The sequence below is a fragment of the Anser brachyrhynchus genome, assembly GCF_964034855.1.
Source record: "Anser brachyrhynchus genome assembly, chromosome: 10".
Taxonomy (NCBI): Eukaryota; Metazoa; Chordata; class Aves; order Anseriformes; family Anatidae; genus Anser; species Anser brachyrhynchus.
Window position 1 is genome coordinate 11,877,691 of NC_137705.1, and position 287,534 is coordinate 12,165,224.

At 42.3% G+C, this 287,534-nt stretch overlaps 4 protein-coding genes across 17 annotated transcripts; 3 read left to right on the plus strand and 1 right to left on the minus strand.

The window, feature by feature from the left end:
- The first annotated feature begins 5,624 nt into the window (after positions 1-5,624).
- SEC61A1 (SEC61 translocon subunit alpha 1) lies at positions 5,625-17,411 on the plus strand. Its single transcript, XM_080606106.1, has 12 exons — positions 5,625-5,785; positions 7,447-7,514; positions 8,151-8,216; positions 8,320-8,398; positions 9,255-9,386; positions 10,175-10,284; positions 10,378-10,531; positions 10,976-11,136; positions 11,776-11,973; positions 12,373-12,564; positions 14,163-14,239; positions 15,075-17,411. The coding sequence occupies exons 1-12, from the start codon at positions 5,779-5,781 to the stop codon at positions 15,259-15,261; spliced, it is 1,431 nt and encodes a 476-aa protein (XP_080462232.1). The 5' UTR covers positions 5,625-5,778; the 3' UTR covers positions 15,262-17,411.
- A 3,307-nt stretch (positions 17,412-20,718) lies between these two features.
- On the plus strand, positions 20,719-184,687 carry EEFSEC (eukaryotic elongation factor, selenocysteine-tRNA specific). 13 transcript variants are annotated; one of them, XM_080606091.1, is made up of 8 exons: positions 20,719-20,770; positions 94,024-94,231; positions 98,046-98,142; positions 100,829-100,993; positions 129,502-130,140; positions 143,550-143,706; positions 145,041-145,166; positions 183,830-184,587. In XM_080606091.1, the coding sequence occupies exons 1-8, from the start codon at positions 20,734-20,736 to the stop codon at positions 184,012-184,014; spliced, it is 1,614 nt and encodes a 537-aa protein (XP_080462217.1). In that variant the 5' UTR covers positions 20,719-20,733; the 3' UTR covers positions 184,015-184,587. The 13 variants fall into 13 exon arrangements, with proteins under 13 accessions (XP_080462217.1, XP_080462208.1, XP_080462212.1 ...); XM_080606082.1 differs by lacking the exon at positions 20,719-20,770 and adding an exon at positions 54,488-54,632; XM_080606086.1 differs by lacking the exon at positions 20,719-20,770 and adding an exon at positions 54,726-55,258.
- Positions 37,158-54,272, minus strand: RUVBL1 (RuvB like AAA ATPase 1). Its single transcript, XM_080606111.1, has 11 exons — positions 54,076-54,272; positions 53,350-53,436; positions 52,588-52,720; positions 48,516-48,667; positions 47,112-47,201; positions 46,115-46,264; positions 44,781-44,844; positions 43,367-43,565; positions 41,292-41,394; positions 38,062-38,153; positions 37,158-37,734 (listed from the first exon to the last, which is right to left on the minus strand). The coding sequence occupies exons 1-11, from the start codon at positions 54,214-54,216 to the stop codon at positions 37,575-37,577; spliced, it is 1,371 nt and encodes a 456-aa protein (XP_080462237.1). The 5' UTR covers positions 54,217-54,272; the 3' UTR covers positions 37,158-37,574.
- A 41,180-nt stretch (positions 184,688-225,867) lies between the features above and the next one.
- Positions 225,868-258,740, plus strand: LOC308200401 (uncharacterized protein). 2 transcript variants are annotated; one of them, XM_080606115.1, is made up of 10 exons: positions 225,868-225,886; positions 234,893-235,080; positions 239,018-240,706; positions 241,088-241,166; positions 245,463-245,536; positions 246,277-246,355; positions 246,990-247,184; positions 247,336-247,396; positions 256,992-257,356; positions 258,492-258,740. In XM_080606115.1, the coding sequence occupies exons 7-10, from the start codon at positions 247,125-247,127 to the stop codon at positions 258,582-258,584; spliced, it is 579 nt and encodes a 192-aa protein (XP_080462241.1). In that variant the 5' UTR covers positions 225,868-225,886; positions 234,893-235,080; positions 239,018-240,706; positions 241,088-241,166; positions 245,463-245,536; positions 246,277-246,355; positions 246,990-247,124; the 3' UTR covers positions 258,585-258,740. The 2 variants fall into 2 exon arrangements, with proteins under 2 accessions (XP_080462241.1, XP_080462242.1); XM_080606116.1 differs by lacking the exons at positions 225,868-225,886; positions 246,990-247,184; positions 247,336-247,396.
- Positions 258,741-287,534: the final 28,794 nt, after the last annotated feature.

Genomic DNA, 287,534 nt, shown 5'->3' on the forward strand with positions numbered 1-287,534 from the left:
TAGATTTTTTTTACTACTGTCAGAACATACAAGCTGGAGTAAAGGGAGGGATCTAGTATAGCTTAAGGTTTGACTTGAAAACCAAAGAGCCTTCTCTTATGGGTATTCTCCAGTCCCAAATATAGGTCCAATGTGTTTTCAGCATGAAAGGTGTTTTTGCTAATGTCTTACAATATTCTAGAGAAAATTCATGCTCTGTGCCAAAATCTGTATCTTGCAAAGGTGTAAAGGGTCTCTCAGAGGGTTAATTGTGATGATTTCTAGTCCTGGCCAACTTGCTTATGGTGACTGTTACAATCAAGCTGGCAGTGATTTTTATGTAAATGAGTCAATTATCAGAACTATATGTATCCGGTTATTAGGCTATAGGCACTTGGGGGAAATTGGCATCAATATTTGCAAGACAAGCACTTTTTTTTCTTAATGTTCCAAACATTTCTTTTCTCTCTTTTTTTTTTTCCCTCTCTAAGTAATGATTCTAGGTCAACAGTTTGATTAAAAAACAGATCACAAAAATGAAAGCTCATTCTTAATCCCTAGAAATATGAACATGTTTGGGGTGATTAGCTGTATTATAATTTTTACAGAATCCAGTTAGAGAAGCCACAGTAAAACCAGTAGAACATGAAAAATAACTGTACTCTGTGTGTGTGTGTTTTTTTTTAAACATTAAAAAATATGGTGGAGACTTCAAAAACCTTAGAACAGACAGGAAGAGAAGATGTGGGAAGCACGTAGATGTTAAAAAGAGACTTTAACCTTGTATGAAGTAGCTCATTGAAATAATTGTGTTTGTACTATGCTGCCGGCCTTCCATTCTTGCTGAAATATCCACCTCGTGGTTCACCATCAACTGGCACAGTTTGGAGGCTGTCAGTGGAGAACCAGCCACTATCCGTCCAGTCTGGAGTTCTATGGCCAGCAGTCCCAATGCATGTCCCAGTGTCACATCCCTCAGTAAGGATGTTAAACTGCTTCTCACATATGTGTAAACTGCCCTTGCGGCGTGTACTGACAGTGGCAAGAATCTGCCTGACCTTGTTTGCTGATCTGCACATTTTTAGCATAATTTATCATAATTTGATTCCTTCGTGGCATGTTTTAGCAAATAGACAGTAGCTCTATTACAGAACTTTTTCTGAATTAATAGCACTGCTATCACTACAAAGCTGCATGTTATGTTTTGTTTCTACTTGAAATATAGAGGCTTCACTTGGAGATGGGACGAAATACTTGTCCCACTGAAGTTTTGTTATTGTTCTTTGACAAGATCAGGGTTTAGCCATTGTTTTTTTGTACTACACAAAGTGCATGTTATATAGAAGGTCTGGCTTGCCACAGCCAGAAATCAGGGTCCTGGTTATTGGGAAAGCATGGCTGTAATACTGCTAGCTAGGAGCGCAGGTGACTTAAATTCCAGTATTATAAAGTATTTTAGATACCTGATTAAGTGTTGCCATAAATGCAGGGAGTAAAGTGATGTTCTAAGAGTGCCTGGGTGAACAAATTGGAGAAATAAGGTTGTGAGTCATAACAGGAGTTCAGGATTCAAAACATTTCAAGAAAAGGAGTGCAAAGACATGCAAGTTAACCTCTCATGTCCTGATAATGATGTTGGAAATTATTTTGTGCATTGTGATATTGGACTTATGCCTGACGGGGAAGTATACTTGTACTTCTTTTGATGTATCTAGGGCAACTCTATTTAAACAGTGGTTTGGGTATCATATTTTTGATATCTAAATTGGATATTTTTTTTTTTCTAATAACCACAATTCTATGATCTTCAGGATAGGATCAGATTTTGCATTTCTTATCTTTCTACATTCAGGAGAGAATCTGAATTTCATCCCTTATAGAAATGCAGGTTTTATCTTTTAGAATGCATTTGTTTAACTGGAAATCAGCTCGGCTAGAAGGAGTTTACATTTTTATAGCCTTTTTTTAAGGAAGCAGAGGTTTTACTGGATAGAAAAAAAATAAGTTTACTAATTTCTTTGCTTCAGCTAGGCAGAAAGATCTCTTCGCACAGCATCCTCCATTGCCCTGTAACAAAGTGCAAGCTCAAATTTGTGTAAGAAAATATTATTCCACTATTCTTCAACCAGAAAAGTGGCTCTCAGCATCCAACCAAAGAAGATTCCTGTCCACCTTTTGGCATGCTGCTTCACAAGCAAGCTTGGGAAAAAAATCTGCTGAGTGAAGACTCCACGGGAAACTGTTCTGTTGAAATGAATGGAGTTTGGCAGTTGGCCTTAAAGGAGCAAGCAATTAACTCTCCTTTCAGTTAGTAGGATAGTAAACAATTTGTTTTAGAAGTCTTGTCTGCTCATGGTTCCCTGAAGGTCTCCCTTATGTCCACACTCACCTGCCACTCAGACCACGAATGCCACGTATGACCTGAATTGTTTCATGCATGCTACAGCCTCTGCAACCTGTAATGTATCTATTAAATAATGATAATAAAACTTGCCTACGGAGTTGTGCGTACTTCATGCAAGCTGAGGTGGCATCATAAGTAAAGCAGTTCTTCCACCTTGTGGTTAAATAGACTACTACTGGCAGCATTTGTACATCAAAAATCAGGGACTGCATATGTATATGGCTGTTAAACAGACCCTTGCACAAAGCTCTCCTATTACCACAGGATCCCTGTTGCAGACCAATGCTACGGATGTTAACTAGCCGTATTTTGTAAGGTGCACGTCCATATACGTGTGTGTGTATGCATATATATACATAAACACACACGAACAAATAGATTTGATTGCCCTCTAGTGATCTCAGCTCACAGACATTCTGAAACCTGGTGTAACAACAGATAGAGAGTGTCTCTTTTAGTTTGCTGGGTTAAAAAAATAAATAAAAAATAAAAAATAAAAAGCATATTCAATGTAACATGCAAGCTTTGTCACATTGATAACAAGTACTGACTTGGGAACAGAGGGCGAGCATGTCACAGATACAAAAAATTGGATCTCTTCAAATAGAGTTTGTGGCCAGTTTCTGTGAGCAATGTTGCTGGAACTAAAAGGAACTCTTTGGAGGCAGTGGAAAATTCATCTATGCTTCTTTCCTTATTTCTACTTTCCACACCTATTTTCTGCTTTTTACCTCTGGCTATTGAAGCAATCATGTAGTCTTTGTTGTTTGCATCAGGGTACAATTCAGCGTGATTGGGTCCAGCGTCCATAGTCAGTCAGCACAGAGTGCACACTGATTTCAAAAGCAGTAATTAAATGTCAATTTTGTACTAATGCAATAGAGATATATTGAGATATATAATTTTGCAATAAATGCTGAAGATTTGCACTGTGTGAAACAGTGGCACACACTGACTAACAAACTTCAAAGCCAGTAAGTGAATATTAATGTTTTTAATGGTCCTAAATCACACTATTTCCAAAGCAGGATTAGCTTGGTTATATAAGAGCGACTGATTTGGTTCAAAAAGGAATTGCAAAGCATGAAAAGAACAAACTGTTTAATATCTACGTCTGCTCCTCATATACTGCTGTTCTCTGAAGAGCTATTTATTAATTATATGCCATCCTCCTCCTCCTCGTTCCAGTTGTGCCAGCTGGCGCAATTCTAAACTGAGCCCTCTGTAGTAGTAGGTGCATTTCCAAAAGTGTAAAAATCAACCCTAGTGTACCAGATTTAAATTTTGTCACTCAGTCTGTGATTGGCTGCCAAAATAGTTACCAAGATAGACTGTCAAAGTCATATCAAGCTGAAATTTGACCCAGTGTCCCACATGGCATCACAGTAATCATTCTACAACAACTGCATCTTCAGTTTCTTTGGTTCTTCTGTTCTGCAGAATGACAGCTGATTATACAAAGAAGCTGACCTTATGTTCTCTCTATACATTTTTTGTTGTTATTTGGTTTTGCTTCAGTTGGCAAAAAAGGGGGCTTTTCAACGTAGAGTTCTAAGAAAACTACTTTCCATAAACTATTATACCCAGAATTGAACTGCAGTGGCCAATTTCAGCTGTAGGACTGTATCCTCATATCCCCACTGTGAAGTTGTTCAGATCCAGAATGGACAAAATACGGAGAGGTAAGCAAAAACTACTGAGTTTTCAGCTTCCACGTTCAAGTAGACAATTCTATATCTAATTACAAGGTTTATTTTCTTACAGTAGCAAACCAAATTACATTATTGACTAAAATTATTTTAAAAAATGACAGGAAATCCAGATGCCTGACTGATGGCCCATGCAAATAATCACATTAAAAAAAAAAAAAACCTACTATTTTAATGTTACAGATTAAAAAAAAAAAAAAAGGCATAAAGAAGAGGTGTGACTTTGTATCCTAAGAAGCCAATTTTTAAGTACAGACTTAACACCGTGGAGGGGAAATAGACTGAGACCCTAGAGTCTGACATTATCTATTTGTCAAAAGAGCAATTACAATAGAAGAAGTAGACTGACAAGCTTCCCCTCAGATTCTTTCAAAAATGCCCAAGCTTGATTCAGAGATAACACCATTGAGAAGACATCTTACACAGATGTGTAAGATAAGTGGAGTAAACATTTCTCCAAAAGTGCTCATCAGCATCTCTGTTGAGCATGGAGCCGAGACAACTACCCAGACACCTGACTTCTAAATGGCTAAAAGCAGATGAGCTGTTTAGATAAGGAAAAAGCCATGTTATCCTTTCTAATTTAACAGTGATCTGGCACGGTGATGCTATCAGCACCTCTCACAAGTTACCCTTATTTTAATAAATACCCTTATTTTAATAAATTTGGCAAAATTCTGGCATTTCACTGCTCGCTTCTACCATCAGTGCACTGGATCCCTCTTGCTGATTCCTTGCTTAGACTTCCACAAAATTACTGCTAATTCTTCCTTCTCTTCCAGCAGACTTTGGCGAATCAACTCAGTGCCCCTGTAGTAAGCCATAAAGATCTCATTAAATCAACTCTACATAGAATCATACAATCATTTAGGTTGGAAAAGACCTCTAAGCTGACAGAGTCCAGCCATTAACAGCAAAAACAATTGCTTTCTCATTAATTGGAAATTGGTGTGTTAAAACCAGCTTTTCACTTGTTGGCACTCCTGCGTGGCATAAAGGTGTGCTAATGTGCCAGGACTTCTTGGACACATTGTGTGGTGTTACACATTTTTGCCAGTGTTTTTATATTTTATTAGAGGCCCAGGTTGGCCTGGCTGTGTTAAATCCAACCTCATCCACCCAGCAACTGTGTGACACCACTGGCTGCCATTTTGTACGGGGGCGTGTGGGGAGTTTCTTAATGCAGGAAAAGGTCTAAAAAATTATTTTCTAAATATGTAAAAGTACAGAATGCATGAAAAGAGTTTATTCGTGTATTTATTTATCTCTTGGAATCTCTGAAACCAAAGCCAGGACTCCTGGCTGCTGAAACACGCTCTCTTCAACGCGACCTACGACCCCAACGCCTCGCCTCCTATGTGCCACTCTCACGCCTCATTAAGATGGCGGCCGGCAGACGCGAGACTACAACTCCCATCCAGCCGCGCGCCGGCCCTCCGCCACCCGATTGGTTGCGTTGGCTTGAAAGGACCCAATAAGCACCCGCGTTGGCTGGCGGGCGTGCTTCCCCCCGTGAGCGGTGCAGGCTGGGACTTGTAGTCTGCTCGCCGCAGGGTGTGCGGCGGCGCCGTGGGACGCGGCGCGTGGCAGGAAGCGGAAGGGGCAGGGGGCGGCCGGGCTCAGTCCTGACGTGTCCCTGCCGGGCCGCCGCCGCCGCCGCGCTCCTCGCTGCCGTCCGGGGCCGCCATGGGCAGTGAGTGCCGGGGGTGGGGGCTGAGGGGATGGGGGCTGAGGGATGAGGGGGTGGGGGCGGGGGCTCGGGGGATGAGGGCTGAGGGGGCGCAGCTCTGCCCCCGCCAGCCCCCGGGCCGCTGAGCCCGAGGCCAGGCCTCTTTGCCCCGCTCGGGGGGTGCCCTCCCTCTGGCTTGGCTGTTTTCCTCTCAGGGGGAAATCCCATGTTCATATTCCTCCGGAATGCCCCGTGCTGCCCAGCCCGGGCTGTGGCCGGCCCAGAGAGGCAGGGATGGGCTGTCAGGTGGGGGGCTGGTCCTAGTGCTGCGGCCAAGGAGCGGTGCTGTTGTCAGTACGCAGTCTGGAAGTAACCCCAGTGCATTAGTCTCTCCACCTCTCCGACGAAGAAAGGCTGAGAGATCTGGGGCTGTTCAGCCGATAGAAGGGAAGGCTCCAGGGGGACCTCGTTGTGGCCTTTCAGTACCTGAAGGGGGCTCATAAAAAAGATGGAGAGCGACCCTTTGCTCAATTGGATAATGACATGATGCGGGAGAATGGTTTTAAACTAAAAAAAGGGGAGGTTTAGATTACAGATAGGAGGAAATTCTTCGCTCAGGAGTGAGGCACTGGAACAGGTTGCTCAAGAGGTTGTGGATGCCCCATCCTTGGAGGTGTTCAAGACCAGGCTGGATGAGGCCCTGGGCAGTAGGAGGTATCCTGCGTATGGCGGGGGGTTGGAACTGGGTGATCTTTGAGGTCCCTTCCAACCCAGGCCATTCTATGAAAGTCTTTGCAGGTTTCCTACCATGAGGAGGAACATGTTAACCTCTTGAAAAGCGTCTTAGGCAATCTGAATATTATCTGAGGTGTAGGAGAGGCTCACAGCACGGTTAAGATTTAAAACCACAATCTGGTGTACGTTTTTCAGGCCAGTAATACTTTGAATTAAGAAATACTAAACTTGCCTTCCACAAAGAGTTAGAAGGTTATTGGTAGTTTCAGTTCTTCTGCATTGTCTTAAGCATTTCAATTCAGTCCAAAATGTATGTGCAGTCTTAGGTTTGCCTTGAGAAGCTTAGCATTAACTCTGTTCCAAATCAGATCTGATTGCTTGTAGGTGAATTTGTGACATTGCACATACTGTTCTTTTGTGGTTTTTTTTTCTAAGACTGAGGCAGACAGCTTTGACTCTTCTGATATAGGAATACGTCCTTTTAACTAGGAGGTCAGTGCATGAGAACTTCTGGAAAGTAACTTGAACTGTTGCACATGAACAGTATGTGGGAATTCTTCAGCTGTATGTCCCAAAAGTAAACCCTGACTTGTAACTATCTAGGGTATTGTATTTCTCAAATACCAGGGTAGTTGAGAAGCTAGTATGAAATGAAAGTTCAAGGCTATTGATAAACTTGTGTGAAACGGTAGCAGGTTTAACGTGCTGTCATGTCAGCCTACTCAACAAAAGGAGAAAACTTTTTTTTTCTCTTGTTTCCAATCCATATTGTACCTATACAGAGGCACAGTTAGTAAGGTATACATATAAAGAGATCATTTTAAAAAAAAAAAGCTTTGTCCTTAAGTGCAAGTTTTAACACGTAAAAAATCCAAATTCAATTTTATTTGAGCTTTTTCCCGTTCTTTTCTGTGTGTATTTATTTTGTCTTTTAACTAATTTCTTTACAGTAAAATTTCTGGAAGTAATCAAGCCCTTCTGTGTTATCCTCCCTGAAATCCAAAAGCCAGAACGGAAGGTAAGTTGGTAACATTTTATTTATAGGTTTATATTTGTGTAATATAAAATGTTTACAGCTTAGTTTGCCTTTTTTTTTTTTTCTTTACCTGTAGGAAGAATGGCAATTGTGTAGGCACCGTTATTCTTAGTGGAGTGCTTGTGCTTGTCATCCGGTACCATGGATGCTTTTGCACAGATTTGGTTTTGTCATAGCAGTGAGATGTTGAAAGCAGTGTGTATTGGAGTGTAAACTAAAGTCACCTAAAATAACAACCTGAAAATCTTTACTTCTTAAGTTCTAAGCTAAGATTATTTGATAGGATAAGTTTCTCTATATTGGTGTGTTACCCACCCCAGCCCCTCACTAGAAGCTCTTTCTTGTGAAAATGTAAGACTTGTTTCTCTGGAAGTACTAGAATTACCTTTCATTTGTATAAGCTTGTTTCTTTGGATTAAAACTTTAGTGAAGCTTTGGCTCTCTGTAGCATTAAAGGGATGAAGAATGAGTTATTTTGTTCAGAATGTCCTATACTTTGTCCCTTCACAAGAAAATCAAATGCACCTGAGTATATTGGTATGAAAGTTTACTGATCGACTAGATCTTGTTATATCAACAGCTTTATCATCTTTGGTTTTTTTCTTTTTTTTCCTTTAGATTCAATTTAAGGAAAAGGTACTATGGACAGCTATCACACTCTTCATCTTCTTAGTATGCTGTCAGGTATGCTTCTTTCCACTGTTTTTAAAAAAAGAGCCGAAATGTTTAATGGATGTTATGAAGTCTCTAATTTAATCCTGTTTTCTTCTGTTGGCTGGTTATTCAGATTCCTTTATTTGGCATCATGTCATCAGACTCAGCAGATCCCTTCTACTGGATGAGAGTGATTTTGGCTTCCAATAGAGGTACGGCCAGTCTTTCTGGAGGGCATTTTTGTAACGCAAACCAAAATGTTTTTGGACTTTTTCTTAATTTGTGGTCTGTTTTAATGAAGATGAAAAATGGAACAAAGAGGAAAAAGTTATTCTGTGTATTATTATACAAGATTATAAATCACTGTGGCATTGCACAAAGTTGTGCCTTTCCACAAAATGGGTTTATGGCTGGCTATATGCAATCTATTAAGTGCAAAAACTAAGGACCATTTTGTGGGGAGAAGGGATTAGCAGAGGGACAGTTCCTAATTACCTGCGTTGCTGCTGGTAATGTGTTCCATGTATCTTCCCAGCTTTGTGAATCATATTTCAAACTGTATTTGCTTGTGTTGTGGTTTTCTGGGTGACATCTTTGGGTCTGCCTCACAGAAGATTAAAATTCTTATCACTTCAGTTTATTGTAGAGGCCTTTTAATGTAGGTGTTAATTAAGCATCATAATGAAATGGGTGTATAAGTATGTAACTAGGAGCACTCCTGGAAAAAAAATCTTTTGTGTTTAAAGTTATAAATAATAAAGTGACGGATTGTCAAAGACTGAAAACAAATTCCTACCTTCTCCTATATACAGGAAAGCTGTTCCTGACAGCACAAGTCTTTTTGAGTGAATATAGATCTTAAGGTACTGAGAAGGACTGCATTACTTACCAATCTGACATTTAACCTGGTTCTGGTATCATTGAAACTGCTTATATTTATGGAGATTTGGAGTTCTATATTATCTCCATCATGATGCAAAGGGGTGGAAAGTCAAACTTTACAGGAAATATTGGGGTGCACCATCTCCAGGCATCTCTGAAGTTCATTGTGCTTCCTGTGTCTGGCAGGTACGTTGATGGAGCTGGGCATTTCACCTATTGTCACTTCTGGGCTCATCATGCAGCTCTTGGCAGGTGCCAAGATAATTGAAGTTGGTGACACTCCAAAGGACAGAGCTCTCTTCAATGGAGCACAGAAATGTAAGTAACAGCTGGTAGGCTAAGGCAGAATGTTTTAGAGTGTCTAACCCTAACAACAGGTACTGCAAACCTACCCTGTGGTGAGCGTTGGAGTCAGATGTATGGGCTGCTGTCATGCTGTGTGTTCACATTGTGCTACCGATTTCTTTATTTCAGCAGTCTCTTACTGGCTGCTGTTCGGCTCGCTAGCTGTTAGGCCTCAAATAAGTTTGTAAAGGAAATGTATCTGTGCAACTGACATTGGTACTGTAATCTCATCGGGTAAACTAAACAATATATGGACTGCGTGGACCTAAACTTTGAATCGTGTTGGTCAACATTAATAGATACCTAACTTTTTTAGGTTAAGATGCTAGCTGTAGTTGTTGTTACCTTGCAGTTTCAAGCGTGGCTCTTCTTTAGCAGTAAGAGATAGATGGCATTTAGATAAACACTCTAGCTATTTTGTGTGGCACCACATCTCCTACTGAGCTATGTACTGGAAAAAAGAATCATACATAGCTACAGTAATGTCTTAACGTTCTCAGAGTTCTCGATATCTAAAGCCACCTTCAGCAACCTGAAATACTTGCTTCTAAATGTATTTGCTTCTGAACTCTTTGCATATTTGTATTTTCAGATATATAGATTTCAGACAAGAAACTTAATTTGCCCTTGAATTTAAGTGTCCCGTGACTTATGTATTCTTTTCCAACTTCCACTACTAAGAATTGTTTTTATATTTCTCTAGTTGCCCAGGGACATAAATCTCCAGGACAAACGCATACTTTCTTTTTTGTGTTCTGCAGTGTTTGGAATGATCATTACCATCGGTCAGTCTATTGTCTATGTAATGACTGGAATGTATGGAGACCCGTCTGAGATGGGTGCTGGTATCTGCTTGCTTATCACAATTCAGGTAATTTCTAGTCCTCTTCCTCTAGTTCTTATTTTTTTAACAAACAAAAAGGGAATGTGAGTAATGCTGGTTTGTTGTTTTGTTTTACTGTAGCTTTTTGTTGCTGGATTGATAGTTCTGCTCTTGGATGAGCTCCTGCAGAAAGGATATGGTCTCGGTTCTGGCATTTCCCTCTTCATTGCTACCAATATCTGTGAGACTATTGTATGGAAGGCATTCAGCCCCACCACAGTGAACACAGGACGAGGTAATATGGCATAGTCTTTTCTTTATTTGCATTAGAGTTTAATTATTTTATTATATAAAACATAATAAACCAAGTTACCTGCCCCCTCTAGTCTTCTAAAAATAGTACAGTGAAAAAAAACTTTCTTTGAAACAAAAAAAAAAAACTTTTTTTGAAAGAACTTCATAAATGTCGATGCTTTTAGAGAGCTGTAAAGTTACCCCATTTGGTCTTTGGATAGCGATTAGTTTCCAGGCTGCTACCGGGGGATTTCCAAAAATTCTTGGAAAGAATACAACTGATGTGAAGAATGACAGTTGCAAAACTGTGTCCTCAAGGTGAAAAAGCTTGGGGAAATCCCCGTATGAATCCTGTATTTTGGAAGGATGCCTAATGGGACAAAGCACTGAAGTCTGGAGATAAACCAAGCATGCTTAACTTGACTTATTTCTTTTTCTTTCCAAGGCATGGAATTTGAGGGTGCCATCATTGCTCTGTTCCATCTTCTGGCTACTCGTACAGACAAAGTCAGAGCTCTCCGCGAGGCCTTTTACCGTCAGAATCTCCCCAACCTTATGAATCTGATCGCCACCATCTTTGTGTTTGCTATTGTAATTTACTTCCAGGTCAGTTGGAATAAAGAGGACCGTAAAACTATTTTTATGGAAAAAGATCTGTAATCTGTTGCTTCTTACAAGAAGTTATATTTTCACTTTCAGAAGATTCATTTTTATGCCTGCAGCATCTACATGTTTGTTTAATAGTAGCTTATTTTAATCAGTTTCTATGATTACTGTAGTCATTCAGAAGATTCAAGAGCTGCTGGGGAGGGTGGTAAATGTGTGTGTGTAATGTAGCCTAACAAAAGTGCTGTTGCTTTTTTGCTGGAAAATACTTTGAAGTCTTTAAGTCTGTGTATCACTTACTTGTTTGTTGCAGGGAGCTACTGGAGAACATCAGAAGTTTTGAGTAGTTTTATGTTTTTTTTTACTGGACACAATGTTCAGTCTTCTTGCAACTTTAGATCTCTTCTGACATCAAAGTGTTTCATATCTTGCATGAATTTAGACAATCCTGCAGGCTTTCAGGCCCCTTGTAAAAATGTTTTCACAGATAGTCCTGTGGATAGACTATGTGTACTTGCAAAAATTAATTGCATGTTGTTTTCTGTTGCTGTCAAAGCTTTGCACTTGCAATTCATCACCCGCGGAATAGGTTCATGTCATCAAGGTATAATGTGGGACTTTCCTTTGGAAACTTTTCAGGGCTTCAGAGTGGATCTTCCTATCAAATCTGCTCGTTACCGTGGCCAGTACAACACCTACCCTATCAAGTTGTTCTATACTTCCAACATTCCCATTATTCTTCAGTCTGCTCTGGTGTCAAACTTGTACGTCATCTCCCAGATGCTTTCTGCACGCTTCAGTGGCAACTTACTGGTTAGCCTGCTGGGCACTTGGTCTGTGAGTATTATTCCTTTTAATCTTGCATACAGCTCTGTAAGAGTGCTGTTAACGTGTAATTGAAGAGATGGTCTCTGTAAACACAAAGGCACATTTCTACAGGTGGTCATGTACACTGAAACTCCTAGATTAGTAATTTGTTTTAACTGGTGGAGTATGAGACTTGCTGTGATGAGTGTAGATGTTAAGTCCCCATTTAACTAGGGCGGGTATTTTTACTGTTCCTTATTGTTTTCTGTTTCCACATTAGAAACTGCTTATGATAGTAAAGCTTTATCTTTGTGTGCTGCTGTAAAGACAGTGATATACAGTGACATAAAGGTGATATATAACTCCAGTCTTAGCTTTATGGCTAAGAAATAGTGAGAAAATAGTTGACTGCTTGCTTCCTTCTTCTAGGACACGTCATCTGGCGGCCCTGCTCGTGCGTATCCTGTTGGTGGACTTTGTTATTATTTGTCACCTCCAGAGTCCTTTTCTTCAGTGTTAGAAGACCCCGTCCATGCAGTTGTTTATATTGTATTTATGTTGGGCTCCTGTGCTTTCTTCTCTAAAACATGGATCGAAGTCTCTGGCTCCTCTGCCAAAGATGTAAGTTTAAAATGACGAATGATGTAAGCTTACATGATGAAAACAGAGGGGCTGTTTTAATATAAATGCTGACTTTCTCCTGAAATAGCTGTTAGGCTGGTAATCACCTGAGTAATATTTGTCATTTATGTATATAGTGATTTTGATTCTGGATCACAAAGGGCTTTTTTTTAAGTGGGGAGGATAAAGGTAGAATGCAGGTATTTTTTGCCCTGTTTTCTTTGACTTTTTTTCAAAAGCAACAACAACAATAGACAAATAGTTGCTTTTATTGTCATTAGGAAACTTCTGACATTGCTACGTGAATCTGATCAGTGCGAGGGGAGGCCAGGTAACACACACAATGAAAACTCTTTAGTGCCAAATGACAGCTACGCTGTGTGCAAGGCAGCTGCCACTTATGGATATTTAAGTTTTACCTGCAAGTTCCTGTCTGGCATAAAAAGTTTTTCGTTCGTATTGGGGAAGGTTAACTACAAGCTGTTCTTTTTAACTAGAGAGACCTGATAACAGGCAATGTAGTGCAGTGTAGTAATGTACCTGTGACTAGCTTTTTAAATTTCCATTTGCTACAAGATATTCGATACCCAGCAACTATATCATTCTGAAATTGAAATTGGAAAACAAGATGGGAAATAGTTGTCATCGTGGTGTGCTTGTATTACGTGGTTTGGGGTAGGAAATCAAGTTTGACAGCCAGATAGAATGGTTTAATCTGTTCTTTAATAAATACGTGATAGTTGAATAGTTACTGTTAGCAGCACGAGCACTCTCTCAGCCTTGCATCCAGCTGCTTGTTATCAGAGGTGCAGGGAGGCACTCACAGCTAAGTATAGCTAGATTTTCTTTCAGTTTAAACCAACATGCAGCTTGTAACACTTCAGTATACTTTCTGGATACTGGAGAAAAGTTATAAACAAGGTCAAAAATGAAAATAGATAAATCACTACTTAAAAGTTCACAATATAGTGGAAAACTGGTAGCTTAATGATCAGAAAGTGTTTTCCCAGTACGTTTGACCGAGTGACAGGCAACTTCCTCTGCTAGAGTTCCAGTTCCCCTCAGTTGTTGGTAGATGTTTGCAGGGCTCTATTGTAATACCATACAATTGCAGAAATCCATTTAAAGATTAATGTGCCAAGAAGGGATTCTTTCTCAGTCACTTCATTTCTAATATGGTCCCACAAATAACTAGTTAGCTCAACTGATTGTGGGAAACTGAACTGTAAGAATGGACACTTCATGGGATGTTCTTACTGATGTCCACTAAACCCTAAGTAGGAGATGATAGGTAGCAAAACATGAACTGAATTACATGTAGGATAGCCTACCGATTTCTGCATTTTCCTATTTTCAACAGGACTTGAATTATCCAAAAAACTTTGCATAATTGACATCGTAGAGAAGTGCCTGTGACTGCAGTCTATCCAAAGCTAAAATACTGGATATTTTTAAATCACATGAACAATATACAGTAAAACAACAACAAAAACACTGTTTACTTGAAATGTCTTGCTTCTGTTTTCTCATAGTATTAGGTTCTGTGACCTTGGCAAATGGCACTAAAATAACTCGCTCTGTTCCTTGATTCAATACAGGTTGCCAAACAATTGAAAGAACAACAAATGGTAATGCGAGGCCACAGAGAAACTTCAATGGTACATGAACTAAACAGGTAAGCTACGCATTTCATTGGTTATTTATGCGGAGTGTTACAGGAAAGCACACTGCAAATTTTGCTTTGAGTTCCGTTTTCTGGACTCCAGAGCATGGCTATTCCTGAAGCTTTGTTGCATGCATGAGACACAGAATGCAGCCTCATTAATAGCTGGATTTGCACAACACAGCCTTGCAGTTAGAAACTATGCCTGAATAGTGACAGTTTGTCTATACTTTACTGCTTCAAACTGATGAATGGTATTTTTAATGTAATTGTTAATGTGTCTTAAGGGTACTGTTTTCAAAGTAATCGTTTCTCAAATTAATAGCTACTTAAATGCAGTAGGTGTAAAAGTAGGCAGCGGTTGATCCCTAGCTTTTCTGATTACAGGGTGGAACCTGTGCACCCTTCATGTTACACAAATGTTATTGCAACTTCATGTTTCAGTCATCTGCAAGTGACTTGAAGATCTAGTAGCCATAAATTTATGCTGAATTACATGGTAGATTGGAATACTTTCTTGTCTTAGCTTAGCATGTTTTTCCCTTCCAGTCAGGTTGAATTTTCCTGTTATGCTATTGCATGTGCCTTATCTTGGATTGGTGGACCTATAACAGTAAAGAATATCCTGCCATTGTTTTTTTTCCATTCATTTAATTTGTCTTTTTTTTAAGCACCTGATTTAGATTATCTATGCAGTCATTTCTCTGTGGGATTGGTTTTCTATGGGAAAAACTAGCCTCTGATTTAGATACCTCCCATAGGATTAGCAGTATATGGAAACTATTACATTTGAAATATCCTGAGCAAGCTCTAAGGGTACCTTTTCTATTCCCACCTTGTTTTACAGGTACATCCCTACAGCTGCTGCATTTGGTGGTCTCTGTATTGGCGCCCTCTCTGTGTTGGCAGACTTCCTTGGGGCAATTGGGTCTGGAACTGGAATCTTGCTCGCTGTCACTATCATTTATCAGTACTTTGAAATTTTTGTAAAGGAACAGAGTGAAGTTGGCAGTATGGGAGCTCTTCTTTTCTAAACCTAGCTTCTCATGGACCCAAGGAAAGAGGGGATAAACACTCTCAAAAGTGTTCAATCAGATGCAAAGAAGTAATGTAAAGTTGATAATGTCATTCTATAGGAACACATATTTTAATAATGTTTCCAAAGCGCATTCCCTTATGTTCAAACTTTTCTAGCATACTGTTTGCATTTTTATAGATTGCTGGGGGAAAATGTGCAAAAAATTTTTTTTTAAGAAAATTGTTTTTTAATTATGTGTTAAGAGAATCAGCTTTCTGAATTGGATTTAGTTCAGTGACTCTTGAATTTTTTCATCCCCTTTGAAAATTAGTATACCTGAAGCCTTTGCAGGTTTTAATAAATAATTGTGGGGAGGGTTGAATGTTTGGAAGGCATTTTTTTTCCCCCATTAAACATGTTTTTGTAGCTCCTTTGCAGTAGTGGTGAGAAATCTCTCCCCCTAATGCTTGAGTTCCATAATTATGGTTGTAAGCACAAACAGTGTTTAATATGTTCAGTTTTGTGGGGTCTTTTTTGTTCAAATATGGCAGATTTGGGAGGCAGTCATTTCTTTTCACTAAACATTATCTCTAATTCCAAATGTCTTGTCTCGTAATTACTGAGCTAGACCTTGACAGATGTTGAATACTGGCTTGAGATTGTTGTCAAGTTTTGGTAAGAGATAGGAATGTCATCTTTCCCATCACCCCTCCTCTATAAGCAGAAAACTCAGGTCAGTTGAGATTCTGCCAGAGTCTGTGCCTAGGAGTTGCACCTTCTGAAACTTGGTAATACCGGCAGCTTTGTAAAAACCTTTTAATTAGTTCTCCTTGCCATTAACTGTAGTCCTAGTTCTGATGCTAGCTGAAAGAAATGGATGTTACAGCTGATTAGATGCATATCTGCTTGTACCCTTTGCTAAAGGTAGTTTTCATTGATTTAAAAAAAAAAAAAATCTGGTCTCGTAGCAATCAGGACATTATCTGACTACTCATATCTAGTGAATTTTGAGTCTCACTCATATCATACAAGGAGTGTGAAAGAATGTTCATACCTGTCTCCTTTTTCTATAGTCATGTAGGAGGCTTTTCCATCTTATAATCTCATTGCCTTGAACGGTGCATAAAAAGAATACTTTTTCAGAAGGTATTGGGACTCCTTTTCCAGCATCATGCCTTCAAAATGGAGAACTTGCTATAAAAGGCTTCAATGGACCAGAATAATCCTTAAGTTATCCATTTTTTTAGATTGTTAATACTAATTAGGTGGCTAGGACCAAATGGAAATATTCATGTATGAGTGTTGTAAATATAATTTTTCTCCATCAGTATTGGACAACACAGAAACCAGAATAAGTTACAATGTTGGAATGTTTCTCAACACTGCATCAACATGCCTTCTGTGCGTTTTTGCATGTTGTGCTGACTGACAGTATATGAATTACTTTTTCTGCTCAGAGTGATGGGACTCGGCTATGTACCCAAGGGGCACAGATGACATCCAGAAACACTTGTTAATGCACTGAGCTCAGATACCAAATGCATGAGAATTCTGCAAATCCAGAATGAGATTCACTTTTATGGATAGGTGTAAGTCCTGGGGAAAAGATCACAATTGGAAAAGGAACAGAAGTATTGAGATAAAAATATCTGTGAAATGCTTACTACCAGCTGTTCATTATTAATTCACACTACGTTCTGTAATTCTCCTGTATTTTATAAAATACTGGCATGCCACAGCACAATTTTGATGTGAAGTCAGGGACAGTTCAAAAGTGACTTTAAAGGGAGAGGGAAGGAGTATGGTGTGGTTCTTTTTCTTTTTTTTTGTTGTTTTTTTCAGGAAGCCCAATGTGATTTTTTTATTTGTAATAAAAAGGACTCCACTTCTGGGTATGCAGTTCTGGCTGGGCTGGAGCTGTACTTACATTTTTGGTCATATCATCTGTTCGAACTGGTTGCAGTTTAGACCATCAGCTCGAGTGTCTAAGCAGCACTTGTTCTGTGCATCTGTATTTTTTGTTGTCTTGTGCTGGAGTCTTTGTCTATTATCAAGCAGCTATGTCCTCAAAGCAGGACCTGCTGATCATACAGTGGATGTTCACAAAAAGAAATAATGCCTAAACAATCTGCTTTATACTGAAATAAAGTACATCTTTGGAGCTAATGCTTGGCTTTTAGTGTTTTGAATACCGTTACAATTCTAGTAATTGTTGAATGCTGTTACCTGCCCAAAATACTGTGAAAGAGATCCCTCTCAAAACAGCTGTTTAGAGCGTCAGTGTAAAATAAAGTTTGTACTTGCTCCAAGACCTTCTCTTAACAATAGCTTGTCAGAATAACAAGGCCTTAGCCATTCCTCTGGGCTTTCCTGTTCCAGAAGAGACATTTCAAAAAGTGCTTCACAAGTAAATAGCAGGAGAGCAAAAAATGGTACGTCAGTTTAACAAACTTTTTTCGTATCACATATAGTACCAGTCTCTTTTTTGTATGACATTAATACTAGGGCATTAATTGCAACAAAACTCGAGGGCTGCTGATAGCCCAATATTGTTTTGCCCCGAGTTTTTGAACTGAAGTTGGAGTTAGTATTAAAAAACAATCGAAGAAACACAACAACTTCCTGAAGTAGATACCTAAGCTAATTTAAATACCATTTGCCAGAAATGCAGCCAAGATTTTGGTCACTTTTGAAGTCATTTTAAACAGTACATGGATTTCTCCCTTTTTTTCTATGAAATTTGCATTAATAACCTGCAGGAATATTACGTAATCACATCTATGATCACAGAAGTAAGTGAAGTTAGTGCAGAGGTGACGAGTTATCCACAAGAGACCTGTTTGAAATACTAACACTAAGGCAAAGTTTGAGATCCTCTTTCTGCTGGTAGGGTTTTAAGTGAAATTCTTTGTGTAGCTTTTTGTTCTTCACAGCAGATTTCATGTGAAAGCTCATAAAGCTTGTGCTGCTAGGTAAGTGATGGGTGCTTGATTTGTCACCCGTTATTCAGGAAGCTTTAAATACACTCTAGATTATTTAGCAGTTCACCTGTTCCTAAGGCCTATGTCCACGTAGTTTTGAGGCAGGAAAAGGTCCTGTTGTTTACCAAGCTCAACTATTTTGTTTGTTGTTGGATTTTTTTTTTTAAATCCTTTTGGCTGCAACTGTAAAGGTTGTTGCTTTACTTTATGAAAGGTTTCATGACTGCATTCCCTAGACTTCTTCCAAGGAGAGCCCTGTCCATACACTGTATACCTGTGATCATGTGTGAAATAGATTTAGCAAGAAGCTTTCAGTAAAGGAGGAAGCAGAGTGGCTTAGTAGCTGTTTTTCCTAATTGTTCTTCATTAGCAGCAAAGAATATCAAGCCTTAGGCTGCCTTGATTTTTTTTATTCTGAGTTTGGGGAGTTTCACACAAGTTTCTGTAAAGCTGCTACTTGCTTACTGACACTGTGTGACATCAGTGCTGCATCCTCACTGCCCCCAGTGCTAAAACTCACATATCCTTGTGTGCTGGCAGAGCTGCTGCGTCTTTCCCGCAGCTCGTGCGCATCTTTCCAAATGCGTGCTGGCTGCTGGGTGTTCTCCCCAACAAAGAAGGGGCTTTCAGAAGAAGTGGACGGGGAAGGAGACCAATGACATTTCTGAAACTTCTGTTCGGTATGTGGCTCGGGTAGCCTGCTGTCTCGGTTTCTCTCTCGCTGCTCCTTCTGCCAGCTTTCTGACATGAAACTCCAGCCTTCGCCTGCTTCCTGCCTGGAAAGGTCACGGTTTGAACCGCGGCCAGCAGCGAGCAGTGGTGCTGGCACCCTCCCAGCTGCACAGGGAGATGTGCAGGTGTTCAAACAATGCCTGCTTGTTAGGGGGGCTCGGGCCTGTGAAACCCAGGCCCTTCCAGCTTCATCAAGCCTCCCTGAAGGACGGGTGCTGGCACGATGAAGGAGAGCGTTTGCCCGCCTGGTGGCAATGTTACACTGCAATTCAAGGCACCGGGTTCTGCAATTTGGAAGAGAGCAGTAAAATAAGCATTAAATCTGTACTGAATGTGTGTTCTCTCTCTCTCTTTTTTTTTTTTTCTTTTTTCTTCACTTTGCTGCTACACTGATGGGTGTCATACAATGTAAAAAGTTTGGAAACAGAGTTTACCAATGTTTCTTTGTAGGTCCTAGAGTCAGGGCCAAGCTTGAGGTGGTTTTAATCTGAGATGCTAAAAACGATCTCTTCCTTTTACAGTGTTTATAAATACTTAGAACATTGTCTAATATTTTTCAAGCCTTCTAAGTGTCAAAGAGGCAGTGTGTTACAGCTACTTAGTCTGCTCAATATTGCTATACAATTTAAGCCTAGATTGAGACAGTCAATGGGATTGGAAAGAAGGCAAGAAAAGAAGCATTTAAAAACAAAATCAATATTCTAAGCTGGGGACCTAATTAGTCAGCTAGACTTTAAGCTGCTGTTTTGTAGCATACGACTGCATGGATCTGCTAAAATTGAAACTCTTCAGTGGGCCAGGTTCTAACAATCCTCTGGCTATTGCTAATGTGATGCTGGCCAAGCTGGCAGTGCTTGGCAGAAAGGAAATACCCTGACAATTGGCACCTCCTTTGGCAGTTGTATGAGAGGGGCTGGAGGCTGAATGAGCACAGACATGATATACTTTGTCATTGCAGAGCGGGCTGTCAGAGGTGGGATGCCTACTCAGATATTTCTTGTTGGAGAACAAGAAGACTGGGCCAGACAATCTTGCAGCAATATGAATACCTGAGAGCTTAAAATAGGAGCAAATAAAACAGAAGAACAGTTAGGATATAAATTTTTTAAAAGCTATGTTTCAGATCTTTTTGCATTGCCTTAGAGAAAATCAGGATACGCGGCACATGTATCAGCCCAGATTGCCCTTCTCATAGATTAAGGCTGAGGTGGATGGTTCCAAAAACAGTGTGAGCACTGCTGCAGGAGTATTAACCACCTGAGATGGCTCTTACCCACTTCAGTCCTCAGCATGCCTTTAGCCAGTTGATGTTCTTTCAGCTTTGGTGTGCCTCTTCTGTATACCTGTGGTGTGAAGGTGTATAAAAAAAAGGCAGCTCCAGGCATTCAGGAGCAGAAAACTTAGTGAGAAGAATATTTTGCGTGATTAACATCATGATGTAAGTGGGAATTGTGTTTTTGTTTAAATTGCTGTTTTTTTTTTTTTTGCCAGCAGAAGAACAAGGAATCGCAGCTGCTGCATTCCAAAGGGCCGCAGAACCGTTCCTAATGCAGCTAGTGCAAAGGCTCACCCTGGCCACAGGTGTAGTCATTTATATGATGGTTTGGGACTGCAGAGCTCAGCTGTGGAGAGCAGGTGGTGGGAGTGGGGTGAGAAGTGATAGCAATGTGAAGGAGCTGTGGGGAAAAGTAATGCTTAAGGCAGTGAGGAGAGGAAATGCGAAGCTGATCTGTGTTGGTACAGTGTGGCCATGCCTAAGATGAGAACCTCTAAGAATGTTCCTGAGCTCCAGGATTTTGCTGACAACAAATGGTGAGTGTATTATGGTGGCAGTATTTAAGGTCACAAAGGGGCGTCTGCCTACTGGATTTCCTCAGAAAGACAAAGCCATGAATACCTGTGTGCTGTAGAAATTGATGTTTTGTTTATTGTTGGTATCCCAGACTGGCCTGGTGTTCCCTTTCCCACGTACAAAGTCATCTTTGCTTTCTGTGGCTGTAGAACTTGTGAGGTATGGATATTTGTTTGTTGAAGATATTCAGAAAAGGAACTTAATTCTCTAAGGCTTCTTGAGGATGGAGTTTGAACTGGCAACTTTTTCCTTCTTAAAAAAAAAAAAAGGAATACAAATTTATCTTACAATTTAACCAGGCCCCTCTTGCTTTGCATAACCCTTGGCCAGAAGAGAGATTTAGAAAGGGAACATTTTAACTTTCTTAGGTAGGTAGAAAAGATCTGTTTTATTAGCTCAGTTTCTCCTATTGAGTAGTATGGGCTGGGGGAAGCAAGCCAATGTTTGGGTGAAGTCTTATTTAATGATGATACCCTAGCCTAACACAACTTTCTGCAAGTGATGCATTGCTGCTATTTTTATTTAGCTTTGAATGCTTGTATCTGTCCTTCTGTAGTGGATAGCTGGAAGTTTGCATGATCCTTTAAACTGTAATGGCGAAGGGTATCTCATTCCAGTTGTATGGCAAATATACCAAAGGGTTTCTGGTTTTATGAAGTGGATTCTCAGCTGTTATTTGCATTGAGTTGCTCGTTTTGCATGGGAGCACCCATTTTGGTGGATGGTGATTATAATTACAGCATGAGAGATATTTTGGCTCTGAAGATGTCAGTCTGAATTTAAAAAAAAAATAAATGAAAAAAATTGGGTGGAAAATAAAGCGGTGGTGCAGAGAATGAAGACCGGGACCTGTCTCTGGTCAGCCAGCTGGTCTCTGCGAGAGTCCTGCCTCAGATGCGTGTCTGTGCCGTGCCGTTCCTGTACTTGGCTTCCCTTTTCCACTGATGTTGTCTCTTCTTGAAGCATGTGGAAGAAATGCCAACTCTGTAGAAACGGAAACACAGATCCAAACTGCACACGTGTATGCATATAAAATAGGTGTCTTTTAACCATAACCATGAGCTTCTAATTAATGAAGTAGAAGTAGTGCACTTCATTGTGTCCTTAAGCCTAAAATCAGTGTGTCAGCAGTGAGCTCAAGCCTGTATTAAGAAGAGGGTCAGAGAGTTGAGCGGTCCGTGTGCCAGCGTGGTCATGCTTTTCTTTGTTCCCGTGGAATTGCTGAGAGATCACAGCCTCGATGCTATTTCATCTTTGTAGAATATCTGTACTTCTCCAGAGAGCGTTTCCGTTATGCATAGTTCATTAAGCAATGGTCAGAGCTTTGAGTGCCTGCAATTCATCAAGTTTAACACTTTACGTTTACTATAAGAGAAGGCAAGACTGTTTCTCTGTGTTCTCAGTTCTTAAAAGTACTTGCTATAAAGTCAGCTCAAATCTGTGTCATCTGACTAAGCAGAGGTGACAGATTGATGCTGGTGGGGTTCTCAAAGGTGTCATCAAAGAAATAATGAAATTGCCTGTTTTTTGACTCAATAAACGCAAAGGCTGTCACGTTGCTGCAGCCCAGGGAGCTTTGTACGAGTATAATGAAGTAAAAATGTCCTGTAGAAACAAGCAGGAGTTACGATCATTTAGCCTGGGCTTCAGCCTTTAAATTGAAAAAGCCAGGTAAAAGCCTCTGTCCTGCTTCAGGCTCTTTGTGTGACCACAGATGGATCTGTAGTGGGAGATGCTTGTGTGAAAGGAATTTGGTTTTGCATCTCTACACTAACAGGAAGATGCTGTTGCGAGGGGATTGGCACAGGGGAACTGGCAAGGGTGCGCTCTGTCTCTGTTACCCTGTGGCTGGCTGTCAGTTAACCTCCCTCTGGCTGCCTGTTAGACTTTATTTTTCTCATGGTGGAATGTGGGGATTTGTTTATGTTAATGCTCTGAAGCATTTGCGTGGGGAGAAATCTTTACAGAAGAGCGATGCAGTGTACGATGAATCAGTCCTATGGATTTTGCCCTTCCTTTTGCTGAGTGTTATTAATAACACCCCTAAAGCTGTCTGCTGCCTTGAGTGCTGGGTGGCTTTCTGCTGGCACATGGGTTTCCTGGGAAATGTTTCGCAAATACAGCGGGAAGACCCAACTGGATCCAAACTGCCTGTGCTGAGCACAGCCCCGGTGTGCTTATGGGAGGCTAAACTACAGCACGCAGCCTGCACCCTGCTTTCAAAACGCAACCTGCAGGCCTTTGAGAGTCGAGCATGAGGCTGCAAAAGGCTGGGGGCCTGCACAGAGCTGTCTCTTCGTGCTCTCCATCCACCAGTATGCAGTCGCAGGCAGGCACCCCAGGTCGGTAACGCCAGGCTCCAGGAGGATGCTGCCTCGTGCCTTTGCCCTGCAGCTCTGATAGGGCAGCTTTGCCTTTCTCTTGTAAAATCCTCTGGCAGGAGACTGGTGTGGTTCTTGCCAAATGCCTCTGTGAGTGGGAGGAGGGCCCAAGGGATTTGGGGAGTAGGATGGGGTGGTTCTGCTCTGCTTGTAGGTGAGGCAGGGTGTCCAGTATCCCTAAAAACTAGTAATATGTCTGAATACTGCTGGAAAGACCTTGCTTTCTGGATTAGACAAAGTAAATTTCATCCTCTGAAAAATCTATCCAGAAGGACAGGGCCCTTTAGGAATATACAGTTATCGGTCTCTCTAATCTTAGGTGCCTATCACCTGTATCCAAGTTAGTGCAATATAGATGTCCAGGCGGGCCGGAGCCGTTCAATAACTCTGCTGCTATGGTTCTTTACATTAATACTGAGCTTGAGCACATCACTCCTGCGGTCAGTGGTCGGAAACCCACGCGGAGCTCTCGGACTTGGCGAGCATTGGGGATGATAAAAGAAGAGAGAAGCTGAAGCAGGGCTCGGCGTTGCTGCTTGGGATGCACAGAAGGTGTCTCTGGTGCCGGGGGATCGTCCTGGGCCTCTGTGCAGTTAAATTCGTAGGTCTCAATGTCCAACTAAAAATATTCTGGGTTGTCCTATTGTTTGTGATAAAGGGTTGGGCAGAAGTCCATTGATCAGGCAGTGCTTGCTGTCTGTCTCTGTCTGCCCCTCGAGGCAGCCGGCTTGTGGCTGCAGCGACAGGGCAAAGCCGCTTCATACACCGCACTGGCGCTTGGTGGGAGGGAAAAAGGTGTGATAGCAGCGAGTGCGGGCCCTTTTTCAATTCTTGCCGCATGAATATGCGAATTGCTGTGTGGACGTGGAGAGGTGTGTGACGGACTCGGCTGCCTCCCTCTGCTCACGGAGCGGCCCGGCAGGCTTGACAGCACATGGTGTTCAAGCCCAGCATGGGACGTGGTCACAAGGAAGGTGTTGAATTTAAAAATAAATATAATAATAATAAGGGGAAAAAAGAAAAATAAGCCAGTGAAGAGTGAAGGGAATCTCGTTTTTAGAAGAAAGCTCCTGAGTTTCTCAGGAAAAGTGAAATATCTTCCAGAGCTGTTGCTTGAGCTAAACTGTCTTGGTTTTCTAATGATAAGAAACAGTGCTAGGTATAATTACAGAGCATAAGGAGAATTGTTATATTTATGAAATAATATTTCTTTTACTGTATCATTTTAAAAATATGGACTACATTAGAAGTGAAATTGCATTTCATGCGAAGAATCTTGTGCTACAGGAGAAAAGAAATACATTTATCCAGGAGGGAGTAAGATACTGAAAATAAGAAACATAAATATTGCTAACATGTATACAGAGAAGGTTATATCTTATGGCTCCGAAATAGAATTTAAATATAGACCTAATAGTGCAGATACACACAACTTTGCTTTAGGAGAACTAGCTGTGAAGAAAAAAAGGCAGTGAGATTTCGATATAGACTTATTGTAATGTTGTTAGCAGTGCAGTATTAAAGACTAAGTAAAATTGGCTGGCAATAAGCAGGAATTATAGCTGCCTAGTGTTTTAATGTAAATAATGCAGATTGGAATGTTTTAGGGAAAGCTTTTCTCAAATAATGGAATACAGAAGTAATGTGACTGCTTCAAAATTTAACGTGTAAAAGCATTTTAGTGCTTTCCTGAGTACTATGTTTTAGTTTGACTTTCCCAGCTTCTGGCACCGCCGTTCTCACTGCTGTGGGGTCTCCTGGCCGGGAGGAGCTGCGGCTGTGTTGGGTATGGGGAGCTCTGGGAAGAAGGGTGCGAGCGGTGCCCCAGGGCAGGGGCCGTGCCATGGGGATGGTCACAGGCAGGATGGGAGCAGGAGCCCAAGCCCGTGCCTCCCTGCGATCTCTGCAGGCTTTGGGCACGTCTGCCGCGCATATGCGAGACTCATCAGCCAGCCCGTTGCGTGTGGAAGTCATTAACTTCGCCCAGATGGAAAAGCTGCCTCGTGCTCCCGCTCCAAAGGGAGCCTCCGATGGCTTCCTCCTCATGACGAGCGCACGCGGCGGTGGCCCTACCTGCTGGCCTTCTGCCGCTTCCTCCCACGTCCGCTCGGCCCTGCCCCGCTGCTCCCCTCTGTCAGCTCCCATTTGCCATCCCTCACATCTGCGGGGGCCGGGCGCCGGCCCCGTCTGACGGCTCTCACCGTCCGGACGATCAAGGGGAGCTCCAACAATGGGGACGTTGTGGTGCCGAGGGCCCTCTGGCCCTCCTCCCCATAGCGGGGGTCCCGTCCCCGCTGCCTGGTGGTCTTGGGCCGGGCGATGAGGGTCCGGTGCCGTGGCTGAGGTGTAGGGGAGCCTGTGGTGGGCTGGGTTATGACGGCTCTTGGTTAGTGAGGTAAAGGAGGGAAATGCAGCTGCTTGAGGATACGACGGGATAAAAGGGGTGCAGGGTTTGAGGTCCCGTGTCCGTGCTGGTTCAGAAAGCGTGTGGCTGCGGAGGTGTCTCTAATACAAACTGAATGCATGATTTAATTCACAACGTGAAGCAAAACCTCTGTCTGGGGTTTTGATGGATTTGCTTCTGTACTCGGAACACTTTTTTCTTTTCTTTTTCTTCTTTTGCTGGCATCAGCTTCCTAGAAGAGCATTGCCGGGCAGCCTGCTGTGCCCTCTGGGAGTTGCTTGTCTGTCTGGTGCCTTTTCACCTTTCTTCTCTTCCTCTTCATCTCTCTCTGCCTCCTCTGTTCTCTCATAATACACAGCCTTCTGCTAAATGCCATGTCTCTCTTCTGGTTCTCCTCTTGCTTTCTTTGGGATTGCTTCCAGTATACACAGGGATTATTCTCCCTCTCTGGTTGTGCTTTCTGCTGCCTTTTGTTAGACTATTTCTGCCTTTCACTTCCCTGTTCTCTAGATTTTCCTTCCTTAAATCTTTTTTCTTTTTTCTTTTCTTTCTTTGGTGTGGATTTTCTCTTCTATTCCCTTCTTCCTCCTCTACATGAGATGTCTCTCCTTTATTCATTTAAATAGCATCAGCCTTGCCTTTGTGTAAGGTAAGGCTTGGGCTGCTGTTGCCCTCTGAGATGCTGGGTGCTTGGGCTGCAGGTAGGAATCAAGGGATTTGGGTAATACCCAAAGCAGTCTGTGTGGGTGGTATCTCAGCAGGCAGCTGGAGGTCCTGCCCAGCATGATGGGCAAATAGTGCAATGTCTGGCTTTGAGAGCTGGGCTGCTGACCTTGTATGCCCCAAAAGGCCAAATACAATACGTTGGGTTTCATGCCGTCCCTCCGAATGGACAGAATGAGTTATACGTGAGGTCACTGCAAACTAAGTCTGCTCTTCCAGCTCTCTCCTTGCACTGGTAGAGGTGGGATGGTATCTGCTGACAACCAATCTGCTGAACTGCCCTTCCAGTTCAGAAGAAGCAATGTTAAACTCTGATCACGCAGGTGTGGTGAAAGCAGAGGTGTGGTTTATTTTGCTGGGCAGTCTGGGGTATTTGTTTTTTTCCGTGACCCAGGCAGAGCTCAGCACGCAAGAAGTGCTGGCGTTCATCCGCCTGGAAGGAAAACTTGCTGCAGGTGCAGAGGTGCTGTAGCGACTTGACTGAGGGCAGTCTTCCTTCTCGTAAGAAGTGGGAAGTGCTCTGGTGTAGCAGTAAGTGTATTGCGTTGCAAGAGGTGTCATGGCTCTGCTGGATCCCAAATCGGGGCTCGCAGCCCCGCACATCGTGGTGCTGCTCGCTGCAGAGCGAGCCTCCTGAGGGAACACCGTTCTTGACCATTCAAGCCCTGCACTGGTGGTTCAGGAAGATCTCCACTTTCTGTTCCAGGCTATATTTTTTTCCGGCCTGTGGGGCATTGCTGTGCTCCACAGACAGCTGTGTGTCCCCCCAGAGGTGGCAGTGTCCCGGTGACAGCCGGAGCAGAACAGCTGAAGCACTACGAGGCTGGGCCGCTGTAAAATACTCTTTATCAAAAACAAGCGCTGTGAAGAGTGCTGTAATTCTTCTGACCCCCTCCCTTTTTGTTTTTCCTTTCCCCCTGCAGGAATATATCCGCTATTTAATTAATTTTTTTTAATATCTCTCTCTCCAGACTTTTTATTCCAGCCCCACTGCCTGCGATCCCCGCGGGGCGAGGGGGGGCTGAGTGACAGGCTAATAACCTGCTCCGGCTCGCGCTCCGAGCCCAGTGGCAGGTGTCCCGGCGCCCCTATTGAATGCCACCATCCAAAAAAAAAATTATCAACAATCTTCCTTCAACAATGATTTATTATTGCCATAATTTGCCTTGGTACAATGAGCCACGGAGCGTATTTCTGCACCCGGCTGACAGGGGTTTGATGGCTCCAGGTTCCTATTTTATTTAGTCTTGAGCCTAATATGATTTGGATACCCTCGCCCCCTCCCTCCCGTCCCTCTCCTCCCTCCCCACCCAACCTTTTCTCATTTTGTTTTGTTTTCTCCGAGTGTGTGTTTCGCATAACCCTGGGCCGGCTGACAGCGCTTGTAAAAACCAGAAGTCGATCTCGCGGTGGCTTTTCACCATTAATCAAGCTGCCTGGAATTGGAAAGTAACACTGACAGGCTTTTATCTTGGCGAGAAGGAGGATGGCAGATGTATTTTATGGTGGATGAGCCTTCACGGCTTCTATTAGACGGGGACTTCAGCGGTACAAGGTGGTGCTTTGGGGGAGGAGGAGAGGCTGGGGGAAGGAGGGGAGCGAGGGGGAGGAGAAGGCGAGGAGCAGCCTATAGATAAATAGATCCGTCAGTCAGGCGATGTGGGGGTCTCCAGGCGGCCAGCCATTGTAGGTGACAGAAAAGGCAATCAAAGACAAAACAAATCAAAAGGTACATCTTATCAGCAGCAGGCCAGCTGGACTTCCACCGCACTCGGAGGCCCCGCGGAGGGCAGGAGAAATTAATCGTGCTGTCGAGGCCAGAGAAATTGTCGCCGCGGAAGGTCCAAGTTCAGGCGAGCGGAGGTGGCCGGCGTGAAAGGGAGAGGGAGAGCGGGGGGAGAGGAGCGAGGACGCGAGTGCCGCCGTCCCGCCGCGCTCCCCCGGCCGCCGCCGCGGCTCCTGACAAGCGCATTCATCGTGCGATGATAGCTCGGCACCTATGATTGGTACCTTTAATAATATAGCCCTCGCTCAGCTGTCACCCTGAAAGAACAATTTTTTTTTTTCCCTCCCGCTCTCCCCGATGCAAAGATACATCCGTAATGAGAAGGGTGACGGAAAGTGGGAGCGCGGGGAGCTGGGGAAAGTTTGGAAGAACATTAATCACAAAGTGAAGCTGGAGGTGATGCCGGCCGTGCTGGCAGGAGAGGGGAGCGTGCTGCGGGTCTGGAGCTCCTTCGTGTTCCCCACCTTCTCCTGATTGTCTCAGGGGACGGGGAGCCTCCTCCCAGCCTGGAGAGGAGCAGCCCTGGGAGCCCTCTCCTCCTGTGCAGCAGGGCAGGGGGTGACGGGAGGCAGCCCCACACAGGAAGTCCTTGGTGTAAAGCCAGCACAGCTCTTGCGTGAGATGGATTTGCATCAGAGCGAGCGCAGAGGAGCAGCCTTTTTGCCTCCTCAGCCCACAGAAGGAAATGTGGTTACAAGTCCTGAGAGTTTCCTTGCAGCAGAGATCCTGCTCTGGGCAGTGTGACTCTGGCCTTTGGATCCAGCCAGCCCCATCCCTTTCCTCAGCAGCTCTGTGCAGCCTCGTTCCCCCAAAGGAGTTTTGCCTTCCTGGGCACGATGCCCTCCTCTCCAGTGTGCAGAGCTGCCCATCATGCACTTAAGGCTCCTTCTGTGTGGAAGGTGTGTGTGTGTTAGCCCAAAGCCCCAGGTATGGGCTCAGTGGCAGCATGGCGATGCTCCCACATGGGCACCTGCCCTGCATCAGGAGCAGGAGATGTCCAGGGGCTCCTGAACGCCCATGAAATCGTCCCATTGTTGGTCTCTTCCCCTTCCTCTGCAGTCCCCAGTGCCATCACTCAGGAATCAGCCCCTCCGGGCATTCACATCCATGCTGGGTCAGCCAGGGAAATGCAGGGAATGCAGCATCTCCCACCCTGGTGTGCAGATACCAGTGGCCCCGTGTCCATGAGACGGGGAGAGCAGCAGGCATGAGATCTGGGGGAGGCATGGAGGGGGCTCTGCTCCATCGCATTTAAGGAACACGTCTATTTTAATTGAAGGGATAAGCAGCGACGTCCTTGAGTGCAGTTTTCTCCTGTGGTTTCCAGCAGCTTTCCAGGCTGCCTGGCTCCGCGCTGCGGTTGTCTGTCCCTCCCTCAGACAAAGCCCTTGGGCTTGAATTCTTTAACATTAGCGTTTGGCAGTTGGTTCTCTTACTCTGTGTATTTGCTCCCTTGTACCTACAACTGATTTGCTAATCTGCATCTGTTTTTGTTTTTATCCTAATAAAAGCAGGGATTATGAGTAAATCTGGATCAAAGGGGTTTGTCTGTAAAAGCGGGGAGCGCCGGTCTCTGCGGCCCGTCATCCCAAGCCCCGTAGGATCAGGAGGAAAGCAGGGAGGGTTAGACAGTGTCTTGGTAAGAAGTACTTTGTTCTGGATGGCTTTCAAAAATTGAATGGTGATTGCTTTCTGCCTTCTCCACGAAAGCAGATAATTTCTGCAGACAGTAGTTGGCGGCGGCGCAAACCATGTGGCTGTGATAAACGTTGATAATAAGTGGTGGTGAGACCGGTCCTTGAGGAACAGTCCCCTCATCCTCCCAGATAAGTTGAGCCCAGCATGGATGAGGATGGCTCGGCAGGGGGACAGAGCCCTGTCTCCGTGCAGATCTTAGCGAGAAGGCACAGAGGAAGAAATGAGGGCTGGACGGCTGGCTTGGACCCAGGACATCCAGAGCCGTGCACTTAAAGGATGAACCTCTTGTGTATCCCCTGCAGAGATGGCACAGATGCGGTTTTCTGTGCTTAAATGATGAAAAAAAGCCTTTGTCTTGTAGCACTCTCTGAAGCCTTCAGGCTGGTGTCTCCATGGCCTGGAGCTGTAGGAACAGGGACCTCTGGAACTCCAACGCCTGTGTCCATTTTGAAAGCTAAACAGCCCCAGCCGGGGCTCCGTTGAGGCTTGGGCTCCTTCTAGGCGCTGTCTTGCTTCGGGAAAGCACATACCCAACATCTAAATTCCTTAATTTCTGCTAATCCTACCAACCTCAGCATGGGAATCTATACATCTGAGGCTTTGTTTTTGTAGTGGTATTGGATGCGTCTTCATTGTAAAGTGCCCGTGATCTCTAAAACATAGTTTCCTAGAATCCATTATTTTGCACAACTTTAACTTAATAACTTAACAGAGTGGTGTGAGGGAGACTGCAGCTCTTTCATGAATAAGCCTCAAAACTGAAGTTCTAGAACATGTGGTGCTGATGTGCGATGTAATCTAAATGCAAGGAAGGTGGGGTTTAACACTAACACACTACTTGCAGCTTGGGCAGGTGTAGTGGTGGGGATGCCCAGTGATCTGAGTCAAAAATGGACAAACTGAAGTTACACCAAGTCTGTCCTTCAATCTACGTAGATCTGCAGCAGCCTCATGACAAGTGAAGCCTGTGTTCACTTAGTAATGCAAATCTGGTCAGTTGTAAACCAAAACAGATTTCCAAGAGCTTTCTGGGACTGTGGCTGGTCTTTTGCTAATTCTGACTGAAGTACTGCACCGAGGAATTGGGCACGGCACCAAGTCCAAGCAGGGAGGTTGTCACCCTTGCCAAGACACTTTTAAACATGAGATGAGGTCATGTTTGCATCGTATTTATGGTTATGGCAGAGCACAGATATGTTGCAGTATTTTGATTGCTTTTGCAGATGGGATCAAATTGTCTCTTAATTGCATTAAAGAAATCAGGTTACGAGCTGGCTGCTGTAGCACCATTCCACTAAGATGATTATGAACAATTTGGTCCTGTCTGCAAACATCTTAATGAAATGGGGAAACTACTCAACACAGTTGATTTTTGCAACGTAGAAATGACTCAGTCTTTGCTCTTAGCACCAGACAACACCAATCTTCTGGCTCTTACAGCTTCTCAGAGCACTGAGGGTCAGAGTACAGCAAACCCCTTCCACCCGTGCCGTGTGCTGATGCACACAGGGCTCTTCCTCTGCTCACAGCAGAGCCCTCGAGCCCTGTCCCGGCTCCTGGGCATCGGTGGGGCTGAGGGATGCCAAGCGATGGTCCCTGCGCCTCCCTGGCTCTTCGCGTGGCAGGAACAGAAAGGCACACGGCGTTACTACCACTGCTGCAGGCACACTTGCCCCATGGGGTGTTTCCAATCCCACTCTCCCCGCTGGAGAGGGGCAGTAATTCCCTGTGACACAACAGGATATAATTTCACTGTGCTTGAGTTTTTCTTGGCCCAACCTGAAATACTTTGGGTGGCTGGAGCTCTCACCTGCCTTCCCTCTCCAGCACAGACCTGAGCTTTTGCTCTCTGTATTTGACACCTATATACTGTCTTTGTAAAGATTGGAAGCTTTCCAGGACAAAAACAATCTCTTGCAGCATTGGTGCAGAGATCCTAGTCTGTGGAGCCATGCGCCCACCTCGGACTTCCATCCATAACCATGAAACAAACCAAGGGAATGGCTGGGCTGGACACAAGGTTACTAGATGGCCTTTTTTTTTTTTTTCCCACATGCTTCATCTTTTCACAATGCTCTGAGGCTCAGATGAGTTTCCTAAACGTAGGTGATGAGGTTAGATATGTCACTGGGCCAAATAAAATCTGTTGTATGGTCTGAGATGACAACGTGCTCGATACCTGCTGGTTTCACCATTGCTTTCGAGGGGGAAAAATAACACAGGACAGAAGTAACATGACAGGCAGCCGGGGATAAATTACTGCCCCCAGGCACAGCCGTGATGGTCAGGAGCCTGCAGCACCCTGTCAGGAGGAGCTGGTGGTGCCCAGGGGAGGTCAGCGTGCTGCAGAATTAGCAAGTGCAGGGACAGTGCCTGGGTCTTCTCGCTGCGTGCAGAACTGGGGCTAAAATCTCAGCTTGTGCCGTTTGCTGCTTTTCATTGCAGGCTTAGGAACGTGAGTTTTTGTTTCCTTAAGAAAGAGAAGGCATGCGTTAGCTGCAGATGTGGAGGCAGATGTGAGCGTGCTGTTTGCTTCCTTGCCTGAATCCGAAACGTGCTGCAGTCACTCCTCTTTCTCCTCGTTGGCCTGGTGTCACACCAGAAATCTGTCGCGCTCTGTGCTGGCTGCTGGGGCTGGGCTGGGGCTGCTGGGCAGAGAAGGGGCAGGTCAGGCGAGCAGTGTTAGGGCCTCTGCTCTTGGAAATCTTCAGTTGGCACCCTAAAAACAAACACTTGCAAATAACATTTTTAACAACCTACAAGGAAAATAAATTGGTTCTTAATTTTTGTTGATTAAAGGGGGGAAAAAAAAAGCCTGCTTGTTCCCTCGCCTGCTCATTTGATCCATTTTTTTTTTCCAGTCAGTGAATTCTGCCATTGTAAACTTGTCTGCCCCCAGCTCTCTTTGCTGGGTGTTAGTGGCTTGCTTGGAAGTTAGAATACTCATGGTGATGCACGGGCTGTGGAGCCATCAATCAGCAGATGAGATAGCGAACAGAGAGCCCAGTTGGTGTTTATACCCAGCTCCCTAAACTAATGCGGAGCTGAGCACTTGCATTTGTTCTTTTTAAATACGTGAAATGTGAGGCAGGAAAAGCTTGCATTTGCTTCTGGGCTGTGAGGCTGGACAAGAACAGTGAACCCAAAGAGGTCTTTACTGCCCCGATTCAGGAGCTGGCCGGGCACAGCAGTCCTTTGTGGCTGCCTCGGTTTGCTCATGTGTGGACACCCGAGCAGCAAGCAGATCACATCGGGGGAGTCAGGACATGGAAGGACTGATATCTGCATGTCCCTTTCCCTTCCTCCTCCCGTTGGGAGTGCCTCCAGCTGCAGATGAGAGATGTGTGGTGCAGCTGGTTTGAAAGGGCGCGTGTGGTCTGGGTGCTGGGTAGGTGACGCTGGGCTCTAGTGGTCATGCTCTGCCCTTCCTGCAGACTTGGGCTTTGTTCTGTGGTCACAAACACAAGCAAACAATCCCCCGTAACAAAACCAAAGGAAATGCAAATTTAACTTAATTTTGAATTAAAATTTCAACTTTTCCATCGAGGCAGCTTGGACCAGTTTTTGAGGTGGAAAGGTTTTAGGATGTGGGGGGTCTTGTTTTGTCTTGACATCAGCGGTCTCCTAGCCAGGTCAGGTCTGCTCGCAGAGCATCTCCTGTTTTCTCATAAAGGTTAAGTGCCTTTGAGATGCTTTTAGCCACAGGGAAACTAAAGACACGACAGTGCCTGACCTCGATATATAACAGGGAGGGGGAATCAACTTCCAGTCGCCAACGCACCGTGGCATCTGCATAGGAGGCACGTATACTGGATTTATGGGTGTCCACGGTCTCAGAGCAGGATCTGAGCGTGGCACTACTCCGTGGCTGAAAGGAAATCACAGCTTATAATATTCAACTGGTTACTATAACCCCCACCTAGCCCAGGTTTAATATTAGAACTATTTTTCACGTTGAAACCGAAATAGTACAAAATATGGGCTTGCTGTAATTGTTGTTAGATTATGTGTCACCCTGATAAGATGTAACAAATATTTTCCTACACAGCAAGGCCCGTTTCCCTGCGGGTAATGGATGGAGAAACTTCTCATAGTGTGCAGGCAATCGGTCGTAAAAACTTCGCTTAGAAGATTAATGCAAGAAGTGCAACCTTTGTGGAAAATAGGACAAAAAGAATTAAAATAATGGTTTGTCTTTTTGCATTTAATATTAATACCCAAACTTTTTTGGTGGGAATGTTTCTTGCTGTATGTGCCTTCCCACTTCAAGGGGCAGCTCTGTCAAATAAGTATTTCTATTTTTTCTCATGATCCTTCATCAGTAGCTGTTGTATATGGTGTAGTGATTCTTTCAGCAGAACTATTTTTATCAGTAATATGAAAGACTATTTTCATGGGCAAAGCTTTGACACCAATAAGTCAGCTGGACGTCACTTAATAGGCTAGATAAACATTCGCTCACCATTTAGGGTAGAAGGATTTTCCCTTTATATCACAGCTTTATGTCTTTGGTAGACACTTAATGGCTGTTAGAGAGATGGCACGCTCGGGAGAGTCCTCCAGGGCCGGTGCAGAGACGAGGTAGGGGCTTTCTTGCTGCCGTACAAACATTAACACAAGCAGAAGTGAAAAATCAGGCCCTCGTCACAAGCTAATTTGCACCAAGTCCTTCAGTAGCAGTACTGAGGGTGTGAGGAGCACACCAGTGGGTTTGTACCCTTCCTGGGCACACCATTAGGAGGGCTCCTGCTCCGTTCTGTAGGTTATTTCGTACCAGCCACTGCTCTGCCCTGGAGCCGCAGCTCTAGCCAGCTCCACCTAAGGATGGTCTTATGTGATGAAGCCTTTTTTTTTTTTTTTTTTAACAGCTGAAGGGTTGGGAAAAATGCCAATTTAGATTCCTTGCTGCTGCTTTTTTCTTTATATTTTATCTTCCCTATGTGTATTTTAAGATATTGTTTTCTGGCAAAAGTACACTTCTGTTCCTGCAGCTGGTCTCAAGTGACAGGTACCATCAGTCATGGAAGTCAGCTATCAAATTAGGGTCGGATAGCAACTGCTAATTTTCAGTGTGTGGCGCAAGGTTCACTTCTTGGGTCTTTGCTTGATACCTGAGGTCTGGTAGGCTATCCAGCTCGAGTTTTACAGAGGCTTCCTTGTTCTACAGCTTGTGAGAACTGATGTTTCCTGCCAGCTTTACAGAGCTTGAATTTTTATAATGAACGTTTTGTGAGCAAAGATATAAGTGGTTTGCCAAAGGAGAAACAGAGTTTCTGCACTCTCCTGCTGCTGGTTGGCAGGGGGAACAGTGGTCTTAAGGTTTTGGTACTCTGGGAAGCACCACCCTTCGCTACCCCAAGGTCTTCTGCTGCTGTGCAAGCAGAGCCCAGAATTTATCAGTGAAAGAACCAACGCCATCAAACTCCGATTGAGACTTTGAACAGCTCTGTCATTCAGTATAATTTAGAGCTCAGTCAAACCTCTTTCTAAATTTATCAGTTAGATACTTCAGGAAAAAAAATGAAAGAAAAATGGTGCTCATAACCTTAAATAACAACATTCATCACTGCCAAGAAGGACTTTCAAACTGTAAAAGAAAAAAGTTCACTTTTGACCGCACAGCAGCTTAATCCACTGGGTTTCCTCCGAATGTGCCATAGCACAAAAAACAGAACACGTCGTCCTGCTGCAATGGAAAGATATTGTAGAAACACTGGAAATTAGTGTGATGGTGTATTTGCAATCTTTATTCATTTGGACTCAGTAAGAGAGAGGTCTTTTTAGGTGTGAAAGCAGGATTGTTCCTTGGCCAAAAATATTTGCAGATAAACAAAAAAATAATTCATTAAATATCTCTGTCACTGTTGTTTAGTTGCAGATGTACAGAAAGGAGTAGATAAGATTATTTAAAGTGCAAAAGCTAATTAGGGTTGGCTGACAGAGTACTGAATTTCACTTTGAAGAATGGGACAGGTTTTTACATGACTGAGATAGAATGTGATCAAAACATTATTAAATCCAAATTATCCAGCTTCCTTCCACTCTTTTTTTCCCCAGAAGTCTCTGCTGTCCAGTCCATTTTTATTTTTTTTTGAACTGAAAAATCATTAGCAATTTCCACAAACAGCAATTCAGCACAAGGAAGAGACAAGCTGCTAGAGCATATGGGAGTGAGGACAGAGGTTTTTAGCAGCTAGATTCCTTCCCCAAAAAGATGAGTTTATGCATTGGTTTTAGAAGGCAGAATTCTAAGACTCCACCAGGAAGCGTTCTTATATTTGATACACAAGAATTAAGCTATGTAAATGAGAAGTATATAAACATGCATACCATGGTTGTCATTTTAGCTTCTCTAACTGTCAGGAACTCTTAAACAAAAAACTCTGGAAAGCAAGAACAACAGAGGTGTTTTTTAATTGAAAAGAAAAATGCAATAGCCAGTGTCTGCCTAATGCAATACTACTGAGAGTCGACCAGGGTGAGAAACACAAATGGTTTTCTGTGAAGGATTTGTGGAAGGTTGAGTAGCCTTATGTTTGATTTTGTCAGAGAGCTTCCTCATTTAGGAATGAGGCTTACATTTTTGATGAGCAAGAGGCGTTAACAGAGAACTTATCTTCTCAACCTTGCAGTTGCTAAAGAGGAAAAACGTATTTAAAACTGGGCTCCTGTGGCAAGCTATTATTTCTTCCCTCCTCCCTCCTTACTCTAAGAACTACACTTACTTAAATAAGCGTACGTAAAATGGTTTAAATCACTAAAGGTTCTAAAAAGAAGGTGAGGTTAGTCATGTTACACGCATGTATTCATGTTTTTAGAAAAGGAAGCATGCTTTGTGAACAAGAAACTGAGGCTAAGTTCATAAAAAGTCTGTGCAGAACAGAATTTCAAACTTTAATTATTGGGTTATTCTTATGTCTTTCTGCTAACTTTCATGTTTATATATGAATATTAATACATTTTTAGTTTGCAAATTGTTTTTGATTGCCCTTGATCAAGAAAGAGGAGAAAGAACATAATGCTTGTCATGTTTAGCTATATTTTTCCATTTTTATTTAATCTGCTTTAAGAAAACTCAAAGAAAGGATAAGGTACTCTAGAAGAAATGCTTTGAGTAAGGTAGTAATTATTCTATATCTATGCATTTTCCAAAACAGTTTTCAGAGAATAAAAAAAGACCTAGACAAAAGTCCTTAAGAAGGATACCTTAAGAAAGGTTCTGTTAGCGTATCTTTCATCTGCTGTAAATCTGTTTTTGTTGCAGATCCACTTTACCCATATTTTGCTTTGTGAATTCTAACTTATTTCAACTGTTTCTTTAGGTAGGTGAGCACTCAGGACAAACATAAGCAGACTTCCACTATTCATGAAATATTTTATTATAAATCACTTCAGACAAACTTTTCAAAAAAAATGTTTATCTGTAAAAGGAAACAATTTTAAAACATTCTTAAAGAAAATAGACTGTTCTTAAGCATCAACCTCACTTAGAGCTCTTCTGTAATGAAATCTAACAAACAAAACCGATGGGTCAAGAGCTATTCATTTCAGATGTACTCATAAAAGGGAGACTAAGATGTTACACACATCACAGAGAATCTTTTTGTTGACAATGAAATAGGAACACTTGCTAGTTAATGCTGGCCTGACAAAGCAGTCCAATATTTAAATATTTTCCAGTCCCAAAAGAGACAAACCATTAACATTTCTTATTAATTAAGCCAGTCCTGGGTAAGGGTTAAAGCCACTTCAAAGCATCTAACATAAGCTCTTCATTTCATGTACTTCTCTTGTTGATCAGCCAAGATTTTTGCTGAGGATTTGGCATCATAGAAAAGTTCATTTATTTCTTCAATATGCTCCTTCTCAATGCTGTCTTTCCCATTAATCTTGGCAAGCAGGTTAGCTGGGGTCAGTAACTGCACAGCGTACCTGTGATCAAACAGAGATGGACGAATAATTACAATTCAGTTCATCCTAGTGAATTGAATGTACATACGGGTGGGAGATTTGTCAGGAAACACAGCTCCATCAGCAGTATAAAAAAAAAATCTTTAAGATCCTCTAACATGTACACTCTTTAAACAAGGAAGCAGGAGGATTACCAGTGTTGGTTGTAACACCAACACTGTTCTAAATAGACCGCATGTTACTGTATGGGAGAGGGCTGTCTCACTTCCAAGAGAGAATTATCCTACAGTGTTTTTAAAAGCAGTCATACTTAAGATGTAACAGAAAATTGCACTGTGTTCATCTTACCTTAAGGTTGTCTTGGTACCAATTTCCCCTAAATGGTTTAGAGCTTCTTCACTAATATTAATTCCTTCTGTCTGAGCACGAAGTTTTATGATCTGTTGGGATGAATGAGTAAGTCAGGTAACAGCCCGAACTATTAGCATGTTATGCTACTTAGCTTAGCTTCTAAAAACCCTGTCAGCTTAAAGATGGGATGTGCTATAGAATGAGATGGTATGGAGTTATCCTTGTGTAATTTACCAGTGAACTAGAACAGATTTGTGGAATTCTAAGTCTTTGAATAGATAAATATAATGTTGAAAAACTGACCACCATAAAAGGCAGATGAAGTAACATATCTGGACTAATTCATGATAATTGTGTGGTTAGCGAGGTATATACTGTGCATTTTGTTCGTAGATCAGAACTTAAGGAAATTGGAAAAGTATGCAAGAAGTAGCAGTGACAGCTAGAGTCTTGTGGACAGCTACATCAGTTCCCAAGTTTTGTAGTGTATTGCTGCTGTTACACAGCAGACTTCTTCAGCAATCCCTACAAAAAATACTCTTCCCTTAGGAACTCACAACACACTTTTTATTCAATTGACAATAAGATAGTAAAATAAATCAAAAAGTTACTTTCTAAGATTCACCTATTCCTGCAAGAAGAAAAAAAATCACTAAGAAGAATCTAATCTTTCAAGAACAGTCTCAGGCTCGTACCAATTTGAAGATCTTTACAAAGTTGGAGAGCAAGATATCACCAATAAGCCTGAGCATATAAAGCTGTAACAAAAGTGGCACAAGTCTCTCGGTAGTCCGTATTACCAGCTGAGTGATAAGGGGCAGACTGGATAATGATGTTGTGTTGTAGTGCTGAGATAACTCTGGAACTGCAAGCCTCATATAATACAGGTATTTTTCACTTTGGCAGCTTTGTAAACAAGATATCAAGAAGCACTCGTTTAAATTAAAGCCATAAAAATGCGCCAGGAGAGTCAGGATAGGGAACAGAGTAAAAGAGTGGTTTGAAATGGTACGAAGTTGTGCTAAGATATTAATACTGAATATCAGAAATGCTACTGCAAATTGCAATTTCAAATTGAAGACTTTTTCCATCTTATAGATCACCCAAATATCACTTTCTATTCATTGAAATACTGCTACTTTATTCTTCTGCTAGAAACAAGACACCTTAAATGCCACATCTCTAAGAACAACTATTTAAAAAAACTTTTTATCTAGCAACTCTGTAGAACCTTACTGAAGGATCAGGGTCTAAGGCATTAACCCAGCAAATACATATATAGACAAGCTTCTGTGAAATAGGAAAAGGTTTACCAGGTGAAATACATTATGAACAGAATGTGCCAGTTATTACCTCTTCCATCTGATACAAAGGCAAAAAAAAATTACCACAATATCCGACTAGAATATTCTTATAACAGTGAATTTACCTAGGACCATTTTCTCCCTGTTTTGGTTGCACTAAGGTAACTGTGGGTCTTGCTTTCTCGGAGCAGAGCTATACAATGGGATTTCTGTTGGTTAGGAACAAACTTTTCAGTACAAGGACAATTCTTGCACTGATAAGCACATCAGTTGTGATAAGACAAGGAGTCTCACACAGAAACATAACCAGGGGAAACTTCTTCCTAGCATGAAAGAAAAATGGGAGCAAAAATAGAGAAATAAATGGACCTCTTACTATCCTCCCTTGCCCCCTCCTCCTCTCAACTGTATTTAGTTACATTCAAGGGTAATAAACAGCTCCTCCTCCTCTCCCAAGACAAGTCATTCAAAAGCCTTAATTTAAGGGAAAATGAGATTATCTAACTATGGGAACGTGATTTATGATAAAAGGCTGTATCTATTTTTAGCTTTAGGAAAAGCTACTGTAAACACTTTTTCCCTCATCCCTGGGGAGGGTGGAAACCACAACGCTTAGCCAGCTCTTCTGAAAAATCAGCAGTTCAGAAATTAGCTCTTTAACAGTGTATTATCTGCATGATAATACAGCACACTAGATAAGTATTACTTATACGTATTACTTTTTGTTAAACATGCTATATATAGCTCAGAGTGCATATTCCTGCTACCCTTATTGCACAAAATTCACATACAATACAGGGAAGTCTAGACAACAGTCTTTAACATCTCCAGACTAAGCAGAAATCATGCTTTAATACCTGTTTTGTATGCAGAAAATACATAATCGTGTTATTAAAATCACTGGGCTGCTTCTATTACTATCCGTACTTTGAAGCATTAAAGCGTCCTTTTAGGTACAAAAAAATCATCCCAAGCATGGTTCACAACAGCTGTACGCAAAAAGCTCCTCAAATCAAATGAAGTGAAGCTTTGTCTCTACGTTTATATTCGATAAATGCCTCAGCTTCACCTTGGCACTTATCCAGCAGCAGGAGACTATTATCTTGTGACAACGCTCTCCTCCATTGACACTATCTCTTAAATAATACAAAGAATTGACATGATAAACTGTAATGTCTTCTGCATTGTGTCACTTCACAGCATTGAGACGCTAATGAGGGGGATCTTTGACACGGTGCATCATAATGGAACCCAAGCATTATAATCGATACACAATACGTTGTGATGGTCCCACAGGAAAGGTTCCAGGCATTCAGAAGCGTATCTCTGCAACATTCACTGTGCTTACGTTTCCAAACTTGACTAGAAGCACAAAACTCCTTCCAGTTTCAGGAAACTACTCGATAAGGTTAAAGCTATGGTACAGAGAGCATAGAGGCAAAAATGCAGCGCATGAAGTTGCGTTCTGTAATCTCTCTCGTCTCTCATGTGGAGGAACAGCCTGAGGAGTGGGACCATTGGTCCTAAAATCTAACACTTCACCTCGTAGCAACAGAAAAAGAACTATCTCCTGGAACCTGCAAACTCTATGGAAAGCACAGCAGTGCAAGAGAGGTGGTCAGCTAACGATTCATGGCATTTCATGCAAGTGAGATGTCACTTTCAGCTCTAGAGGTGTTTACCAATATAACTCACCAGTGGATGGCAATCCAACAAAAAAGTGCATGCAAAGTCTTAACCGGCTTATTCTCAATGGTTACTGAAGCAGCATGTATTTAGGAAGTGGTAAGCTTTCTGGCACAAACCCTGCTGACCATACAGATTCAAACAGCTCTATAGCAGCAGAATATACAGAAACACAGCAGTTATCCCAAGAGACTAGAATTCCAGGGACTTCTTAGAAGCTCTTTAAAATGTTTATACCTGCTTCATTTCTTGGGGTGTATACAGCATGGTTCGGATAATCATCACTCTGTCCAGCAGGTCCAATGGTATTCCATGAGGAGACACTACATCCTCTGTGCCTCTAAAGGAGAAACCAAACAGAAATGGATCAACTACTGCTCTGAGTTCAGTACCTTGATTTGACTCAAATCAGTAATAGTGGACTACACATCCACTAGTTTCCCATTCTTATGTCTTCCCATACAGGCACGTTCTGCAGATACAGACAGGAAACAGTCTAGTTTATACTGGACAGCCTGAAGGAAACAAATACTATTTCTGGAACTGTTAAAATGTCACTCAGAAATAGTCTGAGGTGGTGCTTTTCTTCATGTTTTCTTTCATGTTTCTCTTCATTGCATCTTATACAATACAGTCTTAGCTCATGTTCCAAAGTATCTTCCAGAGAGGAACAACTCATTAAGTTGTTCACCAATATTAATAGAAATTATATCCACTATCACTAACTGGGAGAACATTCTCTCTTGCTGAACAAACCATTACTTCGTTCAGTATTTCCCTCACCCGTCCAGCCACCGCAGTGGTTTTACATTACATGCTTGCAATCCACCAAATTAAGAGGTGGAGATCTGTGCATGAAGGATAGAGAAGGATCTAGACCCTCAACCATTTTATTTGTTTGGCATAAAACAGCCAACAGCAAAGTCACAAGCACATCTACTCTGCTCTTCCAAGACAACCATGAATTGCTGTGAAGTCAAGAATGAAAGACAGCCACATTTCATGAGACCTATGGAGATCACAGGTGAAAATGGTAAAGTGCTGGTAAGACAACTACAGTTCTAAATTCAGTGCCAACCTTTAAGCATTTCATCTTTTGTTGCAGTCTTCTATGGGAGACAAATCAAAATGCCCTGCAATCATCTCCTGTTGCACTCTTGAATAGATGGTGTTGTTTCTTCTGAATCAATTAATTCTCTTATGAGTTTAAAACTCAGCTACAATTAATTCTTTCCTTTTTAAGAGCCACCAATAGGTGAATCAGAGCTTCACCAGCTATGTGAGACAGTTGTTACAGTGAAGACCTTGCTTTTAAGGGATTTAGTTTACCAATACTTGATACAACTATTATATGGAAAACTTCCTTTCTTAAATGACATGTTCCTGTCAGTCCATGCTGACAGAGCTGTTTGTTCTATTTTTACGAGACAGCCTTTTCATGCCTTTGTAAAAAGAGCACTGCAACATCCACCTCAAACATTTCTGAAGAGCTTATCACCTTAACTTCTAAGCAATGCAAACAAAGAAAGATTAATACCAGATGAGCCAGTAAGAGTGAAAGGAATAGCTGGTTACACAGCTGAATTAAATCAATTTAAAGAGTAGCAATCATTGCTAATGACAGCTTGTTTAGACATAATTTGACCTAGACCACAAATTAGCAGTAAAACTTCAGGAAGAATCTCAAAGAGGAGAGCACTTCTACTGAAAATGCAAAGAATGCATTGTGTGGGTGCAAAATACTGAAGCAGAGGCACGAATTGGAGTGGAGATGAAAAATAAGTTAGTTGGCAAAGCCGGAGAAACAAAAATCCAGACAAATATAGTAGGAAAGAATGGAGAGTGGGGAGAGGCTGAACTGTGATACGCTTTAACAGTAAGAACAGGAAGCTGAAGTCTGATGCAACAAGGATAGCAAACAAGTGAAGTTATCCAGAAGCAGGAAACAATATTAGAGATTTGTAGCTCTAGTGCTTTCAATGTCCCTAATGCACAAGCAAGAAATGTGTTGAGGTATCCAAAGAGAAAGCTAAGTGTAACGGAACACCCAGGAAACAGACAATTCAGAGGCTGTTAGAGAAAAGGAAGGATTCCATTCTGCTTTATTTAAGTCAGTCTGGCGTGAAGTGCTTTTCCCCTCATGAAGCTCATGAGCAGTTCTGGAGCACTAATGCAGCTTGCAACCTATGCAGGATGTTACCGCAGACGTCAGTATCTGAGACAAAAGCCTTCAAAGATCACAAACTCTGCTGACATAGCTCACTCCATGGTTTATGGACTGATGATACTGGAAAATTCAACTTTAGACGTACCTGATAACACAGTTTCCTCGATTGGAAGCAAAGATGACAATGGGGGAAATAGAAGATTCCAGTGCTCGGTGCAGGTACGTGAAACATTCAATATCCAACATGTGAACCTCATCTACAAACAGTACACCTGGGACCAGCTCTGCAATGCCTTGATCAATGTATTTATTTACCACTTTATTTATTTCTCCTCGAAGTTTATCTACAAGAACCAAAAGAAATTGTTAGTTATTCTGCTAGTGAGCTATAGGTCTCTATGAAAGACTTGGAGTAACATTCCCCTTGAAATTTTAATGGATTGGTTTCTTACTGCCACAGAGTAAATCTCTGTGATACCAAAATGATGTGGCATTTAAGACTAAACTAAGATTCGTGATTTCACTCCTGTATTGCAGAGACATCTGTGCATCAAACTATTCCTAACCTGAACTTCTAGCACTTAACTGGAGCAGTCTGTTCTCTCTCTTACCTTGTGAAACACTGTCAGAGGAAGAAAAAGTCAGCCAAACCTCAGTTTAAAACATGAAGCTTAACCAAGTTTCCAAGCATGGGTGAAGAGAACATTATTGAAAGAATAAAATATTCCTACTGTATTTCAGCAAGACAGTTCTTTTAAACAATTATATGTGCATTATATATATATAGGGCTATATACAAATTCTGTCAACACTTGGATCTCAAAGTCCTGCAAGATGTTATGTGGATAAATCTGACTTCAGAATAAGCAAAGTGACCTCTGGAACAGAAGAAAAACTTCAAAAGAGCACCATTCCGGTTAAATATTGAAGACGACTTTGATCTAAATTTATATAGTCACTTACTGAAACATTTCTTTCAAAGCAAAAAAGAGAGTAGATCTTTCTGTAGATCTTTTTTCCTTCCATGATCTGTAGGTAGGAAAACAGCAGTGCACTTAGACCATCAAGTCAAACTGCAGCTGCTATAGAGGAATCAAAACCAAACCAAGGTCTCTAGAAACCTTTTCTTCTGCTCCACAGAAACACTGCATAGTTGCTTCACATACAAATGCACCCTAAGGTTTTTAGATTTCGGGGGGGATCAGTCTGGATCTCAGTGTGGCTATAGAAAAATATGAACTATGCACCCTCTGGGAGCAATGTTTTGAGAAGGGGGATGGCACTACCTTTCTGACCTCTTTCTCTCCAAGAAGATGGGTGCAGAGTACAGTATGTAGTTTGAAACTATGTATGTGAACCAATAACATGTTGGTACTCTTTCCAGCTATTGCAATTGTGGCAGTTTTATCACTGCTCTCTGAAATCTGAATATTTTTGAATAAATATTTTGAAGGCTTTCATCATTAGAGATGTCATGTGAATAACATGATTTTTAATTTTTTTCGAACTAGCAAACATATAGGTTATGTTGGTCTGGAAATATGATGAAGGATTCATACCGGTAATTTCAGTTTTCTTAGGCTTCATCAATTGTCCCATCATAGAAAGGATGTCTTGCCCGCCCTAGGAAAAGAAAGTTACAGATCAACTATGAAGTCTTCTAGTGAACACAAACAATGAGAATCTTAAAAACTGGGAACTGGTTAAAGAAGTTGTTTCTTACACTTAACCTGATACTTTATTTCATCAGTGGTTGATAACTTGCCAAAGGGTAGGTAACTTTATCACAGTGGTATTCTAACAGATTAATTATCCATCTCCTCACTCTTTCTTTAGCCTTGCTTATTTGGAGTGCATAAAAAATCAAAATGAGATATCCTCTTTTAACAGAAGCTGATTAAGAACTGGAAACATCATCAGGGAACACAGAGACTTGGGATGGCCTGTGTGCACTGTAACTGTTCAACCTATCAACACAATTATGCTGAGTTTTAACACTTTTTAATTCTTCGATTTCATCAGGTAAATGATTTTGTTGGGAAAAAAAGGATGATTACTTTGAAGTGGAGTAGGTTAAGGGGTTGTAGAATCAAAACACAGGAGTGTGAGCCTTTAAACACAGTGGCTTTTATGACAGATGGAGTTTCCTCAATACCGAGTCTATGTTAAGATACAGTAAAGAGTAGTTCCATTTTCTTTTTTTTTGCTGAAGCGCATTCAGAACTCTAGTGAAAACCACAAGAAAGTTTAATGAGAGGTTATGAAATATTTCTGAAGGAAGCAGGGACATTAACAGAATCTACAGCAAAGTCAAAAATACTTTGTGATCATTTATCATAGTGCTTGCAATTTCTATTTCATGGCCACAAAGCCATAGCTACAGAGAAGAAATTAATCTGTGTTCATGACTTTCAATAAATAAAATTATGCAGATCTGGCTGCTGCTACCTCACATCTCTCCTTATAGAGAGAAAGATGTAATCTTTTTCTCTGGTCAAGAGGAGCAGCCCATTCAGCTTTTTTTGCAGTGGATGGGGCACAGTGGTATGTGGAAGGAGAGAGGCAGGTCTAGATTATGCTTTAACTGTGAAGGTAGCAGATCCCAAATATCTATGTGGAAGTTCCTCTGACAAATATTCCTAAGTGAATCCTAACCTAGCAACCGCCTCTTTGACCTGGACGGAAGGGCCAAAGAGGCAGCCAACTGTAGTAGGACCTCTCTGCAAACAGAGAGGAGAGGTAGAGTGGCCTTCGAGATAACACCTACTGATCTTCCTATTGAAGGTAATTTAGGATATCTCAAGGTTTTCTGCATCCCCTTGATTATTTTAAAAGCCATCAAATCTATGTAAAATATTTTTCCTGTAAAAACTTTATCTGTGGAGTCAGGTACCTGAGGTCGAGCGTTGGCCACATCCAAGTCATGCAGGGTGACATCCTGAATAATTTCCTTTTTCTTGTGCACATCACCCTTTGGCAAGGGAACATACTCTTCGGCTTCAAGGTCGAATTCCGTAGCATAGGTATCACACCTGCCTTGCCTCTGCAGAAAGGCAAAGAAGAAAAACCCAGGTATAGAATTGGTTTCAGTGCCAAAACCTGAGTGACATAAACTTGATAAAGGGCTTGGTTCACAGTCCCAGTACTGAAAAGCGTCAGACAATTCAGACATCCCACTCCCTGCTTTAGCAACAGGCATACTGTATCTACTGATCAAAGCTCAAAAACTCTGGTGAAATGCACCTGATATTTTAGCAATAAGAATATTTCACTCCTCTCTCTCTCCCCTCTTCTTTTAACTGTATGCAATTCTTGCTAAAGGACAAATCCAGCAGATTAGCTAGAGATTGGGAAAACTGTTCAAGACTCCTTTGTAGGTGGGTGATTTATTATATGATACAAAATATTATGCTCATCCATTAAACAGCAAGTATCGCTGTACACTACTTTCTAAATCAGATATGAAGAGAATGCTAACTAATGCAGTATTCCCTTCTACATGTATATATCTTGTGGAGAAAATACCAGAGCGATAAAAGAAAGATTAAATACGCTGCACATGTCAGCCTGAAAATGACTAAAGTTGCTTGGTTTTTTTCCCCCCTTCCCTTAAAGATGTTTTGATCTTACAGAAAAGAAAACTCATCCAGGCAGCATCAGTGATAGCTTCCTTGCCAGATGACCTCAATTGTGAACCAGATGACCATGCTCTTTCAGTGCAAGAGATATTTTTCTTTATAGATAAGGAAAACACTGGGCTCTTATTAAAACATTCACGTAACCGTTTCATGTCAATTAAGCTTAACAAATTGGAGAGCTTTCTAACAAAGGCAGAGAAAGACCTGCAAGAATACATCCACCTACATAAAAATGCAGAACTTTTATCTTACCTTGACGGCTCCGCTGTTTGCTTCAATATAAATAACATCACCAGTTTCCACTCGTTCCTTCTGTAAGCTTTCAAAGATGCTTGGGTCCAGCTGGAGACAAACATCACGGTTGGTCAAAACAGTTCCATATTGTTATGGTAATGGAGGAAAAGAAGCTTAGACTAAAGCTCACTCCTATCAGGCAAAATTAAACTGCAACTCCACCCCCCCGAAATACCTCATAGGATTTTATAAAGCTGTAAGACCTGGAGTACTGGTAGAGTACAACTTAGTCTCTATTGTAAAATCTGAAAGAAGACACACAAAACTTAGTTTCTTACATAAAAATACCTGTCTAAAGAAAGTGACATTAAGAGCCAAAAACATAATGATAATGATTGCAGTAACGAAGTATGCCTTTGTGTAATGTGACAATATGTTTATACCTAGGATGTGGTGCTTCACTTGCTTTCTAGCAATACTTTTATCAAAGAACTGGCTATTGCACTGGCTTATGCTACTTGATCTCTTGAGTCTGCATCCTCTGTGGAGCTGGGTGAAGGAGAGCGGATATGGAATACGTTAGATGCTATTGTTTCTCTTAGTACATATTTATTCATTTTTGCTCTACATTTTCTTGTTTTCAGAGTGAACAAATGGAAGATGATGCTTAACAACAGAGACAGCATTCAGTTCTCTCACACTCTAACTGACAGGGAAATTACACAATATGGACAGAGACTTGTACAAGAAAACAAAGGGAAAGTGGGTCTGAGCTGGCAACATACCAGCTCAATTTCTAGTTCTCTATCACATATTCACTAGAGCATATCTCCACACATAGAAAGAAGGGATGTGACAGAAAGAACAATCTATACTGAAGCAGGCAAAATTTCCCAAAACCATCCTCAAAAATTCAATTGCGCATCAGGATAACAAAAAAACAAGAGTTTTCTTGTACATTTGCTGTCACGAACACCAAGTTACAACTACAGTCAGTGTGAGCACATGGTAGACTGAGGCAGGTCACAGCTCAGATTCTCAGCTACGCCCATTTTTTCTGTGATGCTAGTAATGCTGCAAAACTGCATCAGAATCTCTTCGTGCTAAACTCTCCTTTAGCGCACTTGAACATGCATGAGTGGGTGTTGCCAAACAGAAAAATAACAGGAACTGTTGATTGAGTGATGGGATTACCCCTCATTTCAATGGGTAGGAGAAAAGACTAACAACTAAATCTCTACAAAGAGCAGATAAACATACATCCTCAGGAGTAGGATAAAGTTGTCTAGCAAAACAGTCTCCTGGCATCATTATTCTACACAAATGGGGATCAAGAGCTTAAAATACAAATAAGAACTGCTAAAAACAGAAAACGTAGGTATGAAATTCTTACGGAAATTTTTGAGACTCTACTGTACACACCTTTAACTGTTTGGTTCCCTTTGCAGTTTTGAGTCCTATAATTACATGGCTGATGGTTTTGCCGTAACCCCCCATAGGATTTTCAGTCTCACATGGAGTTAGTTCTGTAACTTCTCCTTCATAAACCTCCTTGGTCTCTTTAATCCTCAATCCTGCAAGAAATTGTTTGGAATAGACAAATCAATGGCCATAAACACTCAAGAGTCTGCTGCACTAATGCCAACAAATTTTAACATATCATTAGGGTTCATTACGTTTAATGGGATTTTTTTTTTATTTTCAGAAGTTGAAAGATCAGTTATAATTCTCTTCTTCAATAGAAAATGAGAATACTCATCCTGGGTAATGAGAGGGAAAGCTCAGCCCAAGTTCTGACTTGAAAAGCAGTTTAATAAACTCTAAAATTGTTTTCTTTCTGTCCCTTATTACTAGTTCTTGAAGCAAATGTCAGTATCCTCTCTTTTACCTCCCCTCACAGAGCAGATTTGCTGCCCTACACTAAAGATAAAAAAAAAATCATCAAAATTCTGAAACTAAAGATTAGTGACACCAATGTAACTAGGAGTTTTACATAATTTTCATACTATCAGAAAAGTTTTGCTAAGTCAGGAAAGAGGAGAAAAATAAGTAAAAAAATTTAAATTTTAGCAACTAAGTTAAAAATAAATTGATTAACAGGTATGTTAGAACCTCATGAAATTAAGAAAAGCTTAACGTATCATGTAAAATATTTGTCAAGTTAATAGCAGAAGGTGAGCTAGGTAAAGTTTAACAGGATTTGTTATAATGCAAACAAAACTATTTCAAAAGAGGTGACATTGACATCCTTACTTTGCTGTTTTTCAGATAGTTAAGAAATCATCACAGTATCTGAGTATCTTGTATTCTTGTCACAACTATTGTAATGGACTAACAGTTGTTTTAAACTGATAAATAATACGGAGCTGAAGAGTTTACGGTTAGACTGTCCCAAAGAAAAAGCACTGTCATCACCACCACTACAATTATGCAGATGTTCTAACTACATAAAAGTTCAAAGAACCCACATCTGAAGAGACTCTATAAAGTATTTTATGAGACACATATGTCATACCAAAAATAATGAATGGGCTGTAACAAGATATAAGGAAGTCATCCTGCCCAGTCTGAGGCTATTAGGACTTTATAAAACTTTCCTTGTTCCTCAACTTTTCATTTTACTTTGAAATAGATCAGACACTTCACCAGTAATCTTGAGTTGCTGATAGGGAAATAGAAAGAACTGACAAATATGAGTCTGTCTCCCTCTACTGGACCCAAATCAAGGATAGGATTTGAAATGTGAGAAACAGGTTATTTGTGGACGTGATAATTTCTTGGTATGAAGTATTTGCTTTCTCTTATTTAGCACTATATAAGAAGTTCTATACAAAGTTAATTTTTAACATGTTTTTCTGGTATGTCAAACCATCGCACAAAAAAATAATGAACCTTTGAGTTATAAAATTGTCCTAGACAAGGCTGTATCCCATAGGTTACATATGCAAGGAATGTGAAGTAATATGGGAAACTGTATTGCAAAACTGTTGGTGGTGAGAAATGGACATTCACAGGCTTGTTTTTCCTTTTTGCTTTGTTTTTAAACTTTCAGCACAAGCACTATTCTGCTCCCACAACTTGCAAGCCATTCATGCTTGCGGTAAGTTTTGTATGTTCCTAAAGTACATCTTCCAGTTTCACTTTGTCTGAAAAGAAGCAGATTCACATGCTCAGAGTCTGCTCCACAACACAAACCAGAGCTGAGCCAGCAAAGATAACCCAGAGACTTGTTTCAAAAGCATGCCTCTAATTTAAACTGATGTGTTCACATAGATGTGTCCATAGAAAATATTTACAGTTTAACATCATCTAAGCAAAGGTAATCATGTTCTGAATTTGCTGATTATCTTTTGTTTTCAAATCAACTTGCATTTATCAACTATGAATTTCACTCTTAAATGAGCTCTAACTTAAACAGAGACATCTACTTACAAATCTGAAGCATGAATCTAAGAAGAAAGTTGTAGAATGGTTCATGTTTGGGCTCAGTAGCACTCTTTGTATAAACTTAAACAATGCTTGTTCGATTTACTGACAGCTACAATTTGGAGATACAGGGAATGGACATGCTGTTCAAGGGGCTATTCCAGTAGTTATTCGTTACTGAGCTTGTAACATTAGCTACTGTCATCATCCTTGCCAGCTGCTAATAAGCTCTACATGATATTAATCCCTCTCAGCTGAAGTGGTTTTTGTTTTTAAAACCTGTACAATTCCATGTTCTCATTTCCCACTCTATATTTTTGTTTCTTACATACAATAATCTATCTGCTATACACTAAACAGCGTCTGGCCGTTAGAGAATGTCAAGTCTGTTATTAAATGACTCTCAACAAAAATTCTGAAAACTCTGAATTGCCCTTTTCCTTGTACAGTGATGTGTTGAAACATGTCAGATTCTCTTGTTTCCAAGGAAAAAAAAAAAAAGAAGAAACTAATGTTAACATCCCTGATAATTTTTATAAATTGAGGTGTCCAAACCTACTGAAAGTAAAATGCGTAATAGGAGCAATAGATGATATATATAGAACCTGCTAGTAAGGTATCATACAAAAAATAAAAAAAAATCAGGTATTGATTGATATGAGTTGATTTTTTTTCTTGCACATAGTCACGGCTAACAGTGCATTGCGCATACAAAATCCTTTTTTAGAACATGCACCCTTTTAAAGTATTTATTTACCAGGCAGGGGATCTAAAACCTAACTGAGATTTAAACATGACTGGAAAGTGTTCCATTTTGAAAAACAATGGATACTACTCCTTTAAAATATTCTTTTTACACTGATAAAAACATTCAATAAAGGTTGTGTTATGAAAATGTGACAGAGAATTCAACACAAAGGAATAAAAGAAGTTCCATCTTTCATTAACACCAATATTTGTTTAGAAGTGTCTCTCTACTGACATTCAGGGAATGCAGGGCACTGACAATGTATCTGGCTGTTAACCTGAGAGAGTTAAAATATTGCTATCTCTACAAATGACAACATGGATGGCAGAAGTTTCATCTGTTGGTTCAAGTTTCCGAACCTCTGACAGGGAACTTCATCACATCAAGGAAATATTGCAGACTACTCAGCCTCTGGCTTCCCTCCCCCAGGCCCTGCCAGACTCACGGTAACTAGAAGACCAGAGACTACTGAAAGTTGCTTTCTTATAAGAGTCAATGGACTACTTTTGTTTGGTTGCAGAGCTGAGAGACATCTTCACTGCCATCAAATACTCTGATGAAGTCAGAGGGGAAACATGGTACAGAAACCAGGAAAATTAACTGTTAATATGTCCAGTGTTTTGGTTAGGCTATCTTCAGGCAATCCTCATACAAACAAGGGCCACTTTAACTGCATTTATCAGCTGTCAGCAAAGATCACCTAAGAGATTTTAGATACTTAGTAAGGTTGTGTTGTAAATTGGTTAAATTTGCATTGAGCTTGTACAAGCACTCTAGAATTGAGGAAGATAATTGAGGAAGATATTAAATTAAGGTATTTATTTTGCTGGCACGGAATTTCCTCTGGGCTCACTCTCACACTAAGTCAGGCTAACACTGCCATTTGGGAGTCCCTGAAGAAGGCTGTTCGCTTAATAGCATAAAATCACTAAAATAAAAAAGGAGAGACCATTTTGCTGTCTACAAGTATTTCTGCTAACGTAAGAAACTAAAAATAAGTTTTCTTTCATATTTATGCAGCCAAAGGCAAAAGGAGATGGACCTGGAGGACGAGAATAGACTCTGGGGAAGCAGAGTAAACCAAATTAACTGTGGGACACAACCATTAAATTATGGTTTATATCTAGAGAGCCTTACCGACTCCACTAAGTGTGGGAAGAGATTCAGCAAATTAAGATCAACACTGAAAAAAAGAACATACACCATGATCTGGAAACCACCTTGACCACTGAGAAAATCCTCCTTTTCAGATGACTGGAAAAAAACCAACCAAGTAAGTATCATGCAAATATTTAATTATTCTGCTTTTCTGAAACTTACCAATTGCCCGTCGGAAGTTTTCCATTAGAACTTCTGTTTTCTTGATCTCAGTGGAATAGACTTCACTTCCAACCATAGGACAAAAGGGAACTTTACTGCCTAGTTCCTGAGCAATAGCTAAAGCCAAAGCAGTCTTATAAAATAGAAAAAGAAATTATGCATTTAATTTGTGTAAGGATGAACACAGAATTCTTTCTGCACAGAGTTAACTTTCCTTATCGTATCACTTTCCATCTATCAACTACCAATATTAGATCTGTTCTGCCTGACAGATATTTCTCACACATAACAAGCCCCCTCCTCCACAAAACAAATTAGACAGACATTAAGTGACATTTACCAAAGATATATAAAACACCTTAATGGAACAATACAAATATTTGAATTTAACATCTGATACAAATACCTGGAGCCTGAAATAGGACAAGTGAAAAAAATAAACAAAGCAAAAACTATCTAGGTTGTTATACTAAAATTGATTTTGAAGCCTCTTCTTAAGAAACCACACCACCTATGTGTTTATAACCTACACAGGGTGTCTTCATGCTAATGATGCCTGAACACACCAGTGGATACAGTCAACGTTAATGACATAGCAAAAATCAAAACAGAAAGTGGGGAAACACATTAATACTTTAATGAAAAAGAAAATCCAGTAAATGAAAACAATATGTAACCACTACCCCAAAATGGTTTGGACAAGAAATAAAGTTAAAATAGATTTTGGAATACTTTATTCTGTATAAATAAGGAAAATAATACCTTGCCAGTTCCAGGAGGTCCTGCCAACAATACAGCTCTACCAGCCATTTTCTTGCTTTTGATTAATTCCACTATAACCCCGCAAGCCTATAGGTTAAATAAGTATTTACATTGTTAATAACAATATTGCTGTGATATTTTTCGTTTCAGTAACAGTAGAAGCATTAAGAAAAATTAGGTCATGCGAATGTATTAAAATAAAGAGGATTTCAATTTTATGCATACAAAACAGAGGCAAGATCAGAAAAAAATACTTCCCGCAGTTATTTTATCTAGCACGCTGAAAAAATAATCAAAGACAGCAAAACTCAAACTTCAGAGCACTGCATCCTTTCCCCCTCTCCGTGCTGCAGGCATGTATCAGGGTATAAGAACAGGCATGTATCAAAGTATATAAAAATAAAGCAAGAAACGCGGTTTGGGCCTTCGGAACAATTCGCTAAAGCACCACCCGAGGGCCGGATGCAGAGCTGAAAAGGAAGCCCCAAACCCCACCTGCAGCGCATCTCTGGCTGTTGGCGCGTTTTTACTGCCTCCGGCACCTTAATTCTTAGGCTTAAGGCGCACAAGACCGCAGGGCGATCGAGGAGGAGCCCGGAGTGCCCCGGAGCCACAAGCGCAGAGCCGCAGGGCGACAAAACGCAGAGGCCGGCCGGGGGCTGCCGCCCGGCCTCCCCTCGGCTCAGGAGGAGCCTGGATCGGGGCCTCACCCCCCCCCCCACTCACCTCCCTCGCGTTCTCCTGCCCCACCAGCCCGGCCCCCGCCGGCTTGGCGGTGCCGCTCTCGTCCAGCCCCAGCCCCTTGACATGGCTGTGGGCGGCGATGCGCTGCGTCTTGGACGTGCTCTTCACCTCCTCGATCTTCATGGCGACTCTGCGCCTCCCCGCCGCACGCGGCCCGCCCGTTGCCAAGGCGCCCGGCCGCCTCGGCCCGCCCCGCCGCCGCCATTGGTCCGCCTGCCGCCGCTCTCGGTGGTGATTGGCTGAGGTGACTGCCCGTCGCAGCCAGGGGGGTGCGTTGGGGTTTAGCGTCCGCCTCGGCGCTTCCCGGTGCGCCGCTGTGAGGGGCCGGCGGCGCGCGGGGCCCGGGGGGAGGCGGGCCGGGGAGAGGGGGTGAGGCGGCTCCTCCTCGCCCGGGGGTCGTGGCCCGGCTCTGGGTGAGGGCTGGGGGCGCTGCTTCTCTCCTCGCCACGGGGAGCTCCGGTTTGCTCCCGGTGGTCTTGTGCCCCCGCTGAGGGCGCGGGCTGCCCCAGTCGGCAGCGAGTGCAGCTCACAGAGCTGAGGTGAGGCTTCCCGTGAGGGGTTTCTAGGTACGGGTCCTGGAAGTAGCAAGGGCAGGCTTTTACCCCCGAGTGTATTTTGCCAAATTCTTTCAGTTACCTGTGTAACAGATAAATAACTACATTTTGTATGGCTGAGGTACTTATGTAAACATCTGAGGCTTTAATTTGACTTCCAGTATGCTATATGTACGCTGTACATATGATCTAATAGCTTCCTCCTGAGCTTGGGGCTACTGATTTGAGGAATAAACTTCATCTCCTCAGCAGTCAGCTTCGTGCCCTCACAGAACTCCCCCATGGCTCTCGCACCTGTGCCATCCCATGGCCTGTAGTTCACCTGTTGCACCTTCTGTATGATGCTTAAATGCTTGAGATGGAGAACACGTGTGTGAAATCTCAGAGGACCTCAGAGCTGGCTGTTCTACTGACTTGTCCTTGTAGATACAGGGATTATTCCCTGAAAAGAGGGAAATCTTCCCACCAATGCATCATGTATGATGATAAAGCTGTTGCTGCGTCTGTGATGCCCAGGGTTAACAGACTAACAGAGCATGATGCAGGCCTGTTTGTGCAAGGGGATGCGGCTGTCTCAGCTCTGCTACCAGCTGCCAGGCAGAATTACAAAGGTAGTTGTGCAATGATACAAAATAGAGGGGGGCTTTTGGGAAGGGTGGGTGTAGTGGCTGAGGCTGCAGAAGCTTGGTGAGCACTATATGTGCTGTACGTTCCCTTTCGGTCCAACAGCTTCCGTTAGTTTTGATATGTGTCATTCAGCAAAGACTTTCCTATTTGTTTTTTTCTTTTTCTGCTAACTTGTTCTGTCAGTTTATATTTACATAATCTAGTTTAAAATTGTAATTACAATATAATTGTGCACACATGTAGTTCAACACCTTTGTAAGGGTATCCACTTAGACAACTGTTTTAGCTAGGAATTTTTGAATCCAATAAATACAAGCTATCCTTTAAATAATTAAAAAAGCATGTATACTTTTGGATTCTATACGTCCTTTCAGGGTCATATTAGTGACAGAATACAAATGCCTAATATGTACTGAACTGTAGACATTTTTTTGTAAAAGAGCAAATATACAACTTTGATTTCTCTAGTGTATTGGGCTGCTGCAAGTGTTGTGGGTATGTCTGGTCAGAGTTCAAGTTTCTGCCAGTTCTGAAGGAATAATTAGCAAGTCTTCGAAGAGCTCTGGAGGCAGCGATATTGTTAGCAGAAAGTTCAGGCCAGCTATGGCACTCCTTTAATAAGAGCTAGCAATGGGTGAAATATGTAGACTTTTGTTAACTTTACTGAAATCTGACCATATGCTCCATGTTATCTTGTTTGAAATTGCAGCCAGGCCTCTTTTTTTTTTTTTGGGAGACCATGGAATTTCAAAGTCTATTTATTAATATTTCCTTACCTTCTTTGTGAAGGTCAGGGTATAGGAATATACACTGAGACAAAAAAATAGAGAATTGCTGTTAATATTCGTTATAACTTAGAAGAAATGTAAAGATCAGCTATACTACATAAGAAATACTAATTTAATTAGAGATTTTCTGATAAAAATGGGTAGCATATATTTAACGAGAGGAAACAAAACCAGGTTTTTAACATTTTTTTTGTCTACAACAGTATGTCTCAAAAATAGAATTGGACTAGAACTTAAAACTTCAGGCTGCTAGGAACCATGTCTAGTCAGTAAATAGAATCCACTGCCGTGATGAAGGTACAATTTTAGTACTAACCTACAGCATTCATTATGAAAATGGCTTGGGTTTGTATTTGCAGTAGAAGAGGGTATTTCAATATTAAAACAAAATCTACTAAACAATTGTTTACTTGATGGATGTGAGACTGGCTTCTCCCTCTTACTTGCTCAAGTTACTATCACTTGAAGAGGTTTATTGTCATCCTTAAGCTTTGAAAGGTTTGGCACATCTCATTGTACTGATTGTTTTACTCATTCCATATGCTTGTAGAGCATTGTACTGAAATTGCAGTTAGAGGGGGAAAAAGTACATTTGGGTGAAGGAAAATAAACGATAATCCTTTAGACCACACAGGATTAATTGTTTATTTGTCAGGAAGAGAGGAATACAAGAAGAACTACCGTAAAGTTTATGACTGAACTCAAATAGCTTAGAAGATCTATAATAATTGATGTCTGATGTGTTATGATCCATCATTGTGAGGAAATATTGAACCTCAACCTTAACATGATTTTTGTGAGCTCGGATAGTTAACACATCTATTAAAGAGGGAGGGTAAGATAATTGTGTTGCAAAGCTTGAGTCTCCTTTCTCCTTTGTCCATTCCATGAGATATAAGTCAGTGTTAGGCCATTCTGCCCATCTCATGTTATAGGTGCTCCGAGTATAATTTAATATTTCACTAGCCAGTTAACCAGAAAAAATAATACCTGTCACTAACGGTCTGAACTGTTATTCCCCAGGTTTAATCAACTCATTTTACCAACATTTCTTTTGCCCCCCTGTTTGAGGTCTCCTGTTTGGCACAGACGTCATGTGATACCCGATGTGGGAGCTGGAGACTTGAGAGCTGTTTTCCTAGACTAAATGTTTGAGGTTACAGGACGTGGCCTAGTTTCACATAAGCTTTCAAATTTCAGTGGGACATGCTGAATCCTGAAACTGTCAAATAGTGTATTATTTTTGGAGTGAGAGAGAGTACGTGTGTGTGAGTGTGTGAATGACCTTTACATTTTTACTCTATCCTGAAAGTCTGACTTCCTGCCCTTTCTCCCATGAGTCCATAAACTTTAGCAATTAAACTGAACACTTTTAAAGGAAGAAATTCAGTACAGAAGAAAAGAACTGGGAAGGGGAATGGTGTATCGAGGACAAAACGAGAACAGCTAAATGCTATAAACTGGTTGCTTTGTGATGGATATAGAAAAATATGGAGAAGCTGGGATTCTTTCATTTTGCCATGTTTGCCTCTCCATCTTAGTAAGGTCAAGATCTGTGTGTGTTTTTTGTTTTCTTTCCTGCAAAAGAAGCTGAAAGGTTTTTCCTACTTGTCATCAAAGCAGTAGGAGTGATGACTCATAACAAATGCCATCTCTTTATTCCCAAATCCTTAATTCTGCAAACTTTGTGAGCAACTGCCTCTCTGAGTGCTGAATAAAATTGTCCACATGTTTATCAAGTATCTCCTCCTTGCTATTGGTGACAGAAGTGTATTCATGTTACTGGTACAACATGTCCCCCAGTCTTGCAAAAAGCTGTGCGTTCAGGTGATATATAGCAAAATCTGATCCACAAACTATAAATTCCTGTATACAGAGGTACGTGCTGAGTGGTAACAACAAAACTGTGGATGCTGCAGCAAACTTGTATTTTTTTCCCACTGAAGTGCAAGTTGTTTACAAATAATTTCCCTTCTATACAAGGATAAATGCCTTCTCTGTCTAGAGAGTTGGAAGTCTTTTCTGTGTCTAAAGAAAGAAAAATAAGAATAAGCCCAAGTTCCTACCTAAATATCCCTCCTTCTTGTGGGTCGTTTAAGAGTATAGCGCTATAAAGGAAATGCCACCATTTGTATGGGATCAGTAGGATTAAATCCATTTTGCTATAGATTTTTATCTTCTTCATGACATCACCTTAGCAAAACCAATTCTCCCCCCCCCCCCAAGTTCTGTGCAGTATCTCTCTAGTTACGGTTACAGCTTTTTGTTTCATTGGTAAGCTGGCAGTCCAAGCAAAACGTCTCACACCTGAGCTCTTGCTGTAGCCTGTTAGGCTGTGTAGGCCATTGAAATGGGCATTTCCTTTATCTCATTGCCATTTTTTACAAGAATTGTAGGAGCTTTAAGACCTCTATACTCTGTCAAAGCTTGCTGACAGTGGTGGGTATTTTAGGTGTCTGGAGTACTGTTGGATAATGCCTCTTCTGGATGGGAATCAGACCTTTTTTCACCTTTTCTTCTGAAGCTATCTAGTAATTAATGTTAAAAGAATTAAATGGTATGTAATATGATGCAGGGATATCTGTGTGGATTATGATATTGTAGGGCCTTTTCTTGTGGGAATAGAAGTATACTTTCCATTAACTTTGCAAGTATGTATTGATATAACAGATTGAGACATTCAGGGCAGTGAAATGCACATGAGCTATGAAGCCTTATGATTTCACAGGAAACTATTCAAAGCCTGGGAACTTGGTCTGAAAAGTGACATTATGCTTAATTCAGCTCCCATGACAGAGCTCCCATCAAGCTGAACTATTCTGCTAAAGAAACCTATTAACCAGGCTAGCTCAGTGCATTGGCAGTACTCCTTGTGAGTTTCTTTCCTTCCTTTAGGGAGATAGTTTTCTTTCAAATAGCACTGCATGCTAGGAATGTCTGCTTTTTTTTTTTTTCCTCTCCTGTGCCACTGACTCATTGACTCTGGCATCTTGACTTCTGCATTTTTGGCTAGGAGGGAGGGGTAATTTGTACCCAGATTTAAAGCTCTGTAAACCCTTTCATATTGAAAAGATATGAAGCAACCTTCTTTGTAAGAAAGCGTGGTGTTGAGAGTCAAAACCTAAAATAAATCCATGATGCTGAAAATAACCTCAGGCAAGTCATCTTACCCTTCTGGCCCAATTTTATAATTAGTTTCTGAGCTATGAATGCTAAATGCTATTAGCAATACATATTATTGCATAAGGTGAGCAAAAACTGTTCTCAAAACAACTCCGTATAGTGCAGGTCTAGTCTATTTGGACACCTGTGTATGGCCTATAACAGTTCCATTATTGTTTTCTTGGCTTGTAAACAGCTGTTATCATTTGAAATAGTACTTAGGACTACTTAGTAGTTGTTACTGAAAATGCAGAGCACATGTCTTAATGCTTGTGTTAAGTGTTGTGACCAGCATTTGGCCCTGCATGCCTCATGGGATATCAATAAAGGGATATCAGTAAAGCCAGGTGACTTAAACTAGTGAAATGTGCTCCTGCCCTTATCCTATTACATGCTCCCAGGCCTCAGATGATTGTCTACCTGGTTGGTGGTGGTTGGTTTTGTTGGTTTGCTGGAGAGCTGTTCAGTACTGCTATTGATCTCGATTGTTCTTAATTCCTTCAAGGTATGATTTTTAGGAAGTATCCTGCGCAAAGTAGGTATATTTGCAGGAGAAGGAATTATGTAAACCCAGAAATCAGTGAATAAAAGTAAAAAGAATGAATTATCTAACTATTTTGTGTGTGTGTGTGTGTGTGTGTTAATTTGCAATGCCTGTCCAACTTCAAAACCAAATTTCAGCCCTGTACTTCCATCGGCACCCACATATCCTTGCAGGCAGGACAAAGGTGTGCTGTGCCAGCGAGTGGGCCAAGCCGAGTGGCCCTACAGTGACTAATTAGCGTGGGCAAGACAGCGGGCAGGGACAATTAGGGAAATCCATTCCCGAGGCGTTCAGCAGGTGCTCACGGCTCCCTCCAGCTGTGGTTAGGCCTGGCCCTGACTAGCCCCAGGCCACCTGAAGAGGGGCCACCAGCTGTTTGGTGTATGAAGTCATTGGGTTTAATTGCTGCTCCTAGATAAGGAGGCACTGGAAGGGGTTGTGGGGTAGCTTTGTGTGGAGTGCCATGAGGTGAGTTGGGGGCTTTTGTCAGGAGTTGGGTGTTTTTTATTGCTGTAGGTGTGGCTGTGGTCCCGTGAGGTGAGTTGGGGTTTTTTATTGGGACTTGGGTGGGTTTTGCCACTGTGGATGTGGTTGTGACCCATCACAACACATGTGGCTGCTTCGTTGCCTCTCTGGGCCACCCTTTGGCGTATGTACCACAACCACGATGCCCTCGCTGCTCTTTTACACCACTTTTACTTCACGGCGGAGGAAGGCTCCCAGCCCGCGCAGGGCAGACCCGCTGGGCGCCGGGAGGCGGCTGCGCCTCTCCCCGCTCCGTGCCCGCCTCAGCCACCGCGGGGCCGGGCCCGGCTCCGGCTGCGGCTCTGCCCGGGCCCGAGGCCGCGGAACGGCGGCGGCGGTGCCGGCGTTGCCGCAGGGGCGCTGTTGGGACGGACCCGGCCGGCTGCGGCGCCGCCATGGCCGCCGTGCCCCGCGTCCTCAACGTTAACGTGGGCGTCCTGGGCCACATCGACAGCGGCAAGACGGCGCTGGCCAGGGCGCTCAGCACCACCGGCTCCACCGCCGCCTTCGACCGGGCTCCGCAGAGCCGGGCGCGGGGCATCACGCTGGACCTGGGCTTCTCCTGCTTCCGCACCGCCCTGCCGCCGCAGCTCGGCCCGGGGCCCGGCGAGCTTCAGTTCACCCTGGTCGACTGCCCGGGGCACGCCTCCCTCATCCGCACCATCATCGGCGGTAAGGGGCAGCGGGGGCGGCCGCCCCTCCCCGGCCCGGTGCGGCGGGGCTCGGGCTCGGGTCGGGGCTGGCACAGGTTTGGTGGCCTTGTCACCCATCCCCGGGGCCCCTCCAGCACAAGCCCTGCACTCCGAGGAAGGCTGGCTGGAGAGAGGAGTGCTCCGGTGGTCTTGGCGCAGGCCTGCCCGGTTTGCTTGCAAGCCCTTGGAGAAAAGTTTTGTTGCATACAGAGTCTGTTTGTGGTATGGAAGTGTAATATTAGCTTCGTTCCCCCCCCCGGTTGAAGCTGCCAGGTTGGTATCCCCTGCGCTGAGAGCTGTGGTGCACTTGGTGGGTGTGCACGTGTGTCAGACCCTGCTGGTGCAGAGGCCGAGGGCTTCTCATGAAAATGGTAGGGTTAGAAAGCATCAAGTGGGTTTTAGTCATCTTCTGTTTTAGTCTTCATTGAGAATACACGGAGATTCATCTGGCTTGCTTTAGAGGTTGTTTTAGGTTAGCTCACCTTGTTCTGTGAGGAATAGCACCTCCCACCTCTATCTCTTCCAGAAAGTTGAGAGGCTGTTGGTGCGTGACAGGGATTGTGGCTGCAGGCAATGCAAAGTAGTCCCAGGCTGATAACCTGAAGTTACAGGGGCTTCAGAAAATTCAGTTCCCGTGCATTTGTTGTGTTAGTGCCTCCTTAGTGTCTAGGAGGTGGTAGTTTTGTAATGCGATGTACGTGTCCTGGCAGCTACGCTGAGGTTCAGGCCAAGTTACTCTTCACAATGTATGAGTTACCCCATTTTGAGCAGTCATAATACATGTAAGTGGTGTTAGCAGTAACAACATTGTACTGCTTGCATTTCTTTTGGGTAGAATAATAAATACTTCACTTCTTGATTTCTGCAGCGCTGTCAGCGTGCGCTCCATAGCTGGAAGAGAGGAGTGGCTGTGTGCCGAATCCCTGAAATCTGTGGTCTTTGAGTCTTTTGTACTTTACAGTCTGTTACTGGGCTTAAGTAATTGTAAGCACCTGATTATCTTCTGAAGAGCAAAGTTTATTTTGGCAAATGGTAGCTTTTCTTGGACGCGCTGGTAGAGTGACTTGTAGATAGACACTCCTTTCTTTAGGAAACAACTAATCTGAGCGGGGTGAACTTTTTCTGAAGAGGACTCAGGAAGCCCTGGAGAAATAGCTTCTGTTATCACTTAGTTTTGAGTGCTTATTTGATACATGGACTTCTTATTGCTTCCTATTTATTGTTTTTATGAAGAACTTTACAGCATTTAGTCACAGCTGTCTAAGTTGGTTGAATAAGTTAATCAAAAAACATTATTGATGGGCTGTGCTGGGAGAAGAAAGGATGTGGATTAGACTGGTTGAATGATAATTTTCTTCCCAGCAAGCATGATTCTGTACAGGTAGCAATTCATAAGCTTGTCAAACTTGCTTAGTTCCAATTATACCACATTACGTATTTTAATGAAAATATTTGATTCGTATGACTTACTGCAATCCTATATATTAAACAGAATTGCAAAGAAAATGCAGTATTGTGTTAGTATAATACTGAGAGCTAGAAACTTCAGCTGCATGCTTGATAGCATACACATAAATCTTGATGTTGGATGCTTATTTGTTTTTACTACCAGGTTTAAAAAGTGAGACCTTGTTGTTAAAACCTGATCTATGCTGCTGGGACTATTCAGGGCACTTGCAATTTTAGTATGTTTTGGTGAAACTGAAGTATATCATATGTAATAGGATACATCCTTCAGTATTTTGATATTGCCACCCTTTCCAGCTTTTCAGAAGTGGAAAGCCAGGCCTCCCGGATCACGGTACTTTAAAATTTAGATTTTCATCTTCTTCCTCGGCATAAGTGTTCAGGGTTTGCCATTCCAAGCATTTTCACTGCAACTAAGAAGGCTACTGCTCTTTTTTAGATGCTATGATTTTCCTCTTATGTTTTCTATTTCTAAGGCTGTTAAATAAAATATCAGAGCAAAATGTTCTATCTTCCTGTGTTAATTCTGCACGTCAGAGTTCCCACAGATCTTGAAAATACTGCTCTTCTGAAATTAGGTCCTGAGATTTCTGTAGCTTGAGTTAACCTACAGAGAAATGGGAGGTAGAGGGTCTGCAATAAAGGGAGCAGGATGTGAGGAACTGGAAGGGGGATGAGAAGAGGGCAGTTTTCTCTTATGTATTATCCTCACCCGTGTGCAGCTTTTGCTGTTGTGGCTACAGGTGTGAAAATATGCTGCTGCATGCTCTTGTTTGAAGCTCTTTGTTTCATTGAAGGTTCTGTAAACTGGTTGGATCCCCTTCGAATGCCCTGCCATGGGGGGTTGCTGTCTGCTGTGGCTGGGTAGCAGTGGCTTTATTCAGTTTGTTAAATCTGCCACTGGGCAACTAGCTCAAGAGGCTCCTTCTCGGGAGCTTTTTACCGGCTTCACAAGAGCGACCAGCAGGCTGTCATACTCTCTACCCAGCATCTTTTCTGTGCTCCCAAAATGCTCTAAGGGTTAATTCCTCTCCTGTGCGAGGCTGATAAACCCACTTACAGATCAGCTGAAACTATTTACTGTTCTTTAACATATTTTTGAATCTGGCTAGTTCTTGAAGGGCATTTTTCATGGCTGAATATAGTATTGCATTTTTGTCATGCTACGCTAGGTAGCACTTGACCTTGCAAATACTTTTCACAGTCACTCACAGGATGCTTGTTTAGAGACAATACCTTAGGATTAAGTGAATGCAGAATATTTGAGCAGTAACCAAATGGAATGGAAAATGGAAGTCATATTTCATTCTCTGTGGCTGCATTTTTCTTACGAAGCTTGTCCTTGAAAAGAAAACCTATCGAATGCTAAATCAAGTGTTTTGTTTTTTTCTAACCTGCATGCTAGGAATTGGAAATGTTGTAGACAGTTCCACCCAAGTTACTTTCTTAAAGTTTTATTTGGAAGGTGATAGTCAAGCCTGGAATGGAATAAGCGATGGGCACTTGACTTAGTACATCATGTTTTTTGCTTGTATTTAAACCATACTGGTTTATTCTTCCACCACAGACTTTTGTGTGTCTGATGTCGCAAGGAGGTATTAAGTTACTTTGGATAGTTTCATGGTTTGGACTCTGCTGTGTACTTCATTTAGTTGCACTATTCTCCTGAACAAAAGGAACAGAACTTTTTTTCCCTAGTATTTTATACTAATTTCAAGACTTCCTTGCTGTAGCAGGAGGTAGTCTTTCAGATAACGAGCAGTACAACAAGTGCTGTTTGTATTTATGGCTGTTTGTAGTCAAATTGCTAAACAGAAAACAAACCTGAATAACTGAATTTTAATGGTCAATTCCTTAGCTTGTTGCAAGCAGCAAGAGGCACTTGTATCAGCCGTGCTTGCCTTTTGCACTGAACGAATGACTGCGGAGTGTAACGCTGTTTTCCTCCATTGCTAGGGAGAGTTAAGAGGTGTCTTGTCAAAATTTCATGCTCACTGAGGTGAAGTAGTCTCTGTCAGTGCTGTGTTTTTTAAACTTCCATCCTTGTGTTAGATCTCGGCTCTCCAGTCTTTGGCAAAACCGATGTTAACCAAATTGAAGTAAAACAAGACTTGCTTTTAGGTTTGTGTGTCACAGACCCGTGCATCCAGAACGGTGTCTCAGATGAGTTCAGCAGCAGGGGATGCCCGCAGAGAGGTTATACGAGTTAATCTTCCAGAAGAAATTCAATCCCCATATTTCATTTTAGGACCACTTTGCGTAGCAAAGTAGTCTAACCAGTAGCAGATTTTTTACTTGCTGATGGTTAATTTCATGCCCTACAAAGGGTCAGCACACTAATACAGAAGAACATGATTACCTCACCCCAGCTTCCCCCACACACATGCACTGAGGGGATCCTGCGGGGTTTGTTTTAGGTGAGCTGTTGTCAGATGCGTTCTGTTCAGCTCTGAGATGGGTTCTCAAAATAACTCCTACAGAAGAAAGGTGTTTTTTTTTTTCTTTTTTTTTTTACCCCATCAAGTTCAAAGGACGGAGTAGCCTTATAGGGTTTTAATTGGAAAGCTACTGCTTGACCCTGGTTGTCTAAACCTGTGGGGGAATTCTGGCGAACTTGTAGTTTTGTAATCCTTGTGCTTTGCTGAACCTTTGACCTCTTTACTTTATAACCAGAGCTTCATTGTCACCATTTGTCCCTGCAGTTCCTTTCAAAGAAAACTGCCTTGCAAGTGTCTGTTTCCACTTTGCTGCTGTGTTCCGTTAAGGAAGGGTATTAATTCATACCTGATACATCGGAGGGGCCAAGACTTTTGAACTTGCACAAGAGCTTGGGGAGGGGGAAATGAGCATAGCGAAAGCACGTCTTGCTGATGCAAATGAGTACAATGAAAACAGTCTTGGGAGATCAAGGGGAATGTGGGCTTGCTACCAGCATCCAAAGGCGGTCAGATGCAGATTATTTGTAAGATTAACACAGTGCCAAAAGAAGGTACTTTTATCGCAGACTTGTTGTTTTGATGAAGTTGTTGTAAGCTTTTAAGAGGATTTGTAAACTCAGGGTTACCTGTACATTACTGTCAAGAAAATATGCTGCCATCAGTGCCAACTTTTGCTTGTTGACACCTTTGTGAAGATACAACTGTTTTTTTTGTTTTTTTTTTCATCCCAGGTGAGAGAGAGAGCTTTATGTATAGTTTTAGAGTGGTATATATATCTTACATTATATGTATGGATTACTGTGAATTTTCATGGAGGCTTCTTGATGTTGGTTGTTGAGGGGAAGCCTGTTTTCTGGAGGACAGAGAGCTTTGTGGTGGTCAGCAGCTACTCATCTGGTCAGGAAGGTCGCTGGAGGGATTTGAGGACTTGCCTGCCAGCCTGAAGTGAGAATAACATAACAAGCAACCTTGTTTTGTTGAAAATATTAAAGTACAAGTCCCATGTAATGTAGCTTTTCTTCTTGAGGTTTGATGCAGTGGAAATGCTCACGAGTCAAGAGTTCACCATTTCCAGCTAGCACTCTCTAAACCCTAGTAAACTTGTTGGGTTCATGGTCCTTCTAAATTGCTGACATTGCTTTGTGTTAAAAATGCAAATAAACTTTTTTTTTTTTCTGTGAATGAAAAGCCTTTCTCTTGAAATTGAGTGCTGTTTTTTAATTCACTTCGAGGAATTTGGTTGGAGCCTGCTACTTGTCAGACAAATTAAAGGACTATTTTTATTGAAATTTTTAAATTAAAACCCTTTTTTTCTATTAAGTAACTATATCTAAAGAAGAGGCAGCTGGTATAAAAACAGCAATGCTCTAAAAAGCCCTCTCCCCAACCCCCTGAAATGCAGCTGTGTCTACAGGATATTTCGGCGCACAAGAGGGCAGTGTTTGCTTGCGATGTAGGATCTTAATGATAAGTATGTAGGGTAACAGGCCAGCATGGATGGGGTGACCTTACTTGGAAATGAAACAAAATCAAGTAGAAGATTTAGAACTCAACTGGTGCTTAACTTTCTCCTTCCTAAAGAAAACGACCCCTGTCTTTTCAGGAAGGTTAGTCTTACTTCATTTACAATTTGAATAGCGTTTTTATACCTTAAGCAGTAAAAATGCATAGGGTGTCGTCTTCTATATTTCATGACAGGCAGGTAACCCAGATGAGATGGAACAACTGGTTTTCATTGAAGTTGCATGTGAGGGGGATGACACTTCATCCACATAAAGGGCCAGTCTTTTTTTATTTTACAACTATGGAAGATTAGCTAATTTAACCTGTAAAGCAATTGGAAATGTGGGAACCATGAAACTTAGTATGCAACTCCTTTATTTTCTTCCCTGCTTTCCCATGTCATTTAACCCTGTAAAAGCAAGGTAGTTGTACTAAATCTATTCTGAATTGTTTCTGTGCTGTAGAGGGCTGCTTGTGTATTAGGAGTAGAATGAAACTTGTTTTTAGGTGTGTGCACCAGATACTTTAAAACAGAACGGTGGTCTTTGTGGAATTTTATCTACCTGTATTATAAACTGAATTGTTCTACTCTTCCATTACTTTTCCCTTCCTTCTTGTTTTTGTGCATATTAATGCTTTTTTGAGTGCAGTAACAGTGAGGCTAGTTTACTTGCCGGTTATGACTTCTATTTTATGTTCTTCTGTGCTTTTTTGACTTGAAGCTAACTTCCACATTAGTTGCACAGGTTCAATGTGCTCCTAAAGTACACATCAACTGTTCAGTAATATCAGAGAGGAAATCAAGAAGAGCCTTCCTTTTTGTTCTATGGGCTTAAAAGAAAGCCCTCATCTTCTGATCTCAAAAGTTATATTGAATAATTGCCTCCTCTTTTACTCTCTTTAGAGTTCTGTCATGTTTCGTGTAGTGTTTCTAGGATTCAGCTTTTAAAAAGAGCATATTGTCTGAAGATGTGATCTATAATTTAATTCTCCATCTTAAATGTAGACTGTAAATGAGTGGCTTTATTGAACCATGTTTGAATGTTAAATTCTCTTGCTAATACGGGATAATTTTTCTGCAAAGCTTGTGAATGGTTGTGTGTGCATACTTACATACAACAAAATTGTGCTAATTCACACTTCATTCTTTGACCCAAAAACTTGACAGCTTCTCAGGAAAACATAATAACCAAGTGCTGTAATGGTGCTGAGTAAGTCTGTTTGATCGCTCTCCCTATTGATGTAAAAACAGAATTTCTTTGTTCCATCATACTGTGTGCTAGCATTCATCAAATAACTGCATGCCTTTTCATTTCACTTTTGCGTCATGTTTCTTCTTGCTTGAGATTTTGTAAGCTGTCTGGGAGAGTGGTCGAGCTTTATTAATCTTTTTTAGGAGTTTTTAAATATCAGCTAATACGAAGTCTTAGAATAGATTTTACTCAGGTATTTATAACATTGTAAAATATGAAGCACCCTTATAATTTAGTCTGACAATAGTAATTTTTAAAGCCTATTTTTTATAGTAGTATTTTTACTGATGATGGATCTGTTTGCTTGCTAAATAGTCCAATTTAGCAATTCACAGTGGTCTACTTACTAAAGCAGTTTGATTAGGTTCTACTGTATTTGTTCTACAGCTTGCTTTAGAAGCTGTCTTCAATTACTAGATGCTAGATACAAGTTGAATGATATATTGCTTATGTATAGAACCCACTTTTAATAACTAGTTCAGCTTGATGGAGCCATGAACTTTGCTTCCTTAATAGGTCTGGGGGTTTTGTGTGTTTTTTTACTAGTAATAATAGTGTATGTTCTTGGATGGCTGTAGTAGCGTTCTTCAAAGCCCTTAGAAAAACAAAATGCAGATGGAAAAATCTAGGGTACGATGCTAAAGCAGACGTGCAGCAGATCTTCCAGCTAAGAAAGCAAGCCAGATCTGCACATTGTCATTGTTAATGTCCGTAAGTGGAATAAATAGTTGTTCCTGCGGTGTGGCAGCTAGTTGTTTTCTGTCTGGGAACCCTGAGGTTGGCCTGGCAAGCAGAAGAGCAAGGACAGATGTTCAGTGGTGGTGATTTCCAGCTGGATTCTTGAACGCGTTGTGTTCTGTGGGTCACAGCTCATAACAGAGCAAAACTGAGCGAGAGCTCCAGCAAAGAAAGACTCGAACAGCTCGTATGATAGCTATGATTGCAAAGATACTGTGCATTCTGTGAGAATGTATTCCCAGTGCTATCTGTAAAATTCAGATTAAATAGCCATTCTGAAGTGCTTCCTTTAAACTGTTTGCTTCCAAAAGCGTTGCAGGCTAAGTAAATACCAATAATTCTTATTTCCCATCTCCTTATCAGTTATTCTACCAAAATGTTCTTGCACAGCCTATCTAATCACTTCCAAGTGAACATGAAATGGTTAGTGTTGGCTTCCAATTTGAATTACGATCTCTGTTTCAAACTTAAGCTGATTAATTTTACATTAGATCGTAATTATCAGCTTTACCAGCACTAGGGGTGGTTGCAGCCAGACTCCATATATGAGGAATATGACAGCGGAACAAGTTGGTGAGTAGTGGAAGAAAAGGAAATAAGAGAGTTTAAACAAAAATGAGCTAGTTGCGTTCAGCAGCACCGCAAGGGTAAAGGATGACATGGGAGAGTTGAAATTTTTTTTTAATCCAAGTTTGGGTTTTGAGATTTATAGAATTTGACCTAGGTGAGAAACCAGGCCTCTCACCCCAGCCTGGAGAGACGAGATGATTCATTGGGACTTAATGTTTTGTTTGCTTAAAAACTTCGTATTTTCTTTCAATTCTTGCCATAAAAGGATCATGAATGTTGTTTTGTTGACTGTAGATCTGCTTTTTCTGCAGTGCCAGAAAAGTGAATTTAATCCAATCCCCTGTAGCGTTTTTTTTTGTCTTCTGTGCCAAAGTTTTCCTTTGTTTTATGTCGTCTTTGGGATGCAACATGTGGTTGGCACGTAGCAGTAGTTGGTGCTCTCACATCTTGGGCACTCTTCTTCATTGTGGAATTTCACCTCAATTTGTTGTGCAAAGTTTCAACTGTCTTTTATTTCCATTAAATGTATTGTAGAGCAGGTGGGCGTATTTTAGAGATGATTCCTTCATCTGTAAAATTTGAAATGGTCTTTGAGGACCTGTTGGCTAAGGAAAGCTATAGAAATACTAGAACTGTTGATGGTACTGTCCAATTATATTAACCAGGGTAGGCAAGGGAAAATGTCTTTTGTTGCAGGCGTTTATTCATACTTAAACCTACTTTGGTTATATTAAACACTTCCCTTCCAGCATTATTGCTTTGGAGAAGAAAGTTTCCAAAGTATACAAAAGCTGCATTTGGAGAAAGAAACAAAATTATTGTATTTTCTCTTTTTTTGGGATCAAGAGGGGGAGGGAAAATGGTTTCCTTGTATTTAACCGTGCCGTTGGGTGGAAGACAAAGCTCAGTCTCTCTTGCTGACTAATGTCATCATCGAGGCATTTTTTTCTCCCACGGAGCAATTTTGTCTCCATTGAGACCCCCACAGCCATTGGCAAGACCGTGGCCCGAGATTAAATCTCATGCTTGGGTGAAATTCTAATGACTGTAATTGTTTCCTCTTTTCAAGTCTGTGGTCCCCTCATCAAAGAGTGGTGCGGAAATTATGCATTTATGTTGTAAAAGGGGAGGTCATGATTACCTGAACCTGTGGTTGACTTTGGGGGATTCTGTGTCGTGTTCTGGCAGTGGTTATCCACGCTGACATTCCAGTATGCGAAATGATTTAAAGCGTGGCTTAGACTACGCGTGTGAATGAACGGGGGCAGGTCTCAGCCCTCCCTGGGTTTGGGATGCTCTTGTTTGCTGCCATGTACTATTGGCGGGTTGTAACCACTCCGACGGCAGCCGTGGCAGCTCTGGTGTCTTCATTTATCTCAACAGGAGTGAAGGAAAAGCAGTCAGTGTGGCTTGGGGGAGCTTTCTGCACCTGACCCACTGCAATTCCCAGCATATCGTAGCCATGAAATCGTGCTGGGTTTGTCTCCCCCCAACAGGAGGGCTCAGAATTTACCAGCTGGGTGGGTCACCGTTAACCCTCGTGCTTTGGCAGTTAGCGATGGTGTCTGAGCCCTTCAGCTTCTGAAGGGGTTGCACCAGCACGGTAGGGGTGCGCGTGGAGGCTCAGCAGGTAAACGCGGGGGAGTGGGGATCATTCCGTGCAGTTCTATAGAGGTGGCTTGCTCAGTCCTACAGGGCTGGAGCGCGCACACGTCCGTGTCACAGTGCGATGGAAGGGTTCAGAGAAGCGTTTGTGTTGTCTGACCTTACCATGCAGTTCTACGTGTGTGCAATTTTGGAACCATAGCATCCTCGAACTTCTCTGGAGATTTATGGAAAAAAAAATCCTATACTGTGCATTAAGCACAAACTTTTGGAGTTTGTACTTAAATAGTTTATGAAGCAGCCTTTAAAGTTTTTAGAATAACTGACCAAGAGATACTTTGTTAGAGAATAAAGAAAATAGTTCAAATGCCATTTAATTTTTTTCTAGGCTGCTCTCAGGGACTAAAGAAACCCCGAAACATAAAGTCACTTTAAAAAGCATTCAGCATCAGAATATCTTCCTGATCTCAGTGAGACGAGTATTCAAAAGCACAACAACAAATCCCACGTGCCACCAGTGCTGGTCACCTAAGTGACCAGCTTCAGGCACGTGACATTGAAACTTTGGCCTGTGTCTGGTGATATTACAACTGGCAATTTTTACTTATATCTGGCGATACAAGTGGAAAAAAAAAAAGGCTTATCACCTTTTCTCTCTCTCTCATATATATTAAAAAAAACTCCTTAATGCCTGAAAAAAAATTTTAGACCAAAATGGTGTGTAAATGCACATATGTATACACATAAAATGTATTTAAAAAAAATGAAGTTTTGCTGATCATGTTTATCCTTGAATATGGCATACTGGATATTTCTAAATATTCAAAAGCCATGAATTGGGCATCCCTAAAGAAATTTTGTTCTTTCAGTTTGCTTACTTTATAAATTTTTCACCTTATGCTGGGGGACCACCATTGCTTACCCTGAGTGGGCTTTTCACCTACAGCTGAGATCCTCCCATGTTTTCAGTCCTACTGATGAAGTTGCGATGGTTGGTGATGTTTACCCATGTATCTTACTGAGCTTGCCCTTTAGTCTGTGCCGTGTATCAGGATATCCAGTAGTGCTATATTTTGTCCAAACCTTTTTTTTTTTAACTGGAATCTCTTGTGGAAGAGATTCCCTTGTCTGTTTGGGGTGCTGTGTGTTACATCTAGAGGCAATGCAAAAAATGCATTTTGATTAAACTGACCTATACCAAACTTTGCATAGAGAAAGAAAAGGTGAAGGGCAGGAAAGACTTTTGAACTGAAACATATATATTGGTTGGTGGCTGAAAGTCCAGGTTTCACTGAAATTTCATCTTCAGATGCATGTTTTTGTTACCAAACTGTATTCACTAGCAAGTATTTTTTTATTTTCTAAATGTTTTTAAGTTTTATCTGCTGTATGAAGGACTTGATTATTCTCTTGATTCTTCTTGATTAGCCAGCACTGAGTTAAGGTGTTGATGGCTTCTTCATTTGTTGTTACTTAAAAGCCAAACAAAGTAAATGTGAAGATAGGTTTAAGTTTTATTTCTAAACGTAAGCGCTGTTGTCCTCTTCCTAACCTACCCATGCACCAAGAAACCAGCATGTTTATTTTAAAAGAATGGTTTTTAGAAATATATTCAAATTGATGCAGTGGTTGAATGTGAGCTTAATTAATGTGCTCACGTCTTTTCCCTTTGAATTTTAAAGTTTTTTTTATATTTGTCCTTTTTAAAAGGACTGTAGACCTTAGCTAGGAAAACTGTAGAGCATGTTTAAAGTGGTATCAGGTGTATGGAATTTTTTTCCTGTTTTCTTGCATATAATTGAGTCAATCCGAGGTAAATACAGAACTGACTGATGTGAAATTTAAATTAGTTGATGGTATCCTTTCAAAGCCTGCACGTACTGTTTTAAGCCTTCTTGCAATAGCTTATGGGCTCATATAAGAACAGTTGGAACAAAAAGGAACAAAATAGGAATGTTTGAGGTTAAGCTGTATATTTATTCTAGCAGTGTATGATAGTATTTCAGCAGCATTTTTGCTTTGTACTGGAGAGCTAACAACTTCGTAGCATCTGAAATGCAGCAATTTTTACAGTGTTTATTGGACTCTGAAAACTTCCAGGAAACCGAACTGAAATCATCATAATCTCAAGATGCACGCGTTTCGGGGACAGCAGTATTCTGTCTGTGCTGCTGTGCTTTCTGTGAAAGGCTTGTATTTTTGTCACAGTCTGTGCAAGCTCCCCTCGATGTGTTGTCTGTTCAGAAGTGGGTTAAATATGTTCCGTGAGTGAGAAACGTGGGTTTCTGTTAAGAGCATGCTGAAGCGGGGTCAGATATTGTCCCCTTTCCACTCATTTTATTTAGGGGTCAGATGCATAGTACAGCATAGACACGGCAAAAGTAGCCAAGATCAGCTCAGCTGAAGTACTGCGTTTATGAGAAGTTGTCGTAAGAAGCAGAGCGCTGTGTAGCACCAGTGAGATACAGCACGACTGAAATACAGGATGCTTGAGCCGTAGTCTAAAGGCGGCAAACACGACTTTGTACGAGGTCAGCAAAACAGCCCATCACACTAGTTTTCCAAAATTACGTATATTCTGGTCTGCTGCTAAGTGGTAACGATCGTTACAAAATATTCTAAATGCCTGAGTTGTGCTATCTCTACTTCTGTTAGTTCTGAGGAGCCAAAAAAATCAGGTTTTAATCACCAAGGTTGTACTCTTTCTTGTGCTTTCAGCATTTCATTAAGCAGTGATTAGTACTCTTTAATTATGCATTACTTTATCTTAGTGATGCATTGTTGGTTTATTGAATCTGGCTGATGCCTGGCAATTCCAGCAGATTTTTTTCTCGCTGTGCAAGAACATCTAAGTAAGCAGTAGAGGTGTTTATAGCCTAGGCTCCGTTTTTAATGATAATGTTACCTGTTTTTTTGAGGGAAAGTGGAAAACATGAGATTTCTTTTTCCCTTTTAGCCTCTCTCAGATGGGGAATAAACCATGTAGCGGGCTGATCTTGAAGCTTGTACTTGGAATGGATTTTTCTTTATGAGCTGGGCACTTCCACACAATAATAAAAAAAAAAAAATAAAAAAATTAAATGGTGCTGGAGGAGAGAGGAGGGTGAATGTAGTAGACAATAGCTGAAACGCAGTTTCTTTATACTAATGTCCTTTCCTATAAGAGGAAGAAATGAGAAACGGATCTCAATACTGTTAAAAGCTGGCCTTGTTTGTTTTTGTCATGACTTGGGTAAGAATTAAATTTAGGTGGGCGCTGGTGGGCTGTCAGGTAGGATGGTTTTTGATAGGGGGTTTGGTTGCTGATGTCCCACCCTTACTATACTTATATTTGATTTAAGTTGTCTGTATGTTTAAAAATTATTACATATTCAGTTTGCTTCCAGGTTTAACAGCATACAAGCCTGAGTTTTAGTTCAGCAATGCTGCTGAAAAGAAGTAGGCTTCTTCGCCTGCCCAGTGCTGCTGCAGAGAGAACAGATTGTCGCTGCTATCTTGGTACTGAAAATTTCAAAGCTTTCATTTTGCTGGTAAAATCCCTTCCCACAATGTGTGTACTCTGAGATGCTGTGGTTTATTTTTTTTTTCTTGGATGAACAGAACTTTAACTCTTCAGTAAAGAGCAAATCTTCTTGTTGTACATTTAATTTCTGTTTTTTTCTAAGCTATGGAGAACATTGCTTGTTTAAAACATGGTGACTACCAAATGAGCAAATGTTTTTAATTTTTTTTCCCCACTTGTGTCTGACAGTTTGTTTCCCCCATAAAGTGCATCTTGCTTAACAAGTATACTAGTGTTACTTTATTAAGGGAGAAAAAAGTGTAAATACTTATTTGTGATGCTTATCTAAATTTTAATTCCACGGGGACCAGTCATTAAAAACAGTTTCATTTTCTTTACCTAGACCACTTCTTTTCCTCTTCATACACTATTTCAACTCTGTTTTTACAATATAGTAAGGTAATTTTTCCTCAAAAGTAGACAATGTGGCATTTAAAATACAATGAAAAAAATTTATCGGGAAACCTTTCATGAACTCTTTGAACAAAAATTAATTTTGAAATCTACAGTAAATTGTCAGTGAGAATATACTTAATAAAGTTTCTTTTTATTTCTCTTCCTTTATTATATAGTTTTTCAACAGCATTTGTCTCCATCGTTTGATAGGGATGCCAAAGGGATTAAATAATAAAAGAAGCATATTTACTTAAGCTATTTTGCAGTGCAACTTGCATGCTGAGTCCTTCATCCCTTGTTCTGTCAATCTAGTTTCTGTTGTCAGAATTGAATTTGGAATCTGTTGTTCTAGAAGACTTGCATGTGAAACAAGACAAGACCTAACAGGTTGTAGAAAGTAGCAATAACGTACAAAAACTTGCACAAGGCAGAAGCGCCTAAGCATGGCTTCCTGCAAGAGGAGGAGCGTGTAGTCTTTGGGAATTCTTGTTCTGCTTCTGACACTGTTTGGTACCAATTTCTGCTTAGGAGTTGCTTTTCTTAATCACCTGAGGACTTGTATCGTGGAGGTGAACTTCTTGAGTGCAGGTGGTTTAGCTGGAGTTCTGGGCACTTTATTTCTAGAATCTAGTCCAAGATGGATTATGATGGCTCAGTGCCTGCAGTTGCTGCTCTTTGGGTTGTTGGTGTGACCAGTGGTGTCTTGAAATGTGCTGGTTACCTTGGTCCATTTAAAAAGAACTCAAATGTAAGTTTACAGGTACAGCATGCTCTGGAGTGGAAGCATTACTGCTTTGCAGTCCGTGTTATTTTCTTGTTTATCTAGGATTGTTAGTCCGTTGGGTATTTGCATTAAATACCTCGAGCAGTGCCAGCATTCCAGGGAGGCGGTCACATGAGCCTGGCAGAGCACTGTGTATTCTGAGCAGACTTTGTTTTCTGTAGCCTTTCTTCCCACTTCCCTGGGGATGTTTCCAGCCTCTGTTCTAGCTTTAAAATTTAGTTTGGGGAGAGAAGTCCTTAATTATCAAGTGAAACATAGGAGGGAGAGTGCTTGTGGGGATGAGGAGCTGGGAGACCTGCTGTACTGTTCTGCTGATGGCTGTTCTTGGTCTCAGAACCACAACTGTGGCCTTTGTGGAAGTTCTGATCTTGATGAGTATTTTTACTTAATCAACAGATGTTATTGCTTACAGATGTCACTTAAGCAAACTGCCACTGCTGCTTGTAAAGTGCCTGTACCCTGAGTAAATAATTGGGTTTTATTCAGTTCACTCATCCCAGAGAAAATATTGGAGAGTTTGTGCTGAATTATTCTCAAGTATCTATGATATCTTGGTGTGTTCTGTTTTGTATAGTATTTGAATTGGACTGTAAAATTACTGTGCAGGACTGTGTTGAACCATAGAACCCTTCAAGATTATTCAAAATACCTGAAATAAAACCTCTTTAATCATGAATTTCTGAGATGAAAGGACCTTTTTTGTAAGTCGATGGTTTTTGTATGTTCACCTAACAAGGTACGTGCTTTTTTAGGTATAAAACTTGGAGCAATACAATTCTGAATGTGGTAAGTGATGTCTAGTTTTATTTACTAATTAAACTCTCCACCACTTTCCTCCTTCACAGTGACTATCACCTCCATTATTACAGTGGATTTTTATTAATTATATGGATGATGTTTTAATGTGAAACAAATAGCGCACAACTTGCAATATCTGGATTGCTTTGCAGTATTGGCAGTTCAGACAGCATATCCAGCATGAGATTGTACTTGGGACAAAACAAACTGGGATGTGAGATTTATGTGACCTTTGGTCACTTGGGACTATTCTGAAGGGAAATGTAGATTTCATGCAGTCCTCGTCAGTGAGAGTTCAAGTAAAAATATATATGCTGTCAAAAGCATTTCTAATGCCATGGCAGAAAGTGTGAAATAGTACCATATACTTGATAATGGCTTTTTTGTGAGAAGATTCTCTGGTGCAATCTGATGTGATTTCGTGGAATGGCAAGCTATAGAGGTTGCTTGTGTTCATGATTTGGTACTGAACTGTCAGGCAGGCCCTAATGTCTACCATGGACCAAAGGCCAGAGAGCTGAGTATGGAATAAATCTCCTCTAGGATTTGAGTGCTGAGTTAAAGCCATGTTTTGAAACAAACAGGAGTTAGGGCTTCTGTGAATGTTGAAAACCTTGTTAAATGAACACTCTAATAGACCACTGCTTTGAGTTTGGCTTCAAGTGGTAAATTTTGATGTAGTTTTGAATATAAAAACTTACTTGATAATGCAGTACTGACTCTTAAAACGTTAGCAAGAGCAATATCAACTCTTCAACTGCTAGTCTCATCTGAATTTTGTAGTTTGTAAGTGAACAAAGCACCTAATATCCAGCATTGCAGCAGGGCAGGTTAACTGACTGCTTGCTAGACTATCCAGAAAAATTTGGGTCTTCCAAAATATTTTGTTCACTCTGGCTCTGATTATCTGCACAGTGCAGAGAAGGAAATCATCCTTTTTCCTAAGAATTGGCATCCTTAATTTCTTTGGGACTGATTTGTTTTAGAGACTTATTTCTTCCCATGTGCAATATTGCTATGGCTGTGTAGTAATGCAGGTGCTTGAAATAAAACTGAAGAGTGCGTCATTCTTGAGGATCACCCTTTCTATATGAATTTATTGCTGTTTCTTGATCCAGCTCTGCTGTTCTTGAAAGGGATGTGATTTTGTTGGTATTTGGAGATGGCGAAGGTTTGGAAATGAGTGTTAGCATTAGAAGTCTTATGTAATTGTATATCATGAAATTGAATGAATTTCCCAGTTCACGTATGCATGGGGCTGTATGTTGAAGTATGACATAAAGGGTAATATACTTATTCTTTTTTTTATTTGTCCTATTTGCTAAATAACCAGCTGCAGAAGGGATTCTGAGACATCAGTTTTGTGTGTTACTGTTAGAGAAGTTAGCATTAAAATAGGGGATTCACCATGTTCCAAGGTACAGAAGAATCTGAAGACTAAATGAAATACAGTCCTGGTAACTTGAGGTAGCCTTCTTTCTTTCTGTTCTAATTTCCCATTAGATGTTGGTAGTTCTTATAATAATTCTAGATTGAACTGCTTGACAGAGAAGTGAAGCTGTGCTTAAATGTGAGATGACTGTGTAGGGGATTTAAACTGGAACAGGCACACTTCATTACGAGGAATTGTAGAGGGTCTTTTCTTTGTTCCTAGTTTCCCTTCTAAATTTAATTCTTAATCATAACGAGATTTGTCCTTCCTCGACTGACATGTTCGCATCGTGTCTGCCCGTAGCGTGCTGTTAGAGCCGATGATGACTATTCTTAGCCCTGTGGCCTTGCTGTTGTTCCCCTGTGGTGAGCGTGCGGCTCGCTCCGTCGGCTGGGCGCAGCATGTGGCTCCTGGTCAAGGCTGGGGTTCCCTTCGAGAAGAACTTCTTGACCCTTTGTATTTCTTTGTACGGTATCCGCCTTGCAGGCGGACTCGAGCCATTGTTTGGAATGCGTATCTAATGCGTTCCACTTGGACCCTCCGTTCCATTCCATAATGTTAGCTTTAATTGGCTGTTTTTAAACTTTCATGTACAATTTGGTTGTACACGGTAAATTACCACCCTCTTCGCCTTTTCCTAAGAGCAAGAAACTAGAATCCAGACTGTGCTTTCCCTTGCTGTCTTTTACTGTTGCCCTTGAGCTCTTTTAGAGGCAGCCCTGGTGGGTAGTGTTTCTGTCAGAGGACAGACCTCTTTTGCTAGTGTTTTTCCTCTAATCTCCCAAAGGCTCTATTTTTAAATGTTATCTTGTGGTTTTGGACCAACTTCTAGATTTGAAAACTTAAAGAATTGCCACTTTTGTCCAAAGAAGCATCTTTAGTTTAATAACTCTTCCCAACTCTGCTGAGTGTGGCCAGGTATCTAACGTGTCCTCCAAGTGATTTTTTTTTTTAAAATATGTATTTTAATTTGTCTGTTTCAGGACGGTATCAGTCACATTTCCAAGGCTCGTGCTTACTAGACAAAAATGTCTTATGTGCTTCCGAAGTGTCAAAACATCTATCAGTGGCAGAATGATGATCTATTACATGGGTTTTCATCTGTGCTTGAATACTTGATCTGAGCATCAACCAAATCTATTTTTGAGAAAGAGGGATAATTTAGTTATCTGAGGGGGGGAAGTTGGTAGTACTGCATACAAAACAATTCTTGCAGTTGAAGCTCAAAACAGTGATGAGTCTCTTGCTCGTACTTGGTTTGAGCGGAGTAAAACAAAGCCTGCCTTTATCCTCCATAGCTGGCTTATGAGCTCATGTTTCGGCTTTTCCTTTCCCCTCCCTTTCTGACATGGGCTCCCTGTTTTTGTCTTTGCTAAACAGACAGTAGCTCTCCACAATATTTTTAATCTCAACAAGACGTCCAGTGGCTGATGATGCTGAAGTGTTGCCTCAACAAAGGAGGGATGGTAGCTGGAGCATTCCAGGTCTGACACCTTTGGCCAGAGAGCCGTGCGGTGTGGCCACCGATTCCTCCCTGCACAGCATGCTTGCTTTGGGCAGGCGGCTGCGTTTCATTGACTCCTGTTGCGTGCCTCCCTGTGCCTTATTTTAGGCTTCCCCCAAAAGTTATGACTGGGAGTCTTATGGTTTTAGATGAAAGAGCCTGTTGTCTTGTTGAATTATCTCCTTTCTCCCTGTATGTAAAGCAAAGCTGGCAGGTAAAAAATGATATAATAGAACAAAAGCTCCGTTATAGTAACAACTAAAGCTAGATTAGAATAAAACTGAAAGGATGACCTACTGTGGTGTGTTTTTTCTTTAAAGACTAGTGGCTTACCTGTTGTCCGTTGCCCACCTAGCGGTGGAACTGGACTCAGATGGGCTCCTGAGCATTCCTGCACTGAAATCTGTTCATGGAAATAAATCAGACATATTTTCCCCTCTTAGATACTCTTAGATACTAAGAATGTCCTTACACAAAACACACTATGGAATTTTAAATAATTTGTACGCAATCATGGATATTGAGGTAGCCATCAGGATCTTGTACTCATAGGATTTGAGAGGAGAAAAAAAAATCCTTAAAACAGGAACATACTAATTTTTTTAATATTCTAGAGCAACGTGTTAAGCTACTGATTTTGTGTAGTGACTGAAGCGAATGCAACTCATGAACTTGTTTGCTAAAAGTATAGCTGCTAGACACTTTTTTCAGAGGGGTTTAAAAACTTTCCCCATGACAGCTGAACTTCTTGAATCAATACAGAAATCTGCTTAGATCACATACTTCAGTCTTGCAGCGTTGGTTTTATTGTGCAAATAAACTATCAGATACTGATTTATAGGCTAGTTGTGTTCCATAGACGTGCCTATTTGTTATGTACGACTGTTCTTGTAGCAGCCTGTATCCCTTCACAGCATAAAGCCATCAGATCTCCTCAGTCGTGTCCGTTCGGCTGTTACAACCAGGTACTTCTTTCCGTCTTGAAATTTCCCAATTTAATAAAGGGAAGGTGGGGTAACTTGTTGATTTCTACCTGAATGCATCATTAAACGCTGCAAGAGGGGAAATTAGGGCATGGGGGTGGTGTCTTTTTTCCCTTCTTTTGGTAAATCTTATTTTTGATGCAAAGGCAGTTCTGTCGCCAGCCAGTCCAGCGCGCGTAGCCTCTCCCCCCCGCCATAAAACAATGAGCACATTCAGGCAGAACTCGTGTTTTCAGTTATTAAAAAACGGAGCCGTCTGTCTCTGCCTGTGACTTTAATCTTTAAGCCTTTATTCCCTGTACCCCACCCCCTCTTTCTTTCCCCAACCTTTTGTTTGTGAAGTGCAGGGCTACAGGATATGTGGGCCTGGAGTTTCTGAGCGTATTGTACATTCCCTTGGCAATTACAGATGTTTATAACCCTGACTGATGTTATTTCAGTATTGTGGAGGGTGAAGAGAAAATTAAAGAATGCTTTTTTTCTTTGCCCCTAGCAGTCTTTAATTTTTTTTTCTGGAAAAAAAAAGGGGGGGAAAGAAAATGTAAACTCTCTAATTTCTTTTCTTTAAAAAATCTTGTTCAGCAACCTCGGATGAAAAATGCCTGAGAGCTGTGCATGAATCTTCCAGTAGCCTACCATAACTCTTCTGTGGGTACAGCGTGTTTCGTGCAGTGTTGTTGTAAGTAGATGGTACTGGATTTTAGTACAAAACAAGCTCCTTGGTGTGGGGTCTGTGACCTCTGGGGTACTTTATTTCAAAGACGGAGACAAGGCAGCTTAGGACTTGAAATACTTCGAGTTAGTATCACATTAATTTATTCCCAGCTTTACTGGAAAGCAGTTTTTTGTTTGTTTTTAATAGAATGATTTAGAATCTTCTGAGTTAATGGTTGTCTCTTGGATTGGTGACTTGCAGAATTGTTCAAGAAAACTAATCTTTTATTAGTCTCATAGAAATACGTTCTTGATCTGCAAGAGGTCTAAAATCCATTTCTTATTGGTGTTTTTTAGACTACCTAAAGCTGCAGGTGCATTGTAAGATAGATGTCCTTGAATTGCCAGAGGTGGAGAGAGAGAACCCAGTAACGAGTTTCTGACCAAAGTGTTAGAATTGCACGTTTCTTGAGGATCCCTGTGCATTTCATGACTTTGAGGGTAGTTGGCCTTGAATTTTTAGGAGAGAATAGTTTAATGGAATTGTAAATTTTTGAGGTTCTTCCTCAGAACCTTAGAGATGAAACTTTCAGATCCGTATATCTTTTCCCACTGAATGCAAACTAGTATTTATACCTAGTACAAGCGCACAGTTGCACATAAAAATGTTTACTTGGGTCAGTCTGTGTAGCTCCAGGTGGTGTGTGATGGTAATTCTTAACTTTGTGACTGCTGCACAAAGCTGCTGGTTAGACTGAGCTTTCAAAGGTGTGGCGGAAGGATGAAGAAATCAGTGAGGATAGGTGGGACTTTAAGAAGTTAGCACTGAAGATAAAGGGAAAAAAGTCTTACTGTCACCTAATACTGAGAGTAAGACTTCAGATAAAGTGACTAAAATACTTTTAAAAATTCCAAGAGACATTTGTAGATGTTCATAATTCAGTAATACTCTTAAGTGCCCAGAGGGAGGCAATAGATGCTCTATGGTAATTCTCCAGTCCTTTGGGGGGAAAATACAGTTGGTAATTAACCATAATACACTCTCTTTATCCTAAGATAATCAAGTACTTAAGTTGTGTATTGCTTGTGTAAGGAGTTCTGAAATGTGCTATTTCTTTTTGCATTGAAACACAGGCACAGATGTGATTGAATCCTAGATATGCTAATGTAACAGTATCATCTTGTAAGAATTCTAAAAACTTGAAAAGATGAAGAGCTGAGTATAAAACATTACTGATACGGAATATCACGTACAGAAAATGTATAGGTACTGTGCAGGTATCTGGTTTTCCCCTCAGTTCAGTGGTGGGCATGTGTATAATAGTATGTTCAAATGCCTATAGAGAGATGAATAGTTAAAAAAAAAAAAAAAATTTACTTGTGCTGCTCATGGAAGTGTTAAATTTAAAAATAAAGTCATTGCCAGAAGCAGCTAACAGGTTTGAAAGAAAATGGGTGCACATGAGCAGTGTTTGCCACCTCTCTTCTCCCTTCTGTACAAACTCAGGTTTGTGTGGCTGTCGTAACTCACAAATGACGATGCCATACCTTGGCGTAGGCTGAAGCCTTAGGATCCTGTGGTATCCGGGAGGTAGCAGGTAAACCACGACCTGGAGGTTTCCAGGACTGTAGGTGCTGCCAAGGCTTTCACACATCGCATCTTCCCACTCCAGCGTTTATCGGGTTAGTGAAGCATCTCAAAATCCTCAGTGCAACATTCCTGAAGCTGGGGATGGACTTGTGGCCTTGTTCTGGTGGCTTCAATGATTCTGTAACTCTTCTGGATGTATAATACCTTTTCTACTCTTCAGCCACTGTTTTCTCTTTTTGATCTTAGAAATAACCTCAAAGACTGTCTCCTCTCTTGGAGGGAGGGATTGTGTAGAGTGGTCACACCCTTCGGTAATCCCTCCCCATGATACCTTTATGATATTCAAATACATTTACCTCTTTTTTCTTTGAAACTTGGTTGGAAATCTTGTAGAGAGCATGCATTAAAGCTGGTATGAGTCAAGACTGTAAAAATGCTATTTTTCATCTCATCTCTTCCCTCCTGTTTGCTTTTCAGCTTTTAATTTAAAGACTTTATGGCCTGTCAGGGACCACTTATGATCAGCTGTGTAAGGCCCAAGTGTAATGTTACATTAAGTTTAATTCACAGAGCAGCCTGAAACCACATATGGCCTTGATACCAAAGCAAAATATCTCTGAATAAGAAGTTTGAAACCTGAACTAATCACTTATAAAGTCACAGGAAAGCTGACTGGGACCTTGAGCACTCAGTATCTCCTGAAGAGGTGGAAGTGGTGTTTTGAATATATCTTCCCCCACACCTTCCCTTTTCCCCAAATTATGAATATAGCATTTGCTGTGCAACTTATTGTCACAGTGTTTCAGAAACCTCGTTTCAGGAGTTCAGTAACACTGCAGAATACACTGCACTTCCTTGCAAACCTCTATGTTTGAGCCTGTGATATGAATCAGTGGCATTACAGGTGCCATTTTCTTATGTCATTTGGGGACCCAGAAATCTGACACGACTTTTTCTCCTAGAGATGTTTTATAGTCTGGATGCCAAATTAAAGAACTGAACCTTTTTGTACTCTGTGTAATACAAATTCATAGCACCAAAAAAGGTTGCAGTGCAAATGGTAACAACCCAACTGTTTTCTTCTCCTGTGCTTTGTTTTGCTTTCAAATGTACAAAATAGCCTTTTTTTTTCCTAGTATATGTCATGGATTGTACTCCAGGAACGATGAGCTGTATAATAGCGTCTAGTCTGAAATTTTAGCTAACTTTTACTCTAGTTTTATGCAGTATCATGAATATTTAACTTTCCAGCTTTATTGGTATCTGCATTTGCATATATGTATATATGAATGACACTTTAAAAAGTTAATGTTTGCTAACTAATTCACAATTTATGCACTTCCTTCTTCAAGCCAAGAAAAATTAATGCAGCTGAAATACCACGGTGTTGTGTAATTCAGCAAATGCTAACTTTTTTTTTGTAGTGGTCATTTGTGTCTACTCAGAATGATTTGTTGGGTTTTTAAGGTAGGTAGGCCCTTTTTTTTTTTTTTTTTTTAACTCCCTCCACAGTTTCAACCTTAAAGTAATAGAAGTCCCTTCTGGTTTCTGTCCGGGTTGTGCCTTGCTTGTCAATACAGAAAATATCTGTTAATATGTGGTATTACAGAAAAGGACTTTGCTACGTATGGAAGAAGGATGATGTTTTCTCTCACATGGCTATTTACCTCTGTTTTTACATGGGCTGCATATTATGGTATCTTCCATTATAATGCAGTGTTATTTAATTTCTTAAAGACAGTGGGGGGAGAACATTCATTTATGATGATTTTGAATTTTTTTCAGTCACTGAAATTTTGAACAGGAATTGAAATGTCAGACCCTAGTAGTTACTCCGTCTAATTTACTACATTTTCTTTGGATATGGTCAACGTGAAAGTTTCAGGGGGGTCAAAGCAAACATGTCAATGATAGAATGAAGCGTCCTTTGCTTTAAACTTCATCCTGATGCCTTTTACGCGAGATAAAAATCAAGCTGTACGTAGCTTAAATCTTAGCTGTGTAAATATCAAATCCATCTCTTCGTTTGTCTGAGGCCAAGTAGTACCTACCAGCACTGAGTCTGAGACTTCCCCATTGTATAACCGCTTGTGCTTTTTTAGAGGGATTTTATTTTCCTCCTCTTACTCAACTTTGTGTGTTTTTGTCATTGTATGCTGTTAATGTGGATTTTTCTTTGTAAAAAGTTGAAGTACTTACTGCATTTGTCTTGTTTCCTGTTTTTGTAGCCACTTTTATCTTTCAGATTCCCTTTTCAGAAAGGGGCTAGATATGAGTGTAGTATTCAATATTACATTCCTCGTGTAGTCTAATACTTCACCATTTTCCACTGCGTCTAAAAATAAAAACAATTTTGCGTTGTACAGCATGCGATGCGCCTCAGCAGCTTTCTAAAATAACAGCACTTGTTTTCTGTAAATACATGCATATTCGGTGATGAGTTTCTCCAACACTTCCTTACAACACACTGAGCTGCGAGTTTCCCTCAAGCTCTCCAAGCTTCTGTGTTGTGAACGGCTTGGCCTGCAGCACCATCCCATCCCTAGTGGCAGGCGGCTTGCCTTTCGCGCTGCTTCTGACTGCCTGGTCCTGCTGCCTCCAGCTCTCCCCGGACCCCTGCCTTGAGCTGAGTCTCTGCTGTTGATCCGCCCCTGAATAAGCAAAGCGCTGGGGAGGTGTAGCTGGAAGCAGGAACTTCTCAGCTCACGGAACTGCAGCTGCTGTGGCCGGGATGCGCTGGAGCGGATGGCTGGATGGATGGATGCCTTTTGGTGTGCCCCGCGTCACTGATGGCTGCGTCTGGGTAGCTGACTGTATGCGGCTGGAGCAGTGTATTAATGCAATAACTAAGTGATGTGTGTGCTTGTCCTGGCTTGAAACTACGTGTGTAGAAATGCCTTTTGGATTTGTATGTTTTATCTTTTCAATACGAGTAAAGGGAAAAAAATCCTCTTGCGTTTCTAAAGTATGCTTAAAGTCGAGAGGAGCCCTCGCTTGTCTGTAGAATTGTGTATCCTCAGCTGCGGCTGTTCACTGCTTTTATGTGCAGCCTGGAAAGAGATTAGGTGTGCTTGGCTTCTGTTGTGTTGCAGAAGGGATGAAAAATGTAGGAAATGATTCCATGTAACCGAAATTAAAAAGATCCCCAGCGATCTCTTTTCTGGTAGTGATTTCTGTTTGGGAGCCTTTGGAGGAAAAACTAAATGTCTCTGTGTGTATGGTGTTCATTGTTTTATGTATGTGTATGTTGTATGGCTTTTTTTTTAAAAAAAACTACAAATTTTAATGTTTGATCAATGAATTTATTTGGATCATAATGAGAGCTTCCTCTACTTGCCTTGCTTTGGAATTGTCCCTCTTCTATTATAAGCAGTCCTTTTTACAGAAAACTTTTTTCCCTTATCAGGAGACTAAAAAAAAAAAAAGAACCCACAACCAAAACATTTCAAAATAGCAATTAAAGAAATCTTTCCTTTCTTGAAAGGCTGTTTGCATTTTATTTTTTTTGACCTTGAATGTTTTATTTCGTTTCGTGCTGCCCTTGACCTCTGTAGCACAGGTCGCAGAGAAGGAATGCTGCGTTCAGGAGGTACTCCAATGCTCTGGTGTTCAGACGCTTCTCAGACTGATGTTTTTGATCTCCCTCAGCCAAAGAAAGAAGAGCAAAGATCTCTGAATCCATCTTCTCTGTAACCACCACTGCTGGCTGCGCAGTGCGAGCCCGTACTGTTTTCTGAATAATTGAGTCCCTGAAAGTAATGCAGAGAGAGATGTCAAGTCAGCAGCTCAATGCTAAGTTTCTGTCTGTGTCACGGCATCAAGTGTACCTTTATCTCCGTTCACTTTCCAAGTACCTTGCTTCAGCTCCTGAGCCTCCTGTACTTGCCTGTTGGGGGCTGAACGCCCTGATGCTGCCCTTGCCCTGCGGCTCCCAGCTGAAGTCTGGCAGAGTTCAGATGCCCTGTGTGGGACCAGAGGGGTGCAGTGAGAAAGCTTGTTCAAATTTTTTTAGCAGGCATTACAACATCCAGAGAGGAGCAAATGGTCTTTAAAATAATGAGCTTGTAAGCTTCAGGCAGAACAAGTGAGCATGTCTTCTTGTAATAATGAATTACATAGGGCTGGGATCTCCAAATGTCCCTAAAAAATGCATCTGTGCACATCTCGTGTTCTACACTTTTTTCTTTTTTCCTCTTGTTTTCTACTTCTAGAGTTGTTTCGTACTAGAAATGTAATTCAGATGGGAAGGGACCTGCTGAGGTCTTCTGGTTCTGCCTGGGCTCAAAGGTGAGCCAGCTGCCTTCAAGTTGTATCATCTTGGGAAGCAGGGTCTGGGGCTACCGGGGTGGCCCAGTCTGTAACGCTTCTCCAAAGAGGCTGAAGGCAATGTGGGACTTCTTACTTTCCATGGAAAGTTTTGCAAAAGATCTCTTGACCTTCTTTCTGCCGGTACTGTAATGCCTCTTTGAAGCTGCCTTCACTTGCAATTGTTGTTTCTCAACGCAAGTAATCTGTTTAAAATAAGATTCATATGTACAGTGTTGCAACAGCAGGGCCTGCATGTAATCATGAATGGTTAGATGATGTCCCTCAATCCTTCTCATAGTTTTCATGGAGGTGTTACTGCTTGTGTTCATGCTTCCCCAGCATGGTCTATCAAGCCTATTGACTTGCTCTAATTATGTTACTTCCTCCCTTTGGAGAACAGAGACGTGTTTCTGACGTGTCAGAGAATATTCAAGCAAGAAAGATCCTTGGCCGACTTGACGAGGAAAAGATTAAGGCCCATATGTCTTTTAACATCTTCAGGACAGTGTTGCACACTGGTTCTTCTGGGCGATGAAATATAAAGTATATTCTGAGTGTATTCTTGTGCTACTTTTTAGCAAAAGAATCCTTTTATTCCTTAGTAGTAATTCTCGTTCTATCACTTACTGTTTATAGTTGAGTTGAATTTGGGATTACAAATAAATAACCTAAAGGTCATCTGGCATATCAGAAATGGCCTTCTTAGGAATACGTTCTTGTGGTCATCCTGCCTTCTCTTTGTAGCTCTCAGTTTAGGAAAGAGCTTAGTGGCTGGTTTTCATTTAAGGGGAATTTGCGCAACCAGCGGTTTCTTTATTGTTCAAAAAAAAAAATCAAATACGCGTATAATTCTAAGCTTTACTGTGCATTCAGAGAGAAGGCTTGTGGGTTGCTGGTCTGACCCTTGCTATCGGAGATATTCCAAGCTATCCAGAGTTTGAAGCGGCGCAGCTCCCTGTTTGTGTTTCCAGCTGCTGAAAAGTTTAGGAATGACGTGCCTGGGAAGTGGTGGTGGGACACTTGAACTCCATGAGTTCCTGTTCTTTTCAAAGTGTTTCCTAACGAACGTTATGGTATCGGTTTTGATCCATGATTTGCATTGCTTTACAGAGGGTTTCTTCATGTGTAATTCATGCGCTCCAGTTGCGTGCATGTCTCTCTCCCCCTCAAACCTCCTTTTTCTGTTTAAATTTTGGAAGATTTCATATCCTGCACAACATCTTCCTTATTCATCACAATGCCTCCCCCAAGGTAACTGGCGAGATCCCGTACAACTTGTAGCATCTCCCAAGGTGTTACTGTATATGAAAGGAGAGAATAATTTAGTAGTTTCTGAATAAGATTCTTAACAAAAAGGGGGGGCTGGGAAGGGGGAAGTTTAATGCTCACTGCATGATATAGACAATATTTCCTGAGACAGGAGATACTAACCTCAAAGAATTTAAAATAAAACATTGATTTTTTTTTCCTTCTTTTTAAAGGAGAGTAGGGGAGGCAAAAATGGTAGAATAGTCGGCCTTTTTATCCTATGTGCAGATGAAATTGATTAAACCTTAAAAACTCGCCTCAGTCCACCCGGTTTATTAATTGAAGAATTTCCTCTTCCCCAGAATGGGAAGTGCACATTAAAACAGAGCTTTGCCCCTGAGTAGCAATGATACTTGAGAACAGCATATTTTCTACAATCCTATTTTCTCTTCAGCACTAGAGGAAATCCTAACATGGTAAAAAGCATATTTAAGAAAAAAAAAAAAAAGTATGTTTAAGGAAGTCCTCTTTCATTTCCTTGTAAAGCATGAAATCAAATTACAGCCCATGGCCCACAATTATTTTATTTTTACATTTGAAATTCCATTTTCTGCTTCCTTTCGGTGCCTGTGAACAGGAGTTGTACTGTTTGTGCAAATTCAGCTAAAAAGATTATCTCAAGCAGAGGAGGACACAGTAGCTTAAAGAAGCCCCCAGCCAGTCTGTTTTCATGCTGGGGTGGATGTGGAACCTCGCACAATTCACACGGGGACCCCACCTCCTGTTCTTCGTCCCTCCACTCGCCCAGGTCTTGCTGTGGAGCCACGTCAGCTTTAGATGGCTGGGTTAGGGAATGTAATGCAATACTGAGCTTATGCTTGCCAAAGTAGTAGTAGTTAAAAGTGCTCTAATATTCTTAATCTGCATTTGTGGAACAGAAAACCATTCAGATTCTGTACGTTCATTGAAAATGTCCTTTGGTTCTTCTTTTCAGTGATGCTGAAATTGCCAGGTAGTTTAGCGCTTGCAGTTTATAACCTTACTGTTCTGAAAATGGGTACTGTGTGTACATATAACAGTGATAAGAAGCTAGTGGAGATAGAATAAAATGAGAGGCTAAAATTGTTTTTGGGGGGGATGGAGAGGTGATGTGTGTTATTTTTTTTCCCCCTAGGCTTAGTAATGCCTGTTTTAACTTGCAGTAAATGTGCTTTGCTGTACGGCTCCATCTCTGCACAGCTCGGTGTGGGAGTTTGTGTGTAATTTACAGGTATGCAACAGGTTGCACAAACAGAAGGGGGTTGAGTTCATGGACTTGCGGAGCTGTCCCTGCTTCTGTGATGGAGGTTAACGGCGATTTGTCGTAAGATGTAATGTCCCAAAGTAAACGCAACAGTGACAGGCTGTATTTTTCAAAACTGCAGAGCATTAGGGATTTGGCACTCCTGTGGTGTTTCCCTGTGAATACTGGTATAACAGATCTAGTTTTATTTCTTGTATTCTTTTGTGTAAAGATAAGAGAGCAACGTGTAGAAATTGTAGAGTACTTCAGTTTCTACTTTAGCTTCAGTGAGCAAAATTAAGTGTGCTTTATTTATATAAGCTGTGTGGAAATCAAAGTGGATGCGTTTCTAAACGTGTATGAGGAGCGTATGTATAAGGCAGGGCACAAAGGTCTGCAGCCTTGCTGCCTGGAAATATGTTTAGGCCTTTCTTCCTATTTCAGTAAAAAACTGAAGTTGTAATATACTAAATAACATAAAAGCGGAGAGAATGAAATGCATTTTCTACTAAAGATTAAGAGTTTGTCAGTGCATACTTTTTTAATGCATGATATTCTTCTGGGCCATCTGTCTTTTTGGGTGTCCTCAGCAGGTGGTGAGTCTGTTCCAGGACGAAGAGTGAGAGCTTGCTATGAATCACGTGCAGCAGGTGGTATGGTTTTGCTCTTGCCTTGGAGACCATGTCCAGTTTAAGGAAGCAAATTGTTGGTAACTGCTGTCTTATGCACATTTAAAACTTGGCGTAATCTAAATCTCTGATTTGTCTAGTGCAGTCGATAAAGACTACTTGGAAAACATTAATGTTTTGGCTTTCAGAACCAGTAAGCAATTCAAACTGTGCAAACCTACTTAGGAGTCCACTATGCTTGGCCACACAAGAATGCAGCCTAATATGGGGTGTGTGTGCCTGCAGTCCTCACAGTGTGGATCCTATTTGATCTGCAAGTGGTGGCAGTAAGTTTCTTCCCTGATGACTGGCCACAGTCAGATGTGCCCAGAATTCAGTAGCAAGAGTGGATTGGTCTTGAATATTCGAAGCAGGGGTAGACGTTTTCTTTGTCTTGTCTGAAAATATTTTGTTAATGTCTCTGAGTTCTGTGATCCTTGCCACTTCTGTGGTACCGATGAGTGCTACAGCCCCCAGGTTCAGCTGGCACGCTTGCTTGCAGTCTTCTCTTGGATGCCGTGCTGCCTGTCTTGTTGCCTTTCTCCCATATCTGGCTGTCATCCAGATTCTCACTGTTCATGTGTTATCTTTTGTTTGTTTTTCCTCACTCAGTAGACTGTCTACTTCTTTACTTTGTTTTTCACTGCGGTTTAGCTTCTTATCGTGCAATATAATTCCTCTCTCTTCCCTCCCCACCACCTTCCTTGTGTTTTTGGATGATGATTAGTTTGTTTCATTTGCTTTTTACAGGGCTATAACAGAGCTGTATGCCATTACGTGAAGGATACCCTGATTGTCGGTCATTTTCAGGCTAAGTGAGAAATCCCACTTCAGGAGGACTCTTTCTCGGTGTTCTTGAACACCTCTTTCATAGATGAAACAGCAGTAAGAAGATTACACTGTCTTTTATTCTGTAGGGGAAATAATTAGAATACCTTAGCTTAGCTTAATTTCTTGATTGCTGTGCTTCCGTATTCAAAGGACAGGTCTGCGTATGTGTCTGCTTCGTTCAGGTTTGTTTGAAGCTCTGCTGGCCTGCTTTGAGAGCTTGAGTAACATGGAAGAGATGAGTGTTCCTTATCTTGACTGTGTAGGACAATATTCTGTCCTGTTCTGAGACGAAAAAAATGTTTCGTTTCCTTCGTTCCATGTCTTGCAAGAGTCTGTGGCGGGCCTTCTCTGGTCAAATAGTGCAGGTTTATAGTGTGGTTTATTGTTGTTTTTGGAGTTTCTGCTTTTATAAACCGTCCTTACTTCATCTTTTTTTAGTTATATCTTGTTCTGCTGTAGAAAATTCTTCAGGAACATTGTTCCTGTTGGTGACTGAAATCTAACATGGTAGTGAGTTATCTAATAGCCTGATAAAGAAGATTTAAATTTCAAATATGAAGCTAAACACATTGTAGCTCTCTTATATTTACATGCTAAAGGGGAAAGCTGCTTGGAAGGAGATGCTCTATGCTCTGGAGAGGGTACGTGTGTGTGGGGAGGCTATGGTGTAGTCACCTTCTTACAGGTAACTTGCTCACTGTCCTGATTAGGAGCTTTTCCCTTGGAATCCCTGTGTGCTTGGCTTTGGTCTCCCTGGGTAACTTCACTTTGGTGTTAAGGAACTGTTATGTGTGGGTGAAGGGCAATTAAGAGAATGGGTTATGAAATAAAATCTAAATTTTGGTAGGAGAAGACAGGGATTTGGAAGATGGTAAGTTGTCAAAGAAGTCTTGTTTAAATGTCTCAGAAAACTGAGGAACTAAATCTGTGTTTTTTTGCCTTGTTGCTTGAGGGACCTGTAAACTTGAGCACTCACCTCTTGCTATGTGTGAGTAGGCAAGTACAAAATATCCTCATGCCCTGAGCACAACACGCTTAAAGTATTTCCATCAGCAGTGCCCTGATCTCTTGTTTTGTTTCACAATTTTGTTGAAGCTCAGCAGCTTCCTACCCTGCGCAGGTGCCTGCTCTCCCCTCGTGGGTGACGATGCCACAGTGCCCTCTGTGCCATCCACAGCATCTCTGTGGCCAGTTAGCTCGTGAAGGATTTGGAGGAGGCACAACAGCTGTACTAAGCCACATTCATTAACTTGAGTGTGTTGCGTTTTCCTTGGCTGTAATGTATTTTTATCTGGAGTGTCTCGATACATTTTCTGGTGTTTTTGGAGTTTTTCCATGGACTCTACAGTTTTTCATATGTTCATATTTTCTTTGCTGTGAAATGCCCCAAGGTAGGCATTCTTAACCTTCTAGTAACTGGGCTGATGAGTTTTATCGCTCTTTAAAGTGTTCCTAATAGATTTATAAATACAGCAGTTACAAGTGTTTGCTTTATAACAAATGTGTTCAAAGCAGTTAATTTAGCATTTCAAGATAAAGTGGCCCTTGTACTGAAACTTCACGTAACTGCTTCACTGCAGATTCTGTCTCCTGTTGGAGGGAGGAGATGGATACATAAGGCATCAGATCAGCCACCCTTTTCAAGTCGTGGTTCATCAGATCTGGTTACTTGGACTTGATCACGGAGCACAGCGATTGCCATAACAGACTTAGCTAAAACTTAAGCTGCAAAGTCTACAATGTTATTTCACTGAACGTTTGACCCATCATTTTATGGTATTAATGATCATATTTAACTTCATGGTTCAGTTTTAATTATTATTTCCCATTCATCTTAAGGGTGTCATTTGTGTAGTAAGAATTACTCTGTGGTGTAGTTTAATACAAAACCTGGGTGTTAAGTTTTATTTTAAAATAAGACAAACCCTGCTGTATACATTCACAGAAGTACATGCCTTTTGATTGTTCAGTGTGTTGTCCTAGAACAATTTTCATGCTGTTCACTTGTTGCTGTTCGTGCTTCCCACTCTATATATGCGCTGTTGTGTGGTGTCTGAGTCTTTTGTTCAGTCCTGGTGTTGCTTATACTCTAAGCAAGTTCTAAATTAATACAATTCTTGAAACAATAAAAATTAAAAATACTTTTCGGGACAGAGCCTATCTCTAATTTATCTTGGAGCATTTTTTGAAATGGCTGGAGAAAAGTCTGCAGGAGCTTTGCAAATGTCATAATTACCCAGCTAGCTTTCTGAAGCATTCATTATTTACATTAAGCATTCATTATTACAAGATGAAAGCATTGGTAGGTTGAAAATAGTCATTTGTAACCATAATTTTTTCTTGTTGTAGTTCCCACCCACTCATTCACCCATGCACTTCAGCCTCAGAATGATTTCCTATCTTGAGAGTTCATGGGAACTATGAACAAGGGTAGCTGTTGTGATAGCAATTATAAAGACTAAAAAAAAAGTGGGTTAGAGAGAGCAAAAGAAAAAGGAACAGTTGCATCGATTTCATATTCTTCTGATCAAAAGCTTGAGACAGATATTAAAAACTCTTAAATCTGGAGTGCTGCAATTTTGCATGTTTTCTTACGTCTCTTCTACACTTCTTAAAATGTGTTTTTCCAACATAATTTTCTGCTAGTTCAGCTTTAGATTTGTTTTTCTTATTCATATTTAAGCTCTTTTTTTTTTTTTTTTAACATGAAACTTTGTTGCACTCTGCCTTTTTGGTATTCAGAGTATTTCGGTTACCTGGAATGAGGCAGGAAAATTCTGAATGTAATTAGTGGAAGGCCCAACATTAATGAAAAGCTTCCTGGAAAATTAAGTTAAATCCATGGAATTAAAGTTGCTTCAGTCAGAGGATTAAAAGCTCATTGCAACAATGCTTCAAAAAATAAAAATAATTTTTAAAAGTTATCATCATGAGCACAATAAGTAGCCTAAAATTTAGAAGCTTTTTTATAAAGCGCAGATCTAAATCTGATCTGTTTATGGCTGTGATATGAAGTATACGTTTGAGTAACGTAGATCTGAATTGGAAATGAGCATTGCAGGGTTTAAATCAGCTTTTCCTCCTGTAGAGTGACTATAAGGATTTCTTCGGATTTGTGGTAGACCTGACTCTTATTTTTAAACGTAGTGATAATGTCCTTACACTGTTAATATAGAGGAATGTGTAAACAATCGTAGGTTTGCATATTTTGTATGAACTGATGGACATATATAATAGCTTAAACTCCTTAAATCTTATTTTTCAAAAATTGCCAGGCATTCATTTGGTGCCTGTGTTGGTTTGTGCTTTGTTCATATTTCTGGACATGTGTACATATACATGCAGTTTTTATGGAAGCTATTTGAGAAAATGTTCCTTAATCTCTTTATGCTGCTACAATACTGACTGTGAATTCTTTTCCAGGTGCCCAGATTATTGATTTGATGATGCTTGTAATCGATGTGACAAAAGGGATGCAGACACAGTCAGCAGAGTGCTTGGTAATTGGGCAAATCGCCTGCCAGAAGATGGTGGTAGTTCTGAACAAAATAGATCTCCTTCCAGAGGGGAAGAGACAAAGTGCCATTGAGAAGATGACGAAGAAAATGCAGAAGACCTTGGAAAATACAAAGTAAGTTAACAGTAATATTAACAGCTAGTGTGTAACAAAAATACTTTACCCACATTTCACTTTCAACATACTTCTAAATGCAGCTAATCTTGTCCCTGCTGGATGAGATATTCATATAGATACCGCTTGCCACGATGATGAGGGAAGAGTGGAAAGATTACCAGAAATTCAAATTCAGTCCTGCATTTGCATCTGCAAGTACCATGTATGGAGAAATATTTGAGTGTAATGAAACTTTTCAGTTTAAAGGGCTGCTTTGAGTTCAGATTGATTTTAGGCAAGAAGGGCTGGGTGAAGAACCTTTTTTGTAACTTTTCTTGTGATCCAGATGTGTTCTATTTCTCTTTTTTAACTAAAGAAGAAAGAGGGCTTTTTCGTAACCGAGTGTGGAAGATGTGATTGCCCTAACTAGGGTGATAAAGCTGCCTTGTAGTTATCTTTGTATGGGACTGATCAGTATTGCCAAGAATCTAATTGACAATGTTCCTGAAGTTTCTGTAATGCAATGTGACTCTGTCTGGGCTGGTTTTTGTCAGTTGTGTTCTGCTTTAACTAGTTGAGGAAAATGATGAGTGAATGAAAATGTGGCTGTTAGGAGATGGGAAGGTACAATATAGACACAGTATTCCCTCAGTGGTTACAGAAATTGACACACAGCTGATTTTGCGTAGGGTTTTAAGGGGATGCTGACTCCCATGTTTACAGTTGTTGGATCACATTTTGACCTTTGAGAATGAAAGGAATAGGATTCAGCATAAAGAGGAGAGAACTTTACCAGGGACAAAAGAGCAAAGCGTGGCTGGATACGGCTGTTCTTGCTTAGCTTATTTGTGATGGTAGAGCAACGTCCCTCTTCAACTATGCAACTGCTACCATAGTGACTTTGAAGATCTGTCTTTCCAGCTCATCAGTAATGTGGGTCTGTTTGTTTTGCTTGGAGTAGCACAGAGGTCACCAAGAATGTCAAATTTCCTCTTGTGAACCTAGTCAGGATTCTACAGCTCTCAATTCTCTCTAGCAGTTTTTGATTTGAGGGCAAACAGATACAGGTGGCTTGTTTTTCCTCTGTAGGTTGTTGCATCTTATTTCAGGGGAGGTAGAGGAAGGAGGTACCTGCAATATGAAAAACAAAAGGGCATTTTGGAACAACAGTCTCTTATAGGTGTTTGATCAAGTTCACAGGTAATCCCACGGGAGAGAGCATTGAGATAATTATCTCTAAAGTTTTCTTAACTGTGTTACCAAATAAACTTATTATGCCTCTATATGTAACACGAATTAAGTAGCATTGCAATTTATAGTTATTTTGTTTTTCTCATCTAAAATATCCACAGTCCATGCCAAGAAGTTAAAGATTTTGTAATAACTGAGCTTATCTTCATATTCTACTCATTTATTTTGTCCTCCTTTTAAAATTTATATTTGCATTTCAGTAATTACTGCTGGAGGTGATACTTCAGTCTTGATTTAGTCCAATATTGTATTGCAAATGATAGAGGAAAACACTGCTTTTCTAGTTGCATGTTCATAAAAGGAATACTAATCTTTGTAAGGAAACTGGATTTCAGGAAATACTTTTGTATGCTGCCTGAATTACACCTTCTCTTTATATCTTGGAGTACAGGTGGGTCTTACAAGTATGTCTTAAAAATTAGCATACCTCCTCCAAACTGAGGGGGAAGTGTGTTTTTGAAACACTGGCCATGTTAACTGTGAGGTCCTTTCCTCCAGCCCCTTTTTAAAACAAGGATGTGCATCAGCTGATCGCAACAGCTGTGAGACCACATGGAGAGAAGTGGTCTGTCATAATGTTTTAATTATTCATTTGAACTCTGGATCCTAGAAATGCTCTTTCATCAGATGTCTGTGTATTGTTCCCATAACAAAAAATCCTTTATTTTTTTTTTTTTGCAAGTGTAGTCTGTGCTTTATGATGCTTTGAAAGCTTTGCTGGCCTGGGCTGATTGTAAAGTGCATGTCCCATTGTATGTCAGGCAAGTGTTTTTTCTTGACAGTGTTTTCCCACTTGACTTTGAATTTTCAAATGCATACTTTTTAACTGTTTTTATGTTTCTAAGCTACTTTTATTAAACTGCTTTTATTAGCAGGGCACGTGCTGAGACCATCTGACAGCTGCCTCAGACGCTTGTCAATGAGGTGTTTTCCAAGACTAGTTTACTCGCTCAGTATTTCTCTACACACGCATGTGTGGACAATACCCTAATATTAAGAAAATGTCTGAAGTCTGTTGCAGCTGTAAGAGTAGGTGTTACCAGTTTTCAGAGGTAATTCTTGTGGTGTTGTCAGGAGATTGCATGGAGGGTGAAAAAAAAAGGCAGAGAAAAGAACTGTCTTATTTGCACCTGTAAATTTGACCTAATCAAAACTTGCTTGTTCCACAGATTGATACTGCAAGTAAAAGCAAACTGTCTCTATGAATGGAATTTCTATTGTTGTAATTTTTTGCACATGCCAGCTTTTATCTTTGCCCAGCAGGGTCTAAATTCTGACATTTAGCGTGGTGGAGTAACAGTTCTAGTAGGGCCAAATCATGTTTGGAAGTGCCTCCAGTGGCATTATATGATTATTCCAGTTTGTTCTGGCAAATGGGAAAAGGAGTAAGGCATTTGGTTCAGCATAAACTTAAATTTATTCTAATACATTGCCTTAAAGGGCTTGTGTGAAAATAAACTTCCAAGAGTTTCATGGTTAATCACAGAAATTGTCAGTGCACATTTTTATTACCCTTTGTTCCTAGATGCCTCAGACTTATGGCATATAAACAGAAAAAATACCTTATGTACCGAATTACAGTTTCATCACTAAATGAGCCCCCTCTGCAGAATCTAGCATATTTTTCTTTATCATGGTACTGTCCTTTTTCCTCCAGTTCATTCCCTTTTTGAGATAAAATCTATGGTTTTGTTCTGGGGAATCATAAGGATGACAGCAGTCATGACTTTGCCTGAATCAATTGTGTAAGAATCAAGGATCTGTGAGAACCAACCACTTATTAGTTTTACTACTGATTATTATTCCATTGCTTCACATATATGAATTAACATGGTTAATCCTGAATTTTGCAAAAATGCAGTAATAACTTATCTAATTTCCCTTTCCAAAATGTAGGCAAAGCAAGCTATCGGATGAGGTGAACAATAGGTTGTGTTTTAGGGAGCAAATGGTACAAATTCAATCAAGAGGCTTAAAAAAAGCTGCTGAATAATAAGGGCTTGGAGAATAAAATTTATTGAAAGAGAAAAACTAAACTGGGGTCGGCTGTGGAAGTACTGCTGTTCTCGAAAGCTTTACATGTTTGAGATTTGTTTCATAAATTTTGATTTTAGTCGAATTAGATCTTTCTGCTGTCTGCAGATCTTACAGGCTGTCTGCAGACTCGGACAGATATCATGTGACATTGTACATTTGGCTTCTGTTTTGAAGATTATGACTACAGCTGGGATTGTAATTGTTCTAATGAAAGTTAAAACCTGTATTAGTCTCCAGGTAAAATAGCTTGAATGCGAAGTCACTGCGATAAGCCTGAGTAATGGTCCTTGTTTCTGAAATGAAGTCTTACTTTTGACTGCCACTGAAAGTTGAATCTGGCTAATGCTGAAAGTCTTAAAAATTTCATAGGGAAGTCTAATAGTACAGATGAGAGTAACTCCAGAAAAAAATTGTCAGTTATTCACCATGGGGGAAGAAAGAAATCAGAATCTGAGGCAGTTTCCCTGCCTTCATTGTCAGGTGAGTCTAATTTACATGTGTAGGAGGTCTGTGGCCTAATGGTGGGAGTCTTTCTCTCTTTCAGGTTCTGTGGGTGTCCTATTGTTGCTGTTGCAGCAAAGCCTGGCGGACCAGAAGCCCCAGAGTCTGAGAATCCACTGGGTGTTTCTGAATTAATTGAGGTACCTGCTGAACAAACAATAGTCATGTAAAATGAGCTTGAGCATCTTTAAATCTTTTGGATTGTAGTGTTAGTATCTAGAGATGAGGAACTCCTGCCTTACTGTCAGCTTTATGGAACCTAATTCTTTGGGGATTTATTCCAGTGAATGAGGAAGTTGAAGATGTGTTTCCCCAAAAGTGGGTCTCCTTCTTCAACTGCTAGGCTTCAAAGCCTTTGAATAGCTGTCTCAAGAAACAATTATCACACGTGGTAAACTTTGTTTTAAAGTTGCGAGGGATTAGAAAGCATAACAAATAAAAATAACTTTAAAATTCTGCCAAATCATTGGTAGGTGTTAATTACACTGCAGTTAAGAAAACAGTGAAGCTGTGAAGTCAGGCGCCTAGATTATGCGTATGTGAATGTCTCCTTCCTTCATTATGATACAGTGCTTAAATGCATGATTCTTTATTCTAAATAACCCTTGCCTCATTCTATGCGCAGGATGCACAAAGCTCAATTACTGAGCAGGCAGTCAGTATTTTGTTTTAATTCTCATTATTCCGTGTGGCCTCATGACTCCATTCAAATACTGCTCTCTGTTCAGAATGATTAATTTCCTCCTGGACTTTTCTTTGGCACTCATCACTGGACTTGAACACTTGGCAAACAATTAATTTACTTTGTAAAGACCTATAGGAAGTGTAGAGGTGACTTATCCCATATTTAGGTTGGGAAGCTGTGGCACAAAGGAGTTAAGTCCAATGAGTTTACTAGTTTTGGATGCCAAGTTTAAGGAAACTAGGAACTCTTCTGGGACACACGTGTTCAAATCAGAGTACCTGACAATTTTGATTGCAATTGTGAGTGCTTAGCACTCTGTTTATCAAGCTTTGCGGTTTCTGTTTGGACACTCCGAAGTATACAATCAGTGATTACCTGTGGAAAGTTCCATGCATCATCATTCTCTTAAAAAAAAAAAAAAAAAGTTATTGCATAAAGTGTATAATCTGTTCTTTAGAGCAGCACCAACCTGCCTTCAGAACCATCTTTCTCTGATAGTCTGCCTTGTTTACTGCATGTCTTGCACTTGTGCTAAAGGTAAAATGCTAAGCTTGGATTTATCCTGCACCCTGAATTAGGTCGGGTTTGGAAAAAGCTATATGATGGTATATTGGATAATTACATCAAACGCGTATGAACAAGAGAAGTGTTAAAGCAAACTAATGCTTCAGAGGTATCCTTAGTTTTAGCTATGTTCAATTTTTATTTTTTGAGAATAAACTGAGTTTGAAGAAAGTAAGTTATATGGTAAAAGAAAATGAGTTATGTGGTAAGTTATATGGTATGATGCTTAAACGGTGAAGGGCAGGGCACTTAGGATAGCCGTTTGAGATAGATGGCATGTACCAGATTTGTCACCCCTGTGAATAAACATTGGGGAAGAGTAGCATGTCTTTGCCCTGGAGGGGTGCTGCAGCAATTTGCAGGCAGCAAAAAGTGTCCTAAAACAGGCGGCATCTTGCCGACGTCTGATATGGATCTCTTGGATGCTGCCACCTTTAAAATAAGGGTAAATCCCTGGAAGCACGAGTCACCAGAAACTTAGGGTTGTCTTGCCTGCAGCAGGCTGTCTGAAAACAGACTGCAGTATCTAGAGAGCTGGAGATAGGCAAGTCTTTAGTTTTGCCTTCATTAGGTCTAGGTAGATTTACAGGGCCATTCCCCAGGTTTAAAACCTTTGGAGGAAATACCCAAGTTGCAGCTATTTGTCAACTCAGAGACCTAGTGTTTAGCAGAGCTGGCAAATGCTGTGAGAGCCCTGCCCCTGAGCATTACCCTCTCTCTCCTTGGTAAGAGGCTCCTTCTCCGTTGTTCTGCCATTATGACTTAGGCTTAACCTCCAGTTTTTGACCTTAAAAGCAGATGCTAAAGGTATTGGCAAGTTTATGTGCTGATATTATAACAAAGATCAAAAGTGATTTGAGATGAGTGAACCAGTTCCTCTGAACCACTGCTGGGTATGTGACTGCAATTTTATAATTAGTCTTCTGCCTCTGATGATGTATTTTAAGAAGCATAGTTATTTGTCAGCAAAACAGAAGTCCTAAACTTTGATATTTTCTCTAGAAAATGATACTTACATAGCTATTTTTCTTAGTGGCTTGATCCTCCAAGAAGTGTTAACGTAAATCTGAAGGGGAAGTTGACTTTGAAACTTATCCCAGTGTAATAGTTTCTCTGGGAGGGAGGCAGGGATGGGGCTAATATCTTTATATAAGTTAATTTGCACTAAATCAAAAAGAGCTGAAGTAGCAAAATACACTGTAAAATACACTGTACTTTGAGGGTGGGGAGGAGGGGGAGACGGGTGCAGGATTTTTTTTTCATTTGCTTTGCTACAGTGTTTATATTGAGTTTGGCAGCAACTTTATTGCCAGTGCAGTTCTGCTAACCAAGCTAAATGTGCGGCACCAAATCTTTCTAAGGCAGAAAATCGAAGTGTTCCTGCTGCTAAGTGTGCATCTCCTCCATGGCACGCACAGTTAATTTGACATTGGTGCGTTCTAAGCTCGCTGGGAGATGCCTGAAATCAGTAAAACTGCAAGCCTGTTCAATCAATCATCCGCTTGCCTTCCTTTTGCTGTATGGCTGTCACGACTTTTCACCCAGGCATGGTTCTGCTTTTATCTTTCTTTTCTCAGGTCCTGAAGTCTCAGGCTTACCTGCCATCAAGAGACCCCTCGGGAAACTTCCTTATGGCAGTCGACCACTGTTTCTCTATCAAGGGTCAAGGCACGGTGATGACAGGGACTATTCTTTCTGGCTCTGTTAGCCTTGGTGACAATGTGGAGATTCCTGCCCTGAAGGTGAGTCTCTCATTTTCACTCCCCCCAGTTTTCCTGATAGAAAGAGACATTCAACAAAGAAGAGTGTGTTCGGCAGTCTGAAATTATTTCATTATTTTCAGTGTCATTACTTTCCTGATACTCTAATATAAGCTATGTTTATAATAGGGAGAAAGAGATTAAGTAACACAGCCAGTAAGGTTACCTGCATAATTTTAGTTGAATGAAGAAGAGGGAAGGCTGACCTAGATGAGCGTGTTAGTATTTCAACTTCAGAAAGGCAAGGTGGGCATGCTTCCAAGACAGGACATGCCTAAGGACTGAACAAGGTTTGAGTGAGGTTACTTTTGTTTGAGACATTCTGCCTCAATGAGAAGGCTTGCAAAAGAATCTGATCAGGTAGGCTTCCTGAGATGTCTGGAAGTGATAGAAGGTGGCAAGAAGAGTACATGGAAATGGCAAGAAGAAGGCATGGAAATGCTTGATGCACATTATCGTTGTTTGCCAGGGGTTTAATTGATGTCAGCATGTTCTGGAAGAGCTGCTGGAATGCGGTGTGTGGCTTGCTGCGGCTGGGATTTTTAGAGAGCCTGTAGAAAGTCAAGAGGACATTCAGTGGACTTTGAACTGCTTATCTGGTGTTCCTATTTTATTTACAGAGAAGTGAAAGACAAAGCTAGCAGATAAACAGACATTGACAAAGAGAAGCCAGATCACTTGGCTTTTATGGCATTAACAATTTCCCTCAAAGTTTGTTATTTTCAGTTGCTGTTACTGAACTAGTCCTTCCACTGCCTTCTGTGGGACAGCAGATGTGCCATAGCTCGGAGTGGTAGTAGTCGTGAGCAGCATTTTGCTCTTTGCCACGAGCAGCCTGTGAATGTGACTGCTCATAGTGTACAGGTAACCACGGCACAGTTAAAAGGAAGCAACTTTTGTAAGTTTGAATTGTGTGTTGTCCTTACCCCTGCTAGCATCATGCGGAGTTGGGTTAGGATACCTATAAAAGGTCAAACCTTTCTCAGGCCTACAAGGTAATGGAGGAAGCACATTTCACAACACATTGTGGTTTATGACTCTCTCTGACCTTTTTTTGCCCTGACCCTATGGTAACTGAGATTGACAGCTGGTGCCCACTGGGCATTTAGGGACATTACAAACCAGCTGCTTTTTAAATTTGAGGAACCCTCTCACCAAATGAAGTGGCATCACCTTCCAGTTCTACTAATGGACTTCGACATCGTTGACCGCTTGAACCTGCACAAAGGAGGGACACAGCAATTAAAAATAAACAGTGACATTCTCAAACGCCCATGCTTGCTCTGATTGGGGCTGAGAGCACCAGCAGTGCATGGATTCCTTTATGCTGTTGCCTATGTAAATTGCCATCTGGGGTTGATTATCCATACAGCAAAACGAAAAATTATATATATGTTTTTGGCAAAAAGCTTTGACACAGCAAACAGTTCACTATCCGATTGAGTTAGTACTATTTGCTCACTAGCACTTGAAATCCACCTTGAAGAGCATGAACGTAGGATTTCTGCAGCAAAAACATAGTGTTGGCAGAATTCTGAATGTCCATTAAGATTACTTCAGTGGTCTTTCAATCTCTACAGTCTTCCAGGTTATAAACTGTAACAACTTGTGACATTTTTATTTCTGCTTTATAAAAGTTCCTGGAGTGAAATAGTAAGGATTTTTTTTCCCAGCATAGATTCACTTTACTTTACTGATAAGTTTGGCCCTAATCATTTCAAAATATTGGTCTAAGTACATTATGTTTAGTGACTTTAGTTTGTGAGCATGTCAGATTGTAGAGCTGTTTTTTATAGCATTCTTTAGTTGAAAAAGGTAAGTTTTTTCAGTGGGGGAGAAGTATCTTTGCCTTCCTTACACAGGTGAAAAGAAAAATAATAGCTTAAGAACAGCATCTACTTACGAGGCCAATGCAAAATAGGCAAGAACCATGACTTTTTTTCTTACTGATTGTCTTGAAACAAAGTCTTGTGTGAGAAGTAACGTTAAATGCAGTGTGGGATGTTGTCTTCCTTCTGCCCAGGGTTAGTGATTCTGGCTTTGGATTGCACAGTTGCAGACACACTAGAAGTACGGGAAGATTGTATAAAACAGTGATACGTTAGTATTCCTTTAAAGAGAAGATGTTTTCAGGCACAAAAAGTGTTCCACGTTAGCTAATAAGAATCACTCTGTCTTAAGAGTTGTGAGAGTTCATGGAAGAGGTCATGTTGAACCGAGTAAGGGGGCAGAGACAGATGTTCACTGTAAATGGATATTAAGCCAGGGAGGTAGTCTGAAGTCACTTTGTAGGTATGCTTGTTTCAAAGCAAAGCAGTTGCACCTTGATCTGTCAGTAACATATCTGGTCATCCTGAAAGTGTTAATCCAGCACTGCCTTAGCCGTGCGCAACTGCTGCAGGCATACAGCAGCCACAAAGCATGTTTGTGGCAGCAGGTACAAACACCACTCTTCTTTCAGGATTTCTAAGCAGAAGAAACTTAACTTGTGCTTTATATTCATGATCCTCGCTGTTTTGTTTAATGTAGTTGTTGATGAATATTAGAGCAAGCTGATGCAAGCTGATTGCCTGGTGGGTTTTTTCAGCTGATTTTTGCTGTGTGCTGGGGCGGACTAATGCACTGCAGTAATATAATACAAAGTTTTCTTGTGTAATAAACAAATTCTGGACATCCAATGATTGGACTGCCCTAGGGAGGTGCCTCTTAGATGTCAGATTTTTTATCTGCAAGGCGCAATTGAGCTGTTATCGTCAAAGGGGAAGAGGAATGTTCATACTGAGTCCAGCCCTTGTTGTCACTGTTGTTTGTGCAATTTCTGTTACTAATACCAAATACATCAGTCTCAAAAGTTGCAAGAAGGTTTATGAACTGCTTCTCTTGTAGCTAGAGGACAGTCATCCAGATGCTTTAGTACTTTGATATACGTTTAAGAGGTCACCTGAGACATCAAGTATGGAGGAGAAAAATGAGAGACTTTCTTCTATTTATCTAGTCAGGTCTCTTAGAAGATGAATATCAGTTTAAACCAGTAGTAGTTTTTGTCTTGGCAAGGGCCTATTTGATGTCACACTACATTGCCTTTATGAACTTGTAAGAAGTATCACTTTGCAAGTGTAACACTTAAAATAGCTTCATGGCTTCGTATGCTTTGGCTGTATGGAAAGAGATCTTTTTTAGCTACCTTGTTGGCTAAATGACCTTGGTCTGTTTTCTGGACAACATTCTGTAGCTTTTAAGATTCATTGAAAAAAAAGTCCTCCAGTGTCTGTTAAAATGGCCTTACAGATACTATTTGGGTTATTACCTTCAAACCACTGTAGCTATTTGAACTCTAACGTAGTTCTGCTTTTTCCTGTGTGACTGCTTCAGTCTATTTGACATTCCAAGACCTCTGATCAGTGAGCTTTAGTATATAAATCAATAACTAATTTCAGTGTATTTCAGGACTTTATGCAAGATCATATAGAGTTGCACTATTGAAGAGGACATAAATTATGTCAGAGGACATAAATTTCTGTATTTAAATCTCAGAAAACAAAGTTGGTTAAAAAATCCACTGAGTCATATCACAAAGAAACTTGTATGTGGAATTTCATGGTGAAATTTTAAATGTTTACCACTTCCATTTTCCCTTCCTTGTTCCTCAAAGTATACCTCTTCCAAAATTTAGGGTATCTTGATTGTATTTGCTTTGCACTGCAAGTAGAGCCAATGCTAAATTTTCTGAAAGGATACCTGACTGCTGTTTCTGTACCTGTTTTTTCAAGGCTTCTTGGATGTTCCTTAACCAATGGTGCTAAAGCAGCCATTCAAATGCTACAGTTCATCTGCTGTGGAAGAAGCCTAGCTCAAGTAGAACACGGCTTGTTTGTGAAATCTCTTGTTCCCTTTCGTAGGGGTATGTGAGAGAAAGATACCTTGTCACTGAGTACAACTTGCTGTGTTAGCAGTTATGTCAAATAATATTACAGAAAGTTACTAAGATTCATTTAAAACTAACCATTTTGTCCCACTGTTCTTCTTGGGAGCCTATTCCAGAACCTAATTTCTGTGATGGCTAGAAATGTCTCAATTTCCACCTTGTTTTTCCCTTTGAAGCCTGGCTGTAACTTACTGTATCAGTACTTCCTTGTTATGATAAACTTTTCAGCCAACTTTCCTTTTCATTGATATGCTGTGAAGAAGGGCAGTTCAAAAAGTGTGTGTGTGGGGGGAATGAATTAAATGTAACTGGCAAAATTGTTTCCTGGTGAGAAGACAGTTCATAATACATATTAAAATATGTGGGTAATAAAATATGAGTGTTAAATCCTAAATCAATAAATTAAACGTCTGCATAATGTTATACATGCAGTTTAATTCTGAACAAGTATGGAACTGTTTCTTTAATTGTCTGCCACTTCTAAAGCATGGGTTGTATTTTTTGGAGATTTTCTCCTTTCCTAGAAAACATCAGAGTGAATCCTACTGGTTTTGTATCTGCTGTGGCATTTACTTAAAAGCAAAACATGCAGGATTTGGCTTATATTGGAAAGTATTCTTTCAACATTTGGGGATATTATCAGTTGTTTTGGAAGAATTAAACTCCTCAGCACAGTTCTTTGTGGTTAAGTAAAGGATTAAAGACCTGATCCAGTGCCCATGGAATAAAATTTAGATCTGGCAATAAAAACTTCTCAAATCTTTTTGGCTTGATCTCTTAAGAGACTAGGAATAGCAGATGCTGAGCTCTTTTAAAGATCAGTTCCCTCATTTTCAGTGTATACTTCTGTAACTTTTTTTACCACTTATCACTCCTTAAAGAAAAAGACCACAAAGGAAAGGAATCCATTTTAATTTTGGACGAAAAAAATCTAATTAAATTCAGACTTTAAAAAGACTCAGGAGTTTTGTACGCTGCTATTTTTTAGCCACCCACTACTGATGTACAGTAGCTAGGTTTGTATCATTTGCCATTTTTATTAAGCCTCATGCAGGTACAGTAAAAAGATGGAGCAAGATCAGGACTTGCTGTATTAAGCCATATTCTATTCAGGACCAGGGATAAGACATAACAGAGGGAGCAGGATGCTTATCATGGGGTTTTAAGTTTTTCTTCTTGGTCAGAGCAGAAGGGAAGAAAGCCAGGGGGAGAGCAGCCAACCTGAGCAGTGCTAATCCAAACCATGCGCTGTATTTTTGGAACTTGTGTGTCTAATGTGATGTCGTAGGCAGAAAAGTGGCCTGGTCAGTGCTGGCTAATTAACTCTTCAAATACTAAGTAAATTGATAGGCAGCTTTCTTGAGGATCTAGGTTGTACCCTGTGCTCCCTGACAGCTAGCTACGGTTTGGATACAGATTGCCTTCTAATGGATGAGGAAGAATTATTCAAGAAGTTGTACGTGTTTATTCCTACAATAGATCAGAAAAGTAAGGGATTTGTGTTGCATCTATCCACTTAAGACATCTTTAAATGACTGATGCATGAGAAAGTGCAGCATTGTTGGTAACTATAATGTTCTCCAAGATAGACTTTAACTTCTATGGCATGTCTGTGGTGCTGATTGTTCAGGTTTATCTGCAGCTTTGACTGGTTGTGGTTAATACATGAGACGACTTAAAATACATTTTTTGTGCTACTGCCACAGATAATTTTGTCTTGATATTTAGAAAGTGCGGAGAGCTATTGCTGCCTTAGAATTGGTACTCTGTTCAGTGGGGTTCAAAATGAAAAAGAAATCGGGGATCATCTTGACTGTGTCCGAGTAGATGAAATTACATTGGGATTTGAACTTTGTGTTTTTTCTTCAATGTAATGACTGATTTTCTTAGATAAGTGAAATTATATTTCTTCTGTTCAGGTTTTAGTAGATCATCTGTCTCATGAGAATTGTTTAAAAAAAGCTGAAGAAAGTTGTTACAGAAATACAAGGCAGAAATACAGGAAGGAAACTGAGCTGAAGAAGAGGGAACCCATGGACTGTCAGGAAAATGATACGTGCGGGGCTTTTCTGAGATTGGTCTTGGTACTGAAGCGTAATAGTTTCATTAGTGATTGTTATGGACACAGCTGGCTGCTGTGTTGTCTGTGTTGCTCAGTATTCTGTATCTCCCTGGGGATATCAATGTACTGGGTTGCTGGATCTGCGGCAAAAGCTCAGTGTCCAAATACAAAAGTGCCACTACTGCAGAAATGGAATGTGTGCATGTACACTGGTAGTGAGAGAGTCAGCTTCAGTACAGCTAGATGTGTAATTAACGTGCAGGTTTGTGACAACAGAACAAAGTTGAAAACCAAACGTCTAAGCTTTTAAGATGATACCTGACGTTTAGATTTATCTTTATTGCTTTAACCTCCCTCATGTGCTCATTCCCTTCGTCTTCTATTTCCGTCTCACTCTGTCTCTAGCTGCTTTTCCAGGCTCAAAGTTTGCTGTTCAAGGTGACTGATCTTTTCCACTTTCACCATAGCTTGAAGAAACTTTTTTCCTCTGTCCTTTTTGTCAGCTGCTGTTGTTGCAGTCTTGGCTTGAAACCTCTGTTTGAAGCCAAGTACCAATCAAGGTCAGATGAGAAACCTTGGGATGGCATTTTTTAACTCCTTTCCATCGGCTGAAGCTAGAGCAGGTCTGATGAGACAAAGGGGAGAGAAAGAAAAAAGACATGATAAACGCTGAATGGTGGTGTCCTCCAAAGGGCAGTTTCTGATGATGGATAAGCAGGTTCCGATACCTCCTCTAAAGGATATGCCAGCTATTGATTTCCTAGGGCTGAATGTCTTGCATTTACTGTTAAAAAGGAGCCATGCAGCTATCCAAAATGGGTTCTCTAAGCAATGCATACAAGTAAGTTCTGTACAGGAGGAGAAAAGTCTTAAGATGACTTGAGGCATTGCTTAGATGCAACTGAGCAAAACCTGCCTGTTATCCTGGGACTTACTAGATAATGTTTCCTGTAGAACAGTTGCTGGTCCGGTAATCAAGTGTTTCATCCTTGTGATTTACACTGGGGTTCAAGATGAGTTTGAAGCTAAGTCAATGGACGTTGATGTAGTAATCACAGACTTCCATACAAATGCCTTTCTGTTTAAACTTTGGTAACTTTGTAAAGCAGAGGATGACTGTTTTGTGTTTGCATAACTTGTTTGCTTAAGCATTGCTGCTGCCAGGTCATTAACTTCATTTTTATTTCTTTTAATTTACCAGGTAGAATTGTTATCAATCCAATTCAATTGAAAACAGACCCACATGCACGTACACATATCGTTTGAGCAGGAATCTTATTGGAATGCTTGAATAGTAATTGGAAAGGTAACCTCCTATATGGTAAACATAGCTTTCACATTGCATTCCTGCTGTGAATGTAACTTTAGTATGAGTAGGCTTAGTTAGGTCAGTGAGTAACTATCATGTTTTAAATATTTAAGTTCAAGTGCTGGAGGCTTTGGCAAAATGTCAGTAACCAGAATGAAGGAAGGGAATGTTGCTTTTTGTTCTTCCTTGGTCATCCATATACAGTACAATTCCTCATTTGATCAGGCTGTTAAGAAGTAGAACTATTCAGCAAGCCCAGTGTTAACTAAGCCATGGTCTGTAAACTGTGAAGTTCTGGTCAGATCCATGCAGTGGGGAAAAAAATGGGTGTGTGCTTTGGAAATCTGACTTAACCAAGGCTTTTGAAGGTGACCTTCTAGATTTGACCAAAAGATAGACCAGTATGGGCTAGTGCATAAGTACTTAGGAATCTAAAATCACTCTTACCGTAGTGCTTTCTTGATGAAGTGCTGTGGTTTAACCTGGCAGGCAGCTGAGTACCACGCAGCCTCTCGCTTACTCGCCAGGTGGGATGGGAGAGAGAATAGTAAAGGTGAAAGTGTGAGAACTCATGGGTTAAGATAAAGACAGTTTACTAGGTAGAGCAAAAGCCTTGCACGCAAGCAAAGCAAGGAATTCGTTCAGTACTTCTAATCAGCAGGCGGGTGTTCAGCCACTTCCAGGAAAGCAGGACTCATCATGCGTAACAGTTCTTGGGAAGATGAAAGCCATCAGCTTCAGTGTCCGTCCTCCCACCCCCACCTTTCTCCTTTCCACTGTCTTCTGTTGCTGAACATGTCATGTGCTATGGGACATCCCTTTGGCCAGGCTGGGCCAGCTGTCCTGGCTGTGTCCCCTACCCAGCTCCTCGTGCACCCCCAGCCTGCTCGCTGGAAGAGCGATAGAAGCTGAACAGTCCTTGGCTCTGCGTAAGCACCACTCTGCAACAGCTAAAACGTCGGTGTGTTATTACTGCTGTTTTTATCAGAAACACAAAACAGCGTCATATTAGCCTCCCCAAAGAAAATTAACTCTGTTGCAGCCAAAACCATGAAATGAAGTGTTCTAACACCATAGAAAGTCCTGTGGATTTCATGCCTTTTCCTGTGTCTTCCTGAGACACCCCCCCCCCCCTTCATAAACTTCATGCTGTTATTGCTGTGAAAGTTGCAGGAGAATTGACTTTGCTATTTAAACTTATTCAGCTCATCACCTGAATCTCTTGTTGTATGCCTGTGACAATAACAGGTATTGTTTAAAGTAAATTTAAGACACATCTATTCAGCATTCCCATAATACTATATTATAATAGTTGGTACACTTTGAAATGAAAGAAAAAGTAATACTGGAGAAAGACAATATTTATAATATCTGCTGGAATGATATAATTATGGAAGCTGCACAGATAGTACTGTGATGAACAAGATACAAATGCCTAGATACAGATTTTCATTTGCAGCTGGCTAAAATGAAAACTATAAACTCCCAGGCTCTTCATGGTTTTAAATATTAGCTTGAAAGCATATGGTATAAACTAGCTTCTTTTTTTCTTTTCTAATAAATAATCAAGAATAAATGTTCCACACGTTGTGAATCATAATGAAAAGGTCAGCCTTTTTAATGAGTCGCTAATACATCTTTAAATGTTCAACTGTAGACTGAAGTTTTCACAAAGGTCTTACAGTTTATATCTAGTAGTTGACCTGTTTTCTATCTAGACAACCTGTTTTTTTTAACATTCTATGAATAGGGCATGTAATAGATTCTGCAAAAAAAAAAAAAAAAAAGGCAGAGATGACCTTACTACTTGTTCAGTTCAGGTAGCAGAAATCAGCAATGAAAACAGATTAACTCATTGGAAACAAGAATCTTGTTATATGTGGAGACATGGACATTTTTTTTTTCAGTGGAAAAGAGAGGTACTGAAAAAAGATGCTGAAGTTTACTTGTTCAATGTAAGGCTTCAGAACCTCTTGAAGTTCTGCTCTTTTCTCAGTCTTCATCTGACCACTTTGTTTTTCAGTTCAGTTGGTGTTTGCCTTTTCTTAATGTATTTACTGTATAAGGAATTTGAATAGACTTCTGTGGTAACCATTTCTAGCAGTTTTTTGTCTGATGTGCAATGCCTGGTATATTGAACTGCAATAAGTTAAATGGTTTTGGGGAAAAAATGGTATTATAAATTGGTTTAGTTTTGAGACGTAGGTGTTGTTCACATGATATTTGCTTTGTCTACTAGAAGACTCAGATCATGCTTGTGGAGATCAACTGACAATACTTTGAAGTCTTTAGGGAACGAGGAATATGCAGGTATACCACAAACACGCAAAATGTTTTCTGTGGTTTCCACAGAAAAGAGGATTGTAAGGGGAAACTTGAAAATATGTATTTTTATGAAAGGACTGAAATAAATGCCTAATAAGACTAAAACGTCCAGTTTGTCCTTGAATCAGCACAAACCAAAGCCAGTTAGTTTAGTCTAAATGCAAAATAGTATACAAATCTTTGTAAAACAATAAAACACAAAATCCTACCCTGGATCATTGTGTGCTGGGTTTTAGGAGAGAATTGGAGGCAGATGGTGATTGACTAGGAATGATGTTTTGCACAGTGTAAATAGTGTTGCTATTTCACATATTTCTTCTGTTGTTGACATGATGCTTGTTTAAGGGGAGAGAGTTGTTTTTACTAAGTGTATCCGATTGGTAAGGACCCTCAAATTAATGCTTCATTCCATTCTTGTCAAATGCCACTTGATTGTTTAGGCTGTAGAGGAACCTATTAAGTGTGCATATGCCCTGTGTAGCATCCTTGTCTTTAATCTGCTATGGGTAGAGGAAGGTCTCTGATGTGGTGGGCTCCTAGCCTGCTCTGAGCCCTTCTGAGAGGCTTACTGTGAGCCTGAGATGCTACGTAGGAAGAAAGGTTAATTTATTCTGATGTATTAATATTTTTAGGCATGCAATTCGCTAAATAGGGGGAAAATGATGGAAATGTTCAAATTGGTAGAAGTCATATCTGTTCTTCCTTCCTGCAGTAAATGCTAACAGATCAGTGAAGAGTTCTAAGATAATGATCATTATTATTCCTGACAGTACAAAAAATTCAGATTTCTTTCAAGACCTTCCTACAATTTGTGTCCCTGCTTTGTTTTCCTCTTTGCTTACACCACCCACCCCTCCTTTCTTCCTGGGTTGTTAAACTCGTGTTTTTCAAATTCACTTTACAGATGTGTGATACATTCAGATTGCAGATAAATAATTGTCTTCTGGGAGATCACAGGCTCTTTCCCCACTTTTAGAGAAGCTGTCAAAGATTTCAGAATCTCTGAAAATGTATTTGAGGCAAGCTTCAGGTTGACTGCTTAGAACAGTAGAAACAGAGGTAATAGGAATAATAAGAAGGAAAGGGAAGACAACTGTGGCTTCAGTTGTCTCTGTTAATCTATAATCTTTAAAACAGATATAGGCTTAATACCTGGGGGATTACCAGAAGCATTAAGCATATTTCCATCAATGTGGTACTCCATGGCTTCCTGTACTTTTTTCTTTAAAAGGGGGATATTATTGGGAGGAAGCTAAACATTTTTTAACAATGCTCACTCTTTAGTAACAACACACAAACAGGAATGTGAAGGTAAGGGTTTTGTTCACAGGGGTTGCTGTTTGAGTTTGTGTGGTTTTAGAACATAAGCTTCCTGTGTTAATTTCAATTGGAAAAAGCAAAAGCACGATCAATTTCTGTATTTTTCTGAAGGTCAATTCCAGTTCTCATCCATCAGTTTGCACATATTTAAACTAATTAATATTGTTGATGTTTTGAACATTCTTTTATACGAAAAGATGGACAAAGCAATTCATTTTTATGTCAGACTTAAATGGGGGGGAAGCATAAAGAAAAGTTAACAAGCCTGGCCTTGTGGTTATGGTGTGGCTTGCAGGAGAGACCTAGGCCATCTGACGCATACATTGCAGATAGTTGTAAAAATATGTGGTAGTTTTTCACAATATGTAGTGGGCTGAGCTAATGTTTGTTTGAATCCATAATGTTCACGTTATGTGGCACAGTGAGTGTAACTCCGTGAATCGTTATTGCTTTTTGATTTTCCATTTTATTGTTTCCCTGGTGGACAAGGTGCTTCCGGTCAGCTCAGCAGCAAAGTTTTAGTCCTGCCTTTCCTTCGTTCACTTTCATCCAGCTACAGTGTCTCCAAGCAGTGCTTTTTCCTTGAGTCAGGATTTAGCTAGATTTCATCGGAGAATACAGTGATGTGATTCAAATTTTTATAATTATGCACAGTACTTTAATGTATGCATACTTGTTTTCTTGCTGTTTTCCTGTACACAGAAAATTAAAGAAAGATAGATGTGTTAAAATGTGATTTATATTTTAAAGTTTTCCCTGACATGTCTAAATCTCAAATTGTGTGGTGGTAATTTTCCGTAAGTGAGCCTTTTTTGAATAGATATATTTTTTTGAATCTGTTAGAACTATGCCTGTATTTGAGCATGGCTATGTAAAAACGACTCTTATATCTTCTTAACGTTTCGTATACTATTAAAGTTTCTTGAGAGCTGTTATTCAGAATTTTAGTTCATCTGATTTGTTTTCACGTTTTAAAAATAATGGCACTTGTAATGGATACCATAGCTTCAGCCTTAGTCCTGGTGGGAAAACTGCAAACTTTAAATAGCTTTAAAAGGAGCTTGTTGGAAGCTACAGTAGCTGTGGTATGTATGCTATGTGAAAAGTGGCTTTTTATATTTTAATTTCAGAAACAATATACATTAAACATGAATATATATACATTATTATAAATATATAAAAATGAGTATGTGTGTATATATTGAAAAAAGCTATAAAGATGGGCTTTCTTCACTCCTTTGTGTTGAAGAGTGAGCTTTAGGGTCTGGTTCAGATTGAGTTCAAGCAGTTAATTTCATTCTGTGTTAAAACCCCCACCCCTCCTTCTAGCAAAGATAATGGATTCCACCTAATGTTTTTAACCTGTTTGTAAATGAAATGGTAAGTTCTTGGTTGCCCGATACAGAAGCTATGAATGACATATTCAAAAATCTTTCCTCTACCATTTTAAAAAAGTGGGATTTGTAATGAGAGGCTGACCATGTCTCCCTCATTAATAATAATTGCTTTTCGGAGAGCACAGGAAGTATTGAATGTTAGGAGTGTGGCGTTATTGGTTGCTTTGTTGTTGTCAGGTTTTCTTTTCCAATATGGGTGCTTAGAGTTAGGGTTATAAAGGAAAAACAGATTTTCAGAAAGGCAGGTACCACTCAAATCATTTGCCATGAGGAGAGCTCGGTTCCTCTAAATCAGGCAGCTTTTGCTTAATGATGAATTTAGTTTAACTGTTAAAAATAGTTTAACTGTTAAAAATGTCTATGAAGTACTGAGACTCTGTTTTTATATTTATGCTGTTCAAATGGTTCTGTATTTGATACTTCTTGAAGCACTCCCCACCCCCTGAGTTAAAATCGAATCTGACTTCTAGGATCTGACTTCTACCTTCTATATTTACAGAGCACATTAAATCTATTTCTTGTACTCTTTTTTTTTCTTGTGTGTGGAAATTCTATCTAGTTTAAGTCTGTAACATGCTGATAATGATCAGAATTCTGCAATAATGAAAAATACATCAGTGCTGCAACAGGCAAGTATTGGGGCTTTTGAAGCTTCAGAGCAATTTTTTATCATATTTTTATTCGTAAATACAACAGGCTTTAGTTTCTGTGAAGTGGGCGGCTCAAAGAAAGTAGGAGAAGCTGAAATCAGCACAGGCAGGTGTTGAGCAAGTGTTTCCAGTGAGCTCTCACAAAGATAGTGGTATGGATCTTTATTCGTTTTATTAGTCTGCTCGGAATCTCACTTCTCAGATTTGGACTCGGTTGCTGGGTGATTCTGTCACAAACATCCAGAAACATACCTGTTGCTTAAAACCAATTGCAGCCAGTCTTCCAAAGAACATTTGTTTACCTCTTGTGCATCCCAAGCTCACTCAGTACCTTCTCAGAGATGTTTCATTGTTGCTTCTAGATCTTTAACAGATAAAAATACCAGACTAAACACTTGGATTGTCTAGTTACACCTTTAGAACCAGACTTAGGAGAATGTGGAAGACATAAATATTTCAAAAGTATGAACGTTTTCAGACTCATCAATAATTTTTAATATTAAAAGTCAGCAGATGGAGCCAAAGGCTTGTAGAAAAATTACTTGTTCTGATATATATTAAACCACAAAGTCCACGAAGTTTAATAATGCTTCTGCTTAAACTGTAACAGCAAAAATATTTGCTGCTAAACTTCAGCATAGTAGTATCCCTTTTTCATAGCCTTGTCTCTGTGCAGAGTGGGAGACATCTCACCCCTTCAAATACTAGGGAACGTGATGAGACTGAAGAGAGTCAAGTTTCGGAACCTGATTTTCTTTGTAGATTTACGTCTGTGTAAGGTTTTCTGCAGCATTGTTCACCAGTTAATCAGAAAAATGGTATTATATTTTGTCAATATTTTTACTTTTCCACTGAGCACAGTAATTGGAATCCACTATTGAGGGTTAGACTGGAATTCATTACAACCTCGTTTTCATTATTGCGCAGTTGGTAAGGTACTGAGATTTCATGTTTTTCCTCTGAAGCAACTGAAATAAGCCTTTGCCTTTAGATAACATGTCAGACTTGATATTCTAATAGGCTAACCCTATGCTTATGGTAAATGTTAACATCCTTTTGGGGTTTTAAATAGTATCTTTAGAAAAATAAGGGGTTGAAATATTTTCCAAACAGCGTGTAATTTATCCCACTTCAATAAAATAAAAAACCGAAGGCAGTAAGTGGTACCTACCTTTTTCAAGAAAAGGGCAGAAAAAACTGATGCAGTTATAAAAGGATATCCAAAGGGGATGCAAGAAACAATGACACGGACTGAACAGAATATTCCAGTGGCTCAGTATTGTTTCACTTTTTAGTAAAAATGGAAAAATGATAATTTTTAGTGACTAATGGCAGCAGTTTCATCAACCTATTAAATTTCATTTCTAAAATTCTTTGTATCCCCAATCTGTTCTTTTGAAAGATTATGAAGTGTACAAATGCTATGCAGAATATAGAGTAAAAGGCAATGTAAAAGTATGCTTAAGTACTCTATGTACTTTTTTTTATTATCTTCATTTGCTGATCCTTGAAGTTAGGTCTCTAGTTTGGAGTAAGCAGTGACTTTGGAATCTTGGCTTATTCATAGCATCATAAAATATTGGCCAAGTTAACAAAGCTCACCTGTGCTTAAATTATGCTTCTCCTACTACTCCTATTGAGACAGAGGGATGAAACTTAAACTGGTTGTACCCACTTGCTGACTTAATTGTCAAATCAACGTTGGAAATAATAGCAGGAGTTCCTAGCATTGACGTTTTTCTTTTGAGTGATGTGATCAGTTCTTAGTTTCGGATTTGATCCTGCATGTCCATTTTTTTCAGAGATGTCTACGTATGTAGTGTGTATATGGGGTTGTTCTTGGGCATTCCTCAAACATTTTAAATTGAAATAGTGCATACAATTACGACATATGTAATATGTCAAGAGGAAAAGCAACGATGCAGTTTTGCAGTACTTAGGAATTATAATTCCAAAGTTTTGGATGATGTGAGCTGTGAGAGCTAGTAACTACAGCGGGGGAAAAACTGCAGATGAGGAGATGTGATTATCAAGGAGTAATTGTAAATATCTGGAATTTTTAAAACTACACTGGCAAAAAAAATATAGTGAATAAGGAACAAAATTGAACTAGTGGATGGGCCAGATAAGCTTTCTTTGGACTGGATCCAGTTGTCTCAAAGAATTTCTTGTGGCCTGCACATTTTGGATCATACATAATTTCAGCTTTAATTTAAAAAGAAAAGGTTCGTGCTTTCAAGGCTGAGGGAGTGACAGTTGCAGCCTTACAGCCCTAGCTCTACAGACGGACGTGCGAAATCTTCTATCTTGGAATGTTCGTTTTGAAGCCTGGTTGTGGTGCTTTGAAATGTCATCGGCCATTTCAATTAAGGTTGTCTTAGCAGGGCGTGGAACAGATGTGAAACCCGAAGGAGAGGAAGAGAGGTTTTGCAAGGGAAGAAGTCTAGCAAGAAGAGATGTGCATACATAGGAACAAAACGCAATAAAAGCTGGTTTTGGTGTGCCACAATACTGTATAAAGTGCTAAAAGGTTTTCTTTCATCTGTGAAATACCTCTACATGCCACTATTAACAGTTCCCTCTTTCATAGGCTTTGGTTTGCCCTCTTTGCTCTTACCAAACTTCTTTGACAATCTGCCCTCAGGTATTTCTGCGTGATGTCTATGAGGGGCCATCGTCTCTGTTACCTGTGCATGTTGCCGCCTCAGGGAGCCTATTTTTCAGGTCACTTCATGGTCCACATTTAGCTTCTTTTTGAAAGACCCATAATGGATTAAAATAACTTAGAAATTTGCATCTGTTTTCCTTCTCCTGACTGATGACTATTTCCTTATCACTGATATGTAGGCTTCCAGAGTAGATAGTTTCCTTTTTTTTTTTTCTTTTAAACTATTCTGACAGGGTGAACCTATGAAACAAATTAATAAAAGCAACAACAAAAGAAAATCCTTTTTTGTTCATAGTTAATGCTGAGTGTTTTGGTAAACACGACATTATCCAGGAGAATCCTGCTGTATGATCCCACTGTGCCTCGGTGGTATCGCACATCTCTGCGCCAAGTGCTTGTTTCCCCTCTGGGTCACAGCACGTTTCCTGTGCCCGGGTTTGTTACAGGCACTGGCCAGCGTTGTTTTCCACTACCAAGTATGCTTGTTTTGAAAAAAGAAAGTAATTTGCACAGGTATTCAGAAACAGCAAAATACTTCGGTGTTAGTTCTGACTTGTTTGGATCTTGAAGGTTTAAAAATCATGTCAGTAGGGCTGCTGCTGCAAAAATGGCTGTGTGTGTAAAACGTAGACGTATTTGTTCACCTGAAAACAGCTGAAAGGCTTAGGTAAGTAGAAAGCGTTTTTAAAAGATAATAGTTTGGAGTTCTATTATTTGAATACAGCTCCAGGCTGTTGTTGTCAGAATATACTAAGTGTGCTTTACAGTACGTATCAGGACTTTTTATACTCCAACCGAGGTTTTTTCAAGTTGGACAGCTCTCCTACAGGAAGTTAACAAATCCTTGCGAGGCAAAGAAGTCACAACTCCACGTCTATTGTAAATGCTTGTCGTATCAGAGGTGAGGGACCCTTTTCAGGAGTTAATCAAAAAGATCTATGCAAACAAGCAAAAGGATTTTTGTCCTCAGTTACAGAGCCTGACATTGTTCGGTGAACCTTCGTGATCTCATAGGCTACTGCGTGCTCTTGTGTGCCAGACCCCTCTTAATAAAAACGTGGGGCACTGGCTACGCAAATTCATAGCAGCTGTCACAGCTGGGCTGTGGTGAAGTTTGGTCAAGACCCTTTGAACTTTTTATTTCAAGCTAATCCCATTTAGTGTGATCAATATACAGACCTCCAGCTCCTAGGTCTGTTAATTAGGTGTCAAGTGTTGGGTTGGCTGGTGTCAGGCTGTAAAATACAAACACAGAAGAGGCGATCAGTAGGGAAGTGAAGTGTTTATTGTCTAAGAGCCATTGGTCCTGAAAAGTTGCCTTCCTAGTCTGAGATGTCTTTAGGGATCTTTAGAGTCTGTTGCTTTTCTCAGATAAATGGATAATTAAGCATTTTACCACAAATATAGTGGTGTTGGGTGTTATTTAGAAAAATAAATAAAAAATCCAGTTCTAATAATTGTGCAGTGAAAAGATCCAGTTCTAATAAAGTGGATGTTAGGATAGGAAAAATGAAAGGGGAGGCAAAGGACTTCTTTTTTTTGCCTGCTAATAAAAATACTTAATTGCTCTGGTAACTATTTGCTTTGAGTTGTTTAAGATGGGGGAGTCCTTTCTTCTTTTGCGTAGGTACATCTAAAATGAAGCTTCTCTCAAGACTTTACCAATACTTATTTTAACTCGTGCTTTGTGGCATTCAGGGAATAGACAGGATAACTTAGATCTTCATTTCCCCACCTCAAAGCGTCTTGGGAGTTTTTTGAACTCCCCCATCTTTTGCTCTCCTTCGTTCAGGGAAGGGTAAATATGTAGAATGATATTTCAGCTTTTGTACATTTTTGGGTTCCTTTATTTCTGTCTTCCAGTGACAGAAGGTACTGGGGAGTTGTGAGCAGTTTGTTTCATCTCCTTTGAAGAAAAACTTAAATTTATATTCCCAGATCAGACCTTACCTATAACTCATGCAACTCATCCTGTTAACTGTTTTAATATATAGCACCACTATTTCATTAAACAACATCCAGGAATAATTAGTTCAGCAACGATGCCTCGGAACAAAAGCCCTTGATTTCGTTTAACTTTATAAGTTGGTCTCTTTTGATCTGCAAGAACACATCTGGGGCCTTTAAGAAGGCAGAAAGAAAAATATTAAATGTTTAGTAAGGACATTGGTAAAGGTTTCAAAGCACAGTAACCCTTTGGTACCAGGATGTAGCTCAGAGGTTAAAAAGAAGGGTGAATTTCTTATTTCTAAAGATATCACGTGGAACCTCTACGTGGTAGATGCTGGCTTGGCTAGAAAATGACCAATATATTTTGGCTTTATTTCCAATGTTATAAGATAACCTCTTCATTCCTTTCCTCCCACTGCCGCCTTTTTACCCCTCCATTTTTCTGCCCTTCTGTCCTCTTTTTTTCCTTAACCGCATATGAGTGGATTCATCAGAACCACTACTGTAAACCTGACTTCTTACACCTTGTATCTGTGTGTTAGGATTCGGTTTTGCTATATCAAACTTTGCACTGTGCTACTTTGTTCCTTTAATACTTTAGTATTATTTGCTGAGATGGTAAGGATAAATCTGTTTGTTCTTTACTTGACTCAGCTGCTCAGATTTTGAAAATATACAATAGGGAGGATATAAATTTACTTGTCTAATTTTAATCACTGTTACTGACTGACTTGGAATAAAAATTGCTTTTCAGTCCAACTCTTTAAAATTTACCACCAAAAATTCCTACCTCAAGGAAAAACTATAAAGATTTTGTTTACCAATCATTTTTAATTTCATAAACTAAAAAGGATTATTTGCAAAAAACACTTGTATGAATAACAATTAATCCTTATTTCCTCTCATAGCAGAGGTAGCCTTTGTTTTGTTTGTAACTAGTACAAGGAATTCACTAGCAGTAGTACCATGTCATTTGATTTGTACTGATGTATGTGCTTGTGTTGCTTGTTGCTGCATTGCACTGGAGTGCTGTTGTGTTTACATTCCAAGTATTTCACAGAAAATGTACAAATCATCACAGTTAATGTTAACATTTGCCACAGCTAATGAAGCCTACTGGATCTCTTAGTAATTACTCATCACTTTTGTTACATTTTGTGTAGATCACATCTATTAATGAGCTTATATTAGCGGAGGGACAGGAGAATTTTATTCACGAGAAAGGACTTTGTTCTGTTTTTTCTCACTTGACCTGTCAAAATAGAAGTGAAAAGACCTGAAAATATTATTTTTCATTACAGGTTTTATTTTTAAATGCAGCTTTATGTTCACTCTGTGTTTATTTTCTTTAGTGAGCCTTTAACTCCAAGGTTATGACCTAATAATGACCTCCTCTTTCCACTCGCAATTGCTTTTGACCTACTCCATTAAGTAAAAAGAAATAACCTAACAGAAGGGTAACCAGATCACTGCTACCACACCAAGGAAACAGGCAGGCTTTGGGATGCTCTTCTTTAATCTCTCTATCCACAGAGCCTTCATTTTAATTTGCAAAATTGAACCCAGATCGAGAGCAGTAAAGCCTGAATACGGTAAATATTCATGCCTCAGTGATCTAGAGTGGCTCCATTACATTTCAGAGATTGGGAGAATTACCTTTTGGATTATGTATATTCATGGGCTGATTTTTATTTGAGATATAATATTACTCACATTGGGCTACATGTCGCACATTCTACCAAAACCAGCCTTCTCACAAAGCTCCAAATGTTCCTTACATGTAAAAGTTTTACTTGTTTAGCCTATAGTTTCCCCCTTTTATGCTTTTCAAAGACTGGTAGTAAACAAATTTCTTTTAAAGAAGAAGGGAAAAAATCCCAGTAGAAGTTCTTCTATAAAACCTTCAACCCTGTGTTTACTGTGATATATTCTTTTGCATGTGACTTTGAAGTCTTCAGATAAAAGTGTTATTATTGTTCTAAACCGAAATCTATTTGGAGGGGAAAAAAAAAGAATTCAGTTCATTTTGTTGGAAGAAAATTCCAGGCAGTCTTTCTTTAACCTATCATTTTGCGCTGGTTTTGAGTTCTTCTTGGATTTTTTTTTCTTTGAAAAATATTTATTGAAATATATTTTGATAAGTTGCAGAAATTTTAATTGGTATGTAAATTTTAAGCTTATTCCATGCCATAGTTTTACTGTGGCTCTGATGTTCTCTGTCTAGATACTTAATGGCTAAATTCATTAGCATTATGTATGCTTTTAAAATGCATACTTTGCTGTTTGAGTGACAGCACGAGCAGTACCCCTTGCACTTAAGGTTATTTGACATCGTAAGACTTCATTTTTGGATACAGGAAAACTTGGAGAGGTCTTATATCCTTTCATCTCAAAATGGCTATTAGGTGTCTGGCTTCTGCTACCTACAGCCCTGTGTGTTCAACGTGAATGGCTGTTAGGCTCTTTGGGCCCAAGGAATAAAAGGGGTCTGCCTTTCGTTCTTTCCTCTCTGGTGGAGTGAACAGGGTATGGCAACAGATTGACCCAGATCTACAGGAAGCAATACAGAGAGAGAATAAAGGCACCGTGGGTCTTGGCGCCCCAGAGCAGAGCGAGTACCGAGGTCAGGCTGCCTGTGATTTGCTGTTATCTCTGCAAAGTTGTGCAGGGCATCATCATTGCTTCATGAAACTTCTGGTGTTTCCCGTCTGAATCCCAGATAAAGGAGCAGATGTAAGGGATGAACTGAGAAGAACATAAAATTGCTGAGGAATTCTGCAAGGGCTGATCGTGCTTGACCAGCCTGATTTTTTTTTTCTGCGATGAAGTTTAGACATGGGAAGAAGCTTGACTTTAGGAGGGCTTTTGATAGGAAGCTGTGGAGCTATGGGTTGGGTTTGGGGGTTTTAGCTGAAGTGCTTGAGGTGATTGCGAGCTTTGCTCCCAATGAGTAAAATTGCAATGAAATGATTAAACACTCTGAAAAATCAGTGTTTCACTTTCAAAAAACAGACACTGAGGTATTTCTTGAAGTTGGATCTTACCAAATTATGCAGCCAAACTTCCTATCTGTGGCAGTGAGGAGTAATACCACGTTACATCACAAGGGTGACAAATTCACTGAACTTTACCAAATAACCAAAAATTCCAGAGAATTAATATACATGCACTGCGGTGTGGATTTGATGGTTTACAGTGAAGAACAAATTCCCCAGTTCAGTCAGAGGACAAGAAGTAGAAGATAGTTTTTTTGTTCAGTGAGGTTTGTTCAGCCTGTGCGTTGGATGGATCAGGCTCTGCTGAAAAAGTTTGAGATTATGTACTTAAAGATTACAGGAGAGTGCCTAGGCACAAAAGGTCACTTAACATTATGTGCCAAATCTTAATCTTAACACTTGCTAATTTTTGATTTGTGGTTGTATGCATGAATATAACATGCATGTAATTTAAATTAAAATTATAACATTAAAGCAGAGCAGCATGAGAGTAAGATCATTGACCTGCTTCTTTATTTACTGGGTGCATAGACATATTTTAGATGCTGTGAAAGGAATTAAGCTAAGGGGATTTTCATATCCTCTTTTATATTGCTTTATTCCAATGCTGCAGTGCAGGCTACTCGGGCTGTGGTGTTATTTTAACAGGAGGAGTAGATTAAATAAAATCTGATAGCATGTGTGTGGCATTACATAAGTACCAGAGTGGTCATATAGTGATGCACTTAAAAGCTTCAGTTAAAAATTTAGGTAAAGGAACCATTCTATGTGAAATATATTTTCTTCCACATGCTATATATTCCTTTTCTGTCTGGAAACTGAGTGAGGCTGTGGTCAAATAGCAGATCCTAGAAATGTTCAAGATATTTTAGAAACCTGTCACAGCATCTTGGTGACATAAGCAAACTTCTAATTATTTCTCTTCGAGGCTTTTCCTGTTTGTTGTTGGTCCTAGCTGCCCTTGGGATGTTGACTCAGAAGAGATGACTTTCCACACCTTAAGCATTGGGCAAAGTTTCTGTTGTGCAGTTTCTGTTCAATGATGTGTTGTTATTCCTATTTCATGCTTTTCTGAAGTCCTGGTTGAAGATTTGTGGAACTCCTGTTGTGAGATGTAGCATCATAGAATGGCTTAGGTTGGAAGGGACCTTAAAGACCATCTCGTTCCAACCCTCTGCTGTGGGCAGGGATGTCACCCACTAGATCAGGTTGACCAGGGCCTTGTCCAACGTGGTCCTGAACACCTCCAGGGATGGGGCAGCCACAGCTTCTATGGGCAACCTGTTCCAGGCTCAGAACGTTAAGATATTCCATATTGTAGCTTTTCAAATAAACGTTTTTGTGGTGGAGGGTATGGATGGAGTAGGGCAAGAGCCTTGACTCACGATTTCTGAATTCTCATTGTTGCTGTCTTGTACGTTCACAGCCTAGATGTCCTTTTGAAGTTTCTCGAGCAGAGTGGTTTGTCTTCACTAAAACACTGCTTACTCTTCTATAGGACTTTGCTTGTAAATGGTCTTCCTCATTTTATGTAGTAATGAATTTAGTATGCTTCATACTTATAATAATAAAACAATCTTTTTAAACCTAAGAACAATCCTATGTCTGAATTAGAGTTTTTCTTAGTTTCAGTACACGGGCTTAGACAGGGATTGGCTGAAAACAAAGTTCTGGTAGCCTTTAGGGCAGGTGGGCAGTGTTTTTGACAGTGCAGGGTGATGTCCTGTGACCACAAAGAGATGACCCTGGGAGCAGAAAGGTGAGTGTCTTATTCTTTAGTTGGAGTTGCAGTAGTGCAGTAGGGAGGAAGGCAGTCATTGCTTTCAAAAGCAGCAAATATAGGATGCATTGTGGTGGTGCAGCTGGGCTTTGGGTTCACTGGTTCTCTTCAGGTGCAAGCAGGCACTTCTAGTGGATGATATGAAGGTGTTGTCTCTTGTTTTTAGCACCTTATTCAGATGCAAGGTCTCTTTATACTTCTTGAGGTATTACTTTATTTTCTTCACTCTGATTTGAGGCAGGCTTACTCTTGGATTTCTGATTCTGAACCTCAGGACTGAATCTATTCATCATTTGAGTTCCTTTCCCCTCTCAGCCATAAGTTTAAAGATGCAGATCTTAGCAGTTAGACTCTTAGACGTGATCTTTATTTTAAACTGGTTGGAGTTGTCTGCTCTTGAAGTGGGGTCCGTTTTTGTAATACATGTGTAATACTCCTATAAATGCTGCATTTATAATCCAGTCTTTTTCTCTATTAGATTATCAATGCTAATTATTGTAACTTTGCACTTTCTCATCAGTATTATGTGGAAGTACGGTTGCTGTATCTTTCATATCAGAAAGATGCACTTGCAGCATTGGGAGAGGCAGCAGGATGGCTAGGTTCTTATCTAAAGAAGCTATGAGCAATGGCATATGGCTGATAACTTAATGGAACTTGGATAAATAAAGGAAAAGAAGCTCTGACATATCGGGGAAAAAAGTCATTAATGATCTTTTTCTGTATCCTGTTTTCTATTAGTCTGTACTAAACTGCTTTGAAAATCATGGTGAGCTTTTGCTTTGGTCTTCAAATAACAGGTTCTCTTATACTGAACACATTTGTTTATCTCAAAGGCTGAACCGTTTGGGTACTTTCGATTTCTGTTTTGCATGGTTTTTTTTTAGTATTCATTTCAAGACAAACTTTCTTCTCACCATTTTTACAGACCTTTACATAATGCTTTAGGAACATTATTGTGATTATACAAATTTAAAAACGACAACAACAAAACCAAACCAGTAAACTAAAACCTGTTGCACATGTAAGATTTCAACACTTGGTTCTTGATTTATATGATGATATCATCAATTCCTTCATTCCATTATTAGCAAGCAAAAGGAATGGATTTATTTGCAAAGTTGGTAGCATGTTTTACAATGGTATCCAAATTTTCCATGTTTACCTGCATGTAAAACGTCTGGCATTTTAAAGTTACTCTCAACATCGTTTACTTTCTTCTTGTTTCTAAATGCCTGACTCCCAGAAAGAGTAAAATAAGTCTCTATTGAGTGGATTGTTAGAATGGTCCTTGCTCTATTTTCGTAGATGAGGTGGTTGTTTTACAGAGAACATTTTGAGAATAGTAATTGAGTGCTTGAAATAAATGCAAAGAAAAGCTGAAGATATTGGTCAGAATTGATTTCAGTTATGAGTTCGTATTGCTCAGGCCAGAATGCTCCCAAGTAAGTATTTAACTTCAGTCTGTTGGTAGGTGGGTGCATTGAGTGATCTAGCCCTAACTCCCTACTTGCAGTTTCTCTTGCTGTAAAGCAAGAGAAAATGTGGAAGTTTAGGATTTTGTTATAACTTGTGGATGTACCTTACATAGAGAAACTAGATATGCGTAAGAGAAATAAATCTAATCCTCAGGGCCAGTTGCATCCTACTCAGTGTTTCCACGTTTGTATTTTAAATGCCAGACAAAACAAAGATGAATTTTGGTTGTATACTTCAGTGTCTTGAAAGAAAAAAAGTACTCTAAGCTATGGACGAATGTCTTTGTCAGTTGAATTCAGAGAGAAATCGAGTAAAATACTGTAGTGATGTTCGTGGTCTGCTCAGAAAACAGGAAGTTAGTGATTTAGAGCTACTTTGGCTCTTGTTATTTGATCCAGTGGGGGCTTATCAGCTCACTGATTCACTTTTCTGCTGGTCCTGTCTGACCTTTTGAAGATGCAATTCCAACTCAGCTCTTGTGTCATCTAATTCCCCTCTCCCCAGTCACCTAGGCATTGCATAGCATTGTTTTGCCTAGATTCTAATTCCTCCGTGCATTATACTCTTGGAACAGAGGTTATGGTCAGTTAAGATACTGTGCTGTATGGTCCTTTTACAGCAGATTCTAGTACTGAGAATGTGTAGGAAATAAAGGAAAGGAGTTGAATGTGTTCTTACAATTCTCTTTTCCTTCTGACCTCTGATGTGTCCATAGGAACTTCAGACACAAGAGCAGATACCATTGAATATAAGGGGAAGGACTGTTTGCATTTAACAACGAATATAGATGGGATGATTAAATAGTATACAAGGTACTAGATGTAGGTCATTACGAAGTGCTGATTTTCAGTAGGTTGAGTAATGCAGTACCTTTCCCTTTGCATGTCAGAGGACAGCCAGAGCTGTCTGAAAACCAGACCCAGCTACAAAGAAACGAGGTGGGGGTGAAAGTTCTGGGTGAGCCCAGCAACGGTGGGGAAGCTTGCTTCCCATGTTGAGGGCAGCACGGATAATCTGTTTGGGATGAGGCAGGAAAGCTTTGCTTTATGTTCTTCTGCAAATTCTCAGTGATTTTTAACTAGGATGCTGTTCTCTGAAAGAGATCCTGAAAGAAAATTACTCAGGATTCATGACTTTTTTTCTTAACTTGGGTTGAAGACTTGTGACAGGGCTGTCAGCAAATGTATGAAGGGGAACCATACTGTTAAGTCTCATACAACACTGGAAAATACTCCTGTGTTGGTAGTCCACTGCAAAGGTTCTTCTACATGTAGGAATTGCAGCAAATGTTTGTCATGGAAAATGTTATTCAATAAATATATCTTCCTTTGAATGTAGATCAACACTGCGAAATATCAAAGAAGGCAGCCCATATTTTGATACAAGCCAGCATCCTATGCCATAGTTGAGAAACGTGAATGTTATTGAAAAGGTTTAATCACGTGAAATGAATATTCTAGAAGTACTTATTAATTCTTTCTGATCATTATTTATAAGCTGCATGTCAAATACATCTATCCTAATCATTTGAGTTAATTTAGGGGGAATATTTTAACTAGCTATTTAAGTGTTAAAATGTTTCTAAAAAATACTATAAACCCAGAAGATTCATAATAAAAACCTTTGTGTCTGCATAGGTCACTTGTGCATGTTTCAGTTCCTTTAAGAGGTATAGAAGATGCTGTAGTTCTTGTTGGTTTATTGTTGACTCTGTGCATGGTTGTAGAAGACTTAATTATCACGTATTACATCATAGTCTTTCAAAATAATCTGATACTTTTCATATGGCAATTTCAATTCTGTAGTACTTGCTCCTTTCTGTGAAACATATTTACAAAAGCTTTTTTTAAACAAGCCCTTAACCATTATTTGTAGTATCACCAGTGCTGCAACTACTGCAGTGATTGAAACTGGAAAGGGAGAGGCACGTTACAGTGAAAGAAAGGTGAAAGGGTTTGATGCAAGCTCTGATACTTCCAGCCTTCAAAACTACAAGCTTGTAGGTGAACAGAACAGTAGAGGTGAAAACTATGAAATTGTTTCTTTCCTGCCCATCTAGAGAGGTAGTACTGTCTCAGGTGTTTTTCCAGAGGAATAATGAATATATATTTGAATATAAAAATGTTGAACTAAAATTCTAATAAATATTTAAAATGGCCTCTAAATTCTGTTTTGACATTAGTTAAGATCACACCAAAGTATTTTGGTCCAGGGTTTCTTCTTGTACATACACCTACCTCTTGATCTCTCCGTTCTCATAATGTCTTTTGGATACCTGGAGAATACACAGGCATCAATGTGATGCTTGATCTGAAAAGTGTTACAATAATTAGCTTGTCATAGTTCGGAAAAGGGCGGGTGTATCTTTTGATTGTGGTTAGCAGCTAGAGATGCAGGGAGCCCAAACAGTCTTTGTAGGAGCCATTGTTATCTGTATAATTACACTTTCAAGAAAAAATATAGAATTTTTGTTCTTTTCCAGAAGATGTGTATCTGCTATTTTTTTTTTCCTTTTTCAAAGGACCTTTCTGTATATTTCCCATGATTTTTGTCCTGGCTTATTTGGAGAGCTTTTATATTTCCGCTACTAAAGGTTTTTGTTCAGCTAAAAAAACTTTTCACCTAATTTATTTTGATCTAAGTTCCTACAATTTGTTCTCCTATGAGAACTCTCTGTCTTCTTTTCTACAGTCTTCTCTTAGTATTGCTTATGTTGGTGGTGTTGAGAAGACACACACAGATTTGTATGGGGTCAAGTATTACGCCCTTCAAATAGAGTTGGCAGGCTTTGTAGAAAAGGAAAAGGTGAATAAACACTTTATTTCCATTTACACATTGCATCCAAGATGCAGGAGAAAAAGCAGAGATTTTCAGTGCTATCCTGCAAGTAAATAATTCTGGGATTAATAAGGTTAACTTCTCTAGACTGCTCTGAGTAGTCTAACCTAAATGATGTGCTCTAAGTTGTGTGACATACTGAGAATGAACCCCAGATCTGCCGAGTCTGATCGTAATGCACTTGATTTGGGATTCTCTTCATCACTGCTTGTGCATTTTGAGTTCTTACTTCCAGGAATAGAAGATATGATAGGCAAGGATTAGAAGATGGGTTGCTAAAGTATATGCAGTGGTGGAGGATTAATTTGAGAATAGTTGCAGCTGAGTAAAACATAATAATGGCATGAATGCTGAAAATTGCACAGTAGCATTTGGCATGAACCTTTTCTTAGTACCAGTTCCACAGCTATCAAAAAGGGAAGACAGCAGAAAAGAAAATGATACAGAGAGTGGAGGTCTGCTACTGGTTTTGTTCTGTGCACATTCCACAGTATAATCCATTGTATGTTAATAAAAACATACTCAAGAAATGATCTCTAGAAAAGCGCTTTCCCATGGAGCATTTGGTTCTTGGATCTGAATTTTGAGGTTTCAGCCTTTCAAAAATGTTGTGTGTAAGTTTTCTGTACTGAGGACTCTTGTCCAAGTACTTAATATTTATTTAGGAGAGGTATTTTTTATTGCCAAAAATATCATTTCAGTATTAAAAACTTGGTATCTAATGTAAGGACTTCAGGCACAGTGGTCAACTCTCCAACGCCCATTAGTATGAATGCAACAGGTGGTAACATAAACATATTATCAGAAAAAACTTTTGGTTACACGCAAACCTGAAAAATCTTATTGAAAGATGGTTTACAGAACTGAAAGAAAAGCCAAAATGAAACCTTGTTAAACTAAATTGGCTTGGTCTGATCAAGCAGAGCCAAGACTGATCTTCAAAAGCTTATTTCACTCTTCTCTTCTGCTGAAGAACTCCTTCGAATAAGTACTAGAATGGCAACCTTATTAAATTTTAAAATGGACATATTTTAATAGATTTTAATTTGTGAACAATGCTCTACTTTTCATGTGATAATCATAACAGGTGGAACACCCAGATTTTAGTGGTGGTGATGCTAGCCTTATTTATAAGCATACAAATATTTGCAGTAAAAGACTTTGAAGATTTTTTTTTCTTTTGTAATATGTGGAATGGAATAGGCTATGCAATCTTAGTTTTTTGTATTATCAATTAATTTGATGTGATAGTTTACAAGATTGCATTGTGCTTGGTGTTGTGCAAATGCACTGTAAGGAAAGCAATTTTGTTCTGAGCACTTCACAGTTGATTTTAACCAAGTCAAAAAACTGAATGAAAAAATTAATGGAAGCGGGTAGAAAAGCAGCGAGGCAGGTGCATGGATGGATATTGTACTACTACATTTCTGCTGGTACAGGTGCTTGGGGGAGAGTACACTGAATAAGCTATTCCATGGTGTGGGTATATCTGATATCTGATTTGTAGACAGTAGCAAGTTATTGCAGTAGAGGTGGAGCAAATATCAACATAATTCTGGCCATTGTAATGCTACAGTTTTGTGAACAGAAATAGAACAAGGTAAGATGCAAATCTATGCTAACTTTAAATGATAGCATCATGTTCTTAGCCTCTTCACTTTCTGATTTCTGAATTGCGCACCCTTCTAGAACATCAGCCTCCTTAGAAGTGAGAAGGGTGTGACATGGCTTTATGCTTGTGATGTGCTTGTGTGCAATTAATTTTTTCCTTTCTTGCTCTTTCATTAATAGGTGACAAAGAAAGTCAAGTCTATGCAGATGTTCCACACTCCTGTGACTTACGCTATGCAGGGTGACAGAGTAGGCATCTGTGTGACCCAGTTTGATCCCAAACTACTGGAACGAGGGCTGATTTGCACCCCAGAATCACTTCACACCATCCATGCTGCAATAATTTCCCTGAAGAAAATCCAGTATTTTCGAGGAGCTCTTCAGACCAAGGCTAAATTCCATATCACCGTTGGTCATGAAACAGTCATGGGAAGAGTGATGTTTTTCAGTCCAGCTCCTGCTGACTTCAATGAAGAAATTCAAGAGAATGTTTTTGATTTTGAAAAAGATTATCTTTATCAAGAGGAATATTTGTCCAAGGACTCGAAATCTTCAGAGGAGAACAAAGAAAATGATCAATCAGAAGTCCAGCTACCAAGACAACAGTGGGCTTTGCTAGAGTTTGAAAAACCCGTCACCTGCCCTAAACTGTGCCTTGTGATCGGCTCCAAGCTGGATACAGATATTCATGCAAACACCTGCAGATTGGCATTCCATGGGGTACTGCTCCAAGGCATGGAAGACAAGAACTACGTAGAGACTTTCCTTCCAAAGCTGAAAGTGTACAAGCTGAAGCACAAAGAAGGACAAGTGGAAAGGGTAAGCTGTTCTTTTGATGCTATACGTGGGAGAGGGGAAATCTTCGTTCTGTTTGAGTTACATATATTGGTGTGCAACAGAATTTTCACTGCTATATTCCAGAGTCTTTATATATGTTTTCTTATGTTTGTATACTTAATGTATTATATATTTCCTGTTTGCAAAGAGTCAGAGATGATTGCTTAAGAGTGACAAGTTTATTTAGGTCAATACAGTGTTAAGTAACTCGATACTGTTTTTTCATTGATCCGTTTGATGGTCTAGCCATTGTGTTCCTGCAAACTTGCCTTGTTTGTGTGCCTTCCTAAGTGGGTCATCTGTTCTTTTCAACATAACATGTATAACAGTTGACAAAACTTCCAGCTTTCCACTGATGTGTTTAACAGTCTGCAGTACATTAAAATGTAAAGATCTATGTCTTTAGATAGAGATGTGTAATATATAAATTTAATTGCTTACCCCTAAATGTGCATAGTTGAAAATTTTAGCAAGTGTTTACTTGATAAGTTGGTGTGCTAGGTGTTTTATGAACATCTGGGTAAAGAACTATTAATTTTTATTTTCCTAATCCAAAAGTTGGTTTAGTTGAACAAAACATTTAGCATTCTTGCTGCTGCTTCTCAGAATTCCATGGAAGCTGTTTTGAGTACTGAATAAGGTCTCTCCTTACTTTACGACAGGAGACTAAACACTCATCACCATAGCTCACTATGTTTGCAATTTATAGTGTAGGCTTCTTGAATACTTCAGTGTTTGTTTTACTAACTTAATAGTAAAAAATAAATGAAGTCCCTTCCAAGGGCATGATTTTGCATTAGTGAGATTCCTTTTCTAAATGCCTCACTATATTAATGAAATAGGCAATTCATATTTCTGCCCCATTCTCTCAGAGGCTTCTGTGTTGGTTTTGCTTTTCCAGAGTTTCTCCTTTGTGTTTCCACTAATGACTTTAGAGGCCATTCTTTGCGAAGGAACTAGAGAACTTTGTGGTGTTGGTTTTATGCCAATTTTGTCAGTAGGAAGGTAGTTAACAAGAGGGTATCTAACTTTCTGAAAAACTTACCTTTAAGATGGGTCAGCAGTCACTCTTCAAAACTGTTAGAAGGTATCTTGTGATTTTCCGTTGTTAGAAATGGTCAGCTACCTTTCTTTTTGCCTGATGGTGATGTTGAACGAAAATATGGAGTCCAAAGTAGTCTGTGTTCTAAGCTGCAGAGGAGGTTAGACCAAAAGGGAATGTCTAGATACCAATTCTGCTCATTTTCATTTTTTTACATTATATTCTTCTGTTGCTCTAATACTATTTGAACTCATGAAACGTTTGCCATTACCTCCACTAAAAATTTACTTGCTTGCGCATGGCCCATGCTGTTAAAATCCAGAGATGCCTGGCTTACTAAGTCCTTTTGTTTCTCTGTGGCTGTTAGGAATATGAATGAGAACAAAAGGTTTTGTGACCCCCAGAGATGTGTGGTGTTTGATTTTTTGTTTAACTGAAATGAACTGGTCTCGGCTTCTCTCTTTATTTTTGCTCCAATGCATGGCACTTGCATATGGGTGTTGAAAACTTGCAGAGTGCCAAGTGTGAGAATGTAAATTGTCTGACTGAAGTAACTTGACTGCAGAGAGCCTTGGCCATATATTTTTTTAATTTTTATTTAGTGCTATTTTTAAGTGCTTTGCCGGTTTACTTGTTCTGCTATAGATTTTACTGTGTAAATAACAGAATAATGTTAATCATATTATTCAAATTTGAATTTCTTGTGCAGAAAATCACCAATGAATGTAGGTTATTTAATATCTGGCCAGTGCACTAATTTACTAGGCTTATACATCAGTGAACTGTACAGATATAAACTCCAAGCTGGAGAGTTTGTTTTCCCTCCTTCAAATGTCACAGTGTGACCTGTATATGGGCCTTGATCACAGTCTGTATGAACAGTACTTGGCCCTGTAAATGAACAGTTGCCACTGAACCATCAGCCTATCTACGGATTAGGCTTGTCCTCAGGTTCTGGCTCCTGCAGTACTGCAGATGCTCAGAGTTGGTGTTTTCCCTGATGCCTGCCAAAAGGACAGCGGAGCAAACGCTGCCGTAGCAAAAGCTCCTGCTGTGAAGTCAGAGGGGCATGCAGGGACTCGGGAGGGCTGGTGGGAAGAGGACTGGTGCCAGTTAGAGGCCTGCTGGGGAAGTACTTAGGGCATTTGTTGAGGGAGCTACTACGAAGTCTGTGCTTTCGCAGAGCAGAGAGCAGCAGGAACAATTGGGTGGTACAGCGACTTTTTTTAGTACACAAAGTCACTAGCTAATAGAAAATCTGAATCAGCTGGACCCACCCTGCTGCTGGTGGATGGCTGGAGATTAGGATCGCTGAATTTAGGGTGTCTATTCTTGGCACCGGTACAGGAAAATTTCATTCTCTCTGTCGAGCAAGGAAGCTCCCCCCACCTCACCTTCCCTGGGGAGGCATTAAAAATAAATAAAAAATCCGAATTACCTTCATGAGAAGTGAACTTTTCTTCCAGAGAATACTGCTGGGGAAAATCGGCTTCAGAACTTCCTGAGAGGCTGGGGGAGAGGAGGCCGGGTGCGTAACGTCTGCCCGCCCTGCTGCGGCAGAGTTGGGCCATAGCCGGCTGAAGTGCTGCAGCCCATCAGCTGGGGGCTCTCCCAGGCCCCCGCTTGCCACTAGAATTGAAATAAATTCCCTGCAGTTTAACCACTGGTTTGCCCAGGAGAAATCAGGCGTTTATGGTTTGGCTTTTTGTTTCTGTTGGGATTAATTTCAGAGCACTGACGGAACAGTACGAATTGTGAATTCATTAAGTTTCAGCATCACGGTGCTTTTTGTGTCTCCTGTGCACAGCACCCCCCTGGATTTTAAGGTTTATTTTCTTAATAAAAGGTGGATATTTATTTCCAAAGATGTTTTTTTGGCTCTCTGAGAGCAACGTTGACATTTCTGTTGTTTCAAATGGAAATCAAATCCATGAACTAGATAAACACCATATTTTTTAAAAGTCCAAATCATACATAAACTAGCCAATGGCCTTGAATTAGTACATTTTATTGGAAACTTATGCATAAGCTCTCTGGATTTTCTTACCTGCTCCATTGATGGCAAATGTTCTACAAAAATTAAAGTGTCCTTCCACTTCTTTTGCACTGCTCCCTTTCCTTTTGGTATCTTGCCTCTCTAACACTGAGACTGAGTGGAGTGCTGGGAAAGAAAGTGTGACAGCCCACAGGGATCTTGAAATTTACCTCTTTGCAGTGTATCCTTGAGCCCCTCTCTCGTGTTCTTGTTCATTTATGCACTAGCTGAAGGGTTTTGGGTTTTTTTTAGGTATTTTACTGTAGTATCTCAGAAATTTGGCTTCAAAATATTTTTTGTCTTAGTGTTGTCTGAAGCCCTGCATGGTGTAGAAACCGTGCTCTAACCAAGATGGTAAATTTTTGGGGTCTGCACCCATGCTGGAATTGCATTTTGGTTATGAAGGAGTCATGCAATTCAAACTAGGGTTATGATTGTGCTTGATGCAATTAAACTGTTGCAGAGATGTGTGGATGGTTGTGTTTTGCTTTAATACAGATTTGTTTTGGGGTCAGAGTAAATCTTTAGGGATTAGCATTAAGGAAAATCAGAAGAGGGCCTTTGCAAAGGTTCGTATTTGCTTAACTTGATTTTAAAGTTATATGAAACACTAGTTCAGTTTGCTCATGCAGAGGGGACTTGAGAGGGAAGAAGTACAGTGGAAGGAAGTTTCTGTCAAGAGTGCTTTCTTGCGTGGTTATGTGGAGGCAGGCTGTGGCCCTCTGGGTACTTTCTTTTGCAAAACCTTGGCTGCCTGACAAATGTACTTTAAATAGGAAAAAGTGCTAGGCTGGCAACAAGTGGCTTGTACTGATTTAAAAAAAAAAAAATAAAAGCAGAGCTGGGAGTGCTATTGTGAACACCAGCGTTGCTTTAAGGATAGTGATGTGGGAGTCTTGGTGGAAAAAAAAGCAGCAAATGAGATGCTGTGAAGAAAGTTTGTCCCTTGGAATGGTGGTCATGAGGGTGGGCTTGCAAAGCTGTAGCAGGTCAGCAGCCCCTGGAGTCAGACAAGCAAATTATGAAGGTAAACAGTGTCTGTTGTCCTTGGTCGTGTGCCTCTGGAGAGAGGCTGCTCACGTACCAGCCCTGCTCAGTTCTGCGGGGGAAAGTCTTGTGTTAATCCTAAACATCTCTGAAATATCTTCCTCTGATTTTTTTTTTTTTCCTACCTCGAAGCAGCATCACAGCTTAATTCCAGTGTGACTCACGAAGCAGTTACTCAGTTCCTGGGATAAATCCTTTATGTTTATCATATTTGCTCTCTGACTTCCATGGACATGCAGGTTGAATGCAGTGAATTTCAACTGAAAGGTGAACTGTACAAGTGCATCATGCTTTCCTGCATGACTCAGATATTCTGCCCGTTTTGAGAAGTGTTTGCACAAGCAGGGTTTATCTTAGGATGGTTGTCGCAGGGTCCTATTGTTAAGGATGCTCGTAAATCAGTAGTTCTTGGGGAGAGACAAAAAGAGAAGGAAAACTCTTGCCTTGTTTGCAGAGCACAAGCTGCACCTTATGCACTTTCAAGCTTGTTAAGTGAAAATAAATGCAGACCTCAATTGTGATTTTTTCCCATTTCAAGCATAACAATGTTTTTTTCTACGAGAATGGGCTTGTCCTTCCTAAAGATAACTTTTTTCTATATTCATCTGACGTTAAGAAGAATGAATTCTCTGTGTACTTCAATGTTTTCATGTATTTTCTTCACTATTTGCCTTGCTTTTAGGCTGTGCTTACTTGATGGTAATCAAGTTGCACTTTGTTTCTTCAGCAGTTTCCTTTCATGTGTCACGGCCATGGGGCTGTCCTAGTTCCTATTCACAGCCAAGCTGTTCCTGAGTTTTGTGGGTTGCTGGATGGTGAATTTTCTTATTTTCTTCTTATGGGGACTGGGGCCATCGTGTAGCTAGCATGCTCAATTTCCAGAGGATCACTTATTGCCTAATAACAAGGTGTTACTGATTGTTTGAGTATTGGTGTGATCTGAGTGTCCCCAAGGAGAAAAGTATTGTTGCAGGAGCGAGATGTGAAAGCAGGGTAAGTTATCAAGATTTTTATCAGAGAGGCAGAGCATCTGAGCGGAAGATAAAAAGCTTATCTTTCAGCATCTTTTAAGTGTTGTTTTTTTTCTCTCACAGTAGGATAACCAGAGTTGTGTCAGAGCAAATGCATTTCTTGAGTGGTCAAATGCAAGATCTTTGTCATCACCACTTAACAGATCCTTCTGGCCTTTCTGAAGAGGGGATGAGATGGTGGAGATGAGTAATAGTAAGCAGCTGCAGGAAATCTGTGAGGAAAATATTATTTAAATATGTTGACTACCAGCCTATGGTATACCCAAACTATGCTTTAGCGAGTTGGTGTTTCTGAGCAGGCATTTTGAAGTGAAGTGGTTGCGAAAATGGCATTTAAAAACTTTAATAGTTATCAGCCATATTTTCGTACAGCTCTGTATGGCTTTTTTTATGACTGAAAATACCAACATATAATTTACAGAGTGCACGTCAAGTTCATAATAGCTCAGCCACACACTAAACCAAACTGCTGAAGGAGGAAAAATGGACTTGCCTATGAATGAAGGGGGTACATCCAACATGGTTCACGTGAGGCATGAGGCCTAGCTTTAGGGAAGGTCGCCTTTGCTTGGGGATAAGAGAAGATTTCTGAGGAGAGGGTCACGTGAGAGCAATTTCGGTATATTTTTCACTGAATTCTTTCCAGATATTAGTAATACCAGAATTTGTTTCACAGGGTTGTGCCCATGCACTGTATGTAAACTATTTGTCATGGAAATGCTGTTCCTTGCATTTTCTGTTGCATAGTTGTGGTGCTGCTAGGAACAAGAAGTAAATTTTATCTGCTTAGGTAGTTGGATTCTTCCATCCAACTTCTGGATAGGGGACATTTCGTTGGCTTACTGGGGCTAAAGCTTTGCTGTTTACTTATAGCTGCACTGTAGCTCCAGCAGGATAGCAAGTAAAACACTGCATCAGTCAGGCAACGACAGACACTTCGTGCCACAAGATCTGGGTGACTGACGTGGTGTGCAGAGTCATGTAGGCACAGGCAGGCAGGGCCTAAGACCAGGCCGATCAGTGAAAACTAAAGGAGTGCTGCCTGCAGGCACTGGCAGTGACCTGGGCTGTCCGCAGAACCTCTGTGACTGCGGCTGGGAGAAGCGGTGGATGTCACTCCATCTACTGTAAACATGCAGACGCCACAATTAATATTTTTCCTGCTTTGAAGTCTGAACATGAGTTTGTTTGGTTCTGCTTGGCTGCTGATGGTATGCTAAATACAGTAATAATACAGAGATGAAGGCAATCAGGTGAATAAAAGCGCACAGCACATTCACTAGTTAAAATGCACTGTAAAATAGGAATATAAAAGATGCATTTATTTATTGGCTCTTGTTCTGTTTCTGAGTAAAAGGTTTTGTGAAGGAAGCTGAGTGGGGGAAGGGAGGGCTGTATGCTCATTACACAGAAATACCATTTTTGTTAAACAGCACTGAGAAGAGTGCTGATTTTTACTGACTGACGCAACATATGGATTAACAGAGTTTAATAAATTTGTCAAAAAAGTGTACCAGCGAAGTCACAGAATCTGCTTACTCATATGAAAAGCGTGATATTTTGTTCACTCACCAACAAAAGAATGGCATGTTCCACATGACTGGGTAGTAGAATTTTGCAAGGTTTGAGTAACACCTATGGTTATTATTTATATTATTAAATTTAAAATGCAGACATGCTTTTGGGTCTTACAAGTGTATGGACAGCTGGTCTTGATTTTTCTGAGGTTGTGTAAGAGTCACCTGTGGGGGAATCGGTTTGTCAGTAAGGCAACCAATACACCATTTTATTTATTGGATACAAAAATAAATTAAGAATGTTACTTAGGTTGCAAAATCAAGTACTTGAAAGTTAGGAAATACCAGATTTACAGTTGCCTATGCAACATTAATTCTGTTCCCCTGTGCCTCTGCTCTGTGCACTTAATAAGGCAGGGTTCCTGTGAAATTTTTTTGGATGTGGTCATGTAAAGACTATATCATGGGGCATATCAAAGAGGGACAGGAATAAGGTTGTATGGACATCTGGCATTTCTTAACTTCTTAAGTGCTCAATTCTGCAACTTAAATAACTTAGGTTTTATATAAATGTAATTTCCTAGGCATTTTTAAAGTACAAAGGTAAAGTGAAACTAAAAACACATATTACTGAACTGTAACCATCCCTCTACTGTATGCCTTCACTAGGATTTGAATTACAAATGTTGACCAGCGTAGCACAGATTTGTATGGCTCGATATCGTGAGCTGTGTTAACCAGGCATCGGAAGGAAGCTGCTGTCCAGGAGAGATGACGGGCTGCTGGACTTGGGGCAGGGGGTCCAGAGGGTGGAGCTGCAGATCGTCAGGGGAGGGGACAGACTTGGGGGGTTTGTATGTCCGTGTGGAGTCTTCAGAGAAGGATACGAGTCCGTTGAGTTGGCCCTCTCCTCTCTATCACTGTTAATTGCTCTTGGCGACCCTTTGCTAGCCTGTCTTAATTCCCTGATTAATTTTCTGTGAGGATTTTTTAAGCCTCCGTTCTTTGTTTTCCTCTGACCTCCCCAAGTTACATCTGGGCAGTTTCCTGTAGAAAAAAAAATTACTATCACTGTGCTTGTTAACTTACTGCTATGCACCCATTAGGCACTGTCCAAAATGAACTTTGTCTTGTCTCGCTGATGTTTCCTTTTGAGTGTTTAAAACCTCAGAGCCTGAGGTTGCCATATTAAAATACTTCAAAGCGGTTGAAGAAAATGTTTGAGTGTTCTTCAGTCGTGGAGATACAACCAGAGTCTTTGTGGTTGATCAGAACCATGGCCTGGGAGCCCTCCCCAGTTTGGGAGTCTTCTCTGCATCCTTCCATCACGGCCAGGTTGAATTTTAAAAGCTATGCGGCAGCTGGTGTTGATGTCTCCAGGCACGCATGGGGTACAAACAGAGCAGTAACATCCTCATATACCTTTACAGTGCATGTTTCCTTCACCTCTTTTTAAATTCAGTCAGGTCTGGTACGCAGCTGTTACTCCCTTATGGGCAGACTCAATAATAAAGACTCCTCTTCCACTACCGTGCTGGTTTTAACCAGGTTGTAGTGATGGCAGAATGCTCAGGGAAGGGAAGGGTGTTTATGGCCACCTGTCAGAAATTCCCAAATGCAATTGCACCTTTACAGGGAAAGAAGGCAAAAGGCAAAGGAAGGAAGAGGTTTCTTTAATGCGAGAAATGTGGCTGGGGAGAGATGTGGCCATCTGAAAGCCAAAGTCGGTGGATATGTGGAGGTGTCCTTGTGCTGGGTTCTTGCTCTATTAGAAAAGCAGTAATGAGACATGAAGTACAGAAGGAGATGAACTTTTCTTCTCATCTGTCCTCGATGGATCTTCAAAGGCGGAAATTTAGTCTGTTTGCTTGGAAGATGATGAGAAGGTCTTTAGAGCCCAGCACGCAACTAAAAGCTTCTAGTGCTGGAGGGAATTCCAGGAAGAAAAGCCTCTAATACTTTTACGTTGATGTAAGCTCTTAAGGAAAAGATGTAGCTGACCAAATTTTTCTTCGTACCAAGTCCTTCACCTGTAGGTCTTGGTAATAAACCAAAAACTAGAACAGTCTTTGGAGAATCAAACTGCAAACCCCATTATCAATGAAATCCTGTCAGTTTCTTTCTATTTTGTCCTTCTGCGGCCTCACGTACAGCCATTTCCTAAATGCACAAACCCTTTTTAAAAAAAAGAGTAGGAATTTGCAGCCTCCAAAATATTCCCATTTCTGACAGAAATGGAAACTGTTCTGAAACTTTTTCTGGAAACAAATGAGTTCTTACTGATCATGATGATGTCTCAAGTGTACTTTTTCTAAAGTACAGTAAGGCAATAAAAATACTTGGTATTTTCAGATTTAGTCTTATATTTTTTGCTCCTTCCCCCCTCCTGTTTTCTGCTTTGATTTCAATGGATAATTTTGTTTGCTGAAGATACTCCTCAGACACGTTTATCACTTTTTAAAATCTTTTTTGCTAATTGAAAACCATCCATAAGTTGAATCAGAAAAGGTTGCTCTTTTCTGTCTTTCTAGCATTCAATATTTATGTTTTATTACCTTTTAATATAAGTTAATATTTTACTTTCTCTGAAATCTTATATTTCCTATCTCACTGTAGCACTGGTTTGTTTGATCTGCAGTTGCGTGCTTCAGTTCTGATCCTCATATTTCTTTCCAAAGTAGTGTTAAGATATGAAGTTATCTGCCCTCAGAATGCATGTGACAGATTGTTTGAGGGTGTTCAGATGACAGTATTTTCTAAGCTTTCTTAAAAATGAGGGTGGTTTAACAGGGTAGGTGGCGTAGCTTGCTATTCCTGCTCAAAGGGAAATCCCATAGGTCTTCCTTGGCGTTACACTATGGTTTGCACTGGGTGCCAGTGCATGTAACTGCGGTTTTGTGAGCAATGTGCTGTAGCAATATGCTGTGTACTAAGCACTGCTGAGTTGGAGAGTGTGAGGAACTTTATATTCTTCTGTGAACTTTTTGGTATTAGCACAAGGGTTATTTGCCAGAGATGTACGTACTTCACCTATGGTTATAAAGTGCTATTTACTTTTTTCCCTGCAAACACAAAAGCCAAGTGGGAAGGGATATTTCATAAACTCAGTGCTATTGTGTCCTCTGGTCTAAGCCATAAAACAAGAGTAACAGAGACGTTCCCTTTGAACTCGAAATCCCTTTCTAAGCTGCTGATCTAACCCAAGTGAGAGGGGGAGACTATACCAGCCAGAAATTTCTCTTCTGAGTATTTCTCCCCCTCCCGCCCCCTTTTCTTTTTTAAAGTCCTTAAGTGAGTTTGATGCTGCACCTCTGCCCATAAATTTAAAAAAATATTATCGTAATGTAGGTCAGTGAACTGAAACGCCACTGTACACCATGGGGGATTAAAGTCAGAGAGGCAGCCCTCTCCCACTCCCACTAGGTCATATGACAATATAAACAAGAAATGCAAGGAGCCTTCAGCTTTTTCTTGCCCTAATCCTTTGTTTATGCAGCACTTAAACTGACTTTTGGGGTCGTCTCTGTCTGGCATTAAAGCCCTAAAGCTTTTTGAAGTTTCCCTGAAGTTAATAAAATTAGTCTGCCCTCATTGCTAGGCCCCTTGCTGCTGCTTCAGAGCAGACTGTGCGTATCCCTTACTGTCTTTGCGGCATTTGGCTTTTTAAGTTAATAATATTTTATAACAAAAAAAGTGTTTGAGAGAAAAGCAGAAAGATCTCCCAAAAGGCTATTCAGCTAATAGGCAAAGTGATTGCCATTGTAGATGTTCTGAGAACTCAGAGGGGATTAACTTAAAATCCAGCGATTGGAGGTAAATTACTGGTAAAGTAATTGGAAGTGTTGAGTTTCAATCGGCAAGAGCAACACACGTTTCTGTGGCTTTTTACAAACAAAGACTAAAAAGTCTATTTTTTCAGTTATTTTTTATGAAATTGTCTTAAAGCCGAGAAAAATTGCTTGTAGCAATTATCTCCAAGCTCTACCTCTTCAATTTATTTTCCTGCAGAGAGCGATCAGTTACCTTAGTTCTTGTTCCAGCAGCCATCTCTCGTTATTTAGTCGTCTTCAGGGGTAAATTGGTCATAGGCTGATTTGGGGTGAATAGATATTATTAAACATATAACAATATCTAGTGTAGGGGACTGAGACCTCAGGATATAATGGTTTTATTCCCAGTAGGCATGCAGGCAAGTTGCTGAGTGCTTTCTATCTCAGCACTGCTAAAGCTGTTATTTTTCTAATGGCATATACAAATAGAAGGAATAATGGAGGCATGGACACAATAGTAACGATTGGCTGAAGGAGGTGTTTTTTTCATATTGACCAGCCAGGTGAAAGAAGCGGTGCAGCTGGAGTCCTCAGTTACCTTGCTGGACCCATGTGTACAAGGGCAAAGCCATAAAAAGCACATTTAAAAAAAAAAAGTTTTTTGAAAAATTAAAAGGGTATTGAGTATGGCAAGCCTAACTGGTGATGGATTTTGTTTTTGTTATATAATCATGTGCATGTATTAACTGTAGTTGTCACTACTGGTTTACTCAGAAGTGCCTGTTGCCTGTAGCATCTATAGAAATTGTTCAAGGGTGGATTTTTTTCTGACAGTCTTGCTGGGGAGGCTAAACTGAACTGTGCTGGCAAAGTACAGTTGTTCACCCTGTAATGCACTTTTTAATTAAGTCAAATTTAACGTTGAAGCACTCTTGGACAAATAAAAGATGTTTATATTGTCTAAAGTTGGCCTCCTGGGCCATTTTGGGGGGTAACTACAGAAAGCAGATCTGTGGAGGAGCCTCACTGGAGTGTCAGAGACTGCGTTTCAGACACAAGGGAAGAAGCGCGTAGCCTGCAGTGGAGGGGAGGGGGTGTTCAGGTCTGAAATTCTTGTTTTAGGAATAAAAGATTTATAGGAAGAAGTAATATTTTTATTTGACCACCTCATACAATGGGAAAAATGATGAATGTTTTGAGAACGTAAGTGCAGCTTCAGGTTGGAATTAACAGCTTCTTTTTCTGATAGTCTGCTACTTCAGACCCAAAGAAAGGCAAGTGTGCCTGAAAGCTTATCTACCCCCCACCTGTATCAGACGCTTCAGTAAAAGACATTATTCGGTTTTAAATTTAAGCCAGAGGTTGCCAAGCAGTGATACTACCATTATGGGTTCACAAGCTGCTTGGAAGCAGTTTGGTGGTGTGGGGAGAAAAGGGGGAAAAAACAAAGGGAAAAAAATCCTGAACCTTCTGGTAAAAAAAAGTCTGGGAGCGGATATTCAGGCAACGAATGTTGTTGAGGCATCTGAATGCTTCTGCCTACAGCTTTGACTCCTCTGCAAGTGGAGCTAGTGGGGCTGCCTTTATTTATCTCCAAGCGAAGGAAGGGCTGCAAGCATCTCCGTCCTGCGTGCGCGCGGGGCCTGGGGCAGGGCGAGGTGCTGCCATGCTGCTCTGGGGTGAGGCTGTGCTCACTGCACAGCCGTTTCGGGGCTGGTTACGGCTGAGCAAGTAAACCCCATTTCAAACAAAAGGAAACAAATTTAATTTTAGATTTAGGGCGATATGATGAGCTGAGATTGTTTGGCCTTAATATAAAGGCATATGATGAGCTGAGATTGTTTGGCCTTAATATAAAGGCGTACGTATTTAACAACAGTAATAATCAAGAATGCTAGGGGTTTGAATCTGTGTGCGCGCTCCTGTTTGAGGAATAGGCTTCCGGGGAAGGAGAGCAGCTTAATAAACCTGCAACACTTCAAGGTGCCATTTAAATGGAATAAGGGGACTGTTCAAAGTCAGGTACAAATTTTGACCATTCTAAGTTCCTTTAAATTTTTCTGTGTTTAACTAAAAATTGCTCTCGAGATAGGAGGAGCAGCAGCTTCTGCCACCAAAAAAAAAAAAATCACAGGAAGGTTTAAGTAATACCTGCTTATTTCTTTTGATAAGTAAATAAATGCTCTTGCTGTGGCTGTGAGGTAGAGTAACTGCAGACATTAGGTATACAAGGATATTCACACCTACTGGATTAGGCTCACTTGACTGCACCTTATACTTTGTAATGCCTGAGGGAGGGTTGTTTATCTTGCCTTACCCGCCAACCTTGCTGCTTCATGTTCCTGATAGCTTAATTAAGAATCCAGACTTGGAATGGTTCTTCCCACTGGGTTACAAACCTTGAAATTAAAATTGGATACAATGGTCACAAGGCTTTTAGTTTAACAAATCAATGTGTATGTAAAGGTGAATATTTAAAAGGCTGTATTTAGAAACTCTGAGTAATTGTCATTTCTTTTAAAGTGTAGCTATTGGAGTGCAGTTCTGGAGCTACGAGACAGAAATGTTTATGTTGGAGATAATGTACTTAGCTGTAGGACAAGTAATGGAATAAACTTTGTGGGCATAGGTACTTAAGTGACTTTCATGGAAAGGTTTCAAGCAGAAAAGAGATCTTTATTAACTGATCTTTGCAGTGTGTTCAGATGCAGGGTTTAGTCTTTCTGTATTAAAAGAAAGGAGGTGAAAGAAGAAATTTATTAATTCATAGTCTTCTATAGTTTTGGACACTAATTGCCTTAAGCTCAGCAGTTTAGATGACTAATCTAGAGTTTTTTGTTCATTTGGGGATAAATGGTTTTCCAAGGGCGGGGTGATAGAAGTCACCAGTGTATCTCAGATATTTTTCTTGTAAGGTTGTAGATTCATAATGCCCTATTTCTTTTGCAGGTCATGGATGATTACAGCGTGATTGGTCGTTCATTGTTTAAAAAGGAAACGAACATCCAGATTTTTGTGGGCCTAAAAATCAAACTATCTACAGGAGAAGATGGAATAATAGATGGTGGTTTTGGACAAAGTGGCAAATTTAAAATCCGAATTCCAGGTGGGTGCTCAACAGCTGACATACTCTAATCTGTGTTAAGTATAGGAGATCTTCCTATATTGCAAGTCTGAATGTTTCCAATAATTTCCTGAAGTTTGTGGCATCAGATCCAAACCAGTTGGACCAATTTGGTGGATTTTACTTCTAATTAAATGATGGTGATTGACTTGCGTTATGAGACTTAATGGCCTGAAGCCACATCCCCTGTGTGTGAGTAGACTGAGGTCTCAAAATTACTTTTTTTAACTGTCAGTACCATAGAAATCATGCACTGTCCAGAAAGGTTTGTGGAAATCTCTCCTCTCAATATATGTATGGTTTTCTCCAGAACCCTTCTGATTAGAAGAAAACAAACCTGCAATCATTTTTACCTGTAGCTACTTATTAAATAGCAAATACTGGATGCAAGTTCCTTAACTCGTCTCTGTTCTGCATATTACAACCTATCTTGCCTTCAAGCAAAAACTGTGCACGCTTTGATAAATGAGTTTTTAGAGATATTGAGAGGGTTTTTTATTGCTTCTCTTCTGGTTTTATGATATTATATAGTACTGTATTTTTCATCCTTGGTGAGTTACAGCGAGGATTTATGCCTCCTTAGCTTAGAGCATGGGGAATGATGGGTACTAGAGTTTATAAGTGTCATTACTATTGCTTTTTTTAAAGTAGAAAAGTTGTTCAGAGCCTTTTCAACAGGCAATAATAGGTGCTGCATTTAGCTCAAATCCGTGGGATAAGATTTTAAAGATACTAGTAGTACTTTGTTTCTCTAGCGTTTTCAGCCCATTTGTCACTAGTTAATCCTCCACCCTTTTTAGGGAGACGAGCAAGATGATTCTATTGTATAAGTGGAAAAAAAATTGTGATGTTTTATGACATGAAAAAGTCACATAAGAAGTGATCTGCAGAGTAAACTGAAACTTAGTGATTTCTTGCCAAAGATCGAATATTTTTTTGACTATTTTCAGTTTAGCATGATGCACATGAGCTAATCTTGACCCCCAGCAAATATCCTTTCTTTTGCCTTGGAACACTACTGATTAGGCAAAAAAGACTGCCATTTTCTATCCTATCTCTAATTCCAATTTTATCACCAAATGCTAGACTTTGCAAATAGCAATCATGGTGCATATTTAAAGATGTTACACGTGGCATATATATGCCTTGAGTTTTCTATTCTAGAAAAGCTTTTACGCATTCACTGAAATGGATGCTTTCAAGTAGGTGGTGAAATGATGTGTAGATGACCTTAACACTGAAAAGGGTTCAAGTTGAAAACCGAGATGAAAGCTTGCTTAAAAATGTAGTGATCTTGGTAGCTTTTCCCCCTAAAGGCATAAATACGATGAAAGGGAAGAATAACGGGAGGATGCCATTTACATTGGCATTTCTACATATTGGATGGAGGAAACTGTTCTTCATGAGACAAGAGAAGCCTGAGTCTGTCATCTTTCTGGATGGTAAGCAGGAGCTATAGGTGTGAATCAACATTCATGTTAAGAAAATCATACGCAGATTTAGAAAGTTACCTTTTGCTGTGCATACTGAGTTAATGTAGGAAGATACCTTTCACCAAGGTGTTCGTAATCTAATCTTGGTTATACTTTTCTGATGTTTAACGGTAGACCATGAAGCAGAGGGCTCTTTATTGTTCTTTCAGTAAGAATATGTAAGCAAAGTACTAGCATTTAACACCTCTGTAAACAAGCAGAATAATACAATTTAGTTTGCTTTTCTTTAGCCTGGGTCAAATATGGATTCTGTTTATATATGGAAAGAGGAGGCAATAAGCTAAATCAGCTCAAGCTAAGAATATCTCACGGAAAGAGTATCTCACGAAGTGTGGCTACCACAGGAGAAAACACAGAATTTGGAGGGGTCTAAACTGTTTCTTTAAGAGTTGCAGAGATGTGTGTGTAGGGGGAGGGCTATTGCTGTGATGCTGTTTAAGTCAACTGCAGTTCACATTCCATTGTTAGGTCAGTGTTGCTTTTTTAATGTCTGCATCCTGTTTGTGGGTTTTCTAGTCTTTTATTAAATTTAAATGGTCCGATTCTTCTCTCCCTTCTCCCCCATTCTTCAGCCTTGCCTCCACTCATATAGTCTGTAACAGTTATATTTTTCAAAGAGCTCCTTTTAATTTTTCTGAAGTTACTTCTCCGTGATTCCTTCACAAATGCGTCAGGGAGTGGGAGGGAAGGGAAGGAAACGTGCAAGTTGGAAACTGCCTTGAATTGCCTCAGCCTGGCAGTCGGTCAGTCTTGTCTTTAAAACCAGCCTTAACCTCTGGAATTGAATAACTTGTTCAAGGAGTTAACCTCGTGATAGCTGAGGGCTGCCTTTAGAAACAAACCTCCACAAAGCAATAAAAATCGAGTAGATGTACCAGAAACCTGTATCCTGATGGCTTGAGGTGAAAGCAAAGCATGGCACCTTGTAGTGCGTTGCATGAGCTGCTCTGGTCCTGCTGGTGCCCACGGCCACTAGCACTGTGCCTGCTCATGCAAGGAAGTGTTGGGCTCTCCGAGCGTTGTTTCTTGTCACTTGGAAATGGCTTGTGTTCACCTATAGATCACAGCTTGGGAACGTTGTTTTATGTCGTCCGTGGGCTGAAACTTGGCAGACCTTGCAGCTGGGAATGGCAGAATGTGGATCTGTTTCTTATTCTGGCACCACTTGTGCGCAGCAATAATTAACATACTTCTATCCCCTTTTCTGTAAAATGGGTATAATTACTATCTGTTCTGTTTAAAAAAAATAATGAAATCTAATGTAGATTTATTCCAGAATTGAAGCATTAGTATTTCTTGAAAAGTCTTAATTATATTTCTCTAGAGCACAAAAAGCACATATAGAGTACAGCATGCAATTGGAAGTTCCTCAGTCGCTGAAAGATGTCAGCAGTTTGGAAGAAATTCAGGGAAGAGCATCAAGAATGCTGAAGAGGCTGAAGGAATTGATTTATGAGGGAAAGAAGATGAAAAGAAATGCATGAAACTTGGCTAAATGATGTCTAAGTGGGAGATATGATTATCTGCAAGTATTTGAAGAACTTAATGAAGAAGAATCCCTTAGGGTGGTCCAAGGAGGCAGAAGTAAAGCTAATAACATGAAATAAAACAAAGCAAGGAGTAACTTGACTATTGAGAGATGTTACTTGGCAGATATTTCTTGTACTGTCAAATCATCTTTGTAGGAGAAGGTGATGTAGTTCCATTTGGAGAATACACACGTGTAGATAAGCCTAGCTGTTTGCTAGTGCCTGTTCCAGGTTAAAACAGACAAACAACAAGATGGTGGGAAGTAGAAGGACAGTGTATTTTTCATCTAGTTTCTGTTTTTGTCTTTGAGCACACTACTATTGCCTGAATTACAAGATATAACCTACTTTCTAGACTGTAGTGGCATCTAGTTGTTTGAGTTGTGGGTGTTTTAGTGCTTGTGGGTGTTTTGAGCTGTGGTTTGTTTCTTGTTTTTTATCGTCCCTCCCCCAATTGATGGCAGACCCCCCTATTCTGTAGGGGTTGCTTGTAGAGCTATTTGTGTTTTAACTGTAAAAAGTTTCAAGGTGTGTTAATCGATAGGGTGATGATCACACAACCAGTCTGGAAAGTAATCAAGTACCTAAAGAGGGGGGGACATAATTTTTAATCTCATGAGAGAGTTTTGTTTCATTTAACAAGCTGCTTAAAAAGCGGAATTTAAAAGCAAGTTTAAAGTACTGTGCTTTGTAAGTAAAGCAAGAAAGTGTGTGTGTGTGAATGTATGAGTGAGCTGTTGATGAGGTGCTTCTTGCTGAGGTGGGTGATATGTGGCAGCTGTTTTATTTGTAAGTGGGAACACTTATATAGTCAGGGTAAAGGAGTGAAAAGTATTGGTCGCTTTTGAAATCAAGAACAAGTTTGGGGAGGCAGGAACTATGTGCCTCTAAATACCTTACAAACAACTAAATGCCTTATTCTAAGGAATACAAAAAGCTAACAATGACAGTCTTTGGAAAAAGCGTATTTCAATGTACATTGCACCTAGGAATGTCATGCCGGTTGGTAAGAAATTCAGAGGAAAGTTCAGTGAATCGTTTGAATAACTTATTGCTAATTGTGGATTTTGTTTAACTGTCTCTCACCCAGGAACTGACCCTGTAAAACTCTACTTGGTTTGCAAAATCATACTGTGGTTTGATAATTCTCATGACACCTTTTAAGAGATTGCCTCTAGATATGCCCATTTTGTTGGTTCTGACACGTTGTGTTTGTCTTGTTTAATTATTGTGAAATATAGTGACTTCTTAAATCTAATTGGAACATGTGATATCTGTGGCATAGTTCACTTTATTTTCTGTCTCTCTTTACTGTCTAGTTGCTACAAAAGCGTTCATCTTCTCTGATGCACTGTGGTGTGTTTGACTACAGTTCTTCTCTCTTTGACTCAATACAGTAAAAAGGGCTCTACATGAGATGAATTCAAAGCTACGTTCTTTCTTAATGCAAGAGAAGCAGTGCATATCTAAGAAATTCCTAACAGCTGAACACACTTCTGAATTGAGCAAATTTCAATACAATAAAATGCATACTTTTCGTAAGAAGAGATACAAATGAGAAAATGAGAATACGTGTTTTTTTTTTACTTTGCTGTTCTTTGTAGCTGTACCTGATAATGGTAGTTTTAAGTTTCTTATAACAGGTAAAGACAAACTTGTTTGTGACTATGCCTTTTGTTGCCAGTAACTTTTTCTACCTTTCGTTTTTAAGTGTTATTGTATACGAGACAGCAAGTCTGTGTTCAGTGTTTCTACTACTTGCCTTGATAGAAGAGTAAAATGTACCTGAAAGTCCTCTCTGAAGTAATAGTATGGATGTGCTCCTTGGTTCAGGAGGCACAATGGCTCTGGGATCCTGCAGTGTTGGTATAAGATGACAAAAAGTGGTAAGAACTAACCAGTGCGCTTTATTCTTGAGAATCGCTCATACTCTTATATGTGAAAGTAAGGGTAGAAATGCTAAATATGTTTCCCCCTTAGCGTATTGTGGAGAATGGTATGCCTTTGTAGTTTGGTGTTTTTATATTTTGCTGCATACTTTGTCCGTTGGATAAGATCCCACTCTGGCTTACCACGTAGTTAAAGCCAACGGGAAAGTCTTGATATAAGAACAGTAGGTGAACAGCAGCACTTCTCTGCATAATTTCAATTCCTGTTAAAAAGTGTGGGTTTAGAAGTTGGACTCAAGTCAGTTATTTTTTCATATTCCACTTAAGCAAGGCAATCAGGTAGAGGCTAAATAATATTGGGGAAATTGGAATTATGCAAAGATGGAAAAAATACAATAGGAAAACGTGTAGCACGTGATTTCCCATAATTTTCCTTTTAGAAATATCTAAATTTTGTTGTGCTTTTATTTTTTATTGAGGTGATGTCTTGCTTTCTTCAGGTGGCTCTCAGCACATCAATGCAGCTGGCACTTGTGGAGTATTAGTTCCAGTTTCTTTTAAACAACTGTTGGGGAGGAGTATTAAATAGTCAACTGTAAATAAATGTCATATTCCCAGCTTTGTAATTTGGAGGGCAGTCCTTACTGACATCGGGGGAACGGGGTAGGCTAAACCTTTTCATTGCACTGAAAATAATTAAACATCCTGTCACTAAGCAGCATACTTCTTGTGGGAGATCTTGACATTTGGAATTCTTTGCTTGTGTTGCATTAAAATAGGATAATCTTCTCTCAGGCCAAATGAAATTTAGGCACATTTAATGTCCATGTTTGCCCAGCCTGGCTCCTCTTTTAATAAAAGAAAATAAAAAATTGTTGGCTGCAAGGGTCTGGTGGGTTGCCATCCCTGTCAGTATCAGGTGAGGCTGAGCAGGATTTCAGTCAAGAGGAAAAACAAAAGCCCAAGGGCAAAGAAATCTGTGTAGCTGTGTTTTATTTAAAAGCTGGAGATTAGCTCTGCTTGTTCTTTCACAGTCTCTCTTCCCCTACCCTCTAAAACAAACAAAACCTAAAATCCTTGAGGGGTACTTCAAGCATAAATCTCCTTCTTTCCTTTCTGTGGAAGTTGGCTAGTGCAGCATGGACAGAGGCTGCGAGAGGCTTGCTGCCAGGGAAGCATCGCTTCCCTCTATGATCCTCTCTTGAGCGGATTAAACTGTAGCAATGTAAAAGTCCTGGTGACCACATAGGAACTGGGAGTTTGTGTTGTGTTTATATAAAAAAAAAAAAGGTTGGCCTGAAGGAATGAAACCTACCTTTTAAGTGGCGACATCCTGCAAAGCCCGTATTGACCTTTGGAGCTGAATATCCAGATTTATTGACCTTAGAGTGTTTTGTGCAGAATCAAAGTCAAGATTTACACGCATTCCTTCTGAATGAAAACAGAAGTCAAGGAAGTGTTAATTTATTAACTGGCTGCCTGCCTCATTGATGGTAATATCAGGAGATCTTGGTCTTGGCTGTAATGACTGAATTTTAGGGCCACGTCTCTCATCGTAGAGCTTTAAAAGGTGATGTGTTGACTGTAATATCGGTTTGCAGTGTAGTTGGTAATGTGTGTTAGTATAGATAGGGCACCCAGGGAAGATTAAGACTCATCTTTGAATATCAAATTGCCATCGGAGTGTTTATTTGTCAGGTTGCTCTTCTGGGATCATGCAGACGCTGACGATGGAGGTATCAGGTACCAGGTGAAATAGTGTGAGTGCTTCTGGGGAAGAAAAAGGTCCAACTCCTGTGTAAGCCCTTGTGTTGGGTACGGTATAGACTACACAACTGTAATATATTTTCCTATCAAATATTTCTGCCAGCAGTTTCAGGCAGTGGTGTGCAGGGTAGAGGGGGGATTAGTTTCTGATTTGTGGATGCTCTAGTGCAGTTACTGGAAAAATCCAGTCTGTCTCTGTGCTCAAGGTTGCCCTCTGCAGATGGAGGCTGTAGACATTTAGCTGCCAAAAATCTTTTCCAAGGGCACGCTAACTGACATTTTCCTGTGGTTTTTTTTTTCCGCCTTAAGAATAGCATAGACTGTTCTAATATCCTAAAATGAAATTTCAGGTCCCTGTTGCAAAGTAGAAAGATGCTATAGTTAGAATTTGTTTATCTTAATTTGAGGATAAAATGTAGATCAGATAATGTGGTCAGAGCTTGGGAGACAATTGTGGGTTTTTACAAGTATTTTGAAACTGAGCAGTTGTTATTTCAGTTGGCAGTGACATTGGTAGTCAGCTGTCCAAAGTACTCATAATGGTAAGCCCCCAAAGAATGACTTAAAAAAAAAAAAAAAAAAGAAAAAAAAAAAAGAAAAAATTAGGTAAAGATTGTTTCTTTTCTTAGATAAACTTGGTTCATATATATAAGATTCTCCTAAGCCACAATAGCTAGATACATAACTTAAACTGAGATTTGCACTCAGTCGCATGTTTTTTAGGATCTGGGATTTCAAAAGAAGTGCACTTATCTGGAGATTTGTGGTAAAACTGAGAGCTGGTAATGCTGCTGCTTATAATAACCTTACTTCTGTGTAAGGTCTCCTGTGGTCACAAGTCTACCCGCTTAATCCAGGTTTTGTTATTTTGGGGGAATGTAGCTATTGTGAAAAGTTGCACTCCCTAAGAGAAAAGAAGTGCCTTGCATATTTAGGCCTGCTGCTTTGCTGATCTTTGAATAATTACAAGTACTACTACAAGCTACTTGGACCCTGTTGCATAGTCTAGATCGTTGACAGGCTGCATCTGTGACTGATGTAGCTGGGCAGGCTGCTGAGCTCATGTTTGCCACCACATCACCACTAACCTATCCGGTGACCTTTCCCAAATTATCTAATACCTTTGTGCCTCGTATTGCTGCTGTATAAACTGCCAATATCAGGCTATCGTGAGCCTTGCCTAGAGTGCTGAGGAAATTCTCTATTAAATGGAGGGGTTTGTTTATTTATTTTATTTTGTTGTGGGTTACCTTTTTCAATGAAAAAAGGGGGGGGAAAAAGTTTGTTTGGGGGTGGCAAAATTAAATATTCAAAATCAGGAAATGAACAAGTTTATTTCCCCTGTAAAAGTAATCCTGTCCTATTTTGTTTGTGTAATAGTTGCGAAGTTCCATAAATGGACAACTACAAAATAAAGCTATATTCAAGTTTGAAAACTTTTGCTGCATTGCTGTTTAGGATACGGTATGCTTTAAGTGGAGAAGCCTTGCTAAAGTAACTACAGACCAAATATCCTGTTCTTATAGATCAAATTCTGCACTTAATTTTGACCTGGCTGGGTTTACGCTGCTGAAATTGCAGTTTGTATTAGAACATGGCGTGGAACGTGATCGCTCTTTCATGAAATACTACAGACGTTTGGTTGTGTACTAGACACATGAGCAAGATGCATGTGCTACCTTCTGTTTGTGTTTTTGTTGTCATTTCTAGGTGTTTCATTTTGCAAATTCAATACTCTCTTACTATAATCTCCAGTGCAAAAGTATTTTTCTCTTTAGGAATATAGCTAACTTTTTTATTATGTGTCTGTATAGCTTAGCTAGGCAACCTTGGAGCACCAAAAATTAAAAATTAAAAGCAATCCTGTAATATCTTATCTCCTACAGCAAATGAGAATATCCATTTTTTTTTGTTTGTTTAATTCTCATCTAGTTCAACATAAGGACCCTAATACTTTCCACAAGTTTGGGATGCTTCAGTGTGTACCTTGGAAAAAATACTGAAGGGACCAGGCACAGTTTCTTCAGAAGTGTAACTAAACATGTATATCTGTTAGAAGTGAAATAGACATTTCTATTAATTTTGGTGGAAGTTCACTGCCATTCAGTTGTTAGGTGCTGTCCTTTTGGGAGAGAAAACCCCCTTTTCTTGCTAAGGACTCAATGGATGTCAGTACATCTAAATGTGAGGGATTCAGAGAATCACCCTGGATTCAGTTACAAGACTAGTGTCCATACAAAGGACTGCCCAAAAAAAAAAAAATAGTAGTTGTTAAATGTATCAGATAACATGCGTGGGACTTGCATGTTTTGCAATTGCTGCCTCTATTCCTTTAGATGTCTAACATGGAGTTTTATTTTGAAGGTTTGTGCGTTCCAGTGAGAGATGACTGTGCAGCACTCCGTGCCTAGGCAGAACATGGGATTTTGTGGCGAGCTGTTCATGAGGAACTGATTCTATTCTACCTCAAGTGGCCGAGTTTTCCCTGAGAGCCCTCCTACTTGCTTACTTAAAGTAAGGAAGTAGAATCCATGAGATCTAGATTGCGATCCCAGGTCTGCAGTTTGTTTATACGTGACCAAAGAGGGAATTATTTCCCTCATCTTTTGCTTTCTTGTGTGCAAGATGGGATGCTACCATCTCTGGGCGTTACAGTCCTCACTCATGGCTTTGCAGTATTTGGGTGGAAAATACTTATATTCCCAACGTTTACATAATTTACCTTTGATCCTGTTAAATATCTCCACAAGGATAGATCATGCATTCAGATTGCTGTCTTACAATGAAATTTCTCTCCTGTTCTGTAAAGTGTTTGTGCTTATTTACTTGATTTTGATCGTTCATCCCTTGGGCCTTTCACCTTCCCTTTCCACCGGTGTTTGTTCTGATATCTTTTTGAAGTCTGAGTAAAAACATGCACCATGAGGGCTTCCTGGAGGCACAGAGCTTTGTGGTTTGCAGATTGCAGGCTATTTGAAGTATTGACTTGGAACAGTGGCCAGTGCTTAGTGGATTTGAGAACTGGCATGTGACAAGGATGCTAACCTTGAGAGGCTGATCTGTGTTTTGAGTTTGGGGACAAGAAATAGCTTTTCTTAATAGCGTGCATTGATTTCAAGGAAGTCTGTGTAAAGCAGTCTTTGGTTTGTGTTTTCACAAAGGGTTTTCAGTGTTTAATAAAGAGTAGGAAATAACTGGAGCTTCAATAGACCTGCTTTGATAGGGGGTCTGCTGTAACATGATTTTGTGTAATATTGTGCATAAGCGACAAAAGCATTTCCTGCTTCCAGCTACAGTATTATTCCATTTTTAAAAAAGCTGAAGAAAGTCCTTAATAGCTGGAATAAAAGGTATGTGTAAAGTAGAAAAAACGTCATCCTGCCTAGAAAAGATTTTCTCCTAATATCTGAGGTTGTAACTTCAATCACAAAAATTCTGTGTTGCATATGTTTGAGCTTGGGATTTTATCACTTTTTTTTTTAAACCTCTGAGCCTTCAAATCACTCTACCCCTCTCCTGCTTGTCTTCCCACCTCTTCCAGGTTAGAAAATCAAGACAGTTTGCTAATTCAAAGAACCTTTTCTTCCCTGTTATAACTGATTAGTTTCCCAGTTTCATTTTTCTGATGTTACCCTAATCTTTGTACTTGCTCTCTCTTCCACTCAGTTCCTTCTGTGTTTGGCCACTTACCTCGTCTTACTCCTGCAGTCCCTTCCTGTGCCAACCATCCTTGTCCACACAATGCAGAGCAGCCTCAGCTGCTCTTTGTTGTTATGAAGTAAATATATTAACAACTACAGAACCCCAAACCAAGAAAATGGACCTGTGCCATCCCTTCAATTACTTGTTTCATCCGAAATTGTCTGTCTTTGTATATAAATGAAGAACGTTTGTATGGTACGGTCTTCTGCTTGCACCTAAGGATTTCTAATTTAATACTTGGCTTTGCTGCCACATATATATTTACTTCTGAATGCATTTGTTTACTTTCTCAGTTTTCAGTCTGAAATAAGAATAACATTCCTTTTTTCTCTTTTGACCAGTAAATGTATGGGTGTGTTAGGCTAGGGACTGTTTGTCTGTATAATCCTAAAGTATCGACTCATCAGGATTGGTATTATAATATGAATGCAGTGTGAAGAATATACGTTTGTTTTTCTGATTGCTATAAATTATCTTTTCAAGCGAGCATAATGGTAACATGGGCTATGCCAAGTGGTGTGTGCCAGGTAGCATTACTAGCACGAGAGAAAGAAGACGTTTTCAAGGACTGAAAATGTGCTAAAGAATGAAAGTTCCTGCTGACAGAAGCAGGCTGTATATCACGAACTGGGGATTTTCTTTTCATGGCTCATTACAATTGACTGTTCTCACAAGTACCTCCTGAGAAGATGTACAGAGATTGTAGTCCCTGTGGAGTTTGTGTGGAAACTGATGCCTGGTTCCCCGGTCCCTGACTATTTTCCATGGTTTTTCTTGATGTTTTCCTTGTTATGCTCTAAGTAAATATTTTGAGGACGCAATGTAATTGGTTTTAGTTGTGTGGTGTTTTTCTCTTTTTCTGTCTTGGAAGTTGCGCACGTTCAGAGCAGGATTGAAGTTTTGCTTGATGGAAAGAAAGGTATTAACAACTGTTACTCCAGGACTGTTCAGAGAGACAAAAGTTTATAAATCAAGCAAAACAAAAAAACACAAACCAGCCCCCCACCAGAAAGGCAAGAAGTGCATTTCTTTTCCGATTGTCAACAAAGTCACATTAATTAAATAAGGCGTTTCTAAGGGGTGTGCATAAGGGGACGCTGCCTTTATGGCAAAGACCGATTTTTAAATAGACTCAGCTCTTCTCAGCTGTGCTTTCTGTCCTTCAGCACACGTATTCCACGCTCTGGATCTTGGCTGGTTGCACTTCTGAGACTGAAAACAGAGTTATGAGACCTGTTTTTGAACAAGACATTGAGCGACCACAGTACGCCAGTGCAGCGTTACTGTGAAAGGGAAGTTTTTTGGAGTGTTTTAGCTGCGTCTTTGGATTTTGCATGGGTAAAGCTGTTGTACAGATGGTGCATTTGCAAAGGCTGATGGAGAAGATGCAGCATGGCCTTGGAAAAACTAAACTCCTTCAGTAAATTATTGGTGTTTTTATTTGTTACTTTAAGTGAAACTTAAGCTTGGGTTTAATGACTCAGCCTGTCTTTGTGATTCTCTTTTCCTTTAAAAAAAAATGGAATATTTTAGGAACCTTTTCCATTGACTCAGCCATGACGAAGGCCAGATAGAAATATGTTTTTGGAGAGAATACTAAGATATTTATAACTTTTAATGCTTGCCAGTTCATTCCTTTGAAAAATCAAATGAATTTCTCACACCTGTGAAAATAGAATACCTTGACTATTTCTGTTCACTTGATCATTATGAATTTCACTAGGACTTGCTCTTAAATATATGATTAGGTTTCAGAGTAAACATGCAGGAACAAGAGCAAGAGTGATTCTCATTTAGAACTTGTTTCTTAAAAGTTCAGGGGGAAAAATCCATTTTATTTGACATTTGGAAAAAATTTTCAGGTAGATTAACAACAGATTTTAAGTGTCTTTAATAAAGCTCAAAAATCTTAAATAATATTGGTATTCATAAGGAGTTTATGCTATAGACTTTTCTGTTTTGCAAATGAATTTGGTTGAATAACTTTCTCTAATTTTCATGAGGAAAGGAGGAATGTGTAACATACACAAATGATGACTTTTAGGATGTGGGTAAGGAGACAAATTTGTAAGCTTGTGCGGGGAAGGGTCTGCGTTCAGAATCTGAAATTTCCTGGTTTTGCTTGCTGATGGTTGGGAATCTCCTGTTCGAGACGTGTTTGACTCTGTACTTTAAGCTTTTATTCATATATTATGTAGTTGTGATTTTGATTTCAGGACACACATACATATGGATTACACATATAGTAAGTGGAAGCATGTTACGTATTCCCTACTACGCTCACTGAAAGAGGTAGTTAAAAGCGCTTTGAAATGGAAAAGGAGAAGATCAGCTGTAAGCAAATTGAAGTAGGGTATTTCAGTCCACCCATGTTGATTATTTCTAATTGAAATTGTCTGAGCCAGTCTTAATACAATTTAGTTATCGCCAGCCAGAAGGATTTTATTTATGGAACGGGGCCTGTTGGAACTTCCTCCGACCCCGGCGAAGCTGTGAACGGGAGAGGGCTGATCAAGCAGGCATGCCTGGCTAGCGTATGCATTTCTTTAATAAGGCAGGGATTGATGTCTTTTGCAGTTCAGGGGTTAGGTAAACAGCAGTCCCTCAGTTCAAGGCTCTCCATGTTCGGTTGTTTGTTTATACGGATCTCAGAAGGTTAGGTTAGCCTTCTTGATATCTCAGGGGAGCTTTCTTGACCATGGTATAACCTCATCTGCTCCAGAGTTGTGCAGGAGGTGTTGCATCCCTTTTTAGGAAAGGTATGGGCTGAATGGAGCATCTGTAACTGGTACCTGGTCTCTGGGAAAGGTGGATGTAATCAGAGGGGATGGAACACTGTGAGTCTGTCTTCGGTGATTCATAAATACTTTGCACGTGTAGTATATGTAACTAATTAATGTGCTTACATACTCAGACTTGACATTTGCACACAGAGATGAGCGGTATGTGTAACTCAGGTTCTTACTGAATTGCAGTTTTGAAAATCAGTACATAACTAATTTCACCAGAACTTTGAGGTGAATTCTAACTAATTTGTGCCACTTTTGACTTGGCAGTGATAATCCATTAAATCAAATAGGATAAATCCTGAATAAATAATTAGCCATGTTGTTATTTTTTATTTAAAAATTAGTGATTATTACAGGTTGAACAATGCTGTGAGTTAGTGTTTGTCTCATGGAGTTAATTTCAGTGGCTATTGCATCTCAGCCTTCCTCTTCCACAGACACTGGTGATGGCTGTAGGAGAGAACAGAACAGTGCAAATTGTTCTGGGTTCTGATGTGTAGAGCTGTCCTGGAATTTGAGAATGACTTTGCTCAGGGTCAGAGGTATGCTTTATCATGTATGTGACTGGCTGCTTTTAAAATGTGACATGTTACAGAATTGTCTTAAATCCCTGAATTCGTTGAATTGTTTTTGCTGATTTGGTGTCTGGCAATTTGTACTTCATTTTTCTGCAGCGTTTCCAGTCTGTAGCCATGAAGGACTCAAATGGAAGCTAATAAACTAGCCTCACTGCTTTTGAATGATTCTTGCATACAGATTGGGGAAACTGAGGCACAAACGTGTGCTGTGAGTTGCCACTGAATGTTTCTGAGATTTGTACTGGCCATTCCCATCTTGTAATCCCCAGAGTCGTGCCGGTTGACCTGCACTGTCACCTTTCTTGGGAGAGGTTTGTACCAGTCCTAGAGCTTCTCGGGAAACTTGAACTTTGTCCAGTGATCTCAAATAGGAAGGCACTACTAAAGTATCCTGTCATGTAAAAATCCATATGGGTGGCATTCTGGCTCAAAGGTGATGTGTTTAGAGTGGGAACGGGAGGCCATTTCCACACTGGCTGAGGTTTTCAAAGTGCCAAAATATGAATGTCTTGTCACTTTTAAATAATGTGTGGGGTCTGACTTAAACGTTGGGTTTCGTATTTAATCAGTATTAATATGATAACAGGAATGTGACAACTGAAGCGAACACAAAGAGATTATCTTCTTGGCCAAATGCATCCATTAGCTAGGAAATATAGGTTTCTATTAAATGAAGCAGACAGATGGGCGATTGGAGGTGACTGAGAACAGGAGGGGGTGGGGGCTAAGAGGTGAAAGTTGAGGTTTAGAAAATCTCTATAAAAATAAAAACAAACCATCCGTCTTGAGGGTTGGCGTTTTACCCTCCCGTTGCACTTTAGGGATGGTGCTCCGATTCCTATCGAGAACATTATGCTGAAACTTAATCTAACAGAGCACTTACTCCTGCCAAACTCTGGCTCAGCGACTGCTCCGCTCCCCCAGAAAGCAGTGGCCAGCAAGGCTTCAAGTACAGGACGGTGCTGTGCCATCATGAGGAAAACTGCTGCTTTGTCATCCCAGCGGAAGGCAGATTGCATCTTCTTGGTCTGGTCTTTTTTTTTTTTTCCTTTTTGGTAGAGTAGTAATTTGGGAAAACAAAATTGTGTTACAGTATTTCAAAGCAGTTGTAAAGTAAATTGTGTCTGTGTGCATATATGGATGTGTATGTTATGTATATGAATCCCCATCTAATAACTGTTGCAACAATGTTTATAACTGATGTTTGAAACCCAGATGATAATACTATAAATAATTTTAGATAATGCAGATAACAAGAAGCATAATTAAAAGAATTTTACAAGATGGGCAGTTCACTAAGATGGATGGAGTTACACAATACATAAAAATCTAATGTAATGCAAACATGACACTGGTGACAGGAAACATCTGTCTTGCCAACCATCCCCTGGACTGTCCACAGCCACATGTCTCCACCGCCAGCCCAGGGTTGCGTGTGCTCCATTGCCTACGTGAACGTCAGACCTCCGCCTTCAGGGTGGCTGGCTCTGTTCTGCCACAAGGTTGGCATGATTTTGTTTGGTTGGTTTATTTTTGTTTGCTTTTTTTTTTGGTTTTGTTTTTGTTTCAAGCCTGCATACATTTTACTTGAGAAAGAAATGAAAGGATACGTTTAGGATGTCTGTGCCTAAGAAACATAGAATAACTGGAGAAATTGAAGTTGATTTTTCTGGAAGTTGTTACTAATAAAAGGACCTGGTTATCATGGAAGCAATTTTGAATGTGTGTGGTGAGGTTTTGGCTGGCTGGAAACAGCCTTTCGTTGGTCACTGGCTCTTATCTTGCATCCTATTTTGATTTAGCTGCCTATGATCAGTCTCCCTTGGATTTTTGAGGAAGATGCCAAGCTGCTTCTGGCCTAGCTTTGTGCAGGATTTTAGATTTGGTGATGGTGAGGAGATAGGAAAGGAAAAAATGTGTGGCAGGAGGGAGAAACAGCATTCCTCTTCTGTCTGGAATTGCCAGGCTTCACGCAGAGTTTAACAAATGAATTATGTTCTTAAACAAATTCAGTGTCTTTATCTGCATTACCTCAGCTTAATTTTTTTCCTTCTTCAGCGTACAGTCTAAGAATTAACAAACAGTGGGATGCGTGGAAGTCCAAAGTGCTCTTTCCTTGTTCCTTCACCTTTGTCCTGCTGACCATCTCCCTAGGGCCACCTGAGGGGTGCAAGCCCTCTGTTCTTACCACCTCTGGACACCCAGGTGTGCTTAGAAATGCTAGTTTTAAAAGCAGATTTCCTTCATATTTCCCCATGTCCCTTATTTATGTATACCAACTTCCCCCGCCACTTCCCCAGCAGGTGATAGTTAGAGGGGAGGAGAAGAAGGTCTCTGAGAGAACCAGGAGATGGCTCCCAGAGAATCCCACTCCCTGCTGAGGCGGAGGCCGTGGCAGGGGCCCGCTCGCCGTGCCGGAGGCAGCGAGGCCTGGAGGCCTGCGTGCCCCGCGAGCCTCTCTGAGGGGGCGTGGGAGGCCCAGGGCCATTTTTCAGGCTGCCCTGTCATCCCTGCTCGGGAACCTGACACACGGGCCCGCTTTCTTGCATGTGTTGTTTTTTAGGAGGGAGGGAGGTGACTGAGCGGCTAGCCCCTTGACAGGGCAGTTTTAAAACATTCATAAAACTTTTATTGGGCTGCCACCCTTCCAGATAAATATTTTCTGAGTTTATGGGCTTATTTTAAGGATTGAAGCTTAATAGCAGCTTTGTAGCCCTATCCGTCTCCAAAATAGCCTTTTGGCAAACCATCTCAGGAGGCTGCCATGCTTTTCGAGGTCTTTGGAGTTTCTTCATCGCTACATTATTGCCCTTTTGCCTCCTTCCAGCTCTGTATAACTAAATGGGACCAACTGTTAAATGATTCTTTTCCCTTCCCCCAGCCATGCACAGAGCTGAAAGCTGATCTGGTGCACCGTTTGGTCATTGTGAAAGGAGAGAGATTGCAGTAGTTATAATTTTATTTCCTTTATTAAATTGGGTTCGTTAGACCTGTTTTATTCCTGTCTTAATTATCAATCTTTCCTTAATGCGCCATGTGATTTTGAGATGGTATGGGCTGGTGGCATTTCAGACATGCGCTGGCACTTTTCAGGCAGTTTCTCAATGTGCTTCCACAATTATAAAAGCTTTACAGTGCGTCTCTGCATTCAGTGGTGAAACCAGTGGGCTTGCAGCCAAGGTTATACAAAGGAATGCTGTATGTAGTGCTCAGAGGAAGATGGAGCTGCAATTTGAACATCCGTGCTTTTTGATTTCACTGCTTTGTGTCCAAAGAGGTTTCATGAATTTCAGTGTGGGCTTATGTTAAATACTGACCCACGACTGTGTGTGTGCATTTTGGCTGCTCTTGGGAGAGCTATGTATGATCCTCATATTTTCCAGATACTGAAAAGTGGTTTTGTTGTTTTTTTGTTTGTTTAGCACCTGACACAGTGTTCTATGTTCCTGGCTCTTTTCATCCCAGTGCAGTTGCTCGTTTCCCCTGTTTTCTTACCAGGCATGCTTATAATACCTAGAAGGAAAGCGTAGTGTTTTTTATTTGCCCAGCTGTGCATTATGAGATTACTTTTGACCACTCATTTCCCAAACAGCAGACTTCTGTCATACGGGTTTGTACATGGCAACTTTTGTCTTACCCAGGTTTTTCAGGGGCTGAGGCTCTTTCTGAGCAGTGCACAGTGCAGGAACGACTTTCCCAATATGTGTGAGTGCTGGCCTCATGGATATACTCGGAAGAAAATATGGTAGGAAATAAAGGTTGGCTTTGGAGATTCTTGGAAAGAGTAAACTGTAGAACTGACTAAGATGAAACAGATCTTCACTAAAACATAAGAGAGTAGAATAAGCTAACTCCTTTAACAGGGTCACTTGGTCCTAACAGATTTTAAAAACAACCAACCCTGTTTTTCTTTATTTTGGGTGAGGTTCACAAGTCTTTCATAGTCTGGGAACTCCCTTTTCCAGACCAGTCACAGTTTAGCAATACATATGCTGGTTTGTTTTTATTCCTAAAAATAGAAATATCTATTTTGGTACAAAACAATGCCCTGAGACATTTGTTTCTCTATTTCCATGACTTCTGTCATTTTTGTTAGCATGTTTGGGGCTTGTGCTAAAAATGGAGCTGACATAATCATCATGACTCTCTAGACATTTAGATCCTCACTCCTCATAACCATCTTATTTTTTGTTTAGATGAGGAAAGGAATTCTGTAGGACTTCTTCTGCAAATGTTATATTGATTTAGAAAAACAAACAATGGGGGTGGCAAAACTGGTAATTCTAAGCTGTTTGAATTCATTCTTACATTGATGCTTAAATAACTTACCAAGGTCTGTGACTATTCCAGTACAAGGCAAAGAGGATGAGGCATGGCTTTTTGCAGAAGACTGGCAAGCTCTGGAATTGTATTTAGAGTTCTTGTTTGGCATGATTCTGGGCAGAGCTGGACAGGTTGAAGTTTTGTATTTTCATATGTGAATTTTATTACTCTATTCATTATGAAACAGTTGCTATCCATTATATTAATATTTACAAGTTCTTTTTCCAGATATTTTATAGTGCTCATCTTCCTGCTAGTGCCTGAATGTTTCACAAGCAGATGAAGTTTATCCTCTCCTTTTTACCCCAGTGAAGGAAGATATTACCTGTGTTCCAAGGAAGTAGAGCAGAGATAGATTAAGTAAAGTTGCCAGCGGGTTTATTGCAGTGCAGTGAAGAGCAATGTGGTGTTCTGTTTCACCACTGGTACAAGCTAAGCTCCTGGAGCTTTTGCAGTTGGTTTGATTGTAGGTTAGTTATCAGGTCAGCCAGTTAGATGATGGGCCTGTTGTCATTGACTGTTGATAAATAGTTTGTCACAGTAGTGTGTTTTGATCCACTGCATTTAATGTTGGTTGGGGATTAATCTTCAGAAGAAAACTGGTGGTCACATAATTTGTAAGACTTGGGAAATAGTCTGATAGTGTAACTGGAAATGGACTTTCAGGAAATGTTCCGTAATATATTGAGATGTTCTCCAGATGACCTAATTCTCCTTAGTTTCTGGCAACTCCCAATTGTAGGGGCGTGGAAAGATCAAAGTTTTAGTAAACTTAGATTTTCTTTTCACTCTTTCTGGTACCTTCTAAGCATGATGTCACAGGACTTTTCCTATTTCAAAGAACTTGATACACATCAGTGTTCTTGCCACAGCAAGGTAACACAGTTGGCAAAGTTCCACGAGCTATTCTTCATTGCCATTAGTGAGGTTTAGTCTTTGGCTGTATAAAGTAGGAGTATCTTATAGGATTGTACTAAGGAAGATGTTCTGTAGAATGTCCTATCATTAATATGTCTATGCATAGCTTGTGCTTGCTTTTCAAGTATCCTGACTTGCATACTGTCCTGCACTGTATGCTGCCTCCATTTCTCAGGTGCTTCCTAACAGTAGAGCTTGCTGAAGCCATCGGAGGTGCTGTAAAGGTCCACAGCTTCATGGCAGCAAGGTGTAATGCTGAGGGCCTTTCAGCTCTGATCTGGCTGCTTCATCACTTGCTCCTGCTGTGCTGCAAGTGAAGGTTGTGTGGAGATAGTTGGCTTTGGTTTTGTCGTTTTTGGTTAAAAGCCTAAAAGATCGATTCTAACATTTAATGCAATGGAAGTGGCAGTGGTTGGCTCATGTCTCAGGTCATTTTATATTGATACTTCTTCCAAAACTAGACATAATAAGAATGTGGCTACATAAATTGGTTCTAGACATTACTCTTATTTTTTTTGAAAATATGAAGAATTTAGCGTTGTTTTTTAACCAACGACCTTGCAAGAACCACAGTCTAGTAAAGTTGAGAGACATTTCTGATTCTCTTTGAACTCATCTGTTTTCTTTCATTGTGGTTTAAATTTGGCATTGATCGTAAGTTAGTGCTGAAGGTAAGTTACATGCTTGACTCTTGATGGCGTACGGATGGATTAAGCACTGTGGTTCTGATGGGAAAACTTGAACTGCAGACATGAATTCATACTCTGAGAGCAGAGAACTTTTTGAAACAATGAACAAATAAGGCTCTAGGGGAGAAAATACACTTCTCGAGTTTTGTTGTAAAATAATTAGCCTTCTGTGGTAGGCATGGAGGCTGTAGAAAACGGACAGGAGTTGCTTAGTTGCCTGTGATTTGACTTAGTTTATGACCTTGAGTAATGTGCCTGTTCAACAGCACTTAACAAAAGCATATTTGATGAAACATTAAACTCATGAATTACATCTCCAAGAGAAGTCTTTTTTTGCAAATTTGAAAAATTGAAAATAAATCATGATCTTCAGACCTCAGTGGAGTTGTTTAAACATGAAATTAAAAGGAACAGGCTGTTTCATCAACAATGCTGCTTTGTAAACTTAATATATAGCTGTTTTTACATAAAAAGGGCTGTATATTTCAAGGCATTGTATAAAGGATTGTAGTTTTCTTAATCTCATAAGTGGGGAAACTGAGACAGATGGAATAATACTGTGAACTAAGTCAAACAAAACTTGCTAGGCCTGTGTTTCTTAATTCCCAACCCAAGCATCTATCCCTTAGGCTATAATATCCCAAGAACAATTTGTCTTTCAGTTTTTGGGCATCAGTAAGGCAGTATTTGTTCAATTTTCATTGAAATAAGCAACAGTTACTAGTTCAATTGTATTCTCATTTCAGTCATTGAATGTCTAGTGTCCCTCCAGACTTATACATAAAAACAAGTAGGATCCAGTTTACTTATGAGAGAATAAATGTGCTGTCCATGCCACGCGCAGCAGCAAGCGGTGGCATCCCTTGTATAGAGCTGTCAGCCCCAGGGCTATGTGCAGCGCTGGAGAGCCGCCTCTTCCCTCATTGTCCCTTTCTTGCTCAATGAACTTTATTTCATTTCTCTGCTTTGGTAAAACATTAAAATCGTGATTTTTTTTGTTTAAAAAAGTAATTGTTACTCTATGCTAAAACTATAATAATTCACAAGCATTTCTTTTGCATTAGATGTGACTACTGTATAACAAGAGAAGTACAATTTTTGTCATCTTGGTTTTTGCCATTATTTTTCACCTTTGGGGGAATCAGATACGAAGTTAATGCAATGGATAAAACATTTTTGTTGAAAACCGGAAATTTCCCTGGAAAGCTGTACAGGTTTTTGGGTCGTAAGAAAGTTTGACATGCACAATGGCTCTGATCATTAACTTTTCACTTTTTGTCCCTGGGACTTTTGAAGAGAGACTTGCATTTTTTTGGCATTGGTCAAGTAGTCTGGTCTTCATAGACTTGCTGTCTGTAGTGTCTTTGTGCTAAGTGTTCCCCCTGGGGCACCTTCTTATGTTTTAATTTGCAGTTTCAGTTGCTGATGTATGGGCTCTTCTGTTAAGTAACTTTTATTTTCTGTGTCATTATGCCTACAGACTTTATTTGATTTGTGTTGCACACCAAGTGTTTTTTCCGTGTTGTATTTGGAGCTGGTTTGTCATAGAGAGTTACTGTTGTGTAATTCTGACTGAAAATTACAACTTATCAACAAACACAAAGTGCTTGTTTCGTTTTAAAATCTATTTTCCCCTCATGAACTATTTATCCATTGTGTGTGGTGTTTTTATCTTTTAAATAAAACAAACCACTACTTCATACATGCTGCACATTACGAATTATTAGAGATTCAGTGGTATGTAGAGCGCTTACTGCTATCAACACAAGTGAAGAGCTTCTGTAAACAATTGATTCAAGATTTCAGAATAACGCAAGTGCTGAGAAAACTATTGCTCTCAATTATACTGTCACATTTTCATGGATTAATGAGTTGCTGTTTGTTATCTCATTGATAGTCAGTATCTGAATGCTCAAACCTCATCACAAATGAACTATATGTTCGTAATCTCAGATCTCTCTTAAAATCCCAGAGAATTCTGTCGTGCATATGATGTGCTGAGGAGTGTATTCAGTTACCGAAGCTCAGCTGTTATGCACTAACTTGCTTCTGTGGCTGAGCTCTGAAATGACAAATGGCTGAAAAATATATCCTTTGTGGCAAGATCAGGGATTTCTGCCTCCAATTGTAGAGTGCTTTAGAGCAATTCAAGAAAATATTCAGATGACACCTGGAGAATGCTTTAAAACTTCTGACATCTGACTATTCTACCAGTCTTTGACTGTACCTTTGTCACTAATACTAACAAACTTAGTGTTTTCAGACTTTTATAGATTCCCTGTGCTTTCTAGTTTCCCAGCCTCTCTTACTTCAACCCAGCTTCACTTACATCTTTAGTTCGGAGTGGCTGTGATGTACAACGATATGAAGATAATTCTTGGGCTATTGTATCCATTAGTCAGGTGTACCTGTGGCAGGCATGTAAGTGACGTTAATCTGGTTGGGCTTGCAAATTTGGTTGTTGTATTTTCTATGAAGCATGTTGAAACTAAGTAGGTAGTATTGCATTAGCAAATTCTTTTATTAATGTATTCTTTTGAAAATAAGCCAATCAATTCCGGAACCCTACTGAATTTTAAAATGCAAGTTGTCCTTGTTTGGCTTGGTAAGGTTGAATGCTCCTTCAGTGCAATGAATCCAATGTATGCTAGATAATGTTATGATATTTAAAAATATGTAATGTGCTTTGCGTGCAAAACCGTACACATCAGCACTCGCACACTGTGTATATTGTGGCTGCACATCTTCAGCTTGTGTGGTATGATGTACACACTTGCACACGCCCACACACTAAACCTTTGCAGGTCAAAAAGTGAGGATAAACTTTTGAACCCAGCTGCTTCCAAATTAAGTACATGTGCAGGGACCACCAGAGCTGGGGTTACCGTATTCCAGAAAAGTGCCGGACACTGACACCCACATATTGTACTGCAGGAGACTTCTTGTTCTTCCTTTAGAGCCTGAAGGATGATGCCGTGAAAACACTCTGTCCTCTTTGCCCTTTCCTTGTCACCAGAAAGGACAGGCAGCAGTTTGGTGACTTCTCCCTTCGTTATGGAAATGGGACTGATACAGTAATCAGGATGCTACATATGGAGCTTTTTAAATTACTGCTCTTCAGTCTTTTGTTAGCCTTCATTATTCCTGAAGATTTTTTTTTCCAAGTCACAAAAATGACATTTTTAATATGCAGAATTAAAAAAAGGCAATATGAAGAATACGTTTTTGTCAATAAGCTTTTACCTTTTAAACCAGTTATCTAAGTTTCTGCTCTGGGTATTTTAATTGAAGATTAACTACTGTTAAAGAGTATACAAATTTAGGTAGTATATATTTGGAGTAGTAAAATAGGACTGAATAAAAGGTGGGAATAGAGTGGTCTGTCCATTATAATTTTAGATTGCAGAGCACAAACTAACTTTCATTAGAAGTCAGCACAGCCGAGTGCGAGGTTCTTCTAATGTTATGGCAATTTTTTATTTTTTTATTTTTTGTTCCGATGACATTAACTAAAAGTATACATTGGAGCTGCAAGTTGAGCAGGTCTCATTTGGATATTTCTAATCTCTGATGTCTTTTTTAGTGAAACACTGTTAGCAGGTCTAAGATGATGCATGTATATGTGAAACATAATCCTAAAAGTATAGTTGCTCTATGCTTACCACTTGCTGCAGAAATGATATTAGTGTGCTTTTTGCTCAGTTTTTTTTTTGCCCAATACAGGAAATAAGGCTGATTCACTCCTGTTTGCAAACTGAAGATTTTATTGCACATAGAGCAGAACGTGGGTACCACACTGGTTGTCTTAAATATGTTCGTTTAAGACATGAGGGCTGATTTTTATTTTTTTTTATTCTTGAGATGGAGTTAAGATGCTGCCTTGATTCTAACCACTTTCATGAGTCTTAGGCAAGGTATCCACTTTCCTTCCAAGAGTCAGACTTGTCTTCCCCTGGGTCTCCCATACAGTATTTCTTCAGAGGGAAAAAGGACAACTGTCCTGAGGAAAATCTTGCTAAGACATATGGTTTAAACCTATTTGGAAGGGAATGCATCTGTTTTATTTTGTAAAGATTCAGCTTTTTGCTTAAGCTTTTCCTTTCATCACAGAATTTTTAACCAGAGCTTGAATTTTAGCAGTTTAAGTATTAATGTAAACTTACTGTAGATCTGTAGCCATGATGAACTGCATGTAAAACACACATTCTCATATTGTCAATATGCAGGATGAGGAAATGCTGCTGCTGCTTCTGTTTTCATCTGTGAAAGCTGAACTAGCCCAACAAAGCGTGTGCACAGGGATTGACATGTTAACCCTCACGGAGATGTGCTTCCTCGTGGGACCGCTTCCTTGGGCATTACCTGAGGTAGCACTACCGCTCAGGTGCTGGTGTCTGCAGGGAATGTAGGTCTTTAAAAGGAGAATGTGACTTAATGTTGTAGTGCACTGTAGAGTTCCTTGTCCTCCAAAATCTATTGATAAGGAAGGAACCTGAGTAAGGTAGGACCTCAGGCTTGGTGTAATGTGCTATAGTAGTTCCTATGCTGCTAGTGTTTTGTGAAGGCAAAACGATTATCTCATCAGGCTGTGTCCTTTATCCATGTGACTTTCCCAGTCTTTCCCTTTTCTTTTTCTTTTTGTTTGTTCTTGTTGTTTTCCTCCTCCTCATGAGGAGGGAGAGTCTAAACCACAGATTTGCCATGATTGTGCTGCAAAATCAGTAACAGCTGTTGGAATTGTAAATGGCTTCTTGGTTGCAGTCACAGAACCTGCAGTTGATCAGCTCTGCCCTGAACAATAAGTGGAGACATCAGGACCACTGAGGCTAACTAGAGAGTAAGGGAGGATGGAATTAAAACCCTGAGGCAGGGGTCTAAATAGAGAACACAGTCACAGACGGGTATTCGAAGGGACACTGTTTCCTTTTGTTGGATGTCTTTGTAGATGTTGCGAAGTGCAGAGTTGACTGGAGCAGTATCATGATGTGAGCAAGGGGAGCTAGTTGGAAAATGGAGAATAAATTTCAGATAAAATGTGATTTGAATGTGAATGTTTTATTTCCTCTCTGTTCCCCTTCAAGAAGTCCGATATTCTAGCAACTCTTTGTCAGGGCAAGCAGGCGAAAGATATTCCATGCTTTGGTAGGGTCATTTGCAGGTTATTTAGGTTGATAGGCTAAACTACATTCCTGTGTTGTCTTTGAGTAGGTTAGGATATCACAAATGTTAATATGTTAGCACAAGGAAAATGTTTAACAGCTATTTGTGAAGAATAATAAATCTTGAAATGTGGGAAGTCCTGTTCCTGAAATGGACTGTACTGGAACCCAAACGTAATGAAATCAGCAGTCATCACACAAGATGCTGCCTTTGTGGTTTTGGTAATGGGGCTAATTTATTTTTAACTTGTTTGTGTGTTTTGGCTGGTTATGTTACGTCTTTTATAATCTAATTTTCCTCTCCTTCAGTGCTGCCTTTTACTGTGCTCCCTGGAAACACTAATTTTAGGGGGAGGAGTGGGTGTGGGTTTTGCAATGCAAGTCAAGACAAGTTGGGGATTTTGGAAATGTGCAGTGACTCTTCAGATAGGAGGTCAATATTCCGTAAGGCTGACCTGACTGTCACTAACATCCTTGAAATACTATAGTTGTGAACCTTTTTCCCCTCTCACTGCTGGATTTGGATCCGGGCACTGAAGCAGGTTGGCACTGGTAGTGGAAGTCTTCAAAGTTAAGCTTCTGGAACTTGTTCTTTTCCAGCCAGTCACCTGGCATTAGTACGCTTGTTACTGCTTTCTGCTTCTGAGCCTTGTGAATTGCCTACATCTTACTCCCAAACATCTGTGGCTGGAAATCTCAGAAAGAAGAGGGGAGTCTTTTGAGGGGATGGCTCAGGAAAGCTAATCTGCTTCAAGCTTAAAATCAACTTCCCGTGGACTTGGACAGAAGGTGTACCTGCATTTTCTGATATTTTACTTGACTAGCTTTTAGAACAGCCTGTGCCCCGGGAAGAGTGTGATGAGGAAGGAAACCCAGCCCTTGGGTGCTTGCCTAGAAAAATGGAAGTATCGCTGTGGCATGGATAGATGTATTAAGTTCTTTGTATGTGCTCAATCTGTCACTGTCTTGTTGGTACTGCACCTTGGGCAATCTTGATTAAAGTCTTAGTATGTCTGCCCCTTTGTAAATGTATCACCATATGGCTGCGTTAGTCTTTGCTGTTTATTTGGAGCCCAAGTATTGTAAAATAGCTATTAGAAAACATCAACTTTGGATTCAAAGGTTTATTTCCAGGCTTTGTGATTTATGGAGAAAAAGCATTAAAATGCTGAACTGAAAGTCTTGATTTTGAAGAGGTAAATATGAGTAATAATTATGCTTTTAAAAAAAATACCCATTTTAAATGTATGAATTTGGAGGGCGGAGTGACTTCTAACATTTTTAAGATTTTCTGTTAGCTGCTTCAGCATCATTAGAGTTCCTGTTCTACAAATCTTTTCCACCTGTCCTAATTTCCAGCACCTTTGGCTGATTCATTTGTGTAAGAACACTTTAAAATAGTAGTAGTTAAATAACACAAAGAGAATCAGTTAAGGCTCTGGTGCTCAACCAGCGTGTTCTGAATAGGGAGAAGCATAGTGTCTTAATTAGAACAAATGCAGCAGACGTAGTTATTGCAAAGTGTTTTTCACTGCTAGAGGATTTGTGGGTAACTAAGAAATGTATAGACTTGAGTTTTCTATTTCTTAAATAAAAAACAGATACATGTCTTCATCCTTTGCTGGCTTGTTGACTCAATTTACTTGGGTGGAATCTTTCAACATTTAAAACAAATTAAAATTCATGAATCATTTCTGCTTAAAGGCACAAACTTTCATAGATACAACAGTTAAGGCTTCTAACTAGTTGCATACTGCTTTGCACATGCAAATTACGTGCTTGCTTACAAAAATGCAGAGGAAAGTTTTTAAGTGGAATACAGTAGGCATTACTGGATAAAAGGTTAATATTGTGCTTCAATTCTTTTCCATTTTAGCATTGCTTTGTCTCTCAGCACCGTTTGCTGCAAAATCAGGGATTTGCTGTAGGACAGATGTGAAGACGACACAGTACCGTGGTAGAGGGTGACGACGCACAGCTTTCTGCTTTATGAAGCTATTCTGGGCTGCCTTGGATGGTCTGCAGTTTCTCAGTACTTGTTGGGAAAGCTCCCTCAGTTTCGTTGTAGTGATCCATATACGCTCTTAAGCTGTGTTAGTTAGGTTGTGATGCTTCTGTGCTTGTATGGTGTGACCCTGTTCAGGAGGGGGAGGTGTCATTTCACCCAGGGTGCACTCAGATTAAGATCGGCATTGTTTTACTTTATAGTAAAGGCAGCACAGTGTGTTTTTTAAATTGTTTTAATTGTTGTGGCCAGTCGGTTGCTGGTACAGCTAAGTGAGCTTTTTTCATGAGCATTTTGTAAATGTGGCAGGCATTCTCATGAGGCTTTAATTTGAACTTTCTGGAAGTTTGCTTAAAAAGGAAGAGAGGTGAGCAGTTGATGGAAGTTAACAGAAAATAACAGTAATTCCAGATGAAAATGATATATCCTTTTTTTTTTTTTTTTTTCAAATCTGCTCTTTCAAGGTGATTTTGTCAGGTGATTTGATGTAGTTCAAGACTGGCATAGGATGCTCATGTCTCCAATGCCATATCCATGTCCCCAGCCTCTAGCGCAGCTCTAGGCACTGCATTGGGGTTTGCTGGCTCATTTCTCCTTCAGACTTGGTGGAAGAAAACGGGGAGCAAAATGAGGTATTTGTGGCTATATGTATGTGCACATGTATGTGAAGAACTAAAGAACTAAAGTTCCATTAGATCATCAAATTAAAAAGTAGACAAACCGGGATGGAAAGCAAGAATATGCTTGTCTGGATGTTCCCTGCTGAGGGTGATTAATACAGTAGTAGACTTTCACTGAAAGCTGCATTCATTTGCTGCAGAAGGTATTTTTAAGAATATTGGAATATTTGAGAGTAGATTTAATTCCATGGGCCAAATATTTTGTGTTTGAAGTTTAACCAGGCTGAGCATCCTGTAACAATAACTGGAAAACATAGTGCCTGCAAAAACAAACCCATCCAGTCATGTCCCTTGGGTGGCCTCTCCTGTACTTTTTATTACACGCCCCTTGCCTTTCTCATGCATCCTGCCTCCCATTTGACTGAGATCCCACCTGTGTATGGCATTTCAGTATGGGAACCTCACCCAGGGACCGCACACCCCGCGAAGCTGCTACAGCTGGGGGTGTTGGAGCGCTCCGTTACTGTGTTCACCGATCTCGATGCGTGCTGTTGGTCTTGGCAGGCTGCGAAAGAAGGTTGGAGGGAAATACACTGTGGAGCTGTGAACCTGGAGAGCCATTTTAGGGGAGAAGTCTGTGAATAATAGAAAAACTGGCAAACATTTGAATTGGACTTGGTAAAATAAAATTACGCAAATTTCCAGAGTCCTTTTTTTGTAGGAAGTCATAGAGATGGAATTTATAGGTTATTAAAAGACTGAAAACTTCATAGTAACCCAAGATTCTCATACTGTTTCTTCTGCTCCACCTCCCACAACATTATATTTCCCTTGTAGTAATTAGTTTGAACTTTCATCTGTTTCTGTGGATCAAGTAATTTTTGTACAACTTCAGGATTTTTCTCTATACTTTAAATCTTTCTTCTAAATGATGTTTTTTCATAACAAAAAAAAAAGCCATGAATACATTATAATTTCAATTTTCATGGTGTGTGAAAGATTTCTGCACTAGGTCTTTATTGTTTTTGAAGAATTCATCACCCTAGTTAAGAAGCTTAATATAAATTAAAGAAGGTATTAAGGAACATTAAGACATCAAAATGTGGAGCGTTCTTTTCCTTTCGATTGCTCCAAATGCAAACAAGTTGAATAAAATGCAATCAAAGGGCCTGTTTGGAGAACATTGAGTGGCTTTACAGCTGTGCTGTAGAGAACCTCTGGTAAGAGCATAATTCAAATAAAAAGGCCTTTCTTTCCTCCTCCTAATTCTCTTTGTTGTGATGACAACAGAGTACAAGCCCGATAAAAATTTAATCACCTTATCTTTTTAAAGCAAATTGCATATTTGTTTACACACAATATACATAACATAAAAAAGAAAAAGCTGCTATCCAATCCCCCTCCCCCTTCTAATCGCATTAAAGGCCCTTGCCTAGAAGTTAATTTTTTTTAAAAATGTTTTATTCTTTATTCTGAAGTCCCATTGTTCAGGATTTCTGTATAAAGGCAGCCCAGGGGAAGATGAATATCGCCAAACTTAAACTCTGGACCAGCGCTGAGCAGCAGATGCCTGGGATAAGTCAGCGGTGTTGGTCCAGCTTAACTGGCTTCTATGGTGCCTACTCCACATCAAGAGTTGCAAGCAAGATGGGAGGATTACAGGCAGGCCTGTGGATCCAGCACTTTGATTTGAAGCTGCTTTGTAACGAATTGCCTTTGATTCTGTGGCAGATCTGCGAACCTGAACTTTTTCCGCATTGTGTGCATTTTTGAAAGGCTGCTGTAGGAGAGATTGTACATTGGTACTGTTTGTTGTTGTTGCTGCCTTTTCACTAGGCTGGAGAAATTTTAGTCCCTTTTGTTGAAATCAGAACATTTTTAGTTGTTTCAGAGCATAAGCATTGTTCATTTTGTTTATGTACTATTTTGTAGGTACTGAGCGAGGTACTGACAATAAATCAGTATCTTCAGTGCACTGCTGCATGGCTCTGACCTGACAACTCCCATGCCCAAGTTAAATTTAGTCCCGCCTTGATATTCTATGGGGCTCAGAATTAGGAAAGTTCCTTTACTCGGTGGTTCCTTGAACTATTTCTAGATAACATAGCTAAATTCTTTGGGACATTTTGGTGATTTTCTCCCTCTTGATTTGAGGATTTAATTAGCAAGGACCGTGACTATAGTAAAATTTGTGAAAGTGCCTTGGACAGCAGCTGTCTTAGACTCTCCAAGATTTGACTTACGTTGATGTCTGCATGTTTCTTTCCTTCTCTTGCATCCTGGAAGAGTACTTGTTAGAGGTCCAGTAACACAGATGTGCCTGGTTCCCCAGACCAGTAGTAGAAGCCATGTGATGAGAACAAACAGTGCTGGTGAGGTTGTATGTATCCAGGCTCTTGCAAGTGCAACTGATTAGAGGGCCTGATGAAAGAGGGGCTTTTGTCAAGCTGGCTATGTAAAAGTGTTATGAGAAGTCATGGTTTTATACTATTTTATACTGAGTTCTCCTGCCAGGACTCCTGCGAGGGAACACTGAGTTGTGTGTGAGTACAGAAATCCATTGTGCTGAGTAGTAAGCAGTGAAGGTCAAGTTTTGGCTCTGTATAGCCATTTAGCTGTCAATATTTATTGTGCTAATGAAATCCTGTAGGACTGTGATTCTGCAAAAGAGAGGGTGGATTTTTTTAAAAGAGAATCTGTCATAAGACCAGCTTCACTTTAGCAGAGTCCTGATACCCAGGCAACCTGCGGAGCAGCAAATGTTTGTCATTGCTAGAGATGATGATCAGTTCTAAAAATAAGCAACCATCCTCCCCTCCCGGTCCAAATAACTGTGATTTTAAGACACTATTCTCTCTTTGAGTGTTCTGAATAGTCTTGGATGTTACATGCTGATCTGCCTGTAATTTTTCTACTGTTGAATTGTAATGAGCTACAATTGTCTACGCTCCCAGGCTTCCAACTACGTTTTGTATATTTGTATTAATTTGTTGCCCTTATTAGTTCCATTTTTTTCACAATTGCTTCTGCTGTGTGCTGGGCATCTTCCATGCACTTTAGAAGGCTAGGTTATTTGTTTTGCTTCGTGGTGTTTGAAGAACATTGAAGCACATCATCAGCAGGCTTAGCACAACCAGCTCTGTCTTTGTATTCCTTCCTTCTGGGGGAGCTCTGCCTGCTGGTGTACTGAGAGAATCGAGCATAGCACTTGAGTGTGATCTCAGTGACTGCAGGCACTTTGAGTGACCATCAAGAGAAAACAGTTTATGAATAATTGCTGGTATAATAATTCAGCTGGCATAATTGCAGCTGTTAAAGCTCTGAAAACATACACATAGCCAGTGCAAAAATTATTCTGAAAATCCTTTCCTTGAGACTAATGGGACGGTGTTGGATTAGAAGACAAAGATTACCTCAGTTGCTGTCTTGTAGCTCTGTGAGTTGGTTTATTGTATTGTGAATGAGTGTAATTTGCGTAGCCAAGACCTTGTAATCACAGTGCCCTGGAGTCTCTGATCTAACCTGTGTTAGTGCTTGGCATCAGAAACAAAACTGTGTGAAGCCTACAAGCCAGAGCTGTGTTCCGGGAGTGCAAAGTATAAAGACTTCTTCAAGAGAGGTGTCCTAGAAGGGCTTAGCCAACAGATGGTTGTGGCATGCAACGTAACGGCAGCTGAGATACAGATTGGCCTCTAAGACAAGGTCAGGTTTGGTACTTTCAGCCGGTGTGTATTGCAGTATGGCCAACTAGCCAAGAAATTAAGACCTTAAGTGTCACTTCATTTCAGCGTTACTTCATTTCAGAGCTGCTATTTGGGGCTGATGGGTATGCTGGGTTAGGATATGTTTTGGAAAACCCATAGTGGAAACTGCAAATAACGTAAAGTGTGTGGGGGTTTGTGTAGACTACTTAATGAAGTGGTTACAGAGCAGTGGCACCTGACAGTGGAGAAGGGTCAGGTGCAGAAGCTGTCCTGCTACATGGCTTCAGATGATAGTGGTCCGTTTGTATCCGGTGTTGGGTTTTAATCATAACAAAAAACAGGTTAAAATGTGGTTATGTAATGTATATCTTGGAAATCGGGTAACGTATCCTGAGCAGTTTGCTGGAAATAAAGTATAAAACTAAAGGCACATGCTTAATGCAATGTGGTATGCTGAGTGCCCTCCACCTAGATGGCAAGTTTAGGACTATGGAGAGGGTGGAACAGGCAAGGCATGTGTAGGGACGTATGGTATTGATAACCATTCAGCTGCTAATAGATTTCAGGTGATACTGGAGCCTGAGCTCCACTTAGCAATATGAAAAATATCAGACTGAAAATAAAGACGCTGACTTCATGCAGAGGGTATGGCAGACTAATTAAAGAAAAAAATCTGTACCAATTGAGCCTATAAAACTCTTCCTGACCTTGAGAAAAGTCCCAGAGAGCTGTGGGAAACTCCAAACTGTCCCCTCTGAACTTTTTTGTGTTGTTGTTTAAATATAGTAACTGCTTTTTTAATTAAAAAGAAAAATTAGATGGCATTTCAAATTGTGTCCATGGTGCCTTGGGGACCTATTACAGTACAAATTACCCTACACTATTTAGTGAGGGCTTGTTTACTATTGTGTGAAGCAAGGGTTACCAGCGTAAGGATGTAGGACAAGAAGGGCCCTTCTTTGAAAGTCTGGCTCTGCACATGAAAGTGACGCCAGCAATTGGAAGCAATTTGTGGAATTGTTTGATTATATTAATTATGGCACCAGCAAACAGTGCTTGGGAAACAGTTTTGTTTTCTTGCATTCTTTCTTGATTGCTTGCAGCAAAAGCCAAGATACAAAATGTGCCTTTAAGGGCTGCCGGAGAGTGCAGTTCAAGCCATTGTGTAGAGTTGGCACTGAGCTTGAAAGGGTTGTGTCCAGCTTGACGTGAGAGCTTTCCAAATACAGCTTTGGCCCCGACTTCACCTAGGTCAGCCTCTTGAATTAAAACGGCTTCTGTCTTCCTCATCAAGGAAGATTAGCTCTTTCTCTGCTAAGTGGGAGCTCATAATGAAATCCATGTTATTTCCAGCATTACCACCTCTTGTAATAATGCCTTTCAGTCTGGAAGCCTGTATAAACTTAACAAATTGATACACAAGACTCAGTTCAGTTCACCACTGAACTGCGGCCCTCTGTGATGTGGTGCGGGGCAGCTGTTCCCCAGTTTATGGGAAAATGTTTTAGTAGTTAAGGATTTCCAACCAGAGCCTACCAAGCTGGAGCTGCAGGAGCAGCTCTGCAGGCTGGCTGTCACGGCAGCGTTTGGTCAGGGCATGCGGCAGTCTACGTCTGCTCCAAGTGGCTGTTAGACTTTTTTTTTTTCTGGTCTTTGTCATCAAACAATGAATTATGGATATTTTGAGTAGATCCCAAGTGCCATGCTGAGGCATTAGTGTAATTCTCATTTGGAAGGAAGGAGTCCACTTCCCGGTCTCCATGGAGGCTGATTGCTCTCACTGGCCAACTTCATGCTGTACTTCTGTTAATATTCACGAGCCAGGCAAGGTGATAACGGCAGATCTTGTACCAGCCAAAAGAGAAAAATGAATCTACTCTGGAGTTTGAAAATCAACAGAATATTTCTGAAGAGAGCTGACAAGAGATGTGGGAAAAGGTGGTGTGAATTCAAAATAGAATTAGTGGAGAATTGTGAAGGGATTTACATAAGTAAAGTTCATTGCCTGATCTGTGAAAGTAATTGAAGCTCAAATCCTGAGCTCCTCGGAGTGGCAGCAGCAGGAGTATCGCTTGTTTCTTGAGTGAATCTCTGGTCAACTATTACATTGAAATTGTCTAGGTAATTACATTAGGCTTGTTATCGTAGTGATGAATGCCTAGGAGTAGAGTAGATCGGCTCCAGTAGGAGCACTGCGCTTAAGTCTTTTGGCTAGAAAGGCTGGTGGGTGTTGACCCTGATGTCGGGTAGGGCATTTCTAACTGATCTCAGACTCTAGCTCAAGACCCAATTTTCATCTCTGTTTTTTCTGATGCATGATACATTAATGACAGGCAGATGGGACAGCAAGTTAGACAGGGCCAGCAGTCTATACCTGACCAGCCATCCAGTCTACTAGTTGTGATGTGGAATATCTGATGTTCTCAATACAGAATTTATGGGCAGAGTAATACAGGACTGTTGTTCTTGGAAGGCTTTAGAAAGAGAGCCTTTTGCTGATCAGCTCAAGTTTTCTTTGCTGGATGTTGGAGGAGAGAAATGACCACCTCAGTTGCAATAAAATCAAAAGTTAAAATTCTGGATATATCTTTAGCAGAGAAGCAGAATTGCTACCCAATAGCATAATATAAAGAATTCAGGCAACAGGATTTTACGTTTTCTGTTCTTTCTTGTGTTATGCTGAACTACAGGATTCTGAAGTCCTGCAGTACCAGCAAGTGCCAGTCATTGCAGTAAGCTTTATTAGAGTGCAGTCTTCCCCCTCTGACACAGCCTCCCTGCGTCGGACTGGGGTGGATGTCTCCATGTGGGCCTCTAGTCACTTCTGGTTTTCAGGTCAGCTGGGTTTTGTACTCTGTTAGCAGGAGAGTTGATGCAGGCACACACTCCTTAACTGTGTAATGAGGGTTCAGGCTCGCAGGGTTCAATTTAAGGAAATCCTGAAATTGTGAAAAACAGCTGTTACGAATAATCCATTGTGAGTAAGGATTATCCTCAAACCTTTGCCTCTTTTAAGTTTTGCTCTTTTCTTTCCTTGCCTCAGGAAGAAAGAAAAATGTCTGTCATACTAAAAGGTTACATTTACTTAGGATAAAAATTACTTCTGACATCAAATGTGCTATGTTAACTTGTTCTCTGATGTTCCATCAATTTTTAACATTTAGATGTTGACAGGTAACAAGAAATTGCAGGTTGTTGAGTCTTTTATCTGCAGTAGTCAAAGGAAGTAAATAGAACATTTAGAGAAGGGAGAACAGTTCATTTTCCCATTGAATCTCTGTTCACAAATTTCTGGATGGAATGGCAGGTTTGGAAACAGTATCAGCAGGTCAAGAATAGTCTAGGAATCTCTGAACTGTGAATGCAAAAAGGAGTATTTTCTGTTCCACTGACTGCTACTGGTGTAGCCTCAATCTTTTTTCCTAAAAGTGTGACCAGAGTTGTGAGCCTTCTCTGGGCCAACACTTTCTCAGCAAACTGCTGGCGCTTGCTGAAGTACATTTACTGGCTTTTTTCTGTTGCTGCTGATAGGATGGATTTGTAATTTTGTTCTGGAAGTCAAGTTCTCATGAACCAAGAAACTTGAAATCTTGTAATTTAATTTTCATACCGTTACAATTCTAAATGCCATAAGGAAAATCTGTAATGATCTATGCTAGCTAGTACCTTCATATTCATCAGTGCTAGCTAGCATGCTTAGCATTTTTTTCTACGTGTGTGCATATGAGAAAGGAAGCTGTTGAAGTTCAGCAAAATAAATGATTCTCCTTGGCTGTGCTGGAGAGCGTGCCCGGGACCTATATTATTACACCTGTTTTCACTGACGTGTTTATCAGTTGCTTAAAAATTACTCCCATCTCTGGCTGGGCTACAATGAGATATTTTGTTATCTGGCTTCTCATCTGCAATGTGTCTAGCATTCAGTCTTTAAAATCTTCCATTTAAATGTTTAATTATCTTCAAAGGAGACAGGACTATTCTTCAGTATTTAAGAGAAGATGATCTGGGGAAGCAGGAAATAATTTGGAGATGGGAAATCTGAAAATTGAAGTTGGAAAAGGAAAGAGTCAACTGCTGAAATGCAGAATAGCAAGTGGAATTGGGAGTCAGGGAAGAAGGAGCTGGATTTTAGGAGAAATAGCAGAGGCCACCCTTGGCAATCCTTTCAAGGAGTAGAAGCAGCAAAAGAAAAGCCAACAAAGATGACACTAATAAGGAATGACAACATTTACTGAAGAAGGATGTGAAGTAGGGAGATAATGTAAAATGTAAAGTAATATTAAACTTACATTTTTATTTCAGCTGCTACCTGTATGTAGGTGGGGGGAAAGCATAGCAATAGTCTGTCATCCTGCAGTCGGATTAGAAAAAGGAATTAGAAGAAAAGATACTGCACTGGCTTTCTTCCTCTTTCCAGCTGACGTAGTAGTCGTAAAAACAAAACACAAGCAAACCCTGCTGGTTACGGACATTTATGTGCTGTATGTGCGTGTTGTGATTTGCGTGCTGGCTGCCACTTGCCAGCAGTCTGGTATGGAGCCGATCCCCTGGGCCGGACGTGGAGACCTCAGCGGTCAGCAGGGGAATGTGTAACACCAGGCTCTGCTGAGTCCCTGCTACAGGGACCTCTGATTAAGTTTATCATAAGAAGAACATGTAGTATTGGAGAAACCTTAAAACTTGCATAGATTCTCTTATCTTCATTTAAGAGAAAAGGGGAAAAAAAAAAGTAAAATAAAAATTGTTTTCCTGTATTTAGACATGAGAACTCCACAATGTGCCATTTCCATACTAAGCTGCTGGAACGTGAATGTTTCCATGCAAACTGAACTGGACTTCTTTTATGAGTAATTGTAAAACTGCTGGACACAATGCTTTCAAATCTGAGATACTGCAAATCATTAAGAAGCTTGATTTATTTGTAAAAACTGTATGAAATGTTGCACTTATCCTGTATTTTGTGCATATGAAACTGTTCTTAGACTTGGAAAATGTTTTTTCCTGATGATGTATTGCTTTTCATTTGAGTTTGCAAATTGGTAGGTTTTATTTTTGCATTTGTTAATGGCTCAGTTTGGTTTAATCCTTGAGACTGTGATGAGACCAAGAATAAGAGCCGATATTCTTATTTGGTAATTAGTAGTAGTAATTGAAACTAGAAGAATGAAGTAGATTGAACTGTTTTACTACTAGATTTCCATATCTAATACAGGTTAGTATATACAAGTATATTTTACACAAGACCTGGGTGCTTCTTATTACAGACGTGGTTATGATGGGTGGGAATGAATTTGCTAAGCTTTCAGATCTCTTCTATGCCTCTGAGGACTGCCCATTAATAATATTAATATATAGGTATTTCTCACTGTTGTATGCAAGGCATTTCTGAGAACTTTGAAGCTAAAGTCTTTTTTAACACACGGACCTTTTCAATTTAATCCATTAGCAACTTGGAAAAATAAAGTAATTGTCCAACAGAGGAAGAAAAAAAATCTATTAACATTTGCTACAAATCCGAGTAGTACAGGCAGCACTTAATTAATGGAACAGATTTCTCACTATGTATTCAAGCTAACATAGCTATTGTTCAGGAGAGATTAGACCCTTAATGTAAGTAAGTTAAACTAGACCTCCATCTAAAAATATCCGTCATTTCAGCTATTAAAGGTCTGATGTCTTCTTTGGTGACAGATATATTTCCCTTCATTTCCTTGGTTTTGTAAAATGCAAAGCATGCATTGTGTGTAACGCGAGAAATCCGCGGAGGTAGATGAAACCCCGATTATGCCTCCCGCCTGTCTCTCCCTGCCTGGTCCTTTGTGCCGCTCCGTATCGCAGAACCTCTTCAGCCCTTAGACCTCCTGGCACCAGAGCAGAAAAACAGAAAATGCCATTTGTTAGGGTATGATGCCAGCCACCTAATCTGTTTGCAGAATGAGGGCCGTGGGATCTGATTAGGTAATTTAGATACCTTGTGAATTTAATAATACCTGGGCTGCCTTTGGCTCTCAGCCCATAATTTCACGTGTAGGAGCCATCACATTCTTCCATTTCTGTAAACTTCTTACCAGGGATGCCTTATTTGAATCCAAATAGGTGTTAACAGCTGCAGGTGAGGCATTTTTACTTCCCGTGTTTGGAAGTGGAACTGATAGGTTGGAGAAGGTGAGATTTGCTTGGTTTTAAGTGTTTTCCTCTGTACATGTGCAGTATATGCTATTTTTCTTGAAAAAGACATTTTTCAAGCACGGGGCTCTTTGTTTAGACACCTAAGAGGATATACTGAGTGTTGGGGTGTAATGTTCACATTGGGCAGTCCGAGTGCTTCTTGGCTTTACTGGAAGCTTTTGAAGCTCAGTTTTGTCAGAGGTGATTTCATCCTCGTGGCTAGGACTTCGCCCCCATACCGATGCAGCCCTGGTGTGGAGGCATCAGTGCCCGGCAGCCCTACAGCCTGCACAGGAGGATCGCACGGCAGCAGCCGCCTGCCGAGCTCCAGAGACCCGCAAGGGAAAACTGGCTGCAGTTTTAATGTCACACCTCCTCCCTTCCTCCCTCCTTTCCGTCAATTAGCATTTTTTGAAATTAGTCTCGCGAAGCCTGCTAACGTAAATAGAAGTGTTTTAGGATTTGTTTGCTTTAATTAATTTAAAGTGTGTCTTTCTGAGAGGATTTGGAGTTAAACATCTTTCTTAAACAGCAATGTGCCAGTAACAGCAACGTAGCAATAGTGATAAGACCGAGAAAGGGAAACCAAGTAGAGAGCAAAATAAAATGTTTCTTTGTCCAGAGAAGTAAATGGTCTTCCCAGGAAAGTGGAGGAAACACTGTTCAGGGACACTTACAATTAGGTTGGTCAAAACAGTAGAAAGCATACAATAGGAAATAAATCCTGCAAAGGTAGAGAGCAGGGCTGCATGAGGTCACTCTTTTTTGCTGTTTTTATTTTGGTTTCCTCACTTTTGTGTGTTGCTTTTTTTTCTAGCAGCACCCAGGATGATCTTGGAGCTTTCCAAATAGGAAATAAGTTGCTTTTCATGTAATGGTAAATTATTTTGCATAATGAAGATGGAGTGATTGTAACACTAATGATATTAATGGGATTTGTATGAAAGTGTCCAATTAAAAAAAAAAAAAAAAGGAATAGCTGCATCAAACATGACTATACCATATAATAAAACCATATAATAAGTATGTGGTCAGGCCACACCATATCATCTAGTCTGATTAATTGAACCTTACATGTGCAAAGATAGTGATTATCAGACTTCTCAGCCATCGAGGAAAAACGCTCTCAATTATTTCCACAATGAAATAATCATTGCTTTCTTGTATTCGATCTGAAAAGAGAAATCTGCTGCTGCCGTGACTGCGAAACAGGAGATCTGCAGAACTCTGTGAATTTGATTCTGCCTTAGGCTGGACTTCTGCAACCTTAGTGTGAGATGTAGTTTGTTTTGTTATGTAAGTTGTGTTGTTTTCCTCTCGTGCTCTTGCATGTCTTGGAAGAAGCAAGACCCCTCTGCCTGTGAAAGTCCCCGCGCTGCTGTGCTGCAGGGCAAGGCACGAGGGCTGCTTCAGAACCTCTGGTTATGCAATGGCAGATGGGCAGTTTCCAAGTCTTGCTTCAACACTTCCCTGGTTCCTGCCTTCCCTTCGTGTGGGGCTTGGAACAATTTGCTACTTGACACAGTGGGACAAGCAGGTGGGCTCTGGTGCCACGTCCCCGTGCAATCAGCTGAAAGTGCTCTCTGGATGTGTCTGGAACAGAGCAAATCACCTGCGCTTGTAGACCTCCTGTCTCCAGTAAATCATAAGCATCTCAATCTTTTTGTCAGGCTGTGATATGAGAATCCACAGCTGAATTTCAATATGAGGGGGGAGAAGCTGATTAAGTGTTTGAGATAAGGTTATGTGACACCGCAGGTTAAAAATACCTGAACTGAATTTGGCCAAGTGCCTGAGAACCACGTTTCAGTGTATTCAGGTGGTGCTGAATAAGCTTCCAAGGAGTTTTCTCTCTTCTGCTTTAAGAAAGCAATTCTTCAGGAGTGGTCTTTTAGGAGCTGCATCTTTCCTGTTTTATCGTATTTCTTTGGACTTTGCCATCTTGCATTTCTTCTCTAAAATGTCACCAATGTGTCGAGTCAAAATAAAATAGGAAAGTTTAAGTGAGCCGTATCCATTTACGAAGAAAAGGGCTAGTTTTTATGTCTGGACGCAAATATCTGGAGAAAAAATTCAGGTTGGTTTAGATCCCTAGAGTCATCCGTAGGTTAATTCTGATTCCCTTTAGAAGTGAGTTGTAACCTTTAGCTGTGTTTTAGCCCAAAATTAAAAAAGGGCTGTATCATTTGCTAAAACTAAGCAGTGTGTTTATGGCAAGCCTAGGAGATAGACTAAAGACATTCAAGAACCTTCTCTTTGTATAGGGCTCTATACAATTTCAGTATTTTAGCACTTGTTATTTTTCATTCATGACCTATGTTTTTATAAATACTCTCACTGATGTGAGGAAACTGGGAAACGTGTGTAAATAATAGGAAAGGTCTGCTGAGTAAAAGACCTAGACCAGGCAAGTTGGCCTGGCTTGTTTAAATTTTTGTCTGCATTTAAATACTTTAAAAGCTGTAGAAAGATACAGCTTAAGGAAGTCTGTTGCAGGGTGTGCAGTAGAATGGGTCTGGGAATGATCATGTAGGAAACTGCACTGGATTTGGGGTTTTGCTGTTGTGAACTATGTCTGAAGGCTTGTCTGTCTTTTCATGTAATTTACCGTAGTCCAGAAGTGATACAGAAATGTAACTTTCCTAATGTACCTGATGTACTTTCTTATTTCCTTTGGTTGGTTTCAGAAGTAAAGTTGCCTATTCATTTTTTCCAGACACACTGAAATGTGATGTTGAGCCGTTTTGTCATGCATGTTCTTGGTTTTTACAGATGGGCTGAAGCCAGAAACCAAGATGCTTCTCACTGCTGCCTCCAAGAAAAAATCTAAGGCAGGGAAGGGAGATGCAAACAAAGAGGATGAAAGCAGCAAGAATGATTCAGCCCAACCTGTTACCATCACTCTTCTCTTTAAAAGATACGTCTTTGACACGCAGAAGAAAATGATTCAATCCTGAGAAAGCAAAGAGGCCTCTGATCACACTGGAAAGACCAGACTCTGAATGAATTCAGGTGGAATGTGTTTCTTGCCTGAATGCATTAGACCTGTTCCTTTGTTGCAGCCTGAGCCTGGAAGCTCCTGCTGACTACGTGCCACCTTCTGAAATCTCTGCAGTCTGGTTTTATTCTGTTAGAATGTGCTTACCTTGTCATCTTTGCAGTGTGAATCTTTACGGCCTCTTGGAGAATGTCACGTGCTGAATGGGTGCATTTGGGTGTGCGTTCTGATAGTGGTGTTCTTCTGGAGAATTGTTTCATGTAATTTAAGTTTGCCACCAATATTGATTTAAATGCAGTCAAGATGTGAATTTCACGTGATCTACAAAGTGAAGCTGATTTGTTTAGGTTTATTTCCCAAGCAAAGTGTGGGACAAAAAGCACACAATATAATAGGTGAAACCTACAATGAATATTTCACATTCCTTCAGCTGTGACTATGTAAGATGCTATCTAAGAGGTGGTATGGATCTTTGTTATAAATGATTTCTATCTAGAAATGTTTTTCGTATTAAACATAATGATGCGTGTAACTGAGAGTTTTAATTGTTCTATTTGCTGTTCCAAAGTTTAAGAACCTATCTTTGGTAACATTTAATATAGCTTTTCTGAATTTCCTGCTGGTTCTGTGTTGAATCCTATTCCAGAATTGTTTTCTTTTTTTTTTTTGTAACCGAAATGCCTTTTGCGTTTGAAAGAAAAAGTTGCCTCTGGAAATAGAGGCTTTATTTCATTAAAATAATGATAGAAGATTGCAGCATAAGCCTTGTAAAATGAATATCTCCAAGATGCTTTAGAAACCATTAGTTGTTTAATGGGGATTTCATGGCTGCTTTAGTTCTTCCTCTTAATTTCATGTTCTAGGCTCATAAAAAGGAGGGCATTGGCAGTATCCCTTTTTTGTTATTTACAAAGCATAGAACACCATAACATAAAAGCTAACACTAATTCCGCAGGTATGGAAGCTGCAGTCTTGAAGAGAAATCAGGTTTGATAACATGAAAAGTGTTAGTTCCTGCCTTTTGAATAAAATATTTACTTCTACTTACTGATGTTAAATTGCAGCCTGCGACACATTCGGTGGAGCCAGCCATGGGAAATAACTTAAGTGTGTTAGTTGCACATAGAAGTAAGTGCAATAGATCACTATACTCATTTATCAAAGTGTTATTCAAATGCCCATCAATAGGTGTGAATCCATCGTGCTAACATAATCCTGTTTTTTCCCATTTTTTTGTTTCTTTTTAATTTCCAGGTAACCAAAGTGGGCACGAATGGCAAAAATATCAGCTATTGAGAAGATGTTTACAGCTGGACAGTCTTGAGACAGGGCGTCTTGTGTGTAAACTAGGTTGATGGTGTCCCTTTAAATCAGAGCAGAATTAGTGCTGTGTGGAATAATCCCAAACAGTTTCTGCTGAGTGAGTCCCAGCAAAGCTTTAACACATCCCATAAGATTATGGGGCATGCTTTCAGTGTGATCCCAGAGGAATTAGGCAGGCAACTTCAGCTGTGGCTTAATGTGACTTGTGCTGCCAGCCTTGCTGGAAAATGTATCCTTCTATAATGAAAAAAGATGCATTTCACACCTCTGTCACTTCTCCTTCCCTATTTCTCTTCTCTTCCCATACACCCCTAAAGGCAGTCTTCGGAAAGAATATTTATTATGTTATCTTTCTTTTAAGCCTTTATCAAATCCAGTTTTTTATCCTGCACTGTTACCTCTGCTTAAGATACTGCAGTGATGGAAGCTAGAGAAACAGATGACATAGAAGGAATGCCATTATTACCACACCAGGTTAGTCTAAGAATTACTGGTATAAAAAAATCTCTCATTAAATGCAAAATCAAAAGTGAATTATTAAGGATCTTACATTTTTTATCTCTATGGCTCTAATGTCCTTGCCAAATTTTAAATGGGTGACCAAATTCTGCCAACTCTGCTTAGAGTTTTGGAAAGAAAAGGGCCCTGATGCTGAAGGGTATCATGCTGTAGGATGTTGTTGGCTGCTCCACAGTTGCGAGCCTTGCACTTGCAGGTCTTGGTCTTTCTCGTTTATAAGGCATTTTTGAATAGTTCTGGAGAGGAGTCGCTATGTCCTATAAATGTAGATAGTGGTAGCTATTTTTACAAAACATTATCTGATTAATATTTTTCCTCTCCACTGCTGCCTGCCTGTAGCAGCCTCAGTGACTCAGTTGTTATGGAACTTAATCCATTTGGAAACTCTTTAGTGCTGAACTCTAACTGCTCTGCAGGCCTGTGCTTGGCTGAAAAGTCATCTGGTGTGGAGGGTCCCTCTGTTTGCCTGGGGTACTCCAAGGGAGGGAGCAACAACAGCTTCCAGAATTGTACCTCCATCCCTTTCTCATCCAGTCTCCTGTAATACCCTTTTTAATCTTTCCCCCCATTTTCTGTATCTTCTTCAGCCTAGAACATGAACTCACCATTGTTCTTCCATCCCCCCAGCCCAAGGCCTAGCTTCCTCCCCAGTGCTCCCATTTCCCACCTTTGCTTTCTGCTTGTCTGTGTTGTGGCTTTGCTCCTGCCTCTGGAGAAGGAGATGTAAATGTGGGTGCTGTCAGGGCTGCCCCAGCAGGCGTTGTGAGCCCAGCCTGGCAAGGAAGGCTCTTATACTGCAGCTTATCCTGCTCCTGTGTGGGGTGAGTAACTGTTCAGGCACTTGGGCTTGGGGCAGAGGTCTTGTGGGCAGTTACTGCTGACCCAGGAGCAGCAGGCTGTGCGGAGGCACACGTGCCGTATCTCTTGTGAGTGCCTTCACCTGCCACCATTTTCTGCCCCAGTGCTTTGTTGTCCTCTGTGTAAAGCCCCTGTTGCAAAGCCCCATCCTTTCATTTTGCTGCCCTACCAGAGATTTGTGTAAGACAGACAGCTGGAGAGGTATCTGTCGAAGGCTGTTTTGTTTTGTTTTGTTTTTTTCCCCAATTTTAATTCCAAAAGGAGAACTTAAGTGTGCCCAAGAACTTTGATTATAATGTGCTATTACTGCAGATCTCTGGCTGCTGTCCTGAGGCTGTTGGATACACACTCGAAAAAGGGTGAAATGGTGGAACAAAATGATTATGGGAAAATCAAAGCTTTTAAAGACATTTGTAGGATGAACAGATGTTCAAACATTCTTTTATTTGGTTTCCAGACAGACGTGGAGACTTTCCTTTCATCCTTGTAATCAGTGCATTATGCTGTAATTTGTAAAAATGGCATTAAAAAAATATTAACAGGGTCATATTGTGATCTACTGACTCTGTGTCATTAAGCCGTGAAGTTAAGAACAGCGACTGGGAACAGGGGTTAAATGTTGCAGAATGTAATGTACTAGCAGATATCGTCAGGCTGTGTTATAATGAATCCAAAATGGAATAAAGATGTAAGGAGTTTTTTTAATACTACTAAGGTTGTCAGTGTTGCAAAATTAGAAATTATTATGGTTGTGCAGATGTTCAGTGAGTAATACATCTTTGGGTTAGTGGGGCGAGTAGCAGTGAGAAAAGCTTTGTTTTTCCAAGCCTGTTTTCTGCTTTTCCTTGGAGCTTATTTTGGTACTGCAGTCTGGCTTGCGATCCTGCCAGAGGTCTTGAGCTGCGAGGGTCAAGTCATGCAATCATGGTAGCAAGGATTCAGTAGGTGGCATCCTTTGCTTGGAATCAAAGCTAAATCTCCCCACCTAAAAATGGGGTATGTGCTGGCACTGATAATGAAGACTTCAGATGAAACTTGCAACCCACCTTTGAAAGAAGAGTTTCTATGAAGAGCTGCAGGACATTTAATGGCTGGGGTAGAGCCATTAACTCTGGGCTGTGGACCAAATCCTGAAGCAGAAGTGTCCTCTCCTGGTGTGTTTGTTGGTGACCTTCAGCTGAAAGTAGCTCTTTTCCTTGCTTTCTGCCACTTGTATTAATTCATTGCAAGTACTTCACTACACAAAAGTGAGCTAGCTGCTCTGGCAGAGTTCTTGGAGTGTGTAAGGCATCTCTCTGTGGGCAGTAGGCATTTGATGTGCTTGAGCTGTGCAGTCGAACAGCCACAGGGTGGCAGAGCACAAGTGAGAGCCCAGCATGATGAGATGGAAGTTGGAGTGATGCAGTCATGTCCTAGAGCAGCCATGTTTCATCCCAGGACTGTCTGCATTTCACTGCTGGGAGAGCAGGCTGTATATTTACATTTGTAAAGAGCCCTGGGATCTTGTGAAATGAAGGATGAAAGGCAGCAGAGGAATGATAGTTATTAACAGTTTTAAAAACTGTGTGTTTTCCTTTTAGTTTAATATTCACAGTGAGCTGAAAAGCTCTTTATTTACAAACATATGAGTTTTTAACAAACTCACTAACTGAATATATAAACAGAATAATTTTAAAATAAAGCCTAGCGCATAGGGAGCTAACCTGCTGAGAGAAGGGGAAGAACTGTAGGATTACATTCTGCAGCAGTCAGTCTTGCTAGATTATGGGCATCCAGAAGGAATTCAAGGATTTGAGGAGGTTGTGTTTAAAAAAAGAGATTGGAGAAAGGGGAGTAGCCTTCTGGGATTCAAACTCTTCTGTTCTGTACAAAAATAGGTTACGAGCATTGTTTGAGTAGGGTTGTGTAGCTCCACCATAGGTACTAGATATGAGGACAGGGTATGGTGGGTCTGCTAGTTTCTTGTTACCAGTACCAGAATAGGGACTGTCCCACATCTGCTGTGCATGTAGTGCTGTTTATAGTTCCAGTTGTTAGTGGATTTAGAGTTGTGGATAGTATGGGTTTTCGATGTCTCAGTAAGCATTACAGTTTTTATTTTTATGCCTGAATGAATCTCTTTCCAGGATCAAGAATCAAATCTTGTTTTCCCCCCATCAAATGACTGTTGCTTGTCAAAGATGAAAGCTAGAAGGGACTTCTGTTTCAGAGAACTAGGTCTTTCTAATACATTTGTTATTCTTTCCTAATAAAGGAGAAGAGAGGGACTCCCATCTCATTCTTTTTGGAGCTCGTGCTCAGAATCTGTTGTAAGAGGAACTCATCAAACAGAATCAGAAAAAAACAACAGCAAGATTGCTAGTAAACCTCAGCCTGTCCTTCACTCCAAGGCTCACTCTTAAGGATCTAACTCTTTTGATTATTGAGTTTTTGTTCGGTCCTGTCAGGTGTTGATACTGTTTATTAACCAGAAGATAATTTGAGGTCCAGATTGAGAGCTGCTGAACAACCCTTGTAGTGACTGAGGTGCCTGGTAGCACCATAATGTTGGCATTTTGGCTAAACCGTTCTTACTATTGATGATCTTTTAAGAAATCTAGGCTGTTCATTAGTTCTAGAAAGTTCTGTTTAGGTCAATTTCTTCTTGTTTTCTTTGACTGGAAGTCATGCAGTCATTTTTTTGTGTTTTGGTTGCTCATTCTTAGGTTTCTCAAGGGCCTCATTCATGTCAATCAGAGATTCCATCCTCCTTGGACTGCAAAAATTGCATGGCCCCCATTCAGACGTGTAGGAACCAGTTCTTTTATACTACTTGTCAGTGAAAACTGATATTTTAGTGCCTATAACCTCAGCCTGACAATTAGGAGCCCTCCATGCCCTTATGGTGAATTCATTCCCAAAATAGCATTCTATAAGGACAAGCTGAAACGTAGACCCCACATGGTGTTTTTTGCCTAAATGTCTTCATTTTAACTAAAACAAGCAATCCATCACATAGTTTTTCTTAGCTTTGGTTAAAGTTAAGCTTAAGTTAGATTCTGCACCCTCTAGGTGAGAATACTGTCTTATTGCCTGGAAAGACCAAAGTCTTCTAGAAGCTCTTCCAGACAGCATCAAGTTACTCAAAGATTATCTGTGTGTGCCCATCTGCTTCTTCTAGCAAATGTTACTTCAAACGTTACTTTTCTCAGTTTGCTAAAATGGGCACACGGTAGCTTTGTTCAGAATCATTTGCTTAAAATACTAACATTCGTATGATCTACAGAAGAACAACAGAGACCATCCTCAATTTGTACATAAGGCTTGCTAATTTACAATGTTAGTTTTGCTAGTGAGTGTATTTTTTCCCCCTTAATTAGAAATTTTAATTACTGCATGCTGTGTATTAAGATGTTAAAGCTTTGACTGGCAGTTTGAAATTGCAGAAGGATCAGCTGTCTCTGTAGGGCTGTAGCACAACAGGGATTAGCTTGCACCCTTCTGCCTGCAGGTGTATTTTGCTTCTTGAGTCGGATCATCAGAAAACGTTCGTCGAGGTAGCATTCATCTTCCTGATCAGACCTTGTATGTTCCAAGGGACCTGAGTTTAGAGGAGATTTACAGATTCACTGGCCGTGCATTGGGTGATCAAAATTGAATGGCAAATAAGGGAATTGCTGGACTGTTTCATTGGATCAGCCTTGCCTGTTTGTTTACTCCATGTGTGATGCTGCCAGTGTAGGGAGGGTTCTCTGTACCTGTCTTTGGAGATCAGTTACTATGTCTGGGGTTCTGCAGCTCTCGGTTTCAGTCCCATCCAGTAACGTAAAAGGGAGATGCCTAGAGAGTTTTCTCCATCTTTGATTTGCAAATGTCAGCTGTCTAACACGTCACGTACAACATATTGCTGAACATGAAGGAACCTTGAGGGCAGATGTGCTTTGTGTTCCTCAAGCTCCCTTATCTCTTTTTTCTTCCCTCCTGCTTTAAAGCAGATTCATGGGAAGATAGGGATAGATTCTAAAACGTATTCCCAGCATCACACTCCTGGAAAGTACAAAAACTTCTGCTGTGGATAATTATGGAATAACCTACTTGTAAGGGAACTGTTTTCCCAGACTCCTCACACTTGGTGGATATCTTATGTCCTTTAAGCCTGAAGATTTGTATTTTTATTCTGTCTAGTTTAAGTGTGGGTTTTTCTGTTATCCAGACACATACCCGATCATTTAAAAAATTGCTGAAACACGTTTTCCAAGATATCTTGTGGCACTATAATCCACAAACTAATTATGAACCTGCAATTTTAATTTATTTTCAGTTAATTTTGTATTCTGCTGGAACAGAAGTATGTGATTTTTCTTTCCTTCCTTACTGCTAGCATGTTTACCTTTTTCAGATCTCATCTTACTCATCTGTCTTCAGAAGTGCAAATCTTTGGAGCCTCTGTTGGTATAGAAAGTTATCCATGCTTCAAATGGCTTTATCAAATCAATGTGCTCTTCAAAATGAAGATTGATCACTGGCATTTTAATAATTTCAGTAATACCTGTCTCTTTTCTAAAGCATCTTAATTCCTGCATCCTCCAGAGCCCCTGCTGTGCAGGGTTCATGTTCTATTAAGCTGGTCACAGATGCCCAGATCTTTTATCTTGGATGTTTCTGTTAATGTATCAGTGTAGTTCAATTTATTCTTTCTTTGTGGTGTACTTTTCACTTGTCAATACTCAATTTCAGCCCAGCTTTTGGTGGTACTTAAGTTCTTCCTCCTCTTCCTACCTGCTAAATTCACTTTGGGCTGTTTGCAAATCTCACCAAAGTATTGTTCTTCTCTTTTTGGAAGTCATTAAAGTTAAGCAACACTGAGGTTAGCATGGAGACTTTTTTTTTTTAGCACCCTGTTAATCTTTCATTTAGTTAAAGCCGGACTTTTAGCTCTCTATTTTTTTTTTTGCATCTGTTTCTGGTTTATGACATGATTACCTTCTCTTCCTGAGCTACAAGGTTTCCTCCTTAACATCTTGTGGAGGTCTTCATACGCTTCAAGACAGATGGTCCTTGGTAAGCCATTGGTTTGTGAATGTGTGTGGATAATTTCAGTAGAGTGGAGAAGCACGATTTTTCTTTGCTTTTGGGGGGCTTAACGTATCTCACCAGGATGATTACCCAGCCTGGTTTTGATTGGTGCCTCACCAGTTTACTCGATGTTGAACTAAGTTCATTGGTCTGTAATCCCAGGAGAATTTTTTTGGTATTTTTTTTGACTATAGCGAAGACATGTATTTCTGTTAGCGTGCCACTCTTAATGATATTGTCAATATTGCAGCTAAGCATTGTAACAGTTGTCTTATGATTGTCCAGTCGCTTAGTGCACTTGACCATTTTTATACTAATTGATAGAAGTCAGTAAAGATACCCTGCCTGCCTACTTTTGAAACAAACAAAAACTGCTAAAGAGGAAAAAGAATCTTAATATAGTTCAGAAGCATGTTCCTTGTTACTTGCCATAGATTACTAGATTAACTCGAAACAGCAGTTGGTAATTAGTGGATGTCATCAAGGTTCTCCCCTTTGAGCAGAGCAGTGCTAGTCCAAAGCTGCTCAGGGAGTTGGCATAGGCATCAGCACAAATTCTTGTGTTTTTCACCTGGTTGTGAAAGCAGCTTCTGTTTTACATTTGGAAAACTGAAGGTTTCATTATTTGTTTGAACTTTAAGCTAGTGCTTTCAGAGAGCACTGTGGAATGAGTTTTTGCTGGAAGGACTTTTGCAAGTATCACGCAGCTTGAGCCAGGCAACCTTTGAGGAGCAGTTGAGCAAACCCAGCATACCATTCTGCACTAGGCTACTCCAAGCTTCTTCTGTCCATTGCAGTAACATCTGAGTCCAGCATTTCAATGTTTTGAAAAAGGAACACTGGGAGAGGCTTTGCAGCAAGTAGAAAATGAGCAGTGATGTAGAAAACAGGCCATGATTGAAAAAAGACTGATTTAATTAAATGTTTATGGCTGGGACACTCTGATGTAAACAGCCTGTGGCTCCTGGCTTGCAAATTAGGTGTCTTCCTCTATGGCTAATGTAGCTGTTTGCGCTTGCAGTACCAGAGTTTCTAATCACTCTGAACTCAGAATATCGAATCCAGGTAAGCAACTGTGCACTGTGATGTAGGAGAATCTCTTTGCTTCACCCACAGGTGTGCAGCCCCTTAGAGGGATGGCCAGCACCAGCTCACCAAGTTGCAGAGCAGCATTGCTTCAACCATCCTAGCTTGTGGCATTTGTGTGTTAAGAGGAGGAGCTCTGTTTCGTGCGTGATTTGGAAGACAATATGGTAGTGTCTCGTTCTAAGATTGCACCACATCAGATGGCAAGGTTTGAGTGTCTAGTTTGTTTCTGAGAACGCCACTTTTTTTTCCTTGAAATCTTATAGCTTTGTCATGTCATCTTAGCAGCGATGCTCAAAAGATGAACAGTTACTTTAAAACCTAAAACTTCTCGGTGAGTTTTGGGGGATTGTATCCAATTAGGATCACTATAAAAATATTAAGAAACCATATCCTCTTGTTTTATCTGCTGGTAAGATCTCTACTGAGTCTGTCATTGATAAGTATCTGTTTGTGCCTTCACAGTAAAAAGTTGTCACATGTTAGATTTATGTAGAATGATGGGGCTAGCACTGCTTGATGGGAAACCAAAAGTCATCTTGTCCCTGTCTCTACCCAAAAGAAGGATCAGTTATATGTATGTTGTTATTCTCAGTGTCCAGCTAAGTTTTCCTGGAGATTTTGTCGCTGTTACAGTGCTTTACTGTTGCTAGGATTGTAAATTTGTGGGAGAAAGAGGATAGGTTCATTTCTTCCAGTATGTTACTTGAATCTTTCACGTTGCAATGTAAGCCTTTTATTTATTTATTTATCCCTATCCGCTGTGACACAGAAAAGACTGCCAGTTTTCTCTTTGCAGTGCTCTTTTATGTATCTGAAGACTGATCACATCCATGCTTATCCTCTTTCCTCTGGACTGAATGTTCTTAAGTCTGCTAAGTCTCTCCCCTTTGGGGTTGTGTTTCGTAGAACTGGAGCCGTGCCTGTCTTCCTGAGTTTCTCCAAATGGTCCATGTCTCTCCTGAAGTGCATTTCTTTCAGCTAGGTAGTTCCCTAGCTAAGGCCTCGTGAGTACTGAATGGAAAAAGTAGGATTTTAACTTTGGTTTTGTCTCATGCCATCTTCCTATTTATGCTTCCCTGTCTGCTGGTTTTGCAGAATCAGGAGTTTGTTAACTGTAATGCGTGACTCAACTGTCATGACACCTCTCTGCAGGTCTGTTATACGAGCTTTTGTTTTTCCATTCTGCACTTACACATTTCTGTGTAGTATATTACTGCATCCCCTCTTAAATAGCTTCCTGTTTTTTTCAGACTACTTGCATACTAATTTGTCAGGATGACTTAAATTCCAGTCCTTTCCTCCAGGATACTTATTTACACCTGATCTAGCCAGTCATCAAGACCATTAATGAAAATATCGAACGGTGTTAGCTTGAAGAAAGACTTCTGTGAACCATGGTTTTAATATATCCGCCCAAACAGTGGACCATTGATAACTACTCTCTTAATGTTCTCTGAACAGTGTCATGTTCTGGCTGTAATAAGTTTCTCTAGGTGTTTTTTTTTTTCCCCTAGCTAGCTTACGTGAATGTCTTGTGAAAAATGTCAGAAGTTGCTTTGGTGCAAAATATCCTATAAATGGGCATTACGCAAGTTTTCCTGCTTTTGGAGATGCCTCTCAGTCTTGACTTGGAAGACTGACTTCACAGCATTGAATTCCTAATTAAAGGATACTATAGTCAAAACTGTAAATCAGACTTGTCGTCAAACACTCAGGTGCGTAGCATCTAAACCCAGACTGGACTGCAGCTTTTCTCTCATGTCTAAATTGAACAAACTTGTGCATATCTTTTGGTGCTAAGAAACAGCAAATTTTGGAGGTGAATTGAACAATAGCTTGGTGACAAGGATGAATATGAATCCAAAAAGAGTCTGTGGAGTCCTTCAAAGTCGTTTTCATGTAGGAATTGGGAATTTGACTTGCAGGTGAGTATACTGTCCTATTTCAATAACATGATGTTTCCAAGTGTGATTAAAACGTTTGTTAATATTTAATAATCAAAGAAGACCTTTGGCAATAAATCTTCCTCCTTCACTAGTCTTGTAATAAGCATATAATAAATTCAACAGCTAATGTCATGAGGAGCTGTTGGATTTAAGCCCATCTGAGCGTGTAGATATTAGGACACCTTCTGCACTTTTGTGTGTAACAAATGAATCTCATTTTATAAAGTGCAGCACAGCTTCACCCATGTGCAGTGTTAGACAAACAATCCCCAGCGAAAAATGTTTGCTATTGCCTAAGTCCTGGGAAGTGCTCTTTTACTCCATTAGCCTTGCTGCACTTGCTCATTTTTTTTCCCCCGCTAACTGAAAAGAGGAGGGAAATGTATCTTTGCAACCACGCAAGCAAGAATTAGCCCAACTGTATTTTACAGGTAAACTAACAAATAAGAGGAGAATCTGAGCAGCCCTCAGGGACCTGAATTTGTTTGCCACTGTGCTGTTCTATCTGCAGTTGGCATCGGCGGAAACCTGAGTGCTCCATTAAAAGTCGACAACCTCTGTTTGCTGGGGCATGGGGCAAACAGAGCCAGCCTGTTCTGCAGACAGACTGACAGCCTTTATCTCCCCTTCCACCCAGCTCGCGATGGGAAATGATGAGACTGAAACAAAAAGCTTGAAACTAGGACTCTGTGCTCTTACCCTGCAGCTGTTGTACCAAGGAGCAACGGCAGTTGTTTTCAGGGGCAATGCGGGAAACACACTGAATACAACACACCAAGTGAGGGCTGGGGCTCAGCTGCGGGTACTAGGAGGAATGGAGAATACATAGTGCTGGTGTGCACCCTGTGTAGTAACCAGGGATGCGCACATCTGAAAATCTTTGTTTTGAAACATCGAGGATTGTATGAGTAAGAGTCGAGACCATTCTCAAAGGTAATGGGGGCTATCTTTTATAGCATCCATTCTTTTCACTATGCCCACAGATTAAGGAGCTAAGCAACTGCTTACTACTTTCTCACCTGCCCCAGGGGGCCCAAGACAGTGCTGTCCTATGGCATTGCCTGGTAGTAAACATGACTGCTAAAATGATGCATTGATGCTACGGCTGCTCAGAAAGCAGGAGTACATGTTTGTGTCTCCATGGTGCAACAAGATTAAATTGTACCGAACACTTTGGATAATTGATGTGAAAATACATAGAATTAGATGTTTTTGTCTTTTGAAAAGACAACAGCCAAGGGACAGTTTAGCGCACAGGAAGTACACTGAGCTTGATGGTATCATAGTCTGAAGGGAAATTGATGATAGTACTCCAAATGCAAGGGAAGTGGTCTTTCCACTTTGAATTTGCAGATATTTGAATGGTAGATTCATCAGTTCTGTGCAAGAAAATAGACCCTCCCCCTGTCCTTGCTGCTGTCAGTCCCTCTTTTCCATCTACTGGTTTCATCAATAGCGCTCTTTGGTGCAGCCAGTCTGTTGCTGTTGCTCATAGGCTTGAAGGCTGTTTTGTTATTAAATGTTGTCGTTTTGTTACTTGCTGTTTTCTTTTGGAGTCTGGGTATGTGAACCATTCAAAAGTAACACTGGTGTTTTGGGGTTGTTGAGGGTTTGTGCATAATCTTGCTATCCTTTTACATTTTATAATACCGTCTGATTGAAGTAGCCTGTGTAAAGATAGAGTTCCCCTAGCCAGCTGCCTTTTGTTCATCTTGATCTCTAGTCAGTGTGTGACCTCTTGATAACAATCAAGATAGTAGTTTGTGCTCTAAAGGCTTGAACATAGAAATGAACACCACAAATATCCTTTTGCTGTTAGCTTTTTACCTTGTGCTAGGTCCATAGGTTGAACCATTTCTCTAATTACATTTTGAAGGTATAGGTGGTATCCTGTGAATGGGATTTTTAAGAGCAGTAGCCCCAACCCTACTCTTGTAAAAGTCAAAGTGAGTTTTATGGCTGACTTCAGTAGAATGGGCTTGCCCACAATATCCCACTATGCTGTATGGCTGCATGAGTGACCTTGGTGACCTCCAGAAGAGTTCTTTACTGCGCCTCATGGATGTGCCTAGAATTAGGGCATTTTTCCCTGGACTACAGGGATTTAACCTATTTCTTGGGTATAGTCTAATGCCAGTATAATTATCCTTAAACCTATCCTCATGTACACAGTAAGGAAGAAAAAAGGAAGGAAAAATGGCTGTCGTGGGTAGCACGTGAGCACGGACCGTTAAATGCATTTGGATATTGTGTTTTGGTTGTTATAGTGTGTGAAACGTAAGGAAGGATAATCCACTGCAAAAACATGGCAAGGATGACTCCACAGAAAAACAAAACAAAAGCCTCCTGGCTCAGAGCTTGTGACCCTGTTTTATGTCAATTTGGCCATGGTGTTGCACTGTATCAAAGAATAATCCAAAGCAGTTGTGCGTTGAATGAAGCAGTACAAGATCTTGCTAGAAGGGATTTGTGGATGTGCTTTACTGGTATGCATCAGTTAATGCAGAAGTCCTAAAATTTTCCGTGTCCTCCCTAGGCTTTCTGGCTAGCCTGAGGTACAAGGGTATGCTTGAGGTCCTACCTTTTCACAGATGTTTGTAGAATCTGCGTGAAGAATACAAGTGAAGGTTACAAGTGAAGGTTTGTGGTGGTGGAGTGTTTAGTTGGAATCGGGTGCAGCAAAACCATGCAGGTGCTTTTGGTTGATTTGTGATTAGCTTTTAAGGCCCTCTCCCTGCATCATACGTAGGTCTGAGTCTACTGCATGGCTTCTGAGATTTCAGAGGTGTTGGAGTGGGGAAGAAGCCCAACGATCTGAATGTTACCAAGGATTTGGCAGGTCTGCAGTCCCCTTAGCAAGTCTTTCAGGCATTCGTGTTGAATGTTGTCTGTCAGGTAAGTGGATCTTTCTTTTTGGTCTTAGCTTCAGCTACGTTGTGACTCATTTTCAGACCAGAAAAATTGCACTGGGTGCCTCCTACATCAAGAGAGGCAGCTGGACTTGCCGTTGGACTTTATCTTTGTAGGTCCGTTCCAACTGAACTATTCTGTTCTAAGAGTGCCTAAGTATTTTGGGAGATGCATTTGGTTTGCACTGTCCTTTGCCTCCTGATTCATGACCAACTCACTTTCTCCCTTCGCTGTTTTCTCTGACATTCCTAATGGTCAAGAGGTTTTGTTTCTTATAGTGCACGAAGAGCAGAGTTAAAGGCGGAAGCAATGCAAAGCTCAGATATGTCCCCATCTCTCTTCAATCTGTTTATCTTCCGCAAAGGCCAGATAGTGAATGACATTCATATAAACAGTGGGTAAAAGACCTGATGTGCACAGTTCAAACATCCTGTCATGATCTGGGCACATGTACTTGATTGAAAAATAAACACCTAACATGCATAAACATCTGATGCGTTTTCCTGGTTAAATTTCATGTCCCTGTGCTGCATTTTTGTTTTAAGACCTACAGTTTATTCCTCCATTTTCCCACCATCCATAAAATATAACCTGCTTTTAATTCTACTTTGAGCTGCTGGCTGCGACTTGGTTTCTTCTGTAGACAAGTTTACCTGAATGCAGGTTTGTGATACAATAAATAGTATGCCAGGGAAATACTTAGATGCTTTTCTCTTTCCAGCAGTGACCCATTAAAACATTTTACACAATTTAACCTTGTACAGCCTCCCTCCACCCCAGTGCACTTGAGGGAGAGGACAGTATTTTTATTTAGAAAGCCATGTAGGTAGGACCAGGCTATTATTTGAATTATAGAAGCTCAATTCTTGGAAACTTTCCAAGACTCAACTGGACAAAGCCCTGAGCAACCTGGTCTGAAATAAGTGTTGACCCTGGTTTCAGCGGAGGTTGGTGCTAGATGATCTCCCGAGGACTTTTCTAACCTGAGTCAATGAATCTGTGTTAGATATTGTGCAGCCATAGTTGAGATCAGATGTTTTCATGCTGAAATTAGTGTAGCCTGAAAGAAAAGCAGCAGCTGTTGGTGTGTCTGCCCCCTGGGAGCTCTTCAGCTTTGTAGTTGGTTTCTTACGCTGTCAGAACAGCTGAAGCGTAAGGGCCTTCCCAACACATCACACTTCTTAAAGGTGTTTGAAAGCAGACCCAGTGATGGGAATCCATCTATGCAACTGTCAGTCTCTGGAAAAGAAAGGACTGGAAGGTCCTGTTCGCTTTGGAAAAGATGTGGGCCTAAGTAACAGGTGTGCGTGCACAGAACAGTATTGGCCAAGGGTGTGGAAAACCAAGAGGGTGTTCCAGCATGAGATATCCTTTCCATTGCTGTCTTGTCTGTGGTAGGCTACAGCAGTAAGATTTTTGCCCTGAAGACCAGGTAGTTTTCAGGAACAGAGGGAAAACTCTATCAAGAAGGTGCAGTGAAACTACTTTAGAGGCAGCATTTCAAGTAAACCTGGTCTGAGTCCAGGCCCTGCTCTGGTCTTTGCTGGACTGTCCTGAGCACCTCTGGTGCTGCTCTGGCTGGGGTGACTGGTGGGGTCTCTGTGCCAGGCCTGCGAAGATAAAAACTGATCAATGTGCATGGCTGGGAAATCACTGACCGCGTCTGGTGGCTTCGCTGTGCTCACCTTATCTCAGTGGAGTGACCTGACAACATCCCAAAGCCGTGTTTTGGGAAAGGAGAACTCCCTTTGGTGTTCCCATGCCAAGGGGATATGTGCTTGCCCAAGTTACTCAGGGCACGGTCCTTGTGGCAAAGGCCTTGAAACCTTTTGCTTTAGCTTACAGCTGGGAAAGCTGATGGCAAACCCAGTTCAGAAGGTGCTGATGTTAGAGGAGATCAGGCTTTTTGAGCCTGAAGATCCTTAGTGGCAACCATTTTAGCTTGTAGAAAAGCCTGGTAAAATCCCTACTTAGAGGTTTACATGTACAGTTGATAGTTCTGTCCATGAGAATAGTTTGTTTTTGCTACGAGACGTATTGTGCGTGTTGTTCATCCCTCGCTGTCTCTTTGCCCTCCCGCTATCCTCAGCTCTTTTCAGAAACCGTAGATTTATCGCTCTTGGATCGTCTGCCTTGTTCTGGCTTTTAAAAATAAAAGCTTTTCAAAGGGCCTTTGGAACAGACTGTGTTATTTTTGGCTCGGGTTCTTAGTGACACTCACTGCAGAATTAAAACTTCTAATTAGAAAGCAAAAAAAAAAAAAACCACACAAGGGAAGGAGAACACATTGCTGCAGAATTAAGGTGGATATTTCAGTTGCTCCAAAGACGTGGAATTCAGGTCCATTGCAAGGTTTGCTATGTCCCAGAAGATCAGTAGAGAAAACGATCACTGCTTTCCATGTGTAATCTAGAACCTTTTAATTTAAAAACCTCCAGCTAGCATTTCTGCCAAGACACTTGGATGCTGCCTCAGTTGATGCAAACATTCTAATAAGAACCATTTAAAACTTACACAGATGATGTGGAGAGGACCAGATACCAGGAGAAAGTGGTAGTTAAGGATGGCAAGGGCGAGGTTATAATGAAATAGGTGCAATGGAATTAGGAATGCAGGTGTCCTCCCTGACCTTGGGTTAGATGTTCTCCATGGGCCCTGGATTTTTTGAGTGGTTTGTTTCCCCCATGCAACCTTACTGAAAATTGCTTTGAGATCATCTGCAAAAGGGGTCTGTGCTGTAGAAGATGGTTTGTGTCTGTAGAAATTCATATGGGCTCCTTACTGATTGGAACGAGTGCTGCTTGACGCTGCTCTGTTTCCCTTAATGTAGGTGCGTGCTTGGCCCTGGCCGAACCCTCAGAGCCAGCGCTCATCTTTCTGTGGTACCCCTCACCAGAGAGGGAGGAGGAGGCCTCCTTGTGCTTGTTTGCACACGTTTAGTTCTTCCTGAACCCCTCTGAGATCCCAGTCGTGCTCTCTGCAAAGCTGCTTTGAGAAGAGGGGTGAAAGAAACAGAGAAAAGGAGATGATTGACAGTGGCCCTTTAGATTTCTGTTCTTAATGCACCAGTAATAAGATAAGCCTTATCTTTAAATGTTCATGGAATCAAGACTTTGATGGAAACAGGCTTTTGGGTTAATATATTTCTGATAGATAAAGCAGAATAAAGTGGAAAGACCAGAGGAGCCTACAGTATATGGAGACAGACATACTTTTCTTTTTCTAAATCTTTCTCCTCACATGCTGCCTGCGAGTGCACATATAAATGGTGTGTTTGTAAACACGATCTATGTGTGTGGTTTTGGGGGGACACAGGGACCTAGAAGGGACGCTCTTTGTATAAGAGACAACTGAGGGAGACTGCAGGCAGCAGCAGACTTCAGTCAAAATGAGGAATCTTTCCCTTCCTCCTCCTACTTCCATCCAAGCCGAGCTGACTTTGTCAGGTGGGCAAATGGGGGCAGGTAAGAGACTGTACTGTGGCATGGATTTTGCTGTCCTCCCTCTGCCGTGGAAAAGGAGTTGCATGCCAGCTCCTCGGAGGAGTTTGGGCAGCAGAGTTCTGTTGGTTGAGCTGCACAGAAGGGGGGGTGGGATGTTAGAGTCATGCAATGGGCTTGAACTGAAATGCATTAGTGATCTGTTTTGCATATTTACACATTTGGATAAAATTATCCCGCAACTGTATGTAGTACAGTGTCTGGGAAGGCCGCGCCGACGGGGTACAGTCTCCTTGCAGTGAAGAGCTGGAGACCTGGATCACAGACTTTGGTTGCTGGCTTTTCAGTTGCGTATCTAAATGATAGTTGCTGAATTTCATCTATCCAGCCTCGCCCTCTCTTCTGTACCCCTTCCACAAGGAGTTGTCATTCCCCGCTCTTATCTCCCTGCCCAGGAACCCCTGTGCTGCAGCTCCGGCCACCTGAGCTATGGAAGCGGATACGACAGGGAGGCGGAGAAAGGCAGATGGAGTCGTGCTGCAGGGCTAATCTAGAGAAGAAAACAAAGGGGAAACTTCTAATACCGCAGTAAGGATCTGTGCTGACATACAAAGTTCACCTTAGCTTCCAGGCAGGGAGTGAACCGTGCCACAGTAGCTGTAAGGGAAGGAATAAGGGAAAGACAGGTGACTCCAAATGGTCTCTTCCTCTCAGGGATGCACTTCAACACTCCAGCATCTTGCCTTATCTAACAAAAAAATTGCCAGAAATTGGTGCTAGTGCGTTGTGCTGGTAAATGCTGCTTGGCAAGTGGTCTTTGGAGGCAGGCAAAAGAATCAGTGGGCCTGAAAATCTCTGATTCTGGTCAACCTGGGAGAGCAAGAGGAACAAGTTTTCATTTGATTTCACCAAATGAGTGACAATGCCAAATTGGGGTTTTGACTTACTGTAGCAAGATTTCTTGAGGTTGGTTTGGGGTTTTGTCTGGTTTTGAGAGGTTATAAAATCAGTCTCTGAAAATGAATGGGGCAAATGCTTTGGCTCTTTTCAGAATTGGTGACAGGAGCCTGACTTAACGCAGCTAGGGCTGGAATCAGAGTCAGGCAAATAACATTTCAAGGAATAATTTAGTTCTCTTCACAGAACAGGCTACAGATGTAGTAGAGTACAAATTCCTTATGTATTTATCACTTATTTCACTCTTTCATTGACTGTTAGGGTCTCGGTTCTGACTTCTTGAGCTTGCTTATCCCTGGCTGCAGTAACACCAGTGAAGTTTCTGCTCTTCAGTGGGTACGTCAGTGCTCATGAGCACCAGTCACAGATGCCAGTATTTGCACCATCCTGAAATTAGCTTCCTTTGAACAAATTTCACCGGTAAAGCTGGCCATTAGGAACCTAGTGCATTTTAGATACCTGCACGTACGTTGGTTGGAATGTATTTGTGTAACTCATGGACCTCTATATTTAATTAACGTAAAACAACTGTCTTGAATCTAAGAAGTTATCTAGTTGCAATTAGTTCTTGTTTGCTAATTAATTACCAATGAATGATTAAAGACTTGTTTACTGAGGTTTAGCAGCTATCAAAGACACTCATCTATTACTCAGGGGATTTACTGTGCAGTAACTGGATTGTTGAATTAAATTCTTATTGGATACCTTTAAACTGTGACCAAAGAACACTGCTCTTCATCTGGTGGGGTTTCCTCTAGCAGCTTGCCCATGTCCTCCTGGATCACTCCTGGATCCTGCCATGGGTAGCGTTGCTTCTAATAGGAGAGGCTGTGTGGATTCTCCTAGCTTATTACGAGTAACTTTTCCCCCCCCTGCAAATTCAAGGTAAGGAAAAACAGGTTCTCAGATTTTAGCTGTGTTGGTAGATCAGCTTTGCTCACATGCACTCCCCAGTACTGTCTGTCTGACCTGACAGTTGTTTCATCTCTGTCTCTTCACTGATGCTCATCGCTTGTCTAACTCCAAATAGACTGCCATGAATGGAGTCTTTCTTCCTTTTTCTGTTGGGATTTGTTTGCAAACTGGCTCTTGCTTCTGTATGTAGGTTTCTTTTTTTTTTTTCTTTTTAACAATTTGCTGGGTGGTTTTGTTGAATCGTTTTCAGTCTGTGGGTTTGTTTGCAGATTTAGTCTCTGTGTTTATGGTCTCCTTGGTCACCAAAACCCAAGTTTCTGCTTACCACTTGATGAATGAGAACAAGATTTATAGTGGTAATTAGTGGTTTTTACGGGTAACCAGCTTAAAGAGGCTTGAGAAAGTGGTGCGTTAGCTGCTTGCTCAAAGCCAAGCTCTTTAGGTGTCTGGAGATGTGCAACCAACGTTGCTTGCTGCTTTTGACAGCCTTGCCCTGCACGTTGTGGACAGACAGGAAAGTTAAACACGTGTATTCACGTACGAGCTCTTGGTTTACCAGCAGAGAGTTGTTTCCTATAGACTGGTGTGAACAAAAGCCATTCGTGCAGATGTTGGTGAATAATAAGGGACAGAAATGTGGTTTATGAGAGCAGTTTAGAGTTTTAAGGGATGTTTTTAAAAGCTGTCTTTTAGGATCTTTTGGCCTCTGATTTATCTGTCAAGGGCTGCTCTGCATTTTGTTTTTTAGTGTATGGGTCACAAAGGGGCAGGAGACCAGGAAGGGTGCTGGGAATTACTGCATGGAGAGAAGTCTGGTAGGATTTCATGGAAAGATTTCGCCCGTTCTTTCATTTTCTCTTCTACTTTCCTTATTTATAAGCCTGAGGTTTGGATTGCTTTTCTACCGGCCTCTCTCACTAAGCAGAGCTGGCAGGAAAAAAAAAAAAAAGAATGAGCAACTGCAGCAGAAAAGTGATTAAAAAGAATAATTAGCATTTGCCCCCGATAAATGAGCAAAGCCATTAATTAGACTGATTTACTCCTGGCTTTTTTTTTCCTTCTCCCTTTCCTCTCTGTATTTTTTTTTCTCTTTATCAAATGGCAGCGCCGTGACTGCCCCTTTGGTACGTTTTCATCAGCTTTTCACCAGTTGTCAGAGCTAACACCCTCCTTTCCTGGAGCCCAAGCAGCCTCTTGTAGCTAATGGATATGGAATGCAGCCAGAGCTGATAGCTGCTAGATCTCCGCTCGCTTACAGGTGTTTCCATCATTACTGGCGTATTATCTGCCACTGGGTCTCCTTCCTCCTCCCTCTCCTCCTCCTCCTCTTCTCTCTTCTGTGTTCCCCCCTTCTTTGCAGTGTTCTAGAAGTAATTACAGTTAAAAAAAAAAAAAAAAACAACTGGCAGATATTTAAGAATTTTATTTAATGCAACACGATGTCCCGGTGATCAAATCAATTTCTTTTTTTGGCATGGTGACAAGCAGCGATGCTGCTGCTGTCGCCTGTTTGAATGTAATTACCAGGATGAAAGGGAGAATTTTAATTAAGACAATTTCCCCCACGCACCTTCTTCCCTCCCCCTTATTCAAATCATGAGCTGGGGGCTGTGTTGTGGTTTTTTGGTTTTTGTTTATTTTTTTATGTTTTTTTTATTAAGAAATATTAGTAATCATCAGGCTGTTGCTTATTATATCATGAGTGTGTCCTCCCCTCTGCTCCCACCCTGCTGAGAGCTGGCAAAAGTCATGGGTCTGTGCAGAATGGGGGAACGATATGTATGTTGTCTCCAGTGGGGGCTTGGCAGTTTACAAGCAAATACAAGCATAAAAGTCCTTGTTTCAATTCCGAATGGTGCAAATGTGTTCACTGGCATATATGGTGCTTGGAGCCTTTTGTGATTAATTACTATGTGCATTCCTGTAATGCCCAGAGGCCAAATATTTCATGCAATTTAGGGCATTTGAAGCAGAGACAGACCCAAATCACTGCCTTGGAGCCAAAAACCACAGAAACATTGTAAAATCTGGATTTAACCTTCACTCCTCAGGCCTACCTCTAATTTCAGGTAAGCATTTGTATTGTGTGCTCTGAGAGAGGTAAGAGAAGGTGCTTTGGAGGTAGAATGGAGAAGAAAATTGCTGGCAAAAGGGAAACGTGAAGTCAAATGGGAGAAGAATATGCTGGGGTTGGGTGGAAGGAGCTGGTAGGAAGCTGAGTAAAAATAAATGGGAGCTTGGAAATTGAGGCTTTTTGTGGAATGAGCTTTGCTTTTAAGGCTTAAGCAAATACAAATGGATATTTCTTATGAATCTCTGGCACCGAGATGTGTTGGCTAGAGATTTTAAAAGTAAAGACTGAATTAGGGTTTTGCAGAGAGGATGTGAGGTGCTGAGCTGAAGATTTTGGGGGTTAGTTAACCAAATTCTCCAGCTGTTCAGGCCAGTGTTTCGATTTTTATCTTGAAGTGCTCGCATGCTGGAGATCATTTTAACTGGCTGTGGTCTGGGAGGAGCATGTTATCCTGCACTTCTGCCATCTCTCTGCTCCAATCCCACCACCGCTGGCAACACCCATAGAAGGGTCAAGCTCCTTGCCTCTGGGAGTACTGCGACACAAAGGGGGCATCTAGGGAAGGAGCAGAGAGGAGTTTTCCTCATTCCTTTTGGAAAAGGCAGGGGACACCTTCCCAGTCCTGCCGAGATTTGCCGATATCTGTTTTTATCCCATACCCTGCATCACAAAACCCCTGTGCTCCCAGGCATGGGAAGGGCACGCTCCGCAGCCTGGCCATGCAGGTCTGTTAACAATCCAGAGAGGCTGGCGCAGGGTCATTCCAGCTGCCTCTTCCCCCCAGGGCTGCCTCCAAAATACACGTTTTAACCTGCAGTTTTGGGACCAGGGCAGAACCGTTATTTGGGATTGAAATTAGGTCTTCAAAGGGTCGGTGTTGGAGGGGGTACGTTCATTTCCCAGCTGCGTTTTTGAAGCATGTCTCATGTCGGCAGAAGGTAATTTAGACCAATGTGGGTGCTCGGTTTCCTAGAACAACTGCAAGGTGATGTGCAAGTGCCCTAGCTGTGCGCCTTGTGGTGGGTTCCTGAGCAGGGTTAGTCCCCAGGCTCCCCACGTTTCACCCTGCTTGCATGGGATTCGCTTCCAGCAGGGCTTGGTAATTGCTGGACAAATGGAAAAACCTGAGGAGCAAGGTAGGTGGCTGCTGAAAAAGGGAAAGCAACCTCTGGTTTAGTCTTTTCACTTGTGTGGTGATATTCAGAGGGGTTAAACCCCTGCCTCCTGCCTTGCCTGGCACGCTGGCTGCTGTGGAGCAGCAGGGCTGGTGGAAACAGCCAAAACGAGGGAGCTGGTGGAACTGGAACCTCAGCTGAGTGCCTGTCCTTGTCCTACACAGAGAAACTGTTCCTGCTGATTAAAAAATCCATGTATTTACACCTGTCCTTTCGAGTCCAAAGTGGAAAACATCTTCCTCTAAGTCATTCCTGAGTGAGTGGGGTGGAAGGTGAGCTGTGTTGGGCTGTGCCTGCCAAGGTCACTGGGTAGAGGAGGCCTGAGGGGTCGAGGTGAGGGACAAAGCCGAAGACAAGTTGCTAAAATTGGAGGAGAGGCTACATCATTGTGCCTTCAAAGGCCTTGGGCTCTGCTGGATCCTCAACATGACAGAGCCCTTTGCAGGCTGGCTGCGACCACCGCAATGGGCAGTTGTGTTGGAAGAGGCGTTTTCCTTTGGATGCCAGCCCTCGAGGGTTTGGCAGAGCTTGGATGCCCTGGGTGAGGGAGCAGGGATCGGTATGCACATCCCAGCCACACACAAACAGATGCAAGTAATCCGAATTATTCGTGTGCAACCCAGGTCCCTGGCTTGCTCAATCCCTGAGTGGAAATTGCGCCTGAGGTTAATGCACTGCAAAGAATGTACGGGAAATGTTTTGCATTTTAAACAAATAAAAATCAGTGCGTATTTTTTTAACGCTTGCTGACCATCTCTTCACATCCTGTTAAGCTAAATATTTGCACGGTAGTAGTGCAAAGAGGGCCGAGCAAGGAGCCCGTGTGTTTCGTTTGGGTGGCTGTATATTGCGATCAGCTGCTCTTTCCTCTTCTGTCTGTTTTTCTTAGCAGGGTCAGGACGAGTTTCACAGTCCGAATGGTTCACTGCAATTCTCTACAGGATATCCTCATTTTACTTTAATGGGGAGGAAATTAATGAAACATACAGGCCCTGGGGCTTCGAATACTATACATTAATATTATCCCAACGCATTGTGGTATGTGCGCGCTCTCAGACTAAACTTTACACTGGACAGAGGAAGTTGTGATCAGATTCAGGTGCCTGTGAAATTTAAGTGGTGGGGGGTAGAGGGGAAAAAAAATAAAGGCAAAGAGAAGCTTGAAGCAGTTTCCTTCCGTTTCAGCCCCTGATCAGTGTGAGAACAGGGATGTTCAAATGGGATCAGGTCAGTACAAACCAAACAATCCCAGCTCCTAGAACAGGACTGTTTGGCTGTGTTTGTGTATCTGGGAAGTTTGTTCTGATTTGTCAATTACTTTCTTTGGAGACTGAAATCCTCTCATCTTCTGTGGGCAGAGCAGTGGTGGTCTTTGCAGAAGGTGCGCTGCAGGAGGCTTGCAAATCTTCCTCTTCTCCAAATGAAAAACATTGTAGGTGCTTTCCAATGTGTGCATGCAGGCAGGCAATAAAATAGGAGAATATCAAAGTAGTAAAGGAAAATTAAGGTCAGCTTCAGGTTTTCTTGGTGGTAGCTGAGAACAATGAGAAAATGGGGCTGAGAATGAAGCCATTACCCCTTGTGCAAGCCACCTTACAGGGCAGCAATTTTCATGTGCCCTGTGCGTGCTGGCTGCATCCTAGCCCCTGACCTAAGGGCCAACAGTGCTTTGCCCCAGCAGTGGCCCTACAGGCTAGGACTCCTCTCAAGAAGACCAAAAATCTTTGGCCTTTGGTTGGCCTTTGGTTGGAACAGCCTAGGCCCAGGGCTTTCAGCTGCCATCCCAGAGTTGCTCCTAGCTGCTTCAATCTAGCCCTTGTCCTGGTAGCTGCTCCCGTGGCTGGAAGGGGTCATGAACGCTGGGCTGGGTCAGGCCCACTACTGAGAAAGCTGCTGACAGTGGATTCTGGTTTTCCTTCTGGGATTTTTGTTTTGTTTTCTTTCCCCTCATGGTGCGATTTCCTCATGTTACAGCAACTGGCACTGTCTTTGCATCAAAAGGAACAGTCCTTCGCATTTTTGGTGGAAGAATGTGGAGGAGGGGATCTTATTTGGGGAAATTGGCTGCATCAAGGAAAAATAAGAAGTTAAAAGGTCATCATGGTTTTGGGCTCTCGAGGGGTACCAAGGCATTTTTGCTTTCTTTCTTAAAAATACGCTAAAATGCCAGAAATTTTCTATGGGCTGAAGAAGGAAGTGACCCCCTCCTATTCCCAAACTCTACATCGCCAACTCTGTCCATTTGATTTTAAATGTTGCTGAACCGCTTGCCTGGTGGAGAAAACCACAACTTGAATATTACCACATTTTGCAAACTGAAGGCTCTGCCTTGGGATACAGGGACAATTTATTAGTGGAAATATCTTTAATTAATTTGTGCACAAGTTCGTGTTTTTCTTTAATTCTTCTCCCCAGGCACTTGACCCATAGTAATGAAATCCGAGAGCCTTTTTCAGAAAATGACTTTCTCAGCATTTTTGTTCCTTTTAAAGTTAAGTGTATCGCATAATGACCATGAAATGTTATCCTTTATTAGGAACACACTTTTCACTGAGAGTCTTCAAATAGACTTTATTACCAAGAACTCTGTGGTAAGCTGCCATCCACTGCCTTCCAGTCAGACAGGCCTGGCTTTGAACTCTGCATGCGGGTATCTTCGAGGACAAGTGCTCTGCTCTGACGGCTCCGTCAGGACTGACCGTCGATGGAAGGAGGTGGGTCCTTGGTTGGGTTCCAGCCTCAAAGGATGGAAATGTAAATTTTGAAAATGTAATTTTGATCATGAGAAGCCAGAAGCCAGCTGAGGGGCACCTGCAAACCAGTCATGCGTGACTCCAGAATGGATGTCACTAATGGACACTGGTGTTTGGGGGCCTCATATGTGACTTGATCCCCCTTAAGCAGGGTTAAGTTCCTCCAAATGCTGCAGCTGGAAATGCAGACTTTTTTTTACTAGGTCTGAGTGGGGACTGTGGTAGGGATGGCTTGTGCTGGCCCAGTCCCTGCCAATGTAATCGTGGGGTGGCAATATCCCAAAGGCTTTCTCTTCTCTGGTTGCCCTCAGGGAAAGTTTTCCAGCTCAGAAAATTAGGACATGCCTCTAGAGCAGCTTTGGTGTCTTAAATACACTTTGCTTCTCACTGCAGACAGTCCTTACGGACTGAAAGGTTTCCTTTTGCACAAAGATGGATCAACAGTCCCCTGTGGTTTGGCGTGTGGGAACGTTAGCACTGACACAACAGACACGCTGGTGATTGAGGGCTTGTTTGGAGGTAATGCTGCCAAAGCAGAATGGGATTTTTCAGTTTTTTTTGCAACTGAGAAAGATGGGAGGGGGGTGCTTAACAACAACAGGCGATGAGCAGTTCTGATTTATAACCCATCTGAAATGTGTTATCTCCCCACCCCACCTCCTGCCCCTTAACTGCCGCTCTGAAAGCCTGGCACCTTCTGATGCAACATTTAGGGTGCTGATTCAGTATGGATTCAGAGGACACGGTGTCATTGTTGAATGTTTCTTAGAAAATCTCTCATTCAGATACTAACTGGGCTTTTAACCTGCTGGGCATGTGCTAGGGGAAGCCACCGTGCTGTAACATGACCACATTGTCCTGGAATGGGACAGAGCTATGCAGAGTCACCTACACACCTTCAGCTGCAGGTCTGAATCCCTTTTTCTGGGGCAGTAACACAGGGCATTTGCTTCTCCCTTCTCTGTTTCATGCCCAGTCCAAGTAGATTCAAACCCCAGGGGTCGGGGTCAGCTCCCTGATCCCAATTCACATCATGCCTCAGCGATTTGTCGTATTGCAAAGATACTATTAGCGTTTAGAAACCCCGCCACCAGCAACAGAAAGGGCTGTTTCACAAAGGGTCTGTCCCTATTGTTTTGAGGTCATCCATCTCCCTGTCCTGGTCCCGTTTTCACTCTAATTTGTTTAGACCGCAGAATGGGCGCGTGAACAACTCACTTTGTTTTTGTTTTCGACGGGCGACCACAAGAACATTGGCTGCATGTGCTTTTCGTTTGGTTGCAGTTGAACAGCTGTTCCCTTTGAAATAACCCTGTTTCTGCTGGCTTTATTTCTTAGTTGCTCTTACCCAACTTTTCCGACCAGTAAGCTCGCTCCCTCCTCCCCACCCACCTGGCCCTGTTCCCTGCCCTCCCCACCGCTACCCTAGGAACCTTTTTGGTTATTTCAACCTCTGTGATTAAACTGGCCCCCAATTGTTATCAAGAAGATTCAGGAAGGAGGATGAAAAAAGGAAACATAATCTTATCTGAGAATAGAAAATATGATAAGGGCCCCCTATCTGGAGGCTGCAGTGTCCCTCGTGGTGGGGCTGCAGCAGTTCCTTTGAAAATAATCACCGACACCATCTCTGCTAAATCACCTTTCACACAGCTCAGGCCTTTTATACAAAGGCCTCTGGCAAAATTAGAGCAGGATTGTGTAGACCCCAGAGCAAACGCATTAAATGCTCAAGAGATCAGAATTAGGGGGCACCCAGCTCTAATTGCATAGGAGGAGCTGTCGCGGGCGGAGGATGGCGTGCCTGTTTGTGTACATGTGTGTGTGCATTTCTGCGCCCCTCCGGTTGCTACCAGGCAATGAACACAGGCTATAAGGTGTGACACGCCGTGCTAATTAAACGGCCTTTGTACCTTTTCATCGTCTGCATAGGAGAGGAATTAAGGCTGGACCAAACGCAATGTATGACTGCGAGTGCTCTGCTCCTACAAAGCACTGACAGAGCAGTCCTGTGCATGTTTGTGAGCAGCGAGACCAAGCAAGGCTGTCTGGTTTAGTTTTCCTTTTTTCTCCCCTTTTTCCCTCCGCTCTCCTCCCCCCCCTTTTTTTCCCCTGCCGGTTTTACTGTCAGAAGCCTCAGGGTTAAACTTCTCTTGTTTAATTTCAGCTGAAATGAATTTCATAGTCTTGTATGCTAATAGACCCTACTGGGCACATTGCTGGGGGGGGGAAGGGAAGAATGGGACAGGACAAAACCCAACAGCAGTGCATCGCTCCCAAGAATTTTGCAGACGCTTGCGTTGAATATACCTGACCTGAAAGAGTTCTGGCGTAGTGAGAGGGGGCTGTTGGGGCTGGGAGAGTGAAACGGGACCGAGGTGCTTTGGGTGAATGTGTAGAGTCACAGGAAGCGCAGATATATGGCCCATAAATAGCATTATTTTAAAAAGTAAAACAATCTTCCCTGTAATCTTTCTGTAAAGACTGGCTTTCTAAGCAGTGCCTAGTGGTTTGGGGTACTGGGTCTTTGGCATGAGGTGCCTTTCGGAGAGCGTTATAAAATGGCCCTTTCTAAAAAATGAGGTTCTTCTAAAAAGTCTGAAATTAGTCACCTAAAACCAGGAGGTTCCCCAGATCCCAGCTTTCTTCTGATGATTGTACATTGCTAATTGGCTTCATGCATCTGTGGTGGCCATGTCTTACATCTTTTAGGAGCTTAACCTGAAACTGGAAAAAAATCTCACAGGAACAACCCTGTTTTGCAGGTGTTAGCCATCAGCCAGATTATGCATTTCCAAGATACTTTGAGACAAAACTAAAAGTATGTTGGGGGTACGTGTATTAAAAAGACTCAACTCTCTTGTGAATTTTGTGAATATCGGGTTCGGAAGTTTTGCTTAGGGCACAGAAAGTGCTGAAATTGTCACATCTTGTGAAATAATTTCAGTAAAGAATCCAAGCTGAATTTGGCAAAGCTCAAACTGTAACGTAGCTCCTTTGCAACATACTCATCTGAAATTAAATCCCTTTTTCCTGTAGACAGAAATATCTTTTTTCTCATATTTTTGTGATGGGATGCTGCAACAAAAGGGAAGGACCTTACAGCGTTGTCACCTGGTGTCTCGAGGCAAGGTGCAGACTCCAGGACTACGTTGCTATTTTAAGGTAAAAAGTTTGAAGTAACAAAATGTTAAATGTTGGCTTGGAAGCAAACTGCAGTGGTGGGAAATTGGCACGAGGAGTGACAGATAAGCTCAGAAACCCTTGTCTTTCTGCTGATCTGGTTTTCAGGGTGCTGGCACTTGTGAATGCAGCCCATTGAAAATGAGTGCTATAGCGGGTTGGTCTGTAACAGAGAAGTGGTCCGTGTGGGATAGGGTTGTGGATGACTGGCAGAAACTTGTGTCCAATTTTTTCCAGATACACAAAATATGCCCTTTAGGTCTTTTCCTCCTATTCTTTCCTCTCGACAGTGAGAGTTATGGATGGAGGTGCCAGCCTCAACTTTAAATTTCCTGTCGCATGTTGATTTGTGGGATATTCATGCAAGTGAAAAACACATTGATTTGTGGAGCCTTCACAGAGGGCTGAGCAGTGACTTTGAGCATAAATCCATGTTACCTTTCATAAATGGGTGGAATCCTTTCCTTTACTTCTATAGCTGTCTATGAACTGCACCTTTTCCAAACCCTAAGATCCCTTGACACTTGTGGGAAGCTCAACTCTGAGATGTCCCAGAAGGAGCTAAGCTAAAAACATAGGTTCATCAAGATGGCTATTTTAAGTGTTTTTTTCTTTGTTTTTTACAATTTGACTTAATTGCTGACTTGGAGATGCTATGCTCTGATTTGCTTGCAGGGAACGAAGCAAGGTGTGGGCCAGCAGAGGCAAGCTGTCACTTCAACTGCAAAACTGCTCATTGGAGTCATGGTCTGGAGGTATTTGCGTCCCGCAGCACCCCTCTCGTTTTGGTGACCCTGCAGGTTTGTAAGGTGGTGCAATGAAATGTCTCAGGGAACTGATCCGGCTGCAGAAGAGAAATCCTGCTGTACAGTCGTGCATGTTTCTTGTGAAAGTGGATCAATTCGCATGCCAGGCTGATGTCACGCATGGCTGCAGCAGCACCGCAAAGGAGATCATGTGCTGCGGGGCAGAGACAGTCAGGAGGGAATCCCTTAAACACTTACAGCTTGCAAACTCGTAATGTGAAACCATAACCCCAGCAAAGGAGGAGAGTACAAGTGTGTCAACAGTTAAAAAGAAAGAAAAAAGCAGGGAAGACTGCTTGAGTGATAATTTAAAACTTTTTTTTTTCCTCTTAAGAAACAACTCAGTTGTTTCTGACCCCAAAGTGTTGAGGGGGCTGTTCCAGGAAGCTTGCAATGCAGAAAGGGGAGAGTGGAGAGAAAAGAAGCAGCACCAACAAGTAAGTGCACAGTCAGTGAGATTCAAAACTCCTCGTCTGAGTTTTAACAGCAGAAGGACATGTCAGCCACTGTAAGGGGAGAGCTTTCCCATGCCATGTCTGACCCTGGCATCCTCCTCTGTGCCGCTAGAAGGGGCTGCGTGCAGGGCTGGCATCCCACTCTGGTTTGCAGGCCCTTTTAATGGTTGCACCTTTTAAAGAGGGGTTCCCAGGCATTGCTCAATCTGTAACCTTTGTGCACTTCCTGCGGAGCGCACTCTTAAATTATTTTTTATCAAAAAGGCCCAGAAATTTGATAGGGGAGATGAGAAGATGGGCACAACCAGGGAGGATAATAAAGAAGAACTGTCACTTCCCCGGCTGTAGCTTTGTTGGCCCTCCTGCTTTCTGAGATAAAGACACAGCGGCTGGTCTGGGTTCTATATCAAAAGGCTGATTTGGCTGCTTGATTATATATGAAATATAGATTTAAAGCTTAACTTATGTTACCAAAAGCGAATCAATTGCAGAGTAAAGCCTGACACATTTGTTATGATCACTAAAGAGCTTTGCTGGGCTTGTTGATGCTCATAGTGGCTGGAGGGGCTTTAAAAAGCTGTTTGGATCCAGTTTACTGAGATCTTACCTGTTCAGAATACATTATTTATTAATAACAGCTTGGGGTGGGAATATTTTTCTTTGCTATCCTTCAGCCCTGAGTTTCAGAAACCACCTCAGAAGGAGTTAAACATCCTTTCACCAGGCAGAAAGGGAAAAAGGAAGGCAGAAAGGGAAAGAAAGGCAAACTTCCAGAGCCATGGTGCAGAATGGCTGTGATCTGGCCAAGTGCTTAAGTTCTGAAGATGACCTTGCACAACCCCCTGGACAAATGCTTTGCTGGATCTGCTGCTTTAGGTTTTGTTCCTGGAAAGCAGAGTGTGTTAGACACAGGGAAAAGCCATCCTAATGTGACTAAATGGCTTGTGGTACCCATGCGAGCTCTCCCAGAACAACCCGGCGCATATCTGTGGGTACTGGAGGAAGAAACACCTCTCGGGGGCCGTGGCTCTCTGCCAGGCTCACCTCCCTCCCAGCGCCGACAAGTGCACAGCCAGAAGGTCAGGGCTGCAGCGGGGACTTGCCAGAAGCCGTGGTTGCAGCCTCCCTGCCTTGGCTGACAGGCCTCTGGGGCTTGTCTTGTCACAAATGACACACACATGCATGCACAAATAAAACCCTGGCAATCTCTTTCGGCAAGAGCCTCGCTGCTTCCAGGGGGAAGGAGTGCAAAGTAATTTGATGCCTTCATTATCTTCATAACACGAAGCAATTTGTCAGCAAACTACTGTGCGGCCTGATTCCTGATTGCAGAGAAAACCAGGCTGGGAGAGAGCACTGTTATTTGCAACTAGTTTAAGCATTGTTCTTTTCAGAGGAATATAAATATACTGTGTAGAGCTGGCTCATTAGACACTTATCCGTTTGTATTTATGGTTTAATTAAATAACTGCACAGGAGAACCTTGGTTTCTAATCATAATAACAATAACAGTTTTGCCCTCCTTATGACAGTTTCTTTCTGGGGAAGGCTTTGTAGGCATGAGTGCATTTAATCTGTCAGCTCCCATCCCTTGAAGGAAAGAAGGAAGAAAAATATTTTATCCCCCATTGTACAGGTGGGGTACTGAAGGGTGAGGAGCCTCAGTGACCAGCCACAGGTTGCCCTGGCTTCTGGCTCCTGATGGGAACGCTGACTTCTGCCTGAAACACAGGGTAAGGATGTTCGTTTGGGTAGCTGATTGTTCTTTTCACCTTAAGAGATGGGGGCCCCATGGAGCTTCATTCACCTCCCTTCTTATTTTCTCACATATTGCAGGCTGAGGCCAGCTTTCCAGTCGTCCCAAGTCTTGCTTGTGGATGAGTTCTGTTTGAGCTGCAGATCTGGAAAAAAATGTGCTTGTTGTGCCTCTAATTGTAACCCAGAGCAGGAAGGATCTCAGGTACTGGATATGATCCCTGTGCGGGGGGACCTGAGCTGCTCCCCATCCTGGAGAGGAGCCCCTTAGGGCCAGAGTACACGTGAGGATATGCAGGACAGGGGCAGGAGCTACCTGCTGCTGTGGGTATAGCACAGATGTAAAATGGGTTACAAACCACCAGAAAAGCTGCAGCCAAGTTAAGCAGCCCTCTGCCTGTCTCTGAAGGTGGCTCCTAGCCGGGTATTACTTTTTGTTCTAGTGTACGTGTGCGCTGTTGCCTTCAGACCTACCAAACACCGTCGGTTTCTTGTCATCCCATATTTCCTATAAAAACAAATCCACGGAAGATTTGCCTTGAGTTTTTGATGTGAGAGACTGTTACAGCTCTGGCATGGGGGCTGGGTGAATGTAAAGCTGCTTCTAGGTAAAGGCAGACTTTCCGCATCCACCTACCCCTTTACTTCTTGCCCTAGCTCTCCTGTGTGATCTCGAGCTGGGACAGAGGACAGAAAGGTCATGAGACCTGAACAGGCATGCATCTTCAGGCAGTGCTTTGACTTTGAGGCTGAATTTTCTCTCTGAAAAGTAAGGGGAAATCTAAAGGAGCTGCCTGTTGCTTAGAGAATAGAGAGGAAGAAAGCTTTGACATCATATTTTGTTGTTCCTAATCCCTGTGGTAGCTGATGTTTTGGGTTTTTTATTTTTTTTGCTCTTCTATGTTTAATATTGTCCCTTAAATTACTTAAGCTTCTTTTTCATTTCTTCAACTCGGTTAAATCAGATTCCCTGGTACCCTGAAATATAAAATACATGGAGGTTTTCTCTAAAGCACAGTTTATGCAAATAATTCCCTCTCTGCATTCCTGTGCTAGAGTCAAGCACTGCATATCTGATTGGGCTCTTAATGACTTTTGGGAATCATTTAAATATCTAGCTGACTAGCCCAGTTAATAATCAAAGCTGCAGCTCCTTGAAGCAGGAGTGACTCACGGAAGAAGAAGAAAGCTTCTGGTTATTTCTAAGCCGTGCTCCTGCCCCTTCACCGACATGCAGACTCTGAAGGGCACGGCGTTATCAGATGTTCCCAGGCAATGTGCATCCTCTCTGTCTTGCTCCCAATCACACGTTCAGGTGATACAAACTGCCAACTCGGTTTCTGAACATCTGTTGCCTGTGCATCCCGTTGCAGAGAGATCACTGAAGCTTGTAGATTAAGCAGTTCAGGGGCAAATTTAGTGTTTGAATTGCAGATTTTTCTAGGGGGGAAACCCTTAGAAGTTGCAGAGGGGATGATGGTTGGGAGGTGACTTGCCTTTTACTCTTGTGTGCTTAAGTGTGCCCTGATGCTGCTAGTACCAGCTGTGAATGAATCAGAAAACAGGGAACATTGGGATTTTACTTTGGAATTACTAATCTAATTCAGGATGTCCTTTTCCAATTAAGTGTTACTGTACTCTGATGTTTGTCCCAATTTTTAAAGTATTTTCAGACTATCTCAATGGCTTCTGAAGTTTATGAATAGAATCTCTATTTTTATTTTCTGTTCTAGCGTGTCATGGATCATTGTCATGTGCTGTTACTGCTGGTTGCATGGCAGCCAGACAAAACTACGCTTTGGAGATGGAAATGTTTTAATGGAAAAACAATAATCACTGTAAGTTTCCCCTTCTCCTGCCCCCCCGAAATACCCTCCCAAGCTCTAATGTGATGTTAAGACTACCTTTTGGCATCTCTGTATCTTCTTTTGTGTCCTGGATGGCAGTATTCACTGGGACGTGCTGCTTCTCTGATTTATGAATTAAGATATATTCCACCAGAGAGAATGAGTGCCTGGGGGAGGAGAGCAGGGCTTTGATCTCACTGTGCATTTGAAATATGACTGTAAAATCTGAATTAGATTGTAATCTCTTTGGGGCAGGGACATCTTTGTTTGCCTTGTACAGTGCCTAACATGCTTTGGGTGCTACATTATCAACAACAGAGGGTGAGAAATGAGCAAGGAGCTGTTCTATTCTTGTCCTATAACTATTGGTATGTTTTCTTTCCCTTGCTCCCTGTCTCCATAGTAGCCTGACTGTGCTGAGCTGTGTTGGGATGGATCCACAGCCCAGCCGTCACACAGGGTTTGGGGCTTTGCTGTGCAATTCTGGCCTTGCAGGTAGTGGGGAAGAGAAAGAGGGCAGGGAATGACTGGTGCTGAGCACTGCCTCTTGTGTGCGTTGTGTGGTGCTACACTAAAAAATAGCTGGTAAAGTGCTTTGGGATCACTTCTGGGAATGTGTTTTCCCAGGCATTGCAGGAAGCAGCCATGGTGCTGGCTCTCCACCTGCCCCCAGCCCTGCACCGCAGGCAGTGCAATGTGCAGTGAGATCCTGTGGCTGATCTGTGATGCCCAACTATCCATGGTTGGCCTCAAGCTACCCTCTGTGGCTTCAGGAAGTTTTGAAATGGTGAAGAAAATCATGGGGTATGTTTGCATCTGAGAGGAGGCCAGCAGCCTGTTGGCCCAGGCTTTTCATTGCTTGCAGGCTGCCCTTGCCAAGAGCTCAACTCCTGGGCATGCTGCTTTTTCTGGTTTGATGTAAAGGGTTGCAAAAAGCGACCTGAGCATTTGTTGTTCTAGATGTTTTCTTACAAAGAAGAGAAGTTCTCAAAAGCCACTGAGAGCCCCCTTGTTGCCCTTTGGAACAAAGCCCCAGTTTTTAAAAGGGGTCTGTGACTTTACTTGTCAAATACATGAGCAACTGAGTATGGCAGTGCCCATCTTTCCTCTGGAAAGCAGAATCCCCTGATGAGAATCCCAGAGACACACCTGCAATGGGCTTCTGGGGCCATTCACAGACTTTTCCCTCCACCAGTATGAGCACAGAGGTGCAATTCATCCAGGGCTGAGAGACAGAAAAGATGCCTTTCTTGAGACCCACCAAACTGCCAGACTTAAAGCTGGTACAGGTAGATGATGTCTCCAGATGCCCATAGGTACTTTATTCTAAAATGGCACGTATTGTACCTCATTTTACATGGGCTAGTGACCTGTGTCCTTAAACACTCACCTAATTGTCTTAGTTCTTCAGCTACAAAGATTCATTAACGGAGGCTGAAATGTCTTGCATCCCCAGCCAGGAACAAAAAGGGAAAGGACCTGTGAAAGGGAGGGGGAAGAGCTCAGGAGGAGATGTTGCTGGCAGATGACTACAGCGAATCTCACGGCCCCTTTTAGTGCATCAGTCTCTCCAGAGTAGTTGAAGGCATATGCAAAATGCAGCGAGTCCTTGGGCTATTGTGTAACGTGGGGGATGCATGCAGCCTCTGTTCATAATTAATCATTTAAGCAGCAGTAAAATCAAGTGACTTTACTGACAGTATCCAAACTGCTGACCTCAATGCATTTTAAAAGTTCGCTGGATACTGAACCTCGAATGACCCATGGATGGATCTGGAATAATAATTTTCATAATCCTCAAGTCATTATCTTAAGAGGGAACGTATTGTTCTCCTAATTAAGTCCGTCCACACGCTGTGCATCTTCCCATGCAAATGCACTGTGCATAAACTAATTAAAAGAAATATACAGCCACAAGGACTTAAACTGTCTTTTATGCAATCTCTTTAAATTATAAGGAGCCTCCCTCCTCCCCCTTCGCACACAGTCTAACAAGGGATTCAGCACCATATTCAGCAGGGAAAACCACTGAGTAGTTTTGGATCAGAATGTGGAATTCCCCAAAATTTATTAGAAAGCCTTTGTTTTATGACATTTTTGTGAGTCCCCTGGATGTGTAGAAGACCTTAATTAAGAGAGAGTTATGATAGCTTAATAAGAGACAGTCCCTGCCCTGAAGAGCTTACAGTCTAAACAGACAAGACAGCCAAAAGCTGAACGAGCTTCATTTTGCAGTTAAACAGTTCAGCCATTGAAAAGTTGAATGACTTTTTCAAGGTCATACATACAGAGCTGGAAACAGGAGCTAGTCTTTCTCCAGCATGGCAAACACACGATTCTTTCACCTTTAGCAGTTAGACCCAAAAGACACGATGCATAAAAACCTATTTGATGCAACAGCACCAGAGTGATTTCCCAGAAACTTGCTGGTGCTGGGTTAGCTGAGAAATGGCTGTAAGCCTGTTCGTCTGTTTTTAGTAGCTGCTTCAAGTTCTCTGGTGGGGTGGAGGCTGTCCCCAAGAAAAGCAATGTGTTAAGGGCAGGTGATCATCTTAAAACGTTTCTTGTAATCTCTCCCCACTTATGTCTCAGCAGCACTGCGCGGATGTAGCAGAAGTCCTCCATGCCAGCAGTGCGTGTGCTCGTGTTGTCTGCGTGCCTCACGCGTAGGTCCATGATCTTGATGAACCCCAGGCTGGCATCTGTGTTTGGTTGTGGCAAGGACATGAATGAGGCAGGCTGAAGCGTTATCAGGGTCAGCCTTTTTGCTGTAATCTCCTTTGGGGACTGCTGCTGACATTGCCTTTGGATTCTGCTTCACAGCAGGAGCAGAGCAGAAGCTCTGGCTATGTCCTGCTTGCTATTTTCACTCCTCTTGTAGGATGTGTCAGTATCTGGTGTCTGCACATCTGCCAGAGCACTGTGACACTACTGCTTGCTCTCCTCCTGTGAGAAATCAAGAGCAATTAAGTACTTTGTCCAATATGCCATCACGGTCTCCATGGGTGCAGGAAGGGGTGTCTGTGCATACTGATGTGCTAAATTGTGGGTAGCTTAAACTGCTCACTATGACAGCAAGATAATTTGGATTCTGTCTTGCTCATTTTCTCCCACAAACTTTTCTTAGCTTCTGGGGTTATGGGGTAGCACAGCTTAAATCTGGGGCCTCTGGGCTGCAGAACTATACTGTAAATCGAGTCTGAGTATAATAAGAGCATCTCTGTGTTTTCACTGGTCTGAATGGTCTTCAGTGGGTTTGGTGACAGAGACTTCAGCATTTGCAAATATCACATGGATGACTGTGGACCAGCTCTGCACAAAGGCAATAAGTGACAGGTCATGGTAAATGGGACAGTCAGCAAAGGAATTGTTCACAGGAATACAAAAGCAATCTCTGTGTAACTGAGCTGCGCTGAGCCAGGTGGAAGAGCATCAAGCAGCTGATGAAGATGGGCTGCATAGTCCGCAGTGCTGCACGAGTCCTTCTGAGTTCTGCCAAATGGCCATTAGTTGGTGCATGCAGCTTCTGAACAAGTGATATCTGCAAAGCTTGAGACAATGGAGGTGCAAATTTCAGGAGCAGCCCATCAGCATGCATGAATGCCTTTCAGAACAGGACTAGCTTGGGAAACTGTCAATCGAGCCTTGAAGAGCCCAGGCATGGTTGCTAGCTGGGGAGTGATGTATTCCCTCTTCCAGAGGGAGTCTGTCATTGCAGAAATGGGTATGGGCTGGATTTGTATCATCTCCTGAGGTACACAGCTTTGAGTTCTGTCAGAGATGGGATATCAGGTAGACCTTTGACTTGTTTTGGATAGCAATTTGCACATAGATTTTGAGGGGGTTTCCTTGCTCTTTTTTTTATACTGGGTGTTTAGAAATGCAAAGTGAAAGATCTAATTTCCTTAGGCTGTTCTTGATCGCTGCCTCATTCTTTGCAAGTGACAGGTTTCCTGACAGCATCCCTACCAATGCAGCAGTCACTGAAGCAGGCAGCTGGAGAAGGAGGGTGAGGAAGAGCCTGGCTCTGCGGCTGGGAGGCCCCGACGGCGCAGCATCAGAACCGGAGCGAGCAGGCAGTTCTCTTATCTGATGCAGCCTGGAGACCAGACAGATAGGACTGCAGCAATCAGTATGATGGGAATGTGGTGGGTGGACTGTACCAAGAGAAAAGAAACCCTCCCCTCTATGGATGAGCCTTCATCTCTCTGAGATGTTCCCCCCTCTCGAGTCCTCATTCCGGTAAGAGGGAGGATCTTTTCCCCATCCAGCAATGAGATGAAAGAGTGCCCCCCATTTGACACTTCATGAGTTGGCTGAACCCTACAAAATGATCTTCATAAAATCCTGATTCCAAAGCATCAAAGCCTTTTCCTGACTGGTAAAAACCCTAAAAATTCCTGGAAGAACTGCCAAAGGGCAACGGGGCTGATTCTGTCAACTGCCTTTGGTTAGAGCTGGGTTTGGTTATTTATGGGGGCCGGGGGAGGCAAGAACTTTCCAGATGGGCGGCTGAACCAAATATAACAATGATAAAAATCAATGCAGTTATGTGAAGGGAAAAGAATGCCTGCACCGAAGGCCTGCATGAGGCACACTTCTCTGTGCTGAAACATCCCTCAGCACGGTGCTGCTCTTGGCATCTCACCCCACGCTGTTTCATTCCCATGCATTGCGCAGACACCTCCTGTGTGTCTGCTGAAATGTGGCTTTAGCTGTGGGTATCCTAGCTAAGTTTAATGGTACCTAACAAGACTATGCACTGATTGAGGTGTAAATACCAGTTTCTGCTAAAAACACGTCCAGGGGAGTGATCAGCCAAGTGCTGTGATTCCCACCCCAGTGAGCTGATAGCAGGGCTGCTCTCAGCCCCTGCAAGAAGCCAACAACTGATTAGCAGCATGATTTTTGCCCCCTCTGAAAGGTAACAGTGATTTGGTGTTCAGGTCATGCTGGGACTCCAAGGAAAGGTGCTTCTTGCTGAAACTCTGTGACGTTCCCTGGGGCAGATGCATCTTCTGTTGAGTGGTAGCTCACACAGAACTGGTGCATGAGGGGTTGAGGCTGGTACATAGAGTATCAAGTGGGTTGCGTGGAAGCCTTGGATGAAAGGCAAGGTGTAAATATGAATGTTTCCTGTCTGAAACGCCTGGAGAAAGTTGCTGTTGTGGTATGACGGTGTATAGGAACTGAGCAAGCAGGGGGACAACCTTCAAATTTCTGTGTTCTTCAGTTACCTTGAAATATTAATTCTGATTGCTTAGAGTGCTGTTCATCTGCGTGGCGCTCACTGCATGCTTCCAGGTCAGGCAAAATACTGTCTCTTCTCCAAAGGCTATGCAGTCTAGGAGCACAAGGGAAGAGAAAACATAAGAAAAGGCAGAACATGTGGGACTGGGACTTATTGTTATATCTTTATATGCATCCCAAAATAGAGGATGAAGATTTATTAATTCAGTCAAGAAGAAGCTTGCTTGCCATCTACTTTGGGGGAGGAAGCATGCTGAGTATCTGGTATAAGTGGGGAGATGGCTAGGAGTCAGGACTGAGAGGGAGAAATGAAATATCTGGTGAGAAGGGAAGCTTGCTGGAGAGAGTCGGAGTTGGAGAGACTGCAGACTGCCTTTGGCTGAATGTAACCTTGGTTTTCCTGCATTAGTGCAGGTTTGGATGCCTTGCATGGGTGTTTAATAGCCATACAATTATCTGGTTCAATATCAACATCGTCCTAGCATTAGTCTTTATTTTTGGAGGTATCCTTTGGTGGAAAGCCTTCAGTACGGTTATGGAAAGTATATGCAAACTCTACATTCTCCCTTGAGCAATTATATTTTTCCAGAGTCCTCTTGTACTTGTTTTGGTCTGGTATTTGCACTTCTTGGCCTCATCTGTTGAGCAACTTGTGTTTACACTGTTGAAGAGGTGGTGAGGCTCAGTCTGCTAAGGTTGCTGTTCATCACTGTGCAGTGAGTTCCAGCTCTAGGTAAGTCAAATGAAATGGGGAACAACTTACCCAACGGGCAGCCTCATACAGTTGTTTTGTTGGTGGTTGTTTTTTTGTTTGCTTTGTGTTTTCGTTGTTTATTTTTGTTGTTTTTTTTTCTTATTTTGGTTTTGTTTAGGTCAGGCTCTCCATCTGTGCTCATGGTCCTGCCATCAGGTTTCACCATACTGCTGTCTTGTGGAAGCCCAGCCCTGGTCACAGCCGTCAGTCAGCTGAGGTACTTGCTCCTTTCTCTGCTCCTTACTCACGGGCGTACCCTGCTTGCAGCACTTGAGCAATTTGGCAAGGAGAGAGCCAGGATGAGGTGAGTGATTTGTTCACTAGCACGATGGCAGGACCCCTGGTCCTTGTTAAAGACACAAGAGATAAGAGATACTGTTGATGTTTTAAGGTGTTCTTATCATAGACTTGAGCCACAAATAGCACTTCATCCACACTTTCTCTCCAGCTTGTTGACGAAAATGGAGCACTTTCTCCTGCTGTCTCCAGTCTCTGGAAAGCCCCTAGACAAAAGAATAATTTTTCAGACACATCGTTTCCTTTTGCGAATCAAACTCTAACCCCTTAATGTTCAGCAAATAATTTGTTCCAAAGGGACTGTGTTGTATGTGATCGTAATTACATTTGGTTTTTAATAATCATAAACACTCTTATTTTCTAAGAACCAGCAAAACTGATTTCCAAATCATTTAATTTGAATGGCATGTTTTGTGTTTGTGTAGCATCTTCTCCCCCCATACACACTTCTAAAGAAAAACAAACAATGTATTAAAAAAAAAAAAGGCAAGTGTGGGGGGGAAAAACCTTGGAGAACTTTAAAAGACTCTAAACCTGAAAAGGGAGGGTGGGATCAGCTAATTTGTCCCTCTTTTGTGTCGTTTATTAAGCCTTTTGTTCTGGAACGCATGGGTTCAGTGGGAAAGCGGTTTTTGATATATAATGTATTTACTTTTGCTAATTAATTAAAGCAGTATTCATATGAAAATGCCGACTGATAATGGCTTTCACAGCAACAACTGTGTTTTTTAAAGTAGCAACTTTTAATTACAAATTGACTGGCAGAAATATATAAACCCAAATATTGTTCCACTGATTTCCTTTTAACTGTGTTACTCTTGCTTGATTTATCGGATTAGGGCTTTTCACACATAGTGCGTACAAGATATTGTTTTTAATGAGAAATTAAAAGATTACCAACAATACCCATAAACCATTAAAAACACAAACTCTAGATGAATGGTAATTAGACAGAATGATTTGAGGCTGATAAATTGAAAGCAATTAATGTATTTGTTTGGGATTCTGAAGATAGCTGTGTTCCAGAAAGCACTGAAGGGTTCAGATTTGGTGCCGGATTGCGTGCGGAGATACCTGCACAGCTTCGGGTGTCCAGGGTACCAGTAAAGCACCAGTGGAGAAGATGCTGAGGGGGCTTCTCTGGCCTTTGAGAAGGGGGAGAGGTGAGAAGTTGTATGAAGGGGCTTTGTGGGGAGGGCTGAAGGGATACATCAGAGCAGGGCTGCCTTGGATCAAGCCTTTTCTGTGTTTTGCTGTTATCTGAGACATAATGTAAGGGAAGGCTTGAGGAGGTAGGAGGGGGAAAAGTCCTGAGGAGAAGAGTAATGAGTCTTCTGCTTAACTTGAGCAGTCCTGAGTCAATGAGCCTGTGTGAGGAGCTTGCATTTGGAAATGGTGGATTGTAACCCCAGCAAGATCATGCTGTTTCTATTCCTGCTCATGCTTTTGGCAAAGCAAATGTTTCAGGATGCTATTTCAGCAAAAGGGAGAGCTGTTGGGTGGTGATGCTTTTGCATTTTGTGTTCCCTGTACTTGGGTCTAGAACAGAGCTTACCAAGATTCCCCTCCTTAGGAGAAATTTTTTGGATGTAAAAAATGGCAAAAATCAAGTAACCTCCTAAATCAGGATTGAAATGTCTCGTCTCAGAAATATTAAAATAGTCCTTCACCCCAAAACAGAAAGCCCCATGGGACCATAATGATCTGAACAATTGAAACATCTCATTTAATTTTTACTTTTTTTTTTTATTATTATTTAGAGTCTTTTGCAAGTGTAAATTAAACATTGAAATGAAGAGTCGTGGCAAACAAAAACTTGAAACGTTTTTCTCATTTTCCCCGAGTGAGGAATATTCGTCAGAATCAGGCCTTTCTTACATACAATGTTTTGCTCATGGTAATTTGGCATTTCTGATTTGGGGGTGGGGGGGTGGGGAGGAGGGGGGTCATAAAAAAAATTCTTGACATGGAACTGTGCAGGTGGAACTCCCTTCTTCTCCACCATCGGCTTATCTCTCTATTCCAATCCTCCTTTAGATGTATTTCTTCCATGAGGCTTTTCAGTGCTTATCCGCTGTAGAAAGAAATGCATTATTTAACAAGGCAAGAGCAAGAGAACAGTGCCTGCCCTTCACGTTTAACCATCAGCTGCTGGTATCTTGTTCGGGGAACCAGGTTTTCAAAGGAGCTCAAGCTCTTGAAAGCCCTTAGCAGAATGGATGCTGGTGGGAGCTCAGTTCTTTTGACAACCTGACCATCAGGTTCCTAGTGGGAACTGTTGGACTGAACCAGATTTATTTTTTTTTAGATTTTGCCCTGAAAAAAAAATGTTCTCTGGAAACTGGCTGGAGCAGGAGCCCTGTCCTCTGTCCCTCTCATGCTTTCTGCTATGTCTCCATCCCTTCACAAAACAAGGATGTTGGCTCTCCTCCATCCTGCTGGAGTCATGGTTGGCTGCAGAGGAAGGCAGGTGTGTTAGCAAAAGGTTTCTTGCTTCCAGGGATGAACTGGATAAGGTACGGCTTAACCCACAGGGCTTACTCTGGGGAACATTTGCTGGGTTGTTGCCACTGCTGTAAAGTAGCATCTCGGGCATTTCATTAACTATTTTTCATTCCTCGTACACCAATTCAGCCATCAAATTAACAAATAGGGTTCATGGAGGAGCCACCTGGGAGCTATTGCAAAAGCTGGATGCCAGTAAAATCCAGTTGCATGTTGCAAAAGGGAAAAGACCAATAAGGAAACAATAACAGAAAAGCTCTATTAAAAAGGCATATGGATACAATGTTGCTGGCCCAGTTAATGAACCTGTTATATTCAGTAGTGCAATAAAATCCAAAGTAATTGCAAATGAAACTTAATGCCTTGTAAAAGAGTTCAGCTCCTTTCTTCCATGGCTACAGCTTTTTGAAATAAAGGCCTGATCCAGCAGGAGGTGCATGTGTGCTGCACAGCTTAAACGGTGTTTTAGGAAACATCTGATTAGCTGAGGACAATGCTGAGGTTGTTTCTAAGGTTCCTGTCTTTTAGGCCAGCCCAGCCTTCTGCAGGAGAATGTGGAACAGGGCAGCACGTGGAGAATGTGACCTCGACCCTGTGCATGTGGGATCCTGCGTGTTCTGGTCTTCCCTGCAGTCTCAGGCGTTGCTTCAGACTGGTGCAACCAGGAAGCTATTGAGGTGATGGTTACTTTTTCCCCATTTCTCAAATTCCTGTGTTTCGCCATTGTTCTGACTACACCGGTAGGCTCAAAAGCCCTGCAAAAAGCAAGGCAGAGGAGTCCTCCTAGCCTTCCCTTTATGCATACTTGTTCTGGGCTTCGGCCCAGACTTCTTCCTGACATTTTCACGACCCGTGATTCCTACCTGCTTCAAACTCCTTTCATTTAGGGAAAATAGACTGTGCCTCATGATTTTTCTTTTATAGACTTTGGACAGTAATGGTTTCTGTATGTCATAAGGCTAAATCCTGATAGTCTTCACTTGGTTCTCAACTCAAGCTTCCTTCATGTCAGTAAGAAATATATAGAAGGGAGAGGATGTGCAGCACCACCATTTTCTGGTGAGGCTATTGATTTTTTTTTGGTGATTTAGTACCTGGTCTCTGGAGATTAAATAGCTGCTTGATAGTTTTAGCTTCATTTTAAAAGCGTTTTTCCAGTCCTTATGTTTGCGTAAACTCCATCCCCCCACATAATTTGAAAATGTGACTTGGTTATGCCTGAAAGACTAAGGATCCAGAAGGCAGAGAAAAATAACCCAAAGCTGATTGTTATTAAAAACAAACACCACCACCCCCTCCCCGAACTGATGGTATTTGAATTCCTGGGTTTGCATTGCTGATTTGGGGCCAGGAGAACTGAAGGCAGGTAGAAGCCTGACTTGCATTAGATTAGAAACTGGGACCTGGCAGTTTGCTTGAAAATGGCCTGAGCGTGGTGAACAACCACCTCAAAATGGGGTGAGCAAGGACAGAATGAGTGCCACAGAGGGAAATATGAGCCCTCAGAGAAATTCCTAATTCCACCTATAAAACCTAATTTTTCACGAGAGATGTATGAGTCCTACAAAGGGTGCTGTACCTTCCTTCTTCTCCTTACTAATCAGTTTTTTGTTTAATTTGCAATGCTTCATTTCCCCACACGAATTTACTATAGCTGGTAGATAAAGCTGTGAGCGTCCCTTTTAAGTTCAAATGATTGTTCTAGTTGCACATTCCTCAGTTAAAAATGTGCAGTGTCCTTCTTTCCTGGTATGTGCTAGCAGAAGTCATGGGGTGCAGTCTGAGAAATAGCCTGTGCTTTCTTTATTGTTGTTCTTTCCTTCCTCTGATGGCATGAGTCAGGGATACTGTTAGTCTCTGAAATGACAGTGTCTCCATTTCAGCAGTTACTCTGTCCATTTCATTGTTTTACTGAGCTCTGGCAGGCTATAAAGTTTATCTCAAGTCTGTGTAGTTGACAATAAAGGGGCAAATTTTTGAAACTCTAGTGGGATTTCTAGAGAAAGCTCCTTCCCGCTTTCCCCCTTGAAAGGAAGCAACCTCCTGCAACCTCACCAGCCCAGTCCTTTCCTTACTGGGCTGGGGCCGGACTCCTTTATTGGTTTCCTATGTAAAAGTGGGTTTGACTTGGCTTCTGTCAAGGTTCTTGCTGAAATGGGTCCAACGCTTTATCCTCACGGCCACCCACGCACGTGAATTCCTTGGTATCGTAAATTGGTTAAGATCCATGCAAGTCATGGCACCTCTCCCTCCTCACCCCTTTGTCCACCCCTGTGGAATTGTGCAGCATAAATGGGGGCAAATGCAAATAGATTTAAGGTGGGGAGCTTTCGTTCTCTGGAAGTAAGAGATGGCAGCAGCAAAGATGTAGTCTGTGGAAGGGCATTAGGGCTTTTTGATAATTAAAAACAAGGCTGTCCTTTAAAGCTGGATGTGAAGTCTGCTGAAGTCAATGGAGAAATTTCTATTGATGTCAGTGAACTCTGGATCAGTCCGTTCCAAAGCAGCAAGGAATATGGTCCTAATCAGATGATGCAATTGTGGCTAATTACTCATATATTGGCAGCTGGATACTATAGGGGCTAAAAATAGGCTTAGCATCTATGCAGGACCCTAAATAAGACTTCATATCTTTCAGGAGTGTTCATTAGGAAAAGGGACAGATCCTGTACTCAGGAGGGTATTACAGCAGCGGCCAGTGGGTTTTGTGTCCTTTGGCAACTCAGCTTCTTTGTTTGGTTAAATGAGAACACCACGTATTTTTGGATTTGGCTCCAGTTGAAGGTGTTGAAAGCTTGAAAGACTATATCTGAACAAATTTTAAAGACTGCCTCCCCTTCCATTTCAAAACTGCGTTTTGCAAGGTGTTATGTTCCTTCAGCTGCTTTTGATAGCACTGAAACAGCACGATACCTTTTAGGGCTCCGTGTTTAGATAGTCAAAGACTTTAGGAAGAGCGGAGTTGGATTTGGTTATTTAGATCAAGGATATGGACGTTTGAGATCCCTTCAGAAACAGCAGGCCAGTCAGCAATTTCACGTGTAGATCTCGATTTGAACTTTGAAACCCCAGCAAAGCTGGGGTATGTGATCCCAAGACTGGGCTTGTCTAAACACAGAAATCGCACAGAACTCCAGTCAGAAAAAAGCAAACATAAAAACACTGAACAAATGCAGTGGTCGTGGGTAGCTAATCGTCCCACCCAGGAGCCCTCGTATTCTCAGGACACAACCGTTATCACCTAAAATACCACCTGTCCCATTGCAGCCTGGGTTTGGTCTCCTTGCCTGTGGATTAGACATAAGGAATATAAAACAAAATACATGCACAAAACCCTTGTGTTTCCTGTGCAAAATCAGGCTGTGCACATAGCTAATTCTTTTCATGTTAATCTACACTTACAACCCGATAACAAGCTAGAGCTTTCTTCTAACCAGGCTTGATTAAATTTGGAAGATTTCTTCCCAACAGGAGAACCCTTTCTGCTTTCATGCAGTAAACATGATTTTGTGCTTTCTGTATTTCCCTTATTTATTTTTATTTCAGGATTTCTTTTATTATTATTATTATTATTATGAATAAGCTAGTTTTAAATCAATTTCAACAGCTGGAATTAATTTTCCTGTTACTGACTCTTCACTTGGGCCTGTCACAGAGCGGGAGGCTTTCTATTAGCATAAACATAACTGAAAGCTCTGGAATTTGCATTAATGTACTTTTAACAAGTTGACAGTCTTTTGGCACGCGCTCCTGAGATCTGAGAAGCAAGGGAAAAAAAGACTGTATTATACCTTACACTGGCTGGATTGTAAGAAGCTGTCAGGTAAAACCTCAGGTTTCTTTTCCTACTGCAAAAATATGGGACAAAATACCCACTCATAAGCAGGTGCATATATCTGACAATTTTGCAAAGTCCTTATGGCTTGCTCCTGGCCTCTGACAGAGCACGCTCACGACTCTGGAGTGAGCTGTTTTATTGTTATTTAATGGATGGGGAACTCAAACGAGGTCTGGAGGTGCTGAGGTGCAAAATATTTTACAAAGGTTTTAAAGGGTCACAGGAAATGTATAGTTTAGTGAAAAGGGCTATGGACCCTTTGAAAAGCGATCCAAACCCTGCTAAATAAATTGGAAAGTGTCAAATAAGGAGGTGGGCCCACAAGCCCCTTATTACCTTGAGGCAGGGAATTTAAGAGGGCTCAGCATGGCAGTTTTGCCAGCAGGTGACAAAATCATAAGTTAAGACCCAAAGGCTGAGACGATGGTTTTATACAACTCTGGTTGAACCCTGTGATTACAGTGAGGGTCTTTCCATCTCCTTCCACCTCCAAAGTGGCAAGTGAACATTGTTTTGAACCTTGCCTACATTAGCCACAGGCCCAGAACCCAATTTCTGGATAAACAGAAGGTGGCAAACAACACGGCAAGGCCTTGAAGGGGGATGCAGAGGTGTCTGTGTGCATGGGTGCTGTTGTGGCTGGAAGCCAACAGTTAATTGAGCCCCTGCACCGCGGGCATCAGCTGTACAGATAGCAAGCTTTGGGGTGCTCTGGATCCCTCAGCTACGGAGATGATTTGCCTGCATATCAGTGGGGTTTGATACGTGTAATTAAAGGAAAAAATACCTTTTTGACTATTACTTGGGATAATGGTGTTAGAGTACTTGTAAAAAATGTTCAAGCCTACATCAAATTTGTGTGTATGTGTGTGTGTATTTCTAGTAACACTAGAAAAATAGGCAGGAAAAATATTTGGACTGCAGATCAGACTTGTATCAATTGCCACGGGAATAAAAGCAATACAGAGAATTGAGGGAATCCTTTAAACTACAGGATTTCTTAAATTGAGTTCTTATTTGACTGTTTATTTAGGCCCTACATTAAGACAAAAATGTGTGCTTAGCCAGCTCCTCCTGCTGGATCCAGAGCAACTATTAGAGCTTATTTCCGCAAAGATATTGCTGATGCTGGCTCCAGAACAGAGAGGAGAGGGAGGCCTGGGAGAGCTTCTTGGTGCGCTGGTGCTCAGCTCGCCCTGCAGCCAGGGCCTTATGTGGCTCCCCCTGACTCGGCACGCGGGGGCTGTCGTTTTACTCGCATAGTGGAGCTGCTGCCAGTGGTTTGGAAGGGCTGTGGTATTTATCTGCTTCAGGCTTTGTTTCTGGGTTTGCCTCTTCGAGTTTGGACAGACCAAAATGGTACCCGCTTGGGCTGGAAACTATGAGTCGATCTTCTGGCCCGCGCTAGAGCAACGTGACGCTGCTTACAGTCAGCCGTGTGGCAGTGGGCTCACTGCTGGGAAGTGTCACCGAAAGGTCTGCTAGTTAACAGCAAAGGAATTGTAAATAGCTGAAACCTGACTGAATTCCTCTGTCAGCTCATGACAGGATCCTTCTGCCACTCCTCTTCCTGCCTCTTTGCTCTTGAACCACAATCAATTATTTGGGAGAGAACGTCTGCTCTCGTGTGCTGTTCCAGTTGCTATCATCACACTCACTGGGGCTGTTATTTGTCACCTCTAACAGGGGGAGAGCAACTCGGTGCTGTGGAAGAGCAGTATCCTACCGGTGCCCTCCACGTCCTTTGTAGTTTTTCCCTTTCCCAGGCGATACAAGGCCCCAGAGGCACTAGCAGGGAGCAGAGGCAGCCAGAGTCCAGGCAGCAGAGTCCAGCGCTGCTTGGCTCAGGGGCTGCTGTCCTCCGTTGTTTGGACTGATGAAAAGCACTCGAGGTGCGTCTGCCAGCTGTGACAGTCACACCAGTTTTCCTGAGCTAACTTTAAACCTAGCTCTGGCACATCTGCTGGTGTACTTCTGGCTGCAATGAACTCCGTGCAGGTTTCTCATCCAGCCAAGGACCACACATAAGTGCACAGCCCGTGTGGGGCTGGCTGGCTTAGAGCTACCTTGGGAAGACTCAAATTGCAGTGTATGAGGCAGAGAATGGGCTGCAAACGCACAGGAGCTTCACACATCTGACAGCTGCATGTCCTCCTTTGATAAAAGGGAGTTGTTTTTCCTTCTTCTCAAAAGATGAGATTTTTCCCTACCTGCCAGCCCATCCCCTTTGAACCGCATGAGCCCAGAAATCATCCCAAATGCCGGAGTGGGGAAAGGATGACTGTAGTGCTAGAAGCAGGGGCCAGCAACTGCTCTTGTGGCAAGTGAAGTGATCCAAAGCTGAGGGCCTGGCTGCCTATGCCAGCGTTGACTTCAGCAGCGCCAACAGCGGGTGTTGCGTGAGCCAATGCTGACAGCGCCGGGCCCCCGGCCAGGGGACGTGTGTGAGCGGTGGGCAGAGGAGCCGCAGGCCGCCAGAGCCTCGCGGCGATGGGAAGAGGAGTGTGGGAGGGGAAGGGGGAAGAGGAGGTTGGTTTAGAGATACTGTCCGCAGCGCTGATTCACTGGGCTAATCGAATCTCAGTGGCCTTTTTCTTCCAGTATCTGCTCTGGGCGTCTGTCACTGTTTTTGAGAATTTATCTTTCTCATCAGAGCTTGGTATTTTTTTTTTTTAGTGTTTTTTTTCCTCTTCATTCAAAGCATGCAAGAGGAAAACATCTGAAAACAAAATGTCCTTTTCTCAGAGCTCTGCTCAGTAGGCCCGTGATGAAGTTTCTCCTTGTGCCGAGGAACGGGGGTGCCCTGCGGCAGAGGCCAGTCAGGGCTACCTATGGCCTCTGCTGAATTTTTCCTTTTTTTTTGGTGAGAGTTCTCAGTTAACCTCCATTCTCAAAACAGTACATCAGGGCCAGTAGTTCCTTTCTTCTGCAGAAAAGGTTGCTTATACAGTCGTCGAAACATTCACTACAGCATAGATCCTGTGGGTGAGGGTCTGGTGCCTTTCTTCAGGTCACCTTATTTCACCCAAGCTTTAGAAATGCCAGACCGATTTAAAATGGCAATCTTAACATGCAGTTGTCTTGCCTAGTGGAAAGCTTTTGGTATAGCTCAACTTGTGGTACTGTTACCAGAGGGATTTGAGCAACCTGTGGAGCTCCGTTCTGGCCTGTGCGGTCTGACTCGCTTGGTGTGAGGTGAAGCCATGAGCTAGGCGGAGCTCGTGATGATCAGCATGCCAAACCTCCAGCCTCTGCAGCACGGAAAGAGGGGTTCAAGTATTACTTATCTGTCGGCTGAAACCTCCGTTCTGACCCTGCCTTATCTGTTAAGCTGAACACAGCACGAGAGGGGGGCTATTTGGGGAGCATCTGATAAAGGAACGTTAGCTGTACAAAGCTACTTTGGTGAGACCTCTCTGTAAACATCATCTGTTGCTGATTTAGCCTTGCATGTTTACAGGCAGACGTTTGTTGATTATTTCTGCTTTCTGGAGGAAATATTTTTAAATGTGGAAATCCATGGAGATATTTGAATAACCAGTTAGCATCTATTTTGTATTACATAGACCTTTTATTTTGTATTGCCTAGAGACCTTCACTGGGCTTCACTGAACAAGGCACAGAATACACCTAGGGGAGATGCACCTTGCTGTGAGAGGTCGAGGCAGCCCTAGCCAGGGCAGACAGCTGGGGAAGGGGAGACCAAGCACAAGGGGCAAGGTGCCCGCTCAGGGCTGTGTGCAGGAAGGTTGGGAATGGAGCTGGGCAAGGCTGCAGGTCTTCTGGCTCTGCCCAGCCCTTAAACAAACTGCTGTCACCCCAAGCTTAGGTGGGTAAGTGACAAATTACATTAACTGTGTGAAGGCAAGTGATAATATTGCAGTCTCTGCAGTGTTTTTGCCTTCTCATGTCTGGCCTAAGATCTTGAGCTTTTAAGGGGAGAGGTGCTGGCTTTCTGGAGAGTAAAGCATCATGCTAATTTTGCTCTTTTTCTGCGTGCAAAGTGTCAGAGACAGGAAAAGAAGCTCCTGCCATTTAAATGATATCAACATTCAAAGAGTGTACTTGTGTGTCTGTTGGTTTACAGGTCTGTATAAATCAATATATTTGCTTCTCTAAATATGAGAACTTGGTATGAGGCAATAAAAGTAGATTACATGCAATTATAAGTGGAGACAGACTTTGTGACCTGTTTTAAACTACTTTGGTTCAGAATTTGCGTGACCGAGAGTCAGAGTCTTCCTTTGATGGAGTTTATGTTCTGTGCATTTCAATTTCTCCCATCCTGAACATGAGAATCTCAGGAGGTCAGTTGAAGGCTATACCATCATAACTGCAACCCAAACAGGGCTGCTGTTGGATCCTACCCCAGCCTATTTCCTGCAGACAAGTTCTGACCTAGAGATCTAAGCTATTTCCACATACCAAAAATGTAGAAATGCCAGTTGGCATTGTTCCTCTGTTGGTGTGTTCCACTGTCACAGAGTGACTTGTGATACCTCTGTTATGGCTGAATGGACACCGTAATGTAAGAAGTCTCATATGGGCTTCCAGAGGCTATTCTTTGAGTAAAGCATGGTTTGCTTTGAATGTCTTGTCCTGTCTAAGTTATTGCTCCTGTCTTGCTCACTGGTTGCTTTGACCTGATCCTTACATTCCAGAGCTGAGTATTTCCATGCTTGTTCAATGTGTACTTTAGTGAAGGATTTTCAGAAGCATTCAGAGTTGACCAAACTCTGTTCCTACTGAACCCACAAGGTGTTTTCCCTCTGTCTTCAGTGGGAGCTGTCAGAGCAGGGCTTGGTGCCATTGGAAATCCCGTGCCAACTGACTGTGCAGGTGGAGCAGATGCTGTGGGCTCGAAGAATCGCATGTTTCATGGCAAAAGCAGTATTTTGGAAGACTGTTGAGGAAACTGACATAAAAGGCAATTTTTCTGTGGCATGGCAGGTTGCCTGGTCTAGGAGTGTTGTGCAAGGTGTAGGAAAGACAGCCCAATGCAATTAGAAGAAGTGGAGGTGTCAGTGGGTATAGATTGAAGCATTTGTTCCTGAAAGGAACTTGTGTGTTTCCTTCTGCTCAGTCTATAACAGGTCTCATTCCTCTAATTAACTTTTTTTTTTATCCCTGCAGGCTATACTGAATCTCCTCTTCATGCTACAACGTCCCTACTCTTGAATGTGTTGTCCTTAACTCATTCCCACAAATGCACCAGCCATGAGGGGACAGGAAATGCACTGCAATGCTCAGGGGCATGTGCCAAGTCCATGTTTTATGGGACCAGCAGTAGGCCACCACCAAGAGCCCTCTCCCATCAGAAGGTACGTGCCTCTTGTTGATGCAGCCAGCATACTAGTGGGGCAAGAGCTCAAACTGAGCTTGTAGTGCATGGGGAGGCTGTAGAGAGGAAGCCCAGGTTAGTGGGACTTCAAGGAAACCTGTCCACAGCCTCCGTTTCATTGTCATCACCCAACGCTTGAGAACCTTCCTGTGATACCAGGATGGCCATTTGTTACGGTTATCACAACGGTAAAATTGTCATGGGTAAAAACATCCCATTGTCCAGAAATACAAGACAATAGTGTCGGCAAAGAGGGCCCATCCTCCACACCCCCTTCCCCTCGCAACTCCTCCACACTCAGGAAGTGGCAAGGCTGTACTGTGTGGCCAAAAACAAGGCAGCAAAACTCTAGTGAAAAAGGGGAGTTAGAGCTGATCGGTAAGCCAGGCATGGGCACTGAACATCTCTCAAGAGATAAGTCTCTGATGCTTGATTCTTTTCAGTCCTTTTGGAGACCGTGATAAGGAGGCGGCAGTTGCTTTGTCAGGGTTGCTCACGCTTTTTTGTGCAGTGTTCAGTCACTGAACTTGCTCAGATAAGACAAACATCTAAACTCCATTTCCGGAGACACATACCAGTCTTTGCACTCAGGCAATGGTTATACCAGCGGTGGGCTACAAGAGGCAGAACTGGTCTCGAAAGTCTGTGAGAAGGATTCTCCATAGCAGCTGGTGCTTCTGCATCTCTTGTGCTCCAAAAATCGGAATCCAGACTTTCCAACAGACCCAAAACACTGGGGTATTTGACAAAGGTAGCCACTGGCATCCCAGTGGGAGCAGCGGTGGGATGAAGTACTTCTGAATAACAGATCCAAATTCTGGATGCTCTGGGCTTAGCAAAGCTGGGCTCTCACAGAGTCTAGTCCCAGGCATGTATCCTCCTCACAGGATCTGTGAGACCTCGGTTGTCAGAAGCAAACTTGTTGTAGGTAGCAAGAGCTTCAGTTGCTGCTGAAAAGCAGCCACAAGAGAATAGAAACATGATTGATTAAAGCAAACCAAGTCTGGACACAATTGTTTAGGACAGACAGCAAAGGAAAATAATACAGGGAAATGTAAATCTGCAGAGAATTTTGTAAGGTGTCAAGAGGTGATAAATGGCCGAGTTAGAAACTGGTCGGCGTGCTGCTTAGCGCCCCTCCTGCGTGAAGGGCTGGGGCAGCCCTTGTACCTGTGCTTGGCTAGAGTTTCTGGCTAAAATCTCACATAAAGAGATGTGTTCTGGGGACCATTCCCAACTGGAAGGAAGCAGCTCTCCCTGTTCAGTTGTCCTAATTTCTTCATCTTTGAGGCTTTCTGTAGAGGGATTCCAAGTAACTTGATTTAACCTGTGAGCTCAGAGAAGTCTGCCTGAGTTGGTATGGGCAGATATATGTCAAATGGCTACACCTTTACCTGCTTCAGTAGAAGAAGAAGACCTGTAGGTTTCAGAGGTTTTGTAATATATCTGAATACATTTTTCTTGAATGATTTCTGGCACCTACCAGCCTGGCCATGAGCACTCAAGCTTTTGCCTTCTGGCTGGGTAGGGAAGTAAATAAATCTAACAAACCTTTGCACCCCAAAAAAGACTCAGTTCCTCAGCAAGGGGACAATTCCCCAAACTGAACAGTAGCAACTTGCAAAATGCTTGGTTTGTTCTAGACCTGGGATGAAGCATGTCCTCACTGTGTGCAACCAACTGTGAGTGACCTTCTGAGGTCTCCGGTCCACATAAAAATTCCATTTTTGAAGTCATGGTTTTAGCGTGTAGCTTTGTGCTTAGCCTAATGGGAAGCTGACCCAGTTAGCCTTAGAGGACATGGGAAAATACATCAGTAGTGGAAGGAAGGGACTTCTGGGACAAAGCATTGTTTGAATTTTGTGTGAGGGAGTTCTTATTCTTTTTTTTTTTTTCCCTAGGATGAAAATAGTGGGATTAATTTTAATTTGCATGATGGTGTAGGTCCCTGCCCATTAACTCAGGGCTGGCCTTTCGCAGCCCTGAGACCTGGCCTAGGTGGAGCTGAGCATGCAGCCACTTGGTCCTCAGGATGCACTGCGAGTGTTGTCACCACCATGTCTCTGGGAGATGTTCCTCCCGGTGACCCTGCACAGTGCTCAGCTTAACCCTCTGCTGAGCAGCAGTTGCATCACTTAGGCACCTAATCCCATTTATAACCCAAGATACCAATTATAAGATGTCAATAAATTTTCAAAACCCTACAGTGGAAAGGCCTATTATTAGGTCATCTAGGATATAGTTCTGTCAGTGCAGGGTTATTCAATTAACTGGGATACAAGTCATTAGTATGGGCTTTTCTTTTTTCTTTTTTCTTTTTTAATTGCTACTACCAGAGCAATGATTTAAGGCATTTCTGAATTTCATTGGCACTTCCTTTCACTGCCCACAGTCAAATATTGGGCCTGAGGCATGTGATGGTGTCCTCCTGTTATCTGCAGCAGCATCAAATCCTGTCCTGGTAGCCTGTCTCTGGGAGGAATAGACGCACACAGATCTCCTCTCCTTTCTTGTGCCGTGTTGCATTGTTACAGGTAGCTCAGAAGTGCTGTGTAACGGTGTGGATTTCCCAGCTTTTCCACCGTGGCTTTCTCCACTGGGAGCTGTTTTGGAAAGCAGCGACCTAGTCACGGTGCCAGGGCCTCAGTGAATTCACAACCTTGTGCCTCACAGTTTTTTCCTGCGTTCTGCTGATGTGCTGTGGAAATTGGAATAACGTGTTCTGCCTGCAGGCAAAACCTTCCAGCCCTGCTGTCTTACAGCGGTGTTTCCTAGATGGAAACGTTTCTCCTGCTTTATCTGAATATACCTGCCAGCCTCTGAGGTGGGGTGTGCCTGGTGTGTTATGTGCCTGATGTGTGAATACTCACCCCATGTGCCCATCTCTGGTGCCTTCTGCTTCCCCCAGGCTTTCATTTCACTCCTGCTCTTCCCATTCCCCTTCCCCAGACCAGTTGCCTGTCCTTTGGGAGTGGCTGCGTGTCCCTTGGTGTGGCAGGCAGCTCGCTGCATCTGGGGAGCTCCAAGAGCTGCCCGAGTCCTGAGCAGTGAAACTTTGTTGTTTCAAAGTCACATTGACCTGAGTGCTGCAGCAAGCGTGTACAGTGTCTGCTGCCGTTGTTTCGCATGAGGGAGCTGCAGTCAAATATTAAAAAGGCAGCAAGAGCATTAAATTATTCGGCAATGGAACATTGTCATTCCTCCATAAAACTATTTTGACCTGTAGTTTTCTATGGAGTCCATTGCTCTTAAATGTGCAATGAGAAAGGAAATTAAAAATTAATCTTTATTTCCATCTCAGAAGAAAACCTTAATTCTCTGCATTGAAATTATACTCGTAATCCAGGGTAATAAATTATAGTTTTTAATTGCAGCTAGTCACAGCCAATCAAACGGAGACGTCTCTCTTTCTCTCGCTTGCTTTAACTTTGCTATGCAGAAGATTTCTTGGAGTGCTGGGAAAAAAAAATCACGTACATTGACCCAGGCTCTTAACATCACGCAGAATAAGCCCTGGACATGCTACAGCAATAAGGCTCTGCTCTTTTCTGGCACCCTTGAGCCAATGACCTGAAAGTACCTTATGGGCAGTGATTGCGCCATACAGCCAGGCACAGGGAAATGGGTAAGTTCTGCCATGTTCCCATGGAAAAGGTGGTGTAGTATCTTGTTCAAGGTTATGTACTGTGAGTCAGGGTTGAGCTAGGAACAAAATTTAGATCCTGGTTCAACTGTTTTTGACTATCAGACACCACTCCTCCTCTGAGCAGGGGCTAGGAGCCAGGATGCCCTGTTCTGGCCCACTGCCCAAGTACCTGAGCTCTGGTATCTCTTCTGACAAAAAGGACACGTGGGTAAAGCGGATGTTTATGCTTGGTGTCTCCTGCAGGTAACCTCTGTGTTCTTTCACATTACAGTATGTTGTAGGCAAACGAAATGTTTCTTGGTGTTTGACATTGCCGTATTGTGAATGACAAAAGCTACCATGGAAATGGGTTTGCTAAGGTATGGCATGCTTTTAGCACAGCAAAAGACGTGTGTCTGTTCCCAAATAACTGATGCTTTGCATGTGCCATGTTCTTCTATTGCTATCCTTCAGTGTTTGTCTGAGTCCTTGCATACCTTCCATTCTTGCTAGATCATCCTGGCTGTCATCTCACCACTGGTATGGTGGCACTTAGCCAGGGGTTGTCTCTAAGAGCAGCCCATGAAGTGTTCGAATACCTATGCAGTGTACCTGAATTCTTTTGTAGCACCTTTGTCCAAGCAACCCAGCCTTGGCATATTTTTTTAGCCACGTCATATCCAAACAATGAGCTAGACTTGTATATAGCAAGGAGGATTTTAAAGGTGTCTTAATATTTCCAGGCTCAGCTAGGAAACGAGAGTCAACAGGACTGGAATCTAGTTGGAGGGAGAAATAGTGGCAGTAAGAATCTACAGTTTTAATAACAGCTCCTAAGTCTTTTTCCTAGCTTTTTCTTGATTGCATCAGTATGTGGAATAGCGTACAAGAGAAAAAGGACAGCAAAGTGGCAAAAAAAAATCAGACAGCTGTAGGAACGTGGTCCACCTGACATAAAAAAGCCTTCTACAGTTGCATAGTATTATCAATATATTCACAGCGAAGGTGTTTGTTACTAATCAGGATTAGTCTGGCACATCTGTAGTCTTTGATTTGGAAAAGACTGTAAAATCTCTGCTGTCAGGGTCTCCAGGCTCTGACCACTCCTCATGAGCTCAGTATGACTATTAGCGATGAGAAGTGTGGTGAAATCCTTACTCCAGGATGCATAAAAAAGTGCAGACAATAAATCTAGCAACATTTTTGACTTAGAGTACTTATATTCTTGATGATTAGTCCTAAGATTCCAGATATGATGTTTATGGGGTCTTATTCTCCACTGGTTGTTCAATAGAGAGCTTTAGCTGGACAAAAGAAAACATCCCTTTGTCATAAGTGATGCTCAGGCCTTCATGAATTCTGCTGCCCACCCTACATCACTGATGGTGAGCTGTCACGCTCATCAGCCAGGGCTGCTGTCTGTGGAGGATCTCTGAACCCCGCACGAGCTGGGAAATCCCATGTGTGTGTCCTACAAAGGACCCTCGTGCAATTAGAGAACCCAAACCACGCAAGCCCTTTACCAGGTGACTGTCTTTCCTGGTCAGAGGATCTGGAGGACGACAGCTCCGCATTAGCAGGACATAAAGCGTACTGCAGCAGAAGTATGAAAAGGCTGTGTTGCTGATGTGGGATTTCACAAGGGAACCCAAGCGGTTTGGGCAGGAGTGACTGGCCTCCTGCCTGCCCTGGGGAGCATCTGTGCATGTGCTCTGCTGCCCAGTCCTCGGGCAGGCTTGGAAGTGAATTAGAAGATTGCAAGGAGATAAATTTTGGTATCCTGAAGTTCTTCTGCCAACTTTGGGCATCTCAGCTTTTTTCATGTTTTGTCACACAGAGCTCTCATAGAAATGACGGTGGCGTGTGGATCAGCAAGGGCTGCTTCTGGCTGAAGTCACGGGGATGTAGCTGAGCAGCTTGCCCTGGTGTGTTTGTCTACATTTTGCTGCTAACAGCGTGCAAGTTTTAGCCTAGATTAAAGGTACCTTATATACACTTACATATGCTGATCGCATCTGAATTGTTTTGTCTGAGCTGCTTTAAACGTGAATTCTACCCCTTTTCTAGGCAGGATTCACCATGCCACAGCAAGTTGTATTGCTTGGAGACTTGGTGGTCTAGTTGAATTTTGCAGTTAACTTCCTTCCTTTTCCTTTCATTCTGCTTCTGCTAATTGGATTTACCTATAAATAATTTTTAGTCTTTTTGGGGAGCATTTAAGGATGAGTCAAAGTTGTTTAGCTTTTCCCCTCGTTTACTGTTCCACCCCTCCCCCCCCCCCCCCCCCCCCCAAAAAAAAAAATCAGTTGAATCAGTTTTTGGTCACTTTTACTATCTTTTTATTCCCTACTTTCTCTTTTAGGTATCTACTCATAATGCAGTGTAAAACAATTGCTGAGCCTGTTGATACTGCAGAACAGCATATTTAGCATGCTGCTGAGGTAAGTAACAAACATATCCTCTTCTGGATCACAAAAAAGATTCTTAAATTTTGAATGAGGCATCTTTGTGGTGCAGCGAGCAGAGACTGCCAGTAACATACTCACCCAAAACCTCTGCTTCCCACCCGGGAGCAATCAGTGAGAACAGAGAGCACCCAGTGGACTATAACTTGTGTCTACATACAAACAAGGCTCCTTCTGGAAATTAAATGGTTTATCTAAAGTTATCAGACTGCTGACTGCTCTTTGAGAGGTACTCCAGGGCCGGGGAAATAACTGCAGTCCTGCTTGTCAAATCCAAAGGAAGAATGATCCTGGAATTTATTGTCCTGTATGCATAATTATTGTATCTAGCAAAAGAAGGATTTATGAACTAAACAAACATGTTTCCGGAAGATGATGGCAGCTGTATGCCTTTAGCAGTATTGGCGGCATGGTGAATGTATCTCATCAGAAAATCTTTATATTTTATAGGACAATAAAATTAGTGAATGAAAGCAAAAAGGGAGGTATAATGGATCTGGATTTTAACAGGCATATGAATCAATATCTCATGAGATCTTGCCTGAAAAAATGTAATCGTGCTGCAGTGAGCAAGGACATGCAAAGAATAAGGGAAGAGAAGAATCAGGGTAGTCTTGTGACCATGGCTGGAGATTTGACCAGGACAGGATGGCCTGGCTTTCAGAGCCTCAGCCAGTGGGTTTAATTCCTTGCTCTGCCAACAACTTTGCAAGGGCACATCGCTACTTTTCTCTGTTTTGGTTTGCCATTGTTAAATGAAGGCAGTTCTGTTGCCCTGCTGGCTTGTGAGAAAGGTGGCATTTCAAATCGAGACGTGCCATGAACCGTGGCAGTGGAGACTGTGCAACAATGTCAGATTTTCCACCCCATCGTATGAGCAATTATAACAAATTATCAATTTCTCATCATTTCATGCTTCATGCACAAAGGGAGAGATTCTGGTTCCTGTTGGAATAGTAGCATTTCATACACGTTTTCCATCAGTGTGGTTATTGATGCAAGCTGCAGAAATCAGAGGAGAAATCAGGCAAAAGGTCTTTGTGACTTCTGGGCTAAGCCCCTCTCCCCAAATAACTGTTATTCACCTCTTATAGGCTACTGATTTTTTTTTCTTTGACTTAGGGTTGTGTGGGAAGAGGAAAAAGATTTATCTGGCATTTGGAAACTTCCTGTAGTGAAAGCAGGAGAGAAGAAATCTCTTTGCTTTTCCTCTGTCCTGGCAATATGTAAGAAGCGGTCTTTGGGGCTGCACAGTGATCCTTCAGGCTTACAGCCACGTCACTTGGTGTTAGCTTGGCTTCCTGGTGCTTGGGAAGGAAGAGCATTGGCTGTTGCCCACCCCACGAACATGTGTGCTATCCGGAGAGATTGTCTCCGGCAAATGCTGAGCGGTTCTTCTGTATCAAACACTTCCCACCTTGAAAACTTCCTTGGTTAACTGCTCATTTCAAAATAATTATTAATGTATTTGCACAGGGATTTTAGAATTTAATTAGCCTCTTTTGAACTGCTCTTAGTGTGTTTGTCTAGAGAAACAGAAAATCCCTCCATGACTTGTTTGCTTTCTTCCTTCGTTGGTTTTCACTGGAAGGGAAAGATACCGACGGGCTTTGCGGGGCTGCATCCTCCTGGTGCGACTGGTGTTGCACCTGGGGAGGAGCTGTGGGGCTCTGCAAAAGGTGCTGCTGCTTCTGCAGTGCATCAAGGCCCCCCCCGTGCCATCGAGGGTGTGTGAGCATCAGCACGGGCTGGGCTGCTGAGCTCAGGAGGGCTCAGTCCAGTCGTGACAAGGATCTGTGCAATGTCTGCACGTCCTTACCCCTGACCTGGGCACGTTTGCACCGTGGCAGTTGTGCTGGCTGAACTTGACTCCCATTTGCCTCTTCATTAGTTTCTGTTGGGAAATTGAAATCCCTGGCTGCGATCTGGATGTATCCTGCTTCCAGCGGCCAACTGGCATAAAAATGTTCTCGTCTCACTTCTTGAAAAGTGCGTGCTAAGGGCAGCGGTTCTGCTGCGCTGAATCGAGTCCATGTTCACGCAGAGCATGTTGCAGGCTGCGTGTGCATGCGTGCCCGTCTGCAGGCACCCCGTTTCCATTTGGAGGCTTGCTTCAAGTTTTTTCCTTTTGTCCCATCCTGCCTTGAAAAACGAGGCTGGGCAGAGCAGAGCGGGTTTCTGGCGTTCCCTGCCTGCGCAGGAGCACACGCATGAGCGCTCTTTCTCTCTAACAAACCACAGTGGTTATGACCACTGCCTCTGGTACTGCTGTATTGGTCCCAAATTGAGGAAGGATGACTAACTTAATCACTTGATAGTTTTGATTTCTAAAATTAAACAGCCTGCCATATGTGCAGCACTGTTACTATATTTATGCCAGCAGTTAGCAGACAGCGTTGGCCAAGTGAGAGGGGCTTCACAGCTGCAGCTTGTGCCTGCACTGCTCTTGTGTGCACACAGATGTTTCTCCTCGCTTCTCCTAACTGCAGCCCCGTAGACATTTCTCCAGGAGCAACAGCACTCATGCTCATAGAGCTTTCTGGACAAACTCTCAGCCATCGCTTCGTAAAGGTGTCCTGATGCACCTTGGTGTGTCTCGGCTCCAAAGAAAGGGTGGAAGAGCCCAGGAGGCTCCAGCCCCAGCGTAGAAGCAGCTGCTCTCTGGCATATTAGGGAGAGCAAGTGAGCTGCAGAAAGGTTTCCCTGGGGAAACGGTGGGTGCTGTCCCCAGCAAGTCCCTCGGAGGGCTGTGCGTGGCCCCGGGGGACGCGTGGCAGCATTCTGTCCCGAGCTGTCTGAGCCGTTGGGTGAACGAGGGGCTGAGATGCCTTTCTCTCACCTTCGGCTTTGTAGGACTCAGTTAGCGCCATGCGGATTTATTTGGATTCTAGGGGAGAGGAAATAAGAGGAATAAGCACTGGATAAAAGCCAAGGTGAAATGTACAGAGGTGGAAGGAGCAGGGCCTCGTTCTTTGGAGGAGGACAGACTGAGGGATGAGATGTTAGTTATTATTTTGGTTTGGGCACCATTCCTCTGATCTTAGACATGTTACTCAGCTTTGTTTTCTAGCAGGAAATCTGGCTCGCTTGGCAGGAGGATTAAGAGATGGAACTAATATTTAGCACTAACCAGCTAAGAGTGTTTGGGTGAAACTGAAATATTTTGACAGATTAAATTTGATTTTACTGACTGACTTGGTGACTCATGGGTGCTTTTGTTTGGTTTTAAGCAGGTGTTGCTGCAAAGCATCGGCAGCAGCGTGCTTTGGTAGGGTTGTGTGCGCTTGTTGAGGAGGTGGCGGGAGAGGGTTTGGTTTTCATTTGCTTAGGCTTCTTATTTGAAACAATTGTTACCCTTGGGGATTTCTTCCTTGTGGAATGGAGCTGTATGGATCTGGCAAGTGTATTTAATGGGAGCAGAGAGCATCCCAGTCCCTTAGGACTGTGTCAAATTAAGAAACCCATCTATGTTACATCAGAAAAAAACAAATTATAGACAAGTTTCTGTCAGCAATGCAATGCTGCACGCTCTCCTCTAAGGATGCATGAACGGTGCTGGGGCACGGGGACACCTCAGAGCACCAGGGGTTACCAACACTTCGCAGCCCTGTGCACCCACCTTTCACTTGTCCCTGCAGCTTCCAGAGGTCGTCTTCAGCACCTTCAGTCCAGCTATAGATTAACACTCGAACAAGAACTGCCTATAGACAAAGTTCTATGAGATTTACGTATAACATACAATCTCGCTATAAAGTGCAAATTATTTCCAATTTCATTGACACGTAGGGATAAATTTAAGTACTGAAAAGTGGTGTGGTTTGTTTTTTTTTTGGTTTTGCTTTTAATAAAATCTTCCCTCTGGTATTTGGGGGATTTTTTTTGTATGTGATTGTTTTCCTTCTGCTCCTCGTTTATTGGGAGTCAAGGAGGCGGTAGGCTGGGCTGTTTGCAGTTGTTTATTAAGTTTCCTTTAGGAAGGTTTTGAAGCCTGCTGTGGCCAAGGTGTTGAAGTACCTTCATGTGCACCACCGCCTCTCAGAGGGCAAGAATCTGGCACACAAAAAACAACCCTGGGAATAACCCTTCTTTAAAAAGAGACAGATCTCTCGCAGCATTTGAATTTTTCAGCTGAAACCAGGGATTGGCATTTCCATGGACTCACACAATTGCGTTTGTTCCTTAAAACAGCACTTGCCTTTGCAGGCAAAAGGAGTCTTTATGATACCTTTATCTACCACATGCAAAATAGTAACATTTTTTTACATTTTTCAGATGTCTGGAAAGCAGGGAGCACTGGGAGAGAAGGAGGGATGCTTCTGTGTCCAAGGTAGCATAGGCAGCAGCAGGTGAGCCAGCTTCTCTCTCCGATCTGTCGCTTGCTGCCACACTTTGGGTGGCTCAGCCTCCCTCTGCTCAATTTCTGTATCTGAACAGTCCTGTTTACCTGCAGTGTTAGTAATGATACATGGTGAATTATTAGAATTTGGAAAAGGCTTGAATTTATGTGCAGAGAACTGCTCTGGGAACACAAGGTTGACTAGTAAATTTTTTTTCAGTTAGTTTACGAAGTCTGAGTCCATATTTGGACTTGTATTTTAAATGGTAAAATCACAGCATAAAGGAACTTGCTGTTTATGCCAGCAGGGTATTTGGCTCTCTCCTTCTTGCTGTGTTCTCTCTGCCTCCCATCTGAAAGGGAACGCACGATATATTGATCCTAGCTTTTAGGACTCGTTCTATTTATGAACCCAAATTGCAGTATGAAGGTACAAAGAGCAATTGAAAAGGGAAGATCTATATTAGGATGACAAAGAGAATAAATTAAGGCAGCCTCCCCTCTCTAATGGCCTGCCAGGCTGCTGGTAGTGGAGGGAATGCCCCTGTGCTGTCTACCTGAGTGATGCTCCAGCATCAGGGGATTTTCTTGAGCACGGTATTGATTTTTGCTACTACATTAAGCTTTTAACTTTGCAAATGGTCTTCTTTGAAGTCATTAATGTTGATGCGTAGCATGAGGGGTGAAATAGCTGCGCTGCTGCTGCGTGGGTAGTCTGTGATCACTTCCTTCTTCCCTTTCCTGTTGAAGCCCCATTCAGCTGATGTACCTCGAGGAGAGCAAGGAGAAAAGGAAGTAAACCTGCAAGCCAGGATGGCCTCAGAACTGGGTGAGGAAGACCAATTTTTCAACAAATTGAAGGCAATGGTTTAAGCTTGCCTAGCGGTTGTGAGGCTGGGGCAGGGGGGTGGGGAGGGGTTAGAGCACAGCCTAGGGCTGGCGGTGGGGGTCCTCAGGAGGGGTGTGCGGTGTCTTAGGGGGGGCTGAGAGCTGCATTCAGCATTATTTATTCCTGCTTGAACGATGAATTGGAAATGAGCTCAGCTATCAGGTGAACTCGGAGTACCCTCACTCAGGACTGAAGACAGTTAAAGGTAGGTGGTGACAGGGCAGGTGTGAAGGGCTGCTATTGTGGAGATTTAGAGTGGGTCCCAGGTTTGTTCCCTTTAAGCAGAGATTAACACAGGCGCTACACAAATCAGTACATCCAAATGGTTGTGGTTGTTTCAAATCTATCCAGCTTCCCCTGTCAGACAGGAACTGCTCGCAGACAGGAGCATATTATTGTAGACTCAGCTTCGCTGTTTGCAGCAGCTAATTCCCCCCAGCCCCTGTCTCCTCCCTCTATCACTCCCTTCCCAACAGTCAGCCTCGGATCAGCATGGCTCCCTGGTCCTCAGGGTCTGCGTGCATGAGCCCAGCGACCTGGGTCCTTCAAATCTAATAATATTGTTTCGTTTCAGGGCAGGGTAAGGAGCTTTCTGCCCTTAAAAATCCTGACTTCACTGCTCTGGTGAGCTCCTGGGAGACGTGAAGGTCTTAGAGGCGAGAATACCCTGTTATGGAAAGGAGAGATACGATGTGATGTGGTCACGGAAATGACAAATGCCCAAGTCATAGTGGCTCCTGTGTCATCTGGCCCCCACAGCTATTTTGAGGTCAGTCCTTCATGGGAAGGAGAGATGGAAGGAACCAGGAGAAATTGTCTAGTCCCTTCCACTGCCCCAGGATGGAGTCAACTGACTTAAAGATTTGTTTTGCTGCAGCAAATAGCACAGTAAGGGCTCTGCTCTCTGCTTGCCTTACCAGCCCTGCCTGTCCCGCTCCAACCTTTGGGCAACCCTTTGCAATGAAGGTGGATGCTGCTCAGGTAGGAAACTGCAGTGCCTCTTCACTGCATGGTTGTTTCAGACAACGCTACTCAGCCAGTGCCGTTTCTTCGCAGTGGCAATTAAAGGCATCCCTTCTCATTCCCTGGGAGGCACGGTGTTTATTCTTGTGTTGCCACCCTTTACCTAAAACTGTAGTTTATGCACACGAATGGTGTACGTAATGCTGGAGGATTAGTAACATCTCTATTTGTATGGTGGTTTAATTGTTAATGTTTTGTTCTCTATCACGTCTCCATGCAGACAGCGCAAATAAGAGGTGGTCCATCTCATGGCTGGAAAGCGTTTTCCAGTTCTGCTGATAGCACGTGTGCATGGGGAAGTGACAAGCCTCCCACCTTAGCAAGCAGCAGAGAGAATTTTTCTCTTCTGCAATCTTCTCCCCTCCCCCAGTCCACTACTGTGTCAAAACCTTGAGTTTTGTGTAAAGTTGTTAAATAAGCTTCTAGGCAAAATAAAAGATCAAAAGGGGTCTAATTAGCTGCAGTCTGCTTAGGAATTGTGGATGTTCACCTAGTTTTATAAATTGACACTTTTAGCATTAAAACTCAAAGCAAAAAACGATGTAATTATTCCCCTTTTTTTTTTTGAAGCTTAGGTTTAATGTCTTTATTGAAAATTGGGTACTTCTATGGCATCTCAAGATGCTTTATTCTATCAAATCTGGAGCAAGTCATTTTTCATTTTGGATTGTAATGTGGTATAAATGATAAGGGCCTGATTCAGAAAGCCTTTTTTTTTTTTCCTCCCCACTGGCAGCCTGACGAGAAAGCTTCATAGTCACATCACAATAACCCTGAAGATAATCTATGGTTTGAGTCTTTGTGAAAGTGCTTGCTTTAATACAAGGGGAAAAGTGAGATTTTGAGCTCTTAGTTAGGGTTCCTGAACTTCACTTGTCATCACAGGATTTTTAGTTCTTCTTATTTTTATATCTTTTAACAGATGTAGGATGCCAAGGGACAAGTAGATATCTGCTATGACCTTTCTGTGCTGTGATCGTGGCTCTGGGAGTACTTTGAGTCTCGTTTAAACTCAGAGAAGGTAACAGGTAGTTGAATGGAGTGGTTAAAGAAATGGAGGAATGACAGTTACAACCTTTTGGAGTTTGTTTCCATATGACCTGATCACGTGGCTTGTTTCCCAGCCTCTGGTCATTTGGACATACCATGTATGATTCGCTTTCACATGTCAAATCTCACTGAATTTGATCTCAATAACCTGGAGTAGTGTGGATAGTTGAGGGAAGGGTTGTCATGAAGTCGTGTGTTAGGGCTGGATAGGTTACAATTAATATTTACACTGTGGCAGGGGACACACTCTCCGTTTAGAACCAGAGGCTGATGGTGCTTGTCTCTTACTAATGCATAGGAAGTCCTGGTGCCTGCCCCAAAGACCTTGCCACCCATAAAGACAAATGGCAAAAGGATTTGCGTGAGGGTTGCTGCAGAAAAGGGTCAGTCCCGTAGTGAACTTTAAACTTTCTTTGGATGTTTATCTAAAAGTTCATGCAAATGGAGGTGGGTTTCTTTGATCTGGGACTCTTATGAGAACTGTCTTTTGTAATTTCAACTGCCCCCTGGCTTGTGTCAGAAGTGCTGTGAGTGGGCTCTCCCCTGGGATTTGGCACAGCTCAGGTTTTAACTGGGCTGGAAGGAAAGTGGGGCAAGATTTATGCATCAGAGCAGGGCTTGCAGAAAAGAATTTTTTATTGGCATCTTTTATATTGTCCCTAATTCAAAAGTTTCAATTCTTGATGATCATTCTGGGCACAGGTTCAAGGTTTCATTTGCGCTTGGCTCAGCTTAGATGCTGGAGGAAGGTCCCATGATGGGAGACAGATCCTTTTCCTGCAAAAACAGAGCTTCTCATTTGATGGTAACATTCGGATTAGAGCCTGCTTTAAGAATCCAGTGGGGATTTGCTTGAATTCTTCCAACTCTGCTACTCTGATCCAGTGTGGTGATTAGAGGAGAACTTTGGAGGTGTTGCTGCGAGAGTCTGAGAGCAGTCTGGCTACTTGCTCCTGTGGATTTTTCAGTAATTAGAGGTCTCTGAATAAAATGCTGGGTACATCCACATGTTAGTGATTCATAAAGGTTTTCCCGAGAAAATGGGTGTTCATTCTTTATTACTTCTAAATTGTCTTATTGCCTAACTAGTGAACAGACGTTGCTTTCAAACACCTTTCAACTGCTTTCTGGAAAAGATTAAATTATTCTTTCTTTGCACATACTCTATATGGACTTAGATAACATAAGGTGTGTGTATGGTCCAAGCCTTTTCCTGTTTGCTGCACAAGTTGTCTACTGGTCTCACTGGGAAGAGGCAGAGCCCAGAAGCAGCTCTGGGAGCCGCTGCAGTTTGGTGGGATGACTGGCTGATGTGAGTTAGTGGCTCCTGTAACATAAGGCTGGTTTTGCTGAGGAGTTAACGGGAGTGTCAGTCCCTCCATCCCACCCAGAGCAAGAGGAGATGCATGTTCTGTTTGGCTGTACGTTGGGTCGAGGACTCGACCTCCAGTGAGCAGACTGGTGCTGCTGAGCTGCTCCGTGCTGCTGGGAGGGTTTGTGTCGTGCAGAGCATCACGCCGGGGAAGCTGAGCTTGGACAGCACAGAGCAGCTCCCATCTGGCTCTCATATTGCCGTAATGGTCATTAACTAACACTTTAATGTTTTACAGCTTAATGTTTTCGTTTTAATATTAAACAAAGATTTTCTTTTAAGGGAATTTAGCTTAATCGTGTGGTTGCATGGCTGACCTGAGTAGGAGCACCGAAAGTCTGCAAAATTCCCCAAATGCACCAGAGAATGGAAGTCCTTATGATTTAATAAACTGTACAAGATGAAGTAAGTGGACTAATAGGTCTGTGATCTGCAACTGAGGGACGTGGATGTGTGCACATATGAGAGGAAGGAAAACAGATACACAGCTGCTACTTAAGGTTGAATGAATACACTTTGGTCTTTGCTTCACCTTTCCTAGGTTGCTAACACCAACCTGCCTAATGGAAGTACTTCAGTTACCTGTGTGTGAATTTGCCTTTTTTTCCGCAGTCCTCAGAAATGTACAAGTCTTGTAAAGTCCAGTTATCATTTAACCTTTTAGAAAGTTACCTAAGTTGGCAGATGCACCTTACTGCTGCCCATCAGATCTACCGTGTTGCTTCTAGCTAATGCCTGGTGCTTCAGTGCCTGTCCAAAATTTCACAGTGTATGTCACTAATTAGGTAATAAAGAGAAATTCTTAATTTGAAGGCAGGGTTATAACTACAAAATAAAGAGTTGGATTAGATGGGTTGTTATATTTAGTAGTAGTATTACTACTAGAGTTTGACTACTTACAAGCTAGGGCATTAAGCAGGTAATAAAGTTATTTTTGATTACCTAAAAATGCTCCCTCTTGAGATGGTCATTGCAGATTTGATCTCTCTGCTCAGAAGTGACTTCTCAGCTGCTCAGTGTGATTTCTTAAGTATGTTGCAACTGAGTTATCACTAGTTTTACAGAATGCACCCAAAAACAAGGGTAACCTTTTTTGTCTTCTCTAAATCAAGCTGTTGTGGGCGCTGATGTCTCCCTTTCCCAGCGAAGACAACGCGGTGTTGGTCCTAAAGCTCACTTCCAATGGTTTTGGCTCAAGAGAATTTCTTATGAGTTCTCAAGCCTCTTGAGAGACACACATCATATAAAAAAAAAAAAAACAGGCATTTGTAAAAATAATATTAAATTCTATAATTTCTAAATTTATAAACTTCATTTATAAACTTCATCCAAATTTCTCTTTTGACCATTTTGATTTTGGAAGCATTCATTAAAGCGCTGGGTTTTCATTTCCCTTTAACTGACAAATATTAGAATCAGACAACGTGCATCTCTGCTTACTGCTGGACAAGGCCTACAGGTAGAGATGGTATTTCAGACAAAGTAGGATGGCCAGAAGGCTTAGGCAAACTGTGAGGCATTGAGCCCTTCAGGTCTAAAACAGAAGCTTTGGATACTTAGCGAGCAGCTGCTCAGGGCTTAGTTAGATACTTGTCAATTACATCTTCGAGGGGAAAAAAAGTAAGTATTGGTATCTCTAGGTCCTAACAGCTCCTGTAAAATGTTGCTGGATTACTTGTAAGCATTGTTTGGGACATACAAAGGGTGGATGAATTTTATGAGGTAGTCTTTCTGTGTCTTAGGTGTGGGAAAAATTTGTTTCTTTTGAATGACCTAGTAAGAAAATATAAACCTGAAAGCTCCTACTGTGTACTTAAGAGTGTGCATCCCCCAGAACTGACTCAAATATGCTTCAAATTGTCTTCCCTTTCAATTTCTGCAGGCTCTTGTGGGAAACCCAGAAAGTGGCTTTTACATTTACAGCCTTTCTTGCTCTGACACGGGCAGAACGATCTTCAATGTGGAAGCTGAAGCCCTGTCCCTGGGGTAGTGAGTCCATGCAGAAGGTCACATCTGACTGACAGTGCTGAGGTAGTGAGATCTGCTGTTCTGCTTTTGTCAATGATTACCCTGGCCTGACAAAGGTTCTACCATGAGCATTGTGGTAACTTCTTAAAGTTGATTGGGAGCAATTAAAGAGTGATAAAAATCAGGTATTTCTGACCATGGTGATCAAAGGAGGAATTCAGTGATACTACAATAGGTGCTTGGAGTTCTCCGGGCACTGCCATCAGTATTGTTTAATGACCCAAGTGCTATGGCTATGTTGGGTAAATAGCAGCTTTGGCAGCTATATAGAAGTTTTTAGGAGACATGGATTTCAGAGCGACAGCATAACTCACTTGCAAACTGTCCGCTTTCCCTGAACGCTGGCAGTTGTCATATTGTGACTGTCAGCCAGGAGGTTGACCCCACTTCCAGAATCCTGATTTATTCACAAACCTGCAGATTTCAAGCATGTTGCTTGTGGTCTACAGGCAACAGTTCCACCAGCTGAGCTGTTGAAGGTTTCTTTCTGGCTGAGGTTACAAGGACACGTGTTAAAAGCTGGTATCAAGTGAATGTTGGCTAATAGAATTATGAAGTTTTCCTCCCCCTTTAAGAATGAGGGTACTCGAATACTTCTGCCTATAGGAATATGCTGTTTTGGGAACACAGATCCTCCACTCCACTCCACTGAAAGCTTTAGCAGCCTGTGCTAAGAAGTCGGGAGGCTCAGTGATGGTAAGCGTTATGCTGAGAGTAGCCACCAAGTCTCCTGGCAACCCAGAATGATCTTTCCACAATTGTCTTTCACCCAAAACTTGTGGACATCCCCTCCCTGCTTGGTGCCTGGAGCAGTGGCTGGGGGGAAATTGCTGGCTGTATCTTAGGCCTTGTATGCGTGAATCCCCGAATTGCTTGAGCCCGCCACGCTTTGGAGCTGTGCGAATCTCCTTCTTGTTCCTGCTCACCGGCAGCCAGCAGTTTCCCAGGCACTGAGTACATGTGTGTGTAGTAATGAGTCATTTCTTTGGGGCTATTGTTTAAGTCTTCAAACCATGGAAGGAAATCAGGAGCCTGTTGGATGTCACTAAAGGTCACTGGCTATTTTTATGGATTACATTAAAGAACACCAAAACTGCACAAAAAGAACATTCAGGTTATGAAGTCAGGACTTTGAAAAATATTTTAGCTGCCAAACTATCGCAAATCGCTATGGAGCATGTGCAACCGGTGATTTTTCAGGGCTCACGGTTTGGCCAAAGGTGTGTCACTCCCCTAAATGCTGTAAGAACATTATTCCCCGGCACTGTTGTGACGTTCCTGCCAAATTTTAAATCAGTGCTGCGAACTGTAGTGCTGAGGCTGTTTGACCAAATGCTTATAAGAGATATCAGTTTTGTTTTTTTTTTAACTTGGGTAAAAAGTTTTCCTCTAGTGGTTGAACTGCATTAGCTGAAATTTTCACCCTAAATTCCAGCTGGGGCAGACAACCCGCATGGAAAGCTTTAATTCAAAAGATTAAAGTCTGGCAAAATTCTAAGCAACCGGAGCCTTCTAATAGCAAGTTCTGTACAACGTGGTCAACCTATCAAAGGGAAATCATTTTTTCTGTCTGTTTTGGTTTTGATGTCATTCCATCAAACGTTTAATTGGGAGACACAGCATTAGCTTCAAACTCATTTTGAGGCAATGAACATTAGTCAGACATAAACAAATGGGCTGGGGGCAAACTACACAACTGCCAAGTGGTGGGAGAGATTTTTAACGAGGGGCCTTGCAAGCTGCTTCCCCGAGTGAAGGAAATTGCCGCGGAGCAGAAAGCAGAGCCCTGATGGGAGGAAGCAGGGTTTGTTCAGCAAAGGGGAGGCACCTAAAGTGCACGATCCTGAGCGGGGTGTGCGAGTGCTCAGGTTGGGAACGCAGACCTCGTGTCGCAGTGCTCGGACAGGGAGGTGCTGGGCCTGGGCGAGGTGGTGCAGCTGAGTGGTGGCTTGATCCGCGAGCCTGCCGGACTGCCCTCCTGGGGAGGGGGCAGCAGGGTAATCTCCTGGTGTTTCAGAGGCAATTTAGGAGGTTAAACTGGCGGTTATGAGGTTAGATCAGTCCCCATGCAAATGTGGATTGAAATGCTAATATGTACACATACAAAACCTGTGCAGGCAGCAAGCTTCTGGAAAGACCAACCTTACAGTGCCCAGACCTCAGAGAGCAGAAAATAAGGAGTAACCTTTGCTAATTCTCAGCCATGGCCAGAGCAGAGCATTGCAGATGAGGGATCCAGGCTGGAGTGACTTACTTGCGGTCGTATCTCAAGTCTGAGCAGAGCTGAAGGTTTATTCCAAGGTCTGTGGTCTCACTGCTGGACCGGGCTGCCCAGAGTCCCTGGGAATACTTTTGCTTTTAATCTTTGTGCTGGTCTGCCTGCTGAGGTGCCTGGAATTTGTCTCCAAAATATCTTGGAGGGGAAACGCGATCATAAAGCTAGAGCTTTGGGCTATGCATACTTTGTTTTGGGGCCATACCGTCTTTGATGGGGGTGAGTGTTGCTAACCTGTGCCTTTGTTTTCTGACAAGGCGAGTAATTTTCAAAATAGCATTTTAATCCCTTACGCTGTGGGTCCGGGTCAGCTTTAGCTTAACTCAGCCCACATTTCAGGAACTTTTGGAGGTGTTTTACTTTCGTTGAAGCAGATTTTGTTCTTTTATTGCTCTTATGATACGATCACTAACCGGGACCAGAGCCTTGTCACGGCTGGCACATGCAGTAGGTAGCAAAGCCCCCTTCTCGAGGTGCAAATGAGAGAAAGCTGCTCAGCAGAGCAAACTTTGTGCCCAGCCTTATGCAGACAAGCAGAGCCTTCAGTTCCTGTCCAGCTCCTTACACAAAGCCCCGTGCTTCCTCTCCAGCATCTCTGGAGCCTCGTAAGACCCTTCCTCTTCCCAGCAGATCGAATTGCAGCTGTCTCAAGCTGGCTGGCAGCGAATCGCCACTGCCGGAGCTGGCCTTGTTTTTCCCGAGCAAAAAAAGGAAGAGGTTCCTGGTCCCTGCAGATGTCATCCAACCATCCCAGCCAGCTCATTTCTGTCCTGTTGAGAGACGCCTGCGGGGGGAGAGCATGAAGGGGGCCGAGGAGCGCGGTGTCGGGCGGGCACCATGCCTGCCTGCCTGCCCCTGGCTGATGGGAACAGGCAGGGACAAAGGTAAAGCTGGCGGCATGAAAAGGCCGCTTGTTGCAGCGTTTCATGGCCAGTGAGCGTGACCAGCCTTCAGGGCTAATTACCAGAGGAGAGAGAAGTATGTTCTTGTCAGCAGACCTACAGGGTTACTATTTAATGAAGCAGATATGCAGGTAGCTTGTTCAGTGGCACGGGCGAGTGACTGACTTGTGTCCACAAGGATGTAGGTGTGCGGGGCGGGCTCCTGCGGGTGGCTTTCGGCCCTGATCTTTTGCTCAAGTCTAGCTGGATGCAACTCCTTTTCTTGGCACTGGTGACCTGCAGCTGCTTTCCTCTTCTCCAGTTTTTCCTCTCTACCTATCTATTCCCACTCCTCTTTTCCCCCTTTTTTTCTTTCCCATTTCCCCCTTCTTCCTGCCCCTGCACCTCCTGTTTATTCCATCCTGTCCTTCCCCAGCTTCTCCCCTTATTTCTCCTCCTCTTTTTCAGTTGCTGATGCTGAACGGCATGGAAGAGTGGTGTCATCACGATTTCATTAGGCCTGCCCCAGTTCCCTGGTAGGGGTTTGTGGAGCACATGTGAGCGGGGAACAGCTGGTACCCGCCATGTGCTCGCATCAGGACCTCCCGCAGCTCCCACTTGCTCAGCACATCTGATGAGCGTTACTCGTGCCTTGCTCGGGACTGCCCATGGAGGTGTGCAGGGGGCTGGGGAGCTGTGCCAAGCCCCCGTGTTGTGCTGGCAGGCTTACAGTGGGCATGCAAGTGCCTCCATGCTGCAGGAATCCTTTTATAGTGCTGTGTAATTGCATGCCCAAAAACTGGTGGTCTGCTGCCCTGGTGCCTGTGCTGGTCTCCATGTGAGAGAAGGGACAGAACACAAGGGAATGAATCAAATGGTGGGTCTTTGCCCAAACTGGTGGGTATGGATGAGCCTGATGGCTATTTCTGACTCCTCATCTCATGCTCTGAATTATTAAAACTTATTCTACCTGGTATTACTTCTTAGGCTTGTTCTTCTGGGCTGGAGTAGGCATTGCTAAGGAGGAGCAGCACCTGTGGTATGAATCCTCAAAGTCTGCTGTGATAACTACTTGTTAACATCACTCCTGCCTGTCTTTAGGCTTGACAGCAGGGTTGTATTTGTCAGGGGATCTCTCTAATACAAAAGTTGACTGATAAATGTATCAGACAAGGGTATGGATCTCCTCTACCAATGTCCCTTGTGTATTTGATAGTCAAAATTTCACCTGTCTGAGCTGATGGTCGTCCCATGGTATTGGGACAAACCTTCCAATTTAAGACTCAGTCACAGCAGAGATTCTGAAGCAGAACAGCCTGGCATGGAGCCAGTAAGGATGTTACGGGTCAGAAGTGAGATGCATTGGCAGAAATTTGGGAGGAGGTGCACCATGTCTGACTAACTTGAGCCTGCTATTTCCTGCTTGTGGGGTTGCCCTTTGGATTCTTCTCACAGAAGGTTCATGAGGGTATGACAGTTTGGAAAAAACACATTTGAATTGTATGTTCTCTGGAATTTGTGCTCTGTTTTCTCTGGTAGAGAAAACATTTTTTTTTCTGGGATATTAAGCAAACATCTCTTGGGAAACAGCCAGCTTTCCCTTCATTCTCCTCTTTGTCTATGATTGCTACACAAACCACCCAATATGAAGCGCTGGAGATGTTTTGGTGTACAGTTGTGTCCTCGGCCTTGGTTCAGGCCACAGAAGTGGCTGCCACCCACAGGAGAGCACGAGGCTGGGACGCAAGAGTCGCATCTGTGCTACCCAGTGAGTGCGCCGGGTCCCAGGCTCTTGCTCAGTGTCTGCACGGAAAGGCCAGGTTGTTGAAAGGCAGCCCCAGGTGGCTCCTTCGGCTCCAGGTCCTGCCACTGCTCCCCTTGTAATGGTTCTAAGCAAAGCACTTGTTTATAGCTGTGCTGCTTCACTCTCTGCATTTCTACCGACAGAATCCCGGGCAGCTCTCCGACTCCACGTGCCTGTGCCGTCCCCTGGGATGGGGCCTCCTGCTGCCCTGGCCACTGGGGACCTTGCAGGGGACATGGAGGCGCTGGCTGTCACAGCACCAGAAGCAGCACAGAAAGATGCAACAGCATCACGAGCAGAGGTGGATGCCTTAAAAGCAGCAGCAGTAAGAGGGGAGATGGAAAGTCCAAAGGGAAGTCCCGGTGGAAACCTGGTCAACCCTGACAGAGCAGCGGTGGAAGCATCAGAAAACCCAGAGGCGGAAAGAGTCGCTGAAGCATTTGCCCGAGCAGCAGAAAAAATAGCGAAAGCAGAAGTAACCAAGGTGTTGCAATCAGCAATAGCTGAGGTAGAGACCCCGGCAGCTTCGGGTGCCCACTGGGGTTAGGCTCCCTGGGTTAGGCTCACGCACACCTGATGGTACAGGGCGCTACAGCTCTGGAGCCAAAGTGACATCTGGCCTTTAGCCTTGCCCTCCGAGTGCCTCAGGTGGAAGGGACTATATTCCTGCTTAGCTTTGAGCTATGGGAGAGAGCTTTATTTTGGAAAAATTGGAAGCAATCAAAAAAAAAAAAAAAGGCAAAAATCCTTAAAATCCCTGCCGAGAGTTTGTGCTCTTTTCCCATCTGGTTTCCCTCTGTCTTTCAGATGAGCTTTTTTTTCATGATAGCGGGCACTTTATCACGCCTGGTATAGTTAAGGATACAAAGCACTCTCCATTACAGCCCCGCTGGCCACATGCTCATCCTGTTCTAAAGCATTCATATTTGGGGATCAAAAAAGGTCCACGCGTGGTGTTTACTCAGCCGAGAATTTTTATTTGACATTTGAGCAATTATGCCTTGTGTTGTTCGTGAGTTTGCGGAGGGTGATAAATGCACTTTTCCCATTTGAAAAACCTGTCTTTTAACATTGACGATGTGGTGACAGATTTTCAGCAGGGCTGGGAGTCAGATTTGCCAGGGCTCAGTGCCCGCTCTGAGAGCCAGATTTTCAGATGTGTTCGGCACCCAGCATCTCGTCGTTGGGTGTGAGGCCTTTGGACATGTTTGTTCCCATGTGTGGAGCTCGTATGAAAAGCTGGCTGCTTGCAGCACCGCTGAGTATCCACCTTCAGCTCACAGGACTGCACACAGGAAAATCTGGATCTCATCTCCACAGTCTCTGATTTCGTTGGGGGTTTGTAGGGTCAGCTTGCTGCCGTCGCTGTTTCCTGGGCCTCAGAGCTGTCTTGAGTGCACATCTTTTCTGGAGGATGTCTTCCTTTAATTTATCTCTTGGTTTGGGCAAGTCGCTTCACTCAGGATGGGTGCCTCAGTGTGTGTTTGAGTTAGTCTTTTTGCCTTGTGGAATCAGCTGGACCTAAGCACATGCTGAAACAATCCCTTAAATCAGACTGTGAATAGGGACCTTTAATTTAAGTACCAGCAGCATGCTTTCCAGTGACTTTTCTGGTGTTCATGTGTTTACTCTTGACTTTTCAGCTCAAAGAGAAGAAGAGGAGCATGTGGCTAAAGCAGAGGAACACCATTCAACTGGAGGAGGAGGACTTGGTAAAAGAGGGAGAGATGATATGAGATGGCGGAGAGGTGGCATTGTGGGTCGTAGCCATAGGGGGGCTGGTACCCTGATACTGAGTGCTATGGTCACTCCAGGAATGCAGTAGGGCTGTCCATTATGTCTTTTTTGTGAGTGCCCATACTATTAAAAAATAAAGATATGCCATATTTGAAGACCCTTGTCTCTTGGCTTTGTGAAATAACAGCTCCCTACTAATTCCTCGGTGATGATGGAGAGCAAATAGCTGTTCATGATGGAAGATGTGTTGCTGCCATGAAATGATTTTAAAAAAGAAAAAAGAAATATTCTAAATGTGGGATTGAATTTTCATGCCCCATAGGCCAAGAGATGGTCCGTGGGAGCACCACTAATGTGAGTTAGTTTCACATCCAAACAGATCAGGTGTATTTGCTAGCAGTCTCGCCAGCTTGCTCCAGCTCTGAACTGTTTCTCGTCTAGGTGGCACTGGTAAGTATGATCTTTTTTTTCTAATTTTGGTTATTTATCTGGTGAAAGTAATGGGAAGGGCCTCTCCACTAGACTGATAATGGTGAAATGTGAGACAAAGTCCACAAGAAAGTCAAGAAATTGGAAACAAAATCATCAGCATGGTGTTGGAGTGTCAGCGTGAATGACGTGCTCCCCAGGCAGTGCAGGTTGGTCGTTAAAACAGACTTCTCATTTCTGAGAGGAAAAGACATTATTTTAAGATTTTCTCAGTTTCTGAGGTATAGGTAAGTTTGGATGATGGGTTGTTCACCATAGGGAGTGAATGGTGATAAGGTGTTACAGAGTATGGGATTAAAACAAAAGTCTTGGTGTACATCTCCTGGATTTTCCTATGAAGGATGATCACAGCTCGGGAGCACCTGATGCCTTCAGTAAGTGGCTGCTTCACAAATTCCTTCCTGATACTTCCTGCTTTGCAGCTCCAGACTGTTTAGCTGCCAGAGGAGATGGAGGCAAATTGGATAGGAAATTTCTGAGCCAAACACGTGCGATAGTGCGAGTGCCTGCCTGTGGTTTGCTGCTGCGCTGCAGGTGGGCTGTCTGGGCAATGCCATCACGTACTCCGGGTGAAGGAGAAAACCGCTCCGTGACCACACATCCTCGTGAGAGGAGCTGTAGCACTTCTGGTAAGAGTAGAGTTTGCAGCCCTGGATTCTTCTCCCAAGTCCACGTGAGTATTGACAACCCGCCTCTGAACTCCTGTGTGGCTGCAGCTGGCCGTGATGCTCCCCACGAACCTCACCGCAGTTTAATGCTCCCAGTGGGGTGTCTGTGGGGAAACAAGCACTTATCTGGTGCGGGCCGTGAGTGGCAGCACGTCGGTAACTGCTACAGTGTATGGAGCTGCTCCGTGCATGGAACAGGTCTGCTGGAGCAGACCCTGGTACAACACGAAGGCAGCAGGGAGCTGCGGCCACTCCGGGCTGCCTCTGGCGATGGAGATCTTTCTGCCTCCTTCTCAGAAGCATGCCCTTGTATCTCAGCGAGGCTGAGGGGTTTCGGTACCCCTGCAGCACACCCAGCACCCAGCGCAGCTCCGCTGCCTTCGCTCTGGTGCAGTGACAGGCTGGGGAGGAGCAGGGAGGGGAGAACAGCAGCCTCTGATTAAAACTCAGCCCCCCTGGCCCTAGATCTGAGGAGACAGAGCCCGCCCTCCCTTCCCTTACAATAATTTTATTTTATTACAAAAAGAGCCCATATTAAAAAAGCTCATGATTGTGTTTTCTGTTCACCAAGACTTTTCCTGTATTCGACCTTTGGATAACCTCCAAGGCTTGCAAACATTTGAAAGGAGTAAAGGAGCTCGTTTTATTGCAGGGCCTCAGCATACATTCTTTCCAGCCTATCTTTAACATCAGTTGACAAGAATTATATAATTGCAGTCTGTGATCCCTTTAAGGCTAAAACGTATTCGTTTTCCCTCAAAGAACACTTCAGGTTTCAGAGTTAAATGTATACATTTTTTTCCATCTGGGTTATTCTGTAAAAAGCCGTTTTCTCTTAAACTGGCAAGTCTCATTCTACGAAGTTGCATGGATTTATTTTTTACTGCGGTTTTGAGCTCACATGTTAACAAGTCGAAGAAACAGCCTCCAAATCCCAACCTGTGTTTCCCATTCCATTGGAAAATTAGTGGGTTACAGAGACCACGCAGGGGGAATTATACTCCTTAGGTGGAACCAAATAAAATTTCAACATACTGATTTAATCAAATTAGTGTCTAATGCTAATTGATAGGCAGTCTGGAGATGGACAGGTAGCTGGACTGGATTTGGTCTCGCATTTCAGAGGCATGACGCAATCCTCTGGGTCAGGAAGGAATTTCTGTTTCCCTATCAGAATGGCATCTGCCACCATGTTGTAGGAAGCCGTGGACATCGGATACTTGGAGAGGAGCTGGGGCATGATGCCAAAAAAAAAAAAAAAGTCAGGTCTAAAGACATTATCTGGAATTTAAAAAATGAATTAGCCATAGCCATGATGACATTCTGTTTGCGTACATTCCGCACGGGTCAGGTTTTCACTGGTGTTGGTACACCCGAGGGTGAAAAAGCACGTAAAGACGTGGGTGTTGCTGGAAGCTGTGATGGTTGTGGCCATGTGGCAGGGCTGGCAGTGCTTGGATCATCTCTCTGGGGAGCCGAAGTGATGTCCCAGGGGTGCCGAGTGAGAAGTTGAAGGAGCCTGCAAAAAAGCTCAATCCTCGGAATATTTCTGAGCTATGAGAAATGGAGGGAGCCGCAGCCTGGTCATGGGTATCTGAATGCAGGAAGGGAGGTTAAATTTATCTGGTAAATTAGCCATTGGGAGCGATTTAGCTGGGTGAAGCCGGGGCTCAATGGGCCGATTGTCTGCCCTGTACAGCCAAGGGGGCTCGAGGGGTCGCATAGGGGTTGAGAGGGGTTGAAAGGAGGAGGTTTGGGTGGTGGCTCCCCATTTTGCTGTGGACTAACCCCAAACCTCGGGGTTCTTACCTGTCAGAGGAGGACGGTGCCAGCCAATGTGCCTTACTTCGTCCTCTTTTATCTAAGCACTTTAGGAAGTGCAAGCTTTTATTCCAAATAGTGTTTGCTAGTAAAAATGGCTCCCTTCTTCAAATATTTAGTTAACCTAATGCTGATTGCCCCCATTCCCTTAGGGGAGGGGGGCAGGGGCAGCATTCCTGGTTTTATAGAGGGGCAGGTTTGAGAGGGCTGTAAATGCACGTCGCGGGGGTTGGATACAATAACCTGTGAGAAAGGAACCGGTAACAGAATCCTTTTAATGAACTACAAGCGCACAGTTTATAAACTTGGACACAGATTACGCTCCTGTCTACTGTATAAAAATAACCGCATTTGGATTTCCTTGTGGCCAAAGAATCTTATAAGATCTTATAACCTGTTAAGTTTTCACCGCACGTTTTTCTAACCGAGACAGGTCCTGTGTAATACCCTGTGTCGTGCTGAAAGGAAAATCTCGGGTCTGTTAAGCTGTTCCCTGCGTTTGGTAGCCTCTCTGTATCAGGATTCACATTCTTGCTTCCGTTTCAAACAGGAGACTAGTTTACAAGGCAAGTTCCTCCTTGGAGATCACAAGAGGCTTTCTTTCCCTTTTCTTTTTCTGAGAGGAAGGATTAGGTCACCAGTAATACCGTTTGCTTTTTATTTTTTCTCCTTTGGCTAATCTGCTCTCCAAGATGTCCATGTTACAAGAGAAATAAAAGGCTTTAAGTGAGTGCGGGATTTTTTCCCCCTCACCTCAGCTCTCCAGCCGAGAAGGGCGATTTACAGGAATCACTGCATGGAAAAGCCTTAAAACAGAATTTCAGATGCTTGTAAGACAAAGCAGAAAGATAGTAGAGCATCAGGTGCTCCGAAGGCATTCAGTGGCTGGTGATTACAAGCCTGTCTGCACCGTGTCCGGGCGTACTGTTCTCGCAGTTACAGCTTTGTAAGGAGAGCTCCTGTAGCCACTCACCTGCAATCAGCAGGCTTATCATTATCCAAAGACCTTTATTTTCTATTATCTTTGTGCGTTTTCACATGGTGCAGACGTTAATGGTCCCCCAGTGATTTTTAAGATGTGCTCTTGGAGCCTGGCACCCTTCCCGACAGCGGCACGCAGCGTGCCGGGCGCCGGCTGGCTTCACCCGCGGGAGGACGTGTGTTAACACCAGTGCTCGTGTGGGGAAAGTTTGGGGACCCAGAGCAAGATGATTCTGGTCGGAGAATGCTGAGCACAAGCAGGTTATTGCTTTTGTGAAAGCCGTATTATTCTTGTTCAGTACCGAGTGCTGGTACCGGTTTGTGCTGAGGCCGTAAACGTTTTGCAGCAATAGCTATGAGTTTGCATTGGGTGCTTTGTACCTCGCATAGTACAGCTTGTTCGCTCTCGTCACGTCATGCTCAGCAAACTCTGTTTAAAGGGCCAGGTCGGACTGGATTTACATCAGCACAGCTCTGCCAAACTCCGTGCCAGCTTCCACCAACCGAAGCTCTGGCTCTCAAATGTTTTCAGCTATTTTTTTTTTCAGTCCTTTCTGAAGAGTTTTAAAAAATGCAATTAAATGGACAGTAACACTCAGCAGCTAAGCATGAAAAGCTGTTTATCTAAGGATATCTAAGTACTTGACAAAGGTGGGTAATTCTCACTGTGCCCTTTTTCGCAGGGCGGGATGCTGGCATGCGGAGACAGCGAGCGGTTTATCTGAGTAACGGAGTCGGTAGCAGAGGTAGTAATTAAAACTCCGGTCTCATGACACCCAACTCTGTACTGTAACCACTAGACAAACTGCCTCCTGGAACCGTATCTCATCTCTATCTCCCTACATATGCACAATAAAGCCTTTGTAGTATATGCTGTACACTTGCTATTGATAGTTGTATCAGCTGAAAGATAATGCTTGCTCTTCTAACTGGCTGCGAGTGTGTGCTCCGTGCAACCTCAATTATCTGAGCATAATGGGGAGTGGTGGAGAATTTGGGATAATCAGGGTTTCAAATGATGGAGGGAGGGTTTGGTGTAATTAACAGGCATGGTGGGACGCGACGTGTTTGGGAGAGCAGGTTCGGATAGCTGGTGTGGAGCTGCGCAGCCAGTTAACAACCCCTGTGCTGCAGTTTGGGATGTGTTTTTGGTTTTCTTTTTTCTTAAAGGAGGTGTGTCTCTTCCTCGCTTTGTTTCAGAGAAAAAAAGGACAAATGCATTTCAAACATGTTGCTAGTATCCCTTTAAGATCGGTGAAGGCCGACAGCAGTTATTAATGTAAAACCTCTTCTATATGGGGGCAGTTTAAAAACACAGATTGATAGGTACTGTGCACCCAGACCACGGTGGGTGGAGGCTATGTGGGTGGCTCGGAGCCTCTGCAGAGGAGTAGGACCAGAGAGCATCTGAAAAATAATTTCCCTGCATATGCCATAAATACCACATTTTGAGTGTGACCCAGCCGTTAATGAGCTCCATACAGGCAAACGGACACAGTTACTGTAGGGATGCATTTGTTTATAAAGATAAAATGCAGGAGCCGGTAGCTGCTCACGTAGCATCTTTCTGCTGCATGTGCTGACCTTCTTGTGACGGAGATCTTTACTAATGTGACTTAAAATACATTTCACCGGGTCGTTTCGGCAAGCCTCACATCCCTGCTTGCTATCTGTAAGAGCTGATCTGTCTCTAAAAGCAACAGAGTAAAAAGATGGAATAAAGTTTGCAAAGTATGGCACCGAGAGTGACTGACTGCTCAGCTCTCATCGTGCTCCGTGCTCAGCGTAGCTTGCTTTGGAGCCAGCCCTGTCCTCTGCCTCACACCAGCCGCAGAAATTAAGAGCAGCCTTCACTCCTGGAGCTCTTATGAACCAACAGATGGGTGCAGGTAAGGCTGAAAGACCTTCAGGAAGGAATTAACTTGGTTTGTTTTTATTAAAAATAGTGTCAGATAGAGGATGGCTATTCAGCACTGAGCAGCCTCAGAGTTCATCTCGAAGCATTAATCTGCTCCTCTGAGACTGTGGTGTTACGTGGCCCCTGCCAGAAACACACGGACGAACTGATTAGGACCAGAAACACGGCTTGGTTTGTATTTTTTTTCTCAGCTGTTACCTGAGAGCCAGTGTCCATTGACATCTGGGAGCTGATTTCTGGCTTCTTTTCTGAAAAAGTCAGTCCAATTTTAGGTGCTTTAAATTATAATCTGTACTTTTCCCCCGTAGTGTACAGTGGCTGGAAGTCATGATCTCATCAGCGAGTTTAAATGCCTTAAAAATATATATATTTTTTCTTATATGCTTCAGTGCTTACCCCAATGTGCATGTTTGTGCAGGGAGAGCGTGCATATTTATTATTTTTAATGCAGTCTGTATATACACACACATGTATGTAATTCTCTTTCTATTTAGACACCGATCTGTAGATGTGTATTTATGAGGACTTGACATAGACTTCAGTGGAAACAGGACTGACCCCAACATTTTATGTTATTAGGAGGAACAACTGTTCACCCTTTAAAATGCCTATATTTGGAAATCTGATTCCAAACTCACACTGGTTTAACTTAATTTTGTGGCGTTTCTCCAGATTTTCATAGCCAGTGGAAGCGAGGACAGGATCGAGAGGAACGCTCGTGCTCCTTGAAGGTGAGCGCCTGTCCCGGCACGCTCGTGCCTCGGCCGCCCCAAGGGATGGAGCAAGCGTGCGGCTTCGGCCCTGGTGCAAGGGATGCCCTCGTGGTCCTTCTGCCTCTGGATTTGGTGTCTTTTCTTCTCATCTTTTTCTTCCTCACTGCTTTGATCGTTGCAAGTCCCATCTATCTTATTTAATTTTTTTTTTCAATATCTGGTCAGCTGCTTTTGTGGGAATCTCGTGCTGCTTTTTTTTTTTTTCCTGGGTTGTCTCGATCGCTTTGGGGATCATTTTGTAGCCCATAAAGCAGCGAGATAAAGCACAAAGGGCCCTTGATAAAGCCCGAGTTTTGTTTAACAGTTCAGATAGTGAAAGTTTACAAGAGCTGTACTGGGAAAGCTATGCTGTGAATAGAGCTATTATTGCCATTATCACATTGTTTAGACTGGTGGGCCAAAACACAGGCATTTCGTATTTGTTTAACAGCTTCATCAAGCTGTATATTTGTATTGTCCTTTGGGCTGTGTTGTCAGAGGGTTGCAAGCGGCATAAGAAGAAGTATCAGCCGTTCCTTGGGGGATTTGGCGGTCCAAGAAGTCATTAATTATCGAAGAGCGGAGACGAGGCGCAGAGGCAGGGCTTGGCTCTCCCAAACTTGCCGGAGCTGGGCTTTGGGGGCCGATAGAGGGCAGCAACCTCCTGCCGCTGCCGCTCGCCCGGCGCCGGGGGCCCCCGGCCGCCTCCGTGCGGGGCTGCGGAGGGGGTCCCGTCGTGCGGGGGGGGGGCTTTTGGTTGGGGGGAGCCTCGTTGCCTTCCCCCGAAGTAAGAAGCGATAATAACGATCTAGAAATAATTGCAATAATAATCTAGAAACGATTCCGAGGTTGCGCTGAAGAACGGCCAAGTCAAGGTGCGCGTCGTGTTTGTAGGTTCCTGGCTTTTTATTTGTGTAGGTACGTGTGAAAACGAAGATGATATATCATGTTGTGCCTAGATCTTGAAACAACGATATAGCTGAAATTACACGATTGATTCTATGGGTTATTTCAGCACTAAGTATTCTCCCATTTTCAGTACATGCAGCTATTATTAAAAGCTAATATTAAATATTAATAGTAGCAGCTAGTATTAAAAGCTAATGATTATTACTTTTTTTCCTCTTTGCCTGCTTATTCAATCCTTCAAAAAGAAAAAAAAAAAACAACAGAAATGCATGCACAAAACAACCCCACCCCACCCCTTTTATATCCCATGTGGGCTCATTGCTCCGATTTTGGTACCGTCAGTGCCTGGCTCCGGGCTTTAGGGGCCAGCGTGAAGGTGAGCAGCTCGCCCCGCAGTGTCTCTGCTCTCACCGGGGCTGTGCAGGCACTGCGGGGTGAGCAGCAGAGAGCACGGAGCAGATGGTTACAAATGGGTGCTGCTCCTCACTTCCATGGTTTGCTGTTTAAATGCACTTTATTGCACCTTTTCTGCAGTTCATTGCGAGGACAGTCACACTAATAATCCTTATCCGACACAGGAATCCCCTCCTGGCTCTCAGCTTGATGCCATGGCTGGCGTTCTGCTGCTCTGATTTGTTGACTTTGATATTTTTTAATTACGCTTCGTATTAGTTCTTCTCCGAGTTGCTGGTGCGGCTTACTTCTGACCACCACCCGAGACCGAGTGACAGTTCCTATAACGTGGTCTCATCGTTTTCCATGGCTATATTGTTTTCAGAGCTCACCATCTCAGCAGAACGTGCGCCTTATTTCATCGGGGCTCTTGCGCTGCGCGGCAGCCGTGAATTCAGAGTGAGGAACCCACAGAGAGCCTGTGTGCATGTGTCGCTGGGGGGTTAGATGCAGGCATATTCCTTAATGCACTGAGAGCATTAGTTCTGATCTGCAGTGCTCTGGAAGCTTTTTTGAGCTATTTTTTGATGATGGCTTGAACTATTCCTCAAACTGAAAGTGGCTGCTGTTCCTATATTTTGACAGCAGCTTCTAATACATGGAAGCCCTTCCTGGTATTTAAAAAATCAATGTATTGCATACGTGCTGAGTAGCGAGCATGATTCTTTTCGAAGTTCTTCTGTATTGTGAAGTAACAATGTTTTATACGTGAAAAACAGTACAAGCAATTCCTCATAACTAACACGTTTGCTTTAAACAATGAAGCCTTCACTCAGGCACAGTCCGGTGTTCGTTAGTGAGTGAGCACAGCGCTGGCCCCAGTCAATAAAAGAAGTTTGCTGGTGGCAGGACTGCAGAAGAGGGAAGTCCATGTAAGTATATGATGCTTGTTCTGGTTTTTATTTGCTTGCTTTGGGGCAAAATATTGTCCCTTTGAGCAAGTAATTTTTATTTATTTTTAAAAAAGATCTAGCCGTGCAAGCAACACTGAAAACTTAGTGCTGAGCCTTGGTCTTACCGGAGTCATTCCCATCAACCTCACTGTCTCCGTTCATGGGAGTAAAGGCCACGGGAGAAATCCCACACAGGAAAACATATTCTTTGCCCTGAAAACCTCGTTATCTTATACGATCCAGGTATAAACAGTTGGTTCATTCCCGAGCCGCAAAGGGCGAAATCCTGCCTTTCTTACTCCAGCGGGGTTTTGCCAGGGCAAATGCGCTCCTGGCTGACACCTCCGGTGAGCTCAGCGTGCACAAACCCCGGCCCTTCAGCCCTGATGGAGCCCGTTTGATCTGCTCGTTTATTGCCAAGTGGTATCAGCGAGGGAGCCGAGCGCAGAAACGTGACCACGCTGAGTGCTATTTGTTGCGCTGCGTTATCTGCAGTACCCGTGTTATTCTAGAAACTTTTTCTCCTGTCTGGAACATTTTGCTTCAGCAAATGAAGAAGGGAAAAAAAAAATTGAAGAGACCTTCATTTGGTGGCATAGAAAATTTGCATAAAATATCGCTCTAAGCATTGAAGGATCTTATTACATAGGGTTTTGATGATAATCTTTGTTGAAATAATATTTAACACATGCTGCACTTTTAATTAAGTATCTGAATAATCTCAAATTAATACCAGAGGTTTAAAAATAAGTTTTCATTTTAGTGAACTGTAACATAATAGCGAGCTGCACGGCAACCCCCTCCTTTACCCTTTGATTTAATTAAATGCCCTTCTGTGTGCTTCTTCGCACTTCAGAAACGCACAGAAAGAAAGCAGCCCCAGACATTTTAGTTAGCATTTTACCACTTTTCTTCTCCCTCCGTCTCCCCTCACGTACTTGCCCTGCTCCCCGCAGGGCTTTGATTAAGGTGTCTCTTCAGGGGTCGGCTCGCCTGGGGCTTGGCGCCTGGCCTGGGTGCTCGGGAAGGGCAATTACATGGGGTCGCCTCGGTGCTGGCGTTCTGATGCCGACGTGGGGGTCCCTGTCCGGGAGCAGCAGCCCGTGGCGGGGGGGAAGCGTTGGGTTTTGTCCGTGCTCGCGGCGGGGAGGATGCAGCCTGCGAAACCCCGGGGCGGCTCCGCGCTGAGCACTCCGCTCCTGGAGTTTGTAAGGTAAAAAGGGGCTTAGCGGTGTCATGGTTTCCGAGAGCAATCAAACCATTGCAAATAAATTCGCGTTTATTCTATTTATTTTTTCAAATTAAAAAGGCCTGATCCAGCCAATTTGTTTGCCTTCCAGTTAGGCGGCTGTGACAGTCACCGCTTCATTATTCCATCTTAAGAAATCCCATTAACCAAAGGAGAGAAAAAAAAGACCTCACTTAGATTCGTGTCAGCGAAATTGTTTTGCCGACGCTACCTCGCTGCGAGAGCGTGCGCCCAGCCGGAGCGCGGCCGTTTGCTGCTGCTATGAACACATATTCGCAATTTGGGAGCGGGAGGATGTGAAGCAGGCTGGCTTTTGAAGGCTTTCTGTTAGATTTCCCCTTTATCCCTTACCATCTATCATTGTAAAGGAGACATATATAACTGCCGCGCTTTGTATATTAAGGGGAGCTGCCTGCTTTTTCCCTCTGCGGAGATAATGACGCCGAGGGTTGTTGACTGCTGTTATCTCTGATGACAGCCTTATCTGCATGGCTCTGATTCCCGCTCCCGGAGTCACAGATATATCCAGTCCTTCGCAAACTGACCACTGCTCCGATTACCCCTGGGCACCGAGCTGCTCGGTGGCAGGCTGGAAAGCCAGTATTTGCGGGCAGTGTCGTTTTTAACCAGTTGTGTCGCTTGCTGTGCTCCCCTCCCACCTCCAAATGCAAACCGTTGGAGGGAAATGCTGGGGGTAAAGAGGAATGGGAGCCTCTAAAGAGGGTCAGCTCCAAGGCAAATGCCCCCCAGCCCTCGCCAGCAGCTCCTGCGGGTGCAGGAAGGCGATGAGCAGCTGTTGAGTGGTGCCAGTGCCTTCTCTGCGCTGGGAGCCCCCCTTGCTGATGCACCCAGGAATGCTATTTGCGCGCTGCACCCCTCCCAGCTACACCGACTAGGAATCCAGGAGTTTATTTTAATTCCTCTAAACATAATAATCTGCAGTTAATTGGCTAACATTCACCATGCCTCGAAGGTGCGGCACGCTGCAGTTGTTTGGCAGGCTGAATTCCTGTCCCTCGGAGATCTCAAAGCAAATTTCAAATATTTATGAATTTAGCCTCTTAATGCTCTTGAGAAACAGCCCTGTTTTACTGCTGCAGAAAGTGAGATTCGGAGATAGCGAGCACGCTTGGCTGGGCTCACCCGGAGCCTGCAGTGCCGCCAGCCACGAAACCCAGGTCTCCCAGCGCCCCCCGCTCATCGTACCCAACAGGTCACCCGTGTTTTACCCTGCAATCCTTAAAAATAACATTCTCCACAACGTGGGTTTCTGCAAATCCTGCCTGGAGCTGCACAAGGTTGTGTCGCACGTGGAGCCCTTGCCCCGTGCTTTGCGCACGGCCGGATTTCTGCTTGTGAGATTGTCTGCTCTTTCTCAAATATAGGGCGCATTTTTTTTTCTCCCTGTCATACCTTATAATATATGTTTCAATCTGAAAACTTAGACCAATTTTACTGATACACGATCCAGCCTGTCTTTTCCAACTTGCACCTCTTATGTCAGTGCTCTTCATTCTGGGCTCGTCTGTGTTGCAGTTCGAGGCTACCACGGTTAACTACAAAGAAAAGCGTTACTGGAAATGTGCATCGCTGAAGTATGCTGATGCTTTTTTCCCCTTCTTAAAAATGTGTTTTACTGGAAAACATGGCAAGGGGAAGATACTCATTTTGCCCTAAAAGTTTTCAGGGATGTTTATTTTTCCAGTGCTTCAGAAGAAGGCAAAGCCAGACAATTTTTTTTAGCACTGAAGAACAATTATTGATTTGAAACCATAATTTGTCCTGAAAAATCACTCTAAGTTTCATTTCTGGTTGAAAAGGCAGCAATGTATAACTGAAAAGTTTGGGTTTGAAAATCGTTTTGGTTTGAGAAGCCATTTTTGTCACATAAGAAGTTTTTGCCCCACTCCCACGAGCGCGATGTGCGGGCACCGAGGGCTCGTCCTGCGCTGCTCTGGTGGCCGACCTGAGGGGCTCTCTGCCTGAGGCATGTAAACCAGCCTACTAGGAACGTTGAATTAAGATTGTAGAAAAACTGTTTGGGATGGCATTCAGGAAATTCAGTTGCAGACCACAGCATGGAATATTCTTACGCGCTTTGAAGAAGTGCTTGGGTATTAATAACGTGTCTGTTTTTTCCACTCCAGTGCTTCCAGCTGGTCTAACAGGAGCGAATGCCTCACCCCGGAGCTGTTGCCTTGCTGCTGTACATGAGGACAGAACAGGTCACATGCATAACGCTTGTTTTCCAAACCTGTGGAGGACTGGAAGGGGTTTGGGTGGGCAGCATTACCCCATCTCACTGTGGCTGTACCACTCCTGTAGCATTCCCCGTCCCAAACTCTCAGAGCACAGCATAGGTGCTAGTGTTTGCAGCATGCCCTTGGGCACCGTTGGTCCCCAGGCTGGTGGACAGGGAAGCGTGGAGAAGCAGCCAGACTTCCCCAAGTGGGGTTACAAACTTGAACCCCTCTTCCCTCTGGGTGGGTCTGGGGCTCTGGCTCAAACCCACTGCCGTGGGCAGACTCAGAGACCAACCCCAGCAGCAGATCAGGCCGTGGGTGTCCTGGCTGCTGGCTCCTTGCTTGTGCCACCGGAGGCAGATCCATCCTTACCGGAGTCTTGCCAGCGAGGGTGGCACTGAGTAGTAGTCCCTGCCTGGGCTGAGCCATGCCCCGCGGAGCGCAAAGCCCCCTGCTAGAGCCAGGGGCTCTCTCTGTGGGGCTGCACTGCCTCAGCTCACAAACCAAACAGCAATGTCATCGTTGGAGTGCACTGTTCTGTACATAAGGGTGGTTAAATCCCTGTCTTTCCAGGATAAAACCTTTTTCTCTAATTATTTTTCTGTTGTGATCCCTCTGTGTGCCATCTCTGGCCACAAACACAGTCCTTTTTCTGTATCACTTTCAAACATCACCATGGATGTCTGTCCCACGCCACTGTGATGGGAGGACGCCCCTTGTACCCTCGGGAGGGTGACAGCAGCAGGTTGTGTGCAGTGGCCAGACCTGGCTGCAGCTGCGTGTCCTGCCAGAAGCCCACATCTCCCCAGCAGGAGTTACATAGGCCCGTGTGCTCCTGTTCCCAGCCGTAATGTGGAGAGAGGCTGTGTAACCTCTGCCATCGCTGTACTTCACTGCAGCTCACAACGTGCTTCCGTGTCTGCTGACAGGTGATTAATAAGGAGGTTAGTAATCAATGTTATGGGTCAAATCCTGCTCCAGTTCCCCAGTTCATGCCTGACACAGAGGTCACTGCCAGGAAAAACTCCCTGTGTGGCTGCGAGCTGGGCTGGACACTTGGAAGTGAAGTCAGGACAGGCAAAAATGAGGTTGGAGAGATTTGACCTTCACCTGGTAGAAACATTTCTGAGGTCATGAGGTGCACTCCATAGCATTGCAGAGGTATAAAATCATCTCCCAGGTGAGTTGTGAGTGGTCCCACAGAGACTGATGAGGAGATTTTGCGAGCTGTTCTGTCCAAACCTTGGTTTTGTTACGTGAGGTGCTTCTGACACACTTGGACAAAATCTCTGAGCCTCGGATGGTGTTGAGCAGGCAGTAAATGCCCACTTGCTGTGGGGGAAAAGCAGCAGTCCTTGGAAGCATGGTTTCCATTTAAACTTTCAGAGGGCTCCTAGTTCTGGCCTGGCAGTGTTTATCTGCGCCGAGTGTGAATGGGAATTGGAAAAGAGGAAAGAGAGAATGGCTGCTTTTTAAAAAGCTAATTTAAAAGCAGGCGCAGTCTTCTGTAGAGATGATTCTGATTGTCCAGAGCTCTTTTAAAGGGACAAGGTTAAATGCATTTGTATTGAGAACGTGGGATTAGGCACACACACAAAATGAACAACATCTTCTTTATTTATTTCATACTTAAATGGCCAAGAGTGTAAGTCAGTCAATTCCTGATGATTTGGGAATGCAAGGGGATTTTCTGTATTTTTTTTTTTTTTTTTTTATTTCATAAAGCTTTTTATCTCTGGCTTTGTATATTAGCTATTTCTACATTGCCACCAACCTCCTCTTCCGTCCACCATCCTTCAGTAGCCAAGGGGGTTGAAATTATGCGTTGTCTGTATGTGGCACAATGGGTTGGAAGCTACAGGTAAAATACTTGAGTCTGTTCCCATGTGCCTCAATTTAGCAGTATAAAGCTGCTTCGCGTGGGAAAGGCTGATATTCATACTGCTATTCTACACCCGATCTGAAATGACCAAGGGTTTAAAACAACCCTGTGAAGCAGGGAATTGCAGTATTATTTACAAAGTGCTGATGCTTTGGCAAAAAAACATGAGCAGACCCAGTTCAAACTGATTACAGTCTCTGTTCAGTGCTGTCTGGAGCAGGACTGCCTTTTCTTGTATATTTTTACTGTGTGATTTTAATCTCGGCTGTGTCCGCTCATTGCCATTGTAAAAGGGAAGGAATCATAATAATTTGAAGAAAAAGCCTGGGGAAGTGGAGTTTTTTTATTGACAGCTTTATAGCTGGAGAAACTGAGGCATGGAGAGGTCCTGGAGGTTGATGGGTGAAGAGAGCTGGCAAAAAGCAGTGTGGGAGCTGGGGAGGGCACCCAGAGGATCTTCAGCTGGTGGAGTTTGCCCACACATCAGCAGCACTTCTGGCCAGGGAGCTACGGGCTGGAAGGGGACCGTGTGTGCCTCATGAGTTAAGGTTTGGTAGCTTGGTCTCTGGTGGCACAGGGCGAGGAGACTCCGGCTGCTCATTTTGCAGAAAATCTGTTTGGAAGCAGCTCAGCTTAGTGCTCCCTTTGGATGAGCACAGCCAAAGGACTTCAAGGGCTCTTCACGTGGACTCCAAGAAAGGGAACCCTGGTCTCAGACTGCACACCAGTGTCCAGATATTTCCCGTCAGTGGAGTCTCTTCCTTTTAAAAATATATATATATTAATTCCGGCTTGTCATGCACTGTCTGTCTTCTCTCAACAGTCTGGCTTCGCCCTCCCACCCTTGCGTTGGTGGTGTAGCTCTCCAGATCCTATCTTACCTTTCTGGAACAAACATCCTCTCCTCCTTGTGCAGGCCGGGCCAGGAGCTGTGCTGCAAAAAAGCCGTGTGTCGCTGCGCTCAGACGAGCTCTGAGTGACGCCAGCTGAGGATCCCGCTGGTTGGATTCACTGCTGAGGAAAGACCAAGAGCTGAATACCCAGCACAAGGAGGGTTCTGTCTTATGTGCCCGGTAGGCTCGATCAGCACACAGATTGCGTTCTGCTGTTTCTTAAACCCAAACCACTAAAACAGATGATGTAAAGGAGCGGGGCAGGAATGCTGTGTTTGTGGCTTGTTGCTGTTTATATAGCGCCAAAGTTGGGCAAGGCACTTTAAAAACAGGCATGATGGCATGAAGTACTGGCCCTAATTAAGCCGGACAGTTTTGGTGGTGATTTTAGGGGAATTGGGATTGCCCTTTCACAAGAAGTTTCTGCTTTAGGTTTAAATATTGCCTCAAACAGAGCTTCAGCAGGAAGGGGGTGGACCCTCTGGGTAGGATTTGGGGCTGGAGGAACCCCCAGATGGTGAGGATGGGCCCTAAGCACCGCAAAACTGGGCTGCCCGGGGAGCTCCCTGTTTAGCAGAGCCATATCCCAGTAGACCTATGACTCTTCAAACACTCTGATTAAACACTTGTTATCCACATAGATGGAAATACCACGACAAAAATAGTTTTCTGCAACCAGGACCTACATTTTCTGTACATTCCTACTCATTTCTTCGTTCCAGGTTCATTCTTGGCAGTGAACATCCCCCGATTCCTGTTCAGAGTGGAGTGGGCTATGCTTTCCCCAAATCCTCGGGTTGAATCACAAAAAATGTGTTATTTCCTTGCTGCGGTGTTGTCCAAGATTTTAGAGGTCGTGATCTAACACACCAGCTAAAACAATGACCTTGGCTTGAAAACGAGGAGGCTTTTTTGAAGGGTTGATTGAATTGTTGGAGTTTTTTGCCGGCTGTGTCTGAAACCGTTAGGATACTTTTACATTTTCAGGCTTTCCCCAGAGCTGGTCGCTTTTTCAGCTGAGGAACGTGGGACTATTTGTGCTGCACACCTTTGTGGTACCTGTTTCAGGTGCTTGAGTGGTGAAGCTCCTCTTCCAAATTTCAGCATTTCTCTGGAAGGAGCATTTGGAGCCCAGCCTCCCGAAGCTGGGCACCCAGGTCAGTTTGTGAGCACCCCTCACCTCCCTCATCAGTTGTCTTTGGGAGCTAAATCTGAAGCTATATGGGGGAAAATACATATATATATTTTAAGCTTCATGGTAACAACATGAGCTGACAGCATGGGAAGCTTGTGCTGTTGGGCTAGCTCTTAAAACCCAGGTATGGGGGAGAGGTCCCAGCAGAGCTGTTTCTGGAAGGGAAAATGCTGCAGCAAAATGCTCTAGGATTGGAAACTTGATTTTTACACCAGCCCCTCTGGCTGCATTCTTGCCCTTGTCTGGTTCCCATGTCTGTGTGCGCCAATGCATTTCACTGGCATTTGCTCTTGGTACCAAGTAGCCTTGATGTGGGTAAACATCCCCCCTTACCCCAAAACAGAGAGAGCTGCTAATCCAGCTGAGGAGCCAAGTCCTGTGCCTGCATTGCCCCCAGTCCCAGAGAAGCAGTAGCCACAGAATGAATGAGGGTAGGAAATTGCCTTAAATTTATTTGAAAGAACCACAATTTGCTCATGGTTGCTCCTTAGCCATAACAGGCGGTGAGAGCTGTTGCATCAACTACTTCTCCCGGGCTGCTCAGCCTACTCGTGTGCTCCACGACCAGAATGAACACGCCTGCTGGTCCCGGAGGCTGCAGATCCCACCGCAGGTGTCTGTGCTCCCTGACAAGTCCTACAGGTCACACCAACCCAGGAGCAGGACCCAGACCGATGTTCTCCCCAGACCCAAAGCAGTCCTGGAGCACTGGGGCACAATAACAGCACTGCCAAAGGGACCAGCAGGCTGGCAGAGGTATTTCTCTTTTTTACGGCTGTCTGTCTGAAGGCTCAGGTTTGTGCCTCACAGATGCAGACACAAGAGACTAGCTTGAGTGCAGTTTTATCAGCTGGAGTCCCCTCCCATGCTCAGCGAGAACTGCTGAGGAGGATTGGGAAGACCCTAATGACTAAGCTCTATGGTACCCCCCCCCCCTTCACTGTTTTGACATCTGTCTAAAGTTTCTTTTTGTGTTTCCCTTCCAGAACTGAAAGGACATCTCATGGAGCACCGTGACCTGCCCTTGGAGGGCTCTCCTTAGACTGTGACTTCATGCTCTGCTATCTTATCCGAGACCCCTACATTTGGGATTTCCCATCCAGCCTGTCTCCCACTGAGCGCTTTGGAGCGGGTATGTTTCTGTAGCGTAGGGCTGAGCAGTAGGGGAGCAGTTTCAGAGCACGTGTGGGAAGGTGTCCTGTGCAAAGATCGCCCTTATGCACCATTCCCCAGCCCCAGCTGGCCATTTATGGTGCTTAGTATTTGCCAAACATAAACTGAAATAGGCCTTGAACAATTACATTGGCATTAGCGCGTTTTTCCCCAGCCAAGCAGCAACGGCACCGCGGCTCCTGTTGCAGAGCATGCCAGCGCTTGGAATGCACTCCTGCCAGTATCCCAAATAAATCACTCCTTATCCAGCCCTCCTCAGTCCTTCTGGAGGCTGCAACCCTGAAATCCCATCTAGTCCTTTGGTTTCCAGGTAGTTTGTTGAGTTCATTGCTTGCTCTCAGGCACAGCTGACAGTCTGAGGCAGGACGTGTCCCAGAGCCCTTCTGCTCCGAGGACTTCTGCATTGCCAACGACATGTCAGGGGTCTGTGCTTCCTTGGAGCCTCGCCTAGCAGACAGAGCATGCTGCACAGGTTTGTGCCCTCTAACCTTAGCCCTCTAATCTTTTGGGTCTGAAGAGCCCATGTTCCTATAAAGAGAAGCCATGCAGGAGGTAAAGCTGCAAAGTGCAGGGGCTTTGGAGAGCCTCTCCTCTACCTCCAGAACTGCCATACTGCAACAGGAGAACTTGACCAAATCTCCTTGGCAGTTTGGATCTGAGAGCTGGGAGTTACCCAACTAACTTAACTTGGCTGAGGACCTTCCTTACACCATCTATCCCTTGCTTGTTTTGACTTCCTTGCACCACCAAGGCGCTCCTTACCATAGAGGATGTGGGAAACTACGTTTTGATGAATTAGGAGTGGCTGCATGGGGCTTAGAGCACGTTTGGCAGAGCCAGTTTCCAAAGTACCAAAACCGAGTGGAAGGGGACAGGTTTTCCCTGTGAATGCTAGGAAAGGGTGGTGCGAGGTGCAGCTGGGACTCGATGCCATGGCAAGGAGTGGAGAGCACTGCCCGGGCTGGGTGGCACTGCCTTGGTTTCATGGTCTGGGACACGATCCTGCTGCTGCCCTTGTGGCACGGGCACGTCACTGCTGTCCCCAGTGACTTCCAGCATGTGGGAAAGCTTCTGAAGAAGACTTGAAGACTGACTCAGAGGCTTTAAGAGAAGACTTTCTCCCTCTCTGTGGGCTTTCACTTCTCCGCAGGGAGAGAGCAGAGCAGCGGGCACGAACTGCGGGGGCTCAGGGCTCTGGGAAGCCCCTGAAAAAGGAGGATTTGGTCGCGGCTCCCCTGGGTGAGGGACACATCCTTCAGCGCTCACAGGCTCCTCATTGTCCCAGGAGGATAAAGCAGGGTGGTGGCAGGGGCTCGGGTGCCGGGGCTGCGGGTGGCACCAGCCTGTCCCAGCGGGAGCGCAGCCAGCCCCGCTGCCCGGGCCTCCCGGCCACGCGTCCCTCCTCGCTTTGAAGCCCGGGTGGAGCGAGAGGGATGCTCGCTGTGCCTCCTGCCTGCTGATGATCCCTAAATTAAGAAATGCAAATCAATTCAGGGCCGATTCCTTTTCCAAAGGCAACTTGCCTCAGTTGCTAATTCCCTGCATGGCTTCTATACAGACCCCTCACAAGCACCTGCAGCTTTTTTTTTTTCTCTCCCTTTCCCCCTTTTTTCCAGGGAGGGGGGTGGCGATGGGGGAGTTATAGAAAATCTTTGTTTTCTCTGGTGCGATGAAACTTGCTTTGCTCTTTTGCCTCCTTTTCTTTCCCCTTTCAACAGAATAAATACAGCTGATCCAGCCCCAGCCCCTCCGCACGTGCCAGAAGAATAAATCGCCCGGCTCGCCCCCAGCCCCCTCCCGTTAATTCTTTCTCCTGCTGCTGTGTTTGCTTATTCTCACTGCAGCTGTAGTGCTGGTCGCAGGCGTGAGCTGACCTATTGCTGGCTTGTTTGGCACCAGCTCTGCAGAGCCACCCCCCGAAAAAGACTTTGAAATCAACTGTTACAGCCTTCCCTAGGCTTCTTCCCCCCCGATTTTCTTATTCTCATAGCACTTGCTGCTTTTGTTGCAGTGCAAACACACACACACGCACACGCGTGCGGAGCAAAGTGGAGGGGAGCAGAGCCCCAGAAATACTGCACTGCCCAAAGTCCACGGGTTAAAACAAACATCAACACTGCGTCAAATAGTTTGCCCGTAAGAGCCTTTTGTTATGAAGATAAGCTTGTTATCTCTTTCATTCAGATTTTAATCTGACAGGTCATTTGCATACTGCCAGCCGACTTCAGGGTGTGCATTAGATCCACTTTGCATTTAAATCCTCTGTCACTCAGGCAAATAAAAAAGGGAGGGGAGGCTGGGGGGGGGGGCAGCGAAGGACCTCTTTCAGATCCTCCCAGTTATCGCTATTACTTTTTTGTTGATTGCTGGTGGAATTGGTGGCAGAAAAGTTATATCCTGGCTCTTGGGGCTCTGCTTGGGTTTGGGGCATCGGACACCCCCAGGCTGTGAGCTGCATGTGTGGGGTCAACCCTTTGCGAAAGGGCCTACTCAAATGCATCTTCAGGTCCTAACTGTGCAGAGTCTTTGCCCACAGAGGTCAATTTGGGGAGCTTAAAACCTAGGGCTGCTCAGCGCTCAGTCCTGCCCTCAGTCAAGCCGAGCCTCCAGGCTTGCATGAGATGGGATCAAGCCCTGATAAGAACAGGACAAGGAACAGTGAGCACCCTGGCCATGCTGCAGCCAGCAAGGCACCTGTTTACCAACATCAGTATAAACATTTCCTTAGTTATTCCATTTGTTTTTATGTCTTTCTCTCTCTCTTCTCCATGTGAAGCCTGGTCCTGCACCCTCACTCCTCGAGCAATGCTGTGTGCGCAGTAGGGATCCCCGGGACAAGGCTGCTCGTACAGGTAGTAGGGTTGGGTTGTGTGACCAAAGGACATGGCCCACGGGATACAAGTCACCCCTGGTGCAAATGCAGGTCAATGGGGTTGTGTGTCTCTGTGGGCATGGAGAGATACAATGATTTTCTGGCATCCGTGAGGTACCATGGGCATTTAAAACAAAACCAAAACGAACAAAAACAGTTGGTGAAGGTGTTATCAAAATGCCTGGATCTGGGGTTCTTGCCCCAACCTGAAGCCTTGCACCTGCCCTTTCCTGTAGGGCAGGGGGAAGGAGGGTCCCAGCCTGTGACAGCCCAGGATACGCTGGCAGTACTCTCTGGGGTCCTGGCTCCCTGCAGGGACGTTGCGTTGCTCTGTGAGGGAGTACAAGCAGGGATTTCAACTTCGTGATTTGCTCCCTCACACATCTCCTATGCTTGGGCACATTGCCTAGGCTCCCTTTTGCCCGGCAGGAGCAGCACCAAGCCCAGCAGAGTGGCTCCTGGTTGTCCCACCGGCTGCAAGCACCCGATCCTGCTTGCTCCTGCCCGCACCTCCCTCGCCGTGCTGCCTGCACCTCCCCGTGATACAGGAACAATGACCCGGGACAAGACCAAACCCGGTGTGGTTCTCCTCCTTCGGCTCTGCTGAAGACCACAGGAATTACCCCAGGGTAAGTGAAAGGCGAAACCGCGAGCCTCCTCCTCCAAATACAATGGAGAGTCCACGAGATAAGGCCACGGTCCCCCTACAGAGAGCAGGTCGGCGTCCCCGGGATCGTGTCCGAGGCCACGGCACATGGAGCCCCAGGAGAACGTTTCCTTCAGCCCCAGCAGGGTTAAAGATTGGATCTGGGGCAATTAGTATATCCAAAAGCAGGGCAGTGAATAGCTGCAGGGCATTTATTCAGCTCTAATGTGACAAGTTTAATTCTCCTGTTCAGAGTCAGTTATTTTCTTACATATATTAATTATTTGAAATAATTCTCTGAATAACATCTAGAAATAATTCAGGTAATATATCTTGATAATGAACCTGTTGCTACTGAATGGTTGAAATTTCAGCTGTGCTGGTGACTTTGGCTTGGGTGAATGTTCACACGGCATTGTTTCTTCTCTTAAATAGTAGTACGTGACTTTCAGATCCAGATTCTGGTCTGAATTGCTGTGTTTATGAGGTCTCTATTATTTGCCATTTCTGTAAATGTTCCTGACAGTAAATGCCTTTGTTAGAATATTATTGGTAAAGTAAACATAAAAAGCGTGTGAATGAAGCCAGAGCAAATTTCAGCTATTTGTTTCAGCAGTTAGGGGAAACAGCTTCCAAGACAGGTAGCCACCTCCGAGCCTTCAGTGAAGCTGCTGGGAACAGGGTCTCTCTGCCCAGCTGACATCAGATTTTCCAATTTCTTGTCAAGCTTTCTTAGGGTGTTTTAAAACATATGTCTATTTTTGTTGCTTGCAACCCACAGTAGCAAATCTTAATAGGCAATATCGCACATAATGCCACACACAGTACTGTAAGAGCGGTGGTGCTCACACTGCAGGCTGCCTTTGCTCCGTGGTGCTTGTGGTGGGGCAGGTGCATGCCTGAGCACCGTGTGGTTTGGGCTGGGTGTGCTCCTTCTGCTGGAGGCGTTGTCTTTGGATATGATGAGGACAGGGCAATTGAGATGTCCGATACGTTTGGGGGCTCTCAGGTAAGTAACAACACTTTGAGTTGTTTATCACCCAGACAGGATTTTGGTGACTGCCGCATCCTGGAGGAGCTGGCTGATCAGAAGAGAACACCTTGCTGGTGCTCTCCTGGAGCCGGAGCACAGCGGTGAGCGCTGGCCAGGTGCTGCAGGCGCAGCCGTGCTGCCGGAGCAGGGCCAACCTCCACTCCTGCCCCTGGCAGCCGGGGCCATGTCCTCCCAAACGCAGGAGCACTGGAGTTTTGGAAGACTTTCCTAGCCAAATTCCAGGCCTCTTGGCCAAGGCTGAAGTGGAAGGGAATGGCAGAGATGCCTGTATGCAAATAGGGAAGAGCTGCTTTTGCGGTCCAGTTTCTCACTTGTGTCCTAAAACTGACGACACTTAAGACCCCTGGACTAAGGGCAATGAATACAAAATGAGAGCTCTGCAAAATCCCCTGGTTCCAGGCCAGCTCTCTTGCTTCGCTTTGCTGCTCCTTGGCATCGGCCTTTCAGCCAAGTGAGCAAGTCAATGGCAAGCTTCATTGCCAAAAAATCTTCCTCACTGTTTTCCGTATAGCTAATGAGAATGCAAATGGGCTGGTTTTCTAGGCTTGCTTTTGCAACCTCCGCTGCTTCCTTTCTCTGCGTGGTACCTAGGTGCTTTCCTTCTGCCATGAGATCTAAACACATTGTGCTGGCTTGTAGGTTGTCCTCACAGAGCAGAGGAGACACGGGGTGTTTGGGTGGCAGAGCTGGGAAGGTGTAGCAAAGGAGGAACCAGGAACTCTCAAACACCTGCTCCACGTGGTCCTTCCGTGTGCCCTCCCTTAAAGACAGACCAGATTAGAATTAAAAAAGCAGGTCAGAAGCAGGTTTGTCTTTGAGTTAGACACGTCATTTTTCCTGCTGCATACAGCAACCAGCCCATGGCTGGGCAGTGTAGGGTAGCTGGCTCTTCTCTTCCAAACTTGCATTAATAGCGTTGCTTTTCTATACCTAAAAAAAAAAAAATTTCCATCAGGCTCATCATGCATTATCACTTACAGCTTTGAGCCCGGCAGAAACTGGGGATTCTGTTTGCACCTCTCTCTGTGTTTCCATACAGAAGAGCAGAGCCTCTCCTGCCCAAACCCTCTTTCCCCAGCTCTGCCTGGGCTTTCCCTGGGGATGGTGTCACACACCATTACAAAACCAGCCCTGGGTGCTTTCCAGCTAGCCGAGCCTGGCCGGAGTCCAGCCAGTGTCCCCAGCCCTGGCTCCCAGGGACGCGTTCCTCGCCTGGCTCCCTTTCTGGGGGTGTTGGACCAGAGATGAGAGCTCGGTAGCTTATGGGCATTGTCGCATCGTCTGTCCTGATGGGCACTCTGGACTCTTCAGGGACCACGGGACAATTCAATAAAAAGACGCAGCGCTGGAATTTTTTCCACACAGACACACGCTCTTCATCCCTAGACAATGCACAAGCGCTGCAGAGTGAGGCGAAGCCTCCTGAGCATTGCCCTTTTCTCTGCTCCCCCATCTGGAGAATGTCTCCAGATTCGCCTCAAGTCTTTCGGGGAGCCCAGGTTCCTCTGGCTGCGCCTTCCCACCCCGGCCACCAAAGGGCTTCCTCTGCCTGGAGAACACGGTCTTTTTTAAAAGCAGTCTGACATCTTTCCTTTGTTCCTGGCTTTCCACTAGGATTTTCCATGATGCAATCCCGTATGGGGTTACTGGCACAGAGCTGTTAAAAGTCAGTAGCTGCGCCTGGAGCAAACCCATTGTTCTGCCAGCACAGAGCCCTTCAATGCCGCTGACTCCTGCGTGGCCTCGCTCCTGCTCCCTGGCACCGCCACGCTCACTGCCAGAGGGACGTCCTAATCCGCACCGAGGGCTGCAGCCGCCAGCGCCAGGCACAGTGCGAGGAGACGGTCGTAATTAGATGCAGGCACGGCCACCAAAGTGTCACACCTACTGATGGCACCAGGCTCACCACGGCTGAGGACCGGGCCGGGGCTCACCCGATGTGCCTCGCTTCCTTCGTGGGCCGCTGCTCCAGCAGAGAAGGGCTCCTTTGGGAAGGGAAGCGAGAGGCTGTAGCTTTTATCCTTTTAGAGGAGCAATTTGCAAGGAAAACAATGCAGGATTCTCTGGAATAAGGAGTATTAGCTGCATCATCTTTTAAAAATAATTCAGTCAAGTGAATGTTGGCCGGGGATTAGCACCCTTGCAGGCGCTTGGTTTGTAGCAAGGGGATGCTTGCTGTGATTTATTGATGTTGGGGATTGTTTCAAATGCATAGGTGACATCTAATGCCAGAGCAGCTCTCGGGCTCACTAATGAGATAAGTCAAAGGCTCTACAAAGTTTTCAGCAGCATAGCCATTAACCCTGAGATTATGATATCCTTTGTGTTTTTCCAGCATGTCTTGCCAAGCCTTCGCCTTAAGCAGAGGAAGGATGAAAAATGCAGGGCCAGAGATTCTCTTACAGCTGAAAACCACTGTCTGCTGTGCTGCTCCCTGGGACAGAGAAGAGCCTGTGTAGAACAAGCAGGGAAACATCTCTACCACCCAGCACAACCCTTTTCTTCAGAGTGGGACAAGTGGAGAGTGGTGGAGGGGAAACGCAGTCCCTGTCTGGGGAGATGCAGCCTTGTCTCCCACCCTCCTCTGCTTTTGATTCTTGGATGTAAAGGACTGGGAAATTTAAACTTCAAAAGGGCTTTTTAGGTAGTTGCATTGGATGCCTCTTTCTTCCAAGCAGGTCGTATGTGGGAATTATTTTTGTGGTAGTAGTGAGGTTATCATCTCTACTCTAAGCAGCTGCTCTTAACTGAGGATTGCACAACAAAAAGAGACAGCTCCAGCAGTATTTCTCCAGGACTGGAGATCGCAAAAATCCCCCAGCTAAAACACTTGTAGCAAATAAACAAATGCAGTGTAAGTGTTGCTGAAATGCTTAGTGACCTTACCTCAATGTGGCTGAACTGTTGCACTGAAAGAACCTCACAGTGTATTTTCTGTCCCTCTCATACACAACATGAAACACTTTTTTTTCCTAGAAATTTCCTTTAGCTTTAATTAAATCATTGAAAATAAAACAAATAGTATCTCCCTCAAAAGATAGTCCTGAGTTGAACAAAACCTCTTGTTCTGCTCCAGGTTTTTGAGAAATACTGACTACATCAAAATGAAAACCAATGTGTTTTGAATATTTGAAGAAAAAATCCTGTTTCCTTTTATTATCTGTAGTTCCTTAATGAAGAAATTACTTCCACTTGAGAGACTTGGACAATGATTTGTAGATTTAAAAAAAAAAAAAAACAACTCATGGTGCTAGAGGTTCCAGTATCAGGGCAGGTGCTGTAGGACTGCCCTCTAAACTTCACTTGGAGAGCTGAAAGAACCAAGGCATTGACTCATGTGGAAGCGAGTGAATTGCTTCCAACTTTCAAGGAACAGAACCAAATATCTGTGATAGCAAGATAATATCCACTGTTATTGCTAGAAACATGCTTCAGTCTCATCTACATACGGAATAAACAGTTTTGGCCTTCTTGCAATGATCCAAGCACTTTGTATCACCCATTTGCTCATGAAAAAAAGACTCTCCTGATCACTTCTAGGTTTTTTCCTCAGAAGGTGGCTGCAGCATTGACCTCAGTGGTATTGCAAAGACAGGTGATGGCTGATTCCCCTGTCAGCCAGAGTTGCTGTTCACATCCCTCTTTTAGTGCCTGAGACAGGAGCAGCTAATCCGCCCCTCCAGCCCTTCAGAAGAGGCAAAACCCTCAGCAGGACCATGGTTGTTTCAGTGGTCCCCATCCTGTGTCACCTTGTGCCTGTGCCCAGCTCCAGCTTTGGGTTTTGGGGGGGATGCCTGTTCCCACAGTGCTCCTAATCGTGCTCTGTGGCCAAGGACGAGTCAGAGAGATGCTGCTTGTGGTATGCTTCGTGGTACAAGTTAGTCCTTGTTCGTGGGAGTCCATGAGCAATTAAAGGAAGAAAATTGTAATTAATGCCAATCAGCATGAGTTCCTGGAAAATAGAACGTGATGTCTCTCTTTGGTTTAGTTGATAAAAGTGATAGTAGTGTACAAGGGTTCTGTGAGACATTTGACTTGGTACCACATGACATTTTGATTAAGGATCTAGAGCAGTATAAAATCAAGAGGGTGTGCATTAAATGGATTAAAACCTGGCTCCCTGACAGGTCTCCAAATGTAACTGTAAATCATCTGCCAGCTGTGTTTGTAGCAAGGTCCCTCCAGTATTCTTGCATTTAATATCTTTATCAATGACATGGAAGAAAATGTAAAATCACCACTGATGTGGTCTACTGATGGTGTAACAAGCCAGGAAGCAGTAAATAATGAAGGGGAAAGGTCACTGATATGGAGGAATACGGAGAGTTTGGGGAGCCAGGCTTAAGCAAACAACAAACATGGTGATGCAGGTGTATGCAAGAACAAAGGATAAAAGCTGCATTTCTGGGACAGGGGGCTCCAGGAAGCAGGATGCTGAAGAAGCTTTTGGAGATGTGGGCCAAAGTCACCTGGTGAAGGGATGCTCCTGGTGCTGGGCTGTGTCTGAGCGGGTTATGTGGTACATCTGCTCCTGGTGCCAGAGCTGCTGCAGTGAGTTAAAAAGTCAATGCCTTGGAGAGGGTTTAGGGAAGAGCCAGGGAGGTGTCTTGAAAGGGTGGCAAAGCCTTGCATGACCCTGTTTGTTGAGCCACCAGAGCAAAGTTAAGGGCAGAGATGGTTCCAGTTTGCAGATGTGGAGAGTGAAGCAGGTGAGAGGATTTTGTCTAGATCAGTACACAGCAACTGGAAACTGAATATAGAGGCAATCAGATGGGGAATAAGGCTTCAGTTTAAGGCTTCAGGGAACATACTTCATCAGGACTTAACTCGTGTCGTCTAGGAGCTTTGGCAAAGCTTGGCAACTTGTGGCACACCTCCTTATGGAGCACCAGCATCTCAGGAGGATTGAACCAATATCACTACAGTGGCGTAGGTGGATTGCTGACAGACGTCTGCATGTAAGTAAAATCTGAGGTCCTGCTCACATTGAGGTCAGTATCAAAAATGCCAGCACTTTTGGGGAGGTGGGACTTTCCTTGGAGTTCTTAGGTACCTTTTATTCTAGTCCACACACGATAGTCAAATAAGCCTAAAGTGGTTTTTAGATCATTGTAATACACTTTCCTGGATAAGCCATTCAAAATTAATTTAAAAGTGCTGTAGAGTATGTTGGTTGCAACTCCAAGGCTTTAGATAGGCATTCACTCGGCAGCAGCTGTGCTGGCTGAAACATTCCCTTACCCACAGACTTCCCAGCCATGTGGTTCTTGTCCTTCTCAACTTGGAAAGGCATAAAGCCACCAGGGGTTGTGGGGTGGCAGCCTTCCCAGCAAGGTGGCAACGCGCATCTCGTGGTCATAGCATCAGCCACAACAGCAAGACCTGGAGGAGATAGATGTCCACAACAACCTGTATTCCCAGTGTGAATTTGCACTTAGGATTGGACTGAGCATGTTTGCCCTGGTGTTTCTACATGTTAAAGTTGTTTGTTAAACAAGATTTAAAGCAGTTCAAGATTTGTTGAAAAGAACAGGCTATTGCCCGGGACGCCTTTACTGCATCTTGAAGGTAGCTTAGGCTGATGAGTTTCATTTTGCAGGATCAGGCATGGGGAATGCATTGACAAGCGGTAGCTCAGTTATTGCTGACTGTTTATATCTTGTAGAGAAACAGGTTCATTTGGATGTTCTTATACCAATATAATGTGGTCTCAGGAAATCTACAACTGACAAAATTTCCACAGTGTAGAGTTAAAAGGCATTGAAAGCTGTATCCAAGAGGGACGTGTTTGAGCTTACACTTGCTTACAAGGCTCTTGGGGGAAATTTCATGTTTTGTTTCATTCACCCAGCTGGGCACTGCATCCAAAAAGGACAGCATCACTCTTCCATCCCCTCCCCATCTTGTCTCTGGTGTTGGATGGAGTGACCATGCGATCAGCTGGGAGCTGGATTTGTAGGGGCTCGGGCAGGCTCTGTTTTGGTGAGCTGGTTTCTGCTCAGATCCTGAACTGATGTGACCTGCAGAGAGGCGTACCAGTAACCACAGTCGGTGAGTATGAGGAGGATTTCTGTGGCAGCCATCAGGAGATGAAGCCTTTCATAACCTTGGGCTCTCGGTTACTTTTCTTGCCTGGGTTCCTTGAGGCGTGAGCTGTGTGATGTTAAATCCCTCTACACACCAACAAAGCAGGGTAACAGCATGCTCACGATACCCTGATGAGCTAAATTATGCAGGAAAGCAGCATGTGAATGTAGTAGCCAGGTTACATACGAGCAGAGTTAGGCTAAGCACAGAAGGCAAGTCGAGGCTGAAATAACATCTTGCAGTGCTGTGCAGGGCGGAAAGTCGCTGTTTCAGGCACGGCTGCAGTTCAGCTATCAGCCTGGCCTGTGGTGACACTGGAAGAGCCGTCATTTGCCTCTTCAATAATCTGTCACCCGCCGCTGCTGCCTGGAGTAGGGGAAGTTTAATTTCCTGCTAGTCATGGCGTCATTTGCAAGGTTTAATCCTACCTCTTTCCAAGCCTCTGTTGACAAAATAGTCGAGAACAAGTCTGTTGCGGCGTTCCTGCCTGCTTAGCTGCTGTTGGGAGTTGTCCTCTGGCCAGCAGCATCTCTGTCTGCTTCAGGGTCACCTGTTGGGCTAATGCAGCATCCCAGGTCAGTGGACTGGAGATGGTGGGAGAAGATTTGCTTGAGTTAAACACCAGCGTCTGATGTCAGGGGATTCCTGCCAGTCATTGTTCTGCTGCCTATGTGGAAACAGGCTGAACTCTGCGGTTTTGCTATGTAACATTCTTATGTAGCTGGCCGAGTCGCCAACATGATAAATGCAATTATTTTTTCCAATTGTTAT

Bases quoted from the DNA above. Each gene is read 5' to 3' on its own strand.
- SEC61A1 (XM_080606106.1), top strand. The intron at 8,399-9,254 runs GTACGGCCAGTC...TGTGTCTGGCAG, and splicing joins GATTTTGGCTTCCAATAGAG to GTACGTTGATGGAGCTGGGC. The intron at 10,285-10,377 runs GTAATTTCTAGT...GTTTTACTGTAG, and splicing joins GCTTGCTTATCACAATTCAG to CTTTTTGTTGCTGGATTGAT.
- RUVBL1 (XM_080606111.1), bottom strand. From the start codon at position 54,216: ATGAAGATCGAGGAGGTGAAGAGCACGTCCAAGACGCAGCGCATCGCC. The intron at 52,721-53,349 runs GTATTATTTTCC...CTATTTTATAAG, and splicing joins GACCTCCTGGAACTGGCAAG to ACTGCTTTGGCTTTAGCTAT. The intron at 37,735-38,061 runs GTAAGATGAACA...GTTTGATCACAG, and splicing joins GGTACCAAGACAACCTTAAG to GTACGCTGTGCAGTTACTGA.
- EEFSEC (XM_080606081.1), top strand. From the start codon at position 60,689: ATGGCCGCCGTGCCCCGCGTCCTCAACGTTAACGTGGGCGTCCTGGGC. The intron at 60,966-94,023 runs GTAAGGGGCAGC...ATTCTTTTCCAG, and splicing joins CATCCGCACCATCATCGGCG to GTGCCCAGATTATTGATTTG. The intron at 145,167-183,829 runs GTAAGCAGGAGC...TGGTTTTTACAG, and splicing joins GTCTGTCATCTTTCTGGATG to ATGGGCTGAAGCCAGAAACC.
- LOC308200401 (XM_080606115.1), top strand. From the start codon at position 247,125: ATGACAAATGCCCAAGTCATAGTGGCTCCTGTGTCATCTGGCCCCCAC. The intron at 247,185-247,335 runs GTCAGTCCTTCA...TTGCCTTACCAG, and splicing joins GCCCCCACAGCTATTTTGAG to CCCTGCCTGTCCCGCTCCAA. The intron at 257,357-258,491 runs GTAGAGACCCCG...TTGACTTTTCAG, and splicing joins TGCAATCAGCAATAGCTGAG to CTCAAAGAGAAGAAGAGGAG.